Source organism: Uranotaenia lowii, chromosome 1 (genome assembly GCF_029784155.1).
Source record: "Uranotaenia lowii strain MFRU-FL chromosome 1, ASM2978415v1, whole genome shotgun sequence".
In the NCBI taxonomy this organism is placed as follows: Eukaryota; Metazoa; Arthropoda; class Insecta; order Diptera; family Culicidae; genus Uranotaenia; species Uranotaenia lowii.
The window spans coordinates 98,611,484-98,857,791 of NC_073691.1; the positions used below are offsets into that span (position 1 = coordinate 98,611,484).

The 246,308-nt window shown below is 37.1% G+C and overlaps 2 protein-coding genes, 7 long non-coding RNA genes and 1 pseudogene across 22 annotated transcripts; 5 read left to right on the forward strand and 5 right to left on the reverse strand.

Annotated features, from left to right (window-relative positions):
* Nucleotides 1–13,668: 13,668 nt before the first annotated feature.
* On the forward strand, nt 13,669–18,154 carry LOC129743898 (uncharacterized). 3 transcript variants are annotated; one of them, XR_008736718.1, is made up of 5 exons: nt 13,669–15,398; nt 15,489–17,484; nt 17,544–17,594; nt 17,756–17,807; nt 17,867–18,154. It is a non-coding gene; the product is annotated as an uncharacterized LOC129743898 (long non-coding RNA). The 3 variants fall into 3 exon arrangements; XR_008736723.1 differs by having other exon boundaries at nt 15,489–15,665; nt 15,724–17,484; nt 17,544–17,807; XR_008736717.1 differs by having other exon boundaries at nt 17,544–17,807.
* An 11,106-nt stretch (nt 18,155–29,260) lies between these two features.
* Nucleotides 29,261–30,366, reverse strand: LOC129743916 (uncharacterized). Its single transcript, XR_008736732.1, has 4 exons — nt 30,279–30,366; nt 29,902–30,223; nt 29,659–29,772; nt 29,261–29,597 (listed from the first exon to the last, which is right to left on the reverse strand). It is a non-coding gene; the product is annotated as an uncharacterized LOC129743916 (long non-coding RNA).
* A 3,559-nt stretch (nt 30,367–33,925) lies between these two features.
* LOC129737679 (uncharacterized) lies at nt 33,926–43,505 on the reverse strand. Its single transcript, XM_055728841.1, has 5 exons — nt 43,498–43,505; nt 42,139–42,293; nt 41,985–42,080; nt 40,589–41,642; nt 33,926–34,379 (listed from the first exon to the last, which is right to left on the reverse strand). Exons 1-4 carry the CDS (start codon nt 43,503–43,505, stop codon nt 40,912–40,914), a joined length of 990 nt encoding a protein of 329 aa, XP_055584816.1. The 3' UTR covers nt 33,926–34,379; nt 40,589–40,911.
* A 20,001-nt stretch (nt 43,506–63,506) lies between these two features.
* Nucleotides 63,507–67,086, forward strand: LOC129737680 (probable elongation factor 1-beta; annotated as a pseudogene).
* A 322-nt stretch (nt 67,087–67,408) lies between these two features.
* On the forward strand, nt 67,409–70,742 carry LOC129743879 (uncharacterized). Of its 4 annotated transcripts, none has more exons than XR_008736714.1 (8): nt 67,409–67,810; nt 67,921–68,145; nt 68,395–68,675; nt 68,734–69,115; nt 69,174–69,266; nt 69,552–69,774; nt 69,840–70,404; nt 70,504–70,742. It is a non-coding gene; the product is annotated as an uncharacterized LOC129743879 (long non-coding RNA). The 4 variants fall into 4 exon arrangements; XR_008736715.1 differs by lacking the exon at nt 70,504–70,742 and having other exon boundaries at nt 67,411–67,810; nt 68,734–68,958; nt 69,035–69,115; nt 69,840–70,045; XR_008736709.1 differs by lacking the exon at nt 70,504–70,742 and having other exon boundaries at nt 67,411–67,810; nt 69,826–70,045.
* A 4,682-nt stretch (nt 70,743–75,424) lies between these two features.
* On the reverse strand, nt 75,425–78,488 carry LOC129743895 (uncharacterized). Its single transcript, XR_008736716.1, has 4 exons — nt 77,992–78,488; nt 75,941–76,234; nt 75,673–75,876; nt 75,425–75,616 (listed from the first exon to the last, which is right to left on the reverse strand). It is a non-coding gene; the product is annotated as an uncharacterized LOC129743895 (long non-coding RNA).
* A 7,665-nt stretch (nt 78,489–86,153) lies between these two features.
* LOC129740065 (uncharacterized) lies at nt 86,154–89,061 on the forward strand. 2 transcript variants are annotated; one of them, XR_008736085.1, is made up of 8 exons: nt 86,154–86,368; nt 86,437–86,509; nt 86,665–86,864; nt 86,939–87,022; nt 87,137–87,240; nt 87,378–87,495; nt 88,575–88,656; nt 88,718–89,061. It is a non-coding gene; the product is annotated as an uncharacterized LOC129740065 (long non-coding RNA). The 2 variants fall into 2 exon arrangements; XR_008736084.1 differs by having other exon boundaries at nt 87,137–87,495.
* Nucleotides 89,062–100,742: 11,681 nt separating this feature from the next.
* On the forward strand, nt 100,743–220,408 carry LOC129744740 (transcription elongation factor SPT6). 3 transcript variants are annotated; one of them, XM_055737446.1, is made up of 11 exons: nt 100,743–100,847; nt 100,935–101,063; nt 146,384–146,462; nt 146,518–146,723; nt 146,824–146,940; nt 183,587–183,759; nt 183,816–185,491; nt 188,217–190,568; nt 219,355–219,488; nt 219,562–219,896; nt 219,958–220,408. In XM_055737446.1, the coding sequence occupies exons 2-11, from the start codon at nt 101,025–101,027 to the stop codon at nt 220,187–220,189; spliced, it is 5,343 nt and encodes a 1,780-aa protein (XP_055593421.1). In that variant the 5' UTR covers nt 100,743–100,847; nt 100,935–101,024; the 3' UTR covers nt 220,190–220,408. The 3 variants fall into 3 exon arrangements, with proteins under 3 accessions (XP_055593421.1, XP_055593413.1, XP_055593404.1); XM_055737438.1 differs by having other exon boundaries at nt 100,774–100,847; nt 100,910–101,063; XM_055737429.1 differs by lacking the exon at nt 100,743–100,847 and having other exon boundaries at nt 100,854–101,063.
* On the reverse strand, nt 124,559–126,062 carry LOC129744758 (uncharacterized). 3 transcript variants are annotated; one of them, XR_008736995.1, is made up of 5 exons: nt 125,965–126,062; nt 125,360–125,754; nt 125,246–125,305; nt 124,901–125,066; nt 124,559–124,837 (listed from the first exon to the last, which is right to left on the reverse strand). It is a non-coding gene; the product is annotated as an uncharacterized LOC129744758 (long non-coding RNA). The 3 variants fall into 3 exon arrangements; XR_008736994.1 differs by having other exon boundaries at nt 125,246–125,754; XR_008736993.1 differs by having other exon boundaries at nt 124,901–125,069; nt 125,246–125,754.
* A 14,181-nt stretch (nt 220,409–234,589) lies between the features above and the next one.
* Nucleotides 234,590–241,090, reverse strand: LOC129744964 (uncharacterized). Of its 4 annotated transcripts, none has more exons than XR_008737050.1 (6): nt 239,341–241,090; nt 238,983–239,279; nt 238,704–238,924; nt 237,161–238,610; nt 235,285–235,471; nt 234,590–235,221 (listed from the first exon to the last, which is right to left on the reverse strand). It is a non-coding gene; the product is annotated as an uncharacterized LOC129744964 (long non-coding RNA). The 4 variants fall into 4 exon arrangements; XR_008737053.1 differs by having other exon boundaries at nt 237,161–237,280; nt 237,346–238,610; nt 238,983–241,088; XR_008737049.1 differs by having other exon boundaries at nt 238,983–241,087.
* Nucleotides 241,091–246,308: the final 5,218 nt, after the last annotated feature.

The following is a 246,308-nucleotide window of genomic DNA, read 5'->3' on the forward strand; positions in this document are numbered from 1 at the left end:
TGTTAAGGATTCAGATTTTTTTTCTGTGTAGCTCTACCCAAATGCCCCTTGAATTTTTATTATCAAAGAATGCCCCTGAATGTTTTCCAGAAACACGATGATTTCCATATTAATATTTGGGTGTTGCCATGCATGGACTTCTATGTGACTAACAATTGTGAGCAATTTGACTAACCCAAGCAACATTTTTAATTCTCTTTGGTTTTGTAAGGAAAAGGATAGGTTTTTTAGGGGCATTGAAAAAGCGTTGATAGCCGTACAGCTGATTTCGCGAAGATCGTTATATAAACTATCTGTGAGTCAGCTACCAAACCACAATAAAACCTTTTTTCAAAACCCCTATCTAGCTCATGATGATTTATATTACCCATCTATTTATTGGCATTCAAGCCCACTTTACAGCAGTTTTAAAACCTCACTATAAAACCGAAACAAGTGTTCTTAAATGAGCGTGAATGACGTGTCAAATGGCTGAAAAAAAGAAAAAAAAATCGTCAGGATGTAATGTAAACAAAGAATTTCTCTGATTCGGATCCGAATTCTGGAGGAGTTGATTCCATAGAACTGGAGCGGATTAAGGTACGTCCGGAGATGATGAATCGACTTGAAGAAATCAGCGGAAAGCCGCTACCTCCACTGCTGAGCAAATGTTGGAGTGGTACCGAAAGCAGCTAGATTGAAATCAACGGAGGAAAAAGAACTGGTAAGTGTTTCATTTATCCCCATGAAAATAGAAATCCTACAAATATGTTTTTATAAATTTTACAGAACCCTGCCCAACTTTCAAGGATCTGCAGGATGCGGGCAATTTAATAGAAGCGGCTACCATGAATTAACGGAGTTTGCAGAATGTAGATGGCTTCGGATAGTGCCCGGAATCAATTTGAAAACACCTCATGGCAGCCATCTTCGGGTGAAAGTGTCTTTTTTTTTCAACAAAAGTGAAATTTTTAATAAATTAGAATTTGATAAACCACCAGTGACTTTTAATTTTGGTTTATAGTTATTGTTCATTTTGTCAACCAAAAATTAAAGATTACACAGAAATAAATCCAATAAAAGTTGGTTCGTTATATAATTCTGTATTCAGCTTTTCTATTATTTCATCATTCTTTTATGGCGCACGGTTTATTTAACAGTTTTTCGAAATATTGATCGATGAAAATGAAAGCGCATCAATTTTACACACAAAGTTATCGAATAATCGATTTATATAAAAACACGAAAATAATGGCACATAAGTTATTTTTCAGTCTTGGGGATGTTTTTTTTTGTTGAGTTGGATCATCTTATTTCAATACATTCAACTTCAAAACCTCCCGAATAGAAAAACATTGTGAAAAAACCATGAATTTCATTTTCACATCACCATGGATTTTATGGTTGACACTATGAATAACATGATACAAGAAACGTTGAATGTACTGTCAAGTTCATCGTTTTCGACAGTGAAATTTACGGTTTAGACCAAAATTACCATGAAAAAAGGGGGTTGTTAAGCAACTTAACCATGAAAAAATCAACTTTTTTCCATACATTTCAGAACACAAAACTATAAAATGGATGGTTATTACAGCTTCCAAATTTGCTCAAGGAAACTGTGAAATTCAATGTTTTTCAACGAGTTTTCATGATTTTAAGGAAGATTAAATTCAATGTTATTTCGTGATTTTACAAAAAAAAATTGTCGTGTTTGGTTTTCTTTATTTATTTCTGAATCAAACAAATTTTAATTTACACAATTAAAACACTTAATACTAACACTTAACACTACACGAGAATGGTGCCATCTTTCCGTCGATCATCAGCTGGAATGCTTTGAAACTCGCATTACGCGATTCCGGCTAAGAGACTTATTTCCACTTCTTCAGCCTTGTGTGAAGGAATTATGACGCTGAAATTGAGAAAAAAAATAAATTAAAAATGATTTTTTCTACCAAGCTTCGATACAACTTACCGTTTTGATCATATCAACACTAGATGGTTGAATATTTTTGCCGAAAACCCATCGAAAATTGTTGATGCCGAATATGCCGATCGAAAATTGCTTGAGCAAAACAAAGTTGCGCCGGCTGTCAAAACCGCGTACACGAAAAATTGATGATGTGTAAATTTTTGTACTAAAAGCTATACACAGAAAAAAAATCTGAATCCTTAACGACACTGAAATTGAAAACCTTTATTATTACATGACATGGAACGCGATTTATTGATGTAAATTTACAAAATAAAAACAGTTGAATCCTTAACAGCACTGAATTCTAATGACACAAATATTACTTGACACGGAACGCGATTATTTGATGTAAATTTACATCACATATGATGTAAATAAAAAGAAGCATCACATACGACGGAATTTTCAGTGCGAATTAAATATTACACGTCTTAATATTTTACATGTCTTTCAAATTTTACACGTCTGTTGAAGATTGCAGACGTGTAATATTCAACTCGCACTGGAAATTCCATCATATGCGATGCTTCTTTTTCGTTACATCATATGTGATGTAATTTTACAACTTTTTTTGGTCACACGAAATTCTCAACAACACTGAATTGGAAATTTCTCAAAATTACACGGCATGAAGTATTACAATACACTGAAAGTGATAATGTCACGTAAAATTATAAACTGTGAAGAACAGGACCAGACAAATGTGACAAAAACTGTTAAGTCAAGTCGTGCGCCAAAGTATTTTCCCCGCGCGCGAGTAAGTTAATCGGTGTTGATGGTTCCCGGAGATATCCGAAAAACAGGGATGCGGTTCTGGAAGCGGATCCACGGTGTTCAACATTGGATCCGGGACTTCGCGGAAAAACTAAAAGAAATAAAATATAATGTGTGTTAAAAAAATTTTTGCCACTTAATAAAATGAATCATATTAATTATAGATGAGTTTTATTTTTATTAAGAGACGTGAAAATTCCAGTATTGAATCATATTTACAATAAATAAAACAAAACAAATTCCAATTGGAAAGTTTTTCTTCCAACATTCAGTGATTTTATAATTTACATCATTTTTATTTTACACGTTGCTAAATTTTACATCATTTTATATTCTACACGTTGCAAAATTTTACTGGCGTGTAATTTCCAACTAGCACTGAATATTCCGTCATATATGATGCTTCTTTTTATTTACATCATATGTGATGTAATTTTACAGATTTTTTTGGTAGTGTGTAGGATGTACTTTTTACCATGAAATACATGTTCACCTTCGAATTCATTGGAACATGAATGTAATACCATGGTTCCTGCTATTCGGGCTTTTTCGGATAAAAATTATTCACGCAAAAATAAAATTCTGCATCGAGAATTATTTATCTAACCAGCTCTGGTTGTATAAGGTTCTTGTAATGCTCTCTTCAGAACCTCCTGTAGGTGGGCCTTTTTACTCTTATAAGTGTTTTTTAGATGTTTTAATGGGGTTTATATAACTTCACGTTGTTTTATAACGAGGTTTTAAAACACTCTTTCAGATTCTTATAAAATTAAAATTGTTACTTGGGTAAGAATTGTTACGGGCTACAATTTTGACCCATAATTGTAGTTTTGAAAAACGCTGATAGTTTCAGTAAATTATGTTATTTTTTAACAAAACTGAAAATAAAAACACATTTGAACTCAAAGAGCGAGCATTTCATGACTAAAATGTATGCAAAGCTTGATATTTGGTCAACTAACATTCGAGTAAACAAGCATTTTATGGTTAAAGGATACGTTAAGTGACTAATGATTGTGGGGGGACTGTACATATTTTGAGCAACAATCCATTAGTTATTGTGAATCACGCAGAGAAAACTTGGATTTTGATACAAAACAAAACTGACTTTGAATCAAAAAATTCTTTTTTTGGAATCAAACTCCTGTTTTCTTTGAATCAATGAATTATGGTTTTGATTCAAATGAATAATTTTTGAAAGAAAGAATAAATTTTTTGAATCGAATAATTTTGGGCTTTGATTTTAAAGAAATTCTTTGATTTAAAAGACATTTGTTCAATTGCATATTTCTTTTGAAACAAAGTAAATTTTCTTTTAACCAAAGAAAAATGCTTTCGAAGGAAAGGAATAATTTCTTTAAATAAAAACTTCGAACTTAGAGTTATTTTGGATTGAGCAAGAAGAATAAAATATAAAAATAGAATTGAGGTTGGCCGGTTGTGTTAAAAATCTAAACCAGTTAATCAGAGTTAGCTAAGGAGAATTCAGGATGAAGAATGGTAAGTGTTTCCGTTAATAAAAAAGGGAATATTTAAGAATTTCTATAAGCGCTTGCATTGTTACAGGACCACTGCTGATTCCACCCTAAATTCAGCGGTTAGTTTATCTTCGGCCCGATCTTCAGCGGCAACTACCAGTCGGATGGCGAGGAAAGCCAGCAACGAGACTTGCTTCCGGAAGTCAGCTCACGAAGAAATGCCTCTACGCCAGACTGGTGTCACCGAAATTTAGGATCGGATCATTCAATTATTTGCATAGTGAACAAGTGTTTTTCTTAAGTTCGCGAATAAAAAAGAAATAAAAAATTTTTTTTTCTTTTTATTATTTAAAATTCCTAATAGGAACTTCGGAACAACTGAAAATATTTCTTCCAATTGGAATTAATGAGAAAGAGTTCAATGAATAAATGCTTTTAAATCTAAATCTTTGTTACATTGAAGCAAACGAAAACGACTTTGTATCGAATGAAACTGTTTTTTGGCTCAAAGGATTAGAATTTTGATTCAAAGATTTTTCAAAAGAAAAATTTTTTGAAACAAAGAAAAATTCATTTGAACCAAAGGAATTTTTATTTATCCCAAAATCAAAGGAAAAAATCCTTTGTTTTTGCGGCACTTTCCTTTGAAATAAAAAATCTTTTCGCTGCGTGATGTGTAATCGCAACACATTTTATGAATAACTCAATTTTTCCGTGTAGCACAATGCAAATGTGTGTGTGATATAACGAGATTTTTCCTTTTGTGTATGTGGCCGTTAGTTTCACGATAACCCGTAGATAGCGCTGCGGAATAAGCGCCAAAATCAGCCTTCAGTGGTCAGTCTGGGTATCTGGTGTCTGCGCTTTTAGTCAGGTAGATGGATGAAAATTAATTTAAAACTAAGAAGTTTAAGCTATAGACGTCAAATCCTGTATATTATTGCCTGTACTAATGTGTTCGGACGAAATAAAGTTTTATTTTTCGAAAAAAGCCTTTTTTTCAAGAAATTCAATAAACTTTATTTTTGCGTAGAAATTTTTAAAATGCATGGGCACCCCCATCAGAGGTGCCAGGTGTCCTGATTTATCAGGATTTGTCCTGATTTTCGATTGCTCGTCCTGATTTTTCAAAAACACTTGAGTTGTCCTGATTTCTGAAAATTTGCCCCTAAAATGTCCTGATTTGTCCTGATTTTCATAAAAAGTTCTTTAATTTGATCGAATTTGTAGTTAAATTATGAAAAAATCGAATAAATAGGTTATAAAATACTTAAAACCATTTAACAGATGGTAATCTTCGGTTCAGATGATATTAATATGGTATTTTTCGATATGAACTATAGGCTAGCCAACAAACTGCGTACTGTTGTTGCATAAATCGAGGTTTTTACAGCACCTGTATTGCGCCTTTTATTATGCAATCTAAGCAGAAATCCTTAGTATTTTCATGAATCAAGAGGTGTCCTGAAAAATCCTGATTTTTAACTTCGCGTTGTCCTGATTTTTGATGAAACCAGCTGGCACCCCTGACCCCCATGTCAAAATATACAGAATTGACTAACTGGCTGAAAGCTTTCGAATGTGTAAAAGCTTTTTGCTCACGCTCTGTGTAAAGCCTCGTCCACACTAGGCAACATGAACTGCGATTTTTGTTATGAGACGAACTTTGTTGTCTGTTTTTTTTTTTTTTTTTTTTTGTAAATCTTTATTTGAAACGGCTCATACCTTCAGGTTTTAAGGAGCCAAACTCGTTTTTTGTTTTTACAATATTTTGCTTAGCTTAACACTTTTATTTTAAAGAGAAAGAGGATAGGAAAGGGAAATATGAAAATAAAAAGTATTATAGACGAAGATCAATAGCTTTTAGAAAAAGATAGATTTCGAGCATGTAGTCCAAATCTAGCATAGCTAGTACATCTCTCACTGGTTTGTTGTCTGTTGTTGTTGTTGGAAACCTCAGACGGTCTCGGTGTCTCCCGAAGAAAATGGAAGACGCTGAGACCGTCTCGAGACGAACCATCTCCTAGTGTGGACTAGGCTTAAAGCGCCCAAACATAAAACTAAGTGGAGACACTTTTCTCGAATCTGTACACTCAGAGGAAATCTTATTATAAATTTCATAAGATACATCTTATGAACCACTTTTTTTGCGTCCAAACTAATTTTTCATAAGAGTCTTCCCGCATAATCGAATATCATACCCGTTATCGTTGATATTATTCTGATCTGATTACACGAATAGTGACTATTCGGGTAATCGTTCTAAAATCTTTTAATTTTTAACTAACTTTTATGTTTTTCATGCGTCTTCGCTTGAAATGATGGAAAATTGTTTTTGAAAGATACGAGTAATAATCCTTAAAACAAAACTCAAGATGAATCTGAGTGTGTCTTCACTTCAGCAACAAAGAAAAAAAATGGCGTGCGATTTAAGTCTGGTTCTTGTGTTCCCGTACGTTTCCGGAAAAACCTTTAAATTAGGCCAGGAAATACATAAATGGTCATAACAGCACTAGCTGAAGAAAAAGAGCACCGAGGCTCACCGCAACGCAGGCGATAAAGGTAGGTGAAAAATCTCTTTTGTTTGGCGAAAACTAATTTTTGAAGCCCTCCTACAGCTCAACATGGAACAGCAGATGCCGGGACAAACTCCATCATCACACCGGAGCGGCTTTAGCGGCAGCAACTTTATTTGCAGCAGCTGCGGTCTGTGGCAAATTTCAGTGTTGGAAACAAAATTGGAGATGGCATTGGCAGCAAATTACCGGGTTTAGCGGCAAAAAAGCTGTCCCTCCGGAACCCTCGAATCTTCAGAATTGCGCGAATGTGACCAATTCCATAATACTGTTGCCCACCCGGATCCGAATCTCGAGATTCTCTCCGAATTCCCTGGAGTCCTCTGGTGATGAAATTGGTAAGTTTGAAACTTCCTACTATATATTTGTGTTCAATTTGTTTACTAAAGTTTGCTTTTGATATTGCTGGATCGGCGTTGCCGGAAAGATAGAGGATCATCTTTTCAACTTAATACCTGTTCTGTTCTCAAATCTAAATTACATTTTTTTGCCATAAGTTCATCATTCAATATTTCTGTTTCATAATTCCTATTTTTCCGTTATTTTCAATTCTTTTTTGTTAAATTTTTTAATCAAATCCAATAGTAAAATTTAAAAACCTTTTATGATACGTAATTAAAGAAATGAACAAAGAATTAGGAAATTAGCTGTTTGAAATATAGTTTGACATCAGGATTTAAAAATTGAAACCAAAATCCTAAAATCTATTAAAATTGCATGAAAGATTTTAATCTAAATTTTGCGTTTAGAAACAGCTTTTGAAACAAAACTTTTAACGTCCAAAATTATAGTCAGGCTGGAATTTCTACAACTGTTTTTTATGCTTTCAGCTATCTGCAGTGGCGAAATTCCTTTCGTTACTTTTGTTTGGACCATGCTGGCAAACATTCTGGTTATGCGACCAAGGCACAGATTCGATTTATTTCGGAGGTGAATGCGATAGAATATAGTTGAGTTGAGAATGTCTTATTCGAATAGCATAATGTTATTATTAAGTAATCGTTTAATTTGGATAAAAATAAAATCCATGTAAAACTATAACTAGAATCGTCTTCTTTTTTATCATAAAATGATCTTTTAAAGATACACTGTAGCGTCTGAAACATTGGCGTTGGACGATTAACTGAAGATTACATATATCATACCATTTTATTTTCACCCCAGAAATGTCTAGAAAAAAGCAAAAAAAATGAATCGTTTCTTTACTTAACAACCCGTTCCCTAACCAAAAAATTGTCCGGAATATGTCCTCAGACAGGTGCAATCTGGATTCTAGCTTTTCGATGGTCGAATTCTCACTTGCCCTCCTCTCTTGCAACAATTCAGCTCCGGGAATTGATAAAATCAAGTTTAACTTGTTGAAAAACCTTCCGGATGCCGCCAAATTTCGCTTGTTAAATTTATTTAATCAATTCTTGGAGCACAACATTGTTCCCCAAGAGTGGAGACAAGTGAGAGTCATTGCTATCCAAAAGCCCGGAAAACCAGCGTCTGATCCCAATTCGTACCGTCCAATAGCGATGTTGTCTTGTATACGCAAATTGATGGAGAAAATGATATTGTTTCGTTTGGACAAATGGGTGGAAACAAATGGTCTCCTTTCAGATACTCAATTTGGGTTTCGAAGGGGCAAAGGGACAAACGATTGTCTTGCTTTGCTGTCTTCAGAGATACAAATGGCGTACGCAAAACGTGAGCAAATGGCTTCAGTGTTTCTAGACATAAAGGGAGCTTTTGATGCAGTCTCAATAGAGGTTTTATCAGACAAGTTGCACTCCCGGGGTCTGCCTCCACTATTGAACAACATCTTATACAGCTTGCTTTGTGAGAAACATCTGAACTTTGCTCACGGAGATATAGCAGTTAGAAGAATCTCTTACATGGGCCTCCCGCAGGGTTCATGTTTGAGTCCACTTTTGTACAACTTTTACGTAAGTGATATCGACAGTTGTCTCTCTGAAGGCTGCACTCTAAGACAACTTGCAGATGACGGCGTGGTGTCTGTCACAGGATCTACTGAGTCTCATCTGCACAGACCTTTACAAGATACTTTAGACAGATTGTCTTCCTGGGCTTTGGGGCTTGGGATTAAGTTTTCCCCTCAGAAAACGGAGATGGTTGTTTTCTCTAAGAAACATAGACCTGCTCAACCTAAGCTTCAACTCCTAGGCAGAACGATCACTCAATCGAGGTGTTTCAAGTATCTTGGGGTTTGGTTTGATTCCAAGTGTACCTGGAGAGCCCACATTGAGTATCTGAAAGGAAAATGCCAACAAAGAATCAATTTTCTCCGATCAATCACTGGCACCTGGTGGGGGGCCCATCCAGAAGATCTTTTAAAATTGTATCGAACAACCATTCTCTCAGTGATGGAATATGGTAGCTTCTGCTTCCAGTCAGCTGCCAAATCTCACCTCATCAAACTCGAGCGTATCCAATACCGCTGCCTCCGCATCGCTCTGGGCTGTATGCCCTCTACGCATAACATGAGTCTCGAAGTTTTGGCAGGAATACTTCCTCTTAAAGATCGATTCAATTTACTATCACTCCGGTTCCTCATCAGGTGTGAGGTCATGAACCCATTGGTGATTGTGAATTTTGAAAGGTTACTTGAGCAAAATCTTCAAACTAGATTTATGTCTATATACCATGTCCTCATGTCAATGCAGATAAACCCTTCTTCGTATTCTCCAACTCGTGTTTGTAGCCCAGACTACGATCATTCTTCTGTCCAGTTTGATTTGTCTATGCAGCAGGAAATTCGTGGAATCCCGGTCTCGCACCGCCTTCTTCTGATTCCAAGAATTTTCGAAGCTAAATATAGACACGTCGATGCTGATAAAATGTACTTTACCGATGGATCACTTATAGAGGAAACAACAGGATTTGGAGTGTTCAACAAAATATCTAGCGCCTCTCACAGTCTTCAGTCACCATGCTCTGTATATGTAGCGGAGTTAGCAGCTATTCACTGGGCTTTGGACAATATCGCATCACGGCCAGGTGGACACTACTATATTGTAACGGATAGTCTGAGCTCTGTTGAAGCAATCCATTCGATAAAACCGGGAAAGCACTCGCCGTACTTCCTCGAGAAGATACGAAATAATTTGAGTGCTTTATCAAAACGTCGCTTTACCATCACCTTTGTTTGGGTTCCCTCTCATTGCTCGATAGTGGGCAATGAGAAGGCAGACTCTCTGGCAAAGGTGGGAGCGATGGAAGGCGACACGTATCACCGTGAAATCGTCTTCAGCGAATTTTACTATTTGGTTCGAAGAAACTCTCTTGTCAACTGGCAGCGCAAATGGGACGAGGATGAGATGGGTCGGTGGCTCCACTCGATTATCCCAAAGGTAAGCCTTAAACCATGGTTTAATAGATTGAACTTGAGTCGGGATTTTATTCGTATATTTTCCCGTCTCATGTCCAATCATTATTCCTTAGACGCGGTACTCTATCGTTTTGATATTGCTGGCAGCAATCTATGTGGTTGCGGCCAAGGTTACCATGACATCGAGCATATTGTTTGGTCGTGCGAGGTCCATTTTGTCGCCAGAACGAATTTTATAGACTCCCTTAGGGCCCGAGGAAAACCACCCTATGTTCCAGTGAGAGATGTGCTGGCTGTGATAGACTTGGACTACATGTTTGAAATATATCTTTTCCTAAAAGCTATTGATCTTCGTCTATAATTCTTTTTATTTTCACATTTCCCTATCTATCTTCTATCTTCTCTTCAAAAAGTGAACTAGATATAAGCACAGAATTGTAATCAAACAAAACGAGTTTGGCTCCTTAAAGCCTAAAGGTATGAGCCGTTTCAAATAAAGAATTTTCAAAAAAAACCCGTTCCCTGTATCGTTATTTGTGTCTAAACGATTCCATTTGATGAAAAAACGATTTGCATAATCGTTCCTCAATAATCCAAAAACTATTAAGGGAATCGTTTGGGTGTCTTGGGAAGAAGATAATGATGATCGTTATTGTATGATACTGCTCTATGCGGGTTATGAAATTCTTTCAATTTTCATACGATGTTCTTATGAAAAACAGAAGAAACGGCATTGTGAAAAAATGATGAACACATTCATTCATAGCATCAGTTTTTTTCATCATCTAACAGTACGAAGCAATCTCCAGTTCATAGTTATTAAAGTTTTCCTTCATTGTTAAATGTTATTGTTATCTCCGGAATAGTAAGTTCGATTTGATGTTTTTGGTGTGAACGTTTTGGTGTGAAACTAAAATACATTATTTGTTTACTTTTCAGCAAGCTGATCGGCAAAAAACGAAAGGTCGAAGATTAGGATGCGGCAAAAAAAACCTTGATGGAGCCGTCTGTTGATGCGCTGCTGATGGTGACAATGAAGGATTTAATTTTAAACGAATTTGGCAAACAATAAAGTGTACACAGCAAATTTTTTTTTGCTGGAAACCAGCAAAATTTTGCTGGTTTTTGTCCCGCTGACTTTCCAGCAAAATTTCCAGCAATTACAATTGCTGGAAAAAACAGCAAACGTTAATGCTGGTTTCCAGCAATTCAAATTGCTGGAAAATCAGCAATCCAGATTGCTGGAAACCAGCTATTTCTTTCAACACAACCGGCAGTATTTAGTATGAAATTTATATTTCAATTCAAAATTTCAGTTTAATATTGGCTGTGCATATAATAAGCAATAAAAACAATTATTTTCTCCCATTTTCAATAAGGGATTTATTTATTTAAAAAAAAATCTTTTTTTTCACAACTTTCTAAAACCGGCTCTGGGTGGCCGCTTTTTGCCGCAGTGTTGATCATCCGCCACCTGTAAAAATAGTTTTGATTAGTATCTTGTACGGAATATCTACCTGTACAATAAAAACTTACCCTTGACTTGATGCCTGGTTGCTAGAATACAGAGGAAAATAAAATAATTATATTAATTTAACCTAAATTCGTAAAATAGAATCTCACCTTACTTCAGCGTACGAAACAAAAACAAACTCCAAATTGACAACTCGATTGCTGATTTTCCAGCAAACTAGATCAATTGCTGGAAAGTCCAGCAATTTCAAAACCGATTGCTGATTTTTCAGCAAAAATGACAAGCACATAACCGAATGCTGAAAAATCCAGCAATTCGAAAATCGATTGCTGGTTTTCAGCAATTATTTGGATTGCTAAACGTTTCCAGCAATTTTTTTTGCTGGAAATCGAGGCAAAAATTTACAGTGTATGTTTTCAGCATGAAATATCGAGAATTTTTCTTATTAGAAAGTGATTTAATGTTTCCATAAGAATCTCTTATGAAAAGCAACAACCTCTCATTGAAGTAGGCGTTCATCTTCAGAATTCATTCGCGTCATAAGACAATCTTATAAATTTCATTAATTTTTCTTATGGCGCCACTTCATAAGAGAATCTTATGGCATACATAATAGTATTTTTCTGAGTGTATGGATTTTTATATTGCGGAAATTGCACCTATTTAGATTCCTGTGCAAATAATTTCCACGCAGAAATATTTTCGCACTGACTCACACATAGACAACCAGTGTCAGTTTTTCAAATCAGCCGTTGCTCGCTTGTGATTTTCGAATCACATTTCCAAACGGCACAATCGTTATTGTTTTGGCGAAAATTATTATGAAATGCGAACCAAAAGTTTAATAACGAAAATTGACCGATCAACAAATGAAAAGAAACGAACAGAAAACAGAATGCATTCTGTACATTAGGGTACAAGAATGTAAGTGGAACAAATAAATCATGCATTTCGGGCGTTTTTCGAAATACTGAAATCAGCCAAAAAATTATGGATTCACTGACAATTTTTACTGACACACCAGTCGCAATTGTTTTTAATACAATTTATTCAAAGATGTAAAGAATATCGATATTTGTCATTGTCTATGTATAGGTCTGTGAGCAAATTTTACTGCGCGCAAATTATTTGCACGGGGGTCTAAATAGGTGCAATCTGCGCAGTTTGTTAAAGACGGCAACGGTGCGTATGAAAGTTGATTTTTTGGTAGAAATAATTTGAAGTAACTGAACTCTGATGTTGGTCTTTTTTTCATATAGTCCCTTTTCAACTTTTAGCACATGATATAGTTTATATAAACAATATGATGGTGTTAGTGAGTGCGGAATTGTTATCTGTCAAATCAGATTCTCTCAGTATAGTCTTGACAATACTGAACAGAATAACTTTGTTTACCGTGTACTTCAATTTAGGTGTGTTCAACAGAACTCAATCGAAATCAATTGAAATGGATTGACAGCTGATCAGCTGTTTTTCCAATTGACTTCGATCACAGAGAACAGAGTTCGGGCTGGAGCTCAAGACGTGTGTGAGATTACCAACCTAAGATTCAAACCAATTCGTAAGTGGACTAACATCCATAAGGTGTCGCAACCAGTACACTTATTTTGTTCCTTTTTCCGACACGCTTATAAATTAATACTCATAGCTCATCTTAAAGGATCTTGATACAACAAGGCATATGACAGCGATTTAAGTGTGATTGGAATATGATTTGAATTTTTTTAAATCATGATGTTTTTAAATTTATTACACAAAAAAAAGTGTTACTGTCATATCCCAGTCAATGCGGATCATTGTTGAGAGAAAAATTTCGCGCGTAGGGCTGCGTTCAATGCCATAAATTGAGGTTTTAACTCTAAACGTACATCAGCCCAGCCAGCTGATTGTACCGAATGCACATATACATCAGCATAAAATACAAAACAAATAAATCCTTTTTCTGTTATTTCTACTGTATCGGTTGGGCCATTTTCCACTAGAAAACAATGGGACGGCTACCCTTTGACGGAAAAGAGTAGTAGGACCACTAGAAAGATTAGTAGGAATTCTACTTGCCGCCTACTAGCCGTCCCATTGTTTTCTAGTGGAAAATGGCCCAACCGATACAGTAGAAATGACATTCCCGGTTCAGAATGACAGCTCTCGTTGACATCTGTCATGATTTGGTTGTATTGGGATGTGCTTATGTGTGGGTGCATGTGAGAATGTGATAGTGAATGTGTGCGTACCAGTTCAAAAGCATTTAAGGGAAATTTCATAAACCTATATGAAATGAAAAATTCAATTTCAAGTTTCTTTTTACATTTTATTTACTGCTCTCTGTTCCTTCTAAACGATCCACACAAAAATAAACACTTTTTATTCCATCCAACGGGTCAGTTTTGGTAGCATAGCTTAATGCAATTTTATGGATTCCGTCGGTCCTTTTTCTTTCGTCGCAGGTAATTTCCTCGGTTGTGCTTGTCGAGGCCTCAATTCTTCGAAAAGAACATCACGAAACTTCTGAGGTATTGGGACAGTAGACATGCCTGAAACCAAGAATCTTCCGGAACGCTGGAATAGTATCATCGCAGTCTTCTTTAGAAAGAGCTCTATAAAAGTTACCTGCAATGAGACATGCAATTAATATACGTCCAAAATAGGAAAACAAATTAATCAAGCACCTTATTAATGGAATGATGAGCGTTGTTAAAATGGCGATGACTAGCTGGTTTGTGGTTTTGCCGCTGCACTGGTTTTCCGATGCTGCTGTGGACAAAGTTTGTAGCAAAATGGCCGTTTGAAATCTAGATATTTTTCAAGGCCTGCTTGGGTCACTAACACTCACAAGCAGAAAGTCGTTCAAATTATGAACCATCTATTATACAGAAAAAGGATTTATTTGTTTTGTATTTTATGCTGATGTATATGTGCAATCGGTACAATCAGCTGGCTGGGCTGATGTACGTTTAGAGTTAAAACCTCAATTTATGGCATTGAACGCAGCCCTACGCGCGAAATTTTTCTCTCAACAATGATCCGCATTGACTGCACAGAAAAAAAAAATCTGAATCCTTAAAAGCACTGAAAATGAAAACCCTTAATATCACATGACATAGAACACGATTTCCTTTTGTAAATTTACAGAGTAAATAAACAATTGAACCATTAACAGCACTGAAATTGAATCACACAAATTTAACATGACACAGAACACGATTTCCAATGTAAAATTCCGTCATTTATGATGCTCCTTTTTATTTACATCATATGTGATGTATTTTTACAGAATACTCCAATCAAACGCAAGATACAATTGACCTCAGATCACCGTTTCAAAAAAAAAATCAAACTTTTAACAAAAGAACTATTAAATCATTTTACAATCATGAGGCACTTCCGTGTTATTTGCTCTTTCATATAGCTAATATTTTTGTGCAGCGGCACCAAAAGTGGGAAGATGTCACACACACACATTTTCATTCTGTTTGTTTTTGTTTACTTTGTAGAAAAAAACGTGAAGTGTACAATGCGAAAGAAACTTTTTTGAAAATTGTCTATAAAATCCGGACCTATCTGCAGCTGGAATAGTTTCTCGTTGTGATAGTCGTAAACCCCTGTGGAACAAAGTGTTAGAAAATGTCAGCTGTGATCGGCGCGCTAAGAAACCACAGAAACATCTCGTTACTCTTTTCCCCGAGAATTTTATCAGGATCGATATCACTAGCTGGAACACTGGAGCATTCATCAGCCCCTGAGTATTCGAGATGCACCGGACGGAAAACACCAGTAGTGGATGGATTTACTCGTTATCCACCAGTAGGTAAGTTTAACAATCTCTGTGTTTTGCAGAAGTAAAGGGAAAAGATAGTATGAATCATGAATCTTATTCCTTTTTTTTCCTTTATTTTAGGTCGTCAACGAAGTACGAAAAATTCAAATCAGCTCAACGGCAAGGATCAAGTTTCGACTGGCAGCAGGTAGGATACCATCGATGTCTGATTTAAGCAGCCAGCAACTCAATGAGCTTGGAGGAAGTATAAAAATATAATTCATATCGATGAACAAGCTGCGAAAAAGGAAAATAATGGTGAGAAGGTTTTGTTAAAATTATGCTCGGTAGTAATTTCAATTTATCTCATCGAAAGATTTTTGTACCATCCGTGGTGATGTCCAATCGTAAATCCGAAAATGGCCAAGGAGCATAAGAAAAAAGCCCTGGATTGTCATGCAGAACCGCTGCTACATTAAAGGACAAGGGAGTGTATCGGTCGGGTGCATCTACTGGCATGGAAACCTACATATTTGCGAATGTTAATCAAGTATTGAGAAAATAAGTGGTTCAATTGTGCAATTATCTTTGAGCTTGAGTGTTATTATGTTTACAAATGCCAATAAAAACAGAATATAAAATTCTTTCTTGATTTTTTATTGGAATCAAAAGCCTTGCGAAAAAATTGAAAATTACATCACATATGATGTAACCAAAATAAAGCGTCATGAATGATGGAATTTTACATGCGAGTTTAATATTACAGCTTTTCTATTTTAAATGACGTGTAATGTTCAAATCGCACTGAAAATTCCGTCATATATGATGCTTCTTTTTATTTACATCACATATGATGTAATTTTACAGATTTTTTTCGTAGTGTGTGGGTAGTAGGCGGCAAGTAGAATTCCTACTAATCTTTCTAGTGGTCCTACTACTCTTTTCCGTCAAAGGGATATTGCAATGGCTCCCTTTAAGATAAGCGATGAGTATTCATTTCTAAGCGCATCGAAAAAATGAAAAAAAAATTGTTGTACTGGTAGCGACATCTTATGGATGTTAGTCCACTTACGAATTGGTTTGAAACTTAGGTTGGTATTCTCACACACGTTTTCAACACATTTTTGTTCGGGGCTCGCTATCTGTTATCTGTGCTTCGATCGATTTCTATCAGGCTGCTGAATGAACAGCCAAACACTAATACTAACGTACAGGCGCAGTGTTTTCATATGTAATTTTGTTTGTCAGGTTCGTTCAGAATTCGAAAAGGCGGTTTACTCAAGGCAAATTGTAATGAATCCATCATTTTGGCCATTTCAATGGCAATTCTTTCCCGTACTAAAGCTGTCCGAAAAATTTTAGATTAAGAAGTTGTTGTTCGACTCGAACTAAATTTGAATACTAAAAAGGAATTATGTTTAGAATAATGAGCAATTTTTAGAGACAAGTAAGGCACAAACGCGAAAAATTGTTGCTCTAGGAAAATAATTAAATTCGCATGCAATTATGAAAATAAAATATAGTCATTCTAGTCAATTTTATATTTTATTAAAAAAAAATTTCTTGTTTCACAAGATAGATCAAATTTTTCCATTTCCTTTGGTGGGTCTTGATGGTCACTTCCTATTTAATTATTATAATAATCCGAAACTGACTGACAGTTATTGTGAAAATGAAGTCCTAATTTACATATGCATCACAATTCTTGTGCAACTGTAGCCGACTGACACCGACACCAACGCAGCAACACCAAAACAGCATCGACCTATACCACCAGCACCGCACCACCGAAACAACACGAACTCTCCTGACACCACTTTCATTTTCACAACATTTGAGCTTGTTGTGAGCAGCTGCAGCAACTGATCCGACTGACACCCGTCACACCACACGGTAATTTTAAATTATTCAGAGACTGATTTGTTTTGGTTCAGGAGTCGCACCATGTATGAAGATGAAAACAACTGAGTTGAAATCCATCAAAATTTTGAGTTGTTTTTCTTCAGCGGTAGCGAAATTCGTTGACTTAGCGAAGACGCACACTATTTCACTGGGTATGAATGGAAACAACTCAGAGCATCTCGAAAACAAAAGTTAGTGATCGTTTTGAAAACAAAAGTTAGATTAACTGCGACTGGTAAAATTTTAAAATTTGTTGTATGTCTGTATTTATCTAATTACATAGTTCCTTTTTAGATTGGTTTTCTCCAGCTGCGGCGCAACTTTTGCCACTGGAATCGGTAAAAGGTCCGTCTGAACATCAGATCGCTTCGGACGCTCTCGGTCTGATGTTTTCATCGGAAAATTTATCTGTTGGCCGCAGGGAAATAATATCGGCTGCTCATAGAATAGCAATTAAATAGTTTTGTTTATTTTCAGCGATTCATAATTTTGTTACTCTTCTCCAGGTCTATTCCCGCCGGGTGTGGCAGTTCCTATATGCTAAGGGGACGTCAACGAGTATGAGATTGTAAAATTTGTTCTGTTTTCATGTATTTACAAATTTTGTTCACCTTTAGGTTGGTTTGTACTGGATGCGGTGCAGTATTTCATCACTGAGATCGGTGGAAGTCCCAGCTGAGTAGCAAACTCCTCCGGTCGTCTTCCAGTTTGTTAGGTGAAATTCCACCGGATGCGGCAAAGGTTTTCGCTTATGGGATCGATGGAACCGGCTGATCAGCAGACCGTCAGGACGCCCTCCAGGATCGAGAACACAATCGGAAAATTCGTCGGTTAACAGGAGAAAAACAAACGGTCACTTTCGAACATCAGAAAGTGATGGCTGCCACTCACCATTTTGGACAAAAAAGCGATGGGAAATAAACTCATTTCACACATTTGATTTAATTAAATTTGGTCCGAAATTCCAATTAATTGCTTTAAAAAATATATAATCCCTTTCGAAACCGTGTCAAATTTTTGAAGATTTTGAGTTGTTTTGGCTCAGACCGTTCAGATGCTGCTTAAAAATGCCTGATTGAAAACAACTCAAAATTCGCGAAAACCCCTATTATTCATATCTGAGTTGTGCCGTTCTAATCAAAATTTGAGTTTCCCCAGTTTTGGCGAATTTTGAATTGTTTTCCTTCAAATTTGAGTCAGGGAGAATTAGAGTGCAGTCAGCTGTTTTTGACAGTCCGAATAGAAAAGTAAGGTGAAAAAACCATGAATTTCATTTTCACTCTACCATGGATTTTATGGTTGATACTTAGATTAACATGGTATTCAAACCTTGAATGTACTCCCAAGCAACCAAAAGTCACGTTTTTACTTAACTCCGAACTCCGAAGTTCACATTTGGCTGAAAAAACGTATTACGGGAACTTCAGGTGACTCTTGTCGCCTAAAAGTTACTCAGGAACTTACATCGCCCTTTGAAAGGTTAATACTACCGATAACGGAACTTCTAAGCGCATTTAATGGAACTTCTTTCAAGAAGGTCGATAACGTTCGCGTAACATTCCAAAACGCACCATTAAGATACTTGAAGGTGTTTTAAAGAACCTATATGGGAATTCTAAGCGACATGTCAAAAATGTTTTTCAAGAAGGTCGATAACGTTCGCGTAACATTCTAAAGCGCACCATTAAGGTACTTGAAGGTGTTTTAAAGAACCTATATGGGAATTCTAAGCGACATGTCAAAAATGTCTGTCAATTCCTTGTCATGGTATTTGTTTTGTTTATATCTGTACTGATATATACAAATGGAATTCAAGATTTTTTCGAATTTTTCTTATAAATGTTAAATAAGACATTCGAATAAATTCTTGATGATGCGAATTTTTGTTATGATTCATATTGTGTACTGAAAGTCCTTTGAACGAAATAAGGTTCCTTCAATTGACCAACCCACTCAATCATCTCAAATGACATTAAGTTTAAATACTATAATCATTACAGTGGCAATTAGCTATTGCTGGATTGGTCGAGAGGCTGGTGAGTTTCATTGCAACCTAGAGAGCAGCGGTTCAATTCTCTAGGCGTGTAAGCAGCTTTTGTAATCAAAACAATATAATTTAAATCAATGAGATAGACCATGATAGACCGGCAACCTAGCAATCTGACATGTGGTTGTCAGAGCAATCTGTCAATCGGATTTTTTTTTTTGGCGCGTAGAAGTTTCTTGACATTCTCTTAGAAGCTGAACAGCGTTCTCTACAGCCACCTAAACGAACTTGAAAGTAGCTTTAAGAACTTAAATTTTGGGCTGATTAGCATTCTCTTCAGACACAAACGAGAGCTGATTAAGCTTCTATGGAACCTTTTTAAGGGAATTCTGGTTGCTTGGGCTGTCAAATTCAATGTTTTAAACAATGAAATTTATGGTTTTGGCAAAAATTACCATGAAAAAAGGGGGTTGTTAAGCAACTTAACCATGAAAAAATCAACTTTTTCCCATACATTTGAAAACACAAAACTATCAAGTTGATTGTTATTTTATCTTCTAATTTTTCCTATAAGAACTATGGAATTGATTGTTTTTTATTGTTTTTTCATCTTTCCGACAGCGATTAATATCACAGTAGTTTTATGGTTTTCATTTTTTTCTTTTATTCGCAATATTTCAATCAAAATTAACCATTATATTAAAGTTATCACCTATTTCAAGAAATTTTATTCATGTTTAGTCGTGCTTTTATAAATGACTAGTTTTATTACAAAGCACGACCAATCAGAATGATATTTCTTAAAACAAGGAATAACTTTAGCAAACTGATTAATTTTGATTGAATTACTGCGAGTCACTTGGTTGAAATCAGAGCTAAAAATTCAATCAAAATAATACATTAGAGTGCCGTTCTATACTATTTTAATTTTCACAAATTTATAAATGCATGCCCAGACAACCATTTGGTGGGTATTTCGAATTTGCAACGCAAATATACATGCAAATATACGTGTAAACATATCGTATATAATGTAGCAAAACCAGTACATACGTACCATTTTGGAGGCCATATAGGTACATTAGCAAACATATTCTTGATTTGGATTGTATTAAATTACGATTTGCACGACTTGTCATGCGCATCATTTACGACTACCCTGATTCTTTTTGGAATATACTTTGACAATTTACATCATCATATAGATGATTGAGGTTGTAATATACGACATTTTTCGTAACAATATGGAAAGTTTGACGACTTGTTTGGTCGTCTTTTGCGACTTGAGTGCAGGGCTCTCATTTTCCGTCAGTTGAATAAAAATAAGATTATTATTTTTTTTTTAATACTTTAAACCAATCAGTTTATTCATCCATAAAAATAATAAAAATAAGATTATTTCAAAGAAATGCGTTTTTTGCTGTCAAATTAAAGTTTATATCGATTGCTGATTTTATTGTTAGTACCTGGACTTGATCCCCTGACCATGCGATCTGTAGCTCATGATGGTTCCTCGACGCTATCTGGAATATATAAATTCAAGGGGATTTGCTTCAAAGACATTAAACCAAAAGCAAATCGTATATTTCTATAACTTAAATCTTTCAAATCGTAGAACGCGTCATCGATGATCTAAAAATAGACCAACATTTTGAAGCCTTCTTTAATTCGATTCCAATCATCGATGTCCCATTATCATAAACGATTTTATTGAACTTTTTTGTATTCTTTTACGATTGCCAGCAAATACGTTTTACGAAAATCAGACATGCGAATTAATTTGCAAAGGTATACGACTGCATGCACATTATTACGAATCAATGCAGTTATATACGTTTTTTATTTCGAATTATTTTATGCATAGCACGACAAAATCTCTCAGTCACGGCTGATCACCGTATATCGGTTGTTTCACGGATTTTTTGCGAATTGTCGCACACAAAGGTCGAGTTCATATGTACATAAATACGAGTCTCTCTTCTTGTCGTAATAAAATCATGCAATGCTTTTAAATACGATAAAGAATATGCATGGACCGCACATTGTAGGTGCAGATATACGAAAATGAGTATAAATAACATTCTATACGATGTAATCTGTAAAAGAAAATACGACTTCTGGTTGTCTGGGTGGCTATGTCCTACTGGATCACTTTCTTCAGATCCGAGAGTCCGATAGTAGCGGTTCCAGTAGCTTATGGTTTCCGGATTGGAAAAGGTTTCCAGCGCAGCTCCATCCTTCAATGTTCGAGGCCGTCTTGGTAAATCGGAAACCGCTTTTCATGCTGCGTACGGGTAGCAAATCCGTCAGCCTAAAACCGGAAAATAATGATATCAGTAACTGGAAAAATCAAAGGGAAAACTCTGGAGAAAGTAATTTTGACTTAATATCATTCGCACGGAGCTATTGAAGCAAAAAAAAAAATTCTGACCCCGATGAGAAAAGAAAGGGAAAACACTTACGGCAGACGCACGGAGGTAGTTCATCCTCGGATGCTCTTGGACTTTGTATCAGCGGTTTGTTCCGGCCTCTTCCAGTGTTCGCCCTCCATGTAGAATGATACTTTTATATCTACCCGAGTAGCCAAGATCGTGGTATTAATATAACCGAACAATGGTATTCAATTTAACGATAAACTTCATCCTTATTTCTAAATTTTAGTCAACCACTCAAAACTTTGAAATCCTCGTAGTTTTTAAGGTAACCGTGAAACATATAGTTAGTTCATGATATTTTATCGTTTCCAAAATTTAGGGGAATTACTGTATAACAATGTTATTCTTGTGTATAATATTGTTATAATATTTTTCATGGTAAGATGAAAATCCGAACGATGGTAAACATTAGCCCTTTTCACACGTTTATAATTTTTCGTGTAGAAAAAAATTTTCATAAACGCGCGCCATTTTGTCGGATGGTTTTGTCGCGTTTCTTTCAATCGGAAACATGTTATTCCGAACAACGTATGGATTTTAAGTGACCAGAATTCCGGTGAGTATATTTATTTATTGTGCGTTTAAGTTGATGAAATTAATCTGAAAATATTTTTTTTCCAGAGGCAGAAGGAAAAACGAAAGACCCGGAATGGACCAGATGGAGATGTGCCGGAGAAGGAGCCCCCCTCCCTCCATTACTCCGTGTAAATTTAAAAAATATAAAAAAAAGTGGTTAAGTGAGTGTATCATAGAGTAATAAGAAAACAATTTAAAAAATAAAAATATTAAAAGCGAGTACAAATTCTTTTTTACAATTTTTTGGAAAGAAAGCTAAAAAAACTAATTCCAACCATGAAATTTCACGGTTACGAGAGCTTTTTACATATTACGAATAAACATTGCAGTTCATCGTGGTTCATCATCCTTAAAACCATAAAAATTCAATGAAAAACGATGAATATTACAGTTTTCGAGAAAGAACTGGACGCTGTAATAACCATAAACTTCATACTTTTGTGTTCTAAAATGTATGGGAAAAAGTTCATTTTTTCATTGTTAAGTTGCTTAACAACCCCCTTTTTTCATGGTAATTTTGGCCAAAACCATAAATACCATGGTCAAAAACAATGAGTTTGACAGTGAAATCATGGTTCGATGTACCTTGATATTCGTGGTGTCAACCATAAAATCCACAATAGAGTGAAAATGAAATTCATTGTTTTTTCATAATGTTTTTCTATTCGGGTACTGAATTGGTTTCAAGGACGGATGTGACTTAGTGTCAAATAAAAGAAACACCAGTGCATAGGTTGCAAGCCAAACGAGAAGTGATTGTATTAATCCTGTTGAGTACATTTCTAGGTCCCTGGCTCGAATGATTCTCAGAGAGAATCTGCTCTGAATAGCAAATCTTAACGAACGGGGTTTTCCCATTTTACCGAAAGTTGTTACACGCTTGTTTTGAACATAACAACTCCTTTATCCTTTAAGCTATTTCTTTAGATATTGATAAAACTGAGATTCGAAAATTAACTACGTAACTTGGATTTGAAGATAATCGAAAGCATGTTAGAAGAACATGCATATATAGCATTATATAAAAAGTATTTCTATAAGATAGTAATTATTCTCAATTCATATCAATAATAGACAAAATCATCTCTTCTGCGTCGTTTTAAAATTCGTGTTGATCTTCTTATAGGAACCACTTCCGGTCTCGCTGCTTCAGGACTCCAGGTGTCTCCGGATCTATCCAGGCTATTGTATACAAACGAATCGGCTGCAAAGCCATAAAAATCAGAACTGGAATCTGATAAGCGCTGCTCCATTTCTTCATCTTCTTCTCTCCTTCGTTTGGTACAAATAGAATCTGGTATGGCCGGCAAAGTGTCACTCTCATCATTGAGGACAAAATTCAAAGTACTCTTTCTTAAATCCTTGGGAGCGAGTTTCAATTGACGCTTGTGTGCCAACACAATCCTTCCATTGAGCAAAACCTGTGAAATAGTTGATGAAAGCCATTTTAGAAATTTTACAGGTATCCATCTATTAAAATCAGTTCTGTTATTATTCTTGTAGAATATTATGTCTCCATTCTTCAGTTTGTCAAATGCATCAGTCAATTCAACTTTAGTTTTAGTTGTTGAAGGTTGACATGCTATCTGGCCATCATGAGATTCAGTCAAATGATGTCTAAAATTATTCTTGGGATTCAACAAATCAATTAAGCCCTTTGGCTTAAATGAAAGCATACGTTCCGATGGAAACTCTCCTCCTTCCCCCAAGCAAGTATTTCTGTAATTGAACAAGAAATATGCAATTTGTTCATCTGTATCTAATTGTTTGATATGCTGATCAAGAAGGAACTTTTTGAGAACGTCTTTCACCAAGCGAACCATACGTTCCGCTTGTCCATTGCTCTCTGGGTGATACGGTGGACTCTTCATTACTAGAATGCCCTGTTGTTGAAAGAATCTCACAAAAGTATCTGAATTGAAAGGTGGACCTCCATCTGTTACTAGAACATCTGGAAGTCCAAACCTAGCAAAGATTGCCATGAAAACCTTGAGTACTCTCCTACATTCTGTGCCATTTTTCATGTACTCAAGTTCTATCCACTTACTGTGACTATCTACTATTAAAAGAAAAACCTTTCTGTCCAAGTGGAAAAAATCGGCATGGACTCTACTAAAAGGTTTTACTGTTGGAATCCATTTAGAGTATGGTGCAGGTTTAGGGACTGCGTTTGTTTCCGCACATATACGACAAAACTTGACAAATTCCTCTATGTCCTTATTAATGTGGAACCAGTAAACTGTTCGCCTAGCAAGTTGCTTCAGTTTATTTATTCCTAAATGATTTGAATGAAGCAGTTTTAAAACATCATGTTTTAGTGCAGAAGGAATCACAACTCGATCTTGAAATAAAAGGCATCCTTCAACCTCCTCCAGTTCTTGGTGGGCTGAATAAACATCCCTGAATTCCTTGTCCAATCGATCTGGCCATCCTTTGCGAATATATTTTAAAATTTTCGAAGTAAAAGGATCAGTTTTTGTCGCCTCAGCTATTTCTTTATAATTTATAGGAAATTCCTTAGTAAAATTTAAATTCTTTACAAATTCCCTATCCAACTCCAAAGGCACTTCTTGATTTTCAGGAAACCTGGAGCAGAAATCTGCATTTCCCATTTTTGAAGACGGACGATAAAGAATATCATAGTCATATATTGCTAACTCAAGCAGATACCTTTGCAATCTGGTTACTGAAATTGCGTTTTTTCCGTGTTTACCAAAAATTCCTATTAACGGCTTATGGTCCGTGTAAATAGTAAATTTTTGTCCGTATAAAAATTTATGGAATTTTTTAACTGTGCTCACTATAGCTAGCGCTTCTAAGTGCAAAATCGGGTAGTTCTTTTGAGCCGAATTCAAAGTGAAAGAAGTGAAGCTTATAGGCTTCTCTTCTCCTTTTACTACATGCGCAATGACTCCTCCTAGACCGTATGAACAGGCGTCAGTCACCACTACTATCGGTTTCGTAGGATCAAAATATTCCAGTAAATTAGGTTTCATTAAGTATTGCTCGCAATCCTGAAATACTTTTTCACAATCATTGTTCCAATCAAAAGATGTATCTTTTTTTAACAATGAGTATAAACGATGCAATTTAGATGACATGTTAGGAATGAATTTAGAATAAAACGTTATTAGTCCCAAAAATGCTTTTAATTCTGAAACGTTCTGTGGAGGCTTTGCTTGACGAATTGTTCTTACTTTTTCTTTTATAGTCCATTAGCAGTTAAAACGTGCCCAAGGTACGGTAATTGTGTTACAAAAAACTTACATTTTTTTAAGTGAACCTTGATATTAGTTTTTGATAATCTTTCCAAGACCAATAAAAGCTTATTTTTACAATCATCCCAATTTTTTCCAGCGATTAATAAATCATCCAAATAACAACAAACAAATTCCAACCCGTGTAATATTTGATCCATAACTTTTTGAAATACTGAGGCAGAAGACGCAGCACCTTGAGGTAACCTGTTATAAGAGTAAAGTCCTTTAATCGTGTTAATTATCATGAATTTTTTTGAATTTTTCGAAAGCAATAATTGCGTGTATGCACCCGCTAAATCTAGCGAGCAAAATATTTTAGAACCAGCAAGTTTAGCGAAAATATCTTGCGCAAGAGGCAAAGGATATGTATTCGGAACAATGACTTTATTAATCGACACTTTACAGTCGATTACAAGTCTAATGCCTTGATCTTTTTTTATGACTACGACTACGGGTGAAGCCCATTCACTGACTTCTACTGGTGTAATAATGTTTGCTTCTTCTAGCTCTTGCAAATGGTCTAAAACTTTTTGGCGCAAACGTAACGGAACCTCATATGCTTTTTTAAAAATCGGAGTTTTATCTCGCAAAACCAAATCTCCTTCGTAACCCTTGATAGGTTTTGACATATCCCCATCAAAAACATTGGGGAACTTACTCTTCACTTCCTGAACAATTTCCTCTTCTCTCAGTGCATTGATGTTGGTCCTTGATGCAGATGTAAAAACATGCCTCCAGCCGATGCAGAACACGTCTACCCAGACAACCAGAAGTCGTATTTTCTTTTACAGATTACATCGTATAGAATGTTATTTATACTCATTTTCATATATCTGCACCTACAATGTGCGGTCCATGCATATTCTTTATCGTATTTAAAAGCATTGCATGATTTTATTACGACAAGAAGTATTTATGTACATATGAACTTTGTGTACGACAATTCGCAAAAAATCCGTGAAACGACCGATATACGGTGATCAGCCGTGACTGAGAGATTTTGTCGTGCTATGCATAAAATAATTCGAAATAAAAAACGTATATAACTGCATTGATTCGTAATAATGTGCATGCAATCGTATACCTTTGCAAATTAATTCGCATGTCTGATTTTCGTAAAACGTATTTGCTGGCAATCGTAAAAGAATACAAAAAAGTTCAATAAAATCGTTTATGATAATGGGACATCGATGATTGGAATCGAATTAAAGGAGGCTTCAAAATGTTGGTCTATGTTTAGATCATCGATGACGTGTTCTACGATTTAAAAGATTTAAGTTATAAAAATATACGATTTGCTTTTGGTTTAATGCCTTTGAAGCAAATCCCTTTGAATTTATGTATTCCAGATAGCGTCGAGGAACCATCATGAGCTGCTGATCGAATCGTCAGGGGATCAAGTCCAGGCGCTAACAATAAATTCATGAACATGGAAACAAAATCAGCAATCAGGCAAATAATAAATGTGTACGATATAAACTTGAAACAGCAAAAAAACACATTTCTTCAAAACAATCTTATTTTTATTATTTTTTGGGGATGATTAAACCAATTGGTTTAAAATCCCAAAAAAAATATTTTTTTTCAACTGACGGAAAATGGGAGCCCTGCACTCAAGTCGCAAAAGACGACCAAATAAGTCGTCAAACTTTCCATATTGTTACGAAAAATGTCGTATATTACAACCTCAATCATCTATATGATGATGTGAATTGTCATAGTATATTCCAAATAGAATCAGGGTAGTCGTAAATGATGCGCATGACAAGTCGTGCAAATCGTACACAGTAAACGAAAATTACCGAGTTCGGTAATTTTTTTACCGAAATCCTAACATGTGGAGTTCGTTAAACCGTTCGGTAATTTTTCTCATGGCAGAGAAGTGACAGCTGTCAAATATTACAGACCTTTTTCGGTAAAAAAATACCGAAACTCGACTGATCATATCTAAGATCATCTGTCAAATTTTTGACAGCTGTCAACGTGATAGCTCGTTTTATTACCGAACAACGGTGTTGTACAACCAAAATGCCTGTAATTATTACCGAAAGGTCGGTAATGTTAAACCGAAAAACTATTAAAGCTCGGTAGTATATACCGAACAACCGGTAGGATTTACTGTAATACGTTTAAAAATTACCGAAAACCGGAAATTATTACCGAAATACCTGTAGTTATTACCGAATCATCTAAAACTATTACCGAAATATCGTTAGTTTTTTACCGAAAAGCTGTAAAAGTTCCGTATTGTTTACCGAACGACCATTATAATTTACCGAAATACCTCAACTATTACCGAAATGCCGGTAAATATTTTTCAAAATGCCGGTAAATATTATCGGAATTTCGGTAATAATTACAGAAATATCGGTAACTTTTACCGGAAAACCGGTAATTTTTACCGAAATTTCAGAATCTATTACCGAAATACCGGTAATATTTACCGAAAACTATAAAATTTTCGGTAATTTTTACCGAACCTGTAAAACGTTCATCACTCTCAGCTTATGATGCACAGCACATTACACTAGGTGATTCGAGTCTCCATAAAACATTTCAATCGAGAAAATTCAATTCCGAAGAACACATATGGACCAGGCTCCATCAAATCGATATTTTCGCCTAAAACGAAAGTGTCATCTCGAAATGTTCGAATCGTGTCATACTTCATGCCGACCGACAAGAAATGACACATGTTGAAAATTTCGTTTCAGAAGACATCTCCGCTTTATGCGAAAACATCAATTTTACAAAGCCTCAATGATTCATATGTGCTCCTCAGAGAAATTTTCTCGCTTGAAATATCTTTTGGAGACTCGAATCACCTCATATTATGCGATGTGCATCCTAAGCTGAAATTGCTGAACGTTTTCCAGGGTTCGGTAAAAATTGCCGAACATTTTACATATAGTTAACCTCATAGTTTTTTTTAATAAGGATCTCTTCTTTCCCGTCGGTAAAAATGCCTTATTGAGTATTATGCAATCATGGGTAATCATGCTAGGTTTAAAAAATATGAAGGCTATAAAAATATTGTAAATTAATAATAAAAAAAAACTATACTTGTCAGATAATGTTACAAACATGAGGATGATAAAAACCTTGAAAATAGACGAAACACATGCTTAAAACTACAAATTCTCAAAGACATCAACTTTTAGTTGACATAATTTCGCAAGAACATAAATAATTGAACATCATTGTTTAAGTATACTCACAGTATATTTATGACAATTACTGTTAATATAGAAAATCTTCATATAACATTATAATATGGTTCGAATGAAGTCCATTAGACTAGGAAATAATAGCTCCCTATCGCGTTTTCTTCTTTTTCCACGAGAGGTGGCGTCCATTTCCGGTGAAGGCGACGCATTCATTATTGCGCTGTTGGCTTGTTGCGAAGTAAAGGACGTTTTGCGGACAATATATTACGCAGCGCAATAGCGGAAGCTGTAAATGGAAAGGAAACTGTGAAAATCAATTCATAATGTGAATTTTTACAGATTTTTATGCTCACTTTCAAATTTGATTCCTAAAACAAATGGCATGTGTAAAATTTAAACTGAAACGCAACCATATTTCTTTTAACCGTAATTTTATTAGTCATATTAGAATAAGCAGAAAGCTAATCAGATAAAGCTTGTGATCCTCCCTTCCACAGAGATTTACACAATCAATCAACATAATAACGACTGCTTAACCTAAATAACATTAAAATAAGTCTAAACTAAAATAGATACTAGGATTCATTATGATCGTACTTGTTCGTACTCTTCCGGGAGGTACAAGTAAGATAAGCGTGATACCGCCACTAAAAATATTAAAACGTCATACCTAACTCACGATAAGAAGTTAGTTTCAAGCATCCTTCGGGGTGACTTATGGTGTTCTCGTTGCTTGTGCCGGAGTTAATGTGCAGTTTGAGTCTGTAATTTGTTTGCAGTTTGAGTCAAAATATGCTGTAGAGTTTCTTTTCGGATCGTGTAGCCTTCAGCACAGATTCATCAGTGCCTTCACCACCCACAATTATATCGATGCACAGAAGTCGGGCCAGATCCGGCTGTTGCTGCTACTTAGCAGAGATTAACTAGAATGAACAGAATACAGACTTTAAGTTTCTGAGGATGTAAAATAAAAAAAAAACTCACCAATCACCGCATTTAGTTGAGATACGGCAAAACGCTGCTTCTGTATGTAGACCGTCTGGTTTGGTACAGGAATTAGACCAGTATGATAATATTTATCTACTTCGAGATCTCCACCTGTTTGAAGAATTGAAACGAGAAAGCAGTTTCGTCATCAGTTTTGCTAATTGCGTAAATTTTTCACTACCGGCGCCGATGTCCCGCACAGGTACCGGGTAAATATTTTCCAAACTTGTAGGAACTCACCGTCAATTACTTCCTCCAACGTTCCGAGGTGCAAATCGACATGATCAGCAACTTCCGATGCACTAAAACGCAGGGCACTATTTTTTCGCTCTGCTGGGTCGCAAAAATAACAACATTGTTGTCTCCGAATCCGCATTTTTTGATAAGTACGTATGCAGCAAACCAACTCGACCGTCCCGACGTCATTTATTGGAATTTACTTCCAGCGGAGCAACAGCCGGAGTGCCCCGTACAGAACCGAAACAAAACAAAATTCATCCGCCCGCACTTTTTGACGTTTCTCTTTTGGACGAACTGGCTAGATCGTGTGCTGATGGATACCCTAAAAAAAGAAGAGTGAATGAGCCATGGATTTTAGTAGAGAAAATCAAACATACCTTCTGCTGCTATTGTTTGGTAGCCACATGGTTAGACAAATGCTGTTGTTGAACAAATTCAAGGAAGTGCTCCAGCGGTTGCTGTTCCTGTTGGTGAAGATATATTGAAACATTAATCGCGTGGGAAGGTATCTGGAATTAAATATGAATTCAATTAGTATGTATGTTTACTCGAATTAAACCAATCTATACTTACTAAGTTTTTGTTGCTCAAGGGATTGCTGATAAATAGATCCATGGTTGTACATGTTGTATAAGAAATTCTATTCCGTCCGTGGGCGCTTTCTTTAGCTCCGGAAAAAACACCAGCTGGTTATGTTTGCACAGCAGGCTGTTTTCGCTCTCCACGGTAGAATTTAGCGAAATCACTAGCGCACGGACACACTTCCTGATCGACCGGATCGGATCGTGAAAAAATATGATAAAATATGTAAATAGCATGGTCACTGCGATCCGAAAAAGAATAAACAGCCAAAACAAAATTTGCACCAAAACCGGACCGATTCGATCTGTTCAATTTCTGTCGTGTTTTGACATGGGAAAATCGGACAAAAAATCGAAAGACTATAATTTTGACAATCAGCTGTCCGATCCGAGGTAGTGCAACGGAACTAAATGCGAAATTGAACAACGAGCTATGTAAATTTTTTAATCTCAATAACTGAAAATACAAATGATGGTCTCGACTTACCCATATCAGATGTTCTATTCAGGCTTACGGGTTATACATTTCTTGAAGAATCTTGTTGACACTACCTGTTGGACTGTTCTCGCTTAGCAAACGATAATATAACAAAAACTATAAAAGAAACACTAATTTGCCTCTTATTTCCAACAAAATAAAGATTCACCTAACGACGAAACGAAAATAAAATGGCAGTGGAACGTTCCTAACTGACTATTGCTTCTTCTACAGCAGAAGCGAGATGCCACTAACACATCGTGATTATCAGAGAGAGACAGTTGCCCTCGAAGCTGCCAAAAACGTTTGCTCGAATTTTGACGTTTGAGTTGACAGCGATTTTGATTTACAGTTTTCGGTGTTTTTTTACCGAAATTTTATGGCACAACGATTTGTTTACATCAAAATAAACGAATTTCGTTAAATTAAGAATCGATTTACCGAACTCGGTAAAAACAAGACGTCAGATCGAGCAATTACCGAAAATTTTCGAATTACAGAACTGGTTCTGTAAAATAAATTACCGAACTCGGTAGTTTTCGTTTACTGTGTAATTTAATACAATCCAAATCAAGAATATGTTTGCTAATGTACCTATATGGCCTCCAAAATGATACGTATATACTGGTTTTGCTACATTATATACGATATGTTTACACGTATATTTGCACGTATATTTGCGTTGCAAATTCGAAATACCCACCAAATGGTTGTCTGGGTAACCAAGTTCGACCCAACAAAGGAACAAATTCATTGTCGCATCGTAGAACCACCAGGTCGACTTGCTGTTTAATATTATTTAGTTGAACACAAACCTTAATTTTTCCCAAAACATTCAATCTTTTGCCATCGATGACTACCAAACGCATATTACAAGGTGCCAAATAACAATGACCAAAATTCCGTAAGAAAACGCTTTCTGAAATTACGCTCTCGCCAGACCCACAGTCTATTTCCATAGTCAACCTCCTTTTATCAACCATAGCTTCTACGTAACAAGGCTTGTTAATCTTATTGACAGAAGAAATCATTAAACAAGATTCTTCTTCAATGTCTGATTCCGAATCCAAATCGTATTTTAGTCGCTTAAACAATCCAGAGCTTGAAGCCTGAGCTTTCGAAGCATCAACAAAATTAACAGCTGCAGCATTTTGATTTTGACTACGATAAGACTGATAGCGTCCTGAGTTCTGGCGGTTGAGACGATAGCAATAATTAATTGTGTGACCTTTTTTGTTGCAAAAATTGCAAACAAAAACTGGCTTGTTTCTACGCGATCTGTCCCAGCTTCTACTCCGATCCCTGAACCGTACTGAACGCTCTCGACTATCGCTCCTACTACGGTTTCTAAAACTGCTTCTTTTTGGTGACCTATCTTCGCGACGCCCCAAACGTGCAATAACGCTCAACCGTCTATCATCGTTGTTCAATTTCCGCATTTTTTCTAAGGTTTGCTCATGGGTAATTAACATTTTCTCTGCTTTAGATGCTGTTAAATTTTCTTCAAGAATCATTCTACTCTTTAATTGCTCGTCGAAACAGCCAATCACTAGCATCTGACAAATGAACCTATCTTTGTTTTCACCGAAATTGCACTCCTCTGCTGATGTTTTAACCGACAAAATGAAATCGATAGCTCTCTCATCACGTCTTTGCGTCTCGTCCAAAACTGATTGCACGCCAAAAATTCCGGATCTTTCCTATCGTAGTACTTTTTCAACTCTTCAATAATCTCAACGTACGATAAAGATTTCACGTCTCTTCCAGGAAAAAGCGTTTTTATTCTAGAGTATACTTCAGTCCCGCACACAGCCAAAAATGAAGTCTTATACTTTGCTTCTGGATAATTATTATGAGTGAAAATCCACTCCAAATGTTCGACGTATTGGCTAAATGATATTGATCCTGGGATAAATTGCTCGGCTGTAGTAGCTAAAGCCATCTTCAAATTTGTTTTTGAAAGTTTAAATAAATTGTTTAAACGAATGTATAAAAAAAATTGGGATTTAAAATATTTGTAAAAAAACTGTAAATCAGTAAAATAATGTTATAAATGACAAAAATGGACGCACACAAAAATAAAAAATAAAATAAAAAAATGAGACAAAAGAAAAAATTATTAAAATCAAATAAAAAGTTAAATATCAAATGATAAAATACACAAAAAACACAACACAAATAACGTACCTTTTCAAAAAATCAGCAATCAGAAAAGTAAAGCGAGTTAGATCGCAATCAGTTGCACCAATAAATTTTCCTGGTAACACTAACCAAGTCGTCAGGGAGAAAAAATGGAATGCAGCAGTTCAGCAACAACAACTAGATTGCGAATAAAAGCGTAACAGTAAAACCACTCAGCAATCAGCAATCAGCAACCCACTCAGCAACACAAATTCCGGTACTTGGTATCAACTTCAGCGAAGAGCATTCTAGCAACACTGCCAGAGAGAGGATTAGATGATTCGCTTTGGATCGGGAGAAAATACCACAATGCAATGGCGATGGCGCTGAATAACCAACCTCGTGTTGCTGGAAAAGGCACCAAACAAAATGGCGTACCCAAGCCGTGACCGCGTGATATCGCCAAAAATTTTGCAATTTTCACTTGATTGTCACAGTTAGAGTAACAAAAATCACTAATGTGACATTAGACTTCGGAATGCCGATTGTTAAAGATTTAAAATCACAGACCGCTTTGCGAAAAAAAAAAAATCGCACTAACTTATCCACACTGAGCTTCCTTTTCTGACGAAAAACCGTATTTTTTCCAGAAACTTGTGCCGCTTTCTTTAAATCACACTACTTTTAGCCAAATCACGAGAAAATTATGCACGCTGTGATAAAAAAAAATCACTACTTTGGTGAAAAATACTTATTTAATCCTCGTGCCACTTTTATATCCACTGAATTGGTTTCAAGGACGGATGTGACTTAGTGTCAAATAAAAGAAACACCAGTGCACAGGTTGCAAGCCAAACGAGAAGTGATTGTATTAATCCTGTTGAGTACATTTCTAGGTCCCTGGCTCGAATGATTCTCAGAGAGAATCTGCTCTGAATAGTCCTATTTGCCGCTAGTAGTGTTCGTGATATTATGCTGGTTGTTTCACAAACACTTTTCATTTTTGGGAACATTAACCTCGAAATCGACCATGTTTGTCGACCAGTTGCCCGTTTTTTGTACCGAGAGTTTTAGAGGTTAATTGGCCCGTCTCATCTGTACACGCTCAGCACGTGTGCGTAAGAAATGTCAAAAACAACTCCCATTTCCCATTTTACCGAAAGTTGTTACACGCTTGTTTTGAACATAACAGATACATTCCTGACGGCTTGTTTTCCACTGCCGCTTCTATCAATCGGTAGGATTTTGCCGGAAGCTCTGTCAACAGTACGCCTGTAGCTGAAGCCGTGAAACAGCACCTGGAAAAATAAAATAAATGAATGTATTTTCAAAGTACAGGTAATAGAACATAAGTCAAAAACACCATCAGCACCAGAGATTTTATAAGAAACCTGACCACAAAAAAGTGTTGACAAAAATGCACGCGTTCAAAACATAAATCTGTACACGAATATTTAGAAATATGCAAAAAATGCTATAGTTCAAGCAATGTTCGTTATGGTTTGGATTTTTATTTTATCCTGAACTTTATAAAGTTCAGTATACTGTATACGGTATACTGTATACAGTATACTGTAACGATAAAAATCACAAGAAAATTACTGTGCGACCATGTTTCCGTTATATTTGGCAACTATGAAAAATCATGAATTAACAATTTATTTCACGGTTACTTCGAAAACTATGGTGATTTCAAAATTTTAAGTGGTTGTTAAAGATTTAGATATTAAGATGAAGTTTACTGTTAAAATGAAAATGATTGTTAAGTTATATTAATACCACTGACCATACTGACTGGACACTCGATTTCGTTTTCTGGATAATTTTTCCAACAGTACGCAATGTCGATTCCAGAGTGCGCATCGATCGACTTGAAGAAATGCTATCCCACACAGCAAGAAAAAATCGTGTAAATTTAGATCGAAAACGATGCACGAAAACGGAACATCGATTTTGATATAAAATTCTACCACGGTGTATTTTTCTCAACAATGTAATTTTTGAGGCGTGTAAATTTAGATCGAAAACAATGCACGAAAACGGATGACATAAACCGTCGTGTAAAAATACACAATGATGTAAATTTCAAAACATATTACCGTTAATATTACAAATCTTTTTTTAAATTCTATTTTTTTGTTGTCAGATTTTGCAGGTTCGCAATACCGACGGCAGGTGGCGAACCTGACAAATTTGACAAAAAATGCCCTGTCGGAAAAATGGTCCTATTTAGTCCGATTTTATCGTAGAAATTGCGTGTTTTTGTTTTAAAGTTGGGTGGCATTTCCTAACTGGGATAGCATTTCTTCAAATCGATCGATGCGCACTCTGGAATCGACATTGCGTACTGTTGGAAAAATTATCCAGAAAACGAAATCGAGTGTCCAGTCAGTATGGTCAGTGATAAAACTGCAATTCCTGCAATCGAAAGAGAATTTGAAGTTCCATTTTTTTCATTTCGTCTATAACTGTAACCTACACAGCAGGGATTGAAATACTCTTGCTCAAGCGGCTGAGCATCAAAGCTCTTGCAGCTCGAGAGCGAAGAAAGCTGGAGCCAATCCTAGCCCACCAATAAATACTCAAATTAAGCTCATACCTCTTCTGGCTCTAGGAGACAAGGTTTTGCATTTTGCTTTGAGTTTGTTAGCTCAAGGAGCCGAAATTTCTTGAGCTTGCTGGCTCAGCAAAATTGAAACACTTGAGCCAAATGATGTGTATTGACTTTGCTATTGTGGTGCTGCGTGAGCCAACGGCTTTTTTATGCACCAGGAACTGTGGAAGGGCTTGTTGGGATTATTAAAATCAATGTTAGAGAGTTCTAGTTACTAGTTAAAGTTACCAGCACTAGTAACTATGAAATAGAAAAATTTACATTTTTTCGGGAAAAACGCCAAATGAAAGGGCCTTTAGCGAGGATTATTAAAATCAATGTTAGAGAGTTCTAGTTACTAGTTAAAGTTACCAGCACTAGTAACTATGAAATAGTAAAATTTACAATTTTTCGGGAAAAACGCCAAATGAAAGGGCTTGTTGCGAGGATTATTAAAATCAATGTTAGAGAGTTTTAGTAACTAGTAAAAGTTACCAGCACTAGTAACTATGAAATAGTAAAATTTACAATTTTTCGGGAAAAACGCCAAATGAAAGGGCTTTTTGCGAGGATTATTAAAATCAATGTTAGAGAGTTCTAGTAACTAGTTAAAGTTACCAGCACTAGTAACTATGAAATAATAAAATTTACAATTTTTCGAGAAAAACGCCAAATGAAAGGGCCTTAAGCGAGGATTATTAAAATCAATGTTAGAGAGTTTTAGTAACTAGTTAAAGTTACCAGCACTAGTAACTATGAAATAATAAAATTTACAATTTTTCGAGAAAAACGCCAAATGAAAGGGCCTTTAGCGAGGATTATTAAAATCAATGTTAGAGAGTTCTAGTTACTAGTTAAAGTTACCAGCACTAGTAACTATGAAATAGTAAAATTTACATTTTTTCGGGAAAAACGTCAAATGAAAGGGCTTTTTGCGAGGATTATTAAAATCAATGTTAGAGAGTTCTAGTTACTAGTTAAAGTTACCAGCACTAGTAACTATGAAATAGTAAAATTTACAATTTTTCGGGAAAAACGCCAAATGAAAGGGCTTTTTGCGAGGATTATTAAAATCAATGTTAGAGAGTTCTAGTTACTAGTTAAAGTGACCAGCACTAGTAACTATGAAATAGTAAAATTTACAATTTTTCGAGAAAAACGCCAAATGAAAGAGCCTTTAGCGAGGATTATTAAAATCAATTTTAGAGAGTTTTAGTAACTAGTAAAAGTTACCAACACTAGTAACTATGAAATAGTAAAATTTACATTTTTTCGGGAAAAACGCCAAATGAAAGGGCTTGTTGCGAGGATTATTAAAATCAATGTTAGAGAGTTTTAGTAACTAGTAAAAGTTACCAGCACTAGTAACTATGAAATAGTAAAATTTACAATTTTTCGGGAAAAACGCCAAATGAAAGGGCTTTTTGCGAGGATTATTAAAATCAATGTTAGAGAGTTCTAGTTACTAGTTAAAGTTACCAGCACTAGTAATTATGAAATAGTAAAATTTACATTTTTTCGGGAAAAACGCCAAATGAAAGGGCTTTTTGCGAGGATTATTAAAATCAATGTTAGAGAGTTTTAGTAACTAGTAAAAGTTACCAGCACTAGTAACTATGAAATAGTAAAATTTACAATTTTTCGGGAAAAACGCCAAATAAAAGGGCTTTTTGCGAGGATTATTAAAATCAATGTTAGAGAGTTTTAGTAACTAGTTAAAGTTACCAGCACTAGTAACTATGAAATAATAAAATTTACAATTTTTCGAGAAAAACGCCAAATGAAAGAGCCTTTAGCGAGGATTATTAAAATCAATTTTAGAGAGTTTTAGTAACTAGTAAAAGTTACCAGCACTAGTAACTATGAAATAGTAAAATTTACATTTTTTCGGGAAAAACGCCAAATGAAAGGGCTTGTTGCGAGGATTATTAAAATCAATGTTAGAGAGTTTTAGTAACTAGTAAAAGTTACCAGCACTAGTAACTATGAAATAGTAAAATTTACAATTTTTCGGGAAAAACGCCAAATAAAAGGGCTTTTTGCGAGGATTATTAAAATCAATGTTAGAGAGTTTTAGTAACTAGTTAAAGTTACCAGCACTAGTAACTATGAAATAATAAAATTTACAATTTTTCGAGAAAAACGCCAAATGAAAGGGCCTTTAGCGAAGATTATTAAAATCAATGTTAGAGAGTTCTAGTAACTAGTTAAAGTTACCAGCACTAGTAACTATGAAATAGTAAAATTTACATTTTTTCGGGAAAAACGCCAAATGAAAGGGCTTTTTGCGAGGATTATTAAAATCAATGTTAGAGAGTTCTAGTTACTAGTTAAAGTTACCAGCACTAGTAACTATGAAATAGTAAAATTTACAATTTTTCGGGAAAAACGCCAAATAAAAGGGCTTTTTGCGAGGATTATTAAAATCAATGTTAGAGAGTTTTAGTAACTAGTTAAAGTTACCAGCACTAGTAACTATGAAATAATAAAATTTACAATTTTTCGAGAAAAACGCCAAATGAAAGGGCCTTTAGCGAGGATTATTAACATCAATGTTAGAGAGTTCTAGTTACTAGTTAAAGTTACCAGCACTAGTAACTATGAAATAATAAAATTTACAATTTTTCGAGAAAAACGCCAAATGAAAGGGCCTTTAGCGAGGATTATTAAAATCAATGTTAGAGAGTTCTAGTTACTAGTTAAAGTTACCAGCACTAGTAACTATGAAATAGTAAAATTTACAATTTTTCGGAAAAAACGCCAACTGAAAGTGCTTTTTGCGAGGATTATTAAAATCAATGTTAGAGAGTTTTAGTCACTAGAAAAAGTTACTAGCACTAGTAACTATGAAATAGTAAAATTTTGAAATTTTCGGGAAAACGCCAAATGAGGGCTTGTTGCGAGGATTATTAAAATCAATGTTTATGTGTTAAAAATTTGTAAGTTTTACTATTTCATAGTTACTAGTGCTTGTAACTTTTACTAGTTACTAAAACTCTCTAACATTGATTTTAATAATCCTCGCAAAAAGCCCTTTCATTTGACGTTTTTCCCGAAAAAATGTAAATTTTACTATTTCACAGCTACTAGTGCTGGTAACTTTAAATAGTTACTAGAACTCTCTAACATTAATTTTAATAATCCTCGCAAAAAGCCCTTTCATTTGGCGTTTTTCCTGAAAGTTTGTAAATTTTACTATTTCACAGTTACTAGTGCTGGTAACTTTAACTAGTAACTAGAACTCTTTAACATTGATTTTAATTATCCTCGCAAGAAGCCTTTTCATTTGGCGTTTTTCCCGAAAAATTGTAAATTTTACTATTTCATAGTTACAAGTGCTGGTAACTTTCACTAGTTACTAAAACCGTCCAACATTTATTTTAAAAATCCATGCGACAAGCCCTTTTTTTAGTTACTTCACTTGTGCACAAAAAAGCAGGCGTTAGCTCGAACAGCAGCAGTGAAAACAAGCTCAACGAATTTGAATCGGTTGAGCCAACAAGCTCAAGCTCCTCTGGAGGCATGAGCTAACGGGCTCACGAGGCAAAAAAAGAGCTAAGGTTTCTTCCAAATAAGAGCTTAGCAATGCGAAGCTCCGGAGACAAAAACGATAGGAGCTTCGTCGATTGCTTTGTGAGCGGAGCTATGGAAATAAAGAGCTATGAAGCTCGCTCAAATGAGCTTAATTTTCAATCCCTGCTACACAGCACATTTTTTTTTGCTGGAAACCAGCAAAATTTTGCTGGTTTTTGTCCCGCTGACTTTCCAGCAAAATTTCCAGCAATTTCAATTGCTGGAAAAAACAGCAAACGTTAATGCTGGTTCCAGCAATTCAAATTGCTGGAAAATCAGCAATCTAGATTGCTGGAAACCAGCTATTTCTTTCAACACAACCAGCAGTATTTAGAATGAAATTTATATTTCAATTCAAAATTACAGTTTAATATTGGTTGTGCATATAATAAGCAATAAAAACAATTATTTTCTCACGTTTTCAATAAGGGATTTATTTATTTAAAAAAAAAACTTTTTTTTTACAACTTTCTAAAACCGGCTCTGGGGTGGCCGCTTTGTGCCACAGTGTTGATCATCCGCCACCTGTAAAAATAGTTTTGATTAGTATCTTCTATGGAATATCTACCTGTACAATAAAAACTTACCCTTGACTTGATGCCTGGTTGCTAGAATATAGAGGAAAATAAAATAATTAAATTAATTTAACCTAAATTCGTAAAATAGAATCTCACCTTACTTCAGCGTACGAAACAAAAACAAACTCCAAATTGACAACTCGATTGCTGATTTTCCAGCAAACTAGATCAATTGCTGGAAATCCAGCAATTTGAAAACCGATTGCTGATTTTTCAGCAAAAATGACAAGCACATAACCGAATGCTGAAAAATCCAGCAATTTGAAAATCGATTGCTGGTTTCCAGCAAAAATTTGGATTGCTGAACGTTTCCAGCAATTTTTTTTGCTGGAAATCGAGGCAAAAATTTACAGTGTACCATTTTTTAATTCAATTCTGAAAGAATTTGGTTCGGTTTTAATACAAAATTAACAGCGGAAGCGAATTTTTTTTCTTTTCGCACAATAAACCACCATCTCGGATAAAAACAAAACAACTTATGCCGCGAAAAAAAGGAAAACAATGGATCTGTCGTGTTTTACATGGTTTTCGATGTAATTTTATATTGAGATATATTTTTTAGATCAGGGCGTGTAAACATACATCATGCGAACCTACAAAATCTGACAACAAAAAAATAGACAGAAAATTGTAATGGAGGCTGATTGTGGTCGGTGCCACATAAATAAACAATTCAAAATTTGAGCTAAATTTTCTATTTGGGCAACATTTTTAATCTCCCTTTTCCCAGCTAGAACATGTGTGTCATTAGGCTTTCACTTACGCTTCGTTGGGGTTATCACCCGGGACCTGTTGCTCGTCTCGCAGCGTCGCCTCATGCTTGCGCGATCCTCCACTAGTGCTGCTCTTCCGTAGGAGGCGGAGGCCGCCACACGCGACCCTGTCGCGCCTCGTCGGAGCGCAACCGAAATGGCTGAGCCCAGCGTTCGATGGTGTTGATTCCGATAGTGCCTCTTCTGACACTGTTTCGCCTCACGCGACTCTGTCGGGTCTTGCTCGAGTGCAAGCGAAGCTGCTGGCCCCCACACTTGATCCTGAAGCGCGCCTTGTTACTGATAGCGCCTCTTCCGGACGCTTCGTCGCCTCTCACCTGAGAGTAGCTGGTGCTGCCGGTCGCAGCGCACAATTTTGGCGCACCTGTCGTGCTGCTGGCGCCTCTTCCGGACAATGCCTTGCCTCACGCGACTGCCGCGTCTGCTTGCCGAGCGCAATCGGCGCTGCCGAGCACCACGCTCGATTTTGGCGCACCTGTTGTGCTGCTGGCTCCTCTTCCGGACAATGCCTCGCCTCAGGCAACCTTGTCGCGTCTGCTTGCCGAGCGTAACCGATCCTACCGGTTGCCACGTTCGATTTTGGCGCACCTCTCGCACCGCTAGCGCCTCTTTCGGATGATATTTTCTGCTTTCCGCGACCCTGTCGCGTCTCACGCCGATGCTGCTGGTCGCCACACTCCTTTTCGGAGCACCTGCTATGCCGACGGCACCTCTGCCGGACAATAGTTTGCCTCCCGCGACCCCGTCGCGTTTCTCGTCGAGCGTAACCGGTGCTGCCGGTCACCACGCTCGTTCTTAGAGCACCTGCCGTGCCGATGGAGCCTCTGCCGGGCGATATTTTGCCTCTCGCGACCCTGTCGCGTCTCTCGCCGATGCTGCCGGTTGCCACACTCCTTTTCGGAGCACCTGTTGCGCTGCTAGCGCCTTCCCGGACACCGTATTGGCTCTCGCTGGCCGTAGCTGGTACTGTCGGTCGTCGCACTTGTGGATAAAAGGCCTGTGGTGCTGATGGTGCCAGCACAGATAGCGGAAGAAAAAAGGGCCCTGTAGGGAATTCAAAGGATTAGTCCTCCTCGCCCCTTGAATGAATGCCGGGAACTTACGCTAAGCGACCCTTTTGCTTTTGCTTCCTTCCACCCGTTCTGGTGGTCTTCCGACTGAAGTTGCCTGAGGGGGGGAGAAAGACAATCAGTTTCACACTTCCAGAATCTGTAGCGAATTGTTGGCCTACCTGTGCTACTTGGTGGCTTTGCTGCTTCCTTCCAGGGGCAGGCTTTTCTTTTTTTTTCCGGCCGTTCCTTCTGGTGGCTTCCGGTTGGAGTGCTCTGGGGAAAATTTAATCAATTAGCCCACTTCCAGATGCTTCTATGGCAACTGTATTCGTACCTGTGGTTCCACGTTTCTTCCGAGGTCGCTTGTGCGCGGTTTTTCCCGGTTCCTGGACTGGAGTTGGCCTCTCTGCCCTTGAGTTGTTCCGTCTTCCTGTTGCAGGTGGTTATAGGGTTAGGTGGCGGCTTGTACTATGCTTTTTTCCACCTACCTGAACTTAACCTCGCTGTCTCGGATCCTTCCTGACGCTGTCCGGATTTTATCGGGAGTCGCGACGCCACACTCGTTTTCCGAACGAAATCCCGGTTTGGATACGGCGGAAGTTCGTCGCCCCGGATAGTCGACCCGTTTTTCCCGGACTTTGTCCTGATGCGAGTGAAAAAACGTTCCACCAGAATCGCGCACTTTCCTCACCACGTTTACTCACTCGGTCGTTCTTCTTTTTTTTCCACTCCTGCCACGCGGGAATTCTCGTTGACACACTGAACAAAATCTGGCTATAAGGTTTATTGGGAATTCTAGTGTTTTCGCACTAAAAGAAAATCCAATACTTTTTACCATTAGACGAATGATTGATTTTATATTTTTTCCAATGAATTCTAAAGCGAGCCAATTTGATAAAATTTATTGTTCAAGGTAGTGAAATGAATGGTTTTATTAGTGTAATAAAATATGCTCGTATTTTGTTTATTTTTCGGCATTATTGTGATTTTATTTTTTAAGTTGTATTGATATACAATTGCTGGCGTGTGTGATATGATCAGTAAAGCAACTTAAGCTTCAAAATTGAATTAAAATTTGATGTATTTATAAATGCAATCAAATTTTGTTTCAGTAAGTGGCATCCTTGGTAAACGGGTAAAAAATAGACACTTGAGACGTAGTTTGTCTTGTTTGTTTGATTCCGCCTGCTCCTGCTTTTTCACTGCCACATTCCCGAGTGCATAATTCTGGAGTCAGCTGTTAGTTCGTCGATGATCCTAACGGAATTTTTTTTTCAATCTGAAAAAAGAAAAGCAGTTTATAGACCTGTTTATCTTAACATTAACCATCAAATTCTAATTTACCTTTCAATTTAAAATCAGAACAGACCTGGTTTCCGCCTCAATCCTGTTTAGAATCGGTCATGTTCTGTTAGCTGGATGATGGCATGCACTTTTTCCGGGTATAGAAAGCATTCTCCGGCGGGCCCTAGGAGACTCAATCCAGTAACGTTAGAGAATCGAAAGCACATCCGACCAAAACATACGATATTGAATGTCTGGAGTCGTAATTAAGTTTTATATAAAAATGCTCAAGATTATGTAAGTCATAAAAATTACCCTTAATAAATTGCAGTTCCATCCATCTCTTCCGGGAAGAACAATCCAATTCCCTAATTAAGGTGATTTCCCATTCCTCCCAGCGGAGGAACAATTTGTTTAACAACTGGTCAAAGATCGAATGCCTTTTTCGCTTCCTCTGCATGGAGGGATTATTGATGAAGCTCGTAGCAACCGTATCTATTCCTAAAAAATCAATTTAAAACAATTATAACCATTTCTATGAGGTTTAAAACATATAAACTTACCAACTCATTGTACTCAAACTGAAAAATAACGAATTTTAAGCACACTGAATGGAGGAATAGCTATTCTGTAAAAAATATATTAACTGCAAACTGCTAAAATGTATCGAAAAATTCTTGTAATTGGTAGTGATTGTAACAAGCTGCTAAGATTCAATGGAATTTCCAATATTTTGTACTGGATTTATCAGTAGCTTCTATTACACACTGAACTTTAAGATTTATTAGATTGACCCTATAAATTTTATTGCCAGATTTGGTTCAGTGCAGTTCTTCCCATACACGCTTACTTTTTTCCGCTTAATATTTTCTGCATGGGTTTCTTTCTTGCGTAAGCCTGTTCAATGTTCTTACACGGTAGTGTTGCTTTAGTGTGGGATGGGTTATTTAAAAGAAGTTGTTGCCTTGTTGCTCGTATCATATCAGTTTAGGGACTATTAAAGTAAAATATAAATTCAATTGCAACACAACATTGCTGCTTTGGTAGAATTTTTCATGGATCATGATCAGGATCCATGAAAAATTCATAATCACGCCACTAGGAATTCGAAGGAGACATGGAAATCGACTGCTGTGTCGAGGAAACCTCGTACTAATGTCACCCTGCAGTGGTGAGTATCTTCAAAACTAAAGACAATAAACTATATCTCTACGCCAACGGGTCTTGGCAAAATCCAAATCAAATCTAAGCCAACGAGTTATGGCAAATGTGTCGATAATTACCAGTATATCTGGCAGAAAGAAACTCCTTCGAATCCTTAAAACAATCCACTTAATAACATCCACCTCAGCAGCATACGAAAATCCAAAATCAAATGGTTATTGATAGAGATAATAACCTAGATCTTACAAATAGAACTTAACAAACGAAATTTAGGTGGGAACTTAACTGGTTTATACTAAAAGCAACAGAAGTCTAAGGAAAAGAGGGATTTAATCCTCTTAATTACCAAGGGCCCGGAATAGAGGTTATACCGCGCCTCCAGATCGCGTTCCTTTTGATATTTCCTTGGCAACCCCCTTGACAACTGTGCATGATCCATTATGTATCATTTTGTGAGGTTGGTGATTTGTGGTCAAGTCTGAATCGGACAGTTGAACTGTCGACGCCATTTCAGGCGAGGGTAATTTGTGGTTCCGCTACGCGTATTTTGGGGTGTGGACCGTGGTAGATGGTGATCTCATAGCTTGTGGTCTTGACAAAGTTGGTAGATAGCTTTTGAGAATTTCGTCTAGATCGGGAAGTCGTAATCGGAAGTTGACATGGTTGGTTGAAGATGTTCTTGATCGGGAAGTCTTAATCGGGAGTTGACATGGTTGGTTGAAGATAGTCTTGATCGGGAAGTCTTAATCGGGAGTTGTCATGGTTGATTGAAGATGGTCTTGATCTGGTAGTCTTGATCGGGTAGTCTTAATCGGGAGGTCTTAATCGGGAGTTGTTAGAATCGTTTAGACCCTACTTCCCTGCGCTAGCTCAACAGGGAAACAAAAGTGATCACCGGAGAAATATTCAACAACAACTAGTAAATCTATGATTCTTGGGCGGACTTTTAAAACCTACTTGAACTTAACAGAAACAAACAACAAGAAAGAATAATTTTGAATTTTAGGGAATGCACTTTAAATTAAGACGCAACAATTTGGATGAAGAAAGACCATACATAACTTTTATTTAAAAAAACTTTTCACGTTTCTTTTGTGTTTCGTGTTCTTCAATTTTAGGGGTTAATGAATGAAGAGAAAATATGGTAAGATTTTTGGGTTTTAATTTTGTACTTGCGCATTTATTTTTCAACTCGATGAACTCGTTGCGGCCGTTTCTCGGTGGTCGACTCGTTGGGGGACTAATGCAGGAACGACGTAACGGGATCCGGATGAAAACAGGAACAGGGCAGTTTCAGGAACAGGTCGGATTGCACTTCGGGCAATCCGCGCAACTACTCGGCCTGTTGGGCGTAGGCCTGTCGTTCACTACGCGGTCCGGGGAGCTAGATAGTTCGTGCACTAAGAAACCACGCGAGTGTCTAACGGCTATCGAGGGGCTTGTAACTGTTGGTCGGCACTGGAACTCCCAGAGGGAATTCCCACCAGGTCTCACCACAGCCTAAAGTGCCCCTTGGGGGTTGTAACGTAGTCGGGGCACTGTCACTTGCACGACCTAATGCACTCACGGGTCACCGGTGGACTTTACCAAAGGGCTGATGGTGATTAGCGACACTGGGGGAAAACTATTGTTCTGGGGCTCCCTTCACTAAGCCACCTCGACCGACCAGCTGGGGAAAAACGGCGTGAAGTCTTCCAACTGGCCGTTGAATAAAACTATTCAGATCACCACTGGATAATATAACGGGGGAAGGGGGTCAGAGCCACCCAATTGCGGATTCGAACGATTGTCACGTTTTGTAAGTGACCGCGCAGTTGCTGCTCTACCTCGGACCGGAACTTGCATAAAAAAGCCTCGCGTCTTGCGAGCTCCTCCTATTTATACCTTTCTGCAGAAAGGCATGCCTCTCATTTTAGCCCTGTTCCCATTTCCCGTCTGTCATGTTCTCGTCCCCTTCGATGACAGCAACATGACAGGAACAATACAGGAACTGACATATAGAGGGCTGGTGTCTTTTTCGAACAAACAATTTTATAGCGTGCATTCCATAACATAATTTATTAAACAACTACTAATACCTAACAAATAACTATAAACTAAATGAATAAATAATAAACGGGAAAATAAATAATTAAATAAATAAACAAAAAAGAATAATAAATAAACGAATTAATAAATAAATAAACAAAACCTAAATCCCTAAGTGACACCAGCCGAATGCTATTAAAACTAGGACAAGACACTACACAAACATGTAGATATCTTATCCTAATTTTAGACATTTACGAACAATAATTTTTATTTACAATATTTACAAAGTTTTCATCCAAACTGGCCCAAAAATCACAATTTTTATTGTAACCATTAAATGAATGGTTACAATCTTCCCGGAGTCGGGGGTGAAAAAACCCGAGGACCAATGCATCGTGGTGGCTCCCTTAGCCTTAAAATCGCAACATATTCTAGAGTAATTTAGTCATAGCCAACCAGAGGAATCTTCCCATGTCGTCGATTCTAATGCCGGGTCACAACACACCATGTGTAATCGCGTAACCTACCGCCGCTCCCTTAGCATTAGAATCGCAACATATTCTAGGGTAATTGGGTCATCATTGCAGAGGAATCTTCTCACGTAGACGATTTTAAGGCCGGGTCACTAGACACGGTTGCAAAGGTCCTGTCTCGAACGAGGGTTTTTTTCTTGGGTTCTCCGCTGATTAACTTCACAGAAATGTAACGGAATATCCTCATAGCCATTGTGAAGTAAGAGTGCAAGCACTTCACATACCGTGGCTCCCTTGGTCTTCAATTCGCAACATATTCTAGAGTAATTGAGTCATATCCAAGCAGAGGAATCTCCCCATGTCGTCGATTCTAATGCCGGGTCACTATGCACGGCAGGAATTAGCGCCTTACCTACCGCGGCTCCCTTAGCATTAGGATCGCTACATTAATTTGTTCATGCTTGCAGAGGAATCTTCTCACGTAGCCGATTTGAAGACGGGGTTACAAAGCACGGTAACAATGACCCAAGATTTTTTCCCGAAAGACGCCCATTTCTGTTCGTTCCTCAACGGAGTCTTCCCGAACTAGTCGCCAAAACAAAGTCTTCCCTCCACCAAATCACGAGTCCATAATAGGAATTACTGATCACTGACTACCATTTTGCGTCATCTCAAAAAAGTTCCATCTTTCTCTCCTCTGATCCAAATCGTTTCTCGAAACCAAAAGTGTCCCCCCAATCATTCAGTGTGCGATCTCATCCAGCAGGCTCTCAGAAAATTAAGAGATCATAAATTGCCAAGACACCTCTTATCAAATGTTTTTCAATACCAGATTTGCAGTGACGACGTATTTCCGTATTTATCCAAAATTAGCCTCAAATAAATAACTAAATTACCTATTGCTACCTGAAACCACGCATTCTTTCTTCATTCATCCGACTAGTATTTTCTTTCGTTCCTTTAATCATTCATACTACCGTTCATGCTGCCATTCAACCTTCAATCCCTATAACTAACATCCAACACTTAATTACATTATTACTAACAGAAAACTTAAACTTATTCATCAGTTTCAGTTCGTGCGCAACTGAAACGATTGATTTTATTAGAAGAATTACCAACTCGAAACGTTATTTCATTTATCGCTCAATTTTGAGTGCAAAATAGCGAAATAACGCAGAATTGGGTTTAATTCTTTGATCGTGTGTAAACATCGCACTAACTGGCTGCGTACTGCGCCAAACTGAACGAAACTTGCTTTTCGTTAATGATGACTGTTGGCGATTGATGATGACGGATGATGACGTGGCATACAAACGACATTCATTGATGGGGATAGTTTTGGTTTCTCTGTGCGGCATATGTGAAAAGTGTGAAAGAAAACTAGAGGTGGGTTGGGAAATAATCGCGATTTTTGGAATCTTCTCCTTTACCTTCGTTTATTTTCAGGTCTTCACACGCCGGGGAATGCTCGTTGGGTCCGAGTGAGCCGGAATCGCTACTAGAGGAGCCAGAGTTCAGGTAAGGAAGTAAATAATTTTTGCCTTTCGATACCATAGGTTTGGTTCCATGCTTCTTTTTAGATGTTCCGGATCCGGCTCGAATGTGATGGCTCGCTCAAAAGAGGATGCGATGTGTGGGTGGCTTGCTTCCCGTGCTCAAGAAACGGGATTACACCGAGTCTATGTGATCGGTTCACGATGTCCTGAATCGCTAAACCGGGTGATGATTCTTTCGAGGGTGTAGATTGCTCGGCTCTCGCTTCAAGGACGTGATAGGGTGCACTCGACGAAGAAGCGGAACGGAACGCGGCAACCGCAAGGGTACTTATTTGTTCCAATTTGTTTAGGTAAGCTGGTATTTACTTTTTTTTTTTTTTAGCAAACTAATCGTGATGGTGATGGTGTCTCGACCGGATGGAAAAAATGGTCTCGCTTTTGGAACACTTTAAAGACCATGTTAGCATTAATAGCAGCCGTGAGATGGTAGACGATTTGCTGGGATTGGCCGACCTGCTAGCGAAGAATGGCTAGATACCGGATAAAGTGCTGGTAACGCAGGACCCTACCTACACTTGCGCGGAGCGCTTTTCTGGCTGGTAAAAAGCATCTCCCGACCAATCAAAACAATAACTGGATTGTATTGCAAATTGTGGGAGTATTTTCTACATTCGGCAATAGAGAACAGTTTCGATTTGCCACTTAGCTACCAGTTAGCGTGTCAAGCGTGGATAACCAGCAGTGCACTATCCAAAATGTTTATTCAACTGTTGGCAGGATAACGACCGTGGAATGGTCTGTACCGAGGTCTGGCGAAAGGACGCTGTGCTTCTTCGGAATTGTCCTTCTTTCAGGATCTCAATCAGGATGCACACGCGCCACATAGTGTGAATAATTTCACCAGAACCCAAAAAGAATCATTTTCCACTAGGACGGACTAAGCTGGATATTTCGATCCATAAATTCAACAAACGGCTGGAAAAAAACAACGGTGAGTCATTTATCATTTTATCACACCTTCTCACATTTCAAAACGAGAGATAGTAGGGTAGCACTTTTATGCTGGCTTTATGTGTGCAGCGGGCCACACCCCTAAATCTTTGCCACTAAGATCTTCGAGTATGTACGAAGAGGTTCCACGTACAGAGTTCATGTGGATGCACTTGTTCAGTTTTCTTATTTCTGGGAAGCCTGGTCAGCTATGGTCCTCCGGACTAGGAGAAAGTCAGCAGGAATCTTGCAACCTCTTTGAAGCTACCCTGGGCGTTGTCCTGATTCGTCCTGTTGATACTGTGCTGAATAAGCAGGGTTCGTGTTTGTGGGACAAAATCGGATATTGCTGCTGCTGCGAATGAGCTCCCTCAGACGGGCCCTTCTTCCGGAGTCATCGAGCAAATCAGATGATTGTGGTGCTGACGATGAACGTGTTTTTCGCATCGGCGATGCTTTTGTTGGCAACCTTGGGTAGCGGACATAGCTAGACTTGTTACTGTACTCACGAGGAGGTAGATAAGAGATATTGCTCACTGCGTTTTCCAGATGCACGATTTTCCCGATCGGCCTAACGGTATTTCCTGCGCTGTTGCGCTTGGTTGACAGGCTTTGGCTGTGGTCATAGCTGAAGAGTTTTTGTATTGATTCGGAGATTTTTGGGGTTGGTAGATGATCTCCTGTTTGTGGTAGTAACGACTGGCGTGTTTTGACCTCGTTAGGCTCTTGTTGACTACCTTGGGTAGTGGTCATAGCTGGATTAATTCGGCGTGTGGCTTTTGACAGTTAGCGAGAGAGAGTCGATATGGTAGTAGCGGCCGTCATGATGTCTACTCCTCACAACTTCTTCGCAAACTGTATTCTATGGTGCTGAATCCTCTTCTTGATGTCCTGACAATCCTTTCAATTGCAGCGACGTGGTGTTTGGAGCTGCTGTACTTGACTTTCCGAACATTCCAATATCCCGAACCTGGATGGGTTCTCTGCGATGGTGTGTAGCGCCTGGTTACGGTGGCTCACCAGTGCTACTATCCCCAGCGCTGCTACGCTGCTTCAAGATGACAGGATTGCATTCTGGACAATGAGTGGCGGCAATCCCACGCAAGGTTGCCAGCCCTCTCCAAATTCTGACGAACTTCCTGGCAGAGTTCTCAGAGTCCATTCAGCCGACGCTGGTCCCGCGCAAGGCCGTTGTCTCCTTCATAAACGCCTACTTCGTTGTGTTCGTCGGTGTCCTAGCGACGAATTAGCATCAGCTGTGCTTCATTGAGTTGTTCGACTGGAAGAGTTCTGTATAATTTACTCCGAGTTGTTGGGGGCGAGGTTTCAAAGATGATGTTGTTGGTCCTACAGCCTTCTTCATTTCGTGTTTTGTGCTCCGAGTGAGCTTGTGGTCAGCGTTGTTGCTTACATAGCTTGAATAACTTAGTCTGGTTTGATGTCCTTCACGTGGTAGCGACCTCGCTTTCCGGTGACGACATCCTCCAGAGTGTAGAGATTGGCTCCCAGCTTTTCTTTAACGATAGCCGGAATAAATTTGGGGTCCAGTTTCTTGTTGATATGGTCCGCCTTCGAAGAAAGAACAAACGAGCGGCGCCATACTAGCTCGCCCGGTTGAAAGGACACAGTCCGCTTTTGTAGATCGTAGCGCTTCTTTGTCTTCTCGTGGGTCTTCTTGATCCGCTGTTGGATGAATTTGTGAATCCTGTTGATCGTGGATAGCCGCATCTCCTGCGCGACCTTTGGATCGTCTGACACGTTTAAGTCCTGCAGAGTGTAGAGGTCCGTGTGCAACAGAAGTTCCCTTCCGAAGTTGGCGAAGTGCGGGCTGACTCCGGTTGATTCGTGCTTCGCACTGTTGATGGCTGCGGTGATGGCGGCCAGATTCTTGTCCCACTCTCGATGATCTTCCTCCAACAACGATCGAACACAAGTGATAAGAACTCTGTTCACTCGCTCGGCGTTGTTGACCTGCGGTGCGTAAAAAGCGGTCTTCATGTGGATAATGTTGTGACGGCTTAGCAGTGCTCGAAACACCTGCGACTCGAACTGCTTGCCGTTATCTGACAGTATTATCCTCGGCCTGGAGAATTTCAGGAATACCTTTTCTTCCAAAAACTCGACCATCTTGGTTGAATCGGCTGCTCGCATCGGGTGAGCAATGACGTATTTGGTGATCCAATCGACGATGACCAGGAGAACTGTGTTGCCCTTCTTAGATCTGGTGAGCGGCCCGACGAAGTCAATGGATATTAACTCCCACGGTACCTTTGCTGGCTTGAGCTTCCCCATTTGCGGCATCATTCTTATATTGGGCGCTTTACTAGCCTTGCACGTAGTGCATGCTTTGACGTAACGGGCGACGTTGTCCTGCATCTTCGGCCAGTAATAGTGCTGCTGTAGTTTGTGCCACGTCTTCTGGAAGCCTAGATGCGCTGCTGATGGTGCGTCGTGATATCGACGAATGAGTTCTGCTCGGTGGTTTTCCGGAACAACTTTCTTCCATCGATGCGTGATTAAACCAGCCTCATCCTTACAATGACAATTTTTGTAGAGCTCGTTGTTCGCGATACGGAAATCGGGATATTTGTCGCCTTTCCTTTCTACCTGCTTGACGATGTTCTTGTACCATGGATCATTCACCTCGGAAATCGAAAACACTAGCGAACAGGCTACTCTGGATAGCGCTTTTTTTTTTTTTTTTTTTTTTTTACAAGATGGAAATTTGACTTCAAACCATAACAGCCGGGTGTTTGCTGCCGTGTGTGGGTTCGTCCCACTAAAACCACCTTGGGCTTCGTGTGCCAGATGTGCCCCTTGGTTTCACCCTATGATACTACATCAAGGGGTAGGCTGTGCTCATGCACTTATACATCTCACCCTTTTCCTCTTTCTCAATTTTTCCTTGATCATCGTTCTGCTTTATCCTTTTTCCTCCTTCTCCTTTTCCTCTATCGTCAACTTCAGACTGGTACGGAAAACCCCGAAACGTGTGCCGGTTAGGTAACGCTTTCATAATAACTCACGCCCGTCACAGCATCCACTATCCCGGGGACCTCGAAACGTGTGCCGGTTAGGTAACGCATTCAAAGTAACTCGCGCCCGGCACTCTGGATAGCGCATCTGGTACGGTGTTGCAGCTGCCCTTCCGGTACCTGATTTCGAAATCGAACGCGTTGAGTCTCAAGAGCCATCTGCTCATCAAAGCTGTGGGGTTTTTTAAAGTTTTCAGATAGCTGAGGGCGGAATGGTCACAGTAGACGACGAAACGTATTCCTTCTATATACCCACGGAACTTTTCTATCGCACGAATAACTGCTAAGCACTCTTTTTCTGTGACTGTGTATTTTCGCTCCGACGAAGATAGCTTCTGGGAAAAATAACTGATCGGGTGTTCTTCTCCCTCGATGTCCTGCGTCAATACAGCACCAATCGCGACATCGCTAGCGTCGCATGCTATTGAAAACGGTTTTGTGTAGTCCGGCATCGCAAGTACTGGCGCGGTGACTAGAGCTGACTTGAGTTTGAGAAAAGCTTCTTCTGCTGCTGTTGTCCATCGGAATTTGATCTTGGCTTTCGTGAGCTCCGTGATTGGTGCAGCGATTCGTGAGAACTCTGGAATGAAGCGTCGATACCATCCGCATAAGCCTAGGAATCTTTGAACTTCCTTTCGTGTACTTGGAACTGGAAATTTGACGATGCTCTCCACCTTTTCCTCGTCGACCCTCCATCCTCCTTCGCTGAGAACGTAGCCCAAATATTTTATGCGTTGGCGACAGAACTTAGATTTTTCCGGGGAAATGGTGAGAATCGCCTGACGTAGTCTGGTTGCCACTTCTTGAAGAACTGCTACGTGTTCGTCAAACGTTTTGGAGCAGATTATAATGTCGTCCAAATAGTGAAAGACAAATGGCTCCATGTCCGCGAAAAGATGTGTCATTAGTCTTGCGAGTCCTTGACTTGCCGTACAGATACCAAAAGGAACAACCTTAAATTGGTAGTGACCACGGGATGGTACAGTGAATGCTGTTAAGGGTCGTGACTTTTGTTGAAGCGGCATTTGCCAGAAGGCATCCTTCAAATCAATTGAAGATATGTACGAGCATCCTCCGAGGTTATTGATGATTGCGGATATCTGCGGTATCGGATAACCTTCGTTCACCATGATTGAGTTCAGGTGTCTTGCGTCTAAACATACCCGGTATCTGCCATCTTTCTTCTTCACCGCTACCAGTGGATTATTCCACGGTGAGAACACTGCTTCTTCGATCACGTCTAGGGATAGCATTCGGTCGACTTCTTTGTTAACTTCCGCTAGGACGTACTGCGACATTGGGTAGTACCGTTGTTTCCTTGGTGGCGCATTTCCGACGTCGATTTGATGTTCGTAGATCTGCGTCCTACCTAGTTTACCATCTTCTGCCTTCGGAAATATGTGTACCACTTGGTCTAGTCGCTTTAGCTGTTCTGGTGAAAGCGCCTTCATCGGTTCTGCATCTTGTTCAATTTCATTGTTCATTATCGAGAAGCACACTGCCTTGACGCCAAACGTTTGCCAGAAGTTCATGCCCATGATAGCGCAATCTGGCAAGCTAGGCACGAGTAGAACCGGCAATATTTCGCTTCGATTGTTGTACGATATTGGCAGACGTGTGAAGTGATTGATCTGGTGTGGCGTTCCATCCGCTGTCTTGATCCCACCGTTCAGTGCTTCTTTTCGCAGTCCAAGCTCTTCTACGATCTGTGCTTTACTGCCACCTAACAAGGAACAGTTTGCACCACTGTCCAACAAAGCTGTGACTTTCTTTCCAAGAACGTCCAAAACGGCGTGTGGACGATTGTCATGTCCGGGATTGATAATGATAGAGTTGATGTCTTGTAAATCGGGAGGTATTGAAGGTTGATAGCTGTGTTGCGAAGAATCTGGCCCTCCATCTACCACCTCCTCGCTGCGGCGTTTTCCGCTTCGCTGTTACAAACAAGACAGCTGCGTAACGTGTAACCTTTTCGACCGCATCTGTAGCAAAAGAGAATTGCCTGTGCCTTCGTGCAATCCGGAAACCTATGCCCCTCCTCATCGCAGTTCCAGCAAAGCGCTGGGCGGTACGCTGTATGCTGAACAGGATCTAGATCGTACATGTTGCTGCCTGCTTGCTGAAGCTGCTGGTTCTGGAGCTGTGGTTGATAGTGCTGTTGGAATTGCCGTTGAGGCTGCTGTTGTTGAAGCTGCTGTTGTTGAAGCTGCTGCTGTTGAGGCTGCTGTCGCGGCGCCCATTTAGCTTGCTGTTGCAACGGATGTTGTATTCTATAGTTCTCCGCTTGACTGCCTTGACGATTCACCAAATTGTTCTGACCTGCCGAAGTTGTAGGCGGTTGTTGACGCTGTTCCGGTCGTTGTACAGAGTGCTGCTGCTGTAGTCCTGTATTGAAACGATTCGATCTGCGCTCCAGTTGAAGCTTCATGGCACAAACTTGCTCGTACAGCCGGTTGAAGTCCCCTTTCAGACCGTTTGCTTCTTCTGGATCCACTAGATCTACTTCAGTTTGGATAGCTGACGTTGAAGCCGCACCTTGCTGGACCTCGTTCTCCACCGCATGTACTCTGTTGAAGCGTGGCTGTTGTATTGGAAGCCGATGCGATGGTGCTGAGTATGATGTGGCTCTGTACAACTGCTCGTCCGCCTCCACTGCTTGCAATCTCCCGAAACGCTGCTGCTGGTGTTGCTGAGATCGACTTGTTGTTGCTGGTGTTGCGAAGTTCGGTTCTAGTAAGCTGTTGTGCGGAATTGGAATCCTGCGCTGCTGGTTCAGCAATAGCCTTGTTTCGTCGAAGTTGCTGCAGACGTTGACCAGGTCCATCAGTGTCTTTGGCTGAGCGGCTGTTACTATTGTTGCATAGTCCATGTTCATGTTTTTCTTGACTATGAACAACTTCTCCTCTTCCGTAAGTGGTGGATCGATGAAGCGGAATAGTGTAGAGATGTCACGGAAGAACTTATCGAACGTTTCGTTGGCACCTTGAAAACGAAAGCTGGCTTCCAGCCTCAGGATCTGCGCATACCCGCTTGGCAGAAACTCCCGTCGAATTTCTTGCTTGAATGCTTGCCAGGAATACAGACGACGTTGGGCAAGTGCTCTGGAGTACCAGTCGAGGGCGTCTTCAAGCAACAGGTGCTTTATGGAAGCCAGAAGTGTCTGATCGTCGATTCCCTCTGATCTGGCAAACGTCTCCACTCGGTCTAGGAAAATGTTGAGGGACGTGGTGTCCTTTTCGCCTCGGAACTTGAAAGGCCAATTGTGAATCGCCTTCTGCATCCGCCTGTCGTAGTTGCTACCACTTCGGTTTGTAAAGCTGTCGTTCAACTGCTGCTGCCTCCTTTGTCGTTGTTGAATGTCGAACCGCAGTTCGTCCAGAACGTTCACAGCAGCTAGACCAGCCGAACTACCCGACCTCCGGATGATTACTTCCTCCGAGTCCCTCTGTCCTTGTCTGCCTCCTTGGAACGGAAGAGAAGACGGCTCAACATCCGCCTCTTGCATCCGTGCTCGTGCTCCTTCATCATTTCCGGCTGCTTGTGGCCTCGGTGGAATCGTCAACGCATCGCAGGCATCCCTACTGCTACTGTTCTCTGCCTGGATGGTTGGGACACTAGTTGAAAGGCTAGTGTTTTCTGTTTCACTTAGCACCATATTGACTGCACTGTTCACGCACTCTATCTGAGCTAGCAGCGTCTCTACAAGCTCGCACACGACCCTACGCGTTTCCTCTAAACTCGCGACCACTGGAATCAGTGATAATCTTTGCCGGTAATGAAGCAATCTCGATTTCGCGCAAGCCATTTGATCGGCGTTTCTATTCTGCGTGGCTAAATCAACATGATTCCTCAATTCTACAACTGCCCTCTGGCAGACCTCGATGTTCAACTCCGGCGACATTACGTGTTCTGAATTAACATAAATGGTGTCTCTTAGGGTGTCCTCTTGGACAAGGGCTTTTAACTTGACCACCCTAGCTCTTCTAGAGCATGGGGCTAGATTCGTAACATGGCGCAAGGCCAATTCATATTCCATCTCCTCATCATTACCCGCAGGCCCTTTTAAAACCTTGAGCAAACGATTCCGCGCGTAGGGTTGGGTTTGAGCGAAAAATTTTGCGCGTAGGGCTGCGTTATATACCAAAAATTGAGGTCTCAAAAGTTAACGTGCATCTGCAAGCCAGCTGATTGCACCGATAGCACACATACGCGAGCACAAAATAATAAACAAATAATTCCTCCGTCTATACAACACACGGTTGAGGCAGGCCTGGAATAATTTCTAAGTTTCCAACGGCCATTTTGCTACCAGCCTTTTCGACAGCAGCATCGTGCAAAAGCTGTTGAAGGTAATTTTTTAGTTATTGCTGATAAATATTATTTATTAAACCTCATTTTCTATTTCAGTTTCCGAAAATCATGCAGAGCAAATGCTGATGCACGCCCCGAAACGAAAATTGGTAGCAAAGGAGGCTTTGGCGAAGAATTTTTCCATGTGTCGATCTGGTGCGGAAGAGTACGAGGAGCTGGAATTTAGCGGCAACAATTTCCGCTACGATACGTTCAACCGAATACCTCTACTATGGAAAAGAACCGAAGGTTCGGACGGAAGCGGCATGCAGTTCAAGCATCAACCGTTCCTCGCTAGCGGTGTGCTTAAATGTGCTGGGATATTCAATTTTTTTCATTGTGACAAAATATATGGAAACTGTGCACAGGGAAATGATTATATTGTATAAAGTTGATGAAAAAGTTTTGAAATAAATAAAAGATGTTCAGAAATTCTAATTTTTTTTTTTGAAAATCATATTTTAAATAAACCGTGTCAAAATAGCACGCACACACATACACGAATGCACTAACACATACGCAAGTAGAAATCACACCAATACAATCGAACCATGACAGATGTCAACGAGAGCTGTCATTTTGAACCGGGACAACCATTTCAAGTAGAATCGGTTGGGCCATTTAATGCTTGAATTCAATGGGAGGAATGCTTGAAGAATGCTTCGAATCCAAGCATTCTTCCTAGCATTCCAAGCATTCATTTTGTTAAGCGGGTAAGATGATACAACTCAATTTGTTTATTCATCATCATTTATTTGGATCAAAAACCAGATATTTTCAGTGGACTTACAGATTAAAATAACAACTTGATACGTTACAAAAACTTGAGCAAAAATCAAAATAAACCTAACAGTTGCTTTTACAATTCAACTGTAATAATAATCATCACAATATCATCATAACATTTAATGATATTTATTAAATTAAACGAACAAAATAATACGGTTCGTTTTTAGTTGGGCGCCATTTGTAATGTAGGCTGATTGTGGTCGGTGCCACATAAATAAACAATTCAAAATTTGAGCTAAATTTTCTATTTGGGCAACATTTTTAATCCCCCTTTTCCCAGCTAGAACATGTGTGTCATTAGGCTTTCACTTACGCTTCGTTGGGGTTATCACCCGGGACCTGTTGCTCGTCTCGCAGCGTCGCCTCATGCTTGCGCGATCCTCCACTAGTGCTGCTCTTCCGTAGGAGGCGGAGGCCGCCACACGCGACCCTGTCGCGCCTCGTCGGAGCGCAACCGAAATGGCTGAGCCCAGCGTTCGATGGTATTGATTCCGATAGTGCCTCTTCTGACACTGTTTCGCCTCACGCGACTCTGTCGGGTCTTGCTCGAGTGCAAGCGAAGCTGCTGGCCCCCACACTTGATCCTGAAGCGCGCCTTGTTACTGATAGCGCCTCTTCCGGACGCTTCGTCGCCTCTCACCTGAGAGTAGCTGGTGCTGCCGGTCGCAGCGCACAATTTTGGCGCACCTGTCGTGCTGCTGGCGCCTCTTCCGGACAATGCCTTGCCTCACGCGACTGCCGCGTCTGCTTGCCGAGCGCAATCGGCGCTGCCGAGCACCACGCTCGATTTTGGCGCACCTGTTGTGCTGCTGGCTCCTCTTCCGGACAATGCCTCGCCTCAGGCAACCTTGTCGCGTCTGCTTGCCGAGCGTAACCGATCCTACCGGTTGCCACGTTCGATTTTGGCGCACCTCTCGCACCGCTAGCGCCTCTTTCGGATGATATTTTCTGCTTTCCGCGACCCTGTCGCGTCTCACGCCGATGCTGCTGGTCGCCACACTCCTTTTCGGAGCACCTGCTATGCCGACGGCACCTCTGCCGGACAATAGTTTGCCTCCTGCGACCCCGTCGCGTTTCTCGTCGAGCGTAACCGGTGCTGCCGGTCACCACGCTCGTTCTTAGAGCACCTGCCGTGCCGATGGAGCCTCTGCCGGGCGATATTTTGCCTCTCGCGACCCTGTCGCGTCTCTCGCCGATGCTGCCGGTTGCCACACTCCTTTTCGGAGCACCTGTTGCGCTGCTAGCGCCTTCCCGGACACCGTATTGGCTCTCGCTGGCCGTAGCTGGTACTGTCGGTCGTCGCACTTGTGGATAAAAGGCCTGTGGTGCTGATGGTGCCAGCACAGATAGCGGAAGAAAAAAGGGCCCTGTAGGGAATTCAAAGGATTAGTCCTCCTCGCCCCTTGAATGAATGCCGGGAACTTACGCTAAGCGACCCTTTTGCTTTTGCTTCCTTCCACCCGTTCTGGTGGTCTTCCGACTGAAGTTGCCTGAGGGGGGGAGAAAGACAATCAGTTTCACACTTCCAGAATCTGTAGCGAATTGTTGGCCTACCTGTGCTACTTGGTGGCTTTGCTGCTTCCTTCCAGGGGCAGGCTTTTCTTTTTTTTTCCGGCCGTTCCTTCTGGTGGCTTCCGGTTGGAGTGCTCTGGGGAAAATTTAATCAATTAGCCCACTTCCAGATGCTTCTATGGCAACTGTATTCGTACCTGTGGTTCCACGTTTCTTCCGAGGTCGCTTGTGCGCGGTTTTTCCCGGTTCCTGGACTGGAGTTGGCCTCTCTGCCCTTGAGTTGTTCCGTCTTCCTGTTGCAGGTGGTTATAGGGTTAGGTGGCGGCTTGTACTATGCTTTTTTCCACCTACCTGAACTTAACCTCGCTGTCTCGGATCCTTCCTGACGCTGTCCGGATTTTATCGGGAGTCGCGACGCCACACTCGTTTTCCGAACGAAATCCCGGTTCGGATACGGCGGAAGTTCGTCGCCCCGGATAGTCGACCCGTTTTTCCCGGACTTTGTCCTGATGCGAGTGAAAAAACGTTCCACCAGAATCGCGCACTTTCCTCACCACGTTTACTCACTCGGTCGTTCTTCTTTTTTTTTTCCACTCCTGCCACGCGGGAATTCTCGTTGACAGTTCTTCCCATACACGCTTACTTTTTTCCATCCATAAGTGGCATTCTTTCTACCCATTTTCCGCTTAATATTTTCTGCATGGGTTTCTTTCTTGCGTAAGCCTGTTCAATGTTCTTACACGGTAGTGTTGCTTTAGTGTGGGATGGGTTATTTAAAAGAAGTTGTTGCCTTGTTGCTCGTATCATATCAGTTTAGGGACTATTAAAGTAAAATATAAATTCAATTGCAACAAAATGGTTGAATTTTTGTTTTAGGTGTCATGTCAGTGTGGTCTGTGTTAATACCATCGTCTTGGCTACTCGGGTTGTTAACTGCATGTGTGTTAGTGTAATAGAAATCGATAGAAACGAATCCTGCTCTTCCCGAATAGAACAGAACCATGGTATCACATTCATTATCCAATGAATTTAATTGTGACCATGTACTTCATGGTTAAAAGTACATCCGAGCGTGAATAATTCAAGCAATTTAAAAATTCCAAGTTTTTCGTGTACGGATTATTTGACTGCCGCGGTACTGTTTTTTTCCTCTACATAATCGTCAGTCGAGGTCGGTCCGTAGTTTTTCGAAAAATCCATTCGAAGTGTTCTGAAGTGGTCCCAATGGTGAGTAAAAATCGAAATTAATAAGAGGCAACTATATTGATTCGTTTATTTTTATCATTTCTAGCAAAAAAAACCATCACACTGCGAGTGAGTAGATGCCGGAAGCGGCTACGGATAGCCGGAGTGTGAGAGACGGGTCCATCGGATTAGACGCAATCAATTGATGTGAGTAAAGTGTGAAGTTTTTTTTAATAAATAAATTTGAACAAATCCATCCGTTTTAATAAAATAAATCTGAAAATGATGACAAAATCAAAAATAAACACAAAAACCCCACCATGAGCAATTATTTTCATTACAGCGGTTCAACAATGAAAATCATCGGATTTTCATGGTTTTACCACTGACCACACTGACATGACACTTAGAACAAAAATTCAACCATTTTCTGTCTAATTTTTTGATGTCAGATTTTGCAGGTTCGCAATACCGACGGCAGGTGGCGAACCTGAAAAATTTAACAAAAAATGCCCTGTAGGAAAAATTGCCCAGACAACCAGAAGTCGTATTTTCTTTTGCAGATTACATCGTATAGAATGTTATTTATACTCATTTTCGTATATCTGCACCTACAATGTGCGGTTCATGCATATTCTTTATCGTATTTAAAAGCATTGCATGATTTTATTACGACAAGAAGAGAGACTCGTTTTTATGTACATATGAACTCGACCTTTGTGTACGACAATTCGCAAAAAATCCGTGAAACGACCGATATACGGTGATCAGCCGTGACTGAGAGATTTTGTCGTGCTATGCATAAAATAATTCAAAATAAAAAACGTATATAACTGCCCGAATAGCAAAGACCATGGTAATAATATATCGTAACAATGATTTTGAATTTAACAGTAAACTTCATAGTGATTTCAAAATATTTATCAACCGGTTTAAATTTTGATAATACCATGATTTTTAAAGTTACCGTGAAGTATATCATTAATTCAAAATATTTCAAAGTTGCAAATATTTCAAAAACACGAACATCGAACGGTATCACAGTGAAATTCTTGTGATTTTTTTTGTACCAGTGTTCTTCATGGTTGAATGATAATCCGAACCACGCGAAAATTGGTAATTTTTTGCTTTTTTACACATTTACATTTTTTCGTGTAATGAAAATTTTGGCGCCTACAAACGTCACTTTCTCTCGGAGGAAGTTAACTTAAATTTAAATTTTCGCGGTCGGAATCAGTGAATCCGGACCAAATCGAAATCAAGCTGATCGGAATCTGAACAGAAAATGATGGCTTTAAATTCGGTGATCTTGGTAAATAATTTTATTATTTATTCATTCATATGTAGGCTAACTAAACCGAAATTTTTTTATTCTAGAAGCTGACGGAAATTCAAAGTTCCCCATGGCCTGGTACTTCATGATGTGCAGGAATCCAGCCTTGTCCCAGGATCGGGCAGAAGATGCGGTACAAGAGCCGCCAATGTTACAGTTTAGAAGCTCCGTAGTGCATATGGTTTTTTATAGCTTCTGGAAAGTGATGATTTTTTTTTAAAACAAGACGAAAAATTTGAATAAAAATTGAAGCAAACAAATGAAACCACGCAGAAAAAAATAATGACTATTACGTGTCATTGAAAATGATTTCCTTTAAAATAATAGAGCCTGTAAATTGAAAAACACATAATTTTCCATTGTTTTTTTAAAAAGTAAATGAAAATCATTGAATATTACAGCAAATGTCCTAGAAGCAAAAAGGAGCATGACGTTTGCCAAAATTTTACAGGTCGAAAAAAATTACGTGTCATGTAATTGGAGACACTTATTTTTTTTCGACCTGTAGAACTACAGTAGATGTCCTGCTCCTTTTTGTTACAGGACATTTGCTGTAAATTTAAATGATTTCCTGTTTAATTTGAAACCAAGAAATTGGAAATAACCTACGTGTTTTTTTTTTCATTATTTATAATCTTTTAAATTACGAGCGCATAACAAAAAAAAAGTGCACCGGGCAACCCTGTTAGGTATCTGAAAGTAAGACGTCAAAAGAAGTTTTTTGATTTGTTTTGTTTCGGGTTTTTGTTTGTGCCGAGCCCGGAGCAACTGTGGAAGTTGTTGCGCTGAAAAAATCCGGTGAACAATGTACACAGAAAAAAATAATGACTATTACGTGTCATTGAAAATGTTTACCTTTAATATAATACATGCTGTAATTTAAATAACACGTTATTTTCAATGGATTGGTTGAAAAGCAAATGAAAAATCATTTAATATTACAGCAAATGTCCTGTAACAAAAAGGAGCAGGACATGCACTGTAATTTTAAAGATCGAAGCATTTATTTTCAAGTGATAGCATTATCTACAGACGCTTTCATATTGCAGGACTGTGAAATTATAGGATGTCAACCAAAAGAACAAAATTTATTATTGCTTGCAACTGATCGACTGTTCGTTTCGTTGTAGTGCTATGGAGACCGACCGGAAATACACCAGTGTAACCAGTGTAAAAGCATCGCGTACGCTTTTGGCCACAAATCCACAGGAAGTGCATGTGTAAATAATTCGCATCGTTATCAGCCATCGTTGATTATTCGTAAGTTCCCATTTTTCATTTTATATTCTTTTATCAATCCACACGTTACAAGTCACCTTCGACTTTTTGCAACAACCAAAATAACGTTCCGTCGCTGATTCGATTTCTCTTTAATTGAATTGAATCTCAGTGAAATATTACTTTTAAAGAAATTTCCTAAAAGACTACAACTTCAATTCGGTTTGTGGGATGGATTTGTAGGAAATGAATAAATATGTACTCTCACACACTCACTACAGTCAATCCAATGATAGATAAATTTTAAAAGACATAGTTTTACATATTTTCGGATTTAAATTTGAAAGTATTTGTACTGAAGTTGAGCCTTGAAGTAAATATAAATCTTTTGGAATGTAAAATCAAGTAAGCGAGATCACTAAATTATGAACATCCCAACCCAACTGCCACTCCGCACACCACCATGCAAAATGTAAACACAACTGTCTCAGCTCACGATGAGGCGAAGAAGAAACAAAACTTTCATTTGGTCGGAACGTTCGGAATCATTTCTGGATCTTTTAAAAAAATGTAAGTACACGGTTATTTTAGCTATAGTTCTTTATTTTTTCTCACAATTTTCTTTATCCCAAATCTAGATGTGTCAATTAACAATTAACGACCAAAAGGAAAACGGCCGCAGCTCCCGCGGAAAGCATTAAATTTATTTATCAATCCGGGCCACGATTATACAAATCGTAAGTAATCAACCAAAATCGCCAAAATTACCTATACCTATACCTTCAAAAATATCCCTACAGCTTATCAAACCGCGGTTGATGTGTAATCCGAAGCTCGGATGAAATCGCTGATACTGAGATGCAGCACCATTTGTTTAAGTTCCGATCAACTACTGCTCAAAAATCCTCGTGCTCCGTTCTCCTATGTGTTCCTGTAGATCTTGTTTAGTTCTTCCGAGTTTTTTCTTGCAGTCGCATCCAAACATTCAAATGACCCCCGGCGCACAAAACTCCCAATAGGCTGGAGGAAGTGGACAAATTTCTCGCTGACCACAGTTTCATTGAGATATAGAGGCCGATTTGTCGATGTTTGACGCTTTCGGTGAAGCTCCGGCTGGGAATAACGTCCTCGCTCAGCGCTGGTACCGTCACATTGCACCGTTCAGCAGCCAGGAGCGTAGAATTTGAGGAAGACAGGCCACATATTGCCGGTGGAAAACACACGGTATTCGTTGCCACAGACGATGATGACAATGTCGATCTGTTACGATCGAAGGACGAAGAAAAGCGCAGAGGCAGCGAAACTGATGGAGGAATGTGTGTCCGCTTACAACGCCTAAAAGTCCAAGAAACCGGTCCTCATCGCCAAAAGCTTGGTCGACGAGACCGACACGATGGTGATGGAAAAGCCGGTTCGAACCATCGATATGGACGGTTTGTTTTGGAGCTCCTCGACCCTGTGGGATACGGTAAGAAAAAGTTGCAGCTTTGCTGCATCATCGGGACAAAAAGCTGTTTGCGTGAACGTTTCTGTACGTCTCATATGTTGACTACAATAGGCACTTGGAACAAAATCACGAAATCTGAATGTACTGAATTCTGAAAGCGAAAGCCATTTAAAAATAACATCCGGCACAGAAAAATTTTTCAATGATTATTCGGCTGGCGACCACATCCGTTGGCTTAGAAAAGCGTAGTTGTAGCGAAAGAAAAAACGACGAAGGTAAGCGTTTATTTATTTTTTTTCAGTGAAAAGAACTAATTCATTTTTCTTATTACAGGAACAAACTAAGACTCAAAGCTTAACAATATGAGAAACTCACGAATAGTTGCAGCAATGAAACTAGAACATCAGTTGCCTAATGTCATCGTTTTTGAACAACATCATTTAAATAGGTTGTTGCAGAATAACCCACTTAGTAGCCACTAAAGATTTGTTTAAAAGAATCGACAAATAGGATCCGTTTCAAAGGATAAATATTCAGAAATTGTTCTACGAACTATCTTCAAGTACCCGTGACACCTGTTACAGTTACGTTGTCATGTGGATGATATTGTAGAAGAAATACGTAGAGAATTTTTTTTTCATGATTTCACAACCGTCTCCTAAAACGAACTAGAATTTAGATCCTGTATTTAGACTACACACAAAACTTTCGAGGCCCAACTTAGCAAAAATACTCCCTTACTTTCAGTTAGCAAAAATTTTTTTTTGCTCTTCAGTTAGCACTTTCCCAAATTGTCATGACTTTAGCTCAATTTGAGTAAAAAACACCCATTTGCTACTAACTTTAGCATTTACAGTAGCTGGGACTCGAACTTTTACTTTGGACTCGAACCGCGGTCAACGATTTGTTTTGGCAGGCATTTTGATTTTGATTTGTTTTCGTTAGTCGGTCGCGATTTTGGAACGAAAATGTAGTTATTCGATTCCGTTTTGTAGAAAAAAGTTCTGTCGGAACAACAAGTGTGTCGTTAATGTGTTTAGTTTGCCGTTCCTGGGAAGATTCATCACAGGCCGCTGGAAGACACACTTGCCCGGACATGTCGAAAAATTGGGGATTGAAATCCTCCGGAGCCGAAGAAATTGTAAGTGTTTCTTTGGCAAACAACACCACTGCGACCCGCCGGTGTCTCCACTAGGTGGACTCGAACCGGAAAAATCCTCTATTTCGTTTCGTTTACGAAATTAACTTTGATTTAAAATCGAATTTGAAAGATAATTTTAAATTTTGCAGGATTTTTGTGTTGGTTCGAAGATCCGACACGGTCAGGCGATGAGTTTTTTTGACACCGCTGAAAGCTGCTATTTTTCATCCTCCGGAGATTGTATGCATGTAAGTACATACCGTTGCATTATTAACATTCCCTAACCTTTCGTAAACACACGGCTGGACCATTTTGGAAAGGCCGGGATAAATCATCCAATAGGATGAAAATCCCTGAAAAAAAAAGACCATTTTGGAAAAAAATACGAAGACTCTCACTTGAACAGTTGTTGCAGTGGACGTTGTGAATGATCAGTTTGTTTCTTTTAGTCGACGCTCCGGAAGAACGTTCATGATGCCCAAAGTGAAGGACGAAGGCAAAAGACGCAATAATTTACAAGAAGTCAGCTTGTTTTGATCTGAGTGGCTGAGGGAAAACACAAATTTCAGGAAACAGTCGAACAACTGGAAATCAAGTTATGGTAAGCATTGGTAAAAATTTTGAAAGTATAGTATTTTTTGTAGTTAATTCATCTACTTTTTTAAATTATGATTTAAGTTTGATGTAATTGCAATTCGTATTTGGATCTGTTTACTGAGGCAATCAAGAATATCTGATTAAAAAATCTTTTTCTACATTCCGGAGCTTGGATTTTGAACTATTTATGAAGAATGAAATCATGTTTCACTATCTTTTTATGATATCGAACAAAAACAGAATTCAATATAATTTTTTTTAGTTCGGTATGGAAATTTTTAAATTAGTTTATTCGGAATGATGGTATATTAGAGAAAATTCAACCTGCACCTTATTAACCAAAATTTTATTCAGTTAAAAAATAAATCAAACGAAAATAATTCTATTTCGCCTAAATTATAATAATTTGTAAATAAAATTAAGTTTTCAGGACACTTTATCACCTGTAGGAGCAACTTCTTGATGCAATGGTAGGATCAAGACACAAAATTCACTGTCACTACAAGACTACAAGTTCCAAAAAGCTGGTAGCCGGATCATTATATTTTTGGTTTTTGTAAACATATTAACTTAATAGAAACTAATTTATGAAGGCGAGTAATTATTAATTCAAATTGCCTCCATTTTCGATTCAGAAGTTTTGAATTTTTGGCTCAAACGAAACTATACTGTTTAGAGCAATCGTTTGATGTTTTTGAACTCCATATCTATTCAGCAGCGGAGATCAAACAAATCAACTGATTCATTATAATTCCATCATGCTCTTGATTCCCATATTAAAAATAAAACAATTGAATGATAAGCTTTTTCCTTAACAAACGCTAAACCAGACTAATTTGAAAAAATCTTAATAATTATTTCCAACATTTCCAGGGACTCCCAATGTTCCTGTTACGTTTCCATTTGGGTATGGTGGTGGCGAGGCAATAACGTGTTCGCACATGTTGATGATCGTGGAGGTACCTTGATTTATGGATTGAAGAACAGATGAACAGGCGAGGAACTTGACGGTCATGAAGAGAAAACGGAAAAACATCGTGGAAGAAAAAGCCAACGGTGTTGAGGACCTAAAAGTATTTCGTACCAGTGTGAATTATTTAATGTTAATCTAAATTGTATAGAATATGCTAAGTGGTTGAAAATTACTTGAAAATAAACTAATTTCTCTTTTTCCATATTTTCTCCTTTCTTTAGAATACCAACGCATACTTCGAAATTTGAATTTTACTAAATCTTTAGTAATTTTAAGAGATTTTTTTTGCTAAACCTTTTAGCAAACAATGTTTCTTTTTACTATAAAATTAGTAAACATTTAGTCAGGGCACTTTTTGGAATTTTGCTGAAATTTTAGTAAAAAAAATTTGCTAAATTGATTGCTAAGTTTCTAGCTGGTCAAATTTGAGCAAAATTTTGCTAATTTTCGGCCTCGAAAATTTTGTGTGTACGCTACTTTTTTGACCGACGTACTGTTAGCAAATTTAAGCGCCTTTATGTATACTTTTATAGTTTGTTTCCGAAATAGGAAACTTTTCCTCTTTCGCTAATTACCATATTATCCAAAGGCGTTAAAAATAACAAATTAGATGAAAACATGATGATTTAGAGAATGTAAATAGATTTAAATTCGTCAATTGAATCCTTCGGACTCAGAGGGAGATAATTACCATACACAGTAAACGAAAATTACCGAGTTCGGTAATTTATTTTACAAAAACAGTTCTGTAATTAGAAATATTTCGGTAATTGTTCAATCTGACGTCTTGTTTTCAACGAATTTCGTTAATCCGTTTGTTGACTTACCGGAACTCGTTTGTTTGTATGTAAACAAATAACTTTGCAATTAATTTTCGGTAAAAAACGCCGAAAACTGTAAATTAAAACTGGCTGTCAGGAGAAACGTCAAAATTCTATTGTCATTTTACGGCAGTTAAGCAGTCTCCCTCTCGCTCCTGCTACCGTAATCATTTGTCTCGAGTTTTCAAGTGTGCACGAGCGGAGTGAATAGAAGCAATCATCGCCGTCGCCTTCTTTTCAAAGATGGTGACACGCGTTCCTTGTGTTGAGGTGTTGTGAAAAGTTTTTTGTTCGATTGTGGGGCCAATGAAATTGCTGGTAAGTATATACCACATGAACCAAACATCAGTAAAATGAAGTGTAATTTTCTATTTTTTCGTCCACTCCATACAATTCTATTTCATTCTTTAATTTTATTTTATTTTCAGCTTCCTTCACATGGCTGTGGAAAACAACAACAACAACCCGGTAATGTTCAAGGGAATCTAATGAATCCACCTACCTGGCAGGCTGTTCTGTGGCAGGATGGATAAGGTTTAAGAACAGTTTAGCTGTGCGAGTAGTGGATGGTCGGTACAAGCGGTAATATTTTGACTACCGCACAAAAGTAGTGGGCAGAGACGCAGGTTCTGATCCTGTCCGGATCGTCACGGGTAAGATGCATTTTTTTTATCTCTTCTCAACACCGCATCTCAAATCGTTTAAGAGTTTTGCTTATAAGGAAAATCAAATGAAATCGACACACGGAACATAGCCTTGCAGGTTTGGTTGTACAAACTTTCGGCACCGATGTTCAACTAAACCCTCCAGGCTTTTTTTGTGATGGAACAGGAGGAGATTTTCTTTTTCAGTCAGGCCTTACTGACAGCGTTAAAGTGCAAATTTTTCCGGCCCTGTTACAGCCCATTCGTACCCGGTTTAGCCAGAAGGATCTGATCCAGCTGTGGTGACCGTTCCAGTACATAGCGATTCAACTTCTCACACTTTGTCCACCATTTTCGCTGCTAACACCTCTGCATAACGATGCCCTCAATTGCATGGAGCTATTTTAGAAACGAGCTATCGGCCGGGGAAAGGATGATGGACACAATTTGAAGAAAAGGATTTCGACCATATTCAAGCAGCTGTTGAGTATGAGCAAGTTTGCATGTGTGCCACCGTCTTTCAACCGAATTGAAACAAGGTAAAACTTTGGATTTCCTTCGAGTGAGTATTTCCTTATTCTAACTTTCTTATTCCAGACTAATTAAATCGACACCTTCAGGAAGCGGGGCAACACTGTTCAGCCGCATCAGCTATATGCGGTCTACGCGAGCAACGGTGTAAAGTGGGTCAGTATGAACTACATCCCCTTCGGTGAGAAAGCCCTGCAGTGAAATTGTACCTACCAGCGAACCTACAATGAAGGAAAAAGAACTATCATCGAGGGTCAAATTCTGCCCGAAATCATCCAAGAGCTATCTTTCGTAAGTAAAAAAGCATGTCAGCAAGTACTTGGAAGCTAGTCAAATCTGATGACTGTTTTGCGTACGAATCTGCTAGTGGCCTGGAAATACCCGAACAATTAAGCGCAATATGGAAAGACATCTCAGATACGTTGGGTCAGTTTCTTATTCCTAAAAGGTAAGACTGATTTTCTAAACACAACATTCGTTCTAAAATATCACCATTTTACTTCTAGTGTCTGTGTGGTGGTAGACCGTGGTTTGGATGAGCTGGCCCTTTCTTTACTACATACACCTTTCCCGAGGTCGGTTCCGGAGTAACCAATGTGGTAAATTTTCTATAGTTAACATCAACTTAATGCAATATCAAATTTCATAGTTGTTTTCAATTACAATAATTGCAAGAATCTTTCGTATCAGAATTTTTGTTTTGTAGATGCCAATTTTTTTTAATTCAAGATATTATACTAAACAATATTACGATAATTACTTAATCATTCAAATAATTTTTTTTCTTCCTAAAATATCAATTTGCTATCTAATTCCAATTGGTTTCTAATAAATTTATGCGGCCTTATTTAAACTTCTTTTTCTTCACATTTTTTCTGTTGCAGAAAACGGACTCCATCCGGGGCGGTGAAAAACTGACAATCACCATTCTTCTTATGCCACCGCTTAACTGAGCACTGTGGTCTGGTCGAGGAAAACAACCATGAAGGGGGCAGTTGAGCTGCAGGTGGCCGGGCACGTTGCAAGTCGAACAAGATAGTGGAGAGTCTGGAATAAACCTTCTCCCAGAATAGGCACTTTAATAAAAGTTGATGTGAAGCGGATCAAGTAAGCACAAATTTAGATATGATAAAATATGTAAATTTTAATTAATGTTAGTTATTTCCTTTTAGCTTTTCAATGGCATTGGAGATTCTGTCGTAATTTTGATGCAATTGATCAAAATGCTTCGCTATTCTCAGCGAGATGATACAGATTTCTGCCAGGTTAATAAGAATTCCAAAGAATTCTTACTTTGGTTCTAGAAAACTTATTTTTAGAATTTCTTATGTTCCGCTAATTGTAATATCATAACGGCATTAATAATGTTCTAGATTAATTGAAACGGTGATTGAATCTAAGATCCGAACTAGCTAATAATTGAAATGTTACATACCATGCAGGTTAAAAGTTCACGGAGAGGGGTGAGTCTAGTTCAAGTTAGGTGTACGAGCTTGAATAAATTAAATAACAAAAAAATATTAACTTTAGTGAACTTTACAAAAAAAATGAACATTTGATTAACCGTCCTAATACTCAATTAAAGCATATTCTGCTTCATTTATTATATTTTTGCTAATTTTCAACGAAAATAGTCTAAAGAGGTGACGCTGAACGTGCACAGCACAGATCCGGGATTCGCTGTGGACGACCTACGTTAGCTTCTCGAATGACAGCATCGATGACTACATGAATAAGGTTTTGTTTGTTTTTTGTTTAAATATAAATGACCTCAAAAACTATTTTCAAAGGTTTACGTAAATTGATTAAATTTAGCATGTTTTTTTTTTGCTATAGGTACCCGTGGTATTGATAACCAAATTTAACCTAGGCATCACTCTGTTCCAGTCTACGCCAGACGAGATCAGCCGCACCAAGACTGACATTACCCAGCTTACCACTCTCAGCTGTTCATTAGACAAAGGCCGAAAGTGGATAGGTTTATGTCGAACAATCTTGTTCAATTGGGTGCGATGTTCGATTTCAATCAATGTGTTTAAGTAGTTATATTATTAATAAATAGCATTTATGTTTGAATAAATAGTAAATTATTAAAAGCTTTGAATTATTTGAATTATTCGTCATGAATGAAGGTAAGTGTTTATACAATATTATTTTTAGGCCTATTTAAAAAAAACTTGGAAGCTAGAGCCAATGTTTATTGAATATTTACCGAAAATTGTAAAATTGATACCGAAAATAGTAAAATGTTCCGTAAATTCAGTTTATGATGCACAGCGCATTACGTGAGATGATCGGAGTCTCCAGATGACACTTGAAGCGAAAAATTTCTATTCTGATGAGCACAGATTTTTTATAATATAATAATTATAAAATTAGTTATAATATTTTTATTAATAATTAATTATTGATATTTTAATTATATTATTTTTAAGAGACTTTGAAAACATTTATAATTCTTCTTGTTCTATTATAATTACTTTTATTAAGTTCATCTGTGCTCATCAGAATTGAAATTTTTCGATTTAAGTGCCTTCTGGAGACTCTGATCATCTCACGTTATGCGTTGTGCGTTATAAGCTGAAATTACCGTACGTTTCACGGTTTTCGGCAATAATTACCGAAAATTTTACAGTTTTCTGTAAATATAAATGAAATTTCGGTAAAAATTACCGGTATTTCGGTAATTATTACAGGTATTTTAGTAAACTTTACCGATTATTCGGTAAATATTACCGGAAATTTTCACTTTATTCGTTAAAATTTACCGATATTTTAGTAATTATTACAAATATTTCGGTAAAATTGACCGGTTGTTCGGTAAATATTACCGAGCTTTTACAGCCTTTCGGTAAAAATATCAAGGTATTTCGGTAATATTTTCATATACTTCGATTGTTATTACAGGTTTTTCGGTAACAATGCTAGGTATTTCGGTGACAATTACAGGTATTTCGGTAACTTCTACAGTTCGCTCGGTACATATTAACGAGCTTATATAGTTTTTCGGTTAAACATTACCGGCCTTTCGGTAATAATTACAGACATTTCGGTTCAACAATACTGGTAATTCGGTACTCTAACGAGGTATCACGTTGACAACTGTCAATAATTTGACAGATGGTCTTAGATATGATCAGTCGAGTTTCGGTAATTTTTACCGAAAAAGATCTGTAACATTTGACAGCTGTCATTCCTCTGCCATGGAAAAAATTACCGAACAGTTTAACGATCTCCACATGTTAGGATTTCGGTAAAAAAATTACCGAATTCGGTAATTTTCGTTTACTGTGTAGTCATCGACTCTGAGTTAAGTTTCAATCGATTCTTCATATCTTAACACGTTAAGGACCACAAAAATATCTCAGCTGGAAATGAGTTATTCTTAATCTCAAAAACCACTTGATCAAATTTTTCAAATTTAGTATGCCTTTGATTAACCAAAAAAATTGTTTTCAATTTTATAGATTTTTGTAATTATTAAATTCCTAATATTTGAGTTTTGCTTCTAAGTGTAGAATCATTACCGAATTGTCTGCTCACGATCCTAAAGCATCCTCCGATGAAGATATTTTATGAGCATGTTCATATGTTTAATTAATATTTTTTTAATACTGCAATAGCGAGTTCAACTTGAATTCGTTGGTTACTGCTGTAAGCAGCATAAGCATGCATAATTTTGTTTATGTTTCTTAGCAAATAAACTATAACTAACATGAATAAAAACAGTTTATCTTACATTTTGTGTTTTTATTTCTAATCCGAGTTTTTTGAAATTTCCAATATATTTTTTAAATAAAAAACGCTAAACGCTGAGCTAGTACAGGAAATACAATATTACAGCACTGTAATTTTGAAGTAGCCTGTTATTTTGGAGGAGCTTGTAATTTGAAAACCTGTGATTTGAAAGCAACATGTAATCTAAAAACAGCCCGTAATCTGAATGAAGCCTGTAATTTTAAAGCAGCCTGTAATTTTGAAGCAAGCTGTAAAAATTTTTGTCACTTGAAAATTAAGTGTCATGTGACCTTGTAAAATTGCGGTAAATGTCCTGCTCCTTTTTGTTACAGGATATTTGCCGTAATTTTACAGAAAATATTTTTTTCTGTGTTTCTTTGAAAAAAGTGGAAGCTGTAATAACCGTTAACTTTATCGTTTTGAGTTTCCAAATGTATGGGAAAAAGTTGATTTTTTCATTGTTAAGTTGCTTAACAACCCCCTTTTTTCATGGTAAATTTTGCTAAAACCATAAATTTCTCTGTCCAAAACTATGAATTTGACAGTTTATTCAAGGTTTTATGTACCATGATTCGCATAGTTTCAACTATAAAATTCATGGTTGCGTGAAAATGAAATTCATGGTCTTTTCACAATGTTTTTCTATTCGGGTGCATTGTTTCGTAATAATGTGCATGCAATCGTATACATTTGCAAATTAATTCGCATGTCTGATTTTCGTAAAACGTATTTGCTGGCAATCGTAAAAGAATACAAAAAAGTTCAATTAAATCGTTTATGATAATGGGACATCGATGATTGGAATCGAATTAAAAGTGGCTTCAAAATTTTGGTCTATTTTTAGATCATCGATGACGTGTTCTACGATTTAAAAGATTTAAGTTGTAGAAATATACGATTTGCTTTTGGTTTAATGCCTTTGAAGCAAATCCCCTTGAATTTATATATCCCAGATAGCTTCGAGGAACCATCATGAGCTGCAGATCGTATGGTCAGGGGATCAAGTCCAGGTACTAACAATAAAATCAGCAATCTGGCAAATAATAAACTTGTACGATATAAACTTGAATTTGACAGAAAAAAATGCATTTCTTTGAAATAATCTCATTTTTATTATTTTTATGGATGAATAAACTGATTGGTTTAAAGTATAAAAAAATAATAATAATCTTCTTTTTATTCAACTGACGGAAAATGAGAGCCCTGCACTCAAGTCGCAAAGGACGACCAAATAAGTCGTCAAACTTTCCATATTGGTACGAAAAATGTCGAATATTACAACCTCAATCATCTATATGATAATGTAAATTGTCATAGTATATTCCAAAAAGAATCAGGGTAGTCGTAAATGATGCGCATGACAAGTCGTGCAAATCGTACTTGAATACAATCCAAATCAAGAATATGTTTGCTAATGTACCTATATGGCCTTCAAAATTATACGTATATACTGGTTTTGCTACATTATATACGATATGTTTCCAGGTATATTTGCACGTATATTTGCGTTCCAAATTCGAAATACCCACCAAATGGTTCCCGAATAGCAAAGACCATGGTATTAATATAACGGAGCTATGATTTTCAATTTAACAATCAACTTCATCCTAACTTCAACATCTTTATCAACCTCTTTAAATTTTAAAACCACCATGGTTTTTAAAGTAACTGTGAAATGTATTGTTAATTCATGATGTTTCACAGTTGCCCAATATGTCAGAAACATGGTATCACAGCGATTATCTTAGAGCAAACGCACCAATACGGGAGTATACGCGGCCCGGTTTTGCTCATTTCAGCGGACCGGTTTTGGTATACACACTCTTTCGCGCACCGGGCGGTAGCATTTATATTTTTTAAATTTAGCATTGCACTGAGAAAACTTCTGCAGAAAATCATTATCTCAAATTAATACGGACCGAGTAAATTTCGGAGTCGCGAGTTTTTTCGTTTAAATCAACATTGGTTTAATTTCGTTTAATGGTGGTCTCAAAAGGTCCTGTGGGATTGTTATTCGACGGGTTAGCTGCTATCCGTGACGTGACGTCAAAGTCGAAATACTGGTTGAACATCTACAGCAGCAGTAGGGCCAAGTAGCTTCGAGCGATCAGCAATCGGATCCGGTGGCGGATGCAGCAAGATCTTACGGGCAGCAGCTGCCGGAATCATCCAAAAGTCAGCAAAGCCTGCGCGAAATATGCCAGCTGCTGTGGAGTTCCACCATCAAGCAGGAGGTTTTCCGCCGCTGGTCCAGAACTTCGGCTGTAGTGAGTCGGAACCGTTTACCCTAGAGCATCGAGAAGGAGGACCTTGCGTCATTGCCCCGGTTCAAAAGTGAAGATACTGCTGATGGAAACATCCGGCCACCGTTTCAGTGACTTGATCAGGTTCGAAACGACCAAGCACCGGATTGTGAATCTTTGCCACCGGCCCACGTTGATGAAGATGGTATGGTATCCGACATCGACTCGTTCGATTGATCGAATCCTATCGAGTTAATCGAAGATTAAATTTTGGACTTAACCAAAGTACACATTAACATGTAATCAACAATAAAAATGAGCATTCATATAAAAAATGTTGATTATTTATTCATCCGATAATGCACAATTTTGTTTAAATAGTTTCAAACAAAATTTATTTAAAGCTCTGATATTGTTGAAAGATTTTTTTTTTTACTGAATCCGGAATTTGAATCTTAATTTGAAATCTTAATCTTAAATCTGAAACTTATATTTTGACAGGATTCTGCTATCTGAATGTTAAAAATGTATCTCCAATTTCAATTAACCTCAAAGCTAAAGCATCGCCAAGAACTTCGCTCGCCCACATCCAGTATGTGGGAATTTGTTACCTACATCCTCCTATTCGAGTTTGCAGCCAGCAGTTTCCAGTAAAAGGTCCGGTCGATACAGAACAAAACGAAACAATTCTTGTTATCATATCATTTTATTTTTAAAGTATCGCATTCGTTGAAATGGACACAAGCTTTAGCCATTTAGGCAATAGAATGCTCCTATTATATATATATATTTTTTTAAATTTTTCATAACTAAGAATATCACTGATCATATAGTATAACCTTCGGAATCTTTGTTGTAGACCATTCGTTCCAGGTTCTTGACGGGATCGATCAGGTTTTGCTATGCAGAATTCATCCTCAAAAACATCACCGCTTCTGGTAGCAGTACGTTTGGTCACCGAACGTTTCCTGCAAAACAAAAATGTCATGATTATCAGTTGAAAACAGATAAGAAGCATCCTTACCCAGCTCCTTTTTTGCAGGTTTGGTTTGCGAAATATTTCAGCCAGAAATTGCGCATTTTGTTCGCTTATGGGCGAGTATTGGCTGTTGCTGAGAATTCGTTCGAACGGTTCATAATAAAACACTCGAGCCGATCCGATCCGAGTCTGGAGTCGTTTTTATAGAATCGTCACCGTCATTGGCTTTGCCAGTCCAGATAACTGTACCTACATAACATTAAAACGAAATTCAATTTATTTTAATTAAAATACTATATTTTAAAATTATTACCTCGAATCCATGCAAGATCCTTCTACGGTTTTTCGGGTCGGATGGTGAAAAGAATGCAGACCCAGACTCGAATGAAGGACTAATTTTTACTGAGCCTTGGTAGTAGTTCTGTAGGAACCTCTAGCATTGGGTTCACGATCAGTTGTTGGTGTAGATTGATGTGAAAACATGGCTCAAGATTCTTGGCCGCAACTGTGGCATCGATTGACAGCACTTTTTTGGAGTGCTCTTACTGAGCAGTTAAAAAATGTCCACCAGATCAACTTCCATTTGTGTCTGCTGACATCGTCATTTCTGTGAAAAAAAGTTATTTAAGTCGTTTGAATCACTATCGGCAGAAATTTGCTTCTAGTTGATAAATTCCTTACTTTCGGAAAAATTGAAACTAAAACTTACTCTTTATTGAATTGAAAAAACTAAAGGAAGCGTAAAGTTTTTTTTTAAAGAATTTCACTGTTTATATTGTCGCTGAATCCCCAAACCGGAGTTATCGTCAATGAGCGCTGGCGACATTTACTGGCGACACTCACTGGCGACAAGTTATTATCAGGACGTGTACAACTTCGGGTGTGTTCTTACACCAAAGATTTTTTATTTCAAAGGAAAGTGCCGCAAAAACAAAGGATTTTTTCCTTTGGTTTTGGTATAAATAAAAAATCCTTTGGTTCAAATGCATTTTCCTCTGTTTCAAAGATTTTTTCTTTTGAAAAATCTTAGATTCAAAATATTAATGCTTTGATACAAAAACCAGTTTCATTTGATTTAAAGTTATTATCTTTGCTCAAAGGTAATTTAGATATAGATTTAAAAGCATTTATTCATTGAACCATTTTCCATTTATTCCAATTGGAAGATTTTTACCCTGTTGTTTCGAAGTTCCTATTAGGAGTTTGAATAATAAAAAGATACAATTTTAGTTCTTAAATTCTTTTTTATTCACAGACACATAAAACACTGGTTCACTATAACCGAGTAGGGTCCTTGATATCGTTGGCAAAGTTTCGCATTCTCCGTGGGCCGGTCAATAAACTTCCGAAAGCCACTCGGGCTGCTGGCTGGTCCGACTGGTGATTGCCGTTGAAGATTGGGCCGAAAAAATACGACCGTGGGATTTGGGGAGGTGTTACTTTGCGCAGCTTTCTCCATGTTCGAGAGACTTGGAAATCTATCCGTCGGCCGTGGTCCTGTAACTATACAAGCGTTTTAGAAAATCTTGAATTCACTTAAATATTCAGTATTTATTAACTTACACTTACCATTTTGCATCCTGAATCCTCCTTATTTAACGCTTACTCCGATTCACTGGATTGATTTTTAAAACGAGCGGCCGAACTTTAATCGATTTTTCGGTTTTCTGTTCTTCTTGCAAGTCAATGCAAAATATCTTCTAAGTTTGAAGTTTTTGTTTCAAAAAATTATTCTTTCCAGTTTAAAACATTTTTCTTCGGTTGAAAGAAAATTTACTTTGTTTCTAAAAAAATATGCAATTGAACAAATTTCTTTTGAATCAAAGAATTTGTTTGAAATCAAAGTCCAAAGTTATTCAATTCAAAAAATTTATTTTTTCTTTCAAAAATTATTCTTTTCAATCAAAACTATAATTCATTGATTCAAAGAAAACAGGAGCTGGATTCAAAAAAATGAATGTTTTGAATCAAAGTCAGATTTAATTCGTTCCAAAATTCAAGTTTACTCTGCGTGAATACACGGAATCGTCCATCTTGTGACAGGCAATCGTAATCATAGGCATGGTAGGCGAACAATTCGCTGTCAAAAAGCGCTCCGTCTCCACCCCCCACCAATGAGACTTTTGGTACTCCTTGCCTACTGTTGCTCAATATGCAACCACCCGTAGCTGTATAGGCACGCTGGTTATTACTTTACAAAAGCGTTGCCAGTAATGATATTTCACAACGTCGCTAGTTGGCAAGGTTGCCGATCACCAGCGCGAAAACTTCGGATTTCAACTTCAATGACAATATTTGTTTGAGTTAATAAAACTAAGGTTATTAAATCAAAAATTAACTTTAATTGGAATCTCGTTTTCTCACCTGGAAATGGATTCTTCCTTTTCTGATTTCCGGAAAACGGACCCCGACCAGACCCACACGGTCCCGACCCATTGGTCCGGGAGTCCGATGACGACGATAACCGCTGAAGCCGTGCCTGCAAAGATTGTTGTTCCTGTTAGAGCCGTCTCATTCGCAGAATTTCGTTCGACTGTTTCCACTGGCAACGGTTTGATGGAATGTCGGAAGTCCGTTTTCACTGCGGCACCCGGAGTTATGAGCTTATTCATCGGAAAACGGGTAGTGATGAGAGGTAATGCTTCCGGCTGAAGTTGGATTTGGTAGTGGTGGCGATATGATCGGTAGCCGCTGGTGTCTGTGGTCGCACTCGTGGGTGAGGAACTGAACGATTGTTTTTTTCTCACCAGAATTATATTATCGCTGCTGCTGTTGACGATGTGATGCTAGTTGTCCCGGCCCAGTATTCACCTTATTTAGCGCTGGAACTCCTGGAACTGCTCCCGTGTTTGTGTGGCAAACTCAACTGAATTGAATGTAAACAAACTCTACACGCTTAATAAAGTTTGTTAACCTAGCATTAAACGGTAGAATTTTTTCAGTGCATGTTTGCTCGCGCCCCTTTCTTGTGAGCAAATTTGATGATTTTGTCGGTCCCGACGGCAACGGCCCTATTTTGCTCACCTTCATACTAACCCCCGGTGCGGTATAAAAGTGATTAAACTCGTGAGCATTTTCACTTTGCTCGCGATTGCTGCGGATGCCCTAAAACACCTTCAAGTACCTTAATGGTGCGCTTTAGAATGTTACGCGAACGTTATCGACCTTCTTGAAAAACATTTTTGACATGTCGCTTAGAATTCCCATATAGGTTCTTTAAAACACCTTCAAGTATCTTAATGGTGCGCTTTAGAATGTTACGCGAACGTTATCGACCTTCTTGAAAAACATTTTTGACATGTCGCTTAGATTTCCCATATAGGTTCTTTAAAACACCTTCAAGTATCTTAATGGTGCGTTTTGGAATGTTACGCGAACGTTATCGACCTTCTTGAAAGAACCCGCATGGAGCAGTATTATAAAGGGTAGTTTTTTAACTTGTCATTCAGAATATAGAACTCTTTCTGCCGTAACCGATCTCGTTCGACGATTCAATGAATCGGTTAATGCTGAAAGATCAGTTCAATTGATTGAGTTGATTGAATATTTTCCTATTCTATAACAGGAGCATGAAAATTATACCTTGCCGAATACAGAAATTCAAAACTAACTGATTTGTTTTTATTATTTTCTTTCCATCCTTCTGACATTTTAAGGGCTAACATTAAAGGGCTGACATCGCAGAGCGGGCTTCCAAAATAATGTGTAGATTTTACATGCTTACATTACTAATTTTCACCTCTGCTTTGACGTACATGCTGTGTACACTATAAGGGGTACAAGGACTTTACATGAAAAAGGAGTTAACCCAGTCTTTTCCGATAACGGGTCAAAACTACACTATAAGGGGTTGCGCCAGATGAGTGTGTATACAATAACGATCCCCATTATCTTCTTCCCAAGACACTCAAAAGATTCCCTTTATAGTTTGTGGAGTAGTAAAGAACGATTATACTAATCGTTTTTTCATGAAATGGAATCGTTTAGACACAAATAACGATACAGGGAACGGGTTGTTAAGTAAATAAACGATTCATTTTTTTGCTTTTTTCTATTCGCTCTGAAGCAAGCTATATCATACGTGGAATCTTTCCTGAATGATTGTCTCATAAGAAAAATAACGATACAGCATATCGTGAAGTGTTGATAAAAAGATCAAAATTGATACTTTTTTGTTCGATTTTCAGAGTTAAATAAAACATTTTGTCAATTTATTCCATTTATTTTACTTTATTTAACATACTTATCAAGTAACCTTCCAGTATTCAGCACCTTCCGGATGTTCCGAATGACGCCTTCCGGATGTTCCGAATGACGCCTTCCGGATGATGTAAGTAGCACCATTTGGCATGGGTGTTGCTTGCACTGATCTGATTTGGCCATCTTGATCGTCGCTGGTCATCGTTGCTTCAATCCTCCAGTTGCGGTTATGTTTTACTGCTGCTGCACTTCCGGCCGATTCTCTCCCTACCAACTTTGCGCTGCTGCTACGATGGTGTTGCTTCCAGCTTATTATGGCTGCAGGGGTTTTCCTCCAAACCTGAATAAATGTCCAATTAAGAGTTAACAAATGGTTTATAAAGAATCATTCTAAAAACAAACTTTTTTCACATGCTTGAACTTACCTCTAACCTCGCGCTGTTTTGATTCCTCGGAGGCCTGGATCTGGCCACAACCACAGTCCGTTAAATTTACGCGAACTCTATTTGCTCGAAGTATTTGTTTTTTTTTCACCGAAATCCGACCGCGGTTGTCTGACAGCAGAAAAGGGGAAGCGTGTTGCTAAAATAATCATTTTATTTTTAAAACTATTCATTGTATCTTTAAGAAATATTTTTTAATCTTTTCAACGCGTTGCAAAAATAATCAATTTATTTCTTAGAATATTAACTGTATCTTTCATAAATAATATTATATCCGTTCTAGCAAATGCACATTGAGCCAAGACACACCATGGAACGTTACTATTAATGTAATCAGAACGGAATAATATGGACGATATGGAGTATCGTATTTAGCTATGCGGGAAGTTCCATTAAATGCGCTTAGAAGTTCCGTTATCGGTAGTATTAACCTTTCAAAGGGCGATGTAAGTTCCTGAGTAACTTTTAGGCGACAAGAGTCACCTGAAGTTCCCGTAATACATTTTTTCAGCCAAATGTGAACTTCGGAGTTCGGAGTTAAGTAAAAACGCGACTTTTGGTTGCTTGGGCAGATACCAGATATCATCCTCCATCACTTTCACATACAAACAATAATCGTGAAGTGAGCGGACGAATCCCATCTTGAGCAATTGTTGATTAAATTTCTGATTCCAGCATCTCGGAGACTGCTTCAAACCATAAAGCGACTTAAGCAGCTTACAAACCATATTCGGACCTGCCTTGACACCATCGGGGACAGTCATGTAAATGCTTTCCTTAAGTTCGCCATGAAGGAAAGCCGTTTTCACATCCATCTGGTGAATGTGGTAGCCCTTTTGAACTGCTATGGCCAGCACGGTCCTTATTGTTGGAAGTTTGGCCACTGGTGCGAGAGTCTCGTCATAATCGATCCCTGGTTTCTGCAAGTAGCCCTTCACCACCAGGCGGGCTTTGAATCGAACCGGACGACCATCTTCATCTTCCTTCAGGCAGAAGACCCATTTGGATTTCAAAGGCTTCACTCCTCGTGGACACGGCGTTAGATCCCACACGTGATTCGATTTTAACGATTGCAATTTGTCGTCCACAGCCTTCAACCAGTTGCATCGATCATCTCGGTCATAAATATCGCCAAAAGATTCCGGTATATCTGTAGAGAATGGGCCAGCAGAATTTGCACTATAACTGGTAAAATAATTGAGGAACTTACCAGGGAGCCTGCGCTCCCGTTCGCTGCGCCTCAGCAACGTTTGTCCTCCGGACTCGTGCTGTTCTAAGTGCGAAGGGAGCGCTCCTGGTGTTGTGTTCTCTGCACTCGAATCCTCACAAGCAACTTCGAATATTTCATCCTCTTCCTCATCAATGGGATCTTTGACAGCGACATCAATATTGCCATCGCTTTGACCTGGAACCTCAAGCTCATCCCCCTCTCGCTCGGAAGGGAGTTGCACGACCAACGGCGACTTGGAGCTTTTCTTGACTTCAGCATATGGAAAACTCATTTCATCGAACCGTACGTCTCGAGCAATTCGCACCCTGCGAGCTTGCTTGTCCCACAACCGGTAGCCATTCGGCGCATAACCGATCATGACCATTTCGCGGCTCTTTTCGTCTAGTTTCTTCCGCTGTTGATTTGGAACCCAAACGTTAGCCTTACAGCCGAAAACTTTGAGTTTGCCTAGCGACGCCGGCGACGCCGCCGAGTTTGCCATTCAGCCGGCGTGGTTGTGTTCAGTAGCGCCTTGGTAGGATTTCGATTTACCACATAGACCACCGACAGCACAGCTTCCGGCCACATCTCTTTCGGAACCATGGACTCAATCAGTACTGTTCGGACCCTCTCGATAACTGTTCGGTTGAACCGTTCAGCCACCCCGTTCTGCTGGGGCGTGTATGCAACCGTTGGCTCGATCTGGATCCCCTTCTGCGAGTAAAAATCTTTTTGACTATTCGAAAGATACTCACATCCTTGATCCATGGTAAATTTGGAAATCTTCGTGTTGAACATGGCGGTTGCCATTGCCTCGTATTCCCGAAAGCTCTTGAAAACCTCAGATTTCCGGCGCATCAAATAAACCACGGCAAAGTGTGTGTGGTCATCGATAAAGGAAACGAAATACCTTGATCCGTCCCAGGCTGGGGGATCAATAGGGCCGCATACATCCGAATGGATTCTCTCCAATGGCCTCGTTGCTCTGATTCGGGTACCGTTGAATGGCTCTCGACACATTTTCCCACGCACACAGGCATCGCACAACTCCAGACGATCTGCTTTGATGTCCATTCCGGTAGCTAGATTGTTCTTCACTATTGTTTGCATACCTTGTTGGCTCAGATGGCACAGGCGACGGTGCCAAAGAACATTCAGATTCGCCTCACATGCATTTGCCGACTTTTCCTCAACGAAAACTTCCAGTTCGTACAAACCACCTCGTTGCTTGGCCGTTGCTACGATTTCTCCACCTTTCTTGAGCACAGCTTGGTTTGGTCCAAAACTAACATGGATTCCAGCACTTGCCAGCTTTTTCCCCGACATCAAGTTATCCCTCAACTCAGGAATGAAAAGCACGTTGTTGATTACCAAAGGGGTTCCTCTGTTGCTATGGCCACGAATTTTTCCGGTCACGTTGGCAACGATTGTTTGCCCATCCTTAGCAACGTTGATGACGACGGCATTTTTCAAACGGTTAGATTCGGAAAAAACGTCATCGCAATTGATCAGGTGGTCGCTCGATCCGGAATCCAGCTTGAAGATAAGCCTGCCTTCCTGTTTTGTAGAGCCTCCATGGTTTGCCAGAAAACTCACCGCCTTCCGCTGATTCGTAGAATTGGCCTCGTTCGCAACCTTTTCACGACAGTCCTTCTGAAGATGGCCTCGCTTGCCGCATTTGTAGCACTTCGGTTTGAATTTTCTGCCTTTTTTATTTTTTTCACTCGAAAATGCTGCTACCTTGCTTGTGCCCTCATCTTCATGTCGATCGGCCCGCTTTAAATCTTCCGCTAGCAATCGTTCTTTTACAACTTGCAGCGTCAGATCTTCTATTGCCAAGTTCTCCAGAGCCGTTACCAGAGGATCGAATGATTCAGGAAGCGTCTGGAATAACGAAATAACGGTTTCCGCTTCTTCGAGTTTGGCCCCCGCCGTCTTCATCTGTCGGGTGAGGTCCTCAAACGCGATAATGTGCTCCTTCATCGAATCGCCTTCTTTCAGCTTCATTCGATTGAGCTGCTTTCGGAGTAAATTCTGGGTACCGATGGACTTCTTGGCAAACGTGTTCTCAAGCGCTTCCCACATGGCCTTCGCAGTGTTTTTCTCCCTGACAACCTCCGAACATTCGTTGGCAAGGAAACTCACGATGTGGGATTTCGCCTTTCGATCAGCCTCCTCGAACCGCCTTCTCCCCGCTTCATCCGCTGGTGCAACCTCCGTCAACGTCATCAGCACACCAGCCGAGTCCAGAAATGTTCTGACTCGAAAATTCCAATGTTGGAAACCCGGACCGCCGTTGAATTGCGGAATTCCGCACGCAGTGTTCGCAGTGGAGCCCATAACCTCTTGTAGGTCAAAGAATAAAACGCTTGAAGTTTTTAAAAAATGCTTCTGTATTCTAAGACGTTTATAATGATACTAACTTAGTGGGAGTGAATTGCCTCGCTTTTATAATTAACTTATAAATCACCGATTGCTATGATATCAAGAACAATCAAATTTTAAGTTGCTACTTAAAAATTTGACACTTCCGGACACACTCATAACATCCCGAATAGAACAGAACCATGGAATCACATTCATTATCCAATGAATTTAATTGTGACCATGTACTTCATGGTTTAAAGTACATCCGAGCGTGAATAATTCAAGCAATTTAAACATTCCAAGTTTTTCGTGTACGGATTATTTGACTGCCGCGGTACTGTTTTTTTCCTCTATACATAATCGTCGGTCGAGGTCGGTCCGTAGTTTTTCGAAAAATCCATTCGAAGTGTTCTGAAGTTGTCCCAATGGTGAGTAAAAATCCAAAATCATAAGAGGCAACTATATTGATTCGTTTATTTTTATCATTTCTAGCAAAAAAAAACCATCACACACTGCGAGTGAGTAGATGCCGGAAGCGGCTACGGATAGCCGGAGTGTGAGAGACGGGTCCAGCGGATTAGACGCAATCAATTGATGTGAGTAAAGTGTGAAGTTTTTTTAATAAATAAATTTGAACAAATCCATCCGTTTTAATAAAATAAATCTGAAAATGATGACAAAACAAAAAATAAACACAAAAACCCCACCATGAGCAAATATTTTCATTACAGCGGTTCAACAATGAAAATCATCGGATTTTCATGGTTTTACCACTGATCATACTGACTATATCGGTATCGAATTTTGAATACGGCGAATGCGCCAACTGTAAACAAATCCGGATTATCACATAAATGCGTTAAACTCTTTATTTTACATCCGAAAATATGATCTCCTTTTGATTTTTCTTATTTTAGTGAAGTTAAATTTCATTTTTTAAATAAGGCGAATAGCTTTTTTTATGAGTGTGTAATCCCACAGTTCATTCGCCCATTTCCCCTCAAAATTTCGTCGCGAACAAAAGGGCCAATAGTTATTTCGAGATGGAAAAAGGGCATTGAAGTTTTTGAAATTTGTTTTCCCAGGACGAGGAGAAGCACAAATCAGCATTTATAAGATCGTTGAATGGGCTAATGTGTTAATGTGATCATTTAGACCCGCTTTCAAGCCGAAATTTGCTTGAATATTGCTTATTTAATGAGTGATCCAAAAGGCGAACAGTCATTCTGCAATTCAAAAGGGCGCTACAATTTGGCGAATGAACAAAATGAGAGCACCAGTCTGTGGTAAAAGGGCCCACAGTTATATTTATTATTTTTTTGAAGTTATAAGTACGGAAAAGCTATATTGATCGATCGGGTGATGAAATTAAATCAATTTGAAAGCGTTTTAGTGACTTATTTAGGAAAATGAGTGTACGCAGCTAATTAGAAAATTGATTTTATTTTCTGAAACTTGGAATGCGTTTTTCTCAAAACAAAGGTCTTGGCGCATTCGCCGTATTCAAAATTCGATACCGATATGGACACTCGATTTCGTTTTCTGGATAATTTTTCCAGAAAAAAAAACAAAAAAAAAATCATTTTTCCAACAGTACGCAATGTCGATTCCAGAGTGCGCATCGATCGATTTGAAGAAATGCTATCCCAGTTAGGAAATGCCACCCAACTTTAAAAATAAAACACGCAATTTCTACGATAAAATCGGGCTAAACAGGACCATGTTTCCTACAGGGCATTTTTTGTCAAATTTTTCAGGTTCGCCACCTGCCGTCGGTATTGCGAACCTGCAAAAGCTGACAACAAAAAATTAGACAGAAAATGGTTGAATTTTTGTTCTAAGAGTCAAGTCAGTGTGGTCAGTGGTTTTACTATGAAAAATTGGAAGCTGTTACAACCATGAACTTCATATTTTTTGGCTTCTCAATGTATGGAAAATCGCCATTTTTTTCATGGTCACGCTGCATAACAATACCCCTTTTTCGTGGTTATTTTCGTCAAAACGATGAAATGTATGGCCAAAAACTATGAATTCTAATGTGCATTCACGGTATCTTGGACGATCATAATCATTGTGTAAACCATACAATATATGGTATGTGAACATGCACAGTAAACTAAAATTACCGAGTTCGGTAATTTGTTTTACAGAAGTAGTTCTGTAATTCGAAATCTTTCGGTAATTGTTTCATCTGACGTTTCATTTTCCACGAACTTCGTTAATCCTGTTGATGACTTACCGAAGCTCGTTTATTTGTGTGTAAACAAAGCACTTCACAATTTAATTTCGGTAGAAATCGCCGAAAACTGTAAAATAAATCTGGTAGTCCGAATAAACGTCAAAATTATATTGTCATTTTTTGGCAGTTGAGCAGTCTCCCTTCTCACTCTTGCTACCGTCATTAGTTGTCTCGATTTTAATCGTGTGCTCGAGCGAAATGAACCGAATCATCGCCATTGCGATTTTTTCAGCGTGTTCAGCAATTGTGAAATTCCCATTTGTGGTGCCAATTAAATTGATGGTAAGTACCAAATGATTGAAAAATATCAACCGAAACATCAATAAAATGTAGTGTTGTTTCCATTTCAGCCGCTCCATGCAATTCTAAAACTGTTTTTTTAGCTTCTTTCACACGGCAGTGAATAACAACATCAACTACCAGGTAAGTAATTTTTTTAAAAAGCTCTTTCTTGAAACTTGATTTGTCCCCTGTTAAATTTAAATATTATGAGTGTTTCCGCGGAATATCTTTGGCTGGTAGATTAAATTGAAATTGACTCCCAGAACGCCTACCTTTTTCTGAACAAAAACTTGCAGATGCAGGCCATCAGCTGCTGCACCAACAGCTATTGTTATTCCCCCACCGCAGTAACAGCAGCGATATCGTCATCACCACAATGGTGGGGGCCGAAGATATCATCCTAATCATCATCGGGGTGCATTGGTTGGATCTAACCATCAACACCAGAAAACGGCCATCGCATTTGCAACAACAGTAAGCGTTCAGCAAAAAACAGGTAAAATATCGAAATGACCCAACATAACACTTAAAACCGACAAGGCCGTATTAATTCAATTTTCTTGCCACAAGGACAAACAAGGATCATCCGGCGTTAATTGCCAAACGAGAAGCAGCAACAAGCAGCCACACGGGAAGACGTAAAATTCAAACTAGGTAATTTTTTACTTGAAAGACGAATTTATCATTTGAATAGGTTTATGTATTTTGTTTATTCTTTTCTCGACAACATACGAATTTCGTTGGTGGAAAAAATCTGGCGGTGACAAGTCTTCATCCTGGCTCCTGAATCCGCAAAAAACGATGTTCTACCGATCATCAAAAATGCGATCAGCTGTGGCAGTATCACAACATCCTCAGCCGTGTAGCACTGGGTAAGGTGCCAATAAAACATCCAAATTTTTGCCGAAAGCATACCGACCGGCCGAAAAAACAGGCAACTGTTTCCCAGGAGGATCCACGTCATGCGCTTCGTATTTTCTCTTTTTTCAAAATTTTCCGGTTAACGAAGTTTGAATGCAATTTGCCGGATTTCAACAGCCTTTCTGGAATGGACGGGGCTCGCACAAAATTGCACCAGGGAGCGGGAATCATACTTAAAAATCGGATCGAAATATTTCAGGTTTCAGGTGAGATCCCGTTTTTCATTTCAAACACTACTTGTACTAGCGGATTATTTTGAAATTAGTTTAAGCAAAAGCGAAGAGTTACTTTTTTTTATTATTATAATAGAGTCTGCAGTGTATAATGCTTTCGGATTACGGGTCAATTTCCCGTCAACTATGTGGACCAATTCAGAAATCGGTTTGCGCACTACAGCAACTGGCGAATCCGGATTCCTATTAGCCAGTGTTAGGTTGTGGATTGGTGTGGGCAGTCGATTGTGTGTGTGTGTGTGTGTGTGTGTGTGTGTGTGTGTGTGTGTGTGTGTGTGTGTGTGTGTGTGTGTGTGTGTGTGTGTGTGTGTGTGTGTGTGTGTGTGTGTGTGTGTGTGTGTGTGAGTGTGTGAGTGTGTGTGTGTGTGTGTGTGTGTGTGTGTGTGTGTGTGTGTGTGTGTGTGTGTGTGTGTGTGTGTGTGTGTGTGTGTGTGTGTGTGTGTGTGTGTGTGTGTGTGTGTGTGTGTGTGAGTGTGTATGTGACTTCTGAATAATGAATGTATTTTAAATATTCAAATTTTACATCAAATTAATATTTGCAATACAGATTGAGATTCCGAAATCGATTACAAATATTTGCAATTAAATTTTAGGGTCAGGATTGAATTGAATAAAAAGATTGAATTACAATTTCCAATTTTGATTTAGTTTACAGACTATTATTCTGGTTTTTTTTTTAAATTTTCGCCTTTTTGGTTAATATTGAGTTTTAGATTTCTAAAATATCTTTGAAATAATTCGAAATCATTTGTTTTAACTTGGTCACTCATCGGAAACTCAATTTGTTAATAGAATTTTCAATAAAATACTTAAAACTCTAGTTATTCCCTCTAGCGGGTGGAGGGGGAGGGGGCTGGTGGTGTTTGTTGGCAAAACGATTGGATATCAAATCATAGTCAAAATATTTTTTCTTAATATTTATAGGAAATTATATATTTTTGTGATAGATTTAAATTCGGACATAAAATTTAAATTCAAGTTTTAAGTTAATATAAATTTATTAGTAATTAAAAAAAATAGATTGCATCTTTCACCAAATTTTCATTTTTCAGGAAAAGCAGAAATAACGATCCAGTACTTACCGGAAAGTTTAAATTAAGCTCTATCTTCTATGGAAATCCCGCATATTGTCAAGTAAAATATTATTTAAAAGTTGCCTTAAAAGTTAATACGTAATTTTATTATTTTTTCTCAGGTTCTATAGAAAGTATTATCGAAGCCGGTCCGCTGCAAGATTCTCGGAAAATTCCAAAAGCTATACGCAAAAATCAACCGATCAAGCGATCGCTGTCTGTACGCTTGTTTTCATTAATATTCTTAAAATTATTGTCATATTAAGTATCTGCTGTGAAAATTTGTTTTAAAAATACAAGTTTTAATTATTACAATGTAATTATAAAGTTGAAATGTGATGATAATAATTAAACGGACATCAGAAAATGGCAAGTGTTTATTAATGACCTAACCATATACGTTCTGTCATTTCACATTAACTCACAGTAGCTTTAACCGAAATTTTTGTAATTATTGCCAAAATGAAGCGAATATTTACCGAATACGTTATATGTTAGTCAATTTATTGGCCTTATCAGTGAAAGTTATGTTCTTTTATTAATAATTGATAACATTTAAAGATTATGAAAATTATAGACGGATGCAAATTTAGCCGAAATAGAAAAAAAAATTAAATGAGCGAGTAGAACTTTGTCCAGAAGCATTTTCATCACATGTCATCATCGAACATCCGTTCTTCCTGCAAGCTACACTTGCTGGGAGAACCACAATTTGTTAACTATTTTTGGGTGGTGGGGTCAATAACTCTATCTGACAGCAACACTTCAAAATAGTAAATCGGTGCTAAACAAATTGATGACGTGTGATGAAAATGCTTCTGAATAAAATTCTCTCTTTTTCAACGTCTTTTAATTTCATCTTACTTTCTATCGGTCTATAGTTTTCATAATCTAGAAATACTCTTTCTTAAAGAGCATAACTTTCACAGATGCATATGCATATGCATATGAACCTTAGAGGCTTTGTAAAATTAATGTTTTCGCATAAAGCGGAGATGACTTCTGAAACGAAATTTTCGTCAGGTGTCATTTCTTGTCGGTTGGCATGAAGTATGACACGAGTCGAAAATTTCAAGATGACACTTTTGTTTTAGGCGAAAACATCGATTTGATGGAGAGGGTCCATATAGGTGTTCTTCAGAATAGAAATTTTTCGATTGGAATGTATTATGGAGACTCGAATCATCTCGTGTAATGTGCTGTGCATCATAAACTGAAAGTGCCGAACATTTTACGGGTATTGGTAAAATTTACCGAAAATTTTACAGTTTTCGTTAAATATTACCGGTATTTCGGTAAAAATTACTGAAATTTTGGTAAAAATTACGGGTTTTCCGGTAAAAGTTACCGATTTTTCTGTAACTTTTACCGAAATTTACCGGGATTTAGAGAATATTTACCGGCATTTCGGTAATAGTTACAGGTATTTCGGTAACTTATACCGGTCGTTCGGTAAATAATACCAAACTTTTACAGCTTTTCGGTAAAAAAATTACGGTATTTCGGTAATAGTTCTAGATGATTGGGTAATAATTACAGGTATTTCGGTAATAATTTCAGGTTTTCGGTAATTTATAAAGGTATAACAGTAAATTCTACCAGTTGTTCGGTATATACTACCGAGCTTTTATAGTTTTCCTTTTAAACATTACCGTTCTTTCGGTAATAATTACAGGCATTTTGGTTCAACAATACCGGTTGTTCGGTAATATAGCGAACTGTCACGTTGACAACTGTCATAATTTGACAGATGATCTTAGATATGATCAGCCGAGGTTCGGTAAAGTTTTACCGAAAAAGGTCTGTAATATTTGACAGCTGTCACTTCTCTGCCATGAGAAAAATTACCGAACGGTTTAACGAACTCCACATGTTAGGATTTCGGTAAAAAAATTACCGAACTCGGTAATTTTCGTTTACTGTGTGGAATTCATTGTTTTTTCATGGTGCAATCCTATTCGGGATATTCATAGGAGGGCATTTGGATTACCGTCTTGGATTTGATTTGCACAACACCATTACCTCAAGGCTTAATTACAGTTCGGGTGAGTTAGCAAGAAAAATCAACAGTTCTAAGAAGAGGTTTTAAAAGCGAGGCCGTTTGTAATTCATGTTTCAACCATTCCTATCGATTTTATCATATTACTTAGCCTCAATTCTATCGATTCTATCATATTACTTAGCCTCGATTCACATGTTGAGTTATGTCGAAATAAGATTATTTCGTGTTTGTTTTCACGCGAACTGTAAAAAAACGTTTTTACTGATCAATAAGGTAATACACACAGTAAACGAAAATTACCGAGTTCGGTAATTTTTTTACCGAAATCCTAACATGTGTAAATCGTTAAACTGTTCGGTAATTTTTTCGGTAAAAAATAAACGAACATCGGTAAATGAAGAGTCGATTTACCGATGTTCGTTTATTTTTTACCGGAAAAATTACCGAACAGTTTAACGATTTACACATGTTAGGATTTCGGTAAAAAAATTACCGAACTCGGTAATTTTCATTTACTGTGCAGTGGTAATACCTAAGATAGTAGATATAAAGATACCCGAATAGCAAAGACCATGATTAATACCATAACCCAACGGCATTATTCAATTTAACAATAAACTTCATCCTAATTTCAAAATCTTTAGCAACCTTCTAAAATTTTGAAACCTCCATGGTTTTCAAAGTAACCGTGAAATGTATCGTCAATTCATGACGCTTCACAGTTGCCGAATCTATCAGAAGCATGGTATAACAGCAATTATCTTATGATTTTTATTTTTACAGTGAACTTTATGGTAAAAAGAAAATCCAAACCAAAACAAATATTGGTAAATTTTGCTTTTTAAACCTACTTTAAATTTTTCGTGTAATCGTTTTTCAACCTGGAGGCTAAAATAAATTTTTCGTGTTCAGATTTTGTTTACGCGCCATTTATCCGGACAGTTTTTGTGGTCGACAATTTTGAAACCAGAATTCCTTCGGTGAGTACTTTGCAAAACTCATTTTGTCCTTTTTTAATTACAATTTTTGTTTCTTTTGTTCTAGGAGCTGATACAAAGTCGGTCCAGCCGGATACATCGAGCGAGAATATTGCGACGGTCGGATGAGGATGGAGTCAATTTTTTTGCCCAGACATGCTTGGTAAAAACAGGGGAAAATCTATTATATCTATTCCAGAATGAGGTAAAGTGAACTGAAAAGTAAAATGTAATTAAATTTGTTTTAATAAAAGTATCGATGAAAATTTTTAATTTTTAAAAATTATCCGAAAACCCCCCTATCTATCAAAATATGAATAATTGTCAACCATGAAATTATACGGTCAACACATATATAATAACAATGAAAATTCATTGGAGGACAATAAATTTCACAGTTCCTATTAGACAAATTGGATGATCAAATAACCATCAACTTTATAGTTTTGTGTTTTCAAATGTATGGAAAAAAGTTGATTTTTTCATGGTTAAGTTGCTTAACAACCCCCTTTTTTCATGGTAATTTTTGCCGAAACCATGAATATTATAGTCAAAAACATTGAATTTGACAATGCATTCATGGTTTCAATACCATGATATTCATATTATCAACCATAAAACCCCGAATAGCAAAGACCATGATTAATACCATAACCCAACGGCATTATTCAATTTAACAATAAACTTCATCCTAATTTCAAAATCTTTAGCAACCTTCTAAAATTTTGAAACCTCCATGGTTTTCAAAGTAACCGTGAAATGTATCGTCAATTCATGACGCTTCACAGTTGCCGAATCTATCAGAAGCATGGTATAACAGCAATTATCTTATGATTTTTATTTTTACAGTGAACTTTATGGTAAAAAGAAAATCCAAACCAAAACAAATATTGGTAAATTTTGCTTTTTAAACCTACTTTAAATTTTTCGTGTAATCGTTTTTCAACCTGGAGGCTAAAATAAATTTTTCGTGTTCAGATTTTGTTTACGCGCCATTTATCCGGACAGTTTTTGTGGTCGACAATTTTGAAACCAGAATTCCTTCGGTGAGTACTTTGCAAAACTCATTTTGTCCTTTTTTAATTACAATTTTTGTTTCTTTTGTTCTAGGAGCTGATACAAAGTCGGTCCAGCCGGATACATCGAGCGAGAATATTGCGACGGTCGGATGAGGATGGAGTCAATTTTTTTGCCCAGACATGCTTGGTAAAAACAGGGGAAAATCTATTATATCTATTCCAGAATGAGGTAAAGTGAACTGAAAAGTAAAATGTAATTAAATTTGTTTTAATAAAAGTATCGATGAAAATTTTTAATTTTTAAAAATTATCCGAAAACCCCCACGCTCGTTTTTTTATAACCATTTTCGAGTTTTTTTGAACCATTTTATGACTTTCTTTCAAAAACGTACAAAATTGTTATTTTTGAACCAAAATAAAATGTTAAATTTCAAGCATGTTCAAGCAAGTTTTTGTGGAAACACAGAATAATGGTTAAAAATTTCAATGATGGACAAACATTTATCGTTTCGCGTCCGCCATTGTTTTTTCATTCGGGTCAGGTAAATTTCTTCAAAACAATGCTACGTTATTCTCTTGTGGTTCGCTGATTAGAAACGCGTATTAATCGACGGATTTTCAACTGATAAGCTGCAGTGGAAAAATGTGCCGAATATTCCAATCGATAGGAACATGGAAGATCCGGATATGGGACTCTTAATTTGAAGAAGAAAAGCATTAGAAAAGGTAAGTTTTTGAACATCTTTAGAAAATTCTATCGATTAAAAAGCGGGATGATATAAATTTTGCAATTTTTTTTTAAAAAGGTTTCATTCTTCTAAAAAAATTTATTTCTATTCTTCCAGGTTTTGTGAAAACAACTTCCGGAGTAAGTGGAACGATCTGGAACAAGATCCGGAACTAAACCCTCGGCAAATGGTGGATTGAACTATATTTTCAGAACCCCGGTGTGACTGCGGTAGCTCAATAAGTATGGGAGGAATCGGCTTGGAAATTATTCCCGTCTAGTTGTAGGATCCCCCTGCCGGGAGAGTCTACAGCATCATACGCGATCATACCTCAACCGAAGTTGTAAACCATCGATGAAAAAAAAAATTATTATGTTAAAAGATGTAACTTGTTAATTTTAATCTTCCTATATCATTTAATTAAATAAAACAATAATGAAAAATTATTTTTGTACATTTCATAAATACTCCGTAAATTTTCCTTCAATTCTTAAAAGAAAGAATTTCGGCCCTTTTTTCCAAAAACGGTTGTTTTTCAACCATTATTCACATTTGGAAAACGTTTGAAAAATAACCATAATCCAAGTTCTCTTCAAAATCTCATTTTATGAGTTTTCACGGAAAACTCATAAAACGACTTAACCCACAAAACCTCGATTATGGTTATTTTTCAAGCATTTATGGTTCAACATGGCCGAACGTGCCCCTATCTATCAAAATATGAATAATTGTCAACCATGAAATTATACACTCAGAGGAAATCTTATTATAAATTTCATAAGATACATCTTATGAACCACTTTTTTGCGTCCAAACTAATTTTTCATAAGAGTCTTATGAAATTCTTTCAATTTTCATACGATGTTCTAATGAAAAATAAAAGAAACGGCATTGTGAAAAAATGATGAACACATTCATTCATGGCATCAGTTTTTTTTTTCATCAACTAACAGTACGAAGCAATCGCTAGTTCATAGTTATTATAGTTTTCCTTCAATGTTAAATGTTATTGTTATCTCCGGAATGGTAAGTTCGATTTGATGTTTTTGGTGTGAACGTTGAATATATTAGTAAACTAAAATACATTGTTTGTTTACTTTTCAGCAAGCTGATCGGCAAAAAACGAAAGGTCGAAGATTAAGATGCGACAAAAAAACTTTGATGGAGCCGTCTGTTGATGCGCTGCTGATGGTGACCATGAAGGATTTAATTTTAAACAAATTTGGCAAACAATAAAGTGAATGTTTTCAGCATGAAATATCGAGAATTTTTCTTATTAGAAAGTGATTTACTGTTTCCATAAGAATCTCTTATGAAAAGCAACAACCTCTCATTGAAGTAGGCGTTCATCTTCAGAATTCATTCGCGTCATAAGACAATCTTATGAATTTCATTAATTTTTCTTATGGCGCCACTTCATAAGAGAATCTTATGGCATACATAATAGTATTTTTCTGAGTGTACGGTCAACACATATATAATAACAATGAAAATTCATTGGAGGACAATAAATTTCACAGTTCCTATTAGACAAATTGGATGATCAAATAACCATCAACTTTATAGTTTTGTGTTTTCAAATGTATGGAAAAAAGTTGATTTTTTCATGGTTAAGTTGCTTAACAACCCCCTTTTTTCATGGTAATTTTTGCCGAAACCATGAATATTATAGTCAAAAACATTGAATTTGACAATGCATTCATGGTTTCAATACCATGATATTCATATTATCAACCATAAAACCCACGGTGGAGTGAAAATGGAATTCATGGTTTTTTCACCTTACTTTTCTATTCGGGACCCACGGTGGAGTGAAAATGGAATTCATGGTTTTTTCACCTTACTTTTCTATTCGGGTACCCAGCTCTTGACATTTTTCATATAAATTCCAACAGACATTCTTTCTACAAACATCAGCACCACCTGCTGACGGAAAAGGTCAACATTTCTCACAAATTGTGTTTAAAGATACGAGCGTGCAGATCATGATGCACTCTGATGTTTCTTTCTTGACTCAATAGAAAATCTTCGAGGAGGACTTCCCAATGTCGAGAACCCGGTAGAACAAGTTAGACTGGTTCGGATGAATTGGAACCGGATCCAACAAAATTTGAGGATACAACCGAAAACCAGCTTCCCATCGAGACGCAGTGGAATGAGTAGCAGCAGCAGTGCGACCGCAAGTGGTCCTCCTTCGAGTGTAGCTACCGTGAACAACATTAGCAATAATAGCAATGCCGCTGAAATATTGTCATTGAAGTTGAAATCCGAAGTTTTCGCGCTGGTGATCGGCAACCTTGCCAACTAGCGACGTTGCGAAATTTTTCGTGTAGCTGCACGGTCAAGAAATTTAACTCAAAACTCAGTTTAAGGATAGCAAAAAAATAAGTTCCATTTTGTGAATTAAATTTAGCGCATTTTTTGGTTTCTCATGTTTATCTCTTTGGAAGTGAACAGAAAGTTGAAAATTCGTAAAAATTTCGAAAAGGAGGTTTGTTTATTAAAATGTTTCAACATATTTTCAAAACCCTTCTTCAACAAATTTGTTCTGGACCAACTCACTTTGTATTGAATATTCTGGGAAAGCGCGTCAACTTGAAACAAAAAATCCCATCAAATGTCCAAATGTGGAAACTTCTAAAGAATTCAAATGTGCCGAATCGATTGTCCGGAAATTTCTTGTGTTATTTTGACTGGAAGCGGTAAAACAAATGCACATTACTTCTACGACAACACTATTCAGGGACAGAAGAATATAATATAGGAAAATTCTCCGGAAAACATTCCGAAAGAATAGGCTTCACTATTATAAATTTGTACGATATGATATTTTCGAGGAATAAAAATAACGTCAGTTAAACCACTAATCACACTGACATGAGACTTATAGTACAAAATTCCTCTCAGTTTTTGGCTAGAAGCCTCCTATTGTGGACATTGTGCGGCAGCAATTCGAGCATGAAAATTTTACTGGTATCGACATTTCCGTTAACTTTCGAGCAGCGCCAAAAATCGAAATCGAGTGTCCAGTCAGTGGTCAGTGGTTTAACTTTTAAGTTATTCCAGCTGGATTTCAGATGGATGAACAAACAAAATGATTAATTTTTCATTATTTGATACTTAAAACATCTAATTTTCTTTTTAATTTTATTTATTCCAAAATTGAGCTGAGAACTTTTGCTAAAAACGTGTGAATGAGAATTAAATGAGGACCGAAATGTTTGCTTTGCTTCCTCAGCGTGTAGAAGTGGAAAATAAGGAATCAAAACAGGAATCGCGAAATGTCAAAAACAGTGAGGCCAGGCAGTGCGTGAATCGACCTTTTTCTCGTTCGTAAAATTTTGTAAACAGGACGTGCGAACTGTCACCACAAAAGGGAGAATACGTCATCGTGAATCGACCCATTACTGGCAACGCTTTTGTAAAGTAATAACCAGCGTGCCTATACAGCTACGGGTGGTTGCATATTGAGCAACAGTAGGCAAGGAGTACCAAAAGTTTCTCATTGGTGGGGGGTGGAGACGGAGCGCTTTTTGACAGCGAATTGTTCGCCTACCATGCCTATGATTACGCTTGCCTGTCACAAGATGGACGATTCCGTGTATTCACGCAGAGTAAACTTGAATTTTGGAACGAATTAAATCTGAACGAATTATAGTTTGTATTGAAAAGAATAATTTTTGAAAGAAAGAATAAATTTTTTGAATTGAATAACTTTGGACTTTGATTTCAAACAAATTCTTTGATTCAAAAGAAATTTGTTCAATTGCATATTTCTTTAGAAACAAAGTAAATTTTCTTTTAACCGAAGAAAAATGTTTTAAACTGAAAAGAATAATTTTTTGAAACGAAAACTTCAAACTTAGAAGATATTTTGCATTGACTTGCAAGAAGAACAGAAAACCGAAAAATCGAATAAAGTTCGGCCGCTCGTTTTAAAAATCAAACCAGTGAATCGGAGTAAGCTATATATAAATAAGGAGGATTCAGGATGCAAAATGGTAAGTGTAAGTTAATAAATACTGAATATTAAAGTGAATTCAAGATTTTCTAAAACGCTTGTATAGTTACAGGACCACGGCCGACGGATAGATTTCCAAGTCTCTCGAACATGGAGAAAGCTGCACAAAGTAACACCTCCCCAAATCCCGCGGTCGTATTTTTTAGGCCAATTTTCAACGGCAATCACCAGTCGGACCAGTCAGCAGCTGTAGTGGCTTTCGGAAGTTTATTGACCGGCCCACGGAGAATGCGAAACTTTGTCAACGATATCAAAAGGACCCTACTCGGTTATAGTGAACCAGTGTTTTACACCCAAAAGAATAAAGAAATTTTTGCTACGGGATTTTTCACGTAAACTATGATTTTGCTGCATAATATCGATTCTACGTGTGCTTTTAGTAAACACAGTGTGTAACGGAAGCCCTGGTAGTAACGACTTTACTTCCACATAATTGTTGCATGAATTTCACGTAAAGTCTAAGTGAATGATTTAAATCCGTTTTGTGCGCTTGTCTTAAGCGTGTGGTTGTAAATTCTTATTAGAAAAGGGAATTGTCAGCCAACTGATTTCGTTAACTGTAGTAATTTTGTTGTGTCTAATGGAACTGTGGATTCAGCTTTGTCTTTTTGGTAAGTGATAATGATGCTTATGATAATCATGAATTTATTTTCGTTTTTCATCCCCTTTTAGCAATGGACACAACTCATCTTTCGTTGAACCTGGTGACGATCGCTTGTTTTTAGTTGGACTGTACGGAAAAGATACTGTAGCTGAATTCAAAGGAATCTTCGACTACTTTGAAATAACGGAAAAGATGTTTAACAGAACATATGAACGCAACAAAGGTTATTTATTTTTTATTTCAATAATATTTTTTTAAATTAAATCATACTTTTAAATTTTTGCAGGATTCCAAAAACCAAGCGAGCCTCAGGAATTGAAGGAAAAGTAATAAAATTGGTGTGAAAATAAAGTTTATTCTCAATTAAATTGGGTTTTATTTTTTAAACAAAATGAAAATACAAAGTAAAAACAACATTTATTTCATTCCTATACTAAAATTATTCCGAGTAGCTTTTACAAATACACGGCGTAGAACGTACTAAAAATTCACGTAAATTGTGGGTGAGTTCCATGAGGCACGAATTCTTATAGGGACGTGTTTACGTATTGATTTCGTAGCATTTACGTGAAAATCATTTGGATAAAAATTATGTATCTTTTCACGTAGCCGCTACGTGCAGATTATTTTGGGTGTATGTGTTTGTGAATAAAAAAAGAATTTAAGAACTAAATTTGTATCTTTTTATTATTCAAACTCCTAATAGGAACTTCGAAACAACAGGGTAAAAATCTTCCAATTGGAATAAATTGAAAATGGTTCAGTGAATAAATGCTTTTAAATCTATATCTAAATTACCTTTGAGCAAAGATAATAACTTTAAATCAAATGAAACTGGTTTTTGTATCAAAGCATTAATATTTTGAATCTAAGATTTTTCAAAAGAAAAAATCTTTGAAACAGAGGAAAATGCATTTGAACCAAAGGATTTTTGATTTATACCAAAACCAAAGGAAAAAATCCTTTGTTTTTGCGGCACTTTCCTTTGAAATAAAAAATCTTTGGTATAAGAACACACCCGAAGTTGTACACGTCCTGATAATAAATTGTCGCCAGTGAGTGTCGCCAGTAAATGTCGCCAGCGCTCATTGACGATAACTCCGGTTTGGGGATTCAGCGACAATATAAACTATTTTTGGTGTCAAGCACATTGATGTTAGATACCATTTCGTGCGAGATGCGGTCATGAATAGAAAAGTTAAATTACTCTACATCGGAACCAAGGAACAACAGGCGGATTTGTTTACGAAATCACTCCCAGTTCAGCAATTCACTACTCTTTGTAAAAAATTAGGATTAGAACACATCAGGGCATCCGCAGCAATCGCGAGTATAGTGAAAATGCTCACGCGTTTAATCACTTTCATACCGCACCGGGGGTTAGTATGAGGGTGAGCAAAATAGGGCCGTTGCCGTCGGGACCGACAAAATCACCAAATTAGCTCACTAGAAAGGGGCGAGAGCAAACATGCACTGAAAAAAAATCTACCATTGAAGGCTAAGTTCAACAAACGATGTTTATTAAAATTTTGTAATTTTGGTAAACAATTTGTTGATTAATTAAGCAATTGTGGGTCTTCTTTTGATTCGTTCGAACGTGCGGACGGAATTTTGTTCGCGGGGGGATCGGAAATGTGTCGAAAATTATATAGAGCCATTTTGGAAGTATTCTGTGCTGGGTCGAAAGAGGTGAAAATTTAGGCCCTCGGAATCGGTGGCCCAGGGTTTGTTCTTCGCAGCCGAGTGGGTCGTCGGAATTAGCATAATTTTGAACAGTGCAGAACTTGCAATTGACCAGCATCGAATAACAACAACGTAAGCAATGCAGGTAAGTGAAAAAACTGTTTATTTAGCGAAAATTTATTTTTTTTAAATTTTTTTCTACCCTCCGTACAGGTTGGAAAAGTATAGGCAGCAAATAGAAAAAAAAACTTCACTGTCTGACCGGGGCCATGAGCAGCATCTTTAGCAGATAAGTTTGAACCGGGGCAATGACGCATACAATCCTCCTTCTCGCTGCGCTGCACCAGGGAAAACGGTTCCGACTCACTGAGGCCAAAGTCTTGGACCAGCGGCGGAAAACCTCCTGTTTGATCATGGAACTCCACAGCAGCTGGCATATTTCGCGCAAGTTCCGCTGAATTTCGGATGATTCCGGCTGACACTGCACAGAAGTTCTAGTTGCATCCGCAACCTGACCCGGTTGCTGGTCGCTCGAAACTGCGTGGCCCTGTTGCTGCTGTATGGCATCTTCAACCAGCATGTCGACTTTGGCGTCACATAACGGATAGCAGTTAACCCGTCGAATAACCTCCAACAATCGCTATGCATAGTAATAATTAATAATTAATAAAAATGATAATAACCGAAATTCAAGCGAAAAAACTATCGACTCCGAAAATTTATTCGATCAGTAAATTTAATTTAATATTTTCTGTTAAAGTTTTCTCAGTGCAATGCACAATTTAAAAATAATATGCTTCCACCCGGTGCGCGAAAGAGTGTGTATACCAAAATCGGTCCGCTGAAATGAGCAAAATCGGGCCGCGTATACTCTCGTATTGGTGCGTTTGCTCTTAGTGACAAACAGTTTTTTCACTTATTAATAAACTAGCACCCAAACTGTTAAGACCTGCGTTATTCTTCTTCATGGTTACTTCTTGAAAACTTCAATAATGGTTGATTTTGTTGCTGTAAAAAATCTTAAAAAATAACCATATTGGCAGTTTTGAACCAAAAACCATAAAATGGTTATTTTTGAACCATAAATGGTTAAATAAAAATGAGCGTGTATATGTTTTGAACCACCGTCAAATTTAATTTCGAGTTTAGAAAAGGAGCGTGTGCATAGAGCACTTCAATATAACTTTCAATAAGTTTAATTTTTTACCGTGTAAATATGTAAGTAATGTTTATTAACGCCACTTCTTAAAGTTCTTTACAAAACCCTCTTTCTAATTTAGCTAACAAATTTGTATGTCCGTTTAGCGTTGTTTTTGCATTTCAACAAATAGTTTGCTTAAAGGTAGCTGTGTATGCGCCACAATCCACAACAAAAAATAGTGATAGACAATTAAAATGGCCGATTTTATCGACTCCGAGGCGGAAGAAAGTGAGGTGAGCAAATATATATGTACATCAAATTTGTAATTCATGCAAAATTTCCAAACCATATATGCCCTGTTAAGTGATTTTTTCGACATGTAATGTAATATTCTCTCAAATAACGTCTCCATTTGCGAGAACCGTGGAAAATAACTGTGTTTATGGTAAAAAATCGAAGTCATGTAAGCAAAATCAATCCGCGTTACAAAAAATTCTTAGTATTTAACCAGTATAACTTTGGCTGATGGTATTTATATACGTATTTATCAGTTTGAAAATGCAATTAAGCTATTTTTAAGAGTTAAAAATGTCTCGTTTTTTCGGATGTGTCCCGCTTTTTTCTGAAAGTATCTGGCAAGCCTAGCCTACACAGCAAGAAATTTCTAAAAGTATACGCAATCTAAAACGTGCGGCATCTAGTTTTTCCCTACACTGTAAATTTTTGCCTCGATTTCCAGCAAAAAATTGCTGGAAACGTTCAGCAATCCAAATTTTTGCTGGAACCAGCAATCGGTTTCCGAATTGCTGGATTTTTCAGCATTCGTTTGTGTTCTTGTTATTTTTGCTGAAAAATCAGCAATCGGTTTTCAAATTGCTGGACTTTCCAGCAATTGATCTAGTTTGCTGGAAAATCAGCAACCGAGTTGTCAATTTGGAGTTAGTTTTTGCTTTGTACACTGCAAAAAATCCACATATTGGGGATATGTGTTAGCCTTATAGATTTTTGCAATATGATCCCCATTTGAAAATAACGTGTCCACACATATAGAATTAAAAATTATGACTTTTATATGCGTCACATAAAAGTTATTAAATCCCACACATAAATACTATAAGCCTACACTGCCCCTACTCGCATAACAGTCCCATATGAATTTTCGTCATTTTTCATCTAACCTGACAGTTCGTCATTTTGAACAAAGGGCTTCAATATAAAACAATAAAAAAAGAGATTTCGTTCTAGTAATTTTGAGAAAAATATCAACTCGTGGCTGTCCCATATGAAATATACCCGCATAACAGTCCCATATATGAAATACCACGGATTTAGTTACTTTTCGATGTTTCTTTCGGCGAAATAGTCTTTGATTTATTTCTTTGAATCATTTAATTTCAATTCACTTGATGTCGAATTATGCACACTAGTTTCCGAAGGCATACCAGTAAGAAGGAAGGAATGTCTTCCTCAGCGAAAAACTATCAGATGCAATCAAAACCGTAAAAAGATTGAACTTACATTAAGGAATTCACGATATTTTTTCCAAAAAATATGTTTGTTTTTTCTGATAACTGCGTTTAGAAGTTTAAAAATGCTCAAATTTAACACTAAACATACCGACACTTTGTATATACCTATTCCAGGGTGGCCACCCATTCGGGAAAAACGGGAAAAGCGGGAAAAAGACGGGAATTGAAATCCAACGGGAAAAAAGCGGGAAAAAGCCGGGAAATTTTCTCAAATCGGGAATTTTTGTGGTGTCAATTTGACACCACAAGCTCAAATCGTTCTAACTTTTGGCATGTTAGACCGATTTAAACAAAAATTACATCAAAAGAAACCTTGTAACGTCAGTAAAATATGTTTAGAACATTATATATAGCTAAAGTTACTAGTTTTCTCGTTATTCAGCATGAAAGTAAAAAAATCCGAAAAAACATGCCTCACGAAAAGTGCTGTAGTTCATATGTTACACGTCCAAAAAAATATTTGCCTTATGCATATGAAAGCTGAAGTTAATGCCTACATCATGAAGACAAGAAATATTTTTTTAATTTTTTTTTAATGAAATGGTCACAAAAAGTTCAAAAAAGGGGTCTAAAAAACCTACTTTTCATTCGATTGCTAGTAAATACTGTTTGAGCGATGGTAGAGTTTTGAAAAAAATATAACTACAAAATGTATTAAAATTCCAACATTTTGCTGTCTTTAGATTTTTGATGCAACAAAAATTGAATTTACTGGAATTTTTCAAAGTTCACTACTTTGCACGATTTTTTTACAAATTGAAATTTCATCTGTTTTTGTGGTCCACCGTCAGGTTGTACCCGGATTATCAGTGCTTTTACTTTGTTTGGACCAACCAAGAGTATATTCATTGGAAAGCACATTTAATCTACATTCTAGTGAGGTGCTACAATTCACGCTGTGAGATTTCACAAAAATATGAAAATTATAAACATAAAATCATTCCTGAATTTCTAGAACAACAAGCAACCGTCCAGCAAAACGTGTTTGTTTGCTCTCCGAGTAGGTACGGTGGATGGTGATTTGGTCAGAGAGCGAAGCCGACAGACGAAGAAATGCACGACACACATCCAAGGTTGCCACCTATTTTAAAAAAATGTCTGGAACGATTGGGCCGAAATGTCTGGAAATGGGTATAAATGTCTGGAACATTGTAGTGTTGAGCTAGTCGGGGAAAACAGAATCGAAAAACGAAAAAAACGCCCGAACATCAAATTTTTCTGATCATTTCACTGAACAGTTCAAACATTGATTCTTTTATTTTCTTTGGGTTATTGTATAAAGCTTTATCAATCCTTTTAGAAAATTTGAACAATGATATCACGTTGAGCTTTTATCGGTTCCAAAATGCAACAGCTCTATCCAGTAATTGGGTTAATCTCTGCCAAAATAAATGATTTTTCAAAAATAAGAATGCATTTGGTTGGTAATGCACATCACAAATCCTTGAAAATGAAACACATCAACCACTTTCTCAATGTTTCGCTATGAAAAATGATGCAGCGAATTTCTATCCTCCCTTCCCAGGTGTTGAGAAGCTTATTTACATTTTTTTCAACACGTGTCGAGCATTTATCCAACAAGGCTTGTCGAGATAATTGTTGTAACATTAAATAACATAATAGGAGTACATACGATTTTAGACAAGACATCGTAATTTTCGATGTTCATGTATTCAGAATATCAATATTCTGATTTCACTTTTAGATAACTTATCAGATTAAAGTTTTCGTTAAAGACAACTAACACCATTTTGAGAAATCTCAGCCCAATTTATCAGTGCCCAGATTGCGACGTTGAATTAGTCAATGTCTACTTTGTCAATGGTTATGAAACGTCTAAAACTGTTTTTCAATTTCTTTTGCAATTTCACAGTATATACGAACAAAGCTGCTGAATGTTAACAAAAATAGTATTGATTTGATTTGGAAAGTTTGAAGCTTTTGTGTCTAGCGTAAAATTTGATAAGTTGTGATGTGCATAATGTAGATGATCCAGTTTGGAATGTTACGTAGGCACATTATTGTGAAATTTTAATAACTACTTGTTGTAGAATGAAGTCGATCAATAAGATGTTTATACTTGAAACAAATGTAAATTGATTACAGAATTTTCGTTTCTGGTAACTGATTCGAGTTGGGAAATATGCCAATTTTTCCTGAGTTTTTCGGATTTTGGCTTAGAAATCATATCGGTCTTTTCATTTCAGTCTCAGGTTTCAGATTGAAATACTAAATAAGCTCGGGTATGTTAAAAAATTTCTTGCAAACGTTACCATTTTGAAACCGCTCTTTCTCTGTTTCGAACTTGGGAAAATTTCCGAAAAACCAGTTTTGTGGACGGGACGCAAGAACGCGTGTTTTCATGCCACGGAAACACCAAGAAAAGAATGACAAATGGATGCCGGCTGATCGCATTGTATTTGGATAGGCCTTCTCACACAGCCCAGTGATGAATTAAATTCGGGACGAAATGATTCCAAATTCTTCCAGTATGGACGTTCGGACCGAGTAATGTCAAAATACTAGACAGTTTTCGTCCGAATTCGGACTATTATAATTCAAACTTGGTCAGAGTCATTCGGTGGGAACCAAACCCACTGGGCTGTTGATTAGAGCGAAGTGAGCTCGAACAATTCTACTCCACCCCAGTCAGTTAAGCCTAGTCCACACTAGGCAACATGAACTGCGATTTTTGTTGGAAACCTGAGACGGTCTCAGTGTCTCCCGAAGAAAATGGGAGACGCTGAGACCGTCTCGAGACGAACCGTCTCCTAGTGTGGACTAGGCTTTAAAGTAGTTAATGATGCCAAAAATAGATTAAAATTTTGAAAGAAATCTTTGTCTATCAATAAATGTCTGGAATTGTCTGGAAGAAATACCAAAAATCTGGAAGTCTGGATACCAAAAAAAAGTCTGGCCGGAGGTCAAAAAGTCTGGGAGATCCAGACAAAATCTGGAAGGTTGACATCCCTGCACACATCGTTATTTCGTCTGTCGGCTTCGCTCTCTGACCAAATCACCACCCACCGTACCTACTCGGAGAGCGGAAGCGTTGAAATTGGAAGTTGAATTCTTAACTAAATCGTCAATTAAGAAAGCATACACCGAAAAAACTTTTCATATGAACGCTACGTGAAAATGTACATAGATTTTTGCCATCATGAAAATCACGTGAAACCTACGTGAATTTCAGGTAGCACACAGAGCTCGCGCAGCAGGCAGAATTCACGTAATTTTCATATGAGTTGTAGGTGAAGCGTACGTGAAAATAATTTAGATTGGATGTGAATAAGGATTCGATCTACTGCATACTTTTCACGTAGATTTAATTAAAATATGAACGTATTGTGTTGTATTTCGCATCAATGAAATAATAAATGATTTATTCGGAAAAAAAAGATTTTATTTACCGGAATTTATACCTATCACATCACAATAACTTTTTAGTTACCCGCATAAATGAGTATACACAACTTTTCGCAATTTAACTTCACTTCACATTTCTTCACGTCACAAATTCTCTAAAAAATGTATTTCATTTAGCGGTTGGCTGATCGTCCCAGCTGCTCCAATTCTGCATCCTGTTGAAATGGCAAAATATGTAAACAACAACCAAAGAATGATATTTTTACTACTTACAAAAATACAGCTTCTCCAACGCAATAAAAACTGCTCTTTTTCGACAGTCGATAGCACTTGAATTCGTGCGCGCCATATTGGGTATCTTTATTCTTTCACATAGATTTTACGCAAATGAGCCCTTCAGAGCTAAGTGAACATCACATAAAATTCAACAAACCCGTTTGTGATTGGTGGTTCACTGGATTTTCACGTAAATCGAACGCGTCTTTGTTTTGAAGCATGACAACTATGGGAATTTCACGTAAGGATTAAGTGATTTCGTATTAGCTTCCAAGTGCTTCACGTAAACCAAGCAAAAATTCACGTAATGAGTGCCTACGTGAAAATCTAGGTGAATTTAACGTTTTCTTTTCGGCTGAGTGTAAGATTCTGGTCATGTTTCCGACAAGGATATCCTTGTATTCAGAAATAGCTGTCGTTCGTTTTACTGTGGATTTTTGAATAAAAGGGCTATGCGATCTCCCTTGTCTTATCTCATTACTCGGTATTTATCGTGCATAATCCCGATGTGATTGCACACAATCCGGATATTGCCAACAAACGTTAAGACCTGTGTCTAGAAGTACTTGTTGACAAGCATCACTTAAGTAGAGCTTGTGCCGATAAAATTAAGGACGAATTCGGACAATTATATGCAATACCTTCAATAAAAACATCATTTCGGGATATCGAAGAAAAACACAACGATTGGACATTTTTTGGATGGAACTTATTAGCGAATCGAAAAAGGAATGAATTTTAGTTAACATAACTGAAATAAAAACCATGTAAAAGATCATAAGCCACCAAAAGAAAGCTTAATCGATATTCGTTAATATGGTTTCAAAAATGAATATTCGGAAATTTGTTTGGTTTTCTGTTGTATAAAACCGGGAATTTCGTGAGACCATGCGGGAAAAAAACGGGAAAAATGCGGGAAATCAAAAATTGATTTTGAGTGGCCACCCTGCTATTCATACCGCGAGCGGTCAAATAACGGTTTACACTGTTTTCGCTAAAACTTTCTTGTTTCTCAACCGATTTCTTTAAAATTTATAGTTTTGAGAAGCCTATAATGTGACTCAAATATGTTTCTCAGACAATTTTCAGCTACAATCTATTATTTTAAAGTTATGTTAAGTCCAAGAAATTTTTTATGAAAAAACATGCTTCAGGAAAATTGCTATAAATCTGTTCATCAGTGCTCGAAAAAAATTTCACTTAGTGCATGAGAAAGCTGAAGTTAGAAGCTATATGTTGCACATACGGAAATTGTTATCAAATTTTTTTTAAGATCATGACCACAAAAAATGTAAAAAAGTTGTGTAAAACCCGTTTTTTTTCAATCAATCAACCGCCAAAGCTGTTCCTGTTACAGTAGAAAAATTTCAAAAAATGAATTGGAAAGTTGACGTTATTTGTCATATTTTGGCATCTTTAGATTTTTTAAAATACGAAAAACATAATTTATGACGAATTTTCAAAGGTAGCTATTTTTCAAACATTTCATCGATTCGGATTTTTGATACAATTCCTACACATAAATTCAGCTTTGCACTGGATTTTGAGTTTGTTATCGTAAGGTTTAGGCAAAAAAGTTATATGCAAAAAAAAGAAAATTTCATACCGGTTCTAGTGACGTAACTTCATTGGCGTGCGATGCTTGACAAAAATATAATAAATATATTTGTGAAAGTAAAACCAGAAAATTTGAGCGAATGCTCGTTTATTTTTTCGTTTCCTTTCACCCGTCTTCGTGTGCAAAATAGCTTTGAGATATTACCACCCACTGCGCCCGTCTGCCAAGCAAGAATTTGTGCTGACTTTTCAAAATTCAGAAACTACCTCACTGTTTTATTTATCATATTTTTGCCAAGCATTGCACCGCCAATGCAATTACATCACTAGAACCGGTATAAAATTTTCTTTTTTTTGCATATAACTTTTTTTTTTTTATTTGTTTGCGCATATATTACACGACTTATGCCTAAGACCACTATGGTCCAACTTGGCTCTGTATGTGTTCTATATTTACAATGGTATTGTATTCTGGTATTGTTTGTTGATCAATCTATTTTTAGAATTCGAGTCTACTTTATCGGTAGCTATTATTTGTAGTCCATTTGGCTATGTGCCCTATCCTCTTCTGATTACTCCGTGGAGTTTACAATTTTTTTTGTCATTTTTTGATATCATCTTTATTGTGAGTATGATGTTTTCTTCGTGGTTATTATGGGCGAGGCCCGATTGTGTTCTTGTGTTTATACTCCGAGGGAGTTTACAATTGTCTCTTTTCTTGGCCGAAGCCTTCATCTAATTCTGTTTTTTTTACTCATAAGTGTTTACAATTTCTTGTTTTCGTCCGGAGACATTCTTATTCTTGTGGTTTTTGTCCGAAGACCTTTATTCTGTTTAGCCTTAAGTTAACTTAACTTAAGGCTAACTTTTTGTTAGGGGGGTGAGGAATCGAACCTCTCATCATCTGATTGAAAATCAGACCGGCTAGCTGACTGAGCTAATCACCCCCCCTATATAACTTTTTTGCCTAAACCTTACGATAACATACTCAAAATCCAGTGCAAAGCTGAATTTAGGTGTAGGAATTGTATCAAAAATCCGAATCGATGAAATCTGTACCAACACGTGAAAAGGATGTATCTCCATAAATGGCGAATCGAGAAAAACGCGTTTGAAGAAAATACAACGTATTTTAAATCGCTAATTAAAAATCACTTGAAATGTTCGTATTTTATGAAAGACAAACGATGTTTAGAAGCATCCCCTATATGTTAGAATAGAGGAATATCAATTTTAATGAAAAAACAACGCACTATCGTAGATTGAACCTAGCTCACGTAATATTTTGTCTCCCTGGTTTATACACTCTTTGCTATTTTCTTATTTCTAGCTTTAGTTTTGAGCTCGCGTTCATTTGTAACTATGTTTTTATGTTGAATAAAGTGACAAATCTTTACCAGCACATAAAAAGCATCTATCTCCATCAAGGACTAAAAAAATCGTATTCAAATCGGAGCAGCCAAGAAACAAAACCGCGCGTAGTTCACAAAAGTTCTGACCACAGTAGGTTCGCGACTCAGCAAACACGTGATTGTAGGGGATTTTTTTCAAGGGGAATCCGATCGCCAGAAAATCGTGAGCGAGCCGTGGCAGAAAACCTCGCGAACCTCGCGATTCTGGTTCGTGAACCAAATTGGAAAACGCATTGCACACTTGATGGTCGTGTTTTCCGTTTCGTTATTTTGTCTCCGCATGGTTGTTGATTGCGCCAAATGCAACGCGTGGACAGATGAAATAAATCGATTTTTCAAAGTTTTCATAACAATTTCTTGAAAATAATTTACAATGTTGTAAATTTAACCGATGTTTATAATTTGTGAATTGAAGTTTGTCCTTTCTGATGTTAAAGAACGTCAAATTTGGCAAATTTGTATATAGAGTTTCGAAAGGATGCAAACTGGCCCAGTAACAGATAGAAAAAATATTGATTTAATTATCCGAAGGATAAAAAGTTCCTCCGCATCCTAAAAAGTTGTATGGGGTGGGGAAAGGATAAAAAAAATACAAGTCCAATCTAGAAATGTGCTACTTCGGCATCTTAATTGTATACCCTTTGTTATTTTCAAGTTGCTTCCGAAGTTCAAATTGAGGAAGTTATATAAGTTTGGAATTTCAAATTTCATGTCATGGCAGAAAAAAGGAGGCATTAACCGTGCGAAGAACTTTTGAAAGCGAGGGAAAACCATTAAGATAATTAAGAATTTCAATGTTAACTCATTGCGGACCAAATACAAGATATCTTGTTTTTTCGCTTGACGCCTCTCCGAGCCGGACAAACCGGGCAATTTTAAATAAAAACCTAGCAAAATCCGGGCAAATAATTTTAAAAATGTCCATAAATCCGAGCATTATCTGGGCTTTTTTGTTCATCAGAACTTATCAACAGGTTTTGAATCGTACTTTAAGATCCAAAACACTTTTCATGATTATTTTTTCTCAAAAAATTCCGTTTTGGAGGAGTTTGTTATTTTGATTTTCCAAATAAAGTGAATATAAACGGGCAAAATCCGGGCATTTTTCAATGAAATCCAGGCAACCGGGCCGTCCCGGACTATTTCAAAATGTTGTATTGAATGTCCAGGCAAACCCGAATATAACCGGGAAATCGGATAACATTAGATAAGAAAGAAACGCTATTTCTCTAATATTTTTTTCAGTTTATGAGCAGATAATAATGACGAATTAAAAATAGCAGAAAAAAAAATTAACAAGCTCAATCAAAGGAAATCCAGGCAATAAACGTAGATTTCAAATCCATGAGTTTGATCAAGATCAAGTTCAAAACTAATGATAAAGATGACTATAATTGAAAAATTTGCATTTAAATTTTTGAAAACTGCTTTTTTACTTCTGTTTTGAAATAAAAAAGATCTTTTTTTAATTCAACTGATTTGGGTGCAACGAAATATTAGTGTATTGCAATAAACTATAGCAATAGGGAGTATATGATCTCAGTTGAATTTCTATATTTCTCAGGCTTTATATTGACATAATCTATATGGTTTGTACTGATACAAAAGAATATTTCGATGTGATTCATAGCTTAGTCATTGTCTTCAACATTTTTGATGCTATTCAGTTTTTCAATGTTACAGAGCCATACCTAGTTCAGAAATATTTCAAAATACTTTTCAGAACATTCTCATTTTGCAAAATATTTTCAATGGCATCTTATTTGATTTTCATTACTACTTAAATTTGACATACATACTACCTTTGGACTAGTGTGAGCATATTCGATTTTTATTTTTAAAATATTTTAAATATGTACGATTTGCGATTGATATTTCAAATTCCTAATTTCAGCTGAAAATCCGAATGATGAACAAAATTTGAAAACAAATAATTCAATGTTCACGATTCAAAATTCATTTTTGAAAATTCCTTTTCTGGATTCAAAATTATACAATTGATTTAAAAAATTAGGATTGAAAATTCTTTCTCATAAATTCTCAATTTCATATTCGTGATACTAAATTTGAAACTGTACAATTTAAATTCGAATTCTGAGTTTTGAAATAAGTTCTACGAATATTTGAATCTAATTTGTGGATTAAGAATTCCCAATTCAAATAGTAAAGTGTGACTTTTTCATTCAGAATTGAGTCATCAGAAGATCACAATTCTAAAATCAGGATTCCCTATTCCAAAATGAACTTCTGAATTTGGAATAAGCAATTTTCAATCATTAATTTGTCCATTCCAAACTCTATGCAAAGAGTGAGAAAATATAAATTTTAATAGCAAAATTCGTATAAGCGGATTCAGAAATGTTAAAATAAAATCTGGAAAACAAACTCCGTACTTACTAACAGTCCGAAACATAGAGTGATGAACCCAAAAAAAGAATGTTGATAGTTTTGAATCATAAATAATGAATAATTAATTTGGAGTTATTCATTTTAAAGTTGCGTTGTGAATTTTGATGATCGAAAAATAATCTTCAGATTATAAGCAGATAAAAATGACGAAAAAATGGTAGATAAAAAAATTGCAGAAATCAATTCAAAAAGCTCAATCGAAGGAAATTCAGACAATAAACGGTGATTTCAAATCCAGTAGTAAGATGAAGATCGGATTCAGAGTTAATGTTAGAGATTATTATAATTTAAAAATAACAATGCAAATTTGTAATTTATTTTCCGACGTATCATTAATTCTATCGGTTTTATCATTGAATGAGTATCATACTCATTTTTTTTATTTAAAAAGATTTGAATTGAGAATAACATGAATTTATTATAATATTTAAAAACTACCGTCCCGTTATTGTGGTCAAAGTCCGTTTTCGCTTTGACAAAATAAAGTACACACTCTTATAATTTGGGGTTTTTCTCTGATTGTTTCGTCTACTATAAGTTAAAAAAAATTCAATCCTTTGCAAAAGCCGTTGGAACTAAGGGTTTCATTATTTCTTCATCCTTTTAGGGGCATGTGAATAAGGTGGTGAAAAAGCAAGTTTCCGTAGATATTTGTATCCCTCAAGCCAAAACCCCTCAAGAAAGTTTTTTTTTAAAGAAAAATTACTTGAAAACTCTTCTTTATTATTATTATTATTGAATTAATTTATCAATTTTTTATGATATTCACTTTAATCCAAAATAATCATTGATACGTTTGCATGTGTTTTCTTATTGAAACTTTACATATGGAATCGTGGTTGTCTTTTCCAAATTTAAAAAACAGTTATGGAATTTTACACTCAACCTCTACTACAGAAATGTAGTGTAGGCTCTAAGATTTGATTTGATTATTTATTCCTTAAACGGTTGTTAAAGATCATTATTAGGGCCTTCTTGTGTCCATTCTAATCCATAATTTTGTCAAAAAGCTTTGTTTAATTCAATTGACCGCCCAGGAGTTGACATGGCAGAATGAATTTGATTTAATATTTAGAGTTTCGTTAATCATAAAACGCTGTAAGTTATCAAAAAAAATATTTTTTTTAATAAACTTAAAAATAAAACAGAAATATTCCATACAATAATTGAACGAACAGTGGAAAATGAAGAACTTCCTACTGCTGCTTGAAGCACAATTTATTACCCGTACGCGTACCTAAAGAGACGCACAGCCTGCCTACGGAAGAAAATCGAATAACCACGCGTTCCCTTCCAAAAAAAAGTTCATGAACCTTTTCGCTAAATGGTTCGTGAGCCAAAATCGCGGGGAAAATTTTCATGTATGTTACGATTTCCACGAGCGAGACAGGATTCAAAATCCAAAAGAATCGTCTGTTGGTTGGACTGCCTCGCTCGTGTTTCCTATGGTTCGCGAACCTAAGGGATTTTTTTTCACAGCCTGCTCGCGCTTTGGCGAACCTTTACGGGTAAAAATCGTCGACGAGCGGGAATCGCCACTCGTGTACACGATTTTATTAGTCCTTGATCTCCATATATGGCGTATCAAGAAAACGCGTTTGAAAAAAATACAACCTATTTTAAATCCCTTATTAAAAATCACTTCGAATTTTTGGTTTTTATGAAACACAAACGATTTTTAAGAAGCATCCCATGTTAAAATAGAGGAATATCAATTTGCATGAAAAAACATCGCGCTATCGTAGATATAACCTAGCTCACGTAATATTTTGTCTAAGCTGTTTATACACCCTTTGCTCTTTTCTTATTTTTAGCTTTAGTTATAAGCTCGCATTCATTTGCAACTATGTTTATATGTTGAATAAAGAGTCGAATTGATTATTTAGAGTTTGTCCCTGGGCGTGATGGGGGGCTCAATTATATCATTCTGATATTATTGGGTATGCCTTGACGCCTAAGTATCTTTCCGTTGTCATAATACCACATTTTGCGATACTTAGGAGCACCCTCAGTTCACTTAGAATGCAAGTGAACTGAGATATGGTGTTGGCCCCAGGGCTTTTTACCAACGCCCCACCAAGCATTCATTGGTCCGATCAGTAATGATTGTTTGACCGGGAATTTACACTTTACACTACATTACATATCATTCAGTGGTCAATGGGTCAATATTACATCACACATTATTTGTTTACTAAACATATGACACAACATAACATGACATACCGTAGCAACAAAACTCAGCCCACAGTGGCTATTATTTGTCTGTTACATCACACAACATAGCATTACACATCGTAACGACAAAACTCAGCCCACAGTGGCTATTATTTGTCTGTTACATTACACAGTCCAGCATTACTCATCGTAGCCACAAAACTCAGCCCACAGTGGCTATTATTTGACTGTTACGTCACACAACACAGCATTACACATCGTAACGACAAAACTCAGCCCACAGTGGCTATTATTTGTCTGTTACATTACACAGTCCAGCATTACACATCGTAACAACATAACTCAGCCCACAGTGGCAATTATTTGTCTGTTACATCACACAACACAGCATTACACATCGTAACGACAAAACTCAGCCCACAGTGGCTATTATTTGTCTGTTACATTACACAACACAGTATAACACATTGTAACAACAAAACTCAGCCCACAGTGGCTATTATTTGTCTGTTACATTACACAACACAGTATAACACATTGTAACAACAGAACTCAGCCCACAGTGGCTATTATTTGTCTGTTAAGGCGGCCGCACAATAGCGCGTCCGTCGTCGCGTCGCGTTGACATTTGATTTTGGGAATGCCATTTTCCGTTTGAGTCACCACAATGGTGCGTCGCGTCAGTGATGTCATTGTACTAAAACGCGAAACTTGTTCTAAACTGCAGCGTTCTCCAGCGTCGACGTTTTGGTTTTGAAATAATTCAAAATTTTAGCGCGTCAAAAGTGTTTGAACTATTCCTTTTTAATGTTTTTCGTCAATGTTTGACACAAATAGATTCAAAAATCATATCATCTTCATTTTGTCTCCTCGATTAAACAAATTTGTTGAATAAAGTCATTGAAATTTATTTTTAACATTCAAATACATTTGACATAATGATGGAATCATAAAGGATTAATTTTAAATTTGAGCTTGATTTTTATTTTCCTGTTTTTCAAAAATAAATTCAATGAAACATTTTGCCGAGTTTTGTTTCAAAACTTCTCAGTCAGCCCTGTCAGTGGACGCTATATTGTGGTGCGAAAATTCTAGAGTGCGTCGCGTCAGCGTTTTAGTACTCAACGACGGCGTTGACAGCTGACTCGACGTGACGTCCGACGCGGTATTGTGTGGCAGCCTTTACATTACACACCACAGCATTAGACATCGTAACAACAAACCTCAGCCCACAGTGACTATTATTTGTCTGTTACATTACACAATACAGTATAACACATTGTAACAGCAAAACTCAGCCCGCAGTTGCTATTATTTGTCTGTTACATCACACACCACAGCATGAGACATCGTAACAACAAACCTCAGCCCACAGTGGCTATTATTTGTCTGTTACATTACAAAACAAAGCATTAGACATCGTAACAACAAACCTCAGCCAGGAGTTGTTTCTCTGCCTTCGAAGAGATCGGTTGGATTTTTTCTTTCCCATCGCGTTGAAAGGCTTTGTTTGCTTAGTGGATTAGTTGTGGTGATGAGCCCGTCACCGGGTGACCACCCTAACCGGACTGTTCCGGAATGGATGGATCCAAAAAATATCCATGGACAATTGTATTACCTTGTGCTCAGAGGACGTGGAGGAGCGAGTTTCCCGAAAAACCCATTCGTTATCGGAAGAACGATAGAACAACATGCTGGAAAAGTCGAAGGAGCCTTTTTCGAGAAGAAGAATAACTGGTACGTGCTAAAAATTCGAAGTTTAGATCAAGTTCGAAAGATTGCCACCTTAAAGCATCTTCTCGATGGAACAGCAATTGAAATTGGACGCCACCCGAAATTGAATATTCGAAAATTTGTGATCCGTTGCTCGGAAGTAGATGAAATGTCAGAGGAAGATCTTAAGAAGGAACTAGCATCGCAAGACATCACTGAGGTTCGCAGAATAACTAAAAAAACGTCGACAGGAATAGTAGGCACATCCACACTGATTCTGACTATAAACTCGTCGGTGGTACCAGAGTTCATTGACTTTAGTCTCCTCCGTGTACGCACTCACCCCTATTACCCTTTACCGTTGCTCTGCAGAAACTGCTTGCTGTATGGTCATCCGAAAAGCCGTTGTCAGAATCCAAAAGCTTGTAATGTTTGCTCAGGCCAGCATGAAAGCGAAAATTCCCCATCAAAATCAAAACCGTTTTGTCAGAACTGCAAAGGACCGCACGCTCCCGTTTCTCGGGATTGTCCGGTATGAAAAAAAGAAGAAGTAATACTAAAACTTAGCACCGATAGCAATATTTCGATTTCATCCGCCCGAAGACTAGCCGAAAATAAAAACGCATTACCAACGTACGCAAGAGTCACCCAAAACCAGCCAAAACAATCTACTTCATCGAACACACCGCAACACAAAACACTACCAGAAGAAAAGAAACCACAGCAGCAAACCACCCAGCAGAAAAGAGTTCATCAACAGCCAACAACAATTCCACAGTCAGCGCAGCAAACCAAGAAATTATCGGATTGCACTTCTCCGCCTCGGAAGAAGAACGTTTCGTCACTAGCAGTAACAGAAAAAGTTCTCATCGAAGGAAATTCTTCCAGCTCCCCTCCGGTTGCTTCTCACCATTCTTCAGTGAATGAAGTTGTCAGTGAGGAAAGGACAAATTTTAATTATGATCTTCGTGCGAGTACCATCGCACAACAGAATCGCAAGCAAATACCCAGATAACCCCTTTTTCCTTTCCCTTTCCCCTTTCCTCTACTTCCCCTACTCCTATTTTTAATATTAGTTTTAAGTGGAATCCTCGGCACATTAAAACTTATAAAAGTTACTGCCTTAAATATATTTAAGTTTATGAATAAAAAAAAAATAAACAAACCTCAGCCCACAGTGGCCATTATTTGTCTGTTACATTACACAACACAGTATAACACATTGTAACAACAAAACTCAGCCCATAGTGGCTATTATTTGTCTGTTACATCACACAACACAGTATAACACATTGTAACAACAAACCTCAGCCCACAGTGGCTATTATTTGTCTGTTACATTACACAACACAGTATAACACATTGTAACAACAAAACTCAGCCCACAGTGGCTATTATTTGTCTGTTACATCACACACCACAGCATGAGACATCGTAGCAACAAAACTCAGCCCACAGTGGCTATTATTTGTCTGTTACATTACACAACACAGTATAACACATTGTAACAGCAAAACTCAGCCCGCAGTGGTTATTATTTGTCTGTTACATCACACACCACAGCATGAGACATCGTAACAACAAAACTCAGCCCACAGTGGCTATTATTTGTCTGTTACATTACACACCACAGCATTATACATCGTAACAACAAACCTCAGCGCACAGTGGCTATTATTTGTCTGTTACATTACACAACACAGTATAACACATTGTAACAACAAACCTCAGCCCACAGTGGCTATTATTTGTCTGTTACATTACACAATACAGCATTAGACATCGTAACAACAAACCTCAGCCCACAGTGGCCATTATTTGTCTGTTACATTACACAACACAGTATAACACATTGTAACAACAAAACTCAGCCCACAGTGGCTATTATTTGTCTGTTACATTACACAACATAGCATTAGACATCGTAACAACAAACCTCAGCCCACAGTGGCTATTATTTGTCTGTTACATCACACACCACAGCATGAGACATCGTAGCAACAAACCTCAGTCCACAGTGGCTATTCCCAAGTAACCAAAAGTTCCATAAAACAGGTTCTTAAAAGCTTACTCAGCTTTGTTAAACGAATGAGTAGCATTCTACTCAGCCTCAAATTTAAGTTCTTATCGATACTTCTAAAGTCCATAATAGAAGCTGAGTAGAAGGCTATTCAGCCTCCACATGAGACCTAAAAAAAGATTAATGAAAAAAGAAAAAATCCTTTTCTTGCTATGGTTTTTTATACCTTTTAATATTAATCTGATGTTGCTTTGAATGTGAATGAGTTTCATACTTACTTTAAAAATTTTCATGCTTGGAGATTTGAACCTGAACCAGCGGGGTGAAAACTGAACACGCTACCTCTGTACCATGGCCAATGCTTAGAAGATTGATGTTATTTTAAACATCAATATGAAATAAACTTAGAATTATCGACTTTTCAAAGCAGGCGATAATTAAAAATGTAAACATTCGTACTTGATCACCAAAGGATGTTTCAACTTTTTCCAAAACAAACTAGGAGGAATTGAAATTGAACGTGAGTATTTTTATGTTTTAAGTTGTTTTTTTGTGATTAATTTTCTTTCTATCTGTTTTCTATTTTAGTTTCAAAAATGAAGAGCGTTTAATTCCTCATCAAGAGTTCTCCCAACCACGATAATGAAACTTTGCGGACCTTGTTCAACTATAAAAAAAGGCATACAGAAATTTCGAACCCTGCTCATCCTATTAAAGAATAAATTGCCGCTAGTTGCAAGAGGCTACCGTCGATACAAGCCGGTAATTACGTAGCTCCAGGTGCAAGAAGAAAAATCGAATTGTAAACGAAAAGATGTGTGTTTTCGGTTAGTTAAATATGAATATTCTTTAAAATGCAAAACAATGTGAAAAATATATAAGATTTATGTCATTTTTCCATTTTGATTAAAATAGTTGATTTATTTGTGGGTTAAATTCGTTGTTCTTGTAGAGACGAACCAGCTAAAGGCTGAATAATAAAGACAAAAAAATCGTTGCTCGTACATTCGAAGTTCTGATATTCTGTTATTCACTCTTGTGAAAAATCTCAACGCTAACGTTTGTATTGAAGTTCTATATAAGTTCCTCAAGGAACCAAAAAGCTCGTAACAAGTTCTATTTGGAACCAAAAAGTTCGTAAGAAGTTCTGCATTGAACCAACAAATTCGTTAGAAGTTCGTAACGAAGCACGATGAGCCTTATTGAATTCTGGATTCTGGATAAGGTGCTTGGAACGCACAAAAATGTTCTATGCTACTTGTTTAGACTTTTTATGTTCGGTCAGAAGTCCAAATAAAAGACCTATTTTCATTTCTCTTGAGTACCTTTTACTCAGCCAAATGTGAACTTCTAATGCACAGGATTAAGTATCTATGTGACTTTTGATTACTTGGGTTATTTGTCTGTTACATTACACAATACAGTATAACACATTGTAACAACAAACCTCAGCCCACAGTGGCTATTATTTGTATGTTACATTACACACGGAAAATAATAAAAAGGTAAAATTTACCGAGTTAGCAAAGGTGAACGCTCGTGAAAGCCAAAATGGTAACTTCTACCTCTTCGAGGTGAAACTCACCTCACAGTGAGGTAAAATTTACCTGAATCGAGGTTGGAAAAAGGTACAATTCACCGAGAAAAAAGGTGAATCCAAAAAAGGTAAATCTTACCTCGTAGCGAGGTGAAGTTCACCTGAATTGAGCTCGATAAAAAAAAGTATAATTCACCTAGAAAAAAAGGTAAATCCAAATAAGGTAAAACTTACCTCGTAGCGAGGTGTCATTGACCTGGATTGAGCTAAACAAAACGGTACAATTCTTCTAAAAAAAAGTAACTATTCTCCGAACCCGTTCATTGAGGTTAAGCTGTTTTGTCATTCTAGGAACAAGTTGCTTTGTGCCTAATATGTGAAAATCGGAATAGAATGGTAAGTGTTCTTAAATATCATTTAGTTGTGCTGGTTCTCGTCATAATACTATTTATTTCGTTTCAGATCGGCCCATAGAGCTTTGAGGTGTATTCCACGTCATCCTCCAGCCGGAAAAGCCGAACCTGACCGGATTAGTCGAACGGAGGAAGCCATGAATGTACGCAACGCAGGTGGATTCAGCGGCCATAGCGGCTCAGAAGAACGCGAAGTCCTTATTTATCTCCAATAAATATCATTTTTGAAAGAATTTTGTATTTTTTTAATTCTTATTGAAGAAAGCAATCAAACCAACCAGCATTTATCTTTTAAATCAGTAAATGGGAAAACGGTATTATTTACTATTTTGCTAGGTGAATGCGAAAAAGGTAAAATTTACCTTTTTGCTAGGTAGCCACAGACAAATAATAGCCACTGTGGGCTGAGTTTTGTTGTTACAATGTGTTATACTGTGTTGTGCACGGAAAATAAAAAAAAGGTAAAATTTACCTCGAAAAAGGGGGTGGAAAAAATTCACCTCACAAAAAGGTAAATTTTACCTTTTTTTTATTTTCCGTGCACAACACAGTATAACACATTGTAACAACAAAACTCAGCCCACAGTGGCTATTATTTGTCTGTTACATTACACAACACAGCATTAGACATCGTAACAACAAACCTCAGCCCACAGTGGCTATTATTTGTCTGTTACATTACACAACACAGTATAACACATTAACAACAAAAACATCCTTCTAATTCAATCCCTTCAATTCACCGGCAAACAACCACGGCCAAGCTGTGCGTGTGTATGCAGTAAAAGCAACAAAAAAAAAAACATTGCTTCAATTCAATCAACCGGCAAACAACCACGGCTAAGCTGTGCTTTTGTATGTAGCAAAAGCAACAACAAAAACATTCCTTCAATTCACCGGCAAAGCTGCCCGGCTTTAGCAGCTGTGTATATGTAGCGTGTGTATGTAATAGCAGGTAGTAAGCAAAGCACAGTTCTCATTCAATGGGTTTCCCTTTGCCTTCACTCCCGTTCCCTTTCCCGTTACCATCGCAAGACAAAGGACTACCTTGAAAGGCGGCCAAACGCCGGGAAGCTACCGTCGTGCGATTTTTTTGTGATTGTTCGGCGGCAGAAAGCCTATGACAAATATCCCTCATCCTGTATGAAGCTCAAATAGTACACTGGTTAGGATGTCGGACTGGCAAGACGATCTAGTTGGTGATTTGAGTTCGACTCTCCCTACGGGCGCTGTATTTTATATTTTTATTTTCTTGTTTCTGGGATGAATTATCCAATAGGAAGGAAATCCCATAAAATGTTTTTCGCTTGAATGTAGTGGTCATGCATCATTTTGGTTGAGAGCCGAGTCCTTATGCCAGTTACGGTTTTTCAAACATATCATCTTCGGCACAGTGCACATTTCAGCGCATTATCGGCACAGAGATTTGCTAAATAGGCATTGGATTTTTGCAACCTCTTCTATGGGTGTAGCTTTCCCCCGCGGTGAGAAGTTTTAGCCTCAAAAGGGCTCTGTGATTTCTCACAAGCTGCCGCATAAAAAAAAAAATTGATTATTTAGAGTTTGTTTGCGGAGTAGTAGCGAAAAATTTTTCCGGAGTATCCATGTGATGGCAGTTCTGGTTTTAGAATGTTTATAGATCCTTTACTAAAATTGAGTTTTCAATGTAACGGAATATTATTTTCTCAAAAGGGCTTTACCGTTAAGTAGGGCAACTGTTGACCTATCACGAGGTACTGAAAATGGTTTTTGTTTACTTTTGGAAATAGATCCTTTTCACGTGTTGGAACAGAAATGTTTGAAAAACAGCTACCTTTGAAAATTCGTCATAAATTATGTTTTTCGTATTTTAAAAAATCTAAAGATGCCAAAATATGACAAATTACGTCAACTTTCCAATTCATTTTTTGAAATTTTTCTACTGTAACAGGAACAGCTTTGGCGGTTGATTGATTGAAAAGTACGGGTTTTACACAACTTTTTTACATTTTTTGTGGCCATGATCTTAAAAAAAATTGATAAAAACAGGGTTGGTAAATTTCGCCCGTCACGCTTGACCCGACTAGTTTTTTTTTTATCAAACAACCGGCACCTTACTCAATTGACGGAGTCTCACTACTCGCATGACGGATAAGGCTGATGTCATGCTGAGGCAACTAGCAACGCAACACAACGCAACGTTCGAATAAGAAAGCGTTGCAACGCATTGGTATGTGATGCTGGCGCGACCTGTCGATTTGAAATTCCCTACAAATCATCACTTCTCTACATCGAATCGTCTCCTTTCTTTCGGGAGCCATCAAAAACTCATCAAATCACGACCCGGATTGCAAGAATGCCGAAATTTGAACCGACAAAATTCCTTGTTTTTTTGCCGGAACTAAGAATTCATGAAAATTTTCTCGCCGTTTAAGATATTTTTTAGTTTATTATCACAAGTTCGGACAGATCTTCGTACTATTGTGCTTAAAACCCGGAATCACTGCTTCAAATCGAGAAAAAACAATATTCCCATTGGACAACAACAATCAACATTTCTCCGACTGGCGAAGCTCCTACACATCCTCGATCGGCTGCTGCCGGCAGGTACAACTAATACCGTATTTGTTTATGCCGAGTGTTGCACTAGTGTTGCACTGGTGCACCACTAGGTGCTGTCAAACTGTTTGTTTATTCGGACGGTGTTGCACTGCCATCGGGCGGTGTTGCCCCGAAAATTTTGTCAGTGTTGCGAGAGAGCGTGTGAGTGAGCGAGGTAGCAATACACTGGCGAGGATTTGTGTTTGTTTTTATCGGGTACGGTGAAACACTCCACGAGTGGAGAAAACAAACACAGTATAAATGAACGACTTGCTGGCAGAGAGCAACAATAGCAATAAAAAACTGAAAACGGGCTTGCTGGCAGGAGTAACAATAATAATAAATGCGTTTCTTTTTCGTCTTCGGTCGTCTTCGGCTTGCTGGCAGGAGTAACAATAATAATAAATGCGTTTCTTTTTCGTCATCGGTCGTTGAAATGCGATTGCTTGACTAGGTTATTGTTTTAGCTTCAAATGACTGGGGAATGAATGACTGGCAAACGAATTGACTGGTCGTTAAGGAACAGTCAAATGAGTTTGAAGGACAATTTTACCGTGGACCGTTGAATTATGCCAACCCTGGATAAAAATTTCCGTTTGTGCAACATATAGCTTTTAAGGGCTGTCCCAACGGTAGATGCAAAACACGGTTTTCGACCACGCTAAAACAATCCGGCTGGCACCGGTGTTGTAAATTGCTGTTTTAGCACAGTTAGAGCAAGTTCACTGGTTGAGATGGAGATATAAATTTCGAAGGTTTACAACACATCACAACACATTTGCCGTACACCGGTGTTGGGAAAATCTGATATTCGAACAGTTTCGCGCTGCAAAATTTGTATCGTATAACACTTTTTGGCCGAGGGTGATAGAAAAACACGATGATTTGCAACACCGAACCGAGTGATAGAGTCGGCGTTGCAATAGTCCTATTTGCCGCTAGTAGTGTTCGTGATATTATGCTGGTTGTTTAACAAAGACTGTTCAGTTTTGGGACAATTAACCTCCAAAACGACCATGTGTGTCGACCGGCTGCTCATTTTTTGTACCGAGAGTTTTTGAGGTTAATTGTCCCGTCTCATCTGTACACGCTCAGCAAGTGTGCGTACGAAATGTCAAAAACAACTCTATACAGTATTCGTGCATGAAACGCTTCGGTGCTGCCATCTTTCTCATGCTCAAAACCTTAGTTGAGGGGAAAATAAAGGAAATTGACCAATTTCAGGGTTTTAAAATAAAGTGATATTTTCTTTTGTAAACAATTCTCTTATCACTTAAATTGATACGAATTACAAAGAAGTTAATCAACTCTTTAAAACCTACAGCCAATTTTTGTCATGCCCTTGCCAATTGAGTGGGCTATCATACATTTCGAGGCGCAGAGATGCCAGATAGCTGGGTAAATAAATTTTGTTTGTTTGAGCGGTTTTCGGGAGTAGGAGTTTCGTTTTTTTATTTGAAAAAGTTATTCCGTCGGAATGTCCGGTATCAAAGTTAGAACGCCGCCTTTAATGGTCCATCATCTTTAGAAAACGCAACCCTCGCTGTTAATTCGTCGAGTGTCAATCATATCAAACGCAAGTTATTTTATAATTAGACCCCATATTCCAAATTTTAGGTTGTGCTGCCGGAATGCACCGGTGGGTTGGATCACTGATCCCTTTGTTGAAACACGGTCAGGAACGGTTCTGATATCGGAACGTTCCACAGGTGGGACCTGGTTGGATTTTCAGAGATGGAACAAGAAATGAAACGGCCGACCAATATAAGTTTGTATTAAAAGTTACCAAACAAAAACACTTAATTTAAATTATATGTAAAACCTTTAAATTCGAAGAGTCCATCAAAGACCAAATTCACTTTCATTTGTGCTCTACTTGCGTTTATGAAAAAAAAATCGTGCCGGAACCAAACAAAATCAACAAAGCTGTTGTTTGATAGATGAGACATGCTCAGTTAAGTGAAACTTGTAAACTTATCCAATGCAAAACTCTCTTACAAACAACAACTTAGAAATTTTTTAAAGAATGGTCATTCTAATGAAACAAAATTCGATCTCTGCTCACTGGTCAATGGTTTAATCAGATCAATTTGACATTTGAGCGCTTCTTTTGTTTTTTTTCTTATGAACTGATTATTTTTTTAAATATTGGAATGGAATTAACTTATACAGTATTTGTACATTCACATTAATAATAAATTTTTCATATTAGCACTACTATTTCAATAAAGTGAATTTGATTTCAATTTTTAAACGATCAATTCGAAATAGGAAAAAATAGTAAAAATACTAAACAGCAAATGCACTTGGCATCGCTGGTTGCCCCCAATTTTATACCTTCGTTTTCTATCACACCGGTGGACGGCCAACATTTTTGGTCTATTTTTCACGATACAAAAATTCCCATCTGTGCTACAGCTGTCAAAATTCCTACCACTTTTTCCCAACACCATTGGACTTGCTCTTATCGAATTCAAAACTCACGCTCGAAATTTTTTAACCAATTATCGTTAAAAAGTAACCATTTTCACACCTTTCCGCGTTAAGTGATTTTTTGGTTTCTTCCATAGAAGTCATTTTTTGACTTCTCTTGAGAAGTGGAAATTTGGTTACTTTTTAACCGCAAGAAACTATTGCGGAGAAATGAGAAATTGGTTATTTTTCAACCAAAAAGCAATCTGGAGAAAGAGAAAAGTGGTAATTTTCTTTATTTAAAAAAGGACGATACAAAAATTCAAAGGAGTTTTCGTTTTTATTCAAATTATTTAAATACATTTATAATAGATAAATACTAGCAATCACCATGTTTTCCTTGATCGATACCAGGAATCATTTTGTCTTTCGTCTGGATCGGTCAAATTTTTCAATGTCTCTTTCACAGGAGGATGAGTAGTATTTGTAAATATGGACTCCATTTTCGGTGCATCTCTTTAGGACCGGTGCCCCAAACAACTGTTCCAAACTGCAGCTGAGCCATCCACGGAAGTTTGCAAAAAAACAATGGTTTAGCCAATGACCTAAATCTGATGTCATTATGTACTATCTGGATGGATATTCATAATTTGGTAGGATTCACGCTGGAATTGGAAATACAGTTATCAGAAAATATGAAATGAAAACTGTAACTTGATTCGCTTTACCAGATTAGCTGATCCTCAAGACGACAACTTCTATACCAAAAGTTTTCTGGTTTGGAATCCTGAATCGATTTCTGATGGACAGGAATCATTCTGATGTCACACTAGCATAATTAGCTTGTCGACCTGTTGAGCCTAAGACTGGTGCTGCTGATAGTGACTTCATTTGCTGCTAATAAAGCCCGAAATATAAGAAAAATTGCATCAATTTCCATCAAAAAATATATATAAGCAAAGGCCTCATTGGTGTGTCCGACGGAATTTTAGTAGAAGATTTTAAAGCGTTAGGAAACTATATGAATAGAAATTTTAGTTTATTTAAATAGAAATGAAACCTAAAATACTTACAATCACTCTGCATTGTTATCCTCAAATCCTCTCAGTGAACAATCGATTCCTTTTTATGAACTGAAACAAAGAATAATAATAAAGGTTTGAAACAGTTTAAATTGAATAATCCACCTTTATATAGTTCAAGAGTCGGATAAAACTTCCTTGAACAACCGGAACTACTTAATTTTCATTATGGAGGGGGGCCATATCGCTTATCGCTACTACGGAAGTTATGAAAAATTAGAACAATCCGGCCAAGGATTATCGATAGCTTGACAACATTCATCGTCTCGAAGTAAAAGAACTGCAGACAATAATATGACCAGTAGCTGGATTGCTCACTCGGTGATAGTGCCCGGGCCCTAATTGCAACCCATTAAACAGCACTGACGATTCCGACTTTCGGTGCAGTCCACCACCATCCGGATTCGTTCTGGTCGATGATTGATGTTTGCTTGTAGCCTCAATCAGTGGACTTAATCCCTGGTTTCATTTCCTGTGTTGCATGCCAATCGTAATACCAGCTGTAATCAAAAAATCATTTTTAGTATCGTATCACTATCTACTAATCACTACTGAAAATACCGCGGCTTACTGCTACTGGGACATATAGGTAACTTATACCATTTTCTGGAAGGTAAAGAATCTGGAAACAGCTCAGCTCGAGAAAAAAAACTTCCAGCAGAAGCCGCATCAGTCTCCAGCAGTATTTTAATTTAAAAAAGAAAGCCTACCTTTCAACAGCAGACGGGTTTTCCGATTGGCCGCTTTATCTTTTTAACTCGAGCTCTATTTATCTACTATTCTCGAGGCCTAACAAATCGAGTTTCAAAGTGCAAAAATGGTAAAAACGCGAGCAGCTTCTCAAGTCACAAATATCAAAATGGCGGTAAAATACAAGCTCGTTCAAACATTTAGAAATTTTAATCATTTTTTTGGGTTTGGCTATCGAACTTTCAAAATGGTTAAAATTGGTCTGAAAAATATCGTTAAAAAGTAACCATATTCGCAGTTTCATAGCGAAAACCATAAAATGGTTACTTTTTAACGATAATTGGTTAAAAAATTTCGAGCGTGCTCCCAACAGTTATACGCCTTTGTTCCAAATTCATGCAAATTTGGAACAGGATTTTAAAATATACGACAGACCGATTTAGTTCACGGTGAGAAAATTTTGGCCAACAATGATTTCTTTCACACATGTTTGGGTAACATTGGGTGTGATAATAATTTCTTTTTGAGATATTATTTGAATGTTTTTTTTTTCGCTTCAACCAGCCTATACGTTACATAAATTGAGAAAAGATGTTAATAAAAACCATATCAAGTAGAAATAATAGATGGCACATTATTCTCGATTTAATATCATTAAATAAAAAGCTTTTCATTTGGGCTCAACGAATTAGTGAATCCAGTCAGCGTTCTAAAATTTGAAAAAAAATAAACGAAAAGAAAATTTTAATACTTCTTCGATGAGGTAAAATAAATGTTTATTGTTTGTTCTATAATTTTTGTTTTATTTGAGATATTGAGAGATTTTTAGTTTCGTATGGATTGCTCGGAGTTTTCGTCAATATTTTTATTTATTTATTTTTCTGTATCCATACATAAATTTACAAATAGTGAAGCAAGTTTTTGTCAAACAAAAATGTCGACAAATCAAAGGGAAATTTCCTTTGACCTTTGACCAATAACTTGAAGAAAAAAAATTGCTTTTTCATTTCATTTTAACAAAACCTTATTCCATTGATTCAAAGCAATTTGATTGAATTAATTGAAGAATTGTTTCAATTGACCTTTTTTCCTCGTTGTGTAGTCATATTTGCTTTTAAATTAGTGAAATCCTGGTAGAATAGTTGAAATAATTATTCTGTCAAAAAGAATATTCGTAGAATTAATTTTAAGACAATCAACCGTGAAACTCAAAACTTATGCAATTTTTCCAATAAAATGGGCTTTTTCTTCTTAGTTATTGAGTGTCTGCAATGGAAGTGTTTCCGTTTTAAATTTGCTCCTACACCGGTGGGGAGTGGGTGTTTTAGCCGATTCTAAAATTTTAAATTGTGCTAAAACTGGTATACTTAAAACCAATATTTACGCCTGAACCGCTGCAGGTGCTCTTAGACTATACCAGTTTTAGCACAACTTGAAATTTTAGAATCGGCTAAAACACCCACTCCCCACCGGTGAATGAGCAAATTTAAAACGGAAACACTTTCATTGCAGACACTCAATAATTGAGAAGAAAAAACCCATTTTTTTAGAAAAATTGCATAAGTTTTGGGTTTTACGGTTAATTGTCTTAAAATTATTTCTACGAATATTCTTTTTGACAGAACAATGATTTCAACTATTATACCAGGATTTAATTAATTTAAAAGCAAAAATGACTACACAACGAGGAAAAAAGGCCAATTGAAACAATTCTTCAATTAATTCAATCAAATTGCTTTGAATCAATGGAATAAGGTTTTGTTAAAATGAAATGAAAAGCAATTTTTTTTTCAAGTTATTGCTGACATTGACAAAGGAAATGAGAAATGTTTATCCCAAAGTCAAAGGAAATTTCCCTTTGATTTGTCGACATTTTTGTTTGACAAAAACTTGTTTCACTTTGTAAATTTATGTATGAATACAGAAAAATATGCTGATATTGACGAAAACTCCGAGCACTCTACACGAAACTAAAAATCTCTCAATATCTCAAATAAAACAAAAATTATAGAACAAACAATAAACATTTATTTTACCTCATCGAAAATGTATTAAAATTTTCTTTACGTTTATTTTTTTCAAATTTTAGAACGCTGACTGGATTCACAATTCGTCGAGCCCAAATGAAAAGCTTTTTATTTAATTATATTAAATCGAGAATAATGTGACATCTATTATTTATACTTGATATGGTTTTTATTAACATCTTTTCTCAATTTATGTTACGGATAGGCTGGTTGAAGCGAAAAAAAAACATTCAAATAATATCTCAAAAAGAAACTATTATCACACCCAATGTTACCCAAACATGTGTGAAAGAAATCATTGTTGGCTAAAATTTTTTCACCGTGAACTAAATCGGTCTGTCGTATAATTTGAAATCCTGTTCCAAATGTGCATGGATTTGGAAAAAAGGCGTATAACTGTTGGGAATTTTGAAATCGATAACTGTGCTAAAACAGCAATTTACGCCACCGGTGCCAGCCGGATTGTTTTAGCGTGGTCGAAACCCGTGTTTTGCATCTACCGTTGGGACAGCCCTAACTTCAGCTTTCTCATGCACTAAGTGAAATTTTTTTTTTCGAGCACTGATGAACAGATTTATAGCAATTTTCCTGAAGCATGTTTTTTCATAAAAAATTTCTTGGACTTAACATAGCTTTAAAATAATTGATTGTAGCTGAAAATTGTCTGAGAAAAACATATTTGAGTCACATTATAGGCTTTTCAAAACTATAAATTTTAAAGAAATCGGTTGAGAAACAAGAAAGTTTTAGCGAAAACAGTGTAAACCAGGCATGTCAAACTCGATTAAGTGTGTGGGTCGCATTAAAAAATGTTGATAATGTAGTGGGCCGCAGCCAAAATCAGTTAGAAATCATTTAGTTTCGCGGAGATTAGATACAATAAAACGGAATATAGTTATAAGTAAACTTGGAATGAAATTTTGCGTTAACGGATCCGTTAGTAAGAACGTTAAGTGTCGTGTCCTGTAATACGTCGTGTGTTATTTGTGTAGTTAAAAGTTCTTACGTTGGCACAACCCACTTAAATGAGTAAGCTTTTAATGTTTAACATTCTTATATTATAATGTATTTTATCTATTGTCCTGATATCAGATCAATGACATTTTCATTATTTATGATAAATTTTTATCAGATAATCTCGAACGATGAGGAGTTTTTGTAGCTTTCATTATGGAAAAAAACCTGCTCACATAGATAGCTACTTGCAAACATAGCAAGAATTCTGGCAACAAATTTCCGTTACTCAACGTAGCGTTCAGGCAAATAGCTGTAAAATTTTTGGTACAGCCACTTCGATGTATTTCACTTTTAACCCATTCGAGACGGAGGCCTTTTCGCGACATTCGAACTCATAGTACTTTACTCTTAGATAACTTTTATGACGTTTGATTTCATCAAAACCATTTTCCAACAAATTTTGCCAAACATTTGCGGATTCCATTGGTGTAAGAATATTATTTTTCCGAGCAATAGTAAACTCACAATGAATGATTGTTCAGACAAAGGCACAAAAATTCCATTGCACACACGGTGTGCAATCGGTCTCGAACGGGTTAATAAAGAATCGCATTGCAGCTCTATCAACTCTAGTTGCAAATTATATCAGCAGCATTTTTAGGAGCAAACAAAAATGGAGATACAAACAACGAAAATTCTTGCTCGTATGAATTAAAGTCACGAAAACGGCTTTTGAATGCATCTAGTAACGATTCTAGGTAAAGAACGTATTTACCAAATGATGCAGCCTCATTTGATCTTTTTAGTTCTTGACACGTAGAGAAGTGCACAAGATTTTCTTTGGAAATTTAGTTGATCCATAACCGTAACATCCGTAACATCGCTTGAAAGTTTTTACATCATCACAAGCAGTTTTGATATTTTTTTCTTTTCCTTGAAGCTTTGAATTCAAATCTTGCAGGTGGCCAGTGAAATCAACGTCAAATGCCAAATCCTAAACCCAGTCGTCTGCTTGAAAATGTTCAACAGGTTCACCTTTCATTTCCAATAATAATATTTTTCCTCTTGTAGCAAAAAAAAATCTTTTTAATATTTTTTGGCAGGAAAACCAGCGTACTTCTGTGTAGTAGAGAATTTTGTGAAAATTTAAGACGGGGCTACGCGGGCCGCATGCGGCCCGCAAACCCCCAGTTTGACATGCCTGGTGTAAACCGTCATTTGACCGCTCGCGATATGAATAGGTATACCACATGCGTTATTCGAAAACCACAACACTTAGAAAAATTTTAAAAACGCAAAAATACTTGAAAATAAAAATAGTCCTGTCGTTAAATTTGCGAAAAAAAAAATTATATAAGGTGTAATCATCCATTCTCTCTCAAATCGCCGAACGGACAACATCGCCTGGACGCGAAGTTTTGTGGTTTCGGTTTTTGCAACGCGAAGTAAAGAAATCACATGGTTTCTACGGAATTTTTGAAAATTTTTTCGTCTCATTGACTGAACAAAAAGTTGTCTTTGTTAAAGTGAAGTGAGTGGACAGAAGTGTATAGAGAAGGATTTTAATGATAACCACCAGATAAGTATCAAAATATATTCTTTTTACCGTTGAGCAAGGTCAGACAAGCCAAGCCTAAACTTTTAGGTCAGGTTTTTTTTCTCATCAACCATTTTCCACTTTTTTTTTCCTTTAAATTTATTTAAATTGATGGACTATGATAGATGATGATGAGGATTTTAGGGGATTTGAAGACCCCATAATAAAAAACAACAAACTACGACGAAAATTGGAAATTGCAGACGAAAGTGAAGAAGAAAAAATGACTAGAAATAGAAAGAGTAAAAATAAGAAAACTAAGACACAGACTACAGACGACACAGATGGGAGCATATCGGAAGATAATTCTAAATCAGGTACACAAATGGAAATTGATGCATCTCAGGAATCGAAAACAATCACAACCAAAACACAAAAAAGCAATGATCAAATAACACAAAAACAAGACACCAATCCGACAAAAAAAAAATTCGGAAAAACCATAATCAAAATCACAACAACAATGAGTACATTAAAAACCAACATTACACTACCTTCTTTATCGAAAAAGAAGAAAACACTGAAGAAACATCACAAGAAACATCAAAAGAAAAATCAAAAGAAACATAACAAGATAACTTACCACATAAAAAACGTATCCACCCAATGATCATAGCCAAAATGTTACATAATATCGGAATCAAGAACTATCAAGAAATGAAACCTATGGGAGGAACAAAATTTAAAATCACGTTCAAAAAACCTAAGGATGCAGAGATTCTTCTCAATTCGAAACTACTTAAGGAAGAATTTAAATTCAAAGTCTTTGTTCCTAATATGTTTAAGGAAACGATTGGTGTGGTCAAAAATATCCCACCATCGCTCACAGAAGAGGAGATATTAAATAACATAGAAAGTAAGAACATTGATATTTTTAAAATAGAAAGAATTAAGAGATTGGATAAAAACACAAAGACCAAAGATAATTTAATTAATACAAGTGCAATTAAAATTTATGCTAAGGGACCATTATTACCACAAACAATTAACATTTACGGAATTAATGCAAAGGTAGAAGCATATTTTTTCCCCCTGAAACTATGCAAAAAATGCTGAAGATTTGGACACAGAGAAAAACACTGTAGATCCAAAAACAAACATTGCGTCAATTGTAGTGAAATTCATGATAATGAGTGCGAAAAACAATCAACATGTATGAACTGCAAAGAAGAACACAGATCTGATGACAGAAATTGCAGAGAACGAAAAAGACAAGAACAAATACAAAAATCCATGATATTGAATAAAATAACATTTTTTGAAGCTTCTAAATTACATTCGAAACAAGCAAGTGTTCAATATAGACTAGATCAAAACACAGATTTTCCTACATTACAAAACTCATCAACAAATACAATCGAAAAGAGAAATTTCACAACAGCAATAAAAGAAACAATTAAACAAAAAGAAGCAACCGATGGAACATATAAAAATACAGATATCAACAATATAGTACAAAAAATCAAGCAGGAATTGACCAAACATCTGGACATTAAAAATTTGATGAACAAAATTAAAGTAATACATGACAATTTAGTAGAAGGTGTTAAAACAAAAGATACAATCGAAAAAGACATTTTAATAATCAATATTATTGATCCAGAACAATTGATGGACGAAGAAAATATAGTAGAGATAAAATAATTAAATACATTAAAATCTAAAATTTAAAAAAAAAACAAAATTACGAAAAAAAAAATTTTTTTTTGAAGCTACCATCAATACAAATTAAATTTAAAATCTGCATTCAGCAAAATGGAGGTAAATCAAAAGGATCTTATAATATTACAAAGCAATATAAACAGCATTAGACCCACAGATACTCGGGAGCTTCTAAAGCAAATATTAAATAAATACAGAGTAGACATAGCGATTCTATCAGAAATTTGGATAAAGCCTAATGAGCATTACAAATTTCCTAAACATAATTTTATATTCCACTCCAGACCTACTGGGTATGGAGGGGTAGGTATACTCATTGAAAAAAATATTACATACGAAATAAACCAACTTTGTGACTTGAAACCGGTCGAAGGAGTCGCTATTAAAACACTAAATACAGCTCTTAATCCCCTATCTTAATTATTTCAGTCTATATTCCCCCATACCCAATAAATAATAATAGCATAAAATCACCCCTGACAAATCTGATAAATATAATCGAAAACATGAACTGTGAAACAATTTTTGCAGGAGATTTCAACGCCCACCATCCACTTTGGAATCCACTCCATGGGGGCTGCCCAAGGGGCGAGCTCATAGCACATTTAATTGAAAACACTAGCTTGATATCAATTAACGATGGAACTCCAAGCTTAATAAACCCCCCTAACACAACACCCTCTGCGATAGATTTGACTTTTATGACCCCTACTTTAGCAACCAAATCTGAATGGAATGTCCTAGGTGAGGATATTCAAAGCAATCACAGAGCAATATTAATCACAATATCGAACACAACCAAAAAAATATCAGTACACTAAACAAATTTTGAACAAAGAAAAACTTTTGAAACAACTTAACTTATTACAACCTGAAATTTTCAAATCTCCAGATGACATAATACCGATATTCGAAGAACAGATTAAAGAATGTACCTATCTAATAACAGAAAATAGCAAAAAAAATCCTAAAAAGTGGTGGACGCAGGAAATTGAAATTCTGCATGCAAGAAAGAATAACAAACTCAAAATGTATCTCAGAAATCAAAGCGATAATAACTACATTAAATATAAAAAAGCAAAAGCACTCCTTAAACGACAAATAAGAATAGAAAAAAGAAAAACGTGGAATGAAACAATACATAACATCAATCCAGAAATTACGAGTAAAAATCTTTGGAATACGATAAAAATAATACGAGGAGGTAAACCAGCCAAGAACAATAATTGGCTGTTGAATGACGAACAACTAGCGAAAGATTTTATAGATCAAAACTTCCCAGTTTTGAATAATCCGACTTCTTACACAATGAAGGAGATGCAAAATAAATTGAAAATAAACTTTGATGAGTTTAGAAAAATCTTAAAACGGAAAAAAGAACACTCAACCCCAGGAATCGACAACATCTCGTTCTATATCTTGAAAAATATTAAAATTGAACTACAGATTAAAATCATAGAATTGCTATCAAAAGTACTAGAAACTGGAGAAATTCCAAGGAACTGGAGGAAGATAAAGATCATCCCAATACTAAAACCTAATAAAGATCCTAACCAGGCTAACTCATATCGTCCGCTATCCATGATCTCGGTTCTACTTAAAATGAACAACTTTGTAGTCAAAAATAGATTAACAGAATATATTGACAAGCATAAAATTATACCTAGATCACGTTTGGATTTAAAAAACAAACGTCAGCAGTAAATTGCATCAATTTTCTAGTTTCAGAAATAGAAGAATCAAAACGGGACGGGGACGCAACCTTCTTGGACCTTACTAAAGCGTTCGACAATGTCGATATTGGAATTCTCTTAGAAACATCACGAACTGGATATACTGCTACCTGAAAGAGAGAACTACAATATTAACTTTGAATAACGGTAAACAGATCATAAATATTACAAATAAGGGATTACCACAAGGGTGCCCTTCAATACTTTTTAATATCTACACAAAACAATTACATGAATTGACTCAACAAGGACATTTGATACAATTTGCAGATGATTCTACACTTCTAGTAAAATCAATCAATGCAACTACAGCCAGTAGAATAACTAACAACATATTGAATAGATTAGCCATCACATTTAAAAACCTAAAATTAGAAATAAATCCATCCAAAACAGCCTCGATCATTTTTACAAATAAAATCCCCCGATCAATAGACCTTAAAATAGATAATCAAACGATAGAAATAGTAGATAGATTTTTAGGAGTTATCATAGATCATAAATTAAATTACAAAGCTCATATACAGGATACAATAATAAAAGTCAAACGAAAAACAAACATCCTTAAAATGATAAGCAGGAAACGGAGCGGAGCTCATCCGAAACAAATGCTCCAAATTACGAAAGCTTTAATTAAAACTATCATTGATTACGGGATAACTGTGTACGCTGCGGCTGCAAAAACAACCTTTCAAAAACTAGAACCAGCCTACTTACAGGCTCTAAGATTATCAATGAGATTACTAACCTCGACCCCAATCCAAATAGTACTTGCTCAATCTGGGGAAATTCCTCTTATTCTAAGAGCAGAATGGTTGGCTATGAAGGAAATTACAAAAACTATATACAACAAAAATAGTCCCATAATCGAAAATCTAACCGAACTAATGTACACCAACAGGACAGAGAAACACATTACTTTCTTAGAGAGAATAGCAACAGAAAACAATTATCTCTTTGCTCAACTAGGAACTAAGATAGAAGAATCAAGATATACTAAAATCCAAATTAAAGATAAATTACTCGATATCAACAAAAAAGAAACTGCAAAAGAAAAACAAAAAATCATAATTAACGAACTGTTGAATAATAACTACAAAAATTGTTATAAAATGTTCACGGATGGATCATTAATTAATGGTAAAGTAGGATATGGATACTATGATCGGCAAGAACTAACGTCCTACAGCGGAAGACTTAAGGAAGAATATACGATTATGAATGCTGAATTGATTGCCATCAAACAAGCAATAGAATATACAACATTGAAAAATCAACAAGAAATTTTAATTCTTACTGACTCCCAAAGTGCTTGCTCACTATTAAAAAGGGATTTTACAGATAACCATATAGCAGCAACTATCAAAAACACAGTGGAAAAAAGTAACATATCTAAATTAATAATACAATGGATTCCTGGTCACTCAGGACACATTGGAAACGAACGAGCAGATTATGCAGCCAAGCTAGGAACAACACGTACACAAATAGAACATCATCAAATTACAAAGGACGATTTACTTATAACATTTAAGAGAAATACAATCAAAGAATGGCAAAATACGTACAACAATATCTCACAAGAAAAGGGAATATTTCATTTCAATCACACACCTACAGTTAACTTAAGCCCATGGTTTAAGAACACTGATTTCAGTACATTAGATGTTATCATCCTAAACAGACTTAAATCAGGACACACAGCGACTAAAGAAAGACTCGCCAGATGGAATTTGGTTGAATCTAATTTATGTAAAACCAGTAAAACAATTGAAAACGTTGATCACATACTTTACGAATGCATCAATTTTAATCAATAAAGATCTAAATATGACATACTTACCAACAAAAAACATCTAAACGATATCCTCAAAGGAAAAAACGTCACTGAACTAAAACAAATATCTAACTTCTTGCAAAACACCAAAATGAATGTATGAAAATACACTAATAAACAAGTAACAATTCTATCTATACACCAAACTCATTTGATTTCAATAACTGATTTCTAACCCCACGAAATGCTCTTCACTGTTTTTGAAGCATCAGCATAGAGATCAAGATTTAATTTATCATTTATCGTAAATGCAATAAAGAATGTTTTGTAATAAAAAATCGTAAACTTCATCAAATTTTATATTTGAGGCACTCGCAATCACTTTTTGCCCTCTACCCAGACAACCAGAAGTCGTATTTTCTTTTACAGATTACATCGTATAGAATGTTATTTATACTCATTTTCGTATATCTGCACCTACAATGTGCGGTCCATGCATATTCTTTGTCGTATTTAAAAGCATTGCATGATTTTATTACGACAAGAAGAGAGACTTGTATTTATATACATATGAACTCTACCTTTGTGTACGACAATTCGCAAAAAAATCCGTGAAACGACCGCTATACGGTGATCAGCCATGACTGAGAGATTTTGTCGTGCTATGCATAAAATAATTCAAAATAAAAAACGTATATAACTGCATCGATTCGTAAAAATGTGCATGCAATCGTATACCTTTGCAAATTATTTCGCATGTCTGATTTTCGTAAAACGTATTTGCTGGCAATCGTAAAAGAATACAAAAAAGTTCAATAAAATCGTTTATGATAATGGGACATCGATGATTGGAATCGAATTAAAGGAGGCTTCAAAATGTTGGTCTGTTTTTAGATCATCGATGACGTGTTCTACGATTTGAAAGATTTGAGTTATAGAAATATACGATTTGCTTTTGGTTTAATGCCTTTGAAGCAAATCCCCTTGAATTTATATATTCCAGATAGCGTCGAGGAACCATCATGAGTTGCAGATCGTATGGTCAGGGGATCAAGTCCAGGTACCGTCAACTGGGGCAACATGCAACAATTTTCAACTTCAATGGCTTCTAAAACAGGGCTGGTAGCGAGTCACTTTTTAGTGACTTGGTCACTTTTTTTGGGTCAGTCACTAAAAAGTCACTTTTTTCATCATTTGGTCACTAAAGTCACTATTTTCCGAAAAATGGTCACTTTTATCACAAAAAGTCACTTTTTTCACCGAAAATAAACCAATGAAAGAGTAGGTAGTACCGGTAAATTACTTGATCAGTCAGTCAGAAATTTTTTCGCCTCCGGCGGAATTTCGGCATGAATCACCCTTGGCTTGAGACATTCGATCTACGACATTATTTGACGTTCATGAATTGAAACTAACTTTGTTTGTAGATTTTAATTTTTAGTTCAATCAACCTTTTGTATTGGAACTCAAAACTTGATATACAAAAACCCTATCTCGTCTTTAGAATGGGTTTATATTAAGAAGTGTAACTAAGGTTGAGATTGAAATGAACCATTTTTTTTATTAAAAAAATCTTTTATGTCATAACAAATGTTGTGTTGATAAATATGAAATATTCTTAAAAAAAACAATTTCATGCTCAATTTTATTTCGTGTTTTTTGTTCTTCTAAATACTTAAAAAAGGGTTTTAAAAATTTACACAAGGCCACAAAATTTACATTTTTCTTAGGTGCAATGATTTTAAACGGTAATTTCAACTAATTTGGGTTCCCCGAATCTAAATATGTATGCAATATTTCTATCAGCTTTTGTTATTGAAATGACTTTTGAAAATAATTAAAAATCTTTAGAGAAGTTTCTGCACTTTTTTTTATAAAAACTCAAATCAAAAACATATTATTTAAAAATAAAAGTTTTATATGGATTGATGAGCTTTGCCGCCGTTATCTATCAATGATTGATTTTACTAGTAATAAACTCTTTATCACCAAAACTAAATGTGTTCGGCCGAATTTGACAAAATTTCTAGTTAAGGACACTATTTACCAAATCAATATTAAAAAAAAAATCATCAAAATGGGTATTGAAACATGTTAATTGAAAAAATTCTTCCTGAATTTTTTTAAAAAACTTATCTTTTTTAATTCCATATTGTTTTTTTCAATTTTCAAATAAATTTACCGAATTTTTTTTTTTAATCAAACTTTTTAAATTTTTAAGACATATTTTTAATAATTGTTTCCTTGTTTTTAAATTCTGAATTTTCGTGTTCTTCAACCATAAGCCTTTAACTCCAAATTTTTAATAATACAACATAATTTCAACCTTCTGTTCTTTCTGGACCCAATATTTGAATCAAAAGAGAAAAAATATTCAGAGCTTGTAATTTAAAGCTTAAAAACCTGCGGTTGAAAATTTTAAAAGTATTTGATAATATTTTTTATATGAAATTTTTTGGATCGATCATGATTTTTAAATTAATCTAATAATTTTGAAACATTTTTCTAAGTTAGCAACTTTAAAAATAAATTTTAATGCGCATTGTTAACTAACTTTGTATTTGATTTGTGCTTTCAATATTAATAACAAAAATTTTGAACTCATTATTCTTAATTTATCATCAGTTTTTATCATTCACGTAATTACTCATTTTCTAACATTTCCTTGTCAGTGTAGTTGAACATGAAGCTATTATTTAAGCATCAAAAATGAAATTTTGATAACTGGAGGATTTTACTTTATTAAAGGTTTTATGTCTGGCTGGCTTATATAACTGGCACTTTTAAAATAATTATAAATATATTCTTCTTTTTATCAAATTAAATTAAACCATCGAACATTGAATAAATTCTGTTCAAAATTCATTTTTTATTCAGTAATCGGTAATTCACATTTTAAATCGTGATTAAATATTTTTTGTTCAAATTAAAAAATTACAGTGGAATTTCTCACTAAACTTCCAGTTGAAAATGAGGAAATGAATTCCAAATTTAGATGAATAAAAATTAACAATTATTATCATTTTCCTAACATCTATTCATGGTAAGTTTTGTACAAGATTGGACATTTATTTTAGAATTCAGATTTTTTCAATTTTAAATTTAAAATGCTAAGAAATTCTTTTGAAACTAATTTATTTCTTACTTTCTTGACTTATCGAAAATTTGAAACATTCATTGTAATACCCTTTCCATTTCAACATTTGTATTTTTGGAATTGTTTTTATTTTTATCTAAATTTGAATTTCGACACACCCTCCCCCCCCCCCCCCCTGGACGGGTTCTTCGAACGGGCCTGATTTGGTCACATTTTTTGTAGTTCAAAGTTACTTTTTTCGTTCTACATAGTCACAATTTGGTCACTTTTTTCGGTCCTCTAAGTCACTATTTGGTCACTTTTTTTCAAATTTTGGTCACTAAAGTCACTACTTTTTCATTGTCAAACCGCTACCAGCCCTGCTAAAATCTTAATGCTTACAGATAATCATACCTCTTGTACATCAAAAGTTTTAAGGTTGATGGGACACCAAACTGACGTAGTCAGAAAAATTATTGGTTTTACCAGTTATTTTTAAATTTACAAAAACATGTGATTTTCACCCTACTAAGAAAAAGGGGTAAGTTGCAACAAACTCTGTAATTAATGAAAAATCAAATGAAAACGTTTGAAAATTTAAAGTTTTTGATACATTTGTGATGTCATAACTCATATCGCACCAATTGCAGTAATTTTTGGTTTTGTTCGAATTAAATTTTACATTTTTTCTGTCAAAAATGTTTTTAAGAAAAAAGCGTTAATCTGCTGCATACATTTAGGGGTAAAAAATACTACAAAATATTATATTATCTTAAATCATGTAAATAAATGTTAGGATGGATGAAATTTTTAATGTTAACAAATGCATATTGCAAAATAATCATATCCCGGCATATGGAAACGCAATTTATGAGATTTAGTTCTGATTTGCCATTTGTTGCATTTTGCCCCAGTCAGCTAACTGAATTATAGAAATATTTATTTAAAAAAATGGTGATTGTCCGAAAAATATTTATACACCAACAGTGTTGGTATTGGATAATGAAAGCAATATAAAGTTTGTAGGTGATATCATTAAGCCAATCCGTCATACGAGGTTAAGTTTTTTAAGGCAGCGAAAAATGTAAAAATGTTTACATCTATTACTCAATTTTTTAAATTTTTTATGAGAATCAAAAACTTTAAAAAACTCATACACGATGTTGAAAACTATGTCATCATCAATTTGTTATCATTCAATGATAACTTTATTACAGACCCATTCCAGCGTGACGTCACAACGTTTGCAAAACATTTTTTTTGTATATTGTATGTAAGTTTTACAGGTCATATCGCACATTGTTAAAAATTGTACATTATAAGGTCAAAATTTAATTCTCTACAATTTGAAACCAAAAGTATTTGTATAGAATAGATAGTTAACAAAATATAAGCAAAAGGAATCGTGACGTCACAGCGCGCCTCTTTTTCCACTTTTCAGTTTTTTTTACAACGCCGCATTTTTCTGCTCTTCTATTTGATCAAATTTTATGAAAAATTTCAGGAAAGTATCGATTCATTACTACCAACAAATCGCTGTTTTTGATTTTTTCAAATTTAGATTTCAATTTATTTTAGAGCGATTCAGTTTCGTGACGTCACAACGCACCATTTTTTTAAAGCAGGGTTTTGCAAAGCGTTGTGACGTCACGAAATTTTTTGGTTAGCTACATGAAATAAATCAAAGTACAATCTTAAAATGAATGCTTAATTTACTTAAAATGCTTAAAAACTTAATAAATAATGTGATTTGGTGATGAAATCGATCCATTTATTCCCAAAAATTTAAAGGAATTAAATCTCAAAGGCCCATATAAGCAGATAAGGTTTGCAACACTGTTAACATCAATTTCATTCGAAGTTTTCTTTGTGCGATCATGTGAATATTATTTAGGACAAAACTAAAACTAGAAAATATTTATTCGTAAAAGCAATGAAATGTGTTCCTGAATCTTTTTAATCTTCAATTGCAAAGGAAAGGAAAGATAAATGATAATTTCAAAGCCTTCGATCTTTTCAAAGATAGTTAATCGACACTAGAGTGCCTAAATCAGCCATCTAATAAAAAATCTTATAAGTTGCAAGCTTAAATAGATCTTAGGCCTAACACAAAATCCAGTGCCAAATTTGGGGATTGACCCAAGGAAATAGAGGGCACAATGAGCCTAAAATTTGTATGGAATTATAAGAATTTGGGTTTGGAAAGACATGAAAACCAAGTTATGCACCAATTTCTGAAGTCCCTATCGGCTGATTTGTTTTAATTATAGTCATTCACAAAACTTTCATTATGACAAATAGTTTATCTCAAGATCCCATTTCAAAAATGGTTTAGTTAAAAAGGTTTACTTCAGTTTCAAAAACTAGCTTCTGATGGGTCAAATACAAAAAATACCTGAATGATCGTTAATCGACGCTAATTTTGAACGTTATAGCTGTTTTATGATAACTCTAATCGAAACGCGTTCCTCAGATGAAATATTGTCATAATCAAAGCTTTAAAATACTCAAATTAAAAGAAAAATTGGTTGATAAAGATCTAAATTATTGACAAAAAACGGTTTTTTTTATCATGCCGAACAAAATCTACATAATTCCATACAAACTTCAGGTGCGTTGCGCAACCCCTTTCCTTAGAATAATCTGGCCCAAATTTTGCAGACCTTGTGCTAGTACATTCTTTGAGGTGGAAATTTCAATAGGGGCAGTTTTTTATTAAAATAATTTAATTAATTTTATTTATTAATTTTCTATGAAAATCTTATGAATTTTTAAATAAAAAAAGTTAATCTATTAAGTTTACCATGTTCAAAGAATTTTTTGAATCTCATTACATTTATTTCATGGAACTTATTTTGTTTGATTATGTTCAAACAAAATAGAAGAAAGAAATAGAAGCTATTAGCGGTGTTTTTCATTCTAACATAGATATATGAAGAACTTGATCTTTTGCAAGATTTTTATTCAAATCACCTGCTAATCATCTACCTGCTTTATGATTTACAAATATTCTTTTACAAAATCGATGAGGATTTCATTTGATTGATAGTTTGTTTATTCTTGAATCAAGCGTTTTTAAGCGCTGTTTTATATTTTTTTTTTGAAAACAACTGAGTTAATGCAAAAAAAAAATTAGTTTCTTTAAAAACTTGATAATAGAATTCATTTATTGAAGCACATTGTTGTGTTGAACTTGTATTGAAGAAATACTATCATAGTGTTGAAGTAAAAAGTCTTGAACGTTTTCGAAAAAATTAAATAGATTTTCGTGACGTCACAACGCATTCTTTACCCGGGTGCAACTCACAACCTGCTAAACCGATTTTCAATCTAAAAATTGCATTAAATTCCACCCAAAAAGTTTGAAGAGACCTCGAATTTTCGACAATATGTGAAATTTCAGTAAATCATAAATTTAAAAACAGTAGAATTTTCGTGACGTCACAACGCTTAAAAATAGATAGATTTATCAACGATTCTAGAGCGTAAACTTGCAGTGACTGTTATTTATCTTATATAATGCTTAAAAGATAGCTTTTCTACCACACGAAAAAAATCTGAATCCTTAACAACACTGAAATTGAAAACCTTTAATATTACATGACGCAGAACGCGATTTATTGATGTAAATTAACAGACTAAAAATATTTGAATCCTAGAAAGCACGGAATTTCAATGACACGAATATTATTTGACACAGAACGCGATTATTTGATGTAAATTTACATCACATATGATGTAAAAAAAGAAGCATCACATATGACGGAATTTTCAGTGCGAATTAAATATTACACATCTTTAATATTTTACATGTTTTCAAAATTTTCACGTCTTAAGAAGTTTACAGACGTGTAATATTCAACTCGCACTGAAAACTCCATCATATGTGATGCATCTTTTTCGTTACATCATTTTTTTTTTAACAATTTCTTTATTTGAAACGGCTCATACCTTTAGGTTTTAAGGAGCCAAAATCGATTTTGTTTGTTTACAATTGTTTGCTTAGCTTAACATTTTGTGAGAGAAGAAAGGAAGATAGAAAGGGAAATATGAAAATAAAAAAGAATTATAGACGAAGATCGATAGCTTTTAGAAAAAGGTAGATTTCGAACATGTAGTCCAAGTCTAGCACAGCTAGTACATCTCTCACTGGAACATTGGGTGGTTTTCCTCGGGCCCGAAGGGAGTCTATTAAATTCGTTCTGGCGACAAGATGGACCTCACACGACCAAACAATATGCTCGATGTCATGGTAAATCGTTACATCATGTATGATGTAATTTTACAATTTTTTTGGTCATACAAAATTCTCAACAGCACTGAATTAGAAATTTCTGAAAATTACACGACACGGACTTCAATATCGACAGGGAGTTAAATTAATATTACATTACACTGAACGCGATAACGTCATGTAAAAATAAAAACTGTCAAAAACAGGAAAGTAAACAAAGTAATTTGTTGAAGCAGTTAGCTTCTAAGTCCGTCGATATCGTTGGTCCCGGATAACTCCGAAAAGCAGCAGCAACGGAAGCTGTTCTGGAAGCAGCCCCACGCTGCTCTGCTAACTCTACTTCGGAAGATGGTGAAAGTGAATTTTAAAATAATTAATGTGTTGGACCAAAAATTTTAAAAATTTGGTAAATAAATGAAATTTATTATTAAAAGATTATTTTTGTTATGAAAGATGAAAAAAACTTCATTGAATCGGATCAATAAAAAGTAAACAAAACAAATTCCAATAGGATATTTTTCACAAATTCAGTGACTTTAAATTTATATCACTTTCATATTACACGTTGCATAATTTTACAGGCGTGTAATATTCAACTCGCACTGAAAATTCCGTCATATATGATGCTTCTTTTTATTTACATCATATGTGATGTAATTTTCCAGATTTTTTTGGTAGTGTGTTGGCAACAAGAACTGCGATTTTTGTTATAAGACGAACTTTGTTGTCTGTTGTTGATGTTGGAAACCTCAGCGTCTCCCATTTTCTTCGGGAGACACTGAGACCGTCTCGAGACGAACCATCTCTTTGTGTGGACTAGGCTTAACCCTTTCCTTCCCATGGTAGCACAGGTGATCCACAACTTCGCATAGCTCGCATTTGAAGTGGGCGCTTTGGATCAACACCATTTTCTCATCGAATTTGCAGGTATGAATGAAGAATCACAGCACAAAATTTGAAGAAAATCGATTCACTAGTTTTTTTCTCGGCAGATCAAAAGCTGCGAAAAAGTTGGATTTTTCTGAAATTTAAATCAAGTCGTCATTTGATGTTCAATAATTTCCGAGTTTTCATAATTATCATCAAATAAAAATACTGACGTGCAGAAAATTGCTTGTGTAACCAATGGTTTGCTTAGATTTCCACTAAAGGGTGGTACAGTCAAAATTTGGTTAATATCAACTTGGGGTATTTCTTTCAATTTTGCATTTGAAAAGCCTGAACACCCCTCATTTTGAAGGTGTGTGTGTAGAATGCTGCTCCTATTTAGATTTTGGAATTCACTCTTCAGTTGTCAAAATGCCGTCCAAGGAAGAAGAGCAGCGTGTCAACATTTTGCTCGCGCATCGCGAAAATCCGAGCTATTCGCACGCAAAGCTGGCAAATTTGCTAAAAGTTGCCAAATCAACTGTTACAAATGTAATTAAAGTGTTTGGGGAACGTTTGTCGACAGCCAGGAAGTCTGGATCGGGGGGAAATCGAAAGCCGGAAGCCGCTTAGACGACAAAGAGAGTTGCCGGTAGTTTCAAGCGAAACCCTAACCTCTCTCTCCGAGATGCCGCAAATAAGCTAGGTGTATCGTCTACAACCGTGCATCGAGCCAAAAAACTATCCGGACGACGACGACGACGAGCCGGACTATCGACTTACAAGAAGGTAGTGACTCCAAATCGCGATGATAAACAAAATACGACGGCCAAAGCGCGATCCCGGAGGCTGTACACGACGATGCTGACGAAGTTTGACTGCGTGGTAATGGACGACGAAACCTACGTCAAAGCCAAGTAGCTTCCGGGACAGGAGTTTTATACGGCAAAAGAAAGGGGAAAGGTAGCAGATATTTTCAAGCACATGAAACTGTCAAAGAAGAAATATCTGGTTTGGCAAGCCTGTGGCTGTACCTGTGGCTTGAAAAGCAGCATTTTCATAGCTTCCGGGACTGTCAACCAAGAAATTTACGTGAAAGAGTGTTTGAGTAAACGTCTGCTGCCTTTTCTGAACAAACACGGTTGTTCCATACTGTTTTAGCCTGATTTGGCATCTTGCCATTACGGTAAAAAGGCCGTGGAGTGGTACGTCGCCTGTTGGCAACGTGCAGGTGGTTCCCAAGGACAAGAACCCTTCCAACACGCCAGAGCTCCGCCCAATTGAGAAATACTATTGTGGCTATTGTCAAGCGGAACCTAAAGAAGACCAAAAAACTGCTAAGGACGAGCAGCAATTCAAGGCAAACTGGCTTTCTGCGGCGAAGAAGGTGGACAAGGTGGTTGTACAAAATCTGATGCACTGATGCATCTGATACAATTCGGATTTGGAAAAGCGGAAGCCTAACTGAATATTTTTCCTGAATTTTATACTATTTAAACTTGAAAAAAAAAAAATTGATTTTTTAAATAAACGGTTTCGCCGATTTACACGCGTTTTCCCTTGACCACATTTTGACCGTATCACCCTTTAAAACATATAAATTTTCGAATAAGTAAAGTGGATTACAAGTGATACACTGGGAACATAACGTACTTTTCATCTTGCTAAGTTTTTTATCAATACTCATGAAAATCATTCCGTACAAAGTTTTTTCTCTTCAGGATAGGCATTTCATCTACTGAAATGACCACATGCCTCAAAGTATTTACAAAAGCTCGTGATTTTTTTCAAAAAACGGCATGTTTTGTTCCTCTGTCGAAAATTGTTATGGCAGCCATTGTTCAAGGCAAAACTGAAAATTTCAAAAATTTCAATAGTTTGATTTTGAGGGCTGGTATACCCAAGAAATATTTCACAAAATTGGATCGTTTTAGTTTGTGAGCAATGAGTTGATGAAATTCCATGTATTTTTGCCGTTATTTCTTATTTTTCATTTGCACCCTCTGTGTTGTTATCTTCCCAATGATCCACCTTAAAACCCAAATATATCAACTGTATAATGAAAGAAGACTAAAAATTGCATATTTGTTCTAGAACTTTAGTTGTTAATCAATATTTCTATTTTTAAAACGTGAAAAACCTCGTGAAAAGGAAAGGGTAAATCCACACTAGGAGACGGTTCGTCTCGAAACGGTTGTTGAGACTTGTTTATGTTTACATCTTGGTTGCTGAAGGTCTCCCATACTTGTCGGGGACTTGAGACGTGCATCAAATGTAAACATAAACAAGTCTCAGCAACCGAAATCGCAGTCCAATTAGTTTCCTTGTGTGGACTAGGCTTTAGAGCGAACCTATAGGTTGCAATTGGTTTACCTCCAGGTGAAAAAAAAAAACACGGTAAATTAGTTTCCAGCAAAATTTTAGGTTTTTGGTTTGGTAATCGAGGCAAATATTTACAGTGTACGTATTTTTACTAATGATGATTTGATTTTAAAATTTTTAATTTTAGCAAGAAGAAGACTTGGAACATGAGCGGAAAAAGCTGAAAAAGATTAAAGCTATGAGTGACAGTGAAGAAGAAGAGGAAGGTAATATTATTAAAATTGCCTATTGAAACAAATCTTAAAAGGATTAACATTATAGATGACGATGAAAGACTTCGCGAAGAATTAAAAGATTTGATTGACGATAATCCGATTGAAGAAGATGATAGCGCCGGTGAAGATTCGGATGCTTCCGGCGAACATGTCAAACGAAAAAAAAGTGACGACGAAGATGAATTAGACGACCGATTAGAAGATGAAGATTATGATCTTATAGAGGAAAATTTGGGCGTCAAGGTAGAAAGGGTAGGTATAAATTTCGGTAATGTTTTCCAAAACAAAAATCGCCTTCAGATAATATTAATAATTTACTTTCTCAACACATTAAATGTGGTTTCGATTTTAGAAAAGATTCAAGCGTCTCAAGAAAATAACCGACGAAGGAAGCGACGAAGAACTTGTTGACGAAGGCCTGAACCGAGAAGTGATTGCAGAGCAGCTCTTTGACTTGTCTGGCGATGAGGTAAGTCTTAAAATAATATGTATAAAAAAAATTAAATTTTGATTTATTTGTAACATAATGTTAGAATGAAAGCTGGAACTTGAGTTTCAGAAACGCTGATGTGGTCTAGTGGATAGGCTGGCGCGAGTCTGGTAACCCAGGCGTACTGGGTTCGATTCCCGGTATCGGCAAGAAAAACTTTTGGGTTCGAATCCCATAAGTTTGTCGAGATGCTTGGGGAGTAAGTAGATGCCAGTCTCGAACCCACCCTTGTCCTTCCTCCAACTGGTATCAGGAGGGGTTGGTTTGTTATCTTGAACTGCATTCTGTCCATATCCAGCTGGAATGGATATAATGAAGTGCATGATGGTTTAACCAACGTCTCATTTTCGCTTACTATTCTACGCTGCCTACTCTAAACTTTCAAATTTACTTCTCCAAACTATCTCTAATTTTCATTTCCAGCGTCAGCTCCCCGAGCTATTTAAACGCCACAAAAAAAAATGAAAGCTGGAACTTGAGTTTCAAATTGTAATACAAAGACGATTTTTTCCAATTCTAAGAAAAAAAAATTCTATTCCCAAAACCTGATCTACCATTTTTTTTATCATTGTTTTTAATCTGAAATGCGAACTATTCTTTTTAATTTGCTTCATAAGTCGTTTGAGTTATGCCAAAATGTATGTTTTATTTATCTCTCTCCTTCCTCCAATGTGGAAGGAATCTCGAACTACCACAAACAAATTTTGCGTACCTTTTTTTTCAAATTTCACAATTAGTTTTATTTGGCCTTTTACTTTGACAAGTTTCAATGTGCCGAGAGTATCTAACTTAGGTTAGTAGGATAGGGGGCCGTAATAGTCGCGGCGACTCGACGGTTAGAAAATGTTTTACAAGGAAAGGGATGAGGACAACTTAAAGGTCATATTCTAAAATATTTTCCATTAGGGTCCGGTGGTGGCCTCCTGTTGCTGTCCTTACGGTCGCAACGCGTTTTGAAGGAGATTTCCATTTTTCTGACTTGACTGACTTGCTGACTGATACTGTCGAACCCGTTGGATGGTAGGTATTTCTAATAAATAGACGAGAGAAACGTTAAATAAGGTAAACACAAAGGGAGAACATGAAAAGAAGGACATACAGCATTAATCTCTTCAGTAATTTTCTTGTCAATTCACATTATTTTCATTGGTATGCTTGCTATATTAAGAGAATTAGGAAACGTACCCTGGGTTCCCATGGGTCACGGCGGCGGTGTGCATGCTTGTGATAATGATGGTTTACTATCATTGTCCTGAGAGGGTCGTTGCACACATCTTGTCAAGCATGGATCATAATATGACTCAAATTAGAAGGCGTGATGGACACCTTTATTTAAATTAAATTAGCGGTAGGTTCAATGGTGTTCCAATTTTTCATGATCCATGCTGATAAGATTAATGGGAGTTGAAACACTTGCCCTCCCTTCCGTTGAACAATGGGAAAATTTTGTAGTGAAAATATCACATTTTGCCGACATAAAGTGATACTTTTCAATAGGGCATGATCTGTTTGGTAAGGTAGTTAGCTAGTTTAGTTTCATAGAATTAGGATGTTTCAAGTATTGCTAGGTTAGGTATCGGTAATGGTATTCGCCTCCCCAATGCTCTAGAACAGCGGTCGGGGAACCGGGGTAAATTACCCCAAATGGGGTAAAAGTGATATTCTTGGGGGTAACAGTGAATATGCATATGCTGAAGTGAATATTTCTTCCTGAGTCATTCAAATAACAAGCTTTGAGAGCTCGCTCAGTGTTTACGAATACTTTTTTTTGCTCTTTGTCATGGGGTAATATCAACATAAATAAAAATGTTTTGGGGTAATGATTCAAAAAGTTCCCCGACCCCTGCTCTAGAAAGTGTGCATTTGCGGTTTATGAATTTCGTTGGCTTATTCTTAAATCAAGCATTTTACAAGAACTAGGGGCTCATTGGATGGGAATGCTGTTTTGACAAATATGATATTTCAGTTTGTAATACACTTTCGACATTTGTTTTTATTTATTTATTTACTTTTGGTAGATCTATACATTTTTCGGTTAGGATTGAAATTCATAAATCAAAGTTTAAAATAGAAAATATGATTTCGATAAGCAAGAATGAGTACCTAGATAGTTCAGATAATTTATTTCGGGCATTTAAAAACAGGCACACGGTTTATTTGAATTGAACCCCTATCGTGTAGATTAAGTATTAAAGTTTGTTTGAGAAGTTGACCACAATTAGTGATAAGGTTTTAAAAAACAGCACTGTTATTTTCCTGTTCCGTTGATAAGTTGACGATATTAATAAAGCTATTGCTTTTTAAGCTCATGGTTGATGCGTTTGAGAGACACCTTTTCTAGATTCTGTTTTTATGATATCCTAATTGAGTTATCGAATTGCTTTTTAAGTTCATGGTTGATGCGTTTAAGAGACACCTTTTCTAGATTCTGTTTTTATGATATCCTAATTGAGTTATCGAATAACCGTGTAGTCGCGTAGAATCAATAACTTGAATATATTTTTCACTTAGCAAATCTATAATTATTTCTAAATCAAACTAGGAAGAATCCAAATTTATGGAAACGAGTAAGGTAGATGACAGGTAGGGAAATTTCAACTACGGTAAGATAGTGAACCCTTCTGACAATGATATCGAGGCGTTAGCATATGATATCATATTATTTGATACCATACTGCTTTTGCTCGGTTGAATTGAAGGTTGGGTTAACTCGAAGTTCATATGGGGCCCACCAACCGTCCTAGTCCGTCGAGCACTATCTTATCGCTTCCCCTAAACTGGTGCTTCAGAACCCTCGGGCTCTGTTGCCGCTATCCTTTTCTAAGCTATACTACTCTCATTTAAAATTTTCCTCTTCTGTCCCCCGTTCTGTTTTTCCTTTCCGGGTCAGCCAGGCGCTCATAAACCCATAAACAAAAAAAAAAAAATTAGGAAACTTTATTCTATGTTTTGGTTTGCATCAATACCAACCTTCTCCAATTATGAAGATTTTTGTTAGTTTAAATTTTAACTTAGTTCTAGATATTTATTCAGTGTTGCTCACTATTATGATTCCAATTTTGAGATAGAAACTATTGGTAATGGAGCATTCAAATCAGAGAGATTGAATTATTAGTTTACTTTTTCAAAATTCCAATTACACGTTCAATTCAAACTGGATTGAAGAATCTGGTCACAGGCTTCGGACGGATCCTGAGGGGCCTCATAAGAGGCAGAGCAGTACCACTCATAGTGGAGGAACTCCCAAACTCACGACAGTCGAAAATAACTCTTTCTCGTTTCTCCTACTGCCAGAATTTTTAAGAGCGCCAATCACTCTGCTCCCTAAGAGGATCTCTGCGCTCCTCTTAAAAATACCTTTTTTTCTATTTACAAGTAGCTTTATTAAGGCATTTAACTCATAAAAGTTTTTTTTGTGCCGAGTATTCATTTCACTTTTGTGTAGAGTTAGTAAGCGGGAGTCCGTAATCGTAGCGGCTACTCAACTGTTAGATTTTTTCTGACTTGAGGAAAGGGAAGAGGATTGTGTAGAGTCGCTCTCGAGAACAGGTTTCCGTCTTTGGTCGGTAGGGGCTTCCTGTAGCGTGGTTTCGTAAGCTACCTAGGTATTGTCTTCCTGGCCGGCATTTTTCTCGGTTTTATCGAACCAGTCGGTCGAGAGGTTGTCTTATGAATGGACGAAAAGAGCGTTAGATAGAGTAAAGACTGAGGGAAAGAAGACTAAACGACCACCATTCTTTTGTTAACCGCCAAACGAGACAGTCGAAATAAAATCTGTACAATCAACGCCGCGTTCTTTATTGCGTTTTAAGGCAAACGTGCCTCCGATTTAATTCCCTACAGAATTTTCAGAAGTGGGATACGGATTGAAAATGTCTGAGAACGAACGCGACGGTAACGGCTACGATACGAACGACGGCCAATCCGAGGAAGACTTCCCGGGTTTCGATAACAACGCTGGAGCGGTAGGCGGGCCGAAAAGCGGGAATCCCGAACGGGGTTATGCCACCACATCAACAACAACACGCGACGATTTGATGGTTATGTTGATGCAACGATTGCTCTTGGAACACGATAGGAGGAACGCTTCGGCTCCGATAGAACGAGAACGTAACCTGCACCCGGAGGAAGTCAACAAGCTCATCCCAGTTTTTCAAACGGAAAGGAAGTTGAGAAATGGTGTCGCAACGTTAACCATTTTCGTCAACTATACCACTGGTCGGAACAAACAACGCTTCTTTATGTCACTTGTCGCCTGGAAGGTGCTGCCATGGAGTGGTACAAAAACGTTCAAACGGAAATACTCGATTGGACACAGTTTCAACAGGGGATCAAGACAGCTTTTCCCGATGACGAAAACGAAGCCGAAGTTCATCTGGCGATGGCAACAATCAACAAGAGGAAGGACGAAAGCTACGAACATTATGTTTTCAAGGCGGAGGCGTTGGCATCAAGGACAAATATGAGCAACAAAGCAAAGGTAACCTATATCATCCGAGGTTTATCTTGTTGGCATTCGTCCTATTACGGCGAATGAAAACAACACACGCAGTTGCAATTAGACGCTAAGAGTTTTACATGTATATAAACAAGCGGGTTACGCATAATAAAGTCATTCCAGTTTTGATCGTCAAACTGTGCGTTTCTCTCCTTTCCACTTCGAAAGTGCTCCCTGTCTAACAGGTTATGGGCCCAGCACTAGTGGAAAGGAGGAGAAGAGTGGAATCGGTGGTGGTATCCAGCCAGGAGGAAACCAATGGAAGGGCAAGCCAGTGCCGGGAATCCAGAGGAACGTCGTCGAGCCAGAACCGTGTGAGGTTGTCGGGCCAGGAGCCTGGTAGGTCGTCGGGCCGGGAAGCCAGCTGGAGGTCGGCAAGCCAGGAGACACGGGAGGGAGGTCGTCGGACAGGTGCTCTGGAAGGTCGTTGGTCAGAAGCCATTGGAAGCAGACCGGAATCACTTGTGGGTCGTCGTGTCGGAAGCCATGGAAGGTTGGCGGGCCGAACCGTGGAAGGTCGTCAAGTTGGAAGCCAGGTGGTGATCGTCGGATCTGGAACCTCTGGAGGACTTACGAGCCGAGAAGCACGGGAGGTCGTCAAGCCGGTGCTATGGAAGGGCGTCGGACCGGAACGCCAAGTGGAGGTCGTTGGGCTGGAGCCACTGGGAGGCGTCAGGTCTCAGGAGGAGCGTCGAGGCGGAGAGTTTCATTTCGCTGCGAAGGGCCGTGCGAGCCGTGAAAAACGGCATCGGTGGCAGGAAGGGTGCCGGGCCAGACGGAAGGTTGTCGTCGAGCGAACCGGAGGATGGTAGTCGAACGAAACCGGAAGAAGGGTCGTTGAAGTGAAGGCGACGGTTAAGGATGGTCCGGTACATTGCTGAGTTTTGAACAGCGTGTGTTGAGGAGGAGTGTTGGCATTCGTCCTATTACGGCGAATGAAAACAACACACGCAGTTGCAATTAGACGCTAAGAGTTTTACATGTATATAAACAAGCGGGTTACGCATAATAAAGTCATTCCAGTTTTGATCGTCAAACAGTGCGTTTCTCTCCTTTCCACTCCGAAAGTGCTCCCTGTCTAACATATCTTTAGACCCGTTGTATGATCGAGTGGCTGGGACAAAATTCGAAACAAGCTTGGAATTACTCAACCACATCCGTTTTTGTGAGACCAACAACAAAGTCCGACGAAATAGAGAACCAATAAACAGCAGCAGACTGATTCGACCGGTAGCTGAACCAATCACAGCTTCCGCACAATCTTCTGCAGAACAACGTATCCGAAAGTGCTTCAACTGCAACAAATTGAGGCATCTTTCGGCACAATGTCCCTTGCCGCAGCGAGTCCCCCGGTGCTTGAGATGTCAAAAAACTGGAAACGAGGCTAACCAATGCACACAACAACAACAGCACCCAAGACCACAGCAGCAGATCCGTTCGCAGATTGCTTGTTTGGAAGAGCGAACACCCACCTGTCAACGAGTTTCCAATCGACGACGACGGACACATTCGGGCCGGTACCCTAGATGACGAGGAGCTGGACCTTCTTCTCGATACTGGTAGTGAGGTGAGCCTTTTAAAGATTAAATTTATTCGTAGCGGTACTAAATTAAATCCAGTTAGGAAGGATATGATCCTTGTAGGATTGAACAGTATTCCTGTTCAAACCTTAGGAATGTTTACGACAACCATAGCTTGTGATTCAAATCGTTACCAAGTTGATTTTATGATAGTCCCAAATGAAACAATTAGAGTAGATGGTCTACTGGGCCGAAAGTTTCTTAAAGCAAACGGTATCAAAAATATTAGAATTAGGGAAAGGCATTCGTTACCTAAAACAGCTAACTTCGATCTAGCTTTGATGTCAGCGGTCTACAATAACGAGAGTGATCTTGCGTCTTACATACAGGGCTATGCAAATGAACTAAATATTGAGGATAGTAGTGAAACTCGTGATAGAGCAAAAGATATTGAACAGCTTTTCAAGATATCTTACCTCGAAAGACAGCGTTCTGCTGAACCTTTAGTGAAATATTGTTGTGAAGTTAGACTGAAGGAAGATAAAGTTTTTCACACAACGCCTCAACGGCTTTCAGTGTTCGAACGTTCGGAATTGGATAAAATGATTCGTGAACTACTTGACAGTGGCGTCATTCGTGAAAGTTCTTCTCCCTATTCCAGTCGAGTGGTACTTACCAAGAAGAAAAATGGTTCTTATCGTTTGTGTGTCAACTTCCGAGCATTGAATAAGTTAGTACAACGTGATCATTTTCCGATCCCAATAATCGAGGATCAAATTATGAAACTGGCAAACAAGCGTTTTTCACGTCTTTAGATCTAAAAAATGGATTTTTCCATGTGGAAATCGAAGAAAGTTCTCGGAAGTATTTCTCATTCGTAGTAGAAGGGGCTCAATATGAATATACGTGAATGCCCTTCGGGTACTGCAACGCTCCTGAGATCTTTGTCAGGTACATCAGTGCTGTCCTTGCAGACTTGATTAAGTCGGGGGATCTGATCGTTTTCTTCGATGATATATTGCTCGCAACTGACAGTCTGGAACGGCACTTAGACAGGCTTGAGGTATTATTTCAAACGCTGTCCGATAATCACGTTGAATTAAATCTTGCAAAGTGTCATTTCCTAAAAACCGAAATTGAGTATCTAGGCTACCAGGTATCTTTTAATAAGCTGCAACCTTCACATAAACATGTGGAGGCAGTGCGATCCATACCGACCCCTAACTCAACGAAGAGTCTGCAGCAGTTCGTGGGCTTAGCTAGCTACTTTCGAAAATTCATTCCTGGATTTTATAAGATCGCATCCCCTCTATACGACCTTCTCAAGAAAGATGTCCCTTTTGAGTTTTCTCGTGAGCATGAAGCTGCATTCAACAAATTGCAAGCTATTTTGGTAAGTAAGCCTGTTCTTGGGATTTACTGTCCCTATGCTGAGACACAACTGCACACTGATGCGTCATCTAACGGGTTTGGAGCTATACTCATGCAACGATCGTCAGAATCCAGCAACTTTCACCCAATAATGTTCTTTAGTAAAAGAGCAAGTCCAGCTGAAAGCAAGCTTCACTCGTTTGAATTGGAAACGCTTGCTATAGTGTACAGTCTACAAAGGTCTCGTAATTATCTTTTCGGTTTGTGCTTCCAAATTGTTACTGATTGCAGTGCCTTACAATTGACACTGAATAAAAAAGAACTTAACCCAAAAATCGCTCGATGGTCAATCTACATAGACCAATTTGACTTTGACATAGATCACCGATCAGGCGATAGGATGAAACACGTTGATGCTCTATCTAGATTATACAATGTCGAAGACATCAATTATTCTGGTTTCGATGTGCAGGAGAGTGCGCTCTACGTGAATCAACTGAGAGACGAAGAAATCCAAAAAGTCAAAAAAGCCGTGTCGGAAGGTCGAAATTCCGAATTCGAGATAGTGGATCAAATAGTGTATAAAATTGACGGAAACGAATTGACGAAATAACGAATTGGGTCATTTTGGCATAGACAAAGTAGCCAAAATGATAAAGCGGAATTTCTACGTACCTAAGCTCTCCGAAAAACTGTCAAGACATATTAATGAATGTATAACCTGCATCAACTACAATCCAAAGCACAGAAAGTTGTTGGGAAGAAGGGTTGTTGCACTTGTACGAGAAACCAGATAAACCGTTTCAGATAATCCATGTTGATCATCTAGGTCCTCTAGAGAAAACTAAAGGCAAAAATGTACATATCTTCGCAGTGTGTGACGGCTGCACTAAGTTTGTCAAACTGTACGCTGTAAAAACTACCAACTCTAAGGAGGTCATGAAAAGTTTAAAATCATACTTCTTTACATATTTCGTACCTAAGATACTCGTTTCTGATCGCGGTTCGTCTTTTACGTCGAAAAAATTCGAATCATTTGCAAAGGATCACAATTTTAACCACATATTAGTGGCGACAGCATCGCCGAAATCGAATGGGCAAATAGAACGCTATAATCGTACACTAGTACCACTGCTTGCCAAATTAACTGAAGACTCCAAAATGCAATGGGACAACGTGCTCTACAAGGCGGAACATCTATTGAATAATAGCTGGAACAGATCTATAGGGGATACTCCGTCCAAGGTATTGTTCGGCGAATCGCAGAAACTGGCAGTTGAAGATCGCTTCTTGGAGTAAGGTACACCGGGGTAAGTGGGGACGGATTTTCGTATAGTTCAACTATGAAAAATCATTAAAAAATCAGCAGTGAGTCAATTTTGATAAAATCACGTTCAATGTGATGCAGAACATGTTGTTCACAGATGCTGAAGAGATGAGCTTGATAGACGAAAAGCGAAAAAAGTTATCACGTGAATTGTTATGGAATGCTGGTGTCTTCACTTACCCCGCTTTATGGGGTAAGTGGGGACGGTAGATTTTCCCTTTGATTTCTCAGGAAATTTTCAACAAATTTGTGTTTTCTTGGTTGAATACGTTACTTTATTGCTCGAACCGTCAAAAATTTTGAAAAAAGTTCATGGTAGTGATAATTGTGTGTAATTTATGTTGCAACCCACGAGATCCGATTTTATCGAAAATATATGCTTATTCCAGAAAACACAAGTACTTTTCCCTACTTTTCATAGTTCGAATGCTAAATAAAGTTAAAATGTATTGAAGGAAGGAGAGAAAATTGAAAAAATATCTAAACATCAAGTATGTATAAAGCCGTCCCCACTTACCCCAGTTAGGGTTTGAAGACAACATTTTAGATTTTTGAAAATAAACTATTTTTTCTTAATTTTTAATCGCCGTTTCTTTTCCTAACTGGTTGTTTCTAATGTAAGGATTGTTTCCATGTAGAGTTTTTTGCCAAGAGCCAGCTAGTTTACGAGAAATTCGCGATTGAAAACGATGCACATCAACTCCACATCGTAGTTAAAAATAGAAAATTAACGAAAAGTCACCGTAAACATCCGTTATTGTCAGGACCGTATCTCTTTTACAGTTATTGGATAGATTACAAGTAAATTTAACATTCTGCATTAAAAGTTTGAAAAAATAGTTGACAGTATTGTTTTAATAGCCACCGTCCCCACTTATCCCGCGTCCCCACTTACCCCGGCGTACCTTATATGAAAGAATTGAACAATTCCGAGGTTAGAGACCTACCGAAGATTCGTGAAAGTGCATCGAAAAACGTTAGACAACTACAAGAGTATAATAAGAAAAACTATGACGAAAGGGTTTTAGTGAAAACTGTCTATCGCGAGGGAGATCTGGTAGTGATAAGAAATGTAAATGTTGTCGGTGAAAATCCTGAATTGAAACCCAAGTATCGTGGCCCTTATGTTGTGTTATGTGTTTGTATAATGCACCTCACTATCACCAGTCGAAATAAAATCTGTACAACCAACGCCGCGTTCTTTATTGCGTTTTAAGGCAAACGTGCCTCCGATTTAATTCCCTACAACCGTGAATTGAAAACTCAATATTCATCGGAACCCAATTTTCATTTTCTCGTTACAAATGAGTGATCTTAATTTATCCAGGATTACACTTTTTAAAGTTTGAATATGTTACGAATTCTATGAAGATTTAGACAAAAATCGAATGAACTGATTGTTTAACTGTATCGCGACAAAAATTTTGATGAAAATTTCAAAAATATACTTGAAATGGCTTTGAATTAGTACTTTTTAGTAACACCGTAAACAATTTATGAAGGCTGTTTGACGAAAGTATTTTAAAGACACAATGCTCAAAATACTTCAAAAGTGTTACAATCATTCAACATTGCATTGTACCTACCTCCCTCAAAATAAATTTGTTTTTTGAGTGAAGTACGCCAGGAAAATATCATTGTATTTAAATGTTTAAAAGAGGTTATGTTTCAACAAACATACAAAATAATAAAATTATTGCATTAGAAGTGATTGTTTTTGCCTATTTTTTTTTCTTTTGTTCGATAATAAATGGCAACAAAGTTCAGATTTTTCCGTGGTGCCAAAGGTTTAAGCGCTATTTTTAAATTATTTCAGGGCGCTAAGTTCAAATATGCTATTTGTTTTTTTTTCTACCAGCTCCAATTTTTAAGATTCAATGGTAACTTTCGAAAAAAGGTAAAAATCTTTTTAAAATCAAGGTACTAAAAAAATAAGAAAATTTCTGAGATACTCGAAAGAAGTGAGAAATCGAAAGTTTTGAACCAATTATCAACTTTTTTGAAGGCCACGTGTAGTTTGAACTTTTGAGAAAACCGGGGTTTTCTTTTAGTTTATTTCATTTGTTTCTCTGAAACTAGAATAATTAGTTTATAGCTTAATCCTCGATCAAATAGAGGATAATGAAAAAGATTTGAAATCAGTTTTTGTTTTATAAAGGGTTTGTTATCAATGACTGATTGTACTCGAAACTCATTTTTGTTTTTAAATTTAGAAATGCAATATCATCAGAGCTTAAGGCACCTTAAGGTGTTAGACAGAATCTGACAAATACTTCGAATTCAAAACGACATATTTTTTTCAAAATAAATTTTCGAAATGCACCAGTGTTCCTGGCATTTTTATCCACATCCACATGTTTTTGCATAACAGGTTAGCTTTGTTATGCACTGCATGAATGATGAATAAGTTTAGAAACAAATGTGTCAATGGAAATAAACTGATTTTCCTCTAAAGGTCGCGGTGAAAATGGAAATGAAATTTCTTATTTTGTCAATAACTCAAAAGCGACACATATTGGCTGAGTAGCATGGTGGAATCGATAGAGAATAGTTAAAAGCTGAACTTTGAACCGGTCACAGTGTTTAAAGCTTTTTAAAACTGATTTTATTTCGATTCCCAATCCCGTACGCGGTGAAAATCGAGGGAACTCAAGCTAAAACATTTTTAAGGTATTTTGAACACTGAGATCAGTTAAAAATCTTTCCCTATCGATTCTACCATGTTACTAATAGAGAATTCGTTTTCGTGTGGTGGTGCACCGGGACACTACCGGTAGTGCAGTTTTTGCTGTTTTCATGCTCGTTTTCACGATGAGTAGTCCACTGGTAGTGCACCATAAGGTGGAACACTCTGAAAATATTCGGTGTTGCTGGCGCTCTCACCAATACTATCATGAATTTTGACAAGATGTGCTTCCCGATGTAAACAAATATCATCTGGCCTTGTTTATTTTATACCGCAAAAATTGCGTTCTAGCTATTTCCACATTGTTTTTTCCTTAATTTACGGAAACTTGTTCCTGATTCAATACCAGTGCCGTTTCCAGCAGAGGCGGAGAATTTTACACGAAGAAAATGTTCCAAAGCAAACAAACGAATCTCGGCCCTCAAGCAACTGGAGACAGCCGGAAAGCTACCAAGAGTCACTCGTTTTAATCTTCAAGCAAAAATGGAGGATGCGGATCGGACGCTCCCAAGAATAAATGTGCCCAGAAGGTTCTAGGAGATACCAAAGAAGAGCAGCAAATCCGAGTGCAAAAAGTGCAACCCAAAGATCTGTGGAATCGCCCAAACCGAAGAGTTCTCTTGCTCGGGCGGTTCCCTTAAGTTAGTCTCGTGCAGCAAGAAGTGTTAAGCTGCTTCAAAGCTACTCTGCTACAAGCCAGCTTCGAGCGTTGAAGCCCCCGAGTGCGTGAAAATCGTGAAAGAACTGTGCTTTATTTAGGGTGACGATGCTCGGTTGCGTCAATTCCCGGATTCCAACCCGTTGCCCTTCAAAAAAGGCAGTTCAAGACTGCACCCGCATTGGGGGATTGAATTTCTTTTTTTATACGGGATTTTCATCCTCTGGGCTTGAATTTCGTTCGTTTCGGTATGTTATCAAACTTTTCCGCGATCCGAGTTCGCCGTTTTGGATTTTTTTTGTAATCTGAAACGGAAATAATCGAACGAAGAAGATGAGATTTGCGAGGAATAAACGTTACTCTCAAGACAAAATATCGAAACCATCAAGCTGGGGTAACTGCAGTCCAGCAGCAGCAAACATAGACCGCCCAGAATCAAAGGACTGAAGCGACTGTCAAATCACATACAAACGGACCGTACTGACTTTTTGGAACCAGAACGTCAGTTTCCCTTTGATTTCAATGGCATTTTGGTACCAAAACGTCAGTGCGGTACTGAAATGTCAGTTCGGAAATTTGCTTCTCTTTCAGCCCTTTGCCCAGAATCAGCCGGTATTGCAGTTATTATCAAGGTGGGTATATATTCAGGAGGTGTTCCCGAATAACGAATTCCCGATTCTGCCGTTTTGGCTATGTAGGCTATGCAACTATACGGAACTCATGAAGTTTGTTTACCAACAAACCACAGAAAAGCTGAGCAAAAAATAAACAAACTCATTGAGAGCCCCGCTCACTCCTCGCCTACTTACTGTGAAAGTCGGAGAACCTAGTGTATCTAAGAACCTTGGTTATTATCATCAGGGCCAGAGGCGAATCTACCAAACAAGCCTCTAATAAAATAAATCTGAAATTTTCACAATTAAACATAGTACATAAATTCATGCTAAAATTTTTATATTATTCGCAAGACAATGATCAACTGAAGTAAATTTGATTTCAATTTTCGAAATTAAACGAAAACAAATACCAGCTGTAATGGATTTTTGACAGCTTGATATTTTCTGTTGACACTGCCGATTTCACGCACGCCAACAAAGGTGAGTGCAAAACTCGATTCATGCTCGTTTTCAGCGTGGATGGTGCAACACTTTCGGGTGCATGGTGAAAACGAATACGGTATAAATCAACTTATGTCACTTTTTTGAGTTATTGGCAAAATAAGATTTTTAATTTTTATTTTCACCTGAGGTGTACCTTAACTTAGAAATTTATTAGAAAATAACTTGAATTCTTTCAAAAGGGCAAGAAATAAGATAAAATTTAATAAACATTAAAATTAGTTTACAATGTTTTGCAATCCTGAATCAAGCTTTAAAACTGTAAAAAAATCGAGACGTTGCGGACCGGGCTAGGGGATTGTCCCTAGCTTTGGGTAAACCGAGAAACACGGGGCCTATCTAGGGTTTTGAATAAACCTAGAAAGACGGGGCCGTCCTAAAATTATGAATCAAAATTTCGAGGAAGCCTCCTCACGCTTCGCGTTCGAACTAAAATGACGTATAGTCCTTACGCTACGCGTTGCGGACCGGGCTAGGGGATTGTCCCTAGCTTTGGGTAAACCTAGAAACACGGGCCTAACCAGGGATTAGAATAAACCTAGAAACTCGGTAAATTGAAAAAAAAAAACTAATGTATTTAAATTTTTAGCAACATTTCATGTAAACTTATGAGTTTTTATATTTTTATGCCAAACGGCCATTATGCCAAATGACCATTATGCCAAATGATTTTATGCCAAACGACTTTTATGCCAAACGGCTTTATGCCAAATGACTTTGGCCAAACGGCGTAGGACCTTTTATGACTACTTCAAACAAATTGTCATTTTAAAATTTCTTTCAAATTTTCATATATTCGACTGAATACTAAGCACAAATATTTGGTGCGTTGAATATTCGACAAATTTGAAATTTGGGTAATATTCGGCCCAAATATCCGGTACATTTTTTTCTGCATCACTGTTGGAAAAAAACTTATCTCTGAATCTCATGGATTCTGAATTCTGTGTTAAGATTTTTGAATAGTACACTTAAAACAGTAAATGTTTTCTTATGTGTTTTTGGTCTAAGAATGCTGATTTTAAAAAAAAATTCAAAACCATAATTTTTAATACCTTTTCCATATTTTTTTAAATTTGCTTTCGAAATTGAAATTCCTTGGCTAAAACAAATACAGTGGACGAATCTAAATTGAAACAAATGTATCATTCTTATATTTTAATATCTCAAACTTTGATATTCTGTTGAGTAATCCCCATAACTGTAAGTTCTAGTCGGTGTAACTTGTTGCCCATATTTTTTATTGTTTTGATTTTTGCAATGAGAATTCTTAAGTGAGATCGCGAATTCCAAGTTCTGAACTTGGGAATTTTGATGCAAATCTCTTCAACAAAGAATACAAAATTATGATGATGATGATTTTTTTTCAATTTGTGGGCTTTTCCAAAATAGGAAACAATCTTTCTTAAATTGTGTAGGAAATTTTTTTCGTACTAAAACTCGTGTTAAAAACCAAACACCAAGACAAATCTGTCGGAAAATGGTGGGGTCAGCGCTTAGGTAATTATGATCATAATTACTCTGATTTTTTGTTTATTAGGTAATAACTTTTAGTGTTGGCTATATTTCTAGAAGATTATTTCACTGCGACTAGATGCGATTTGTGATCTTTCAAATATAAAGATATAAATATATATAAAAAAAAATTGAAAATTCTTACTTTTTCATTTCAATAGATAGAACTTTACTTTAAACTACAAAGTTGTAGAATACGTGAAAATATGAAACTTTGTTGAATAATTCAAAACTCTATCTCTTTTTAAAGCAGAGTTATAAAGGTTTTATTTTGAAAGTTATTTAAAAGTTAGTTTTTTAAACTTAACTTTTGTTATATGAGGATTTAAATGAATAATGTATGGAAACACGTAAATCACATCAAATATATGCTTGCTGTGTTCAAATATAAGCGCGTGGAGAAAAATGACAACAACACCAATTTGTTGCACTTAGTTCAAGATTCAATGTGGTTCATTAGTTTTAAAAATTCACTTGCACGTTTTTGCAATAAACGCTCGTGAAGTTGAGTAAAAATAAAGCTTAAAGTTGCAATAAGTTGGCTAGGAAACGTCGTAGAATGTTGAAATATTGTGCAAAACGTGTGATTTAAATGCCCCAAAAATTAATCAGAACATTTTTTTTGTAACATATTTATTTGAAACGGCTCATACCTTTGGGCTTTAAGGAGCCAAACTCGTTTTGTTTGTTTACAATTGTGTGCTTAAATCTAGTTCATCACTTTTTATTAGAATAGCAAAGAAAGTAGATAGGGAAATATGAAAATAAAAAGAATTATAGACGAAGATCAATAGCTTTTAGGAGAAGGTATATTTCGAACATGTAGTCCAAGTCTATCACGGCCAGCACATCTCTCACTGGAACACAGGGTGGTTTTCCTCGGACCCGAAGGGAGTCTATGAAATTCGTTCTAGCGACAAGATGGACCTCACACGACCAAATTATATGCTTGATGTCATGGTAACCTTGGCCGCAACCACACAAATTGCTGCCAGCAATATCAAAACGACAGAGTACCACGTCTGAGGAATAATGATTGGACATGAGACAAGAAAATATATGTTGGGAACACTGGTCACCCTAGTGGTAGTTTAGCACTGGGCCCATCCAGCTGACAGTTGGATGTCAACTGGAATGACGTCACAAGTGAATGACATACAATAAGGTGGAAGGGGCATCCGCAGTTGAGGAGTGCACACGCGATACTATTTTACTGAGTTAAATATAAGTAGTTTATTTTAGACTTACCCCGGGTATTTTGCTGTAAATATCACCTCGTCTCCGGGGATACCACAGTGGCGACGAGTCCGGTTTTAAAAAAGTGCGAGTAATTGTTGGTGTTAGTTACCCCGCCGGTTGATTCGCAAGGACCCATGGATACTATCGCTTAACCTCAAAGGCGTAGTATTTTCCGCGTGTGCAATGGAAAAACAAAAGCCGGGAATCAATTCACCCGGTCCAAGAGGTCAATTTACGGAAGGCAGTCAGGATTACAATCCGGGAATCAATTCACCCGGTTCAGGAGATCATCTTTCGGACGGCAAAAATTTTCACCATTCGGGAATCAATGCACCCGATTATGCAAGTCATCGTCCAGAATTCAATCCTGTCCTGGGATTCAATTCTCCCAGCCAATATGAGCCTCCGTTCCAACAGCAGCCAACTCCTCAGGATGTCATGATCGTGCAGCTCCTACAGCAGCTCCTACAGCAGCTGCAGCAGCAGCAAAGTTGCACAATTCAACTCCTCCAGCAGCAGCAGGAGCCGACAACAAATCAGTCGTTTCTCACACAGCAGATCAATCAGTGCATCCAGCTCCAGCAGCAGCACCTGGGAACTGTGGCGGAACTTATGGGAATAAGAGGACCAGTGGATTCCAGGGTTCTCAGCGAACTCCCCAACAGAAGCCCAAACAGCTGATCTTCACCAAAGTTCCGGCTAATAGCACGTGGACTTGGGAACCGGGAGGAGTGATAGTGATGTACTCCGTCATCAATCAACTTTGCCAATGTTTCCCGTCACAACCAACAACCTACACACCGCTCAGATGTCTTCTTCGTTATCCAGTGGACAATATCCAGCTTATTCATCAACAACATCTGTGGACTATGAGTCTGCATACGATCCAGCTTCATCCCATCATATCATCTTAGGCGTTCTACTTGTTCACGTAGAGTGCCTCAAGGATTCCTAAACCGTACCGCGGATTTTAGGAGGGAGATGTTGGGAACACTGGTCACCCTAGTGGTAGTTTAGCACTGGGCTCATCCAGCTGACAGTTGGATGTCAACTGGATTGACGTCACGAGTGATTTACATATTTTTGTCATCTTGATTTCCGCAGTTGAGGAGTGCACACGCGAGCACATTTTACTCCGTTAAATATAAAGTTTATTTTAGAATTGTACCCCGGGTATTTTGCTGCAAATATCACCTCGTCTCCGGGGATACAACAATATACGAATAAAATCTCGACTCAGGTCCAATCTATTAAACCAGGGTTTAAGGCTTACCTTTGGGATAATCGAGTGGAGCCACCGACCCAACTCATCCTCGTCCCATTTGCGCTGCCAGTTGACAAGAGAGTTTCTTCGAACCAAATAGTAAAATTCGTTGAAGACGATTTCACGTGGATACGTGTCGCCTTCCATCGCCCCAACTTTGCCAGAGAGTCTGCCTTCTCATTGCCCACTATCGAGCAATGCGAGGGAACCCAAACAAAGGTGATGGTAAAGCGACGTTTTGATAAAGCACTCAAATTATTCCGTATCTTCTCGAGGAAGTACGGCGAGTGCTTTCCCGGCTTTATGGAATGGATTGCTTCAACAGAGCTGAGACTATCCGTTACAATACAGTAGTGTCCAACTGGCCGTGAAGCGACACTGTCTAAAGCCCAGTGAATAGCTGCTAACTCCGCTACATATAGGCGCTAGATATTTCGTTAAACACTCCAAATCCTGTTGTTTCCTCTATAAGTGATCCATCGGTAAAGTACATTTTATCAGCATCGACGTGTCTATATTTAGCTTCGAAAATTCTTGGAATCAGAAGAGGGCGATGCGAGACCGGGATTCCACGAATTTCCTGCTGCATAGACAAATCGAACTGGACAGAAGAATGATCGTAGTCTGGGCTACAAATAAGAGTTGGAGAATATGAAGAAGGGTTTACCTGCATTGACATGAGGACATGGTATATAGACATAAATCTAGTTTGAAGATTTTGCTCAAGTAACCTTTCGGAATTCACAATCACCAATGGGTTTATGACCTCACACCTGATGAGGAACTGGAGTGATAGTAAATTGAATCCATCTTTAAGAGGGAGTATTCCCGTCAAAACTTCAAGACTCATGTTATGCGTTGAGGACATACAGCTCAGAGCGATGCGGAGACAACGGTACTGGATACGCTCGAGCTTGATGAGGTGAGATTTTGCAGCTGACTGGAAACAGAAGCTACCATATTCCATCACTGAGAGAATCGTTGTTCGATACAATTTCAAAAGATCTTCTGGATGGGCTCCCCACCAGGTGCCAGTGATTGATCGGAGAGAATTGATTCTTTGTTGGCATTTTCCTTTCAGATACTCAATGTGAGCCCTCCAGGTACACTTGGAATCAAACCAAACCCCAAGATACTTAAAACACCTCGATTGAGTGATCGTTCTGCCTAGGAGTTGAAGCTTAGGTTGAACAGGTCTATGTTTTTAGAGAAAACAACCATTTCCGTTTTCTGAGGGGAAAACTCAATCCCAAGCCCCAAAGCCCAGGAAGACAATCTGTCTAAAGGATCAGTAAAGTTCAGATGTTTCTCACAAAGCAAGCTGTATAAGATGTTGTTCAAAAGAGGAGGCAGACCCCGGGAGTGCAATTTGTCTGACAAAACCTCTATTGAGACTTTTTGATGCAGTCTCCCTTTATGCCTAGAAAAACTGAAGCCATTTGCTCACGTTTTGCGTACGCCATTTGTATCTCTGAAGACAGCAAAGCAAGACAATCGTTTGTCCCTTTGCCCCTTTGAAACCCAAATTAAGTATCTGAAAGGAGGCCATTTGTTTCTAACCATTTATCCAAACGAAACAAAATCATTTTCTCCATCAATTTGCGTATACAAGACAACATCGCTATTACGGATGCGGATCGGACGCTGGTTTTCCGGGCTTCTGGATAGCAATGACTTTCACTTGTCTCCACTCTTGGGGAAGAATGTTGTGCTCCAAGAATTGATTAAATAAATTTAACAAGCGAAATTTGGCGGCATCCGGAAGGTTTTTCAACAAGTTAAATTTTATTTTATCAATTCCCGGAGCTGAATTGTTGCAAGATAGGAGAGCAAGTGAGAATTCGACCATTGAAAAGCTGGAATCAAGATCGCACCTGTCTATGGACACATTCCGGACAATTTTTTGGTTCGGTGTGGAATCGGGACAGACTTTCCGTGCAAAGTTCAATATCCGTCTATGTGAAGGTCCTCACTTTCATTTGATGAAGATCGATTACGCATAGTTCGTGCTACTCTTCACAAGGTACTTAAGGACGTTTCTCGTGATAAACCCTCCACGAATGTACGCCAATGTGCTAGTTTTTTCCCTTTAATCAATTTTTTTTTTTTTTTTTTTAATTGATTTTCAAGGGACACGTATGTTTGAAAACGATCGAGAGTTCCATGTTTTCTAAAACCTTTGAATGCTTTTGATTTGTCTTTATACAGTTTGGAACACTGATTGTCCCACCATGGACTATTTTTTTTTTTTTTTTTTTTTTTTTTTTTTTTTTTTTTCCCAATGCACGTCGAGTGCCGTGTCTACATGGGAACAATGGGTCAACTCGTTATATACTCATCCGTATATACATATGCCCTAAACTCCACCTGGGGCGTCAGACTAATTGAGACTAAGTGAGAGGCACTTGGTCTTGCAGGAGGTTTAAGTACTCGTGTTTTTCACCCGTTGAAAGTACAATAATAAGGCACTCACCCAATGGGGCCGTTGTCTTCTGCTGGATCTAAGCTGCGTGGTTTACGAGACACACGACAATGCAAAATCGAGCAGTTGCTTTAATGGCTCCAGGAGAGGGCTTTTTATTTTAGGTTAGACTCACCCTTTGCCTTGTCTCGAGGCTACGAAGCTTTCTTTCTCCTTCTTTTGCCTTTTATTTCTCTGCAAGTCCTCAGCAATCTACGGCAAAATGCTGGTTGTTTAAAAGGTAATCGTCGAAGGAAAAGTGTTGTGTTACCTGAGTCGCTTTTAACTGGAATCGAGTTGCTGTTACCTTCGCTCGGTTTCCTTTGCTGTTGGACACACCCGGGGAGCCGCTACCTGACGAGCCGCGACACACGATTTTTCCGCTACCTGTGAGTCGAAGAAATGGCTGACTTTATCCGATTCACTGCAAGTGGTTTTACTGGCTCACCTGTTCATCAAGCAGCTCCGGAATGTCCTCCTTTTCCGATGACAACAGCTCTGCGACACCCATGCGCGGATCTACGGGGGGGGGGGGGGGGCGGTTGATGGACTTGATGGTTTTCTTAAAAAAAAATATTGGGCCCACAGATGAAAATTTTTAATAATTGTTCTATTTTCGGCTAGAAATATTCGTAACATAAATCTGACCATTTCAGTAACACTTTCTATCTGTGGGAAAATAACCTCAAAAGCAATCATGTCCTTGAACGGACATCAACGTTTTGTTAACTAAAATTTTGGAGGTTGTTTTTCTTTTTCTTATCCGTATACGTAGGCAAGTGTGCGTAAGAACTGTAAAAAACCTCTATAGTTGATATTATTTCCAGATGTAGCAACCGAAAATCTGATCGATCGAACTTTGCATACATCTGGATCTGCTACCGTTAGTCTCTGCTTCCAGGAACATGCATGCCACCGAAGATTATAAGAGGAACCATAAAAGCATCGAAATCCAAATCTTTCAAGTTCTACTACTTAGCAAATCTGACCTCCAGAATGATCACACGTTCGCATCTGCTGTAGACCCATTAGTCTATGAAATAGATAAAGGTGCTGTTTTGAAGGCTCATCCTAAACCTTACTCAACTATAGATGATATCACAAAGCTTAATATTTTAACTAGACACTGGGTACCTGCACCACAATTTTCGTTTCCATACTCCGAGCATTTGAAATTTCAAAGTGCTGAAAAAGAAAAACGATACGCAAGTACAATGCATTTGGAAACATTCAAAAGTTGGCTAGTTTTTTCCAAACTAAGCAAGGTTATTTTTGTAAAGTCTGTCCACTCTTTGTAGTCAACCTCGCTGGTGCAGTTAGTAAAACTGTTCAACTGTTAAATCTTGTTAGCCACAGCAAAAAACGTTTTAAGTATTCGATAAAATATAAAAAAAAAGAATCTACTTAGCAATCTATATTTTTGTCTAGATACTTCCTTATTTGTGTTTTAAGTGTTTATTGGTTTTTGATTGTTTTTTGATTCACGTTTTAAATTGATATTTTAATGGACTTTTAAGAGAAAAAATATGTAAAATTATTGAATAAATACATTGACGGGTTTTGATAGGTAATGAAGCAGCATACGGATTGAAATTGGAACTCAAAAGAGAAAATATTTCGATTGAATATAATTGTAACTTGTGAAAATGGATTTTTTACCCAAATATTATAATAGTTTCAAAATTAATAAGACGTAGTTATAACTATAAATCCAGAGATGCTTATTTGAGTAAGTTGATATCATACCAACAGATTTATTTTTGACTGAAAATAAATGAAGTACGATTTTCAAAATTAAATTGCTGATGGATTTCTAATCTGATAAGAAAAACCAATGATCATTCCATATCCCCAACTAGATTCGTAAAGAACGTAAATTGAACATCATACCAGTGAAAAAATAATTTATCTGCGTTTTGCCTAAGACTAAACCAGCCACAAACAGATGTACAGAATTCTTTGAACAATTTCTTTTTAATTGTCTTTTTGAAAATCACCCCCCCTAAGAGCAATCTCTAGATCCGCGCCTGGCGACACCAAACGATAGCGAACACTTTTGGTTTAACGCGCGATGGCGAATTTTGCCGCCTAATCGTTTTCTTATATTGATTGTTTTGAGTACGTTGATAATTGTTATTGTTTGTTGCTCTTTGTTTGTGTTGTTTTTTCCACGTGCGCGTTTGACAGCTACACTCTAAATACTAAACACTCATTTTTTGGTATCTTTTCACTCAATCACTACACGCTCAGAACAAAATAGCTAGACAAACTTAATTATAATGCTAGACCGTGTTCAAAATTGTTAAATTGAAACTGTCACAAATGTCATAAATAAGAGTAGAACGACTATCGTCAATTTGTTCTGCCCAGACAGTTCCATGTGAATTAAAGTCACCCAGGATCAACCTTGGCTCAGGAAGCAGGTTCTCCAGGTGACTTCGATCCACTGCAACTCTATGAGGCCAGTACAAACTGACAACACATAAGTCCTTACCTCTTATAGTTGTATGACATGCAACAGCTTCAATTCCTCCTGATAAAGGGAGGTGGATTCTATAAAAGGAGTGACGCTTATTGATCCCCAAAAGCACCTCTCCATAAGAATCGGTGCGATCCAATCGGATAATGTTAAAATCGTGGAAGGAAATGTTTGATTGAGAAGAAAGCCTTGTTCAGAAAGGGTAAAAATATCGCAAATAGTTTCATGAAAAAGAAATTTGAACGGATCCAGTTTAGGGATTAAACTACTACAATTCCACTGTAACACAGTGATATCTTCAACCTCTCGGCTTAAATTAGCCTTCGAGAGAGATAAACACTGAAAGAAGGGGCCAAGCCATGTCTTTACTACAGGTAGCATTGATGTTACAATGCCCCTGATCGATTCCGATGCGTTAAAAAAAGTGAAAACTCCTTCTAATAAAATGTCAGACAACTTGAACAGTCCCGATTGAGCAGATCGATCTGACAAAACTTCATTAGACCTCGGGATCTTAGAAGTCTCCGGTACTTGTGGTTTATTCTGGGGTACAAACTTCATGGAGAATCCGGGAGGGACAAGCTTTTCTTTTACAGAAGTTGTCGGTTTTTGTGTGGCGTCAATTTGGGAGCTAAATGTTGGAACCTTTTTCGGAACTCTCGGGGTCTTAGGAGCAGGTTTTGCTCGTTTCCGGGAGTTAGAAACAAATAATACTGGATGATCTTGATCAGTGAAGTCCGTGTCATCATTGTCCACTGGCAGCACTGAAAAAATGTTAGAGGACTCAGGTTGGATCGGGGCGCCCTTTAAAATTGCGGCATAAGACCGCTTTGACCGTTCTTTTAACACTAGAAAGACACTTTATTTGTTGAATATCTTTTAGACCTTTCGCTATGAAAATTCGCAAAAAATACGACTTTTCATGAATTTTGAATCTCTACAAAACTGTGTATTTTTTATTTCACTAGCTCTTTTAATAAGCGAGAAAAATTTCCCCACGGACACTCGGACCGTGACCAGACCAGTAAATTGTATAGAGAGAAATAGTTTTCATCTTGCTTCAGAACACAAAATATTTTTCAGCCAGATATGATAAAAATTTGAAATGCAATATTGGTCAATCGAAAAACTTTTAAGGAAAAACAAATCAACGTGTACATTTAACGATGTTGATTCATTTAGTGGTATGAATAAGGTTGAGTAATTGCTTCGGTAGCTTTTACTTAGCTCGAAATCAATCAAAGCAAAAGTCCAAAGCATTTGCTTAGTTTGGTATGAATAAACATTTGCTTAGCGGATGTGTACTAAAGTCTTAGAACATAGCTTTTGCTTCGAAAAATAGAGCTATCCAACCAGCAGAATCTGAAGTTTTCTGAAGTAAAATCAAAGAAGACGATCAGAAAATTGAAAAGTACGGCTAAAGTAGCCTTGAAGTCGACGAATCGGGTGGTGAGTGTAAGAACGACCGGATTTTGGTAAATTTATGCTCGCATGTTGATGTTTAAAGAAAAATGAATATTTTTACGTCTCGGTAGTCGAGTGGTTAGCGTGGTAAGACGGTAATCGCTGGTCCACTGATGGCATGGGTTCGATTCCCATCTCGGTACTGGTTGTTAAATGTTAAACTTAAGTTGTCCACGTCATTTATTCAGTCTGTAAAGCCTAAATCGGCTGAGACGGTGTATGTCAAACAAAAAATGGCCTAACTTTAATATTTATCATAAGTTCTCCCCCCTTCCCCCTTTGTATAAAAATATAGGCAATAGGTGCGCATTTTAATTTAGATATTTTTTTCTTAAATCTTAGAATTATATAAAAATGAGAGATCTGTATAATGTTTTAAATTATTACAATTTATTTCTTACTTTGAGCCAATTGGGACTTCATCCACTATAGCCGGTTTTTTTTTTATTTGAAATATTTACTTATTGATTTGTTTAATTTCATCTTAGACGAATGATTTTAAGAATATGAAAAAAGTCGGGTTATCACTTCGACTTTTCTTTATCCATGTTGAAAATGCCTTTTTGAATTGTTTTGAAGTGAAATATTGCTAATTTGATAAATCCATAACGTTATTAAAGAATTTTTTATTGGAAAAGTCTGCTACCGAGCATGCTTAGAAAATAGAGCAATTGCTTTAGATTCGAGCTTTATTCATACCAAACTAGCTTGTTCTAAAAGTAAAAGCTCCTGACTGAGAAAACAGCTGTCAAAAAAACTTTATTCATAACAACCGCAGCAATTGGTTTAAGCGACTGCTCGACTGCTCGATTTAGTTTAGCAAAAGCAATTACTAGGTTTTTTTCATACCACTCATTATTTTTATTCTCACTGTTTTCCGTCGCACGACATAACTTGATGCATATAATTTCTAAAATTCACTCGGTCCATGGTAACCGTTTTCCAGTTTCTTGGATGTTGATCAGATCTTATCAGATAAATATACCATTGCAAAAACCTGTTTTTTTAAAAATTAATAAATTAATTTATTATTTCAAGATATGATTTAAATATTCCTTTTCCAGGAATGAAAAAAACGAACTTAAAATAAAAATCTTTATTTAAATCGTTATGTCTCAACATGAAAGACACGGTTTCGACTTTAGTTTAGTTAAGAATTGTCAAAATCATTTTAACCCTTTAATGCATAGTGTTGTTTTAAAACAACACTAATAAAAATCCAAATATCTCGAAAACGCGTGGATATTTTTTAATGGTGTATTCACAATAAATATTTAAGAGATTAAAAGAAATTAGCCCATGGTATTTTAATTTCGATATTTTGAAGTATGTGTGGGATATCGAACAAAGTATGCAAAAAAATTTCAAAAATCGATTTTTTTTTTTTGAAAAAAGTAGTTTTTGGAAAATCGCTGTTACTTCTTCAGATTTGCAAATTCTAACAAATTTTATAATCTCAATCATTTAAAAACACCTTCCTGCACCCAATTAACAAGGTTTTGAAGAAATTAGCAAAGTCGTATTGAAATTAACAAAGAATTTCAATAATTATTTTTCAACTTTAATGAGCCAGAACTTATAATACTCAAAATAACGATTTCAAACCTGTTGAGTATTGTTATTCGAATTAAAATGTTATTATTTCACTGAGTCAATACCTGCAATTCTCATTTAAAAAAAAGTCATGCATTAAAGGGTTAAAAATTTGCAAAAAGACCAATATTTGATAAAAACTCGGTGAATCCGTGCACCCATAGTGAAAAACCATGTTTATAACACAAATATTCTTTTAAATCTATAAAATTCTTTATTCTTTATCTTTAGCTTACATAAAAGTTTATTTTGGATGAATGGCGGTGAATCCGTGCATCCATGGTAAATTGCTCTACGTATAGAAAAAATATGCTTCAAAAACCTACAATTGAGGTATAATTTATAAGCAACGTACAGAAAAATTTTCGATTGATGGATACTAGAAAATATCTACTAAAACAAAACTGAAGTGAAACCGTGCACCCATGGTCAAAACCCATAGCCATCTAATATGATTTTTTAATTAAATTGATAATGTGTTTTAATTTTTTAATAATTTTTTAAAATATTCATTTTATGTGACATACACGCATTCGTCAACTATACCAAAATGAGGTGATTCCGTGCACCCATGGTGAGAAAATATTTCCATTTTATAACAAAAATATTGTAGAACAAGTTACAAGTCACGGTCCGAATAAGTACAGTAGTTTCTCGATTTTATCACTGTTCGATTTTATCAATACTTGCCAAATTCACGCTCGATTTTATCACGTTTATTGTTTCGACTTTATCACGCTTTTAAAAAATCATTCAGAAACCATTTCTAGGATTTAATTTTCGCTCAAAAGCGTAGAGCGTCTTTGTTCATAATATTTTTTATGGTTTATTTTATGTTATATACGTATTCAATAAGATGAAAATGCCATTGAACTGCTTATTTCAACTGTATAGTGTTTAAAATCGTCATTTGGATTTTAAAAACACTTGTAATAATCGACATAAGTATTTTAACGTTACGCTTATACTAGTGTTGTTGTTTGTGCTTGGTTAGCCGCTCTAAAAAAGTAAACTTTTTTGGTTATGCAAATCCTATAAAAATGTCGGTGAATTTAAGCGGTTTTGAAAAGAGATAAATTTCTCTGATTTTTTGTTGAATTTTTGTATTTAAAAGGGTGGCGTGCGCAATCCTGATTTGACAGCCTTTAGTTTTGTCTGAGTGGATAATTTTGGAAGATCAAAATGAAATTCTACTAGCTTTGCCTTAAAATATGTATAATAGACTAAGATTTCGGTTTTTCTACATATGAAAAACAAAGGATTATCTGCCCATAAAAAAATTTCGAGAAACACACTTTAAAAGTCTAAGTTGAGCAAATTTCAAAATATTTTTCGAAAAGGTAAACTTTTTAGTAATTCAAAGGTCTGATGATTGAAATATTGAAATTTGCAGATGATAATTTTTCAATGCATCTTTGAACTCTTTATCAAAGCTAAATAAGAGATAACGGCTGTTAAAATTTCATAAAAACTAAAAAATTCACTGTAATAAGATAAAGACTATCAAATGGAGATTCTACATGGTTTCATTTCAAGGAAAAATTTAAAAATTGCTATAGAGAAGAATACTTTGAACTGAAATCGATCCTTTGTGTTTAGTATTTGATATTTACATCTTATGATCAAATTTATTGATACAAAACGTTTCCACTACTTTAAACATCATAAATTATTGATTAAAGGAAGTAAAAACACTTTTTCCACTTTAATTTTTAGTTTCGTCAAATTCACGGTGAAATTTTTTTTGACCGTGATAAAATCGAAAATCTACTGTATATTCAATTTACCGGTCCTTCTAGTGTTGAAGAGCGCTTTTGACTATCCCAGCGACTCTTGTGTGCCTCGCACGAAGAGATATCATGGGGTGAGCCCCCGCAATAGACACATTTCTGCTCTATTGCTGAGCACGCTCCTGCCCTATGATTCTCCCCGCATTGGGGACAACGTTGCTTATTGCAACAGTGTGTTTCCCAACTTAATGCAATTTTTGCATTTCATGGGTCAAGGAACAGAGCCGCACAGGCAGTCTTAAAATTCCGTCAATCAAGACGTAGTGAGGGAGGGCGGTACCCGCAAAGGTCACACGAAATGAATCTGAAGGCGAGTACACTTTAACTCCATTTACGACGTTGGCAGTTCTGAGTTGATGACAATCCAAGATTTCGACCGAAGTCGAATCAAGGCTCTTGAACTTGCAAACGCCGTTGGATTTCACGTACTCTTCTTTCAGACTCATTTCCGTGATTACACCCTCTACGTCTCGAGACGGAATGTAAACATGGTACTCTAAATTTATGAAATTGCTGACAGCAATTTCATTGGCAGCTTTTCGATTGGCCACTAACACGCGCAACTTGTTTGGTCGCATCTTTGTTACATTGGTCACGGAGGTCCACTTCGCCAGATCTTTTGTGATCTGCACCACATTTAACTGTTTTCCGTTTTTTTTTTGGGCCGGATAAAAACCACCCATGGACCAGTGAAACCCCCCCTTGCTCATATTTCATAGCGGAGACACAAGTGTCTTCCGTTTCAAAATATGAGCGAAGCAATCCATTATCGATAAATACAAAAAAAAAACAGAAGTGATAGAAGAAGAAACAGTGGAAAAAAGATAAAAAGAACTCACTATTTTTAAGTAGTTTGTACACAATTTTTTTCTTCAGTGTTCGATAATCACTCCAACCACGTGGTCCCTTTTCGTTGGTTGAAGATGGCTGCCACAACTCGACCCTGATGATGATGAGTCCTACGTGTTTTCGATGATGATCGTGGCTATTGTTATCACCACACAACAGCAACAATCGGTGGTCTCGGTAGATTGTACTGCCAGGAACGAGCCTTTGATGATGATAATGGTTGCAGCTGTGCAACCAAAATGGAGTCCCAACAATGTCCAACACTTATAATAACACTCAGATTGGGAAATTTAAATCACTCCAAAACTAATTGTCCGTCATTTTTTTGGATGTGAGGATCCGTAACAGCCCTAACGGTAATAAAATCCGGATACAGAGGGTAAAACCGCACTTCAATCACTTCTTACAGTGTCGCGAAACTCTAGCTATGGAAAAACGACCGTCTACAACGAGTGATGAGGCACGAATGCAAAATTTTCAGAACATCTTATTCATGTAAATCCTTATCTTACTATAGTTAAGTTTAAAAAACTAACTTTTAAACAACTTTCAAAATAAAGCCTTTATAACTCTGCTCTGAAAATAGATAGAGTTTTGATGTATTCAACAAAGTTTCATATTTTCACGTATTCTACAACTTTGTAGTTTAAAGTAAAGCTCTATCTATTGAAATAAATAAGTTAGAATTTTCAATTTTTTTATAGTGGACTTTGACTAACTTTTGATTCTTTCAAGTTATGAAGCATATTTGAAGAAGCAAATTTTCTTAAGATATTTAAGAGATGAGATAAAAGACAGAGGCGCTACGAAAAAAGTTCCACTTTTAGCCCTTTTGGACCACTGTGCGGTGGGGCTCCGGTTGATGACGACAATACCGTTGGAATTCGGATTCGTCTAACATCGCCCGAGCACGCTCCATTATGGTTCTGTTCATGCGCTCGGCAACGCTGTTTTGCTGAGGCGTGTAGGGGATGGTGGTTTTATATGACGATACCTTCTTCGTTGCAGTACTCCTGAAATTCGGTGTTGATGTACTCGCCATCATTATCGCTTCTCAATCGGGCGATTTTGGTTCCAAAGCGAGTGGCCATCGCAGCATATTTCCTGAACGCCTCAAAGACTTCGCTCTTCACTTCGAAAATGTAGACGGCGGTAAAATGCGTGAAGTCATCGATAAAGCTCACGAAGATTTTCCCACCATTCCAAGATGCTGGTGAGAAAGGTCCACACACGTCTGTATGGATGAGCTCCAAGGGGCGTGAGGAGCGGGGCTTCGAAGACTCCTCGAACGGCAACCTAGCTTGCTTCCCCTTCATGCAGGGCTCGCAAATCTCGCTTCCAGATTCAGAGTCTGCGACGGCGTCCAAACCTTCAACCATCTCGTTTTGGAACAGTTTCTGAAGACCAGCTTTCCCGATGTGCCCGTACCGGCGATGCCACAACGACAGCTTTCCTTCGGATTCTGCCGTCAACGCCGAACCGGAACTCCGGATTCTCACAGCGTGTATTTTGAGAGCCTCTGATGAGAAAATTAATGAAGATTTCAATCACTGCTCATGATACAATGCTAAGGAACACTGTACACCCTACGCCATAAAGTCCACCTGGGGCCACTGACCTTAGTTCCCACCTCGAACTGTTTGACACACTTTACTTCAATAGTGGGAGGTCAATTCGCGCTAGTGCGCTCCAAGGCAATACTCGTTTCCGAATCCTCTTTCAGCAATAACCTCATTCTAACACAACTCGATGCGCAACTCCTCCTCTGACGAGTTAGGACCCGCCATCTCATCGTGTGAATGAGGTCCCCACGCAACGCAACTACTAACTTTGTGAATCCAGTCCAAGATCCAGAAGCACAACGCGAGTTGTCGACGACACTTTCTCTGTTCAAACACGCGGGTAGGAGGGGTAAGCCCCCTAAGCCACGTGTAGGACTCAGACTCCTCCGAACTCTCAAATAGTGTTGACTTAAGTCACCACTCAGCGCAACTACCCGATCTTCAAGTTGGGCGCTTGACCACCCGAAGCGCAGATCGAGCTATAGAACGCCCTCATCAGGTCACACTCGCGGTTCGGGAATGTGCCTCTCGGACACTGACGTGTAAACACGTCCCCAAGTGATCGGCCCACCATTGGCCACCACTTTGCGCATCTACTCATTTTGCGAATCGGGTCTATACCCACCGAAGCGCAAAACGAGTTGGCGATTGCTCTCCCTCCGGTCACGTCCGCATATCAGGGCCATGACCCCCCGAAAGCGTGTTGGACCATCACGCACACACCCAAGTACTGGTACCTAAGTACCCGGGTGCACCACTTCTTCCGCGCGGGTTTGGCAGACCCGTCGACAGCCTCTAGTGGATTTGGTGTAGTTCTCTTGGCCGTACATCTGCAATACGCCGGACTTGCAGACACGTTTCCACTCTGCACCACGGGGAGGTGGAACTACGTCGCAGAGCAATGGCTCGCAGAGCTATGGCCCGCTTAGAGCACCAGTACCGGTAAGTGCTATCCCAGGTGTTAACCCGGGACACATTCTAGGTCTTATTTTAGCTTTAGCAGCTCATTAGCACACCGGTAAGTGCTAAATTTGTTTCCATTTTTGCCACTGGTGACGCTCCGATAGGTGTTGTTGTTGTTTGTTGCTATTTTCTTTCGTAAATTTTCCCAAGACACTTAAGCACCTGTCAAATCAGGAGCTGGTCGGTATTCATATTTGACTCCTGGCTCGCTTTTTTAACACCCAGGAGCAAGATAACACCTGGTTTGAAACCTTGCGGTGCGCCGTCGAAGTGTCAAAATGGATTATTATAGCTTTGACACCTGACCGCTGCTGATACTCTTAATGTAGGCACGTTCCAATTGCCTATTTGATTTTGCCTATCTGCAAAATTCTTCGCAATTGTTTTTTTTTTACAATTTGGTATTCATCGCACTCATCCTTTCTCTCTGAGCACTGGTTTCTCTCATTTTAACTCAAATCTTTTCATGTTCCCGCACAATTGGCCACAATTAAGCGGGCCACAGACTACATTTGTACAAATTCGATGAAATTTTGTCGCTGTGAACACGATTTGCATCGTGTATGGCACTGCTTGAATGAGTGCCCAAACGGTTGGAGTAAAATTGGTCGGGATCGAAATATTTTGTGTGTGGGCAAGCATAGATCAAACAATCGTCGTGGAATCATCGAATTTGTACAGGCCATTTGTGTAGTCTATGGTCCGCTTTACAACAATTTACCCCATCTTGTGTGATTATTGACGTATTGCTGGTCCACTCTTTTTTTCTATTTCTGCGATAGCTGATTTGGGCTCCCGTAGGGTACCACCACTGATCATACTGAAATTCGATCATTTTCTGGCTAATTTTTTCGGTCAAATTTAGCAGGTTCGCAATACCGACGGCAGGTGGCGAACCTATAATTTTTCCGGTAGAAATACTCTGTAGGAAAAATGTACCTGTTTTGCACGATTTTATCGTCTGAATTGCCTGTTTTTTTGCGAAAGTCGGGTGGCACTTTCTAACTGGGATAGCATTTCTTCAAATCGATCGATGTGCACTCTGGAATCGATATTGCGTACTATCGATTCCAGAGTGCGTAAATTATCCAAAAAAACAAAATTGACTGTCCAGTTAGTATGGTCAGTGGTACCACTGTGAAAAAAAATTACAGTATTCAAGAAAAAAATGAGCATTGTTCTACATAAGGATTATCTATCGACTGAAATTAAATCGGATGAACAAGCGGAAAACATTGAAAGATGATTTAATAAAAAGTTGTCAAACAAACATGTATACCAAATATTATTATCGGATTATCTATTGTTTTTAAAACAAAAAAATGTGTTTGCCAGTATCAGCTTGGTCAATCAGCGGTCAAAATCACGGAAAAATGAATAATAAAAAAAAACCTGTTTGCGATGGGGTCAATCAGCGGACAAAATCACGAAAAAAAATGAAAACCTGTAGTTGTTTAAATAAGTTTAGAGTTCGACAACGTTTTGCAGTCGGAGTTATCCGTATAAAGTTTAACTGAAAAGCGGTTAGCGTGTAGAAAACCGTCAGATTTTATACTGATTTGACAAATCGCACAAATTTCGCAGTTAGAGTGCGCATTTCAATTTTTTGCGATGCGAATGGTATTATTTCTTATAATAGATTATTCACCGTACACAACTCCTTTTTTTAACTTCTCATATACGATTTGTTACATTTTAACGACAACATAATTGAATTCGACCAGCATATAAAGTATCAAAGACGCATTATCGCATCAAAAATCTTCGTGATGCCAAATTCGTTAATTCTCAGGCTATGGAAAAATGATGATTTGAAGATTGATTCAAGAATTCACTTCTTAACTTTTCAATGAAATTAGTGAGTAAAAGTGAATTTTTTAACTGTGTTTACTGCTCCGGCTAGCCTACCGCACGGAAGGCTACCGTCGCGCGATTAGAAATTTTCCCAGTAACCGCAATATCTTCTCCCTTTATCTCAGTCCCCCGATTTAACACCGCGTTCAATCTTCCTAAAATGATGCAACCAAGATCAGTTTTAAAATTACGATTAATGTTTGGTCTTTATGACACAAAACAATACAATGTTTGGGGTTACTTATATTGCATTAAAGATGTACTATCAGTAGGGGGAAGTTGTCTACTACCGGACACTTCAGGGTTTCAAGCAATAACTTCAAAAATAGATTTTTGTAAATATTGGTTCCTCTACTGATTTGAAGAGTATCAATATTATAATCACTTAACTATATTAGAAAAAAATTAATTTACAACATATTCATGTGGTAAGAGAAATCATTTCATGTTAGTTTTCACTCATTTCCAAAAGTGTTGTCTATGGCCGGACACTACGAATTACTTCACCAAAGTTGTCACCAATGGCACAAAAACGTAGCAACATGACTGAAATCACTTGCACAGGTCTTGTGAGTATGTGTTTGTTTTCCAATACTGAACGTTCTATCACAGAGAACAGACATACAAGCTACACAGAAAAAAAATCTGAATCCTTAACAACACTGAAATTGAAAAACCTTTAATATTACATGACGTCGAACGCGGTTTGTTGATGTAAATTTACAGATTGAAAAAAGTTGAGTCCATAATAGCACTGAATTCGAAGGACATGAATATTACATGACACGGAATGCGATTATTTGATGTAAATTTCCATCACATATGATGTAAATAAAAAGAAGCATCACAAATGACGGAATTTTCAGTGCGAATTAAATATTACACGTCTTAAATATTTACATGTCTTCCAAATTTTACACGTCTGTTGAAATTCATAGACGTGTAATATTCAACTCGCTCTGAAAATTCCATCATATGTGTTGCTTCATTTTCGTTACATCATATGTGATGTAATTTTACAAATGTTTTTGGTCATACACAATTCTTAACAACACTGAATAAGAAATTTCTTAAAATTACACGTCATGGAATGTGATGAGGACATTGAATTTGTGTTTAATCAATATTACAAACACTGAACAAGATAATGTCATGTAAAATTATGAACTTTCAAGAACAGGACCATAGACAAATGTAAACAAAGTGTCAATTCAAGTCGTGCACCAAAGTTTAAGCAGTTTTCCCGCGAGTGAGGTTCCCGGAGATCTTCGTGAAGCAGGGATGCGGTTCCGGAAGCGGCTCCACGTGAATCAACTTAGGATCCGGGGGAGAAAGTAAAAGGGTGAAGTGAATCCTAATAAAAAAAAATGTGTGCTAAAAAATATTTGTCGCTAAGTAAAATAAATTAAATAAGTTATAAAAAGGTTTAATTTTTATGAAGAGATGAGAAAATTCCATTGTTGAATCATATAAACAAAAAATAAAACAAAATAAATTCCAATTGGAAAGTTTCTCTTCCAATATTCAGTGAGATTATAATTTACATCATTTTTATTTTACACGTTGCAAAATTTTACATCATTTTTATTTTACACGTTGCAAAATTTCACTGGCGTGTAATTTCCAACTAGCACTGAAAATTCCGTCATATATGATGCTTCTTTTTATTTACATCACATGTGATGTGATTTTACAGATTTTTTTCGTAGTGTGTAGCCCACGAAACTTGTGTAAAATTTCCAACGATAGTTTTGAACAATTTTTCTGTTTCTTTTGGCTGGGCCTTTTCGAAAACTGGCCACCTGAAAATTTGATTTGTAACTTTTGAACGGCACAATACAGTCCCCCCACAATCATGCACAGAAAAAAAATCTGAATCCTTAACAACACTGAAATTGGAAATCTTTAATGTTACATGACATAGAACGCGATTTATTAATGTAAATTTACAGACTAAAACAAGATTGAATCCTTAACAGCACTGAATTCTAATGGCATAAATATTACTTGACACGGAACGCGATTATTTGATGGAAATTTACATCACGTATGATGTAAATAAAAAGAAGCATCACATATGATGGAATTTTCAATGCGAATTGAATATTACACGTCTTTGATATTTTACATGTCTTTCAAATTCCACACGCCTGTAGATGTTTTCAGACGTGTAATATTCAACTCGCACTGAAAATTCCGTCATATGTGATGTTTTTTTTTATTTACATCATATGTGATGTAATTTTACAGATTTTTTTGGTAGTGTGTATCGCATAAAATTTCAATGTTATAAGGTTGACATCTTAAGCCGTTAAGCCCCTTATGCGAGTATTTCAAAGATTCCAACAAAATTAATTGGTCTCATATAAGCACAAAGGACGAGTTAAAATTTTTAAAATGAAACTGAGCAAATAAAATGCAAAATTTCAATCATATTTAGCAAAACAAAAGTGACCCACACACAACGAAAAAAATATGTAAAATAACATCACATGTGATGTAAATAAAAAGAAGCATCATATATGACGGAATTTTCAGTGCTAGTTGGAAATTACACGCCAGTAAAATTTTGCAACGTGTAAAATAAAAGTGATGTAAAATTTTGCAACGTGTAAAATCAAAACGATGTAAATTATAAAATCACTGAATACTGGAATAAAAACTTTCCAATTGGAATTTGTTTTATTTAATTTATCGTTAATATGATTCAATAATGGAATTTTCTCATTTCTTAATAAAATATAAAATCTTTCTATAATTAATATAATTCATTTTATTAAACGGCAAAATTTTTTATTTCACAAATTTTGTTTGTCTTTAGGAGTTACATCCATACTTATCTTTTCTTCCCCGAAGTACCGGATCCTAAATTTAATAACGTGGAGCCACTTCCAAATCCGCATCAAAGATCTCCAGCAACCAGCAAGATCGATAAACTCACTCGCGGGAAAAATGCTTTAATAAAATATTATAAAATATTATATATGGTGCACGACTTGACTTAACACTTTGTTGACATTTGTGTGTGCCTGTTTTTGACAGTCTGTATTTTTACATGACATTAACGCGTTCAGTGTTTTAAAATATTCATTGAATATTAATTCAATGTCCTGTAACATTCCATGTCGTGTAATTTTAAGAAATTTCTATCTCAGTGCTGTTAAGAATTCTGTGTGACCAGAAAAAAGTTGTAAAATTACATCACATATGATGTAAATAAAAAAAACATCACATATGACGGAATTTTCAGTGCGAGTTGAATATTACACGTCTGAAAACATCTACAGGCGTGTGGAATTTGAAAGACATGTAAAATATCAAAGACGTGTAGTATTCAATTCGCACTGAAAATTCCATCATATGTGATGCTTCTTTTTATTTACATCATATGTGATGTAAATTTCCATCAAATAATCGCGTTCCGTGTCAAGTAATATTTATGCCATTAGAATTCAGTGCTGTTAAGGATTCAATCTTGTTTTAGTCTGTAAATTTACATTAATAAATCGCGTTCTATGTCATGTAAAATTAAAGATTTCCAAATTCAGTGTTGTTGTTGTTTTCTTCAAGGTTGGTTTTCTAGAGAAGTTTAATAATTGCTTTTTAGCGCTCTTCTAAACCAAAAAAAATAATGGTTATAAAACCAACACAAAATTTGACAGGAGTTCTATAAAAATATTCTATAGTGGTTTTTAAGCTATCTTAAAGGGCAATCATATAGAGTTCCTTATAAATTTCGTTACAAAGCAAACAATACTTTATAAATCCCTTATACAACAACTTTTTTTTTTAATAAAACCATTTAGAGTTTAAAATGTTGCTTGGGGGTAATAGACAACAACTTGGTGTCCAGCCATAGACAAATCGCATTTTTTTTTATTTTCCTGATATTTTTTTTGAACTTCCGTTTTGTTATCTTACATCTAGTCTTACAGTAGTCGAAAGATAACCAATCAACGATGTCGTTCATGTGCAGTTCAAATTTTACAAGCCGAAAAAACTGATTACAATACAAATGCAAAGTTTAGACGATCCTTTCGGTACTACTAGGCAAAAGCTTTAGATGCCTATCATTGGTTTACCTTTTCAAATTGGATAACCATATTTCTAACACAATTTCAGGCTACTATTTACTTTATTTTCATGGTGTTAAAACATTATTAGGATATTGTGTTTTCGAAAAATCTATGTTGTCCGGCCATGGGCGATGTCCGGCCATAGACGACTTCCCCAACTATTTGATTTTTTATGCAAAAGAAAGGAAAACTTTACAAAATAAAGGGTGAGAAACAATTGATTCACGAACAGATGATTTTTTGTGAACTCAAGCAAAGTCACGTAAATTCAGCCAAAAATATTTCAATTTTAACTTTTTTATTGTATTTTACTCATGTGTTCTGGGATACTTTTTCAGGAAGATGAGCATCATACTAAAAATGAAGGTCAACGGGAAACGAGAGCTGCCGATGTCGAAAACTTCGACGAAGAAGATGATGATGAATCTGACGCTGATGATTTCATTGTTGACGATGATGGTGTACCGATTAGTGACAAAAGAAAGAAAAAGAAACACATATTCACCGATGCGTAGGTGTTTAAACAATTTTTGTTAAAGGCTATGAGGTAAATGATTTTTTTTATAGATCACTACAAGAAGGTCAGGATATATTCGGGGTTGATTTCGATTACGACGAATTTGACAAAATTGATGATGATGAATATGAAGATGATTCCGAAGGAGATGATGAATATGAAGATGATGGTCCCGAGGCAGGCGAAGAGCGCGCTAGGCGACCCAAGAAACAGACACGGAAAAAAATAATGAAAAAAACTATATTTGATATATTTGAGCCAAGCGAATTAAAACGGGGCCATTTTACCGATATGGACAATGAAATTCGTAAAACTGACATTCCTGAACGAATGCAATTACGAGACGTTCCTGTTACGCCAACTTCAGAAGGAACTAATGAACTTGAAGAAGAAGCTGAATGGATCTATAAACAAGCCTTCAATAAATCACCGGTATCTAACCAGGAATCATATACCCGTAAACCGGAATCAACAATACCCAAAATTAAACAAGCTTTGGATTTCTTACGAAATCAAAATTTGGAAGTACCTTTTATTGCTTTCTATCGAAAAGAATACGTCCAGCCGGAGCTTAACATAAACGACCTTTGGAAGGTTTATAAGTTCGATGCTAAGTGGTGTCAGCTATCTGCACGGAAGAATAACTTACTTAAACTTTTTGAAAACATGAGAAATTATCAATTGGACACTTTAATGGAAAAGCCCGATGCTCCTATTCCGGAAGACATGCGTATCATCAAGGATGATGATGTATCTCGGTTGAAATCGGCTCAAACTCCTGAAGAATTGAAAGATGTTCATAATCATTTTTTGTTGTACCATGCCCATGAAATTCCAGCAATGCAGGAAAAAACACGAAAAAAAGAATACGAACGAAAACGATCAGAAAAAATTGAAGCACGAAAAAAAGCACTTGAATCCAGTGAAGATGTAACTGAAGACATCGATCTTCAAAAACTTGATATCGAAGACATCGAGCCATATATTGAAGAGAATATAAAGTTGAAGATCGATGCAGGCCCTTATGCTATGTGCAGAAAGGGTGGATTATCTGGACTAGCGAAGCGCTTTGGTTTATCGCCAGAACAATACGCAGAAAACGTTCGAGACAGCTATCAACGTCATGAAGTCGAACAGGAAACGAGTGAGCCATCCGAAGTTGCATCGGAATATGTGACCAATCGTTTCAATAGTGTTGAGGATGTTTTGTATGCGGCTAAGTTTATGGTTGCCCGACAACTTGCAAAAGAACCGTTGCTTCGAAAATGTGTAAGAGAAATATATTATGAGCGTGCAAAATTGTCGGTACGTCCAAGCAAAAAAGGCATAAAAGAAATCGACGAAAATCATCCTTGTTATACGATGAAATATATTAAAGACAAACCTGTGCGCGACTTAACTGGAGATCAATTTTTGAAACTACACATAGCACAAGAAGACAAACTCCTTATCGTCACTATATCGGAACTTTTGGAGGGTTCGTCTAGTTCTTCGGATTATTTAGACGAAATGAAACAGTTGTACCAGAAAGATGAGTTTTCTAAAAATGTACAAGAATGGAACAAAATTCGTTCGGAATGTGTTGAACTGGCATTTCAGAAAATGATTTTGCCAGATATGAGAAAAGAATTACAATCTATTGTATTACAAGAATCTAAAGATGCCGTATTGAAAATTTGTTGTCGGAAGCTTTACAACTGGATCAAAGTCGGACCATATGTGCCAGGTAACAATAATTATTTTAAAATGTTTAAAATGTATTCAAAATAATTTATTAGTTGAATTCACCTAGGCACGTAAGCTTTTGTTTCTCCTACTATTAATTAAATTTTACTTTTGTTGGTTGATGAATAATATTGGTTCATTTTTTTTTTAGTAGGGAAAAGCTCGCGGGAGGGTTCCTATTTCTTAGAAGGCTTCTCCTTTAGGCCGATGACATAGTGAGAGTGATGCGATGCGAATTTACGGACGTAGCCTACACTGTAAATTTTTGCCTTGATTTCCAGTAAAAAAAAATTGCTGGAAACGTTCAGCAATCCAAATTTTTGCTGGAAACCAGCCATCGGTTTTCGAATTGCTGGCTTTTTCAGCATTCAGTTATGTGCTTGTCATTTTTGCTGAAAAATCAGCAATCGGTTTTCAAATTGCTGGACTTTTCAGCAATTGATCTAGTTAGCTGGAAAATCAGCAATCGAGTTGTCAATTTGGAGTTTGTTTTAGTTTCGTTCGCTGAAGTAAGGTGAAATTCTATTTTACGAATTCAGGTTAAATTAATATAATTATTTTATTTTCCTCTATATTCTAGCAACCAGGCATCAAGTCAAGGGTAAGTTTTTATTGTACAGATATTCCATAGAAAATACTAATCAAAACTATTTTACAGGTGGCGGATGATCAACACTTTTCCACAAAGCGGCCACCCCAGAGCTGGTGTTAGAAAGTTGTGAAAAAAAAAATTTTTTTGATAATAAATAAATCCCTTATTGAAAATGGGAGAAAATAATTGTTTTTATTGCTTATTATATGCACAGCCAATATTAAACTTTAATTTTGAATTGAAATATAAATTTCATACTAAATACTGCCGGTTGTGTTGAAAGAAATAGCTGGTTTCCAGCAATCTGGATTGCTGATTTCCCAGCAATTAGAATTGCTGGAAACCAGCATTAACGTTTGCTGTTTTTTCCAGCAATTGAAATTGCTGGAAATTTTGCTGGAAAGTCAGCGGGACAAAAACCAGCAAAATTTTGCTGGTTTCCAGCAAAAAAAATGCTGTGTATGCAAACTCGAGTGGCGGAACAAATTGACATCTGCTTCGCCGCGTTGAGTACACTGTAATTTTTTGCCTCGATTTCCAGCAAAAAAAAAATGCTGGAAACGTTCAGCAATCCTAATTTTTGCTGGAAACCAGCAATCGGTTTTCGAATTGCTGGATTTTTCAGCATTCAGTTATGTGCTTGTCATTTTTGCTGAAAAATCAGCAATCGGTTTTCAAATTGCTGGACTTTCCAGCAATTGATCTAGTTTGCTGGAAAATCAGCAATCGAGTTGTCAATTTGGAGTTTGGTTTTGTTTCGTACGCTGAAGTAAGGTGAGATTCTATTTTACGAATTTAGGTTAAATTAATATAATTATTTTATTTTCTTCTATATTCTAGCAACCAGGCATCAAGTCAAGGGTAAGTTTTTATTGTACAGGTAGATATTCCATAGAAGATACTAATCAAAACTATTTTTACAGGTGGCGGTTGATCAACATTTTGGCACAAAGCGGCCGCCCCAGAGCCGGTGTTAGAAAGTTGTGAAAAAAAAGTTTTTTTGGAAAATAAATTAATCCCTTATTGAAAATGGGAGAAAATAATTGTTTTTATTGCTTATTATATGCACAGCCAATATTAAACTTTAATTTTGAATTGAAATATAAATTTCATACTATAAATACTGCCGGTTGTATTGAAAGAAATAGCTGGTTTCCAGCAATCTGGATTGCTGATTTTCCAGCAATTTGAATTGCTGGTTTTTGTCCCGCTGACTTTCCAGCAATTAAAATTGCTGAAAAAACAGCAAACGTTAATGCTGGTTTCCAGCAATTCAAATTGCTGGAAAATCAGCAATCCAGATTGCTGGAAGCCAGCAATTTCTTTCAAAACAACCGGCTGTATTTAGTACCAAATTTATATTTCAATTCTAAATTAAATATTGATTACTGCCTGTGTTTATAATGAGCAATGTTCCCTGAGAAAAAAAAGAAAAAAGTGAGCAATGAAAAAGAATTTGTTTCTTTCATTTTAAAATTATGTTTGGATTTATTTCCAAGAACTTATTTTTTAAATTTTCCAACACCGGCCCTGGAGTGGCAGCTTTGTGCCAAAGTGTTGATCATTCGCCACCTGAGAAAAGAGTTCTGATTAATATCTTTATGAAATCTGTCCAATAAAAACTCACCCTTGACTTATGTCTGGTTGCTAGAATATAGAGGAAAATAAAAATAATTATATTAATCTAACCAAATTCGTAAAATAGAGTCTCACCTTGCTTAAGCGTACGAAAACAAACAAACTCCAATGTGACAACTCGATTGCTGATTTTCCAGCAAACTAGATCAATTGCTGGAAAGTCCAGCAATTTGAAAACCGATTGCTGATTTTTCAGTAAAAATGACAAGAACCCAACCGATTGCTGAAAAATTCAGCAATTCGAAAACCGATTGCTGGTTTTCAGCAAACATTTGGATTGCTGAACGTTTCCAGCATTTTTTTTTTGCTGGAAACCGAGGCAAAAATTTACTGTGTATGTCAGGTTTAAGCGATTTACATACATTTAAAATATGGCTCACCGCATTGAATCGCATTCGCATCGCACTCACTATGTCATCGGACTTAGGCGCAAACACAAAAAGTTTTATGTTGGATATTGTTCATATGTGTTGAATGTTGTTTTTTTTATTTCTAGCGTTTGAAGTTGACGAAGATGACTATGATTTTGACACTTCTCGTGGTATACGAGTTATGGGTCTGGCGTTTGTTCCTGATTACACTCAATCAGCATTCGCTGCTATCACCTCACCCGATGGAGAAGTAACAGATTACCTTCGCATTCCTCATCTGATGAAACGGAAGAATTCGTACAGGCAAGACGAAAGGCAATTGAAGGAAGCCGATTTACAGTCAATTACCGATTTCATACGTAACAAAAAACCTCATGTTATAGCAGTTGGTGGTGAATCTCGGGATGCTTTTATGATACAAAAGGATTTACAAGATTGTGTCAAAACATTAGTAGAGGAGGATCAATTCCCTGAGATAGCAGTGGAAATAGTCGATAATGAATTGGCGAAAATTTATTCTAACTCTAACAAAGGTGCAATCGATTTTCGTGACTATCCAATGTTGTTAAGACAAGCAATTTCACTTGCAAGGCGTATGCAGGATCCTTTGGTAGAATTTTCTCAGCTATGCACGGCCGATGAAGAAATTTTATGCCTCCGGTATCATAGTCTTCAAGACCATTTGAATAAAGAAGAGCTTCTTGAAAACTTATATCTAGAGTTCATTAATCGCACCAATGAAGTCGGTGTTGATGTGAATTTGACGGTACAAAATTCGGTAACACTCAATTTAGTGCAGTTTATTTGCGGGTTAGGCCCGAGAAAAGGACAAGCACTGATCAAAGTATTGAAGCAAACTAACCAACGATTAGAGAATAGAACCCAACTTGTCACGGTTTGTCACATGGGTCCAAAAGTTTTCATCAATTGTTCCGGGTTTATAAAAATCGATACAAATTCTTTAGGAGACAGTACCGAAGCATACGTTGAAGTCCTCGACGGATCCCGTGTTCATCCGGAAACATACGAATGGGCTCGGAAGATGGCAGTTGATGCTCTAGAATATGATGATGAAGATGCAAACCCAGCAGGAGCTTTGGAAGAAATTTTGGAATCACCAGAACGTTTGAAAGATCTTGATCTCGATGCTTTTGCCGTTGAATTAGAGCGACAGGGCTTTGGTAATAAAAGTATTACATTATATGATATTCGTGCTGAACTTAATTCGCGGTACAAAGATCTACGAACACCGTTCAAGTCCTTAACTACGGAAGAGTTATTCGATTATTTAACTAAAGAAACCCCTGAAACGCTGTATGTTGGAAAACTATTATTGGCTACAGTATCTGGCATCAGTCATCGAAAACCGCAAGGTGATCAATTGGATCAAGCCAATCCTGTGAGAAATGATGAAACTGGCTTATGGCAGTGTCCTTTCTGTATGCAAAATGAATTCCCAGAATTATCTGAAGTTTGGAATCATTTCGATGCTGGTGAGTGTCCTGGTCAAGCTACGGGTGTTCGATTGCGATTTGATAATGGGCTGACTGGATTTATACACATTAAAAATATATCAGATAAACATGTTAAAAACCCCGAGGAGCGCGTACAGATGGGACAAACTATTCATGTGCGCATAACAAAAATTGATGTTGAAAAATTTAATCTGGATTGCACTTCAAAAAGTTCAGATTTAGCTGATAAAAATGGGGAATGGAGACCACGAAAGGATCAATTTTATGATACAGAAGCCGAAGATAGGGATATAAAAAAAGAATCTGATGTCAAAAAGCAACAACAGAGGCAGCATTATATAAAACGTGTTATTGTTCATCCATCATTTCATAACATTTCTTATAATGAGGCTTTAAAATTGTTGAAGGAATTCGACCAGGGCGAAGTGATAGTTAGACCTTCAAGTAAAGGCGCTGATCATCTCACGGCGTCCTGGAAAGTGGCCAACGATATTTATCAGCATATTGATATACGCGAAGAAGGCAAGGAAAACGACTTCAGCTTAGGACAATCACTGTGGATAGGAAATGAAGAATTCGAAGATCTCGATGAAATTATCGCTAGACATATAAATCCTATGGCGTCATACGTGCGTGATTTACTGAATTACAAATATTTCAAGGACACGCAAGGAGGTTTGAAAGAGAGAGCCGAAGAAATTTTAAAAGAAGAGAAGAAAAAGAACCCGAATAAAATTCATTATGTTCTATCGGTGGCAAAACATTACCCTGGAAAATTTCTTCTCTCTTATTTGCCACGTAATAAATTCAAACATGAATATGTCACCATTACCCCGGAAGGATATCGCTTCAGACAGCAAACATTTGATTCAGTTAACTCTTTTCTTAAATGGTTCAAGGAACATTTCAGGGATCCGATTCCGATGGCGACACCTACAATTACACCACGTGGCACCTCGAACACGTTCCGAACCCCATATTCCGGTTCGCCAAGTATCAAAAGTGAGTACATTTTCAAAAACTTAACTATCGAAAGTAGATACCACCATGTCATTCCAGTCATGCCAGTTTTTCTCCCGCTTTCTTTTCCAATACATTTCAAAACTGCTCTACTTTCAATAAAAAATTTAGTAGAACGCGAAAAATGTACGCTTTTCAAAATAATTCATCAAACTTTGGGGTGGCGCTATTACCGCCCACTCGATTTTTTCGGGTATCGATAATGTTTTCTTAAGGAAAAATTATCTAACAACACGGAAACTGTTCTTTTTATTATTTTCTATGTAACGAGCTGTCAAAACCATATTTTGGATCTTGAGAGAATACATTTTGTGAAATTCTTCCCGCAAATTTTAACAAAGTGCTTTGACTGACAAAATAGTGATTCCCGGCAGCGATAAAACATCATTTTCTAACATAATCGAGCTACTAACAATTTACAAATTTGACACAATACATGCGTTAAAAACAAAGAAATTGTGCGTGGCCGGTCATTAGGAACCAACACTTTTTTTATACATCAAATATCGCCCATCACTAAACGCTTCAAAAAACAATAACTATTGAAAACAATCGAAAATTTTCCGAAGCAAATTCAACCTACGAAAATAAAACTATCGTTTCAAGTCGATTTTAGTTCAAGTAGGTACTGTTTTTCGCACAGCTCAGGGAATTTAGCAAGAGGAAAAGCGAATATTTTTTTCCGCTATAACTGGTAGAACAAAATACACAAATATGTAATTTTTGGGGCGTGTAAATTTATATAGATAATAATGCACTGAGGCTTATTGTGAATATTCTCTGATAAGGCTTTTTATGATTCAAACATCAAACACCGATTTGTCTCTATTGTTTGTCAAACTAGTCTACTGCCGGCAAGTCTGTCCCATATGCAAAAACAACGAACCGAGAAAAACGGCTTTAAAGATTTTTATAAACTTTCGTGGATTTCTCGGTTGAAACTTTACCTTTTCTATTTCTTTCTTTACAGATATTAAGATAATTGTTGTAGAATTTCGTCCAATGTTTTTTTGCTTTGGAAGTTGTTGATGCAGAGGAGAAAATAATGATGGGACAGCCTTGCGAGTATATTTCGCATGCGTATTAAATGTACCCGCAAAGCTGTCCCATATTTGGCTTTTCTTTTGTCAGTTGATCATTTGATTCTCTCTATCTGCGCTGTATTATTCACTTTACTGGTTGTTTACTGATGAAAATAAGTTTAAAATGATGTTTATAACATATTTAGATAAAGATAACGTAAGTTTATCGTAAAAATTGAGTAGGTCAAAAATAAAATCAATAACAACGTTCCATGAATAAAACAACCTATACCTTCATCTTTTGGAAAGTTTTTCTGTCGATTATCTTTTTAGAAAGACTATAAATACTAACAAATTGCTGAATCAGAAAATGCGAAGCATTTTGGCTGCAAATATTTATTGAGAAAAATCAATACAATATGACCTACGCGTGTGCTATACCAGGTACGCGTATTTTGGTTCATAGATTTTATGGCAGTCCAAGCAGCAAATAAGAGCATGACAAAAACCTAAAAAAAATATGGCTTTGTAGCTGACTATTTTCCATGTTTTACAACGAACAATTCAATAAGCCTCATGCGAGATGAAAAAAACAGTTTTGTGGAATTTACCCATTAGGCTAATCATAGCTTGTAAAAATTATGGAAATTGTTATTTTCGACTTTACTGTACTGTTTTATCTAGTCTAACTTTCGTAATTTCAATGAATGCTTATTTTTTCGCACACATTGTATGAATATTTGTAAAATTAAAGTAAATTAGAAAAGCAATTTTAAAGCATTCTGTAAAAATAGACATATGGGACAGCTTTGCGGGTATATTTCATATGGGACAGACATGACTTGGTATTTTTTTCATATATGTTGAGAACAAAGTTTTGAAAGTTTTTAATCTAAATTGAAGAACTAACTGTATTTGAACGATTTTTGAGATAAACTGAAAAATGACGAAAATGCAAATGGGACAGTCTTGCGAATAGCGGCAGTCTACTACTGAATCAGTATGAGACGCCATTTTTTCAAAGCATCATTTAGCCGGAAGATGTTTTGGAACAACGTTTTCGGTCCCGATTTCGATAAATCATCACACATTCGGCGAGCTGTCTGAAAATTCACGGGGAAATTGACCAACTAAAACTTAACGGATCCGAATTACTATCTAACCTCAAACTTCCAGCACTTTGTAGAAGTTTTCATTAGGGCTGTCCCAACGGCAAAAATAATATATTCAAAGTTACCCAAGTTACCTAGCTCTTGAAATTTTGCATATAAATGCCAACGGACAATCTTTTACTAAACCTTAACACCATCTATTGACAGAAAAGGTCAACATTTCTCAATAATTATAATTAAATTTTTCACTTGTGCCCCTCGTTCCGGGGGGTTTAAAATGTACTCTAATTAGTGGTATGAATAAGGTTTAGCAATTGCTTCGGTAGCTTTTACTTAGCTCGAAATCAATCAAAGCAAAAGTCCAAAGCATTTGCTTAGTTTGGTATGAATAAACATTTGCTTAGCGGATGTGTACTAAAGTCTTAGAACATAGCTTTTGCTTCGAAAAATAGAGCTATCCAACCAGCAGAATCTGAAGTTTTCTAAAGTAAAATGAAAGAAGACGATCAGAAAATTGAAAAGTACGGCAAAAGTAGCCTTGAAGTCGACGAAGCGGGTGGTGGGTGTAAGAACGACCGGAATTTTTTGTTAATGCGTGCTAGTATGTTGATGTTTAAAGAAAAATGAATACATATTCGAATATTGACAAACAAAAAATGGCCTAATTTTAAAATTTATCATAAGCTCTCCCATATGTATTCGGATCGGGATAATCCGATGTATAAAAAAAATAGGCAAAAGGCGCGCATTTTAATTTAGATTTTTTTTAAATCTTAGGATTATAAAAAAATATATAAAAATGAGAGATCTGTATAATGTTTTAAATTATTACAATTTATTTCTTACTTTGAGCCAATTGGGACTTCTTCCACTATAGCCGGTTTTTTTTCAATTTGAAATATTTACTAATTGATTTGTTTATTGTCATCTTAGACGAATGATTTTATACAACGACAGGAATATGAAAAAAGTTGGGTTATCACTTCGACTTTTCTTTATCCATGTTGAAAATACCTTTTTGAATTGTTTTGAAGTGAAATATTGCTAATTTGAAAGTTCATGACGTTATCAAAGAATTTTTTATTGGAAAAGTTTGTTTGTTTGTTTTGTTTTGTTTATTTTTATAGAGACTTTAAATTTAGAATTCATTCGCCTCTTTTGAATGAGAAAGATAATAGCATTACAAGATTTCCAATACTAATGTAAATCAAATTTGACTCAATAAGTCTGTTGCTCTTGAAAATTCTAGTAATTTTTCTTCAGTTTCCTTGTCGTTGGCCAGGATGTTTCGTATTCCGTTTGGTAGGTGACTCACATAACGCTGATTTTCATAAGCAGGACAGTCTGTAAGGATGTGCTCGACCGTCAGGTAAATGTTGCAGATATCGCATATGGGTTGTTGGTTTGCTGCTCCTGCGTAGTGACTGTGGGTGACTCTGGTATGACCCACACGCATTCTCGAAAGTACTCGCTGCTCTCTTCGACTGTCACGGTCTTCCCATCTCGAAATAGTTCCCTTGTTCTTCCTTGTAAATAGGCTCCTCTCCATATTCCATGACGATTCCCATGAATGCTTTGCTACGTTGTCAACCCATTTCTTAAGATCATCCCCAGGGACGTCTGTTTTCCAAAAATTGTTGTTATATCCGGCGCCGGCTAATTTGTCGGCTTCCTCGTTACCTGTTATACCGCTATGTCCCGGGATCCAAATAAAGGTGATTTTTGAGAGGTTTTTCGAATCTAGTGTCTTTATCCAAGCATGTTTTGATCGGCCAGTTTCGAGTGTTTTCAAGGCGCTTGCTGAATCAGTGAAGATGACTGATTCTTTCAACTGATCGTTCGGTATAGATTCAACGGCAATGTTCAAAGCTGCTACCTCGGCCGAGAAGACAGAACATGCATCGTTAAGCTTGACGGATACTTTAAAGGTGGAAGAAAAAACTCCGGCGCCAACACCATTACTTGACTTGGATCCGTCGGTATAGATTTTCTCATGATTTTTATACTTCCGGTTTAACAGCTCATCGAATATGGTTTTAATATTTGTGGGGTTATCACCTGCGCGTACTTTGTTTTTAATAGCCCAATCGATCCTTGGAGACGATTGGTTCCAACGACGATCTCTTACGCTAGATATCTCAGCAACAGTTGGTAAGTTAAATGAAAATTCTTTCGTAAGTATTCGATTAGTGTGTTCTACAAAGTGGGCTTCATCCCCGCTTGTTTTTTTCTATAAATCCAATAGTTCTGTTTGCTACAGTTTGTGCTGCTTTAAGTCGAAATGGCATGCACCCTGATTCAATCATGCAGGAATTGATTGGCGAGCTTGGCATGTGACCTGAGGCTTTCCGAATGATTGTGTTGTATGTGGGAGCCAATGTAGAGACCAGAAGATCGAAACTGCGACAGGTTATTTCAATTCCGTAAAGAAGTTTCGATGACACTATAATGTTACCGACTCGAATTATTGTCTGCCGGTTATTCTTTTGGTGTCTGCTGCTTATCACCGATAACAGTCTCAGTCGACTGCGGCAATCCTCCTTAACGTTTTCAAAGTGTTTTTTAAAGCTTAGTGTTCTATCGAATGTAACGCCAAGAATTGAAACGAATTTTCTAAATGTATTTTTTATTTTATTTACAACTAGTTTATTAAAGGCCTTTTACTTTTACAAAGTTTAAATGTGCCGAGGGTCTTTGTATCACTGGTTAGTAGGGAGGGGGGGCCGTAATAGTCGCGGCGACTCAACAGTTAAAAAAAAAACAAAATTTTAATAAGGGAAAAGGAAGGGGTTTATAGGGTTTATTCTTTGATATCAGTGCTCCATTAGGGTCCGGTGGTGGCCTCCTGTAGCTGTGGTTTCGGTAGCTACGGTTTGGTATCGGTTTTCTTCATGAATGTGTCGAACCCGTTGGATGAGAGGTGGTACTAATAAATAAACAAAACAGACATTAAATGAAGAACACACAAGGGGAGAGTTTACGTGGGTAAGCGGACTAAACGACCGAGTCAGACAGCTTGAGATATTTGTAAATTGGGAACAAATATCCAAAATCTAAGTTTGCCAAAATGTCTCGAATTGGAACACCAGGTAATCTACCTCGGGCCCTAAGGGTATCCAGTAGCCAAGCCCTCGTTTGACCATACCTTTCACACGTCCATACAACATGATCGATGTCGTGGTAGCCATCCCCACAAACGCAAACATTGGTTGCAGCGAGATTAATACGAAACAAGTGCGCGTCAAGCCGGCAGTGATTTGACATGAGCCGAGAAATCACTCGAATGAAGTCGCGACTCAAGTTAAAATGCTTGAACCATGCCTTCGTCGGAACCTTAGGGATAATCGTATGGAGCCAACGTCCCTTTGTGCCATTATCCCAGCTAGACTGCCAAGCGTTAATCGCTAAAGTGCGAGGTATTGAAAAGTATTCATTGTAAGTTATTATCCTCTCAAAGATTTCACCTCGTAACGCGCCCACCTTAGCCAATGAGTCCGCCTTCTCATTGCCTTGTATAAGACAATGAGACGGGATCCAAGCTAAGGTAATCCTATACGAATTTTCGATCAAAGCGCCCAATATCCCTGAAATTTCCAGCAAAAAATGGGAAGAGCGCTTCATCAGTTTCATCGATCGAATCGCCTCAACGGAGCTGAGACTATCCGAGTAGATGAAATAGTGGTCTACGGGCAGTGTGCGAATGTGTTCCAAGGTGCAGTAAATAGCGGCTAGCTCAGCAGTGTAAACGGAGCATGGCTCTCGAAGCTTGAACGAAGCTTCAAAGCTCTCATTATACACTGCGAAGCCAGTCGCGTTGTCGATTCTAGAACCATCAGTAAAGAACATTTTCATAGGATCAATTTCACGTACTTTTGAAGCAAAGATTGAAGGAATGATGTTGGGTCGGACATGATCTGGTATTCCACGGATGTCAGCGGTCATGGACAGATCGAATTTTATCAAGGAATTGCTAATTGGGTAAAAGTGACTCGTGTCCGAATTTAATAAAGAAGGATTTATTTCTAATTGACTAAAAGTATCATAGTTGTTTACATATTTGACTCGCGGATTAATATTCATAAGCCTTTCCAAATTTTCTATCACCAGAGGATTCATAGTTACACTTCGAATTAGGAAACGTAGCGATAAATCGAAGAACCGATTTTTCAACGGCATTACTCCCGCCAATACTTCGAGACTCATCGTATGTGTCGATTGCATAAAACCCATGGCAATACGCAAACAACGATACTGTATTCGTTCTAGTTTAATCAAGTGGGTTTTCGCGGCGGACTCAAAGCAAAAGCTTCCATATTCTATGACCGACAGTATCGTTGTTTGGTATAACCTGATGAGGTCCTGTCGATGAGCACCCCACCAGGTTCCAGTAATCGTTCGAAGAAAATTGATTCTCTTTTGGCATTTTTGTGTCAAGTACCTAATATGTTTTCCCCAGAGGCATTTAGAGTCGAACCAGACACCCAAATATTTAAAACTAAGAGATTGAGTTAGAGTTCTACCCATCATAAGGAGCTCTATTTGAGGAGGGGAATGCTTCCTTGAAAAAACTACTAACTCGGTTTTACTAGGCGAAAACTCGATACCTAGATTCCTGGCCCAATGTGATAAGTTATTTAGAGTTTCTTGCAAAGGAGGTTTTATTTGAGTGTCTGTTTTACCTGTGATATGAACAGCACAGTCATCCGCAAGCTGTCTTAGCGTGCAATTTTGTGCCATACAAGCATCGATCTCTCGGACATAAAAGTTGTATAGCAGGGGGCTTAAACATGAGCCTTGGGGTAGACCCATGTAACTAGTTCGTCCAACTTTGGTTTCTCCATGACTAAAATGCATGATTTTTTCAGACAACAGGTTATATAAAAACAGGTTATATAAAAAATTATTCAATATTGGTGAGAGTCCGCAAGAGTTAAGATTACTAAATAGCACTTCTATGGACACCGAATCGAATGCCCCTTTGATGTCCAGAAATACTGCCCCCATCTGCTCTTTTTGGGCAAACGCCAATTGAATGTCTGATGAAAGTAATGCTAGACAGTCGTTCGTACCCTTGCCTCTACGGAATCCAAATTGTGTACTTGACAACAGATTGTTTGATTCAACCCATTTATCCAGCCGAAAGAGAATCATTTTTTCGAGCAATTTCCGGAGACACGAGAGCATTGCAATCGGCCTATACGAATTGTATTCAGAAGCTGGTTTTCCCGGTTTTTGTATGGCGATGACTTTCACTTGTCTCCAGTCATGCGGAACAATGTTCAGTTCCAAACACTTATTGAATAAATTCAATAGACGTTTTTTAGCGGAATCTGGCAGATTCTTCAACAAGTTGAATTTGATTCTGTCCAGTCCGGGAGCTGAATTGTTGCAGGACCAGAGCGCAAGTGAAAGTTCGACCATCGAGAATTTATCCTCGGTTTCGGAACTATTCTCTGTATCCCGATATATTTTCAGAGCTGGTGCTGCGTCCGGGCAGACCTTTTTCGCGAACTTTAATAGCCATCGACTCGAACTTTCCTCACTTTCGTTCGAGGGAGTGTGATTACGCATGTTTCGTGCTGTTTGCCAAAGTGTGCGCAGAGACGTTTCTCGAGATAACCCATCCACGAATCGCCGCCAGTACCCACGTTTCTTGCCCCAGATCAGGTTCTTGAACTTGCGTTCCAAGGCCAAGTAACGTTGGAACTTCTCTGGCAATCCGGTTCTGCGAAACTCGACAAACGCCTTGCGCTTTTCATTTCCCGCGCGAGAACATTCACCGTCCCACCACGGAGTAGGAGGTCTCTTCAGGATCGTCGAGTTTTCGTTTCGTCTGATCTGTGCCCCGATTGTACATTCCACTATCGTCCCGGAGATGAAACTATACTCTGCCTCCGGAGGCAGTTCGTCCATTAAGTCGATGGCTTCGCTTACACCCGATGCATACTTTTTCCAATCAATATTCTTTGTGAGGTCATAAGGAATATTGATCTCTTCGGGTGGACTACGACCACTGGTGATAGAAATATGGATAGGCAAATGATCGCTTCCCTGAGGGTCTTGGATTACCTTCAACGTACAATCCAAGCTCAGAGAGGAAGAAGCTAAAGAAATATCTAAAATACTATGCTGTGTTTGGGATCCATTAATTCGAGTCACTTCCCCATTGTTTAAGACAGTCATGTTGAAGTCGTCGCACAGCTCATAAATAATGTTAGCACGATCATCATCACGTGAGCTACCCCAGCCCACGCCATGGGAGTTGAAATCTCCCAGAACTAACCGGGGTTCTGGGAGAAGTGAAAGAATATTCGCCAATTGGTTCCGGCTCACGCTTTGGCGGAATATATACCGAGGCTAGGCAAAGGTCTTGGTCTTTAATTCTAGCTTGGCAACTGACGACTTCAATACCTGGAGATGGTTGTAAGGGAATACGATAGAAAGAGTGGCATTTCTTGATCCCCAAAAGAACGCCACCCCCTCTTTGCCCATCTCGATCCAGGCGAATTATGTTGTGGCTGTGGAAGAGAAAATCTACATTTGGAGAGAACCAAGTTTCGCATAAGGCAAACACATCACAATTCAAATTGTGTACCAATATTTTAAATGGGTCTAATTTTGGTAAAATACTTCTGCAGTTCCATTGCAATACAGAAACAATTTCTCTCCCCTCATTGGATGAATTATCCATCGAAAGAAATTGCTTCTGCGATGAGGGTCATAGTGAGAGCTTTCTTTTTCAAGAATTCTCTCAAAAGGGGAACAAACATATTAATCATAGTCCTCCATCCTGCTGGTACACTGAAAAAGTCCAGGATGAACGCAACAATTTCCGAGAATTTCATCTTACTATCAGCCGAAAAGCTGGGAAAACCATTTGACGATGGATCAGATGCAGTTTCTCTGGGAATTGTTGCATTCCTGTTAGCTACTGATGGGCCTGGATCCTGAAGGAAAGCCTGGGGTTTTGACTTCCCAGAATGTGGAGGAAAGTCCTTCGGGGACGGATTAAAACCCGGAGGACTTTGAATAGGAGGGTTAGAATTACTATTTCCACTCTGAGGATTTCTTTTAGTATTAAGTTCGCTGGCAGCTACTCTGGTTTGGGTTTTAGTGATGCGTTTCCTTTTTGGAGCCTGTGAAACATTATTTTTTGAAAATGGCCCAGTTGATGTTCCTTCACATGGATCCTCCCCTTCGGATTCATAGTCACTTTGAAGGTCAAACTGGTTCTCTGAGACGATTGGCAAAGACTTCAGAACCATGTCTCTATAGGACATTTTTACACGATTTTTCAAAGAAGTCTTGATTTTTTCCCGGCGCGATATGTACTTCGGACACGCCGAGAGAGCATGAGATGCTTCCTCAGTGCAATATAAACACCTGTTTGCTCCTGGTGTTGTACACGAAGCTTCCTCATGCTTCTCCCCGCACTTAGAGCAGCGTGCCTGATTGCAGCAGTAGGCGGCCGTATGATCCAACTGCTTGCACTTCTGGCAGAACATGACCGAAGGCACATAAAGTCTCACAGGTAGACGAACCTTCCCGATCGCAACGTAATCAGGAAGTGCAGTGCCGGAAAAGGTAACCCGAAAAGAGTTCGACAGGGAAAACTTTCGTTTTTCGCCCTCGCCAGATGCTGATTTTAATTGTCGCGCGTCCAACACCTTGACCGTTGGAAGAGCAGGATCCTTGAATCGGCCAACCCCTGATTCCATTAGGTCATCGACGGTCAAACCCTCTTCGGTTACCACTCCGTCGATTTCCACGTCACGAGCGGGAACGTAAACGCGGTACTCGATCGTAAACCTCTCGTCACAAGCAATGGCGTTTGCTTCCTTCAGACTACCAGCGACAACGCGCATTTTGTTCCGACTCATCGACTGGTAGTTGACTATGGAAGGGTATGATCGGTCGAGGGTTCGGGAGATTGAAATCACGTTAAGTGATTTCCCATTCGGTTTGGGCCGGATGTAGACTACCCAGGGTCCCGTCGATTGAGATTGGTAAACCCGACGACGAGGGGTAGAATTTGGTAACGTAGAACTATTTTCCATGGGTGAGTTAGAGTTTGAACTTAATGGAGGTTCGTTCAATGGGGTGATAGTTTTACCGAAAAAAAAAGTTGGTGGAATAACAGTTTTATCAATAGGATGGGGAGCGGGGGACGGAGAATCTTCCGTATCCGAAAGATACATAGGATGAGCATTAGGAGAAGGAGAAGACGTCTCTTCTCTAAATGGGGGGTGATGACCGGCCTCGTCGCCGTCATCCGTTAGCCGGTTGCTTTCGGACATAACGGGCGAGAGTGGAGAGCTAAACCTTTAAATGAAGGATGATAATGATAATAAAAAATTAAGAAAAACAAAACAGAAAACACAAAGAGAAAAAATAAATCTATATATATATATATAAATGAATTTCTGTCTGTCTGTCTGTCTGTCTGTCTGTCTGTTCCCTATAGACTCAAAAACTACTGAACCGATTTGCGTGAAACTTGGCAGGTGGGGGTATTGGAGGCCGGGGAAGGTTCCTATTATGGTTTGAGACCCCTCCCTCTATCATGAAGGGAGGGAGGGGCCTCCCAAACAACAGACAATTTTTTGCATAACTCGAGCACCCATCAAGCAAATGGTATCAAAATTGGCATGGGGTGGTATTTGAGTACGAAGAATATTCCTATGAATATTAGGTACCCCTCCCTCCTCTCAATGGGGTGATAGGAAGGGGGGTGGGGGGCTACCTTACAATTTTTCATATAACTCGAAAACTAATCAAGATATTGAAACCAAATTTGGTACGGGAAGGTATTGGGATACCAAAAATATTTCAATGATTATTTGAGACCCCTCCCCCTTTTTTGTAGAAAGGGGGAGGGGGCCTTTTTCATATTTTTTTACATAACTCAAAAACTAATAAAGCAAATGGAACCAAATTTGGCATGGGAGGGTATTTGGATATGAAAAATATGTCTATGATTATTTGAGACCCATCCCTCTTTCCAGTAGGGAGAAATAAACAAAGGAGGGGCCTTTTTGATAATTTTTTACACAACTCAAAAACTAATTAAGCAAATGGAACCAAATTTGGCATGGGCGGGTATTTGGGAACGTGACATATTCTAATGATTGTTTGAGAACCCTTCTTTCTTCCAGTGGGGAGAAAGGAAAGAGGGAGGGGAGTTTCATACAATTTTTACATCATAACTAAAAAACTACAACAGCAAATGGAATCAAATTTTGCATGGAACCATATTTGGGTACGAGATGTGCTTCTATGAATATTTGGTATCCCTCACTCCTTCAAAGAAGTGGATGAAAATGGGGAGGAAAGGTCTCCCTTACAATTTTCAGTATAACTGGAGAGTTGATCGAGCAAATTTAACCATATTTGGCATATGAGGGTATTTGGATTCGAGAAATGTTTCTGTCATAAATTGAAGCCCCACCTTTTTTTCAGAGAAAAGATATTAAAAGGGAAGGGGGAGCTTCCATGTAATTTTTATTGCATAACTCGAGAATTTATCGAGCAAATGAAACCAAATTTGGCATCAAAAAGTTTTTGAGTACGAAAAATACTTTTTCTATGTGAAACAATTCCTTTCTTGCAGTAAGATGATAGAATTGGGAATATAGGAAGGGAAGAGGAGGCTTACATTCAACTCTTTTTTTACAAAATCCGAGAAATGGACAAAACTTAACATGAAAAATCATTTTGGTATGATTCTATGATTATCTGACACACCATCCTCCTTTCAGTGAGTAGGTACATAGGAGGAGGGAGGTGAGCCCAATACAAATGTGTTAGCATATGTCCTCAATTTATGCTAACGAAGCCAACAAATGGAAACAAATATGGCATGGAAAGGTAGGAGTGCCCATATAAATTTTTTGTTGTAAAGCTTAAAAACTTATCAACCAATGAAACTATATTTGATATAAGAGGATTTTTGGGAACGAAAAAATTAGGTATGATAATTAATAATCACGACCTGCATTCAGCAGGGGGTGAAGGTAAGGACAGGGGAAGGGCTCTCTTATCAGTTTTTCAGCATAAATCCAGAACATATCAAGAAAAAACAACCATATTTTATAAGTTAGATGGTTTGCGATTAATTTGAGATCGTCTAGACAGCTTCAAATTATCAGATCTTTAACACAAATTTATAGAGCGAAATTTTGAATATTCGTTTAAGTTATCTTTGTGTTGAAATTCGAAACTCCAGCTGCAGCTCTCATTTTATAGCGGTTGCTTATAAATTATGTTATAATTTGATTTAAAGTAATGCCAATAAAATAATAAAAATTTGAATAACTTCTGAAAATATCATTTGATTTTGAAAGGTGTAGCAAAGCACATCGGGTCAGCTAGTAAGTAAATAAAAACTTAAACCAAAATATATTTATAGGGTACACCCTATCCCAAACGACTACCAGCCAAGTCAACAAAATGGTCTTTTGTGTTGACCTTGATGCCTATTACTATACAGCAGATCGGCTTTTGTCTGCTGCTGGACGATTATTTTTATCGGCAACTGATGACTGTGGCACTGATTCACTATTCCTTTGGCACTACTAACTACTGCTGTTCCCCGGGAACGGAACGCAGGTAACGAGAAACAATTACCCTGACGGGATTCACGACCGGATTTCAAGGGGTAAGAATCCACAACACTATATTGCTACGCGATTCACTAGCAGGAGAACGAGAAACGCGACCGCTTGTGGCGAGTGATGTTAAACGAATCAATTTTCTAAATGGTATTATATTTTGTTTCAATTTAACAACACGATCATACGCTCTGTGGTTTGAGTTACAAATGTGAAAAATGCTACTTTTATCAGATGATATGACAAACCCGATTTCGTCAGCCCATTTTGAAACAGCTCGGATCGCATTCTGCAGTTTTCTACGAGTTTTGGCGTACGACTTACCAACTGTTACAAGCAAGATATCGTCTGCATAAGCAAACGCGTACATGTCTTTAGGTAGATTGTTAAAAACTCTATTCATGGCAATTAAGAAAATGGTGACCGCAAGCACCGACCCTTGTGGAACTCCTGTTTCTTCACGAAACAGTTGTGAGAGTGACCCTCCGATCGCAACTTGAAAATAACGGTTAGATAAAAAGTTTTCGATAAAGATACAAATACGCCCGTCAAGGCCCCAATTTTTTAGCTGTTTCAGAACTGAATCTCTCCATACTCGGTTGTAAGCTTTCGATAAGTCAAGAATGCCCATATCGATGTGATATTGCGATTCTCTTGCGTCATCTAGGATTTCTCCTAGACAAGCAAGGTAGGTACCACATCCGCGCCCTTTCCTAAAAGCGAACTGGCGATTGTCTAATAAGTCCATTTCTTCAAGTAGTGTAGTCAATCTTCTGTTTACCATACGTTCTGCAACTTTACATAGGCAACTTGTAAGACTTATTGGACGATACCCTTCAACCTTACTGTGGTCTTGGCCATTTTTTGGGATGGGTATGACAGTGCTTTTACGCCACTCGTCAGGAAAGGTTCCGGATGTCCATAATTGGTTCAAGCAATTAAGAAGCACCTTTTTTCCAGAATAAGGTAGTCTTTTGATCAAAGGATATCCGATTAAGTCAGGACTAGTTGAATGACTTTTTACGTTTTCTAAAGCATAGAAAAGTTCATGGATGGTGAACGGTTGGTTAAAATCCTCAGAGGCGCAGTTCTCTATTCGGAATAGGCTTGTTTCAAATTCGGTTTTATTTTTTATTTTTAAAAATTTTTCGCTGTAGTTGTCATTTGCAGATAAGGACTGGAAAAATTTTCCAAACTCGTCTGCGATCATAACAGGATTGTCGGTTAGTTGGTCATTGATTTGAAGAGTTATGCCTCGGGTTCGCTTTTTCCCACTTAAACAGTTTACTCGTCGCCAAAGTTCAGAAACAGGAAAATTTGGGTTAATACCATCAAGAAATTCTTCCCATGATTGACGTTTGGCCTCGCTCATGGATTTGCGAGCCGTATTTCTTGCGTTTCTAAATATTTGAAGCTTTTCTTCGTGCGTTGGATCGTCTATAGGTGTTTTTTGCAGGCTCCTTAGAGCTTTTCGACGAGCCTTGATAGCTTTCTCCACTTCAGTGTTCCACCAATGGACCGCTTTCCTGCCTGGTTTAGAGCTAGTACGAGGAATGTTATTTTCTGCGGCTGTCCGGATTCGTTCAGTAAGTTCTTCAATTGAGTAGCTTTGCTCGGGGTTCAAAGTGTCCATGATCGAATATTCAAAATTTTCCCAATCAGCATCTTTATAAATCCAGCGTTGTCGACGAGTAGTTGAGAGAGATGATTCGTTTGATGTTATTTGAATGGGATAGTGATCGCTACCTAATGAGTCCGAGTTAATTTTCCAATGGACTATGTTGAGCAAGTCAGCAGATGCAATGGAGAGGTCGATGTGGCTCGCTTGGATTCCCCTGTGGAACGTTCTTGTCCCATCATTAAGTACAACAGCGTTTTCTTCTTCTACTATTTGCATTATAGAGATGCCTCTATTGTCGTTTTTGGGAGAACCCCATACCGTGTGATGGGCGTTGAAATCACCTAGGATGAGATACGGTTTCGAAAGCTGTGTTACCAGGTCACGGAAGTGTTGTTCAAAATTGCTTAAAATAGACGTCGGGACATAAACGGACACAATAGTAATGTTGCTTCCAGTTAGTTTCGCTGCTGCTGCTAGCAGAGGTGCATCTAATTGCAGGATACAGTGCGGTATTGTTTGTAGAACTGCAACACTAGCGTTTTGCCAGTTATTTGAGCCGTGTTTTGTGTGCCAGGAGTAGCGTCCGCCAAGCCAAGTATTTAAATTGTCGTTGGGCCTAGTATGGGTTTCTTGGAGAGCCAGAACCATGGGATTATTCCGAGAGATGAACAGTGTGAGGTCGTTGAGATTATTCGCCAGACCGTTGATTCCATTGCAAACATAGTTGTAGCTTTCCAATACAACTGTCGCTCTGGTTATTCTCGTTCTGAAGTGATCCATCATCATTGCTGGATTCCGGGAGAGTCCGAACTGGGTCATAGTTTGTTCTTATATTATTAGCGTTGATATCTGGAAAGTTGAATGCACTTGTATTTTGCTCAGGTTGAAAATAAGACGATATACTTGCCTGTGGAATATCCGGTTGCCCTGTACCGACAGCCGCCAAAGGATCCTCGGAAGAGTCCGGCACATCTCTGGTCGGGGTCGGTACTGGGCTGTGCTCGGGTATCGTTCGTAGTTGAGTTTGGTTGTATGCTCTTGAAGGTACACCATCTACAGGTTGGGGTAAGACGTCCTGGATGGATTCTCTTCTTAGGAGCAATTGTGGACAGGATTCTTCAGGTATGAGCCTGTATGCGTTGCTGGTCGTAGGATGAATGGTGGTAAGTATGCTGTCGGTGACTGGTATACGATTTCTCTGCTGTTTTCTATTTGCGTTTTCTTTCTGATGAGCCATTAGAAGTTAGTGGAGGTGTTTCCGAAGTTTCAGTATCCGACGCGTACATTTCGTTTTGGTAAGGAAGTCTATCCAGGGATTCCTGATCTTGATCAGGTATGTGCGTGGTTTTTTTCAATGGAGGGCTGTTGGAAGTGGCGATACGGCGCTGAGAGAGTTCTCTGTTTCGCTTGTTTTCGCTTCGTTGTGAGATTTGATTACATTTATCGAGGTTTACTGTTCGTGATCGACTTAGATGCTCTTCTTTCTTTTCAATCGGTTTAATTTGTGATTGCCGAGTTTCGTTACGTTTGTTCAAATCATTTCGCAAATTTTTAATTTCACTTAGTAGCTTGTCAATTTGTATTGCTTGTTGCTTTTCACGTTCTATCAGTTTTGCAATGAGTTCATCCTTACGTTTATCCTCTTTAATGAGCTGGCCTAATTTGATCGAATCCATTCTATTCTGTGCTGTAACTTGTGCATAGCTGGTTTGTCCAGTTTCAACACGCTTTCGGGCTTCGGCATACGTGATGTTCATATCGATTTTAACTTTAAAAATTTTCGCTTCCTTCTGGTAAATTTCACATTTTCTACTACCTGGCCTGTGGTCACTTTTGCAATTGTGACAGTATTGCGGGTTTTCACAAGCTGTAGGTTCCTCCGTTGGATCATCGCTTCCTTCCTGTTCATTCGCATGGTGTTCTTCTGAACAATTAAAGCAACGCTTAGGCCCTTTGCAAAACTTCGAAGAGTGTCCATATTCAAAACATCCATAGCATAGCATAGGATTGGGATAGTATGTGCGTGTTGGCACCCTCAATAATCCTACTTTTACGTATTCAGGATATGTAGTTTGCCTGAACGTCAGTATGAGGGTGGGGGTTTTGATTTTGGATTTATCTTGCATACGTGTAATTCTTCGGACTTCTGACACATTTTGATTGCTAAGCTGTTCCAGGATTTCCTTTTCAGTAAGCTCAATTAAGTCAAATGACGAAATGACGCATTTGCACGAGTTCAAAGTCGGATGGTAAGTAATAGTAATATTTGTACCGTCAAGAAGGTGTTTTAATGCTAAAAGCTTGTTTACCTGCTCCTGTTTCCTCGTCTTGATTGTGTATTTAGTTCCTTGAGCTTCACTGTAAGCTGACTCAACACACCCTGCTGCTTTCTCAACAGATTCTCCGATCACGAATGGATTTTTCGGCAATATATGTCCACTAGCACCAGTCATTTGCAGAACTATGATACGTCCAAACTCCTTGTTAGGGTCCATAAACGATGGAAATCTATTACCGAGAGGCCCGTCAGGAGGACCTCCGCTAGCGGAGGCCATCGTTCCTAAAATTCAAAATTCGATGGCTTGCACAGTTCAGCTATAATGTGAAAGCTTGATTAAGTGGTAACAGTCACCTGTTACCTACCCCAAAGTGTGCATAAATTGTGTTGTAGACGATATCGGATCAATGCAACTTGCATGCAAGTTACTGAGAGATCAACACGAAACAAACAATAGACGGCAAAATGGCGTGTTCCGAAGCTTCAGCTTCCTTCTGGGATTAATATCACTAAAAACCAATTTTTTGGGGAACCGTTCGCGAAAACTTTATTCGATACACGTTCCAAAAGCGTTTAGGAATCGAAAAATGCGCGATTTGGGATTAAACTAATCCAATTTTAAGCCAAATTTTTAGTCACAAGAGGTGGTATGAAAAAACCCTAGCAATTGCTCTTGCTAAATTAAATCGAGCATTCGAGCAGTCGCAGAAAGCAATTGCTTCGGTTGATATGAATAAAGTTTTTTCTGACAGCTGTTTTCTCAGTCAGGAGCTTTTACTTTTAGAACAAGCTAGTTTGGTATGAATAAAGCCCAAATCTGAAGCAATCGCTCGAGAAATCTCCTAGCAATTACTTTATTTTCTAAGCATGCTTGGTAGCAGACTTTTCCAATAAACAAATTCTTCAACAACGTCATGAATTTATAAAGTTAGCAATATTACACTTCAATACAATTTCAAAAGGCATTTTCAACATAGCTAAAGAACAGTCGAAGTGATAACCCAACTTTTTTCAAATTCCTGTCGTTGTATGTAATGATTCGTCTATGATGAAACAAAACAAATCAATTAGTAAATATTTCAAATTAAAAAAATCCGGCTACAGTGGAAGAAATCCCAATCGGCTTGAAGTTGGAAGAAAGTTTTAATAATTTAAAACATAATTCAGATCTCCCAAATTTATATGATTTTTTTTAGAATTCAAAGATTTAAAAAAAACATCTAAGTTAAGATGCGCGCCTATTGCCTATTTTTTTATATATCGGATTATCCCGATCCGAAAACGTGTGGGAGAGCTTATGATAAATGTTAAAAAGCTAGGCCATTTTTTGTTTGACAATATTCAATTTTCTTTAAACATCAACATACGAGCATGTATTGACTTAAATTTTTCCGATCGTTCTTACACCCAACACCCGCACAGTCGATTTCTTGGCTATTTTAGCCGTACTTTTCAATTTTTTTATCGTCTTCTTTCATTTTACTTTAGAAAATTTCAGATTCTGCTAGTTGGATAGCTCTTTTTTTCGAAGCAAAAGCTATGTTCTAAGACTTTAGTACACATCTGCTAAGCAAATGTTTATTCATACCAAACTAAGCAAATGCTTTGGGCTTTTTCTTTGCTTGATTTCGAGCAAAGCAAAAGCTACCGAAGCAATTGCTAAACCTTATTCATACCACTAAAGGAAGCTATTCTATCTGTACAACGATGTGATTCTATTGCACAGCGGGACTGCCCTATTGGAAAAGTCTGCTACCGAGCATGCTTAGAAAATAGAGCAATTGCTATGAGATTTGTCGAGCAATTGCTTCAGATTTGAGCTTTATTCATACCAAACTAGCTTGTTCTAAAAGTAAAAGCTCCTGACTGAGAAAACAGCTGTCAAAAAAACTTTATTCATAACAACCGAAGCAATTGCTTTAAGCGACTGCTCGACTGCTCGATTCAGTTTGGCAAAAGCAATTACTAAGTTTTTTTCATACCACCCATTGTGTTTTCAAAAATCTATGTTGTCCGGCCATAGGCGATGTCCGGCCATAGACGACTTCCCCCTAAATATAAATTGGAATTTAAGGTTTTCAAGGAATTCTATGTAAATGTCTTTTAGTCGTAGTCAACCATTCAGAATAAGGCGAACAATTCCGAACTCAATGAATTATTTATTACAGACATTAGGTGGTATGAATAAGAAAAAAGCAATTGCTTCGATAGCTTTTACTTAGCTCGAACTTTAGAATGACAAAACTTGAAACCATTTGCTCAACTAGATATGAAAAAGCAGAGTAGAATATTTACTTTCAACCAGCTCCGGATTAAAAATATGCATGCCATTCGAAGTATTTGACTCACAAAACTGCTCGAAAATAGCAAAAGCAATTACTAGAGCTTTATTCATATCAGCCATTATAATTTTCATACTGTCACCAGATATACTTGAACCGATATACACCACTTAACGAGAAATCGGGAGACACGAATAGCGCTATCTGGCGACAGAAATAGAAGTATTACACTGAGAATTTTTTCGGAGGTTTGCTCAGAGATGCCAGGTGCCCTGATTTTTCAATTGACAATCGCAAAAAGTGTAGCGTAGCATATAGAAAAGGCGGAAGTAAAATGAGTACTTTTTGAATAAATATGAATTATTAACAGCGCATATTCTTACAATTCTTAAAACGTTATCCAAACCCTTAAAGCATCGGCAGCGGTAAGTGCTATCCCAGGTTAACCCGGGACACATTCTAGATCCTTTTTTAGCTTTAGCAGCTCATTTGCGCACCGGTAAGTGCTAAACTTGTTTCCATTTTTGCCACTGGTGACGCTCGGATAGGTGTTGTTGTTTTGTTGTAGCTATTTTCTTTTGTAAATTTTCCCTAGACGCTTTAGCACCTGTCAAATCAGGAGCTTGTCGGTATTCAAATATGGCTCCTGGCTTGCTTTTTCAATACCAATAAGCAAGTGTCAAAATTGAGTGTTATTAGACATAGCTTTGACAACTGACCGCTGCTGATACTCGTAAACATCGTGATTGTAATATTACTATCGATTTAGCGCAAAGTTAAAAAAAAAGAAAGAATGAAAAGGGAATATTATTAGACTCAAAAACTTTAAGGTCAAGCATTCGTAGTAAATGACTAATTTATTATGACTTCATAAGTAACTAAAAATACATTGATTTACGACACTTGCGATAAAAACTGCCAGCACGAATTTTAGACTTTTGCATTGCAAATTTCCGCCAGCACTTAACGAGAAAACAAACAAACTACATATTCTTAATCAGTTAGTTAGCCTTTTAGTTTCTTTAAATCGAATTTCTAGTGAACCTTCATATAAGAGAAGCGACAACTGATCCCTCTTAAAATAAAATATGTGGCAACATCGCCGAAATCTTGGACAAAAAATCCCCAGCACTGTTTTCTGGCTCAAATGTTCAAGCTCTAAAGTGAACGCTCCTTCAATCCAACAAAACAACATTGAACTCGATGCCCGAAGGATCGCGATAAACGGTATGAATGACTTGAATTTCGTTAATAATCAGTTAGTTTTCTAACTAGAAACACGATTCACCAAAGCATTGACAAAAGTTGCACCTAATCATAAATTCATATGACCAGCTAAAAAATTTTCTGTTTGAACTATAACAACAATCACAATACCTTCCTTGGTTGAGTTTTCAATAAGAAAGGTAAAAGCTCTGCGACAAAATGCTCGGATCGATTGGAATCGATTTTGACAGTTCTTTTGCTCGATTGGAATTAAGCCTGTTCAACAGGCAATTGCAATTGGTTTCAATCGATTTCGATTGGTAAATGGATGTTCACTCAGCCAATGTTTTGGTCGAAACTAATCCAATTGACGTTCAATGAAGCCAATCGAAATCGATCGAAACCAGTCAAAACCGATCAAGCTAGGAAGCAGGATTCGTTTCGATCGATTTCCATCGCACTAACACATATGTATTTGTTTGCTGTCAAAAACAGCAGATTTGGTTTGTTGTGAAAAAAATATTAGAAGAAATGAAAGCGGTGTCATTCGGTGCGGTGTTTCCTGTCGTGTGCTGAGTCAGTGGTGCAGTGCTAGTCGTGCGGAGTCAGTGGTGCTGATCGGTGGTGTTGTGCCAGTCATTCTGAGTCGGTATGGTTGTGCCAGGTATTCTGGATTGGTGGTGCTGTGCTAGACGCGCTGGTCTGGTGGTGTCAGACATGCTGGATCTGTGGGGCTGTGCCAGGTATCCTGAGTCGGTGGTGCTGTGCTAGTCGTGCTGGTCCGTGGTGCTCAAAGAGATGTCGGTCGATGTGGCGTCGCTGTTCTGTGCTGTTCTGTTAGGACTCCATTTTCACAATACATCTGTCTGTCGGTCTTGGATTATTATAATAATCAAATAAGAAGTGACCAACTATGTGACTACTATGTAAATAAATAGGAAGTGAAATTTGGTCTATGTTGTGAAATACGATAAAATGTCAAATAAAATATAAAATTTATCGATCCTCTGTATTTTATTTCATAATATCATGATTGTATGTTTTAAAAATAATAATTATTTTCCTATAGCAGCAATTTTTCGCTTTTGTGCTTTTCTTTTCCCTCAAAATTGCTCATTATTCTAAACAAATTCCTTTTTAGTATTCTAATATAGTTCGAGTCGAACAACAAACTTTCTAATCTGAAATTTTTCGGACAGCTTGTATACGGGAAAGAATTGCTATTGAGATATGGCCAAAATGATGGATTCATTACAATTTGCCTTGAGTAAACCGCCTTTTCGAATTCTCAACGAAGCTGATAAAGAAAATTACATCTGAAAACACTGCGCCAGTGCGTTAGTATTAGTGTATGGCTGTTCAATCAACAGCCTAATAGAAATCGATCGAAGTCAATTGGAAAAACAGCTGATCAACTGTCAATCCATTTCAATTGATTTCGATTGGGTTTCGTTGAACACACCTATTTTGTGTTTCAGATGTCACTTCTCTTATATACAGGTTTTCTACGAATTTCATAAAATTTATTTCATCTTTGTCTTAATTTCGAGTTTTTAACAACGATCCGTATGACAATTAGTGGTATGAATAAGGTTTAGCAATTGCTTCGGTAGCTTTTACTTTGCTCGAAATCAAGCAAAGCAAAAGCCCAAAGCATTTGCTTAGTTTGGTATGAATAAACGTTTGCTTAGCAGATGTGTACTAAAGTCTTAGAACATAGCTTTTGCTTCGAAAAAAAGAGCTATCCAACCAGCAGAATCTGAAATTTTCTAAAGTAAAATGAAAGAAGACTATCAAAAAATTGAAAAGTACGGCTAAAATAGCCATGAAATCGACTGTGCGGGTGGTGGGTGTAAGAACGATCGGAAAAATTTAAGTCAATACATGCTCGCATGTTGATGTTTAAAGAAAATTGAATATTGTCAAACAAAAATTGGCCTAGCTTTTTAACATTTATCATAAGCTCTCCCACACGTTTTCGGATCGGGATAATCCGATATATAAAAAAATAGGCAATAGGCGCGCATCTTAACTTAGATGTTTTTTTAATCTTTGAATTATAAAAAATCATATAAATTTGGGAGATCTGAATTATGTTTTAAATTATTACAACTTTCTTCCAACTTCAAGCCGATTGGGACTTCTTCCACTGTAGCCGGATTTTTTTAATTTGAAATATTTACTAATTGATTTGTTTCATCTTAGACGAATCATTTCATACAACGACAGGAATATGAAAAAAGTTGGGTTATCACTTCGACTGTTCTTTATCTATGTTGAAAATGCCTTTTTAAATTGTATTGAAGTGTAATATTGCTAATTTTACGAATTCATGACGTTGTTGAAGAATTTGTTTATTGGAAAAGTCTGCTACCAAGCATGCTTAGAAAATAAAGTAATTGCTAGGAGATTTCTCGAGCGATTGCTTCAGATTTGGGCTTTATTCATACCGAACTAGCTTGTTCTAAAAGTAAAAGCTCCTGACTGAGAAAACAGCTGTCAGAATAAACTTTATTCATATCAACCGAAGCAATTGCTTTCTACGACTGCTCGAATGCTCGATTTAGTTTAGCAAAAGCAATTGCTAGGGGTTTTTCATACCACCTAATGACATATTCTAGTGTCATACAAAGCGGCAAATCAAAATAAGCGGAAGCTTAATACAAAATTTAAAAGCTTAGCTAAGAGACTAAAATAAATATAGATAAAGTAATTAAAACAATGGAAATTCAAAAATGATTATTATTAATTTTTCCTAGTTATATTTAAATAGTTTTTTTTTTTTGTGTTTTGGATTATCATTTGTTTTGTAATAGTAAAGAATAATAAAAATCTTTCATTTCAAAACCAATATACATGCCATTCGGAACCTGAGATGAATTTTTGTTTAATTTCGTCACATTCCATGGCGGGAATAGAATTTTTCCTTCTTGGTAATAACAAATGACATGATGCTTAATGTGCACACAATTTTCGTGGTAATTAAAAAAAATGTGCCTCAATTTTGTTTTCTCCTTGATAATCGTTTCTGTGATACTTTTTCAGCTTTGATTTTTTATTTGTTTAGATTTTTGTTTTGCGTTCACGTGCACAAATAAATGATGGGAAAACATTGAGAAATATATCGCATTCCGACTATTCATTGAGAATCGAACGAGTTTTTTTTTATTTTTTTCAATACAATTGGTTTAAATTTGGAAAAATAACAATTCTGTTGCACACATTTGTCTCAATTATTAAAAAAAAATCAATTTGTGCCTGTAGCTGTCAAAATGCTGATCAGGGATGCCGTCCGAACCTATTTTCATCACTTTTTTGTTTAGTTTAGGAACACATAAAAAAATCCGCTCATTTAAGAAATGAATTCAAAATTCGCACCACCAGCCTTAACTTCTTTCATATTTTTCAGAAGATATGTCACAAGTCTCTTAGGCATAATTCAAGTCCATTATCAGAAAACATGGATATTATTTGTTAGCCTTTTGGTTTTCTGGAGCACTGGCATTTCGGAAACGATTTTTTTTTTGTAAATTCTTTATTTGAAACGGCTCATACCTTTAGGCTTTAAGGAGCCAAACTCGTTTTGTTTGATTACAATTGTGTGCCTTTATCTGTTCACTTTTAAAGGAAAAAGAAGATAGATAGGGAAATACGGAAATAAAAAGAATTATAGACGAAGACCAATAGCTTTTAGAGAAAGGTATATTTCGAACATGTAGTCCAAGTCTATCACAGCCAGCACATCTCTTCGGAAACCATTTGTTAGCATTGATTTTTTTAATCAATTCATTAATTATAAACATTTAAAGCAGATTATTTTCATGTTATTGCTGGATAAAAGCTCGTTATAATATCCTTCGACCTAAGATCTGGATTTGATAAATGATCTAACAAACTTTAAAGTTTGATAATGATAAAACAATTGGTTTGAAAATATTCAAATATTAACAAGAAACATCTTGCATGAGACAATAACAATAACATCTTTTAATACGAATCATTTAAAAAACCCATTTTTGCCAAATTGAAAAGCGACACCCGTCATCTAGTAAAGAGAAAATTACGATATTTATGCGTAAATATTTTTTTCCTTAACTATCATTAGTGAGCAAAATTTTTATAAACAGTTCAGCAGTTTTTTCTATTCTGACCGATTTAATTTAAAATTTGTTTTCTTAAAAAACACTTTTTGCGCATCCAAATCTATGTATCTTTTGAAACAATCAAATAAGGAATGAAATTGAAAGTAATTACTATGCTCCATATTTTGTTCAGAATTATTTACAAGTATGGAATGGATATATTTTCTTAAACCCCTTTTTTGTTTGTTTGTTGATTCATTAAAATTTTTATGGTGCAAGAATAGAAACAAATAATTTCATTTAGTATAACTGGCATCCCTGATCAAATCGAGTCGGAATACACGCTATTCATAAGTAAGACGAATTTCTCGAATTAGTGCTTCCATTTTGTCCGCTAGAGGATGCTGATGGTGTCGCCTTCTCATTATATGATGAAAATAAGTGTGGTGAATATTGCTATCAATTATATTTGCTGTCACTCAGCCGGAATCAAAACTGAATCCCAAAATTAATTGGCTCTGTTCTAAGGACCGGTAACTATAACGTAACGTTAGTATTTTTTTTTTCATCTAAATCTATCAACAGTCATTGTTTGTACAACATTCATCTCTTATTATGATGCAGTAAATTAGAGTAAACATTTAACATTGAAGACCAAAACGATAGTGAAAATTTGTGAGATAGAATTTCAAATACTAATAGGTGATTCAATCAAGACACTTTTTGACAATTTGGCTTGATAATGATCAAGTGTAATTTTTTTTCTTGATGAAGCACAGTGGTTTCACGATGCCCCGTCATATGGCGTATGATTCTGGGCGATTTGTAGTTGTATGGAATCAAGCGACTCTGATCAGTCTGGGTATCTGGTGTCTGCGCTCTACCATAGCGCTGAAATTTATGTCGCAGCCATGAGAATGCTTGATTGCAAAATATATATCTCGCGTGAGCTTTCAATACGTCGTACACACTACCAAAAAATCTGTAAAATTACATCACACATGATGTAAATAAAAAAAGCATCATAAGTGACGGAAATTTACAGTATGAAATCGCGTTCTATGTCATGTAATATTAAGGGTTTTCAATTTCAGTGCTTTTAAGGATTCAGATTTTTTTTCTGTGTATGAAACGTCTGGAGAATTCACAGAAAACTGCTACAAAAGTTTTTTTTATTCATTAACTTTAACTTGTTTAAGGCCGTAACTTTTACAAGTTTTAATGTGCCCAGGATTCCACTTAAAACTAATATCAAAAATGGGACTAGCGGAAGGAGAAGGAAGGGGAAAGGTAGAGGAAAAAGGGGTCATTTGGGTATTTGCTTGCGATTCTGTTGTGCGAGGGTACTCGCACGACGATCATCATTAAAATTTGTCCTTTCCTCACTCACACGGAGAAAAATATATAGATTTATCAGTTATTTTACGCGTCTACATGAACATAAATATGGTTGTTTGGTTCTGACCCGAAAATACGTTCAAACCAACAATCAGATGATACTTTGCCACGAAAGGATATTGCGGTTACTGGGAAAATTTCTAATCGAGCGACGGTAGCCTTCCGTGCGGTAGACTAGCCGGAGCAGTAAACACAGTTAAAAAATTCACTCTTACTCACTAATTTCATTGAAAAGTTAAGAAGTAAATTCTTGAATCAATCTTCAAATCATTATTTTGCAAGAGAGGACAAAACATATAGTCATCGGAATGAAATATTATTATTCTTAGTATTCATTGAGATTGAATTAATTACGAGCGTTAAAATCCCAGACAAAACAAAAAATAATGAACACTATTGAAAACACATTTTTCCATAGCCTGAGAATTAACGAATTTGGCATGACGAAGATTTTTGATGCGATAAATGCGTCTTTGATACTTTATATGCTGGTCGAATTCAATTATGTTGTCGTTAAAATGTAACAAATCGTATATGAGAAGTTAAAAAAAGGAGTTGTGTACGGATAATGATCTATTATAGGAAATAATACCATTCGCATCGCAAAAAATTGGACTGCGCACTCATAACTGCGAAACTTGTGCGATCTGTCAAATCAGTATAAAATCTGTCGGTTTTCTACACGCTAACCGCTTTTCAGTTAAACTTTATACGGATAACTCCGACTGCAAAACATAGCACGAAATCCAACATTCAATGAATGATCGCTACCGTGTCGTCGAACTCTAAACTTATTTAAACAACTACAGCGTTTTCTTTTTTTTCGTGAATTTGTCCGCTGATTGACCCCATCGCAAACAGTTTTTTTATTATTCATTTTTCCGTGATTTCGACCGCTGATTGACCAAGCTCAAGGCAAACACAATTTTTTGTTTTATAAACAATAGATAATCCGATAATAATATTTGGTATACATGTTTGTTTGACAACTTTTTATTAAATCATCTTTAAATGTTTTCCGCTTGTTCATCCGATTTAATTTCAGTCGATAAATAATCCTTATGTAGAACAATGCTCATTTTTTTTCTTGAATACTGTAATTTTTTTTACAGTGGTACCCTACGGGAGCCCAAATCAGCTATCGCAGAAATAGAAAAAAAGAGTGGATCAGCAATAAATGGCTGATTTAGCGATCGCATCGATGCTAAGAAGCCAACAGGAATTTTCATTCATTCATTCGTATGGCTGTTTCTACTGTAAATGCTGCTCCCCGTGAACGTAAGACATCGTAGATTCAAAATATTAATTGAATTAATTTGAACAGATAAAATGCATTGTTTTTCATTGTTGTTTTTAATTAAACGCATTGTTATTTATTTTTTAATTAATTATATTACGATCAGTGGCATGATTTTTCATTTTGACCGCTGCACTGTTTGATTTTTTTCCTTCTGCTGGGGGAGCAGCCGCCATGGCCCTGAAACAAAATGCTGTTAATTTTTTCGGTGGAAATTGAAAAGCCGGCGCCCTGAAAGAAAATTAAAGTTATAGGGAAAATATGATTGTGCTGAAATTTCAAATAACTTAAGAATACTTACGCGATATGATCTTGTTCATGACTGTTTTTTATTCGACCTTCCGGATTGGCCCTCGAGGGCCAAGTAAACCATCTCTATATGTATCTGAAAACATTAAAATATTGTTTTTGTATTAAGAAAATCAACTGAAAAAATGCATATCATATTTACCTTTCCGCTTCGTGTTTGTCGACTTCTTCCATTAGAAATAAATACTGGCTTTTTTCCTCTAAGTCTGACAATTTACCTGCTTGTTCATACGAAATTCGAGGTCTAGTCAAGCATCAGTGATATTTGAAAATCAACTATCAGATAGTGTAACGTAGACTAGGAAAATATAGCCAAATCTACTAGCTGTTAAATTAGTTTTGCGATTTGCGGTTGAGGAATCCTCTACAGCCACATCAACTTGCCATAAACGTTAGTTTTTTTGTAGTTTTCGATGTTGATAAAGCAATATTATGGGTTCAACCAAAAATATGTGATATAGATGAGCCAACCATACGAATTTTGATAACAACATGTAGAGTTTTTTATCCGTGTATTCACTAAAGAATTATCACTTTCATGCTGGACTGAGCAAACATTACTAGCTTTTGAATTCTGGCAGCGGCTTTTTGGATGACCATACAGCAAACAGTTTCTGCAGAGCAACGGTAAAGGGTAGGTAGTAAGGACGAGTGCGTACACGGAGGAGACCAAAGTATTGACGAGTTTATAGTAAGAATCAGTGTTGATGTGCACTACTCCTGTTGACGTTTTTTCGTTATTCTGCGAACTTCAGTAATTCCTTGCGATGCTAATTCCTTCTAAAGTTCTTCCTCTGACATTTCATCTACTTCCGAGCAACGTATCACAAATTTGCAAATATTTAATTTTGGGAGGCGATCAATTTCATCGAGAAGATGCTTGCAGGTGGCAATCTTTCAAACTTGATTTAAGCCTCAAATTTTTGACAAGTACCAATTATAGAGTATTTCCTGAGACAGATTGTGGTAGGGTAACTTTAAAATCATCAACATACCTTCATTTCTCAACTTGTTATGAATTTACAATTAATTAAATAATGAATGTATATTCTCCTCACCAAGGTGCGCTTGCAAAATCATTTCAATTGCATTGCTTATTTTATTTCGTTACTATCTGGTCATTGAACATGCGTAATGTTGTTGTTATTTTTACCCTACCACGATATGCCGAGAAAATGTAAACATGAGAAATCAGCTGTTCGCTTGACAAGTGGGGAAATGGCTTATTCTTCTTCTTGAAAAAGGCTCCTTCGATTTTTCCAGCATGTTGTTCTATCGTTCTTCCGATAACGAACGAGTTTTTTCGGAAAACTCGCTCCTCCACGGCCTCTGAGCACAAGGTAAAAAATTGTCCGTGGATGTTTTTTTGGATCCATCCATTCCGGAACAGTCCGGTTAGGATGGTCATCCGGTGACGGGCTCATTACCACAACTAATTCACTATACAAACAAAGCCTTTCAACGCGATGGGAAAGAAAAAATCCAACCGATATAAATATAAATCTAGTGTAGAAATAACTACAGTTTTGTTTCTCTTATTGTTATTTTCAGATGATGCGTTCCAAAAAAATTCTCAAACGACATCGTCACAAATGTTGAATTCATCGTCATATTCTGCTAATAATACACCCCGATATGGATACACGCCTGGAGACATAAGTAACGCAAGCAACTACGTTACTACTGTAAGTATATACATATGAATTGTGAGACGATCAACGGATATCTTAATTTCTTCACTATTTTTTCGTTATACAGCCGTATACACCAAGTGGACAAACTCCATACATGACTCCTTATCATCAAACTCCACATTCGTCTCAAACTCCAAGATATGGCTCATATACACCTTCACATCATTCGAATAGCTCTTTTGTCCATCCTGGATCTTCCGCCATACCATCTCGTACCAAGCAGAGATACGATAATCACAGCTCTGCTTCACCTTACGATCCCGGCACAGTGTCGCCATATTCATCTGAAAACAATTTGAGTCGTTCCAATACAACGTTACTCGATGAAGATGATTGTTGGGATGAGGCAACTGATGCATGGAGTAATAAAGTCAAAAGTAGTAACATTGGGCAATCTAAGTAATTTTTTTATTTCTTTTAACTAGTTAAATTGTGTATCTAAATTATGCTTTCGTTACAGGCCGTCTTTCCATGCCCCTCAAGATAAACCCCGACGTCAGCACCAGCATAACCCGCGTCAGCAACAATTTCGGTTACAAGGAAAATCAGAGAAACTAACTTCTCGTTCTTACCCTCCAAGAAGTAATAGTGACCAGATGCCTAGTCCGCAATATAAAAAATCTTCGAGAAAATCTCCGACTGCTCAAGTGGTATCATCATTAGGGGATTCAACTCCTCTTTGGGATGAGTAAATCTTACTCATAACAGTTACTTTCTTTCTAAAGTGTTAAGCAGATTAACGTTCATAATTTATTTTGATAACTGAAGCTTAGTTAACACTAGGAAACGGTTGCGATATTTATGTTACTGCTACGAGTTGCGGCTCTCCTATTTTATTCGCAAAACCTTAGGACATGTCCTGACTCGAGTTTGCTTAACGACTTCAATAAAATGTTCTAAAAAAATTTAAATAGATTTTGTATGTATGTATGTATGTATAGATCTGATAGAATGGCAGAGAGTTTGATACTCTATATCACCACTACGAAGGTTTTTTTGATGTATTCTTGCTTCCTGGTTTAGGGATGTTCTCTTTTTTTTATTGTTATTATTCCAATTCAACTTTGATGCTTAGACTTTTTAAATTTTCATTCGAGCTTTTTCTAGGAAACTAAGGATTTCTCTTAGTTTATCTTCATCAAAATTTTGAATCATTTCGATCAGATTGGAATATCGATTCCAATCATAATGATTTCTAATGTGATTAAATTGAATGCAGTTTAGGAGTGCGTGTTCTGTTGTGAAATTCGTGTTACATAATTCACATAGCTTTGTGTCTCGAATCCTCATTAATCCCAAGTAATAAGGAGAGTAATCGTGTCCGCTGATTAAACGGTTTAAAGTTCGAATTTGGAAATTGTTGAATTCGACGTTCCAATACCAGGGTTTAGTGGAGAAATTAGGCTGAAACCCGTAAAATTTGACTCCTTTTCCTTCATCTTGTGCCATACTTCTATACCATACATTAGTGGATTCCAGGGCTTCTTGTTTGAATCTATTGTATGCATCCTCAAGTCGCAGTTTGTTTTGAAGTATTACTGGTCCATCTAGTCCTTGTTTCGCGAGGATATCAGCATTTTCGTTTCCGTCAATGCCAACATGAGAGGGGATCCACTGAATTTTGACCTTCTTTGTTGTTGCAAGCGTACATATGTCGTGAGTTATTTGGTCGAATTGTTTGTTGATAATATCCTTTTTTATAATTTTACAGGCTGCCTGCGAATCCGTGAAGATGACTGTTCCAGATCTAGCTTCGTCAATTTGTTCTAAAGCTACTCTTATAGCTAGGAGTTCTGCTGTTGCGATATTCACTTCATATGCTAAGGAGATACTAATCTTTGTGTTGGAAGACGCGTCATATATTCCAATGCCACATTTGTTCATCATTTTGGAAGCATCAGTATACCACTGATCACAATGGCTATAATGATTATTTATCATTTCAATGGCGAGTTTTTTCAATACAGTAGGTGAAGTTTCTTTTTTCCTCATTGTTGAACCAATCATATTGTCTTGAATTTCAACTTTCAGTTCGATATCCGGTTTAGTTTGTGTGTAAATAGTTTGAAATTCTTGAACATATTTAATGAAAATTCTTTCCATAAATGTGTATTTTACTTCATTTTGGATATTTGTAAGGTCTAAGGAGTATAGCTGTTGTGCTATTAAGTCATTACGATGGATATGTAAGGCTATGCGTTTTTTGGTTAAATAGATCCGTTTAAATTTTAATGGTTCTTCACCAGCTATGGCTGCAAGAGTGTTCACAGGTGTGGTTTTGGTACATCCTGTAGCGATACGTAAACATTGGCGATTTGTGATTTCCAGCATATCACAGTATTTTTTTGGCGATCCACCGTAAATAACAGTTCCGTAATTAAGAAAGTTACCGTATAAAGCTTTGTGATATAGCATCATTACTCTTGGCGTACCACCGTATTTGATTCCGCTTATGATTTTAAGCATGTTTTGTTTGTCCAATACTTTTTGTTTTAGTGTTTTAATGTGCATACCGTATTTAAGCGTTTGGTCTAATGTTATACCCAAATATTTATAGCTTCTTACTGTCTCTAAAATTTCTCCTCCCATCGTCAAGCAGAGTTGTTTATCACTGTCTTTAAATAGCATGGCTTTTGTTTTTGAGCTATTAAGACGTAAACCCAACTCAGTAGCTGTGGCCATGAAGTTGTCTATTTCGGATTGCATTTTTCTTACAGCTGATTCTAGTGACTTTGCTTTGACGATTTTCAGAAAATCATCGGCAAACTGTAAAGTTGTTACATCTGGGTCGAGATTTGTGTTGTGTAAAGAGGCTGTGTAGATATTAAAAAGAACAGGTGACATTACATCTCCTTGTGGAACTCCTGTACAAATCATTTGACTGACAATTCCTTGTTGGGTAAAGACCAAAGTTTTCCGGTTATTAAGGAAGTTATATACCCATGTACATGTATCTTTGTTGAATCCATTCGTTAGCATTAAACTGTATAACTTTTCAATGTCCACGGTATTAAACGCATTAGAGAAATCGAAGAAAACTCCAATCGTTGTATAGTTTGCTCTACGTGCTGCTTTGATTAGATTTGTTGCAAAAGTTATACAATGCTCTGTAGACATTCCCTTACGAAAACCGAATGATAGATTTGGTATGATATTGTTTCTTTCACACGTTTGTTGTATATCTTCAAGAACTGCTGCATTTAAAATTTTTACTACCGTTGGCAAAAGCGCGATCGGTCGACTTGAATTAACTTCATTTGGTGGTTTGTTTGTTTTTAAAATCGGAACTATCTTTATTTCCTTTAGATGATTGTCTAATAAGCCTTTGTGCCACATTTCGTTTAGTAATTCAATAATTTTTGTAGCTGATTGTAAATCTAAATCTTTCAATGCACCGTAGTTTATGTAGTCAGTACCTGGTGATGATGTTGGGGATTTATTCTTAAGGAATTTTTTCCATTGTTGGAAGGTAAGTATTGTTGTTCTTGTATTATTATCAGGTGGAAGAGGTTCTTTGAAATTTGATGGACCAAAATTGTTGGTAAGGAATTTTAAAGCCATGTCTTTGTTGTTATTGATAGGGTTGTTTTTAGGGTTTGTAACGGGGAGGAATTTTAATCTTCTGACAAGTTTCCAGTTTTCTCGTGGATTCCTTGGATCTATAGACCCAGAGAGCTCTATCATTTTTTCTTTAATATGCTTTATTTTAGATTTAAGAAATATTGCTGAAGTTTTTTTCCATTTGATTAAGTTTTCACTACTGCTGCATCTGTTGTATTCTCGAAGAGAATTTTGTTTTTGTTTATAGAGATCAGACAACTCTGAGCTCCAGTAGTATTTTGGTGTGTAATTATTTATTTTTTTGTGTTTTTTAGTTATGTCCTGTGAGAGTTTGGAGAGGTCTTTCAGGTCATTGAATTCCCAATGTTTAATAAGTGCCATTTCATCTGAAATTTTTCGCTTGTCGTAGTAATATTTTTGTTTACGCCTGACACTCATATCGAGGCAAGTTTCGATAATGAGATGACCGCTTCCGCCGAAATTTTTCTCCAAAACTTTCCATTCAGCCATATCGAACATGTTTGTAGAGCATAATGTCAAATCAATTGCACTAGAATTTTGGTTAGTGACTGGGGGAAGAAAAGTAATTGATCCAGTGTTTAATAACATCAAGTTTGAACCGATGATGGCATCATGTACTACCTTTCCCTTGCTGTTTGTGTCTTGACATCCCCATGACACATTGTGGCTGTTGAAGTCGCCTCCTATTAATACTTTTCCGAATCTAGCTATTTCATTGAAAAGTGTTGTGATTGCTGTTTCTAAGTTAGTAATTGTTATTCTTGGGTTGACATATACAACAACTAAAGCAAGGTCTAACGTTGAAATTGATAGCCCAAGTGTTTCAAAGTTATCTGATGTTGACAGTTGAATGTGGTCAAACTGGAATTCTTCCTTTAGGAAAATTCCCACGCCCCCAAAGCCATCGGCACGAGGAGCAAGAAGACGATGGTAACCCTGTATGTTCCATCGTTCTGTTAAAAGTTGATCTGGTTTTGCCCATATTTCAGAAAGTAGTGCTGCGTCGTAGTTTTGGGTGTAAAGTTCGTGTGTTAGTTCGTTTTTATTCCTGTATAGACTTTGGATGTTTGCTTGTAATGTTTTGAAATCGCCGGTACAGTTATTTGTCTCCCGGGGATCCCACCATTTTATTTAGCTCACCCATGATACAAGCTGATATGTCTCCTCCTGTTTTTCCGTGCGATTTTACAATAGCTTCTAATTTTATGTTTATTGATGATATTATTTGTTTCCATTCTTCGAATGATTGTTTTTTAACAGATTCCTCTATTTCTTTTTTAAATCTTTCTAACTCTCCTGCTCTATATTTATTGAACAACCCTATACCTATTGGCTCTTCTTTTTCTTCTTCCATCTTTCTCTTCTTTGTAAATTCCTTCTGGTTTAGTCCCAAAATACTGGCTACTCCAGGTACAATTTCTACATCTACATGTGATTGGTTTGGTGTTCTGTTTTCTTTTCTTGTTCTATTTCTTTTGTCATCATAGCTCCACTCCTTGCGATTTTGTTGTAAGTGCTGAGGAAAATTTTTGCCATTTGCTGCTACTTTAGAGTATGCTTCTGCTGGAGTAGGATAATCTTCTGTCGTTCTTAAAACATCAAAAAAGTTTTCAGTTGGAATTTCAAAATATTGCTTCGCCTCTTGATATGTTAAACATTTTTTTGCCATTATCGCTTGAATGTCATTCTCCTTTTTCCATCGTGGACATACTTTGTCAGTGGTCTTATGATTAGCATTAAAACAGTACATACACTTTAAAATATTACATAGATTTTCTTGTGAGTGTTCTGTAGCACAATTCATACATTTTTCTTTCTTTTCTTTACAGTTTTTGGACAAGTGGTTATAACGCAAACATTTAAAACAAATAATCGGTTTTCTTATGTAAGGTTGTACCCTATGTATCACAGAATATATGCTGACGTCAGTCGGTAAAGTGTTGCTTCGAAAAACTACACCCATTTTATAAGTAGGTTCCTTTTTCTTATCTTTCATTCTATGCATTCTAAATACGGAATCTATTTCAACCTTAGCCTTCATAAAACTCTTGACTTCATCTTCTTGTAATTCCAGTGGAATTCCGGAAATTACACCTGTCACCGTTACAAATTGCTTAGGAATGTACGATTTGTATCCTTGCAGGTTCAGATTTTGGCAGTTAGCTAGTCTGTTTGCGTCTTTGATATTTCCTACATATACTGTTACCTTATTCTTCGCAGTCTTTCGGATGTCGTCGATGGATTTATCGAACCCGTTTTGATGAAGTAAGATACCTACTTGCAGCCTGTTCGTTACTTTCCTTCTTTCTGTATCCGTGTTTTCCACTATTACCCGATATGGTCGACAGTCTCCGTTCTGGTAATAATAATTTTTATAAATATTTTCGGTAGTCTTTCCGGGTCCTTCTTTGGTTGTTGTCGCTAATTCCATATTTTCGTCCTCCATCCTGTCCGATGATTCAGCAGTTCCCAATGGTTGCGTCAGGTTATGTATTGATGCTGCTCCATCAGGAGCAGCATCCTTGCCACTCATCTTAATACGGTCACCAGATTTATCACTTGTGAATTTATCACAGATTGTATATCACAGTTTTCCTTAATGACTATTGACACGACAACAATTTAAAATCTTAAAATTTAATAAAATCTCCACGTTAAAAAAAAGAACATCCACACTCTATCAATGTAAACATTGGAATCAAAATAGATTTTGTACACCCAAAATAATTTAGAAATTTTTTCTACGGGATTTTTCACGTAAACGAAGACTTTGTTGCGTCCTATCGATTTTATGTGATTGTGTCATAACTTGTTTCCTTCCACATAGACGATTCATGAAATTCACGTAAAGTCTATGTGGATGATTTGAAATCCGTTTTAGGCTTTTTTTAACGATCGTGAAGCACGCGATTCTTATAAGAAGAAAAACGACCCATGGCTGCAGTACTCGACCATTCCTCAGTCTTTGTTTACTTCTGTCCCCACAAACTTTACGCGAAGTTTTAGAAAAAGAATATTGTTTTCTTGCTGATTTTTTAAGTTTTAATGTGCCACAACCCTGCAGCGGCTGGAGAACCAAGGCATTTAGGGCTCCTGGGAGGTCGGAGGTGGCAAAACTGGTGGTCCACGGATGTGTCTACCGGTAAGTTAAGGTTGCAGGAGGCGAAATCATATCCATTTTTAACTTTTTACTATAACCTTACAGGCACAGCCACCCTATTTCTACGATTAGTAACAGCAGCAGTGAATACGGATGCAATATGGCAACTTACAGTCTCTGGAGAAATATTCCGCGACCAGTACCCCGTAACAGCTACGACCCAGAAGTCGGTCACAGGTAGACTTTGGTGTTTTTTTTTATTATAGTGAGTGTTTAGTTAATGGTTAGTCTCATGTGAATATGTGCCTAATATCATAATGTGCATGCAGAATAAACAATTTTACGTAAATTTATGGTTGATATTTTATTTAAAATGATTTAAAATAGTATTAATAAGTAAAAGGAACAATAGAACTGATTAAAACAACACCTCAACACTAAATTTATTTCACGTAACTTCCACCTTCCAACCAAGTTGCAACGATCTTAAATTCACGTAAATTTTAGATGACATTCATGAAGTACCAATTCTTATTAGGGGCGTGTTGACATGTTTTAATCGTAGGAGCTACGTGAAAATCAATTGGATAAAAATTATGTAGTTTTTCACGTAGCCGCTACGTGCAAATTATTTTGGGTGTAAGTCGTGGTTGATCAGCGGGTGGTTTGTTTTTTTTTTCTGGTTGGTATCAATGGGTAGTTCTTGTTGTAGTTTGGATCAAGGTGTGTATATATACAGGATGTGTTACCGAATATCGAATTCCCGATTCAGCCATTTTGGCTATTTAGGCTATGCAACTGTGCGGAACTCATCAAGTTTGTTTACCAACAAACCACAGAAAAGCTGAGCAAAAAATAAACAAACTCATTGAGAGCCCCGCTCACTCCTCGCCTACTTAAGGTGCATTTACAGTTCTTTCGAACGTGAAAATGAAAAAACTTATATTCTTCAAAAACTCGACTATGCTGCATTTCATGGCTGCGAAACTAGGTGGAATAGATGCGGAATGGTTGAACGATTATTTTTGAACTGATTTCCTTGTTCAAAGCCCTTTAATCTTAATTTTATTTCAATTCCCCCGATTTTCTCTGCGGAATATTTTTTCCGCGTTCACTGACATTCCGCTCGAAGTGTAAGCGCACTGAGCGAACGTGAAAACGGAAAACGAACAAGAGTGGTGAATATAAATTCCGCGTTCATTTTCACGTCCGAATGGCAATGTGCATTCTGAAAAAAATTTCACCGATGACGGAAAAATTTTTGCTTCATAAAAAATTTAATTTGTAAGCACATTTGAAGGCAATTAAAGGCTTAAAATACTACGAGTTTGAAATGAAACGCATACGATATTTTTTTTTAAACTTTAAAACCCGCTTGGGCATCATTTAATTGCACCTGTTGGAAGAGTTTCTCGACGAATAAATGTACCTGTTGGAAGAGCTTCTCAACGAATAAATGTAAATGAAGATCATCGAATGGCCAGATTCCATTGAAATAAAAAAAATAGATTCCGCTTTGTTCAAATGTGTGTTTCAGAAAAGGTATGGAAATAATTATGAAAATTTATGAAATCATTCGATCAAAACATTGGTTGAATGATCTGTCATTTTCCGATCGAAACCAATTTCTACCCGCAGTTGAACAAACCTCTTACTAATTTTGAAGATTTGACCGATTTGACATTTCACTGCGGAATATTTTTTCACTGTGGTGAGTTCACGTTCACGTTCGAGTTCGAGTTCACAAGAACTGTAAACCGGGCTTTATAGCAGTATTCAACTTCCCGGACAAAAAGATTTCAGTTCTATTGGAATAGAACGAAACGAATAATACAACGAATACAAGAAATTTACTGACGAAACTGGATGAATAGCAAGTCCCAAAGATGATACTGATACGATTAATGATGAGTGCACATCTTCACAATCCGGATCTTGAAATGCCAATTATGTAAATCCAACCTGAAAGCAAAAACATTTCTGTCTAAATTCCTGCCGAAAGTGATTGAAGTTGCACGAATATAAATGCAGTTTGTACCAACCTTTCATGAATTTATTGTCTTCATTCATACGTTTCTAAAAAGCTACACGATATTCAATCGCTGGCGTTTCTGATCGGTTTTAGAATTATTATCGTAACGTCGTTTTCTTCTGTCGGCATCGGTGAATCGCGAATTTAAACTTTGAAGTTTAGCTTTAATAAGCATGTTAAAGTACTTATCTGCCACGATGTTGGGAAGGGAATACACAGTGCGTCGTAAATGATATCGCCGTTCCTATATGGCCAGAAAAGAGTATCGATCAGCTTTTGTTTAACTGCTATCGTTGATTCTTTTAAAAAATTATCAAATTTTTTTTCCATCAGGCTGACTATTTTGTTTGCAAATCTAAACATGTTGTTGCCGGGTTTCTTAAGATTCGAATTTTCATCGAACTTTTTAGTGTTTATAAAGAAAATACACCTGCTGCCACGCGTTGGATGCAGTCCTTATGTCGTATTTTAGAATACACCCAACCAGCTGTGTAGTAAATACTATTTTCGTGGTTCACATCAAAGCTTGGTTCGACAGATCTTTTTAGCGCAGTTGTAGTAATTGTGCGGCTTTTTCTTCGACCCTTCCGTGGTCTATAGTTCCGTTTTGAAGAAACCAACGGTATTTGCATTAAAGTTTTTGAGTCTAGAAAATAGTTACTCAAATCAGCTGAGACATTACCTAGCTTTTTAGGAGCAACGATTTGGTTGACGACTATTGATTTATATGCAGATGCAAATTTACTTGGGTCAGGGTGTTTGTTATTAGCATTTTTCCATCGAATGATGGAAAAATGGTGTTCCAGGCAATCCTGAGATAGATTTCGGGTTCTTAGAAAAGAAAAACCATAATTACTCCTCAAATCTTTGAAAAGCTTTTCGAGTACTGAAATGTACTGTAGCCATCCATCGATAAAGTAAGGTTTTTGAGATCGAGAGGCTAGTAGGGGAAACTGGTTTTCCTAAAATATATAATAAAAATAAAGACCATAAATATGAAATTAATCAGTTTTAAGCTTAGCAATTTTAAGCTTTCAGTTTTTACCCTATCCAGATCACCACAAGCCCTTGGAATAAATCTTAGTTGACGTAACTTTTTTTTCATCATGGAAAGAAAACTCCAGTGTGGAGCAAGGTTGCCGAAAAAACTTCTGTGTTTTTGAGAAAAAAAATTCTGACTTTCTGTGATTTTACCCAAAAATTCTGTGATGGATTTCTGTGATGCTATTTCCTGGAATTTCATAGAAAATTCATAATAAATGGGGTCTTTTTCACATTTTAGTTTGGTAAAATGAATTACCATTACCAATCTTATCATACCTTTCTAATTCAAAGTAAGAAATCTGAATTTGATATTGTCCAAAAAAAATATATTTTCGGAAATTCATTCAAAATTCAAAAATTCTGTGAAATCTGTGAAAATTTCAAAATTCTGTGTTCTGTGACACAGATTCTGTGATGAAAATTTGCTCAAAATTCTGTGAAATTACAGATTTTTCTGTGATTTCGGCAACCTTGGTGTGGAGATCCTTTTTGAAGCGGTTTTTTGAAAACCTGTAAAAGCGATTTTTAAAAATTTATGTGGTTATCCTTATGAATGAAAATTGAATTTATTACCTTAGTGTCGCAAAATGTTGAAGAGTTAGCTATGTCGAAAAGCTTATCAAAGTACTCGCAATAGCGCGCAGTACTCAAATGAGTTTTGGGAAGTTTTCCTGTTTGTACAAATGTATGTATACCAGCACTTACTGACTCGCTGAGAGTTTGGGCAGCCAAATTGACTCTCATTTCTCCAAAAGGGAACATGTGAATGTGTGCTTCCTTAAGGCGTGGAACAGTCCTATAGGAATATACTTTATATCCTCGTTGTAGAGATCTGGGGGAGGAAGACTGAAATTTGCTGTATCGTTTTCTGTATCGTTTTTTTACTGTTCGGCAAAAAGCCAGCAATTGTTGAAAAGATTTGTAATCGTTCAAATTTTAACTTAAGATGATCAGTTTCGTGTAGCGAGTCATGTAACTAAGTTGATTAGGTGCTAAATTTAGATTTAGCTATATTTTTAGAACAATCATTAATCAAACCATTTTTATTTATTAGCTTCAAAACTTTGACGAAATTTGAACGACTCAATACGCCTGATCATGCAAGAATTTGCCAGAGCAAAACAAAACGTAATTAAATCATTGTTTTATGCAAAACAAGTGCTTTTCAGCATCAAACAAGTTTTATTAAAAATCACCAAATATTGCCAATTGCATGAATTTTTAGACTATTGAGAGAATCTGATTTGACAGATAACAATTCCGCACTCACTAACACCATCACATTCTTTATATAAACTATCATGTGCTAAAAGTTGAAAAGGGACTATATGAAAAAAGGACCAACATCAGAGTTCAGTAACTTCAAATTATTTCTACCAAAAAATCAACTTTTTTTTTTTTTTTTTTTTTTTTTTTCCTTAACTATTTATTGGCTTTACCTCTAATTACATAACCGGCCAAGTGTTGTTAAAATATAAAAGGTTTTAAACATCTATGTTACATGTTACAATAAAATCGGCTATCACTTTATATAAACCAAAGTCTTTGTTTTTCAGAATAATTTCTAAATCCGGAACCATACGTTTGTCAATTAAGCTTCTCCAAAGTGGTCTACGATGTGTTTCATACAGGCTGCATAGGAAAATAATGTGGTTTGGATCTGCTAAACCTTCACCACACGTACAGGTTGCATTTGTGATGATGTTATTCCGAGCAAGATGAGCGGGAATCCTGGAATGGTTCGTGATCAGTTTGGACAGGATAACAATCTGCCTTCTATTCATATCCGACGAGTAGAACCATGGTTGTAAAGTAACTCGTGAACAAATTGCAAAGCAAAAGCGCCCTTTGTTTCCAGTATTCCAAGCATATTGCCAGGATTGCAACACCATTTGTCGTGCAGGATACACAATATCGAAGGTTGTGAACTGATAGTCTCCTGGAGATCCATCGATGCAAGCCAATTTTGCCTCCTGATCAGCTGATTCATTGATGGATATACCTCGATGAGATGGTACCCATAGAAAATGAACCTGAGAACCCAACAATTCTATTTGCTGGATGGCCTCTTTAATTTCGTACCACGCTACAGGATTTGGAAGTTTAATGTTTTTTCTTTGAAGACTTGAAAGACAACTTAGACTGTCTGACACAACTACATATTCACCGGTAGGCGAATGAAGAATGTTTTTCACAGCTTCTCTTATAGCAAGAAGCTCAGCCATGTAAATCGACGATTGCGCTGGAATTTTGATTCTGGCAATTCGATCACCAAAATGATTCACCACTGCAAAACCAGTTGCCGTAATATCCTTTGAACCATCAGTTGCAAGATAGTTTGCGTTGCTGTACTTTTCTCCCAAGTATCTGGATACTATCTCCGAGGTGGATTCTTCATGAGGTTCTGCTAGCAATCTTCGAACCGTTGTATCAACCGAAATATCCATTTTCCGCACATTTGAGTCAAACAAAAAGCACGGGAGATTTCGTAGAGTTGTGATTGGAAAGAAACTGTTATGCTTTATGATTGCTCTATGAAGACCATTGATTACATTTCCAGAGCTTAGAACGGGAACCACGTATTGTTGGTTCCAGCTTGCCAAGGAAGCTCTTTTATTTACAAACCTTATAATCATCATCTCTCTTCTATTTCTAAGAGGCATCAAACCAGCAACAACTTCAAGTGAGCCCGTGTGTGTTGTTTTGGTGGATCCCAAGCATGTACGAATAGCAGCCCACTGGATTCTGTCCAAAATTAGTGCATCTTTTTGTGTGATGTCATTCATGAAAATACAGCCGTAATCTACTATCGATCGGATACAGGTTTTAAAGATGGTTATCATGGATGAAGGATGTGCTCCCCAATATTGCCCAGAAATGCTTCGTAAAAAGTTCAAATATGGGGTAACTCGTTTCTTGATTTCTTGAATGTGGCAGGACCATGACATGTTTCTTGTGAAATGCATGCCGAGAAGTTTCAAGGATCTGACGTATTGCACTGTGCTTCCTTCTATACGAATTTCAGGTGGCAGTTCATTCTGATTTCTCGAAATAAGTAAGCATTTACACTTTGCAGGAGATAACTCCAAACCCAAAGCTTCAATTTGGACAGCAAAAGAATCAACAGCTGTTTGCAGTCTTCCACAGCTTTGATTGAGTGATGATCCTCGGACAGCGAGGGTTGTATCATCAGCGTAATTAATTTTGATTACTCCAGCAGGAACAGATCGTATTGCTCGGCTAATCACAACGTTAAAACATATTGGGCTGAGTGGGGAGCCTTGAGGCAAACCTTTCCATGTTGTTCGAGAGATGGTTTGAGAATCAGTACAAGCATGAAGAATTCTTTCCTCAAACAGAAAGAAAATGCTACTCACAATGCATTCTGGTACAGTCATGGCTCTAAGTTCACTTATAAGAATGTCGATTTCCACATTGTCATAGGCACTTTTTATGTCTAAGCTGCATAGGACAATATGTTCCATTTTCGTCAAAGCATCGGAAGCATTGTTGACCAATGGTAGAAGGGCATCCATCGTTCCACGACCCTTTCTAAAACCATTGATTTGGTCTGGGAATAACAATTTGCTTTCTATATAATGCTCCAGTCTATCTTTGACAATCAATTCGTAGATTTTGCGAAAACAAGACGCTAGTGCAATCGGACGAATGTTATTGACCGAATTTGGTTGTTGTCCAGACTTGGGAATAGCTACTATTTTGAAGGTTTTCCAAATAGTAGGAATGCAACCAGTGTTGAAAATATGATTGTATATTAAAAGAAGTTGACGCTCAGCTATTACAGGTAAATTCGCAATTACGGAATATGGAATACCATCTACGCCAGGACTAGAATCCTTCCCAGTCTTCAAAACTGCTTTCATGTCATTCAACGAGATACGAGTTGTTGATGGATCGCAACATACACAGCTTTGAAATACCGGGGTCGGTTTCCTAGCTGTTGCAGGCGCTAATTTCTCCATTAGTTGATTAATGACATTTTCGGGTATGCACTGATTACTATTCGAACTACTGCGACCAGTAAATTTCCTGGCCATTCTCCAAAGCGTGGTTAAAGTAGTGGCGCTGTCACAGGAATCACAAAACGTTCTCCAACTTTGAAAGCGAGAATACACGTGGTCATCGGTTGTACCAGGCAATTGAAGCAGCAAATCTAGTGGTTCTAAACAACGGTCAGCCAACTAGGTATGATGTTAACAGGTCGTGGGGCGCTATCGATATCACGCTTGTTTCATCAGATCTTAGTTTGTGCTTTGACTGGCAAGTTTTAGACGATCCAAACGGAAGCGATCACTTCCCAATAGTAGTCCAATGGAACGCAACAGGATCATCAGAATCGCATACGGGAATCAACATACGAAAAACAAACTGGGAGAATTTTGCTGAACTTGTTGAATCCGCAATTATCGATATGCCAACACCACCATCGTTTGAAATCTTTTTCGACAAAATCTGGCGAGCTCTTCTTCAATCTACACCTGAAAGGAGACCTCTGCTGGAGAACAGAATCCCACAGCCTTACTGGGACGATGAGCTGTCAGAGGCAAAACGTGTGACGAGAAATGCCTTTCGTATATGGAAACGTGTGCTTTCAGCTGAAGCGTATGAAATATATGCAAAAGCTGAACGTGATTTTAAAAATCAACTTTCATACGCACCGTTGCCGTCTTTAACAAACTGCGCAGATTGCACCTATTTAGACCCCCGTGCAAATAATTTGCGCGCAGTAAACTCTGCTCCCAGACCTATACATAGAAAATGACACATATCGATATTCTTTACATCTTTGGATAAAATTGAATTATAAACAATTGCGACTGGTGTGTCAGTAAAAATTGTCAGGCAATCTGTTTTCTGTTCGTTTCTTTTCATTTGTTGATCGGTAAATTTTCGTTATTAAACTCCTTGGTTCGCATTTCATAATAATTTTCGCCAAAACAATAACGATTATGCCGTTTGAAAACGTGATTCGAAAATCAGAAGCGAGCAACGGCTGATTTGAAAAACTGACACAGGTTGTCTACACAGAAAAAATTAATTGCTGTAAAATTACGGCAAATATCCTGTAACAAAAAGGAGCAGGACATTTACCGTAATTTTACAGGACGAAAAAAAAATCACGCGGCATTTATTTTTACAAGAGCATATTATTTTACAGGCTGCTTTGAAATTACAGTACTGTAAAATTTTGATTCATTTATTTTTTTAGGTTCGATTTGTGAATGGTTTTTTGAAAATAGTTTTAATTAAGATTACAAAATTAACCAAATCAGATAATGGGCATTAGATTTTTTGCAATATGAAAACACGGATATTTGCCTTTATAAGAACATTTATTTACAATGAAATCCACTCACTAAATACATGCAAAATCAAATCAATTCTACACCTACACAATTTACACTATCACGAATCTTGTTCCATCCTCCAGTAACCTGCGGCCACTACCAATGATGTTTGTTCTGATAAACGTCAGTTTTAATGATTTCCACGATCGAGAATTTTCTATGCATCGGTACATGCTAACTGTTTTCAATTTCTTGAACATAAAAAGGGAATGTTAGCTAACAATTGGTTAAAATCCAAACCCTTATTAGGGCGATCAGCAGTATTCGGAACATCACAACCGAAAATAACCGGCAACATTCCTTTCTTCAAAATGTCCTCAACGCATGATGGATTCGTTCTTGCTCAAACCTGTTCTGGAAGAACGAGCATGCATGAAGTTCAAAACCACGGTTTTCTCCCGCAACACAAAAACTTCTTCCATGGATAATGTTTCCATTACTCCCGAATCATCAGCCTTCAAACGAGATCGGCAAGCTGAACAAAAAAGAAATTTGCGAATAATCGGATCCTTTAAAAATAACGTCTTCTGTTCTTGGGTTACAATACAACTGATGTGATGTCCTCATAAAGGGGGTACGTTAGATTCTGAAGGCAGTCTAAAAGCAAAAGGAATAACATTACAAAACGCAATCAACTTGGTAACAAATTTACCACCTTACCAGAGTTACAATATCGTCACCGGTGTGTTGCGGTTTGGATATCAGTTCGATAGCCAGATGATCCTCCACAATTTTAGAAACTGTTGTGATATTCAGATCCCCTTCAATAAGCGCTCTCACAATGCTCAGTCATTAGCTTGACAATCTGTTTGTAAATCCTATTTATAGTTGTTGAATCAAGTTAAATCTGAAAATGAAAGAGAATATTTAGATGATCTTCTGAAATCATTGTTTCTGTAATTTATCTAAGAAAAACAAAATGCGCTGACTTCCAAATACCCACCAAGTCAACCATAATCCAGAAAAAAGAAACAAATTATCTAAATATTCAACTATGAATTAATAAAAAAAATCCAAAACAATCTCGTAGGAAAATGTAAACATCACTGAAAATAAGCAATATCCAAATATGGGAAGCTTAATCCCCTAAGTAATCTTGTTTGATACAAGCCTATGTTGCTATGTGAATTTCGGCCTCCACGAATTGTTAGTCCTGAGTTATAGGTTAGAGAAAAATCAAAACAATAAATTATAAACCTTGGATAATAATTTTTTGGAAACTTTTCTAGGCAAAATAAAATAAAAATTCGATAAAATTTTTGAAAACTCATTTTGTAACGGAAGAGCAAAATGGGACTGAACACAAACTTGAGAATAAGGGTTTTATCGTGAGGAGTTTTAACGTACGCAGAGAGTGCAATTTAAAGGTGTGTCATTTTACTTCTCTGTCATGTGTTGGTTAGAGGCTTTTTGGCAGTTTAGCTGTTTTAGCTCGCCATAAAGAGGAGAAGAAGAAGGTTAGAGGCTTAAAAGCTCTAAAAAAACATTACGAGAGGTTATATGAGCAAAAACACATTTTCATTTTAAAAAAATTGATATGGAATTTCATTTAAGAAAATAATCTGACTTTGTGCTAATTTAAATATTTTCGGTAATACCTTCAACCATGGCATAATTTTGGTGAAAAAAGCAATAATCTACCATTCTATAGAGATGGTGATAAATTTCTAGTCTATTTACAAAACCGTAGAATGACCTAATTGAAAAACCTTATTTTATTTTTCAATTTATTTTAAGTTACTTCTAAAGTGTCCCTAAAGTTTCTTCATTACCTTTTTACATATTCCATATACTTTGTTGATTCCCTTAATTCAGAAAAAAAGCCTTTTCGATGGGATTTTTTTTTTTGTTTAAACATATTCATTTTTACTTTGTTTGTTTTTGTGTTTTTTAAAGGTCCTATAGCCAACAAAAAGCAAAGAAAAAAGGGTTGATTCGCTCAAATTTTAATTAAATTTTCGTAATAAACTGTGAATTAAGAATGTTTTAATTTGTGTTGATTTTTCTGGCTAATCCCACAACGAAATTTCCTTAAGCCTGAGGTAAGACTTGGTGATAAATTATATCCTTTAAAATATATTTATAACTACAGAAATTATCGCGTTTCCAGTTATCATCTTAAAAAAAGGAGACTGAAAATGAACGTAAAACGAACAGTAATGTTTTCAACGGTTATCGATTAGCAGGGTTTCGAAAAACTTGTTCCTTAGAACTATTCCAGATCGACAAAGGAAAATTTTAAAATGGGAATGTAGTCGGTAAGTGATTTTTTTTATATTTTCAACTGCTTTCATTGCGACTGAATTAAGATTCATCATTTCGTTGACCCCAATTATGATTTTGTTTCGTTGAGCTAAAGTTTAATCTATTAAGAACAATTACAATTACTGTTGGTGTTCCGAAGAATCAAACGACTGATGTATTGAAAAAATATTTCTTTGGAAAATGATGGAAATGCAATAAACGAACCGCTTTCGAATGAAGTTTGTAAAATGCATGTTAGGTTTCAAATTACATGTTAGTAATTCCCACTTACCGATTATCGAGCTGGATATTTTAGGAAAAAAATTATTTCGTTGTTGTGCAGCACCATGTCTTCTCGGGCCTTATCGTTCTGAGTGATGGTCGATTTTTTGTTTATTTCCAAAAGTTGAAACTATGAAAGATAATAATAAAATTTAAAAAATATTACAACGGATTGATAAATATTTCAATAATTACCTTCCTTAATTTTTGAGTTTGTTGTTTAAATCGTTCTCATACACTTACGCCACATACGCCACAATGCGACCATCATCTTCACGACAACTTTCTGCTTCCGGTAAGCCCGCTGCTCGCAGTTTGGTGCTAATCCGGGTTTCCTTCGCTGCATTTTCGACCACCACTGCGTAGTTAAACGGCCCGTAACTGGTAGAGTTTTTCCGATTGTTCCGACATAAACCGTTTTTATACCTAACTGGGATGCCAGTCACACTTTAATTCTGTGTGGAATTGAGAATTATTGGACGACGCGTAATTTATCTGGCACGTAATTATTTTTGGCCAGTAAAATTGCGGCAAATGTCATGCTCTTTTTTGTTACAGGACATTTACTGTAAAATTCAAAGATTTACATTTTAAGCTCCATGTTTTTTTAATTACAGGCCGTTTTATTTAACAGGTCATCGTTTTCAATGACACGTAATAGTCATTATTTTTTTCTGTGTATGTGTGCGTCAGTGCGAAAATATTTCTGCGTGGAAATTATTTGCACAGGAGTCTAAATAGGTGCAATTTCCGCAATAAGAAAGTAAAATTTTAAACCTTCGCACTGGTCGGTAGATTGATGAGAGAAATTTGACGTTTGAAAGTTTTTTTTCTTTTTTTATTCAGTCTTCCTCCCCCAGGTAGAAATCTATTATGTGTTGAAATTGACATATTACACCACCGAAAACTGCGTTATGTCGCAGTAAATTGTTTCTGGACGATTTCAACAGATGTGGTGCGTCGTTTGCACAAAAAATCCGTTTATTTTCAAACGAGAACCAAGGTTTTTTTTATTGTTACGCCAAATTTTTTAAACATACACGGACAGAAAAAACAACCCACTCTAGGTACTTTTGACGTAAATCGTCACTTCAGTGCAGGAACTTACTAGTAGGTTAAAGCACAACAACCTAAAAGTAGGTAGTTGTGCTTTAAGGTCCCAGTGGGTGAAAATGACGTACTTGGTTAATTTATGGGAAAAATTTGAAAAATTGCAAAATTCATGCTTTTATGCTTTTAGACGTGGAATTCAGATATTAAGGTCAAAAGGTTGTTTTATGAGGAGTTTTTCATCAAATAATACATTTATTTCAATTTTTTCGTACATGGTCATATTTTTTAAAATTCTTTTTCACTTCCTTTTCGATGAGCAACTCCGAACTTGTTAATTCGAAGTATGTCGGATCGTGACTGACGGATCGTTCGAACAAGTTCCTTACATTCATCACAACTGTCAGTTCCTGTAACAAAAAAGAACCAATCCGGTAAGTCGTAAAATCGATTGGTGGACATGGAACATCAAGTAAATGAAATAGTAAATCAAATTAACTTACCTTGAATCACGAATGGATTTCATAAAGTTGATCGAGGATTCCTCACGATTCGGATCATGACAAACCATTACTCTGCTCCAATTCAGAACCGTTATGCAGCTACGGCGTTGAATATATAGTCCCCTTGAGATTTTCCCGCTGAGCTGATGATTGGCCTTCAATCTTCGCCCTCCCATCCGTACAAATCCATTCGCCGGTCTCATCGGGTTTTTTTTGGTTGGCTGAAAAATAAACATCTATAAGTGCACTTCCTAAGAAAAAAACAATATAAAAAATCACCCAATGTCGATGAGAGGAATCCTTATGATTGCGGGAGTTACTGGGAGGAATACCGATGCCGCTTCCGATCATCTCATCCTGATCGTTACATGAAATTCACATTTCCCTGCCATTTTCTGAAGGAGTCATGCTGTTGCAGCTTTTGTCGATCCCCACAGGAATTAACAGATACCGGAAAGGCTCCTGCATTGAGGCATGTAACTTTGGCTGGCTGCTGGGGCTGTCGTTGGCAAGACTTAGGGTGAAGGATCCGGTTGCACCATTCATAATTCCTGGTGGCGGATTTTTCTGCAGCATCTACAAAAAAAGAAATTCAATGATGATGTGTTTTAAATTTATAGAAAAATTAAATGCTTACCGTACTTGTCTTCAAACCTCGGATTTAGCGGAGAAGATTTTGATTTCGCTAAGCTGCGACCTAAACTTTCACTCGAACTTCTGCCAGACGCGTCTATTCTATAGAAGAAAATGGCGGACAATATAGAGGAAAAAATGGTACCTAGTGAGTGGGTACTTTTACAAAAAGCCTCAAGTAGATTAAAACTACCCACCCAAAACTACTTACTTTGGGCTTAATGTGAATCAACCCAGTAGTGAGTAGTCAAGTGGGTAGTTTTGTTTTGTCCGTGTAGCTCTTTTTTTTTCCGTTTTTTATTTTTGGCACGGACCATGGGTGTTCCATAAAGCCAATGGTGTTGAGTTTTATGTCGATTGACAATTATACGTTACGCGGTCAAAATATCATTTGAGTGAAGTTTAGTAAACAATCATATTAAAATCTTAACTTTACAGGTTCAAACATTTATCTTTACTTCATCCAAATAATCTGCGAAGAGTTTATACTCACTATATTGTTTTCTTTCTAACATTTTTAGGAAGCTATTTTTATTTTCAAGAAAATGGTAGACTGTACGGTGAGTGGTGAACTTTGTGCAATCAAAAAGGAGATGATCGAGGTCTTCGATCACCCCACAGTGGTCGCACAGGTTGGAGCTAATTAGACCCCAGTTTTGGAGACGATCCTTTGTTGCAGTATGGAATGTTCTTATCCTTGATATTTGTACTGTCGTGTTGGTGTTGAAAAACATATTATGAAACCATGGTTTGGTATGAATGTTAGGCATAATTGTGAAGTGTTTTATTCCTTTTTCTTGGGATATTATTTTGTAATTCTTATTCCATTCGTTAATTATTTCGTTTTTTTGTGTTAAAAGCGCATCTCCTAAGGTAAGACCGAAGGGTTCAACATAATTTTTCATTTTAGCCATTTTGGCAGCAATGTCAGCTCTATCATTCCCTAAGATGTTAGAATGTCCAGGAATCCATTGTATTGCTACTTTCTGAAAACTTGCAAAACATAGCTCTGTTCGAAGCATTTTGATCTGTCACTATTAATTTTACTATAAGTCCGGTTTCACTAATCAGTCTTATGGCTTTTCTAACTATTTTGACTAGCCGTGTCGAATGGCATGAAGTAGAATTAAAAAAATATCCAAAAGCTTGCTTAAATCCACTCCTCATGGATTTAACCATGAAAGTTAAAGCTTGGTTGGCCATTCCATCGATCTTGGTGGGCTCCCTACCGACTTTAGTTTCAAAACCGAGGAAATAGTCTGGTTTCGCGTTTGCCATATACGTTATTCGTTTTGCCACACACATTTCATCTAGAAAAATTGTGACAATTCGTTCTTCTTCAGGAAGGTTGGAAACCTTAATTTTAAGAAGATGAAGCACCGTTGTCGAAAATCCTTCGGTCACCTCCAACCTAGACAGCCATTTTCGGATTGTTTCGATGGACGGAAGGGTGAAAAATTTTCTCATTTGGCGATACGCTTTCAGGTATCAGAATGGGTGTAGGCTTAATAGCGGCACGTTATCCAAACATACGGGAAAATTGTGCCTAGCCTTTTTTTTATCCAAGATTTCATCATTTACCTGAGAAACCTGAAAAACCTATAAAAGGAAGAAATAAATTCAATCTATTTAAGATGGCATAAAGCCTTTCCACTAGGGATTATTAGCATTAAAGCTCTTTTCTACATTCGGTAAGGAATGATAGAATGTTTTTTAAGTTTAATTTCTTAAACTCAGATTCGCTTAAAGCGTAAGATCCCAGAGTACGAAAACGTAGTCTGGCAAATGAGGGACAGTTACATATAAGATGGAAGGGATCTTCCACATCTGATTCACAACTACCACATACTGGAGATTCAGCACGCTGAATGTTGTGCATGTGATAGTTGAGTTTACAATGACCGGAGAGTGCTCTGATCAAGATGCTGCAATGAGATTTATTTAAAGTGAATAAGTAACTCCCCAACAAACCATTAAGCACTTTTATAAGCCGAAATATGGATATATAGCAGCACTTGAGTGTCTAATAGCCGTAAAGTATGTTTTTAAATGCTAGTTAGCATTGTGAGAATAAAGCAGTGAAATTAGCCGTATATAAGTTTCTTCTGCTGCTTTATGGCTTTGAAGCCCTGTTGATATTCTAAGGAAATGTCAAAGCCTCCTTGCGGCTTTCAAAATGTCAAGTTGAAAGCGATGAAAAAAAAAAAAAGAAAATGAGGAATAAAAGAACAATTTGATAAACAAACATAAGATTCCGGGATCGGATTGAAATTTTAATTGTATATTTGAGTGTCGCTAGATTTTCTTCGGAAGAAAGTTTCCGGATAGCGAGGCGCAGGTGATACAGGAGCAGCGGATTCCGGTGTATCAGCTGGATCAATCAATGAAATTTCAAAACCCTGTGTGTTTTATCGGCAGCCGGTAGGGGAGGTAAATGCTACGATTGTGTGGATTCAAAAAACAATCAAAATTGGTCCTAGAAATCGAACTCGGCGAGAGGATGGAGGAGCCTTTATTTCAGCTTGCTGGTGGTTCGTCGAGGAGTCATCCGGATGCAGTTCTACAAGCAGTGAAATGTCGATAGAGTGTATACCGAAGGTTTAAAAATTTTATCGCTGAAGAACAAAATTTCTATATTTTGCCTGAATCCTTTTTTTTACTAGACCAATAAATAAAGTGTTGATTGAAATTTTACAAGTTTCATCATTTCAATGTCTTTCTCTCACTTTGAACTACAACAAAGTTTTTCTTTTAAGAATGCCACATTTTCCAACATTGAAGCAATAAGTCGATAGGTCATGGGTGAAAGGCGCCGTCAAATGCTCGTAAATTCCTAGTGGTCCAACAGGTTCTGAGGGTTCTGAGTTCAATTCCACTATCATCTCAATAGCGTGAAAATAAGGGGTTTAAGAAAGATAGAAAACAAAAATTCCTTCTGGAGGAAAAGGACAAAAAAAAGCGAGACAATATTTTTTTTTCAATTTTTTGACCTGTCATTTTTTTGACATCTTCTCATGGGCGTGGTTCGAAAAGTGGGGGCAGGCTTTATATCGGCCGATTTGCAGGCCAAAAGTGGCATTTGAATGGCCCTTGAGTACAACACACGACTATTAGGCTCTGTAAGGTATTTTCTATAGCCGACTATAGGGCCGAATAAGTGCCATTTTTTACGGCTTAATGGTTACTTGGGTCGATATGATTGGAGATGGTTTTTCTAAAAATAATTTAGTTTGACGACAAGTGTCCAACTCTTCCCAGTATCGTTCATGCTGGTTAGAGGACCAAGTTTGAATTTGGTTTCTGAACCAACATGGTGATATTGGGACAGCCGGCTCTGGTCCGTAAAATTCCTTTTCCGACCCAGCTCTAGCGAGTTCGTCGGCGCATTCGTTTCCAAAAATTCCCTTATGTCCGGGTACCCATAGAAGGTTTAATCCATTGCCTTCAGCAAGTTCTTCGATTGCTTTCCGGCATGCGATTACCAGTTTTGATCTAGAACTGGAAGCACTGAGTGATTTGATAGCTGCTTGGCTATCTGAACAGAAATAAATTGTTCTGAACATAATCTTCTTTTGAAGTGCAATTTGCACTCCATACATAATAGCATATAGCTCAGCCTGAAAGACTGTACAATATTTTCCTAGAGGTTGAGCATATTCTATGTTCAACTCGTGACAGTAAATTCCTGCACCTGCACGGCCGTTTGATAATGAACCGTCAGTATAGAATACAATATGAGAGGACATTTGGTCCTCTACGAAACCTGATAACCATTCTTGAGGAGAAGGAAATTTTACTTTAAACCCCATGTAGGGAAAACTACTCGAGAGTGTTAAATCGTTTGGCGCTAGATTAAACTTGTTTAATCTAACTAATTCAGGCCACACATTTGTATGACTCGATGATCTTTCGATATTTCCTGACAGCCAGAGACCAACTGCCTGTAGACGAAAAGCACATGAGAAGGCTTCCTGTTTTAGGAACAAGTGTAGAGGTTTGATAGAAAACAGAGCCTCTAGTGCTGCAGTAGGAGTTGTAGTGAACGATCCGGACATCCCCAAAAGACACATTCTTTGAAGGTGATTTAGTTTAGTCCGAACTGTTGCAACTTCTCCTTTCTGCCACCACACTAGACATCCATAGGCCAGAATTGGTCTTACTATTGTGGAGTAAATCCAGTGAATATGTTTGGGTTTGAGTCCCCAGTTTTTTCCGATTGCACGTCGGCATTGTCCGAAGGCCATGCATGCTTTTTTGATTCTGAATTCGATGTGATCAGACCAGTTTAATTTGGAGTCAAGAATGACACCCAAATATTTAACTTGATTAGACACGGTGATTTCGGAACCATAAAACAGCAGAGGGCGCACCCCGCGGGAGATACGTTTTTTAGTAAATAAAACAATATTAGTTTTTAGAGGATTAACTGAAAGTTCTACATGAGAACACCATCGTTCAACAGAGCGCAGAGCTTGTTGCATTATATCAAATAATGTGCTTATGCACAAACCTCTTACCAGCAGAAGATAATCATCTGCGAATCCATAGGTTGGTATTCCACGGTCATTGAGTTTTCTCAACAAGCCGTCTGCAACTAGGTTCCACAAAAGAGGTGATAGTACACCTCCCTGTGGGCAACCCCGTGTGCTAACTTTTGTTATTGAAGCCTGTCTTAAAGACGAATGAAGATTCCTGTTACTTAGCATTGCGCTAATCCAGTTAGTTATAACACTAGGCACTCCATGAAGTAGTGCCGCATCCATTATTGATGTAAACGAGACATTATCAAATGCTCCTTCTATGTCTAGAAATGCTCCTAGACATGATTCTTTCTGTGAAAAACTATTTTCAATATTATGTACTACGTTGTGCAGAAGAGTTAATGTTGATTTTCCTGTTTGGTATGCATGTTGTGTCGCATTAAGCGGATGTTGGACAAGGCATTCTTGCCTGATATGATGATCAATTATACGTTCAAGTGCTTTTAATAGAAATGAACTTAGACTAATAGGACGAAAGCTTTTGGCTTCGTCGTATGATGATCGTCCCCCTTTAGGGATGAATTTCACGGCTATCTGCCGCCAAAGTTTAGGAATATATCCATGAGCAAAACTGCTTATCATTATTTTTCTTAATATGTGTTTGAAATGATCGAAACCTTTTTGAAGCAAAACTGGAAATAAACCGTCACTTCCAGGAGATTTGTATTGAGCAAAACCATCGATTGCCCATTTGATCGATTCTGTAGTAACTATTTTCCGAGCAAAATGCAAGGAATCTAGACTTCCAGAAAAGAACTCAGGCTCTATCGATGAATCTTGATCAACACATCCTGGAAAGTGAGTATTGAATAGACAACTTAATGTTTCTTCGTCGTTTGATGTATAATCACCACTAGGGGTTTTAAGGTATGAAACCTGATAATCTTTTGATTTGGCTAAGACTTTATTTAATCTACTCTCTACTCTAGCTTCGTGCAAGCTTGAAATGTTTGTGCAGTAGCTCTGCCAACTTGAGCGTTCGGCAGCTCTTGTTGCTTTCCGGTAAGCTCTGCGAGCCAACTTGAAAGCATCAAAACCTTCCGTGCGCCTTCTGTTCCAAGAGCGTCTGCAGTTTTTTCGTAATTTACTGAGATTTGAGTTCCACCATGATGTACTGTTTTTGTTGAATTTCAACGTTCGTAAGGGACACGCTTCTTCATAAGAATTCAAAATAATTTCGGTGGTTTTTGCAACCACTTCATCCAACTCGAGAGGAGTAGTAATTTCAGGTGTATATCCATGAAATTTAGTAGCAAGGTGCTCCAAATATAGGTCCCAATTAGTTGTTCTTGGGTTTCTGAATGTAATTGTTTCTAAAAACTCACCTGAGTGTTCAAAATAGATAAACCTGTGGTCAGAAATCGATTCTTCGTTAGGCACATGCCAATTTGAAATTTCCTGAGAAATTGTCCTAGAACAAAGTGTGATGTCAATCACCTCTTCTCTGTCACACCTAACAAAAGTTGGTTTATTTCCTACATTTAGAATTTCTAAATCAGTGCTGCTTAAATATTCCATTAAATTTAAGCCTCTCAGATTGATATCTGAGCTACCCCATACAAAATGATGAGCATTGGCATCACAGCCTATTAAAAGAGGTATATTTTGTGATTCACAGAATGAAATGACATTTTTTACATCATCCGTAGGGGATGATTGTTCATATGGTGAGTATGCTGAACAGTAGACGTATTTTCTATCAGGCAGCGAAACCTGAACGACGCAAATATCTCTTGTTGTTAGATTGGGTATAAGTGTTGCATTTAAAGAATTGTTTATCAATATACATGCACGAGGCATTATTCGGGCATTAGTCATTCCAATTACACTGAACACAGTAAAGTTTGGTTTGAGCAAATTCCCTAAGTAAAAAGTTCCATTTCGGAAATAGGGTTCTTGGACCAAGGCGACCCAAGTAACCAATAAGCCGTGTTAAATGGCTCTAAGTTGGCATTATAGTATGATATAGAAAAAGGTGAACTGAGCCAAATAGCTCTGTGTTTCACTAAAGGGCTGATCAAAAGCCGGTTTTGGCCTGCAAATCGGCTGATATACGGCCTAAAGGGAAATGTCAAAATATTTTGCCAGTGGGTACAACCCACTGGTTAAAAAAATAAAAAAATTTGTTTGTTTTTTTTTCTGTCTGTTTCCCCCTTGAGCTGCTCCATTTTCTGTCTTCCTCCTTTTTTCATATGCTGATGATTTTGTTTCTATCGAACGATATCCTGTTGATGGGACGAGGAATCGAACTCCTGCCTTTGCATTTAACAGTGCCTTTGCCACATATGCCATCGCATCCATGCATCAAACTTGGAAAATTTGGCATATATAAACTTATATGTACTCTTGCTTCCCCTTTTACGAAACAAAGAAAGAAAGAAAAACAGCAGTATTGGTTTTGAATTTTAGAACGTTTTATTACTGTATTAGA

Bases quoted from the DNA above. Each gene is read 5' to 3' on its own strand.
- LOC129737679 (XM_055728841.1), bottom strand. The intron at 42,081-42,138 runs GTAGGTGGAAAA...CACCTGCAACAG, and splicing joins GACAGCGAGGTTAAGTTCAG to GAAGACGGAACAACTCAAGG. The intron at 41,643-41,984 runs GTACGAATACAG...AATTCCCTACAG, and splicing joins GAAGAAACGTGGAACCACAG to GGCCCTTTTTTCTTCCGCTA.
- LOC129744740 (XM_055737446.1), top strand. From the start codon at position 101,025: ATGGCCGATTTTATCGACTCCGAGGCGGAAGAAAGTGAG. The intron at 146,463-146,517 runs GTAATATTATTA...TTAACATTATAG, and splicing joins CAGTGAAGAAGAAGAGGAAG to ATGACGATGAAAGACTTCGC. The intron at 146,941-183,586 runs GTAAGTCTTAAA...ATACTTTTTCAG, and splicing joins TTGACTTGTCTGGCGATGAG to GAAGATGAGCATCATACTAA.